The sequence below is a fragment of the Photinus pyralis genome, unplaced genomic scaffold (genome assembly GCF_008802855.1).
Source record: "Photinus pyralis isolate 1611_PpyrPB1 unplaced genomic scaffold, Ppyr1.3 Ppyr1.4_LG5, whole genome shotgun sequence".
NCBI lineage: Eukaryota > Metazoa > Arthropoda > Insecta > Coleoptera > Lampyridae > Photinus > Photinus pyralis.
Window position 1 is genome coordinate 46,407,421 of NW_022170596.1, and position 254,297 is coordinate 46,661,717.

The 254,297-nt window shown below is 37.3% G+C and overlaps 12 protein-coding genes, 2 long non-coding RNA genes and 1 pseudogene across 30 annotated transcripts; 2 read left to right on the plus strand and 13 right to left on the minus strand.

Annotated features, from left to right (window-relative positions):
- Positions 1-14,906: 14,906 nt before the first annotated feature.
- On the minus strand, positions 14,907-34,918 carry LOC116171972 (probable multidrug resistance-associated protein lethal(2)03659). Of its 5 annotated transcripts, none has more exons than XM_031489040.1 (11): positions 34,504-34,918; positions 22,546-22,668; positions 20,244-20,477; positions 19,762-20,192; positions 19,544-19,700; positions 18,174-19,493; positions 17,822-18,128; positions 17,620-17,770; positions 16,156-16,386; positions 15,150-16,102; positions 14,907-15,104 (listed from the first exon to the last, which is right to left on the minus strand). In XM_031489040.1, exons 2-11 carry the CDS (start codon positions 22,620-22,622, stop codon positions 15,072-15,074), a joined length of 3,894 nt encoding a protein of 1,297 aa, XP_031344900.1. In that variant the 5' UTR covers positions 22,623-22,668; positions 34,504-34,918; the 3' UTR covers positions 14,907-15,071. The 5 variants fall into 5 exon arrangements, with proteins under 5 accessions (XP_031344900.1, XP_031344902.1, XP_031344901.1 ...); XM_031489042.1 differs by lacking the exon at positions 34,504-34,918 and adding an exon at positions 30,743-30,970; XM_031489041.1 differs by lacking the exon at positions 34,504-34,918 and adding an exon at positions 29,506-29,576.
- Positions 34,919-37,503: 2,585 nt separating this feature from the next.
- On the minus strand, positions 37,504-41,118 carry LOC116171975 (adenylate kinase isoenzyme 1-like). 2 transcript variants are annotated; one of them, XM_031489048.1, is made up of 4 exons: positions 39,586-41,118; positions 39,297-39,539; positions 38,959-39,207; positions 37,504-38,914 (listed from the first exon to the last, which is right to left on the minus strand). In XM_031489048.1, the coding sequence occupies exons 1-4, from the start codon at positions 39,613-39,615 to the stop codon at positions 38,813-38,815; spliced, it is 624 nt and encodes a 207-aa protein (XP_031344908.1). In that variant the 5' UTR covers positions 39,616-41,118; the 3' UTR covers positions 37,504-38,812. The 2 variants fall into 2 exon arrangements, with proteins under 2 accessions (XP_031344908.1, XP_031344907.1); XM_031489047.1 differs by having other exon boundaries at positions 38,959-39,249.
- A 4,239-nt stretch (positions 41,119-45,357) lies between these two features.
- On the minus strand, positions 45,358-55,452 carry LOC116171974 (probable multidrug resistance-associated protein lethal(2)03659). 2 transcript variants are annotated; one of them, XM_031489046.1, is made up of 11 exons: positions 55,362-55,452; positions 55,234-55,311; positions 54,961-55,191; positions 54,484-54,914; positions 54,281-54,437; positions 53,002-54,231; positions 47,222-47,558; positions 47,028-47,178; positions 46,751-46,981; positions 45,791-46,699; positions 45,358-45,741 (listed from the first exon to the last, which is right to left on the minus strand). In XM_031489046.1, the coding sequence occupies exons 2-10, from the start codon at positions 55,308-55,310 to the stop codon at positions 45,795-45,797; spliced, it is 3,750 nt and encodes a 1,249-aa protein (XP_031344906.1). In that variant the 5' UTR covers position 55,311; positions 55,362-55,452; the 3' UTR covers positions 45,358-45,741; positions 45,791-45,794. The 2 variants fall into 2 exon arrangements, with proteins under 2 accessions (XP_031344906.1, XP_031344905.1); XM_031489045.1 differs by having other exon boundaries at positions 45,358-46,699.
- Positions 55,453-58,858: 3,406 nt separating this feature from the next.
- On the minus strand, positions 58,859-72,746 carry LOC116172469 (probable multidrug resistance-associated protein lethal(2)03659). Its single transcript, XM_031489691.1, has 10 exons — positions 72,674-72,746; positions 72,512-72,625; positions 72,235-72,465; positions 71,760-72,190; positions 71,552-71,708; positions 70,255-71,502; positions 69,872-70,208; positions 60,137-60,287; positions 59,855-60,085; positions 58,859-59,808 (listed from the first exon to the last, which is right to left on the minus strand). The coding sequence occupies exons 2-10, from the start codon at positions 72,586-72,588 to the stop codon at positions 58,904-58,906; spliced, it is 3,768 nt and encodes a 1,255-aa protein (XP_031345551.1). The 5' UTR covers positions 72,589-72,625; positions 72,674-72,746; the 3' UTR covers positions 58,859-58,903.
- Positions 72,747-84,066: 11,320 nt separating this feature from the next.
- On the minus strand, positions 84,067-92,572 carry LOC116170587 (probable multidrug resistance-associated protein lethal(2)03659). The gene is made up of 8 exons (XM_031487087.1): positions 92,479-92,572; positions 92,190-92,423; positions 91,714-92,141; positions 87,152-87,308; positions 85,553-87,101; positions 85,358-85,508; positions 85,076-85,306; positions 84,067-85,026 (listed from the first exon to the last, which is right to left on the minus strand). Exons 1-8 carry the CDS (start codon positions 92,553-92,555, stop codon positions 84,122-84,124), a joined length of 3,732 nt encoding a protein of 1,243 aa, XP_031342947.1. The 5' UTR covers positions 92,556-92,572; the 3' UTR covers positions 84,067-84,121.
- LOC116170588 (probable multidrug resistance-associated protein lethal(2)03659) lies at positions 92,382-104,949 on the plus strand. Its single transcript, XM_031487088.1, has 11 exons — positions 92,382-95,960; positions 96,006-96,079; positions 96,135-96,252; positions 96,299-96,535; positions 96,584-97,005; positions 101,430-101,586; positions 101,632-102,837; positions 102,882-103,218; positions 103,266-103,416; positions 103,461-103,691; positions 103,743-104,949. Exons 3-11 carry the CDS (start codon positions 96,176-96,178, stop codon positions 104,648-104,650), a joined length of 3,726 nt encoding a protein of 1,241 aa, XP_031342948.1. The 5' UTR covers positions 92,382-95,960; positions 96,006-96,079; positions 96,135-96,175; the 3' UTR covers positions 104,651-104,949.
- Positions 104,950-111,864: 6,915 nt separating this feature from the next.
- LOC116171668 (probable multidrug resistance-associated protein lethal(2)03659) lies at positions 111,865-116,546 on the minus strand. The gene is made up of 10 exons (XM_031488637.1): positions 116,483-116,546; positions 116,062-116,439; positions 115,774-116,010; positions 115,308-115,729; positions 115,081-115,237; positions 113,812-115,029; positions 113,426-113,762; positions 113,229-113,379; positions 112,952-113,182; positions 111,865-112,906 (listed from the first exon to the last, which is right to left on the minus strand). The coding sequence occupies exons 2-10, from the start codon at positions 116,136-116,138 to the stop codon at positions 112,002-112,004; spliced, it is 3,735 nt and encodes a 1,244-aa protein (XP_031344497.1). The 5' UTR covers positions 116,139-116,439; positions 116,483-116,546; the 3' UTR covers positions 111,865-112,001.
- A 5,308-nt stretch (positions 116,547-121,854) lies between these two features.
- Positions 121,855-122,485, minus strand: LOC116172138. Its single transcript, XR_004145592.1, has 3 exons — positions 122,254-122,485; positions 122,129-122,201; positions 121,855-122,075 (listed from the first exon to the last, which is right to left on the minus strand). It is a non-coding gene; the product is annotated as an uncharacterized LOC116172138 (long non-coding RNA).
- Positions 122,486-124,335: 1,850 nt separating this feature from the next.
- On the minus strand, positions 124,336-136,539 carry LOC116172167 (probable multidrug resistance-associated protein lethal(2)03659). Of its 6 annotated transcripts, none has more exons than XM_031489318.1 (10): positions 136,430-136,539; positions 136,239-136,383; positions 135,955-136,185; positions 135,477-135,904; positions 131,381-131,537; positions 130,095-131,333; positions 129,712-130,048; positions 125,703-125,853; positions 125,424-125,654; positions 124,336-125,377 (listed from the first exon to the last, which is right to left on the minus strand). In XM_031489318.1, exons 2-10 carry the CDS (start codon positions 136,313-136,315, stop codon positions 124,476-124,478), a joined length of 3,753 nt encoding a protein of 1,250 aa, XP_031345178.1. In that variant the 5' UTR covers positions 136,316-136,383; positions 136,430-136,539; the 3' UTR covers positions 124,336-124,475. The 6 variants fall into 6 exon arrangements, with proteins under 6 accessions (XP_031345178.1, XP_031345179.1, XP_031345183.1 ...); XM_031489319.1 differs by having other exon boundaries at positions 136,239-136,371; positions 136,430-136,526; XM_031489323.1 differs by lacking the exons at positions 135,477-135,904; positions 135,955-136,185; positions 136,239-136,383; positions 136,430-136,539 and adding exons at positions 132,260-132,305; positions 132,354-132,620.
- A 2,335-nt stretch (positions 136,540-138,874) lies between these two features.
- LOC116171045 (tripartite motif-containing protein 45-like) lies at positions 138,875-156,717 on the plus strand. Of its 2 annotated transcripts, none has more exons than XM_031487690.1 (7): positions 138,875-139,023; positions 143,490-143,836; positions 148,420-148,685; positions 148,731-148,931; positions 149,056-149,659; positions 156,118-156,365; positions 156,412-156,717. In XM_031487690.1, the coding sequence occupies exons 2-7, from the start codon at positions 143,500-143,502 to the stop codon at positions 156,664-156,666; spliced, it is 1,911 nt and encodes a 636-aa protein (XP_031343550.1). In that variant the 5' UTR covers positions 138,875-139,023; positions 143,490-143,499; the 3' UTR covers positions 156,667-156,717. The 2 variants fall into 2 exon arrangements, with proteins under 2 accessions (XP_031343550.1, XP_031343553.1); XM_031487693.1 differs by having other exon boundaries at positions 156,118-156,321; positions 156,412-156,631.
- On the minus strand, positions 152,364-153,439 carry LOC116171048. The gene is made up of 2 exons (XR_004145361.1): positions 153,059-153,439; positions 152,364-152,758 (listed from the first exon to the last, which is right to left on the minus strand). It is a non-coding gene; the product is annotated as an uncharacterized LOC116171048 (long non-coding RNA).
- Positions 156,675-159,432, minus strand: LOC116171047 (coelomocyte uptake defective protein 15-like). The gene is made up of 6 exons (XM_031487694.1): positions 159,233-159,432; positions 159,002-159,182; positions 157,951-158,065; positions 157,053-157,276; positions 156,839-157,001; positions 156,675-156,782 (listed from the first exon to the last, which is right to left on the minus strand). Exons 1-6 carry the CDS (start codon positions 159,289-159,291, stop codon positions 156,742-156,744), a joined length of 783 nt encoding a protein of 260 aa, XP_031343554.1. The 5' UTR covers positions 159,292-159,432; the 3' UTR covers positions 156,675-156,741.
- A 7,719-nt stretch (positions 159,433-167,151) lies between these two features.
- On the minus strand, positions 167,152-170,409 carry LOC116172471 (annotated as a pseudogene).
- LOC116172472 lies at positions 169,301-172,132 on the minus strand. The gene is made up of 3 exons (XM_031489693.1): positions 171,926-172,132; positions 171,258-171,493; positions 169,301-171,210 (listed from the first exon to the last, which is right to left on the minus strand). Exons 1-3 carry the CDS (start codon positions 171,957-171,959, stop codon positions 170,737-170,739), a joined length of 744 nt encoding a protein of 247 aa, XP_031345553.1. The 5' UTR covers positions 171,960-172,132; the 3' UTR covers positions 169,301-170,736.
- Positions 172,133-177,883: 5,751 nt separating this feature from the next.
- Positions 177,884-238,952, minus strand: LOC116171606 (afadin-like). 5 transcript variants are annotated; one of them, XM_031488545.1, is made up of 13 exons: positions 238,653-238,952; positions 238,433-238,595; positions 238,097-238,222; positions 229,739-229,987; positions 195,764-195,978; positions 195,213-195,490; positions 194,968-195,111; positions 191,351-192,231; positions 190,972-191,300; positions 188,084-188,405; positions 181,416-181,761; positions 179,558-181,304; positions 177,884-178,277 (listed from the first exon to the last, which is right to left on the minus strand). In XM_031488545.1, the coding sequence occupies exons 1-13, from the start codon at positions 238,929-238,931 to the stop codon at positions 177,960-177,962; spliced, it is 5,397 nt and encodes a 1,798-aa protein (XP_031344405.1). In that variant the 5' UTR covers positions 238,932-238,952; the 3' UTR covers positions 177,884-177,959. The 5 variants fall into 5 exon arrangements, with proteins under 5 accessions (XP_031344405.1, XP_031344406.1, XP_031344407.1 ...); XM_031488546.1 differs by lacking the exon at positions 238,097-238,222; XM_031488547.1 differs by lacking the exon at positions 194,968-195,111.
- Between the last annotated feature and the right edge of the window lie 15,345 nt (positions 238,953-254,297).

Here is a 254,297-nt window from a genome sequence, read left to right on the forward strand (position 1 = left end):
TAACTGTTATCGGTTTTTATTTTTGAGTGGAAATTTCCAGCCAAGAACGTTGCTGCTATGATAAGTGGCAAATCAACTCATGTATAGAAAATCGCATAAACCGCAGTGCAATTGTCACTTTGACAGCGGCAAAAGTTACCTGCAACTTTTCCAGCGACAAATGCACTCAATGTTGTATAAAATAACCTTTACCTGAAACCGTCAAGAAAATCTAAATTTCAGGGCTATTTTGACATTAGAAAGTTGATCTTTACCTGACTAGTACTGTAATATTTTTGCCAGACTCCCATTACAGTCCTAGTACTTGCAAAATAACAATTAGATCGTTCATTGAATAAGTTATTCAATCAACGTTTGGATAATTATAATGCAGACTATGTGGATATTTTTAAATATTAATATACCTACACAAAGGATAATGGTTTTTTATTACTAACAATTAATGGAATATGTGTGGAAGTAATTATTCCTTTAGTTTTGCGCCAGTCATTAAAAGGTTTGTACTCATTTTCGTACTTTCTTGATTTTGTGGGGAGCGAATATTGCACTATGGGCGGCGGCCGCATCTTCGGCTACATTATAACGTCTCGCGTAGGTACTCTTCTTCACTGATACCTGCTTTTGTACCTAGTTATTAAGACTGTATAGTTGAAAAGTACAAAGCATATACTGAAAACTGCATTAAAAATGACACTGATTGACGATTGTTTTAATTATTTTGAAATCTCTATGGAAACGATTACCTAATGTCATTTTAGCATGCGTGATTAGGTATCAAAATTTCACACATATGAATAATTTAATTTGGAAAAGTTATCTACATGTTGCGGTTTCAGGTAAAATTTTATACATAATACGTCATGAAAGTGAGTCCACCTGACTGGGAGGCATTAAAGAGATACTCGGACGCTGCGCGTCCTCGTACTTTTCAATAAGCCTCCGCGTCATGTAAACGACCACTTTCATGACTTATTATGTAAATAACTATTATTTCATACTGTCCGGTAGATGTTCGATTACACTATCATTTTGAGTCCGGTAGGTGAGTTATTACAGCATCAGAGCCGGTAAGTGTCGCTAAGCAACACTTACCGAACTGTTACTTGTATACATCAAATTTGACATCTTCACACAATTAATTAAAAACCCCAACATAAATTTGGCTGTAATTCTTTATTTCAAACATTAACATTGGTTGTAATGAAACAATTTGTATTGTCCTCAACACTAACGCCTGGGTTTTTACTTGATGTCGAGTTAGTAATGTTTGATTCCTTCTGCTGTAGAACTTCAATGAAATTTTCGCCGCCTTGTATCAGTTGTATCATACGGGCAATCTTAACTTTTCCTTCTACCGAGCCTTCGATGTATTTTTCTGCCGTCGATGAGCTTTTCCATGCCCCATGACGCTTTAACACCGAAACCCAGGCAAAAAATCTCAATTCAAAAACTTACTGCATCCAAACAGTATACCAACATGACGTTTTTCTCTACTTGTTTCGCCCCATGTTCGTTCCTCCATTGGCAAAACACTTAGTACTCTTTTTCATATCTTGCGGCCGACTTCTTAGGAACCAACTTTTCGGTTGCTTCATGAGATTTCGACACGATTGTATCGGGAACAGTGGAACATCCCACAACGTTTATAGCGTCCATTTTTCACTTATAATTGCACAAGAGGTTTGTATTTTACCGAGTAAATTTGGGTTGTTTAGGTAATGAAAATCTGTTGCCTAGCAATTAGACGAGAAAAACTGTCAACTAATAAAAATGCGACACCGCAGGTGGAGCATTTTTAGGTTGACAGTTTTTCGAGTTCAATTGCTAAAAGGCAACAGATTTGAATTGCAACAACACAAATTTACTCGGTTTAAATACAAACCTCGAGTGTAATTCGGCAGGACAATTTAACGAACAAGAAATTCACATAACTAATCAATTACTGACAGACGTCAAACTAGTCATATGGGAAAGGATAATGCGATAATTGGTTCGAAAATGAATAAGTGAAAAAACCACTAGTGCATTTGTCGCTGGAAAAGTTGCAGGTAACTTTTGCCGCTGTCAAAGTGACAATTTCACTGCGGCTTATGCGATTTTTTATACATGAGTTGAATTGTCAGTGAAAAAAATTCAATGTCAACAAACTACAAACTATAGCAACGGCCGTTGCCACAGAAACAAGGTAATGCGATTTTTACAATATAATAAAATTTTGTAATCTTTGAAATGAAATAACGATACAAAACAGACTTACAGTACCTATGCAATAAAATACGTTACGATATACGTCCGGTAGTACTTGTAACAGTACTCGTTTAAGACATTCTTGACTCGGCTCCTGACGTCGCCTCGTCCATAATGTCTAACTCGTACTGTTACAAGTAACCTACCGGACTTATAACGTAAATAACTATGAAATGCACTAGTGGTTTTTTCACTTATTCATTTTTGAACCAATTATAGCATTATCCTTTCCCATATGACTAGTTTGACGTCTGTCAATAATTGATTAGTTTGGTAAATTTCTTGTTCGTTAAATTGTCCTGCTGAATTACACTCGAGGTTTGTATTTAAACCGAGTAAATTTGGGTTGTTGCAATTTTTGTGAATAAATTGGTGACGAAGTGCGAGTTACCTACAGGCGAAATTTTACATTAAAATTTGGAGCCCAATTTGTGGCAGAGGTATTTACGAGTCATAAAATTTACGCGAGGGAACATTTTCGGATTCGAGACGCGCTCGTCACAGAGAAACGGAATTAAATGTACTGAATTTTAAAAAAACGGGTTGTGATAAACAGAGATTTTTTCTTCGTTCGTATTGCTAACGGTTACATGCCAGTTAAAATCTGTTATATCCGGGTTGTGTAAAACATTTGTGCAGCGTTTCGTGCGATAAAGAATATTCTGTGATTCGACAGGAAACCTTAAAACAATTAATTGATGCATTTACTCCCACCAAAAAAGCCTAATCAATTTGGCAAAATATAATACCAGCACAACGGAATATTGGCGTGTTATTGCAATGCATAACAACAATATCGTCTATTATTGGAGTTCTCAATACGTATGGAAATGCTTGCTTGACTTCACCACGAAGTTAACAATAGCAGGGTGGTAGCAAAAGTCAACGATACCACATTGCAGCATATTTTTAAAGGGAGAGAGAAAGAGAAAGAGAGAGGATCAATTGTAATATGAAAGAAATCTTATCTAAAGCAGTTAATGGTTTTGCGTATTGATTTTGTTGAAAGTAATTTTGATATTCCTGAAGAAATCGACCTATGAGAATCATTTGTATAAAAAGATTCTGTATTATATTTCCTTTAATGATAAGAATCAGACCCAAACAAAGGATTTTGATTATTTGTGTCACTAATTGGGAATTGTGTTTGCATTTAATTTTAATGGAGTAAATTTTTCTTTCGTATTCAGGTTATATATTTTGAACAAGAGAATGTGCCAGTAATATATTATAAAGATAAAATCTGTAGATAAGAATCAAATTTAGCAGGAACAACGTATGATATTCAGTAGGGGAATTTTTTTCCACTAAGCCCGCATTCGGAAACCAGACTTTTAATCCGGGTCATATGTAATAGCACTCGCAGAAGTCGATTGGTTTGACATCGCTGTTTCTTTTCGTTCTCGAGTTAGACGAGGAACAATTTTCAAATGGCGAGTACCGAGGAAAGTACGTTCGATACCACATCCGGGGTCTCGTAAATGAATGGCCGCCTTGATTTGGAATTTAGACTATTCCGACGGTAAGCGTCAATGTCCTTTAACAGCTTTGCAATCAATAAGTAAACGGGCGAGAAATACCTCATGTGGGTTTATTTGATTTATTCACGCGCATTAAAAAAGATACTCTTTTGATCGCATTTATCATAATTCGCCCATTTAACTTTATTTAATATTAACCCGTTGGTGTTGGAATCTTTATAGTTTAAAATTTTCACTATTTGCACAATGGTTTCTAACCAGGAAAATATCTCTTTTAAATGAAGGTCACTTAAACCTTGGTGAACGCGTTTCTAATGACCACCCGCAATTTCTCCCTTGCTTCCTACACAAGTTTTCCTAGCACAGCATGAAGAACAACGCCCCTAGCTATCTACGGGTGACCGAACTTCGTGCTTCGACATGAATTGACCCGAATTCTCATTACACTTTACACCCATTCTGGGGCGTACAACCTTCTTCACCAATAAAACCCATTTTTTCGTAGAATGACATCGATAACTCAACTCCGTCTGGAATGGACTTCCTCCACAGCATAAAAACGCTACCCAGCACCTGAAAACGCCGGATATGACCTTTGCAAGATCGTCACGTAATTCTAGTTAAGTTCGTCATAGCCCACGACTCACTGGCGCCGCCAACTGTTGCACGCATTTAACTGATTAGCACCATAATCCAGGCCCATTCGCCCGCATAAACATCGAAAACATTTTGGAAATCCTAGAAAATTCAACTCCAGAAACCAGAAAAAATCCTCATTAAACTAATAAAAAATAAAAAAATCAATATTAAACTAATAAAAATTGGTCGCCTGCATGGGTGTTCGTTTCACTACCTATAGCGAACCGTGCGTAATTACAATTGCAGCGTATTGGAAGAATCAACCTCGATCCATACCTACAGGAGAATATAAAGTTTGGAATGATAAAACGATTTTAAGGCGTGTTGCATTGACGTACGGACACTGAATCAATAAAAATGATGTCGTAGGCATAGAAATAACTTGGTGCATGAATAACGATTTGGACATGTTTTGAACAAAATACGTGTGAGCTCAGAAAAAGGAACCAACATCTTTGAATCACGTACACGCGCGGTTCTCCAATGAGCGCATTCTCCAAAGGAGATTGGTGAACCACTCTTCGCAAATCTTAGTGTTAAATGTTAGTTCTTTGCCGTCGAAACCATGCAGGTTTGATGTTTTCAACAGGAGCTATCTTATAGATTAAAACAAGTAAAAAGGTTTTCGCCTTAAGGCGAGTAACTTCAGCGCATTTTCCATAAATTGATCAATACTTCCCCAAAGGCCATACCTATGTGCGCTATGTTTTTCATTACTAGAGATATATTGTTGTGTTATTTTGTTTTAGTTGTAACTTGAAAGAAATTATAGAGCGTCTGGATGTGACAATTTTGTTTAGTTCAATTAATTAACCGGGGGGGTTATTAATAATTTGAGACACAGGATTGCGTAAATTTCATGTTATAGTTTTGGTTCAATTTCTTAGAAGTGTTCTGTTTTTATTTTATTCCTAGAATTTTTTTCGATGTAAATTTCTTTTTAAATTTTATTTGCCGTTAACGAGGTATAGCGCGAAGTAGAGATAAGGTTCTTCGCAGAATTGCCGGGCGTACGTGCCGTTTAGCAAGAAGTTGAAAAATCGACGCTTCGCGTGATTGGCGGGCGGGATGTTGAAGAAAGGAGAAGGGCTTTTGGCTTAAATAGAAAATTTTTGAAGAGAGCGGGGCTTTTTGGTCGTTACAAAGCCAACCGGCGCTTCTTCGGTTACGTTATTTTTGAATTTTGTGGAAGTTTCTTGCGTAGTGGATCCAGGTTTAATTAGAATTTTTTTTGTTTGCCGTTTAAGAAGAATTTTTTGAGAAGTTTAAGAAGTTTGTCGTCGTCCTGTTTTTTTGTATTTTGCGGAAACACGGAAGTTTTGAATTTGTGGGTACCCGAAGAGAGAAGACGTCGGTGTTTGAGTGGTTGGTTTACGTGATTGTGTACGGATACCTCTTTTTATCGGAATACGTTATTCGGACTAATTTTAAAAGTAAGTAGTAGTTAGTGTTTTGTTTTGTCTTGTTTTTTTTTTGTAATGTTTGAGTAATTTGTTTTTTTTTGTGTGTCATTTATCTGTTTAAAATTGTAACAATTTGTAAAACAGAAATTTACGCAATTTTTTGTTTGAAATTAAACCAGTCATTGCAATCCAGGTTTTGTTTATTAGAGTCAAGGAGAGGTAATTGTCGGCGTCTCTTACTTTGTTTCAAGTTGATTAAATCTGGGGGTAAAGTTTCATATTGGAATTTAAGGATTTGGTTAAGCCACCTATTTATGTCATTGTTGGAATGCTGTAGGGTGGCAGAATCCAGCTGGACCTTGAGATGCGGATAAAAATTTTGTTTTCATTTTAATTACAACTGAGCTAGCTAGAGGGAAATCGTGGGATTCCCAGAAGTGTAGGTTAGGTCTCACAACAATATATGGTTAAAATTTTAAAGAAATATTTTCATAAATAAGGAAGTTGACACTTACTGCGCAGTTGATATTGCGCATCCTGCGCATGCGCTTATTAATCTGATATTTACAATATGCAATACGTTTGCTTTTACTATAAGCATCTTTGGTTAAAATTTCAAAGGAATATCTCCATAAATAAGAAAGTTGACATTGCGCAGTCTGCACATGCGCACTTCTGTTTTTTACTATATGCGATATTTGCCTTTACTACAAGTATCTGTGATTAAAATTTCAACAAAATATATTAATAAATAAAAAAATTAACATTGCGCAGCCTGCGTATGCGCAGTTCAATCGTCAAGATTTTCCTTGACACAGGTGCCAGAGCGATACGGTACCGAATGCAAAAAGAACGAAGTAAATATCTTGAAAACTGTAGGAGTAGTTAAGGCCTCGGACAGACGGACGGACAGAGAAAGTGGCTGCAATAGCGCACCCAACTTCGTTGGAAAATGCGCTAAAAATTGGACATGTTGAACAAGCTCTCAAACCAAAAATATTTATTGACTATTGTGTGTACGAAGAAGCATAAGGGATATTGAATTTTACTAGGACGCAACAACGAGATGCCAGTTGGAACCTGACCTATAAATACCTATAAAGTGTATTCAATACCTGAAAGGAATAAAAATATGCTAAACTGAGAGCAAGTGCGAACAACATGGGAAAGCGATGCCCTCGGCGATTCCATGAAAAGATCTGTTAGAGAGGATCAACTAAAGATCTCTAAAATCAGTTAATTTTATCTTCAAAATTGCACCCCAAAGGATGAAAACCGGAAAAACTTATAATTTGCCTGAAATCTGTTCAGGTAAATTCGTCATTAACACTAGCCCTTTATCTGACATGGGCTTTTAAAGGATACCAAGGGAGGCCATGTAAGATTGTACTTTGTTCATAATTGAAAGAAGAAATGTGATCGTTTCAATTTAATTCCGGACACGTGTACTAATATTACCATTACAGTAAACAAACAAAAACTCGCTAATTAGTATGTAGAAAGCACAACACTTACGCGTGCGAGCGCAATTTTTCCCCGACTCACTAGAACTAGATTTATGGTTTTTGTTTTTCCCCAACGAAAATAGTTTATAAATAAACATTTTCTAATAAGTAATCAAAACCAAAACCATTCTTATTTCTTACCCATTTTTAGCGCATTTTTGAAAAAAATACGCTATTATATTCGTCATTGCTGGCAGGCCGGCTGTCCGCGTTAGATCTCCACAACTACAATAGCTAGAGAATTCAAATTTTCACTAAAAGCTTTCTGCTATAGTGTAGATGTGCAGGCACTAGTCTATTTTGAGTTAGATTACTTGTGAGATCGATAATTGAAGAAAATAATTTCGATATGGGTTTCGGAGGTGCTATAATTTTACCGTTAGATATCGCTACCAGTATAAAAACTTATTATTTACTTTGTGATTTGTTTTACAAAATGAAGACGTACCGTCAATTGAAATTAAATAAAATTAATTATTTAGCGCAGCCAAAATTACTCGGGAGATCGATAATTTTAAACTTCGCTAATAAAATACTCACCTGCATTACCAAAAATGCGCTTTAATCATGCATATGCTGATTTACAACTTGTTTGTATTCATTGCACTTATAAAATTCCGTTTTGCATGTGGCTGTGTACCTACTTTGTATTGCGATTCATATACAATATACAATACATAACAGTCCTAACACATCTCTTTATGACCAACAGTGATAGGAATTAGGAAACTGATACATCCAGAAGGGAAAGGAGGACGGCCAGCGCGGTACCTGATACTCAACATACGCAGGTCAGTTATGGATTGACGTCATTCAGTCGATAGTTAATTCCTTTATCGTCATCATCTCCTGTTTTAAAAAATACATAGGTACATAAGTGTTATGTAATGGACACTTCGCATAATTTAAACGAGAATGGCGTAACTGGTGTATTAACTTCCACTCACAATAAATAAAAAAAAAACGAACGAACGTAAACTCGAAGAAGTGGATCAAGACCACTGCGATGTAATCTTCCAAACGTAAAAAACCCGTAAATAGTGTCCCTTCAAATGGCAGTCCGACGATAGCTCAAGCAAGCAAAAGTGTTCCATAATTTTTTGCCTATTTTTACCATCCAGATTTTTTGTTCCTTTACAGTTCTTATATGTAATTTGTTCTTGTTCTATTATTTTCATTAAATAAACATTTACTTATTAAAAAAAATATTTGTACTTTAAATAAAAGAAAAAAAGTATTTAATATATACCTATCTACATTTTTCACTGAAATAGGTCCGTTATTAAAAGAAACAACGGCTTAACTAGATTCTGTGATCACTGTCCCCAAATGCTCACCAAGATCCTAAAGCATTAGTTCTTGACCATCGTTCAGACTGATCAGAGATATGGAAGAATATTTAGGCGATCCTGTAACACGTAGTTACAAATACAGGACTGAAATATCTGATCGTACTAATATAATAATTCTGATTTTACTTTTCAATCATATACCTAAAGATATAATGTTAATTTCACGTAAAATTATGCCGTCGGATAGCTCACTCTTAACAGATTTTTTTTAATTTCGAGTGGAATGGACATTATTCATATTACTAAAAAATATTCACATATATATATAAAGAAAAGCCATTTATGCCTTCATCTACAGCCCTTTGTCCTATTAGACAAAAATAAATATTAATCCTCCTCAAGTTTAACTTTAAATAGGCAGTAAGCTTGAACAAAATTATTTAAAGTTATTAAGTATCGGTTGCCACACGTCACACTAATATACAAAAAAAGCACTTTGCGATCAATTACAGGCGTTAACTGCGCTGGCGCTTCAACTCGAGTTCAATTAAAATACACCTTTCGGTAAATTACAAGTGATCGACTTGACATAGCTCACGGTTCAGCGTGAAATTTTCTAACACAAATCAAACACACTCTTCGCTAAATTACAGGTGACCGAATTAACTGCACTTTTCTTTGTTTGATTGTCACTCATTTCGGGCCGCAAAATTTGTATAGCTACTAAAACTAATTTTTCCGTCCAACCGTCGCTTGACAACCATAAATCGACTCAGCGTGGAGTAATTTCCTGGTAAGTTAGCAGGACGCAGCAGTCTCAATAACGACGACAGTAAAATAAACAAAATCCCCTCTAATCCAAACTAACCAGGCAATATCTCACGATTCAATGGCGCTGCAAGTTGTCAACCGTGTTTACAAAGTGAGGACTGTATGTAAGGGCCCCCGTACAAAATTGAAAAAAATTAAGTAAAAAATCGAATCGAATAAAATCCGTCAACGAGCTCCCGTTACAATCCTGAATTCGAATTGGTATATATACCTTGAATCCCGGATCTTTACGCTCTCGTGCCTAAGGGCCTGTTCTACAATTGCACCTTTACGAAGAATAAGGTATCCTTGGAATAACCGTCATAGCAACATGTATATTTCATTGGTTGATGCAATGGTAACCAACGTAACCGTCGACGTTTATTCTATGTATAGTTTATTCTCGGTAGACCTGCATTGTACAATTGGTCTTTAGTCTATTACTATCTACTTACCTATGTCCTCATTTCCATGCCTTAGTTTTATTAAGTAAAAGACCTGAGCAGTAGAGCAGTCCGATGATTCATGATTGAAACAAATGATTCACACAAATGGATCATTACCAAAAGCTTTGAATATAACAAAGCCCAAAGTATCCGTGATTCGAGTTTTTGTTATTGGTGATCGAGAAAATTGGTGAACTGGTACGAATTAGAATCACCACGTTTCGCAACGCTTACCTAGCTCAGCTCTTCACTTTTGGCCATCGAAACCATATATGTTTGGAGTTCTTCCTACAGGAATTGCGCGGAGTGGATTCACAAACGACCGCTTGAAACCACACGGTTGGAAATAATACAAAATCCGAATTTTTTGGAATATTTCCGTATTCCAGGGTGTTAATAAGAGCCAAAATGTTTTCAATCCCTGAGAATAATGAAAATATGCTAAATACTGCATAATCTAGAAGTGACGCGATGTGCAGATCGTTTAGATTTAGAGTCCGCTAAAAGTCCCTAAAATGTGTTAATTTTTTTTTGCAAAATCGACAAACATTTTCCACCCTGAGGGATGAAAACCGCAAGACTAATGGGTGGAAGGATTGTGTTTAAGTAATTCGTCATTAGCACTATCTCTGCAAGTCTGCATCTGGAATATTCTAAGAAATATTATTAGACCATGTGAGAAAGAACTTTGTTCAGTATTGTTACAAGAAATTTGCTCGTTTCAGTTTTAATTCCTTTTTAATCCAGACACGTGCATCCATGGCCAACTAATACTCCCATTACAGTAAATTCGAACAAAAATACAGGTATGCATAAAACATAATATAAAGGTAGATATCTGGGTAATTAGTATGTAGAAAGCGCAACCTATACGCGTGCTATAGCAATTTTTCCCCGACTTAAGCGAACGAGATTTAGGTTTTTCCCCAACAAAGGTAGTTTATAAATAAACATTTTCTAGTCATCATAACCGATTTCTTACAATAAAACAATAAATTTGTTTTTACCCATTTTTTGCAGTACCTACCTACATTTGCATTCTACCAATGCTGGATGTCATTGCACTTGGCAGAAAATTCGGTTCTGCATTGGCGCTTTTTTTTCTTTTTTTCATGGTCTTTCGAGTAAAAAACGAATTAGGAAACCGACATCTCCAGAAAAGTGAGTGGCTAGAGCCCGTTTTGTCTGTTATGGATTGACGTCATTAACTCGATAGTTAATTCCTTTACCGTCATCATCTCGTTTTCTAATCCATACATTCATAGGTAACTGTTATGTAATCGACAGTTCGCATAATTTAAACGAGATTTAATGAAAACTGTGAATGCGTAACTGGTATACTAACTTCCATTCACAATAAATAAAAAAGTACAAAAATAAACTGGAAGTATTAAGTGCATCAAGACCACGATGAGCCTTTAATTTTCGGTCTACGAACGCACGGACCGATTGTCCACGGAAACGTGAACTGATATTAAGGGTTGAAATGACCTACAGTTTATAAAACCAATGTTTAAGGCTCAATTCTGGTCTCATTGACAGCTGCAGTGATGAATTCGATTCAATTAATGAGCGTTGAATAAAGAGAAATTACCATACAGAACTGTGAGACTCGAACTCCCTTAACATTGCCAACTGCTAAACAATATTGCCCATCTTTACTAACTTTACTCTATCGAGTTATATTGACAGACTGCCTGCACGCCCGCTTCCTTTGCAAGTTAAAAAAAGTTAAAAATTAATTTAATTAAGCTACTAATCGCTATCGAAACGTAAGTTTTTCTCTGTAATTGTTTCTGTTGTCGAATATCCGAATTCTGTATAAGCATGATCTATAAATGTTATGAGGATCAATGGGGATAGTTCCCAAGATACTCTAAGAACTTTATAGGGGTATTTTAAAAACATGGGCGTTTATTAACATTATTACAGTGTCACTAGTCTGTAATAAACCTTAAGAATCTTTAAAAGGCTTTCAGAAGTTTTCAAAACCATCCAAGTACCTATTTCTATGAGGCTTCTAGGAGCTTTTAGTTTTTAAAATCCCATCCGCTATTTCAAAAGTGTTTAACAAACCTCAAGAGCTTTCAAGCGTCAAAAGAAGAATCTATTAGGGTCCCCTTGAGACTTTAGAACCTTATTAAGAGAACTTAAAACCTTGTATTTGTCCTTGGGGTATTTCAAGAAACATTCAGAGCTATTAGAACCTTCAAGGGGCTTTATTGATCTTTAAGATTATTTAAAAGTCTTTGTCAGTTATCAAATGTTTTCTCATATTCTCCACGGCCTTTATAGCTGATGCTAACACGCCTCTAAAAGTTTAACGTTTAAGAGTTTTTAAGCGCTTTTAATAACCTTTAAGGGTATTTAATATCTGTATTTTGAAAACTTTGTAAAATTGGCTACGAACTTTAGGTGGATTTAAGAAAGTCCAGCCTTCAAAAGCCTTCCGCAAGATGCAACACAAGTTTTCTAAAGACCCTTTCAAAACTTCTGTAGATCTCCTAAAGGATCACCCAAAGACTTTGGGAGCCTTCAAATGGGGGAGGGAGGCACTTTCTGTAGTGGAGTATTAAGGTGGTTTCTTGCGAAAATCACGATGGCGCGAGCAAGTCGCGGGGCAAACTGACGGGAAATAGAAAATTCGACATCCTCTTTGATAGAGAAGGCGCAGGTGATGTCCGAGCTAGTGCTTTAGTTACTTTAGTACATCGTTACTTTGTTTGTCTAGCAAAGACGCCATCGATCTGTTTTTTTTTTTTGTAATTCCGGTGACACTTGCTTTTGTTTTGGGAACCTTTTTAATTTTAACCCGCGAAAACTATGCCTAGCTCGCCATGCAATGGGCAATTATCAATTTCATAATGATGATAATAATATGATATATGATAATAAAGATTATAACGGTCATCATAAACAAAGGTAATCTGTAATTAATTATAAGAAATATTCCAAAAATGCAACATGTATTATCATTCACGCTTCGTGGAAATTACGATTTTGTGCTGATCACACCATTTTAATGATCTCCTATTCTACAAATTCATTCGTGCATTACATAATAATATCATTATTATTCCCCATATTCACTATACAAGCGTTGAGTGAAAGATCGCTTCGCTCAACGCTACAAGGTTTATTGCAAATGTTCGCTACAGCTTCTGCCTTTTTGTACAAACTCAAATTTACATAGGAACGCTATGCCCCCCCCCCCCACACACAATCTACAAAAAGTAGAGAGTCTGTTGATTGTTTGCTATTTTCAAGGTCTTCTAATTTTTATTTTTATTTTTCTATTTTCTTAGGCATAGTGCCTGTGTACTACGAAGGTAATTTTCATAACTTGTTCGATGATGGTCATGGTACCTATTGTTTATTGCAAGTTTGCATCAAAGGGAGTTTTTCGATATTGTCATTGATTTTGTGTTGCTCGTGGAAATCTTCATGTTGTATTTTTCTGCCTTGATCTTGAAGGCATGCAGCATTCATTGCAGGTCGTCTTCGCTCTTCGACATAAGTGTGGCGTCATCTGCATATTTTTATCTTGTTTTGTCGTCCTATAGTCTATATTCTATAATATCCTGAGCCAGCTTTTTTACTGCGTTTATAAGTTCATCCCTTATACCTACTGTGTTGAATAAGATTGGGATCTCTCCATCGTATTCCGGACGTGGTTGCGATTTTGTGTTATCATTCCATTTACTTTTAATTGTGTTAAGTTTCCTGTGTTCAGATCATTTATTACCCCACTGGGGGGTATTTCTTCTTTTGTAGGGCGTTAATGACGGCATTTAATTGTATCGGATCAAAAGTCGCATCGACAGGTAAGTTTATGTAGCCGAAATATGCCGGTGTATTGTAAATGGCTTCTTGTCAGATCTGTCGTATGATGAAAAGGGCGCCTATATTGTTGAACGATTTTTCCTGAAACCTCGTTGTTCTTCCATATGGGCCGGTATGCTGGACCTTATTTCGTTTGCAATTATACTGATTAATAGTTTCAAGGATGGACTTAAAAGAGTGAGTCCTCGGTAGTTTCCGGGACCTGTCTTGTCCCCTTTATTGAAAACGGGTAGGTATAGTTGTATTTCCTCCATTCCTCAGGAATTTTCCGGTCCTTCAATATTTTATAGAATACCTACATTTGTGTATTCTTGAGCAATCTCTTCTCTAGATATTTGATTTGTTTGTTGTAAATTTTGTTTGCATACGGTGTTTTTCTGTTTTTTAGTTTCCGTATGGCGTCTTTTACTTGTTCCTCTGTGAAGTTCTCTAAAGGTTATTGTAGAAGAATTTCTGCTCCTTTTGTTGTACTATTCTCTCTCTTGTACAGTACCTGTATAATTTGTCAAAGTAGTTTTGTGATGCTTTTTCGCTGTACTTTCGTTCGTTGGTTTCTTTAGGCCTCTTAATACTATCCATCATATTCCTTTTTGTGACCCATACATATGTCGAAAATTCTATTCAATACAGTATCTACTTTTTTTCGGGTCATATAAAAATAAAGTTGATGATGATTTCTTCAAAACGAAACGTTTGAATATGAATGTATTGAAAATTTCTTAACGGTGTCTTGTAGAGCTCAAAAAGTGGATATGTGTCTATTTTGTGTTTGTTCAATCAAGGATGTATTTCGTGTTTTTTATTGCTCAGGGATTTTACGTTCCAGCATGCGATTCTAAGTTGGTGTCGTTTCCGGAAGAGATTTTCCTTTTTCCTTGCATTGGTCGTTTTCCATCCTGTTTCCGAGGCTAGGTCTCCAGTCCAGTAACCGGTTTGCAGCTAACCCCAAGCGGAGATGCGGGTAAATTATAGTCGATTAGTAGAATATACCCTTTGCATTTCAAAAACCTGACGCCACTACATTCACGAATGTCGCAACCATTCTTCATAGCCAGTTAGCCTCTCCTATAGTCCACTGTTTTGATTATTGCTATTACCGAATCATGGAGCTTGAGAATGAGTACTGGAGTAACAGTGGAAATGTCAACCCGTCGGTGTGGTAATATGATCACATTCTTTTTTGGACACTAACAATTTCAAGCCTAGTGAGTTAATGGGAAGAATAATTAATTTGCCGTCGCTCAGTTCATTAAATATTTTTATTAAAAATACGTGATTTAAAAATGTTTAAATAACAGTTTTGTAAAAAAAAGTATTAATTGCCTAACATAATAGTACCCTTAAATAATGCACTAATAGATGAAAGCCACTGTCGTGTATAGGTAAAAATGGTGAGGTAATGAAATTAGTATCCCATATTTTTCAGTTTGGTAATGCTCTAAAAATGAGTGTTAACAATAATTCCACAACATTTCAAACATACCTCTTCAGCTATACTGTGGAGATTTTTGGAGGTAATGTTTCCTGTGGTCTTCACCATTGTGTAGAAAATGCTATCGGTTTGTTGCAGTAAGTTATGAGGATGATCAAATTCAATTACTCTTCCCGCATCCATGACTAATACTCTATCGGAATCCATTATGGTGTGTAAACGATGAGCAATTGTTAATACAGTACATTGCGCGAAGTTTTTACGTATCGTTTTTTGGATTAACCCATCTGTGTGTGGATCTACATTCGCTGTAGCTTCATCCATAACAAGAATCTTGTTATTACGTATAATGGCCCTCGCTAAGCATACTAGTTGTCTTTGTCCAATACTAAAATTGGATCCACCTTCTGACACTATTCCATTTAATCCTGCAGGAGACTCAGCGATCAGTTCTTTGAGTTTCACCTGCTCTAAGGCACTCCAAATTACATCGTCAGTGTACTCCTCAAACGGATCCAAATTTTTCCTAATTGAGCCTGAGAACAACACAGGTTCTTGTGGAATTATTGAAATGGAGGACCTAAGTAAATCTAATGGAAGCTTTGCCGTGTCAACACCATCAATGACAATCGCGCCCTCAAGCTCGTATAAGTGGAATAGTGCGGCGATAATGGATGTCTTTCCAGCACCGGTTCGTCCGACGATGCCAATCTTTTCCGAGGGACGGATTGTGAAGTTCAAATGTTTAAGTACAAATTCTTCTTCGGGGTCGTATTTCATTGACAAATCTGAGAATACTATTTTACCGAACGCTGGCCATTTCGCGGGTAAGTTTTCAAATTTTTTCCGCTCAGGTTCTGTGTCCAATTTTGTATACTCCAAAACTCGTTCAACTGATGTCATATGATTTTCTAATTCACTCCACTGCCTCATTCCCCATTGGAGTGTACCAACCAAACCGATGTACTGACTGAGAAGCAAGCCTACATCTCCGCCGTAATAGTCTGAAATGCATTTGGTGAGCGCTTTTTGGTATTAAGTGTATGAAGATACCTACCTGTTTGTATAAATAATAGGCAAAGTATTACAAAAGTAATGAAGAGTAAACATATTTCGTCTACCCAAAAGCCAAAAGTTCGATTGGATAAAATAAACAAGAACCACGCGGAGCTGTGCAAGTCTTGATGGTTGTCAAATTCTTTTACAAGTAATTCTTCCGCTGAAAATGCTCTTATGGTTGATACTCCACACAATGAAGCTGCCATGTGATTGAAAATAGGACTTCTTGCTAAAAGACGAATTCATAAATTAAATTTCACATAACATTATCATAGCATATAAACACAACGGTCTTTAAGTTCGCTTGCTATACATTTGGTTACAATCTTAATGTTTCACATAGAACTCGATCTAAATGAAGAGAAAACGGAATTCGCCACTCTTCAGGCGGTACATCAAGCTCTAAAAAGATGATTCTCCATAGTAGCTACTAAGCTATGGAGAGAATTTAGACATACTCAGTTACACTATACACCCAACTAGGGAATGCAATACCGGGATCCCGAAATACCGGGATATCGCCCGTTATTTAAATTAAATGTTTGAGTTTCTTGAAAAACAATGAGGACATATTGTAGATTGTCGACCTTCGTATTCCTATTCCTTTTGTGAGCTCGCCTATATTTTATTAATCTCTGGCAATTGGATTCACTAAATTGGGAATTCTGGAATAATTAATTCGCCTAAAAACTCTAGTAGGGAGGATATAATTGCGTTTTTTTTTCTTTATTGTAAGTACCGCGATTTGCAGAAAGTCGCGACTTAAGATAAAATTGACTATAATTACGTCACCATTCTGCTGAGCCAAATCTGCTCGTTATCACTGTGGCGTGGTTTCTGACAATGCGGCAGAGTCAACGTGGAGCAGATTTATATCCGTAAATTTAGGTTTCCAAGGGTTTGATTGACTAGAAAAAACGAGTTCTATTGGTGGGGAAAGTTGTACGTCCCAGAATGGGCGTGAATAAAATATCTAAATAGTACGAAATTAGGCAGTTGATGGGAAGTGGGTGGGAAGTAGTAAGATTTCAGATTAATCCGCGAAAGAGATCGCATCAGAGCGCGACAGAGAAAAAAGATTCTGTTCTAAGCCGCCGGCAATGCCACGAAAGCGTTCACTTAAACCAAAAGTTAAGTCAATCACCCTATACCCGCAGGATGGTTTTTTCGAACTTGGTGTTGAAAGAATTCGCTAGCTGTGTTGCGCTGAAATACGACACAACTGGAAAATCCTGCACATGTACAGCATACCTACCGAGATACCTACCTACCTCTACAAAAAAGTATACAGCTATGCATCACAAAAGAATGTTGCCAAATTGTTGTTGACTAGTTATGATTGTAACCTAACATGTATAGCACAAATTTAATGTAATTGCGGCCGCGTACCCCAAACTTTGGAGTTGAGGTTCAAAAAATTCCACGTGAGCTTTGAGCAATAACGCGAATATTTGAAACTTACTTATCCCTTCTATCCGTTTTACACTCCTGCTGGTTTCCATATAAATCGAACGTAGCCCATAGAAAATAACAAGCAAGACTATCGACGGAATAATAAACCACGGATTTACCACCGCGCTTAATATCAAACTTCCAAATAAGTACAACGCAATCTGTAAAAAGGAATTATTTCAAAATCTTAGCATTCAAGAATTAAGTCTTACTCTGAAAAAATCGTTGAATATAAGTGGTATATATTCGTCAATAATGCCCATATCTTTGGAAAATCGGTTCAAAATTCTACCAGTTGGATTAACGTCAAAAAATCGCATGATCGCGTACGATATTTTACTAAAAATGAAATCGTGTAGATTTATAGACGCTCGCATCATAAATGCAAAGTAAAGCAGTCCTTGAGAAACTGATATAACTATTGTCGCCAAAATAATTCCTGAATACGTGTAAATTATTGCGTCTCTGTCGATGGTCACGTTCTTTTCCGGATTTGAAGCGTCTTGTTCTTTATTCACCCTGCAAAAGATCATAAGTAAAACAATCGTACGATCTCCGACTTACCAATAAGCAACGTAGTAGTCGCTCAGATTAGCTGTGCCTTGTACAGCAACAAAGGCAAGTGCCATCAGGAGAATTACAAAGTATCCACCTCCTGACCTGAAATAAGAGACGTAGGTCTCCAACTTAATATTCCCACTGGCAGCCTTCTCCTCTTGCAATTCAGGGTCAATATCTTCCACGTCAAAGCGATCCAGAGATATTTCAGAGTTTTGGCGGGACCTAATCCTCTTTCGTTCTTCTTCCTCTTCGCCCACTTGAAATTCGGCTAAAAGTTTCGCGAAATCCAAGCCGCTAGTTGATAGCTCCTGATATGTACCCTCCTGTGTGATCTTGCCGTCATCGAAGATTAAAATTCTGTCCGCCTCCTTCAAGTATTGTAACTGATGTGTGATTAAAATACGAATCTTATTGTTCAGAAATCTCATGATGCAGTCGTCGAAGAGTTGCTTCCCAACTTTGGCATCGACCGCAGACAGGGGATCGTCCAAAAGGTAAATGTCGGCTCTTTTGTAGACAGCTCGAGCTAAATTAATTCGCGCTCTTTGACCGCCGCTTAACGAATTCCCCTTTTCGCCAACGATCGTTCGATCACCAAATGGGAACATGGCTAAATCAGAGCGTAAAGCGCACGCCTTTACTACGGCTTTGTAACGAGTTTCGTCGTACGCATCGCCGAACAGAATGTTCTGCCGTACACTAGCCGAGAACAACCAGGGTTCCTGGCAGGCGTAAGAGACTCGGCCTTGGATGTTCACGTACCCTGAAGACGTTGGCAACTCTCTTAAGATCACATTGAACAAACTACTCTTCCCGCTTCCAACCGGACCGATGACTGCAATTAATTGGTTCCTCTCAATATTCAGATTGACATCACTCAAAGTGTTATCGGGCGAATCCACTATCCAATTGGCTTTGACTCCATGCAATAAAATACTGGGATTTTCACATTTAGCATCCAATTCGAATTCTTCGTCCTCATTTAAAATTGAAATTTTACCATTACGCTGACACCTCGCCTTATCCTCCGCTTCGAGACGTTTTTGCGGTAGTTCCTCGAAACACAGAAACTTTTGCAATCTAGATATGGAAATGTGCACCTCGGCGAATGACATTATGCTCTCAGAATACAACGTTGTAATTATCGGTCGAAGAATATTATATATGGCAGTGATCGCAAACGCCGTTTCGGCAGTTATGTTTTGCCCATAGGATATGTAAACTAAAATACTAATAAAAACGGATGTTCTTGTTGTAAACATTTCCAATGAGTATACAACGGCTTGCATAAGAAGTTGAGCGCGAATTGAGTTAATTTCAATTCTAAAAAGAGACAACAGAATTCATTGATAAATGGATGATGAGGGTTGCACCTTCTGGCATAGGAAACTAGTTTTGCAAAAGGTCTTTCCCAGGTATACATTTTAATTACTTTAATTCCGCAGACAATCTCGTTCATAAGGCGTACTCGTTCGTCTGTTCGCAGTGCCGTTCGTAATCTCAGGACGGATGTGCGCTTACCCAGGTACACTAAAACAAGTCATCACTATTATAACTTAAAGAAATGTAAAACGGAGCGAAGACAACTTACATTGTAGAGGAATGAATAATATTAAAAAACCAATCCCGGCAAAAGCGGCGGGACCACCAATAATCTTTGCGAGCAGATATGTGCCTAGGATGGCATGTACTGGAGTTACAACAACGTAATGGCATACGATAAAATGCTGGTCGAATTTGCTCACATCGTTGGATAGCAAGTTCACAATTTGTCCAATGGTGGTTTGACCCAACGACGACTGACTTAATCTAAGCGCTTTTCGATAAATTAGGGAGCAGCAAGCGACTCTTAATTTCATGCATAAATGCATCATCCCCATCATTGTTGAATGACAGAACAATGCGTCAACGGCAAGCGATAAGATCAGCAGCGCACTATACAGATAGGCCTGATTATCATCAATGTCTGAATTTTTGTTGAAATAAGAGACTAATATGCCTATCGCTTTAGGCATGACAATCCTGTAAAGAACTACTTAAACGAACTCAAATAATCTGATCGAATTTACTTACACTGGTATCAAGACTTGTACAAGTTTGCAAATTCCTAAAACTACAAAACTGACACCAAACACTCTGAACAGTGCCAAATGCAGCGCATATTTTTTGTGTTTAACTTGCTCTTCGCTCCATGCCTTTTCCAGATTGTCGCCGAGATTGCTCGACTTGTGTTCATCCAATGGCTCGAACAAATCGTCTTCTGTCAATCCGGTCTTGTAATTTCGACATAAAATTGGATACATTTGTCTAATAAAAACATACGTGTGTTAGTAAAGGAATAAAATTTGCAGTCACAAACAAGTATCAATTATGATTTTTTAGTGCCCCATGTAACCATCACCAATAAGCAATTAGAAAAACATAAATTTTTTTGTTTGTGCGCGTCGAGACCCATACGTTCGGGCATTTTTACCAAGGACATTGGTTTTGAATAATGACTAATTTTACCAAATATCTGACAACAAAGTAAAGCATTAATTTTGGAGTCCTTCTTCCCAAAGAATGGCCTTCAACTATGGTTTCAATGTTAAACTAGTCTCTATATTAATTGCTCATTAAATTGCAAGTTTGAAATGAATCGCAACAAAGATTGTTATGGGCAATATGTGTTAGCGGCTTGGAGCAATTCGACATCATTATTAGTACAGTTACATTCTACGCATTAGTGGGAGAGAGGAGGGGGAGGTCGAGCATAATGTTAAGGTACTTCCCTTCATTTCATTAAAAAATATCTGTCAAATGGACGAAAATAATTAAGCGACTGACGATCATTAGCGTCGTTTGTTCGCTGAGTGGGCTTTTTCAGAAGACGACTACTCTAATCGTGTTGGTTACGAAACACAACGTTGTGCGGTGTGGTTTATGGCATGGCGGCATGTTTTTCTAGCAAGATAGTCCAACATCCCATATTGGCAGTGATACTATAGGAAGTTATTAGAGCCAGTTAATGGTCTGCAAGCCCTCGGACTTCCTGTGTGGTTATTACAAACCGTCAGTCTAACCAATAAGGCTCCAACTATACAGGTTGTTTCACGCAAACCGTTACCTCTCTCATGGATAATTTAAATTTAAATTAACTTTTCATTATCTATCCTGGGATCTGTCGTTGCCGGTTTTGAGGGATGTGGATGTAGTCACTGGCCCCCTGAAAATGTCTGAATCGTCCGTTGGACCTGTCAATTTAAAACGTTGAGCAGCCCTTGTATAGAGAATGTAACAATTGAACGACGTAGAATTTTTTCGACATTTGCAAATGCAAAAAAATAAAGCATGTTTATTTGAAAAAATCAAAGTTTTCAAAGTTTGCAGGTATTAAAATTGACCATTAGTTCTAAAACACCCTGTAAAAGAGCCATTAAAATTTAAATCATTCTCATGTAGCATCAAGTCAATATTGTTGGTTTTGGAAGACTTTGAAATTCAACGCAACGGAGTCATGGATCTCAAAGGAATAGCAGTCAAACGTCAAACATTATGAAAATTGTTGAATAACTTGAAAACCTTTGATGCTGGGTATAGGGAAATGTGGTAGGTATCAAACGACGTAAATTTCGAAAATCCAATAAAATAAAGGGTGCCCTATTTAAAATAAGAAAGTTGCTATCCATATCCGGTAAAACCGCGAGTAAAACGATAATGATAATATTTTCTGTCCATAGACTATGAAAAGCAATGTTGGTATGCACTTTTTCAGATTTAAATAATCAATGAGAGCCTGAACACTTTTAGGTAACTGTTTGCGTGAAACAGCCTGTATAGAGACGCTTTGAAATTGAGCATCGAAGGCTACATTAATGGAATTAGACCTTGTTTATTGCAAAAAATGACCGAAAATAGCGGTAATCGGTGCTGCAAAATAAACAAATACAGTTGAATAATGTGTTATTAAAAACATAATCCGTATTTTTCAAGTGAGCTCTCATGGGTTTGACCTCGGGTTTGACAAAACCACACTGACTCTAAGGGTGGGTTGTGCTCGAGGTTGTGCTGGACTGTTTTAACCTCGGTTCAGTGGATTGGCATAATTAAGAACTTTAAATAGACCTTATTTAATCCTAAAATTCATTCATTTAGAGAACTGAACGGAAAAAAACCAGAAAAAACATAGTGTTTTCAGACAAGACAGACATTGGAAAGAAGTGTTGGCAGCTTCAATAAAAATCAAGCAAGCAAATTATACCTTAAGGAATTTGCGTGTGCAAAATAACACGACGACCTAGAAAATACAATCAACAGGGATTTTTTCAAAGCATACGTTATAATTAGACAAACCGCAAGAGTAATTGTAATACTAATTGACTAACATGATACTTACGTAAACAGTAATGCAGATATTGGATTTATTTTTGCCCTCGGATTGGGCTTTCTCTGCTTTTTCGTTTGGAACTCCATTATAGCGAAAGTGTTTCGATTCTATTTCCAGACAGTGTTGCTCTTTCTGAAACAAAAATTGCATTAGTTTACCGACGAGACTTCCCTACAAACGTACGATAAATTCTGTTTACATGACCAAAATTACTATAAGTAAGAGACGAGAGAAAGGGCGTCGCGTCGTGACGGTGCCGCCAGTTTCATTTATTGCTCTTTAATCTCGTAGTCCCCATTGTGAAATGTGAATGGAACAATTTTTGATAAATTTAATTAGTTCTAAATATATTTTATGACTAATTTAATTAGTAGGAATTTAGGAAGTTGCGAAATACACGCAAAAACTGTTATACGGGGTACTGTGCAGATCATACTGAAAAATTCCTGGTCCTTTGAACGTTCGTAAATTAATCAGATCTTATTAAAGATTCATTGAATTGCAGTTCAACGCACAACGTTTTAGTGCCGGACAGACGTAAAAACCTTATTAAACTAATAATCAAGCTAACTTTATTAGACCTATCGAGATCAATTTATTGTGTCATACACTGTGCACGTTGTAGATTATTGACATGTTAGTGTTCGACTTATCAAACCACTACAACAGAAGTAAATACCCAGTGCTACTCGAATTTGTTTTGCTTAAAACAAATATCTCGATATGCGTCGCGTTCCTTCTAAAATCTGTGATATTAATTAAATAAGTGGTAAAACCGCAGCACGCGCGCGATTGGCTAAAGCGCATTTTTCACGCGTGGCCTTCGTAAGTTTAACCATAGTGTAAGAATAATACACTATGGTTTAACTACACTTGTTCAGTGTTCTACACATACACGATCCCAATTTTTAAGAAAGTTATCAATTTCAATTTTAAACAGAATGCTGGATATAGGTACACATTAATCTAAAAGGTAAGGGTAACACAAACCACAGATCTCGCCACAGATTTAACTGTGAACAAACTCAGAGTGCTAAAGCGCATTACTTTATTACTTTGCGAGGAAACTACAGTGCGTAGATTGTTGGCGAAAAGGTAGATGTGATTCTCATGGGAATGATCAGGCGTGCAGTTATAATAGTGAACCAAAAACATAAATGGAAACTGTGGCTAAGCATTTTGGTGTGCACTTTTAGATCGATCAGTAAGGTTTATAAGAAAATCCTCCCCTAGGATTTTTCCACAACGCCATCAAGGAAGCACGGAAATTAATGTGCGTTTATCAGAGATATCATAAATAAAACTATTCCTAACGTGCATTTTTTCCACTTTTTATGGATTATTGGATTTATGGAGTGGGAAACGTGTAGAGAAAAACGTCTCAAATTAATTAACAAAACTAGATGGTCATACATATTAGCGCTCCAAACGCCGCATTCTATATTGGAGCAAGCACGTCCTCGATCTGATCAAAGCTGAGCTTGAGAGAAAGAACAAAGTTCGGCAAATGAAGACTCACTCTGAAGTACCTATGAAAAAACCTGTCCAAATGTAAGCCCCTGTTGAATGAGCATTGTAACCGGGTGCATTTTCTTTTTGTTGTGACCCCAGAATAGAATTCACTTCTTTAGTCATTCCTTTGAATATCCTTCAAAGAAATTATGCTTAGCACGTCCTGTATACAGTGATATTTATTTAGAAGTAGACATGGGGATTTTCCCTATATCTACTACTAGACTATTATATTGTCTATTGATACCGGTAACAGTTTAAGGAGCGTAAGAGACTTATTTTCTGTTGGATCACTTTAAAATTAGTTGTTTAAATGAGATGCTCTCAAGACACCGTAGACAACCCTGAGTTAGGGAATCCCTATGTCCACTTCTAAATGAATGACACTGTATAACTATTGCACCTGTCCCTCTATATATTTCCACTTGTTATGTGTGGCGCATGAGCCATCAAAGTTAGAATTAGCCCGCATCTTCGCATTCGTCGAGCAAAAATTGAATCAAATACAAGATGTCTTCAAACAATCGCCGACAATGAACACGACTGTTAAAAAGCATCGAGTTTAAATTGTAAATCGCATGAAAGCTTTCGTCGTAATCATCGATTTCTTCGAAGCAAATCTTCGGTTTTGTGATTTAATCAAGTAATAATCTACGCTATCGCTACCGCAAAAAACAACCAACGCTTCCCATAGCTTATCGTTTTGTATGTTTATATCCCCTTTGTACAAGACCTACTTTGAAACATCAACAAGTAAATCCTTTCGCATATATTTCTTTTATTAATTGTTCCTATTTTACAGTAGATGTGCCACATCGAATCACCACATCAAGATTAGAATCAATTTACTTTATTTGTATTTTTAATCAATAAACACGTTAATCATTAGTGTTGATATTCTTTCAACATCCTTCTTATAGAAAGGCAAGCAATTAGATTTATACAGTTCACAAAAAATATCGAGGTTACACCGAGGGGTACCTACACCAGGGAGCAAAAATGTGTACACCAGAATTCCAAAAGGGTCAAAGAATTCCAGAATTTAAAAAAATTCCATACGATTTCCAAAACCAAAAATAATTCGCAAAAAAATCTTCCAAAGAATTTCGATGAATTCCAGTGACCAAAAATAAATTAAGTTGCTTGCAATACGCAAAGATACCTACGTCTACGTCAATACGTTGGTATCCATAGCAATAGTATCTGGGATTCGAATAAATTAAGTCCTTAGTATATCTTTTCCATTGTGTCGCATCAATTTAATGAACGCCTCATCGACCCTTATAATATGGAAATTGCAGCCTTGCTATCTGAGCTATCGGACCCCGTTATTAACTTTCCTTATAAATGCCACAAATTATTACGCATATTTAACAATTCACTCCGAAGCGAGCTCCGAAGCTATCAAATATGATTTAAATGTGTAAATTTATAAAAAATTATTAACAATTTTAATGCGATATTTCCGTTCGGGCGCAAATCGATCCCTAACGCCGATTTTTCTCCAAATGCAATCGGAAATGGACGGTTTCCATTGGCACCTTCTTATAAACGGTACCGTCCATTTTTTACCGCTTAAGCTAGGGAAAATTTAATATTTTCAGTTTTCGGTGATATCTCAGCTATTTTCAAAGATTTTTCAACCAATCAAATACAACAAGTTAAAAAGTAATCGTAAACGATTTACATAAAGCGCATTTCCACTTGCATTCATTTCCCATTTGTAAGATGCAACTTCTATTAAAATCGTAAAAATCCGCCCACAAATATGAAAGATAGCGTTGCACATGGGCAATCCATTGTTGACGTGCTACTTCAATTTCAGTTTATGAGAAGAATTTCATTTCAATGCTTTTCTAAACAAGAAAGTTGGAGCTGCGCATGCGCAAACCTAAATTTTAAAACTAATTTACTATAACTAACTAATAAACTAAGATTTTCCTTTGTTCCAAGCGCCTAAGTATCAAATTTCACTTAAATAGTTCCATAGATAAAAAAGTTCGCACGGCGCATGCGCAAAATAAAAGTTTGAAACTGGCGCTAGATTTTCCTTTATTCCAAGTGCCTATGTATCACATTTCATTTAAATTCTTCCATAAATAAAAAAGGTGGCACTGCGCATGCGCAACGCCAAATTGTGAAACTGAAACTGGCGTTTGATTTTTCTTTATCCCAAGTGCCTATGTATCAAATTTCGTTTAAATTCTTCCATAAATAAAAAAGGTGGCACTGCGCATGCGCAAAACCAAATTTTGAAATTGGCGTTTGATTTTCCTTTATTCCAAGTGCCTATGTATCAAATTTCATTCAAATACTTAATAAAAAAGTTTGCAATTCGGTTTATAAATGGTCGAGATGCGAAAAGGGCACTGTGAATTTTGAATCGATTCGATTCCACTTTTGGCATTGCGTATTATATGGCTAAAGCTATGCCCATATTGAATTTCATGCAATTCAGTTCATAACTAACGGAGATGTAAAAGCGATCGAACATTTCTAAACAAAGTTATGGTTCACACGGACAGATAGATGGACAGACAGACAAAGGAACAGACGGAGAGACCAACCGGCAGGCGACAGATAGCAATGCAAAATTATAAGCGATCTCTAGGATCGTTAATAAACGGCAAAAGTGTAAAATTATGGAACATGTAAAAAACGGTTTTTTGTTTTTTTTACAATAACTTTTTTTGTAAGCGGTACAGAAAAAATTTCTTCCTTGGTACAAGACTCGACACCATAACGAACCAAATAGCGAAAAAAGTAGAACAATAGCTCTTAAGATAAAAAACTAGTAGCGTCGCAAAGTTAGCGGACGGACGGACAGACGGACGGACGGACAAAGCGGCCACAATAGCGCATTTTTTTTTATTTTTGTGGAAATGCGCTAAAAATGGCGATTTTATACAGAAAGAAAATACCTTATAGCTAACAAAAATGGGACAAAATAATTTCAAAAGGAGGAAAAACCCAAAAATCCTTCTAAATGAATTCAAACAATTATTTTCTACGACACAAATTTGCTCTATTTACAAAAATCGATCCATTTACGAATTTTTCTGATTACATTCAATAAGATGTAATGCAATTTTTTTAAGAAAAACCGATCGTTATTTTTATACAAATCCAAAATTTTACATTACCTTAAGTATAGAGGTTTCTGTAATCGATGGTTTCCCTATGGTACCAAACAATAACAATACGGCCTTTCACGAAAGGGGGGGGGGGATGATAGTGCCTTAAAGTTGGCCAATATGGAATGAACCCTGTATTTTTTCAAGGAATACCTTTGAAGTTTTCTGGATATGTTCTAAGACTACTTTTTCGTATACAAATGATCGGGAAAATACTCGGGCAAATACTTCTATTTATAGCATCTGATTTATTATTGTTATAAACAAGTTCAATGTTACACCATAAAACTGGGTTAATTTGTGTCTTTTGAAATTTTCGCTTTCGAATTGGAATTTTTCTTGATCAAATCGTCACTCTAACTTTGATTTGTGCATGGAGAAAACTGGATTTTTACGACAATCCTTTCCTGATTGTTTATTCCACGAAAAGTCTGCCTTCGTGATACCACAAATAGTGCTGCTGTTATCATTGAGGCGGTTTTATCCCAAATTCATTTTTAAAATGCGTCACAAACTTTAATTCAATCCGCAACACTTCCGTAATAACGATTTTCACGACTTTTTGAATGTGATTAACTACACCCCTTCGACTGATGGACGGTATTGAGCTCATTTCTAATTGATCTTGAGCTCTACGACGGTCCACAACGCATTAATTTTATGTTGACCGCACGACCCAAAAACAAATTTATTTTACATTTTTTTAGCGCATTTTCCAACGAAGTTGGGTGCGCTGCAGCCACTTTCTCTGCCCGTCCGCCTGTCCGAGTCCTTAACTACCCCTACAGTTTTCAAGATATTTAGTTCGTTCTTTTTGCATTCGGTAGCGTATCGCTCTGGCACCTGAGTCAAGGAAAATCTTGACGATTGAACTGCGCATGCGCAGGCTGCGCAATGTTAACTTTTTATTTATCAATATATTTTGTTGAAATTTTAATCACAGATCCTTGTAGTAAAAGTAAATATATCGCATATAGTAAAAATCAGATGTGCGCATGCGCAGATTGCGCAATGCCAACTTTCTTATTTATGGAGATATTTCTTTGAAATTTTAACCATATATGCATCTAGTAATGAAAAACATAGCGCACATGGGTATGGCCTTTGGGGAAGTATTGATCAATTTATGGAAAATGCGCTGAAGATACTCGCCTTAGGGCGAAAACCTTTTTTACTTGTTTTACTTGAGCTCTGTGGCCATATTGAATAATTTTTTCTCTCTTAGAAATACTAGAGGCAAGAAAAACATATATAAATAAAATCATACAACATCATAAGACGACAACACTCAAGGATATGCTTAGATAACATTAACGTAGCGAAATCTGTATATTTGCACACACAGTAGAGAGCATAAAATACAAAGGTATTCACAGCAAATATACATAATTCATAATCATAGGGTACGAAATGAAACAGTACGGGCCTGTTCTTCTTGTCTCAGTTAAACGTGTCTGATAGATAATCACCTATGTCAATACATTTGTTTCCAACTGTCAAATCAGTTTAACTGACACAAGAAAAACTGGCCCTCTGGTGAGTGAAAAAGTTGATCCCTACCCAGCATTTTTTTTGTAAATGTGGTGCTTCCAACATACTCGTCAGTTTAGCGTCTTGTGAGGATTAAGACAACGTGACAAAAGTGCATTTTATTCTGATGACAAAGCTGTGTGAAGGTAACGCGAAAAAATCCTAGTTGAATCAATGAGGTTTGTAATCTAAAACGGTGATATTACCTAATGCATTTCTATCACCAGGTGCTATACATTGCTTTGATTTCACTTTAAAGAACTTGCCACATTATTTTACAAACATAGCGGGATATCCAATGCAATTTGAAAGCGAATCGATCCTGTTGAAGGTTAGATATTTACAATCAACTTGACACAATTGTATTGTACCTAATAGATACTTGACATTAATTGAACAGAATCTGTGTCGAATTCACTGCATGATGAATTGCTAATGTTGATCACTCTCTACTTCTGTTGTATTTACATTTAAAAAATACTTTTTTTCAATGAGGAGAGTAAACCATGCACCGACCAAGTATCAATACAAATCTCAAAATTGGTATAAAGGTTGACATAGGTGCCTACTTCAACTGAATAATACTATTTTATTTATCAACATAGTAAAGCATATCAATGATCTATTGATCCACGTGTGCCATCCATACGGAAAACATTGATTGGTCACGGACATGGCAATGTAGCGAATAAAATTACCCGATCGTGTATTTTTATTACTGCTGTAATTACATGAAATCTAAATCATCTGTGATGACTTCAAACAAACAAAGTAAACGAACTTTGGTACTTACATGAAAACTACATTAGTGTTTTTACTCCTCCAAATCAGCAGATACTAATCGAAATGAAAACTGAGAATAGAAAAAATTGGCTGTATTACCTTTTTACTACCTATTTGATAACGATAAGTAATTAAAATTATCTTTAACCTTGATAACTCAAGTGAGATTTTGTCTCAAGTACCTATCTAAAACGTAAACCAAAAACGTGCAGATAGATATATTTCAGTAGTGATTCATCAGAAATGATTTCTTTGCAATTTTTTTGAATCATTGCATGTTGTGTGCACACAGTAAATACATACAGCGCCACCTTTCAAAAAATGACTGGCGAAACTCTGAAGCACAATTACGACCGGAATACAGAATTGGTACAGTTATTAAAAAATTATACTCTAATTTAGATAAGGCCTACGATGGTAATCTGTCCGAAATACAAATACCTCCTGAAACAAATAAGATAGGTATTCAAATTTGGTCACCCAATTATTTCAGATTGTTGCATCACAACGTAAGCATCGTAATAGTAGGCGAAATTTTTGTAGATGAACTTCATTTTGGAAAAGTACCTCACTATGGGAAGTATACAGGGTAGTTCAATTAGAGAACAAGTATTCCAAAATTTAGTTGTTTTAAAAATTCGTTAAATTGATACTTCTCAAAAGAATTAAGAGCTTTCTATTTCTGTGAAGTGAAGGACAGAATGCACATGGCGTGATAAAACAGATTTAGTCACCGGTTTGGGGCGAGATTAGCTCAAGTTCTCAGGAAATACCTTAAAATAATTTCTGATAATGTCGGTCGGCTCGTTGTCATAACGCGTGGTTAGCTGGAAAACAACAAGATTCCGTATGGAAATGCTGCATCTCAAATCAAATTTTGCGACATATTATAAAAATAAATCTAAGGAGAAACCGAATCTGAGAATCTCGGGAAATTAGAATAGCACATCTCGAAAGTTCAGTGGAAATAAATGCTTTGAGCAGAAAAATCAAGTTTAGAGTACCAGCTATAGGATATAGTGAAACAAACTCGGTATCAGTAAGGTGTTTGGTAACGACAACGTACAACGTACGTAGGGATCGAAACTATCGGAGCTATTCAAAAGGGCGATTTCATTATACTTGCAGATACAGGAACTATCTTGAAATCTCCAGGTGTAAAAAACTTCAAGGTAAGTGGGTCACCAAGTAAGGGCAGTATCACGGGATCAATTTCTCAGGATTCTGTCGGTAAGGTAGAAACTCACCTATGGCGTTCTTCAATTGATAAGATGGCGGTGGACGTTCCCCACATGAATTTTGCTTGCGCATTCCTGTTGTGTGAGAGGGTCCCGTCTTCCACAAGGGGACATCATCTCAAAAGATTTGGATCAGTTCCATTACGTGGACCAATCGCGTCTGCTGCTAAGATGAGACAGCCACGCCCTACTCACATATAAAAGAAAGGGCTTAAAAGTCTTTGGACAGAACGCGCATGGAATTTTTTTTATCTATATCGTAGTGGCCGGTTATTTTCAGGAATTTTTATTTTAAGTAATTCTGCTATTCCTGAAGAAATCGACCTATAAGATTTGCATGAACAGATTTTGTTTTGTAGTTACTGATCAGTGATAAGAATCGGATCCACACAAATGATTTATGTATGTATTAATAACATTTAATGTTCCTGGAAGATCACTTAGGTTTAGTCAATCGTTTAGCATAAAACTGTATAAAACGTTATATTTACAACACTCCCCTATTATAAGAATGATGCGTTTCGCAAACTCCTATCCGCAAATTGAAGTAATAGGTGTTAGTTTATCTGAACTTAAACATAATCTTAAGTTGCTACTAAATGATGTCGACAAATCATACTACCAATGTTAGTTTAGTTAGTTTATTACTGCTCACTATATTTATTTTTAATTTCTTTTTTCCAGTAATTTAAGCATAATTATCTTTTGTATATGTGAATTGTACACAAAACTTTAATTTTTTGGGGCCTCTCCCGTAAGACTTATAAATAAATAAGCTATGTAATTTGTTCCATTGATTGAGATTTGCATTTTCAATGATACCATTCCTTTGGTTGGATTAAAATTTTGCGTAGCATTGAGAAGGAGTTGTATATTTTTAAACAGAAGAATGTACTAATACATCATTAAGTGGTAAAGATAAAATATTTAGATAAGGATCAAAATTAGCATGCAATGTTTTCTTTTTATGGATCCAGCTAATATTATACATCCAGAAGAGAGTGAAAAAAATGGAGTTTGATAGCTTTTGCTTTATTTAATATATTCGATCAACTAAAGGCATATGCGTATCTATTGTAGTTCAATCCAGAGCATTAGATTTTGCATTTCAGATTTTAAGAGGAGATAAGAGGTTTCCAAAATTAAGGAGTATAACAACATTTTTTATTAGTGAGCTAGCCGTGGGTAAATTAATAATGAATTGTCACATTGAAATTGCCAGTGACGTAGAGGCTCCATTTTATTTGCAAATGTAACTAAGCCAGTTACCACCTACAACAACGGAGTTTTCCTGTCATGAATGCAATACTTTATCTAGCCGTATATGAGCGCGGAAAAGTACAAACGCTTGGTATAAAAATGCCAAGGATAGTGTATTATGTGGCCTCACGTTATGCTATTTTTGATCAGTTCGTCGATTTCGAAGTAAAGTGTGTAAAAGAAAGTTTTTTAAAACGATCTATTCCGTATTCAGAAAAAGTTTTGAGTATGAGTAAAAGCAGTTGTCTGCTTAGTGAAAGTTAACAGTTACTACCATCTGAGCAGCCACTGAATGTTTTTTTCATCTTACTTATTAAGCCAGTTCGTCGTTGAAGTCAGTTGGATAAAAAAATTAAGTTTCTTGAAGCTGCCAGCAATTGTTTGTGTGTTTTTGATAAGTGCGCCTGAATATCGCCAACCTTTCACGACTAGATTATTTGGATTCTTTAAAAAAACTGTAAATAATTCTAAGATTGCTCATTTTATTTATCAACCGGCTGCGTGTGGGGTAATATGTATATCGAAACAAGCTTTGTAAGTTTTTTCCTCTTTCAGGAATTGTTTGATGTGTTTCGGAATAAATTTTTGTCAATGTCAATCAATTAAATGATTGCTTATTCGAATCTTTTGTGTGACCTGGAAAAAATTGGCATGCCAAATTTTGGTATTTGTGCCCACTATTGAAATGTGCAATCCTTTTTTTCTTTGTTCTTTTTTTTCAATATTTTGTAGTCTTTTTCAAGCATGTATATTTATGTTTAATTTTATCATGTTATGCGTCTCATGTCAACGAATTTTGTTTTTGATTTAAGTATATTATGTCACAGTTTTATTGGAAGAGAGGAAGATCGTCCATGGCGAACTCTGTTCCATATGTGAAAATTTTCTTTGTTTTTCACAATAAATTATTTTTTTTTATTACTATTATTATTTATTTCAGGTATTAATCAAACGTTATGTAATAAATTTTTTGGAATTTCCGGAAGTCCTGATCGTGGCCAGTGAGTCACTCGATTTGAGAAATTTTAAGTCAATATTAGGATTTTTCTTCTAACAGATGGCGGATGTATAGCGACGAGAAATTCTAAAATTCTTTTGTGGGTGACCCCACGCCATTGCACACAGCACTATAAATTACGTAAACAAATACAAGAAGAATGAAGCTCGGGAAGTTTGTTTATAAGGCACCTCAATTCAATTGAAAGTGTTCAATATATTCTCCATTGAGGTAGTAAATGTTGGGGCACTCCCCTCCACATCACAACGAAGTTTTCAAAAGTGAGCACAATAAGAGCGCAAAAAGCCGTGTCGTCTTACAGGTAGCAATGCATCACAATGAACTCGAAGCAAAAGGTTGTAGCATTTTGTAATAATTCGACATGATCCGGTTGTGACAGTATGTGTAATAGCTGAAAAAATTGCGTGGCAACGATAAAAGTGTTATCATCATGACACGTGATAAGCTTTTGCATGAATGGGTATCTTTCTAGGTAAATATATTCCCTTGAATAAATCTAATGATTTGACTTCATTGTTTATTTATTTGAGTAATATCAAAAATAACACCTAACACATACAGAGAACATTCGGAACCTTTTGTCTTATTCGACACCGGTTATATGACGTTTGTCCCTCGCTATTTTCCATTCCACAAAATGCTCGGTTACTTATTTTTACAAATCCACTACCATTTAATTAACTGGATAATCAGCCCTCTAGATTTTGACACGCCATACAATTTCTATGATATCCAATCCCTAAACTGCTTCACAACGCTTTAAATGCAAATTTTGAGCTACCGTTACTACCCATTGAGGAAGATTATGGACTCAGACATCTTGGAATATCCGCACATGGCCACTGGATCTCCTCGGATATCATTTGAATATCTACGAACATCCTTGGATATCAACAGTACTTGATTGGATATCTACGGATTTTACTGCGATTTCCCCCTCGTCTGGTCGTAAAGATTATTGTGGTTAACGTAACTTAAACTTGCAAAGTTATTTTGATAATTTCAATTTGAAGGATTCTGCTCTAGAGGCTCTATCTTTATTTACGAGTAAAGTATGTATGTGATGCTGAGAGGGACGTTAGCAACAAAATAAAATTTACTATATCGCGCCTTCTATCAAGCCAATTCCCCAACATGTTCTGTTAACACCCAGTATAGACTATCAAAAAAAGTGGGTTACTGTGTGAAAAGCCTACACGTGCTAAGCAATTGGCACGAAAATCTGCATTCGGATAAATTTGAAGTCCGAAGTGTATTTTTGGAATGGCGATAGCGAGTAGGTACCTACGTTTGTTGGATCAAAGACCATTGCGGAAACAAAATAATACAAATTGTCCGTTTCATTTATGAAATTCCTCGGAAGACCTTGTTTGGGTTTTCCAGATGGAAAGCGGATTAATTAAAAAAAAACGCAGTTATGCGGCAGTAGGTTACTAAGCGGGCTTACCAACTATAGTCTATAGGTATATTATAGGCGTAAACACTTACATACCTTTGATATAATACTTTTAAAGGCACTAATAGTTCACGTCACTCGTTTTATGAATCTGACCATCTTTCCACGTTTTGCGTAAACTGCGACTCCGTCTTGTCTAGTTTAAATTCTCTCAACGCGAAAATTAATTTCAGCTTTTACAAGAAAAATTGATTAAACTTTTACTTAATGTGTAGCGCATCATTAATTATTCTAATAAACACACTTTACGATCACGTTTCACTTAAAAATAAGCAAGTTCAAGGAATAAAATGAGTAATTATCGTAGGTCACATGTCATTTTGAATGGAGCGCGTGTATCACAAACTGAATTGCATTCTAATAAAGCGGGAATTCTTGAATTGCTGCCAATTTTTGCCCATCAGCGCACCTTTACCTATTCATTACACCGGTCGACCTTTTGTAAATATGAAATTGACGCCAGTAAAAGTAAAAGGATCGCGTACGAAACATTCTAAAATATAAGGCTTCGGATGCGGTTTCAACATAAAATGTTTGTTTACTTTTCAATTGGCTGGTAATTTGCTCTGGTTATGAATTAATTATTACGCATTCCATGTAAAAACCAACGATTAAAGTGTCAATTAACTTGTGTGACATCTTGTAACCAAATGGATTTTACAGTGCGTAAGTGCGACGTAATTTTCGAGTAATAGAAAAACTTCAAAATGGAACAAACGTTTGAATCATCTTTCTTTACAACTACGGCCCAAACCCAGAGTAATCAAAAACAAATTGTTCCACTTTATCCGCTCCCAACTTCTACTTTTTGAGGTGAAAATTGGCCATTGATTGAAATGTTTTTCCACATAATATTAAATTTTGTAACGTACCACCAGCGCCACCTCCCTCTCGGTAAACATATTACGCCTACACGCGCCACTAAAGCATATAATACTTAAAGCAACTCCAAGATGCCACTGTTAGTAAAGCTAATAGTTTGAGCCACAACAGGGCCAGAATACTAAGGTCCCGGAACGGCCAGGAAGACAAGTTCAGACTCATGTGAAGTTGGAACACGCCCATATGAAATAATTTGACAAAAATGTATCCTCAGTTAGTGCTACTTTGGTGCTTTAATTTTAGTGCTCGAAACTTATCGATAGTGCCGCGCTACATGACTTGAGGAAAATAAAAAAAAAGGGGCGGTCCGCAGGCGGGGGTCCAACTTCACACTCAATTTTTACTAATCGAAATAATGAACGCGGACGGTGTTAGTGCTGTTAAATGCCCAGATAAACAGTATCCCAATTTCTTTCGCTGCTCCTCAAAAAGTGAAGTGTAAAGTTAGCCCCGCCCATACATTTTTAACTAGGTGAACCACATTATGAAAAGCCACGTGTGCTGTTTTGTGTTCGACAATTGCGATTCCAGCATTTAATCTTTTTTCAAGAAAAACGAAAAAAATTAAAATATTGTGTGAAGTTGGTCCCACCCATGATTAGTATTTTAAAAAATCCACATACAATAGTGCTACGTTAGCGCCGTTTTGTGCTCGAAGATTAAGAGTCCAACGTTTTACCTTTCCAAGAAAAAAGAAAAAAACTAAAATATTTTGTGAAGTTGCTCCCACCCATTATTCGTTTTAAAACACGCGCATACGATCTTTAGTGCTCAAAGATTACGATTCCAACATTTTTGGTTTTCGAGAAAAACAAAAAAAAACACTAAAAGATTGTGTGATTTATGACTCATTTTTAAAAAAACACACAGACATACACTCGTTAGTGCCACGTTAGTTCTGTTTGGTGGTCGAATATAATATGCCATTGATCCATTATATATAATAATAACATCAATACCTAAGTGACATTTATTAGATTAGTGGAATTACAGAAGGAAATAAAAATAGGAACATTCAAATAGATAATAAACCGAGTAATAAACTAAATAATTAAAATTAAATGAAATTAATGTTCCGTAATCAGTTCAGTTCTGTGGTGAGTCACCCTAGAACTGCTCTACCACTTAACCCCACCCTAAACTAAGAAGATAAAACAATTAGTGGAATGAACTTAATAATATGTATATTGAGAGGGAGAGAGAGACATAAATAAATCAGGCGTGGTACTAAATAAAGAAGAAGAAAAGGAAAAGAGGAAGAAAAATAATCAATTGTTTTGATCGCGTAGAAGTAAGTGAAAATAATTTCGATTAAATACGCGGGAATATTGTTATATACACTTGCTATGCTGTATGAAAAAATCGCTTAAACATTTGCGTTTTATGTAGTGGAGGGGTAAGCAATTTGTAATGTCGACTACTAGAACTAAATTTGATTTTTTCATACAAGTAGATAGGCTTCTTAGTAGAGATGATTTTATGAAATAAGGATGCAGAATGCAATAATCTTCTTTAATTATTTAATTATTGGTAAGTAATATAAAAATTTCGAGTTAAGCTCAGATTCCTCTTCTAACACTTCTAAAACGTAAAGCAATGCAAGGTTTTGTTTGCCTTGACATCTATTCCTTGATGCGTACCGAGATAACATTAAATATTTCTGTAATATACCAGGAAGCTTCAAAAAGGTATATTTGATCATGTATTAATTATACCTAGACCTCGACCTAGACTATGCACGTATATTGTAACCTTGTAAGATATGTTGGGAACATGCAAATGGGAATACCTCAGACATTCTGAGAATAAAGAAAATATTTTCTATTTATCTGAATATGTTTTGAACATAATGTATATATACCACCTGGGATATTCTGAGAATAAACTCAGAATATTCTCAGTTTATTCTGAATATTCTTTTGTATAGGTATATATACTATTTCGGATATTCTGAAGTTAAACTTTATTATACTTAGGTCGTGAATTATGCACTTGTAATGGAAAAAAGTGACATGAGTATATCAAAGAGTATATACGTTATATGCTCTGCTTATATGAAGTTTACAGATCTCATCTGCTAAACTTCGGAGAACTTTATTTAGATGTTGCCACTGCAACATTTTCCATTTAGTACATTATATGTAGTGACAAATCGAATACCCCCCGTACATCCAGGGAATATTGTAACAGAATATTCAATACCGAAAGATTGAGGAATATGTTAATAGTGTGTTCTCAGTATATTCATTGCTGAATATTCTTGGAATAATAATAATAATGACCTTTATTCACATATTATATACAAAAGTAACAACACAAAAATGAAAAATAAGGCATAACGATATATCAAATATACAATACTGAAAGGGTGAAGTTCAGACTAATTGGTCTGCTCTTCCCGAGGCTCTTCCACTTTACCCCAATATACACTTTTTTTTTATGGCGAAATGAGTGACGTTTCTCTTAAATAAAACGGTATACCTGCGTTTGTTAAACAAAGGTGAAAATGTGCCAGACGAACGTATATATTCATGGAACTTTCTATGGATGTTTGGAATATTCACATACCCTTCTAGCATGTTAAAAGAATGTTCTAAGTATATCCAATTTTATCTGGGTATGGTTTCGCGATTCTATGGTTTACATTTTCTAGGAATGCATGGAACGATCTTGTAAAAATGTTGAATATCAATGTCAACTCTCGTTTCTTACATCAATGTATTGACTTTGGTTAAAATTGGATTAATAGTCTTGAAGAGACGAAACTGATAAACGACCATATTCCGAATATCCTTTCAATAAAGATCGATAGATAAATGTTATAAAATGCACAGCGTGGTCTCATTAGAGGATTGGTTTTTTTTTCAAAATTTTGTTGGGTAAATTTTTTGGCAAATATGGGCCGCGGAGGCGACAGTTTTGGTCAGTCAGATCCGATTCAGGTCAGCTTAAAAACCGCCGAATCCGTGAGAAATTCCCCTTACGTCACCAGAAACTTCTGACAAGTTATTTTTCTAGATATTAGATTTGTAATAATAAATAAGTCCGACCTTGTGGAAATACGCTAGTAAAGCAGTTCGTAATCGAACCGAATGCACCGGGAAAGACTTCAATACTGTGCAATCGCATTTTTCTTGTTTTTGTATGTTCAATTCATTACCGTGCCTTTAAGGGTAAAAAGAATGAAATATTTATCATTTAAACAGTAAAAGGATACCCTTACGTTACCTTCGTATTGTACAAAATCTGTTTATACCTACTAGGTGTTACATTTTGCTTTTTACCCTTCCATAAGTAGGCACTCGTGTAGGAATTCAACGAACCCCCGGACTGCAGAGAGTGTTTTGAAGTAGATGAGGGAGGTTACCAGTAGTATATCTGAATTTTTAAATTTGAATGAGAATGCAGAAAGCAAATATTGTAATCTTTATTCTGTTAGAAGAAAACAAATTCGTGTCTAACTTTAATTTCGGCTGTATATAGACGTAGCTCTTACGTGCAACCGTACGTTTATTGCTGCTTCTATATGACCGTAGACAACGCCCGGAGGACCATCGGCACACACCTACGAATGAGTACCAAACACTGTTGTTATTCAAAACCGCTAACCTTTTCTATTTTAGCCCCATATTTAGATACGGCCTTTTTTACTTCCTTCGTATAAGTACGAATTTGGCGTTTGAGTAGGTTCTCGTGAAGATTTTTGCTTTTCTTTTCCCGAATTCGCGATATCATTACTTGCATATCGGTATACAAATATATAATGGCATCAACATTTCCAATTTCTTTTACGAACATGGACGCCTGCTGAGCGGTACGAGGAAAACCATTAAATAGGAAACCGTTACTTCCACGAACCTTTGATAGAATTTCTTCTTTAAGTAAATCTATCACTATCTCCTAAATTATCTGTTACACCTCTGATGGTTTGACCATAATAAACGTACGTCGGGTACTTTGCGTGTTGAATCCCGAAGAGCATCATGGACTATTCTCCCCCGTTCAGTCGGCTGGTTTCCTTCGCTTTGCAGTAAATTTGAGACCGATATCAGTTCGTAAATAAATTTTTCTGATATCGTGCGGGCGTGAAGGTGACGTCCCGTACCAGAAGCACCTACCATCCATATAAACGGAACGGGATTTGTTGTTAGCTTAGACATATCGTAGGGGAGACGTTGAAAGCTTGGGTCCTAAAATTTCACTGATGATTACACTCATGGAAGGTCTTATTGCGACTTTTTCTAAGGTAGAACAACACACTCCCATTTTAATCCAAAATGTTTATCACAAAGATACGTTTTGAGAGAATAAAACGTCACTTCGCAAACTAAATGGTTGTTAGGTACGGTGTCTGCGATCTAGAAGTAGGCCTAAAATGGAGTGACGTTCACACTACTTATCCTGGCACATTTCACACAGTCAAAAAACTTCTTTGGTTTTCCACATGAAAAGTTAAAATCTGATCGCTTCACCTTCAACCACCTTGATGGTTAATAATTTTAATATATATTCAAATTTTGATCAACTTTCGATTTCAACCTTCTATTATTTCTTCCAGACAAATAAACCAGATTTATTTAAAATGGCCAATTTAAAAATTTTACGGAAACGATAGGTAGCCAAGTTCTCTATTTCTAAAGTGCAAAAATCCCCTTGACAAAACTTGTACAAGAAAATGGAATATCAAGTACCTCATACATAACACCTCTTAATATTAAATATTTGACTCAGTGAGGAGACTTTCATTAATTAATATGAAACCTGGAAATATAAATAACATTTTGTTTTCGAACAACTGAACATCGCTATATGACTCCAACAAGAATGTCTTTATTTTTCTTCTCAATGACGCATCCCTACCTAATTTTCTAATTAATTCATACCCCAAAATGGCGCAAATGAAATCGGTCATTTCTTACCACTAGCTATTTGATTTGTTTAAATCCGCAAATTACGTTAGCGCTAGGGTCAAGAGCTTCCGAAATTCATTAACAGGTTATAAAGTATATGGAACTCAATGTCGCCAAAAGCTATACATAGCGAAGAACCTTTAAAAACCTCGATTTACTATAATTTTGGAATTATCAACCCTATAATGGACACCCTTCGTAACTAAATTCAACTTTCAACCCTACAAAAATTCGAAAAATTAAACTACTAAAAGGCTCCCGTTACACAGACTATTTTACATTAATTAAAGAGTTTATGTGAATGTAGAATTTCATAGTTCTTTGATTTTTCCAAGAAGAAGAATATGTTTAAGGAAACTGTCTTCTTAATTAAAACTACTCGAAAAGAGAGGAATGAATTAATCGGTCTTGAGCCGTCGTAAAGATCACGTCATTTTTTACTCGCGTATAGATTTATCTGAAAATTGATTTCAAATTTTGATTTTCTGAATATTGCTTGCTTGCAAAATTAACTCGCCAAATGGCCATAACTTTTCGTATACCTACACAGTGTAGGTCCCAGAGAAGGGATTAGGGGATCTCGGAACCCATGGAAAATACGAAGATGGTCAAATTAGGGAAAACTACGCAATTGAAGAGTTATTATCATTCTGTCAAGAAAACCACAAAATTCCGATTACTTCCGAAGATATGATAGAAAAACCGATTTTTGCCGTTTTTTTAATGTTATTTCAACAAATACAAAAAATAAAAAACTTTCTCATTGGTACTATTTGAACCAATTTGAGCTATACAAAACAGCGTTGAGGGATTTTTAAATACAACGTTTCGTTTCGGAGAGATCATTAACTTTATTTTTTTTTTTCACTACTAGCGTCTGATGACATGATTATTAACCTTTTTTCCACTTGTAAAGTAGGCTTTCTCGGCATTTGTTCAAAGTGGTTAATAATGTGGACATTATTAACTAGTAGTCAATAATGAGAACTGTCACGCTGTCACTTTTAGAAAACACAACCCGAAATTTCGCTCAAGAAACGTTTAGGCAAGTTCTCTAAAATGAATAATTGCCACCATTCGCCATTTCCAGACAAATTACATACCTAAAATTATCACATTTTGAAAAAATATGAACGAAATTACTCTTTGAAAATATCTCAATGACAGAACAAAATACGGCCTGTTTGACTTGTACTTCAACGTACTTGATTGACATGTTAAATTAAGAAACAAACAATTCTGTCCAACCGTTCACTTTCTTATCAATATAATATGTTAATTTAGAGGACTTCAAGTGCTAGTAGTGAAAAAAATAGTATATATACCACGGTAGAGAAGTCTATTATTGCCTTCGCACCTTACACCCCTCGGCGCAAGCGCCTCGAGATGTAATCTTGGTGCTCAGGCAATAATACTGTACTTCTCTACCTTGATATATAATGTACTATTATATGGCCCGTAAAAAAAAGTACATACTTGTATTAAGTAGCATTTATTATTAGGAATAAAACGATGTACGGCACAAAAAAACAAAAGTTGGAAACGCCCTAATCGTGCGAGAATACTTATCGGACAAATTTTCCATTTTCCAGGAAATTTGTGCGATGTATAAACAAATGGTTATCACGGTATCTCGTAAACAGAAGGATCTGGTAGCTAACGAAGGTGGCACAATATTAAAGTTGGAACGGCCTCCTTACAATGATATGGAGGAAATAAATCCTGAAACTGCAGATTGGAACATTCCGACAGTAAAAAATCCTTCAGTTAATCCTTTCATGGATTGCAAGCATGTAAGAACCGAGAACGTATGTCATTAACGGGCTTTAGAAATGAGTGTGAACACTACTTTTATTCACAGAAAAGGAGAAATGTGTTTACTAACCCAAAAGTTTTTCCACTTATTGGTTAATGTTTTGAACTACGGGCACTTCGACGGGCACTTATACTAATTTCAGAGTTACGTAAATAAGTATCGGACAATTTCTCTTGTTGACTAAGGCGATACAGCTGAATTTTTTTTGTAGCGAAAAACAACTCAGCGCGTTTAATTGCACTGTCCTTGCTCGAATACAACTTTTAAGATTCTCTGGTTGTACAAGAATTCCCTTTATGATGTAGTAAGTGACACACTCCCTTAATCCCCTTCCAGATATTGATTCTACTGTAAAACTCGCGGAACTTGCGTTAAATTTAATAGGTCGCACTGGAATTTTCTAAGATGGAGTTTTCTATTATGCCCTCGATTATGCCCGAAAAACATCGACTTCCGCCCTTGATGAATACCGCACAAATTTACTTGACGAAAACTCGAAAGAAAACTAAGTACTTATGTGGTTATTCCTTGTTTCGGAATTAATGTATTATAATCACAATTTTAAATTTGAAAATTAACTGGTCGTTCTGATGGCCAAACGTGAAGTAATTTCTGGAATTTCAATTTTCTCTAAGGACCACGCCGCGTGCTTAATCACGAATCCTTAATATTTTCTCCCAGAACAAATTCACTCTATACATTATTAATTAAAGGACGCCTACAGAATGTCTTCTTACAAACGCAGACGGCCATGTTTAATCGATAATTCGTTTGATTTAATAATTCCCGCCCTACGAATCAAATAAAAGATAATATACTACTTAAATCATTCCCAAATACGACAAGCATGTGGTACGTTGCAGTTTCCACGAAGATGAAATAACCTCACGCCAAATTCGCAGTTGTAATCAAATTAAGATAACTAAATATAATCCCGATATCGCGTCTCCCGACATGCGGAATCCATTAAGAAAACAATGCTCTATAGACATTAAAAGATGCAAAAAGGACAATGCTCCATTCCACCGAATGCTCGGTTATTTATTCTTACAATTCCACTACAAAATCTCCGAACTCCTACACAAGAATTAAAAAAAAAACGATCCATTTCTAGTTACCATTACAAGACGCCCTGTATAAACTTTGTCTTATGCATAACACCTTCAAACTTTTTGTAAACAAATGATACATGATGTATGGAATTTAGCATATATCTCGGTCGATATCCGAAATCTCCGGAAATAACGACTGTATACAACATTTCTCTAAAAGTTGTGTAATATTTTACGAGATATTTTATTTCCCATATAACATTCAATTGTTTTTATTTCAGGAAACAAAGGATGAAAAACAATTGAATTTTTTTGAATAGCAATGTACCTTTTTATTTAGCTCGTTTAATAGATTTTTTTCTCTTTTCAATGACGTATTATCAAAGGCGTTATGAAGTATGAGCCCTTGAAAGGGTCGCAGGAAATAGAAATATATACGAATTGGCCTTTTTCATTTATGATCCACCTAGGCTGAAGAAGGACGAAACGTCAAAAAAAAAGGACACTTCTTCTCGTTCGCGCTCATAGTTGGTTTTCAAATCTTTTTAAATACATGTTTGTTACACCTAATCAACAAGCTTTCATTTGATACCAACTACGAAGCCCATTATGTTTTTATTACGCCTCAAACTCGTCGGCTTTACGCTAACAATGAAAGTAAATGCGACGCATAGGCAGCACACTATACATGTAATAGTTCTAAAGCCGGTTCTGTAACTTGGGGTGCTCTACCTAAACTGGCAGACTGGTGTGGCCTGTGGCGCCACATTTCTGTTTCTCACTTATGTTTAGTGATTCCTGTGTACACGTAGCACATTTACCCTTACCAATGTTTAAATACCTACTTGCTGTAAAATGCCTTTACCTTTTTTTAAAAAATTACAATTTAACTTAAATATAATGAAAGCAAGCATACTTACACACAATGAAAAACATCCTGGCGTGTGAAAAATTCCACGGTGAAACTTATATTATTGTAAGCATAATCACGACAATCGTTCACTATTTAAACCACTAACTTCGTAACGTCGCAAAACGTGAAAGGAAAATTCCTTTGGGCCAATGGGAATGACATTGTAGTTTACCAAATAAAAATTAAACAAGCACAGAATTAGTTTAAATTCTCGAAATTAAGAACTTGTTTACGTTGCGTTAATGCAAGTAATTTTAGTTCGATTTAAAATTCCGTTAGCCAAGTATCTTTATCTAAAATTGTGCGTAACCGTAAATAAACGACGAACGGTCGTGTTCGAATAGAACATGTGGACGTGATCTGATAAGGGCACAAGTTTCACATTTAGAAAAATAAGTAACTTACTAAATCGAGCTAGCGGTTTATACTAAAAATACAGTAGAACTAGAAGGTTGTAGAAAAGCGAAACCGTTTCGATCCTCCTATTTGGCTTACAAAGAGGGTGAACTCTGACTCATACGAGATTATTATTGTTTACGTATAGCGTAAGCAGAACAGGGGAAAAATCCCGATCCAGTATTCCCCTCTCAATTCCCCGTGACGCCGGAGACAGGACCGTAATTTCGCATCCTCCTTTATCAAATTACTTATTAATGCTAGTGCCTACCTTAGTACGGTTGGCGTTCTATTTTAAGAAGTGGGTGGCAAGAAAAATTCATCATCGCTTTCAGAAAAGTGATTGTGCAAAAAATGACGATAACAACCCTTCACCCAGCCTAATAACAGCCACCCACATTACACCAGCATATAAATACAACAGTAATGATGTTTGCATAACAGCAGTGGGACAATGGCACAGATAAAATACCCATATCTGTGACAATGGTGACGTTTTATTATTGCTACCTAGGTGGGACAATTGATCTCCAAGATAAAAGTGCTGTCCTCATATAAAAGCAACGAGCAAATTTTTACTCATAGTATAAAAGTGGCATGAAATTCTTCAATATCGATTGTTGGTTAGCCCAATTTTCAACCCTTAAATCAACAACAGTTTTAATTAAAAGTAAACAGTATTTTTGTTCTTTAGAATTAATTATGGCTAATTTGCAAATACGGTAGGTATAGGGTTGGTCTCAGAATGTGGGGGCGAATTTTTAATTTATCTTTTACAGAAACTACAAATAATAGATTTTGGAGTGCCCTCAAAAAGTTTTTATGTGTAGCGTAATGAGTAAATATTCCCTAATATTAAAGAAATATAAAGCCCACACTTACCAAGGTAATTTAGGATTTTTAACATTTAACGTTGTCTCAGATAAGTATGATGCCTGGATTCATAATCGAAAGTTTCGTTTGTTGTTTAAAAATAAATGTTGGTTGGGACCAATTTTAGATGTGCCATTGTATGTAAATTAATCATAAATAGAGATAAGTAGGTAGCTAATTACACTATGTAGTGAATACGGAGACCCTGTGATGTCACTACTTTTGTATTTAAGCGCGTGTACCTTTATTTTCTTTTGTTTTTTCAGGCAAAAATGAGTAAGTTGTTATGAGTAATTCAAAAAATGTTTAAATCAAAAATTGTGGCAAAAGGATATTGTAGCGACACGTCAATCAAGTAAGCCTTTCACTCAACGTTGTAAGGCAAGTTGCTAGGGGAAAAATACACAACTGATGGTGAGAGAATAAATATCACTAAAATTGTTTATAAAAAAAACTCAATCTTTACATCTACAGTACCTACAGCATTACTGCACTGTTCCGTTATTTTGAACCATCCTATAGAATACGCTCTCTCTGTTAATTAACAAGGCTTCTGGTGCATCATATTCTACCACTTTGCCAGAGTCCATGACTAGAATCTTGTCTGAGTCCATAATGGTGTTCAACCGATGAGCGATTGTAATAACTGTGCAATTACAAAATGTCTCCTTAATTATTTGTTGAATTAGTTTATCGGTATGCGGATCCATATTAGCAGTCGCTTCATCTAACACCAACACGTTGTTATCACATAAAAGTGCTCGCGCTAACGAAATTAATTGTCTTTGCCCGACGCTAAAGTTGGTACCACCCTCGTAGATACGCATCTCTAAATCCAGAACGATTCTCTTCAGATGTACCTCATCAAGCGCCCTCCATAATTCTCGATCCGTAAATTCCTCATTGGGGTCCAAATTGCTACGAATGGTGCCTGCGAATAGAACCGGATCTTGTGGTATAATCGATATCCGCCTCCTTAAAAAAAGTACATCTACATTTTTTATATTCACACCATCGATAGTAATATCGCCTTCATAGTCATACAGACGATAAAGGGCTGAAATAATGGAGGTCTTTCCGGCTCCTGTTCGTCCGATGACGCCGATCCTTTGCTTAGATTTGATCATCAGGTTCACGTTCCGCAATACGTATTTGTGATCTTGATTGTAACGGAGACTTACGTTAGTAAAAACGATTTCGCCGCCACTTGGCCACCCTTTGATTTTCGCACCGTTCGTATCCTCGCCCGAAATAGTTTGGTATTCCAAGACTCTTTCGCCTGACGTCATGAGGTTCTCAATCTCGGCCCACTGGCGCACTGTCCATTCGATTTGCTTAGTCCATCCGAAGGCTTGAGTAATGGCCAATCCCACTCGACCAACCAGTGTGTCTATAATCCGAAATTTGATTTGTGCAAATCATTGGGTCACACCTTACTCACCTGTCTTCCAAATTAAAAATGTCAGCACAATACAAATGACGTAGATGGTCGATATGGCATCTAAATAAAATCCAAAAGCTTCAGTAGTTGCAAAATTCATGTAACGAACGGAGTTGTGGACGTCTTGGTGTTTATCGAATTCACTTTTCATGGTCTCTTCGGCTGCATTCGCTCTAATTGTGGCCAGTCCTTCCAAAGTTGAATTAATATGTCCTACAAGTGGGCTACGAGCTGAAAGGTAGTGTTAGTGACTAGCTTAGGAAATGCGAATTTATACTAGATCCTTCCAATCTTCGAATGCTTCTACCTGTTGGAATATACAAACAGCGACCGTAGTACAATAAAACCAAAAACAGAATGGATGGAATAAGAAATATTGGATTTACCGAACAAATTACGACTATAGAACCGATTAATAGGAGAGCTACCTGAAATGGTAATGATATTAAGCGACAAAGGCGAAATCCTTACCTTAAGAAGGTAGAATAACGTTGCAGGTAGCCGTTCATCCAATATTGCCAAATCCCTGGACATTCTGTTGAGAATGTTTCCAGATAAATTGTTGTTGAAGAACGTCATGTTGGCATTTATAATCTTTTTAATAATTAATTTGTGTATGTTCGTCGATGCCTTGCAAGTGAAGTGATAGAACAAGAAAGATTTTGCAAGGGTGAATACAGCTCCGAGTAAAACCACGAAGGAATATAGGATCATTATTTGCTTATTAGATTTTTCCAACGCCTTGAATTCTGCAGAATGCGTGGTTTGGTTGTATCTAAAACCGGACATCTCTTGTTCCATATCGACCCTATAAAATGAACACATAAGATGTTAATAAATGTGTTAATAAAGAAATTTAATTCGAATGATGAAGGTGTTGACAAAATTAAACAAGTTCAAAAAGTTACCGTAAATGACTTACAAAAAGCGCATTTCTTGTGTCCAAAAATATTAGTTGCTCCAGCCAAATTCGTTTTCAGCAATAATCCGTCCACAAATAAGAAAGTTACCACTGCGCATGAACAACTTAGCGTATATCATTTATAAGCACAAAAATCTGAATACCGAACGATCTTCGAGATCTTCACGCATCTATCAATTTGACAGGTAGGTAGTCTGTCCCACCAGATCCGTATAGCTTGTAAGACAAATTTTTTAATTTGGTATTATAAATAGTTTAAATTTTATTCGCGGTGCCTATATACAAAGTTTCATTTAAATATCTTAACAAATAAAAAAAATTGGATTGCACAGGTACCATTGCTGGGTTTGCGCATGCGCAAATTTTTTAATTCGTCTGCATAGTTGCTTGAGGTTTAAGGAATATTTACTAACACAGAAAACCGGACATTCATATGTTTTTTGTGACAAGAATAAAAGAACTCTATTTTTTAGAGGCTTGGTCAGTTTTTGGGCTGTACCTTTTTGGCTCGTTAGTTGACTTTTTTTTAGTAATAAACGTAGAAATAATTCCTTCCTTGGTGCAAGCCTCAACGTCATAACGAACCAAATAGCGAAAAAAGTAGAACAATAACCCTTAATATAAAGATCTAGCAGCGACCGCATGGACGGACAAAGTAGCCACACTAGCGCGCATTTTTTAGCGCATTTTTGAAAAAAATACGCTATTATATTCGTCATTGCTGGCAGGCCGGCTGTCCGCGTTAGATCTCCGCAACTACAATAGCTAGAGACTTCAAATTTTCACTAAAAGCTTTCTGCTATAGTGTAGATGTGCAGGCACTAGTCTATTTTGAGTTAGATTACTTGTGAGATCGATAATTGAAGAAAATAATTTCGATATGGGTTTCGGAGGTGCTATAATTTTACCGTTAGATAGCGCTACCAGTATAAAAACTTATTATTTACTTTGTGATTTGTTTTACAAAATGAAGACGTACCGTCAATTGAAATTAAATAATAGTACATTATATACCAAGGTAGAGAAGTCCACTATTATTGCCTGAGCACCAAGATTACATCTCGAGGCGCTTGCGCCGAGGGGTGTAAGGTGCGAAGGCAATAATAGACTTCTCTACCGTGGTATATATACTATTTTTTTTCACTACTAGCACTTGAAGTCCTCTAAATTAACANTTTCAAAGAGTAATTTCGTTCGAATTTTTTCAAAATGTGATAATTTTAGGTATGTAATTTCCCTGGAAATTGCGAATGGTGGCAATTATTCGTTTTAGAGGACTTGTTTAAACGTTCATTGAGCGAAATTTCCGGTTGTCTTTTCTAAAAGTGACAGCGTGACAGTTCTCATTATTGACTACTAGTTAATAATAAAAAATTATTAACCACTTTGAACAAATGCCGAGAAAGCCTACTTTACAAGTGAAAAAAAGGTTAATAATCATGTCATCAGACGCTAGTAGTGAAAAAAATTAATTATTTAACGCAGATAAAATTACTCGTGAGATCGATAATTTTAAACTTCGCTAATAAAATACTGACCTGCATTACCAAAAATGCGCTTTAATCATGCATATGCTGATTTACAACTTGTTTATTTTTATGGAAATGCGCTGTAGGTATAGTACTCTTTGGTTATAGCACAGATACCACCCGCACATTTGCGAATGCGCGGTCTACTCAAAAGTTGTTCATTTCTTCCTTTTATGTACTCTGATGTCTCTATTTACGTTCCTGCAGTTTTCCTAATTCGTAAGATAAATACCGGAGTCTAGTATAGAACAACGCACCTCTAAAAAGCATTATGCGGGTCACTCTGTAATTGGCCTGTTGAGGCCCCAGAACAAGAAAGATAAATAAATAAATAATGGTCAGAATTATTAACTAATCATGTATGAGATCCTTCGTATCTTTGTAGTTGCTGTTTATCGCTATAGCGCGTTAGCACATCCAGATGCATTATGGTGCTTATGGACATACAGTACATGCTTGCCAAACGTGACGACAGCACAAGGAGATTATGTTTTGTTTTAATACTTCCATTTAATCATATGTCAATTTGACATCAATGCGGTTAGAAACAAGGATAGTATTCTCGAACGACGTAATTGACGCAAACTAGTAAGAGAGGCAATTAGTCAATAATACCCCATACTGCATCTGGAGGTGCGAACGCGCTATAGTAACCTGACTCGCGCCTACTATCCTTACGAATCAGTATATATGCAATTTTGGCCACATAAAATTCGAAAAAGATCAAATCTGCACAGCGGGCTCCCGTTACGGTGCCCCCTTCTGTTTTAAAAAACCTGAACCCAACTCAAAGAGCATTGTGCCTAAATTAATGCTGTGAAAAAACCTAACTTATCTATTAAAATAGAAAAAAAATTAACTATATAGACTCTTATGGGAACCTGAAGATGTTGTCCTCTCTCCCTTTTCTATCTTTTCTTCCAATTTGGAATTGTTTTTCTTCTCATTGTCTTAACTGACTCTCCTTCAATTGGTTCTTTCTAACTTCTGTTCTGCTAATTCTTTGTTTTTTCTCGAATTCTCTATCTTCTCTTCGTGTTTCTTAAATGTTTATTCTTCGGGTAAATATTTTCTAAAATCGCGATTCTCTTCTTGTGCCCCAATTCAGTGTTCTTCCAAATTTCTTTTGTCAGGTACTGATTTTTTCAGCTTGCTCTCCCACCCCCTCCAACTTCTCCTTAATGATGGGTTAACTTTCCATGGCTTCTTTTTCTTCATCTTAAATTTTTTCTGTAACTTGTTGTTGAATTAATATACTTAAATTTCTTCATCTCTATTGCAAGATTGTTTGGTTTCTTTTGTTTTTGGACGTATTAATTTTTTGAAAATAATTTTTAACGAACTTTGCTCCTGGGTTCGATTCAACTTTCGAGGAACTACTGGAGCTCTTAGTCCCCTGCCTTGGGAGTTGTCCGGTGGTGGAGACCCAGATCCCCTTCTTTCTTTATAGTTGTTATTTGGTCCGTAGCTTTTTCTTCCTCTGTATAATTACTACAACCCTCTTCTAATGAAATTTACTTGTCTCGTGTTTTCAGTTCTCTCTTGATTACGCAGTGGCTCGTCTTGGTGTGCATTTGTACAAGGTCGCTCTTCTTAGGTTCGATTTTTGGATCCATTCTAGAGTGCTAATAAGTTGGGACACTGTATAAGTTCCTGATTCTATTAGGATGTTCTCCACTTCTCTAGAAAAAATGTCGAAATATCGCCTCTACCAGTTGTGCCTGTTGAATCGGGTGTTATAGGTGAGTGCTGACCAAAACCATACGTGATCAGTATATTCGGCAAAATGTGGTTGTAAATCCCCCGACCAATATTGTTTAGTGAAATCTTCTTTGAATTTTACCCACGTATTCCATTTCTCCCTATTCAATACGCTCCAGGCTTTGGCGTTTCCTTCCAGCATTTCCTGCGCACATTTAAATTTTCCATGTTCCTTTGGGTCAAAATTGTTCAAATAATTTTCTAAACCGTAGAAAAAGCTCACTGGATTTGTTTGTAGATCGCCGTCGAATTTCTTGGGCCTGTGATGCAACATATTGTCAGCTCGAAAGAGTATGATAAGTCCATTTTCCCAATAGCCGTTCTGGTCTCTTCCATTGTTTCTACTGGTTTTACTATTTCTTCTTTATATTGATTAATTCGAACTTAATGCGTTTTCGTAGGTTATCTTTTAAAACCGTGAAATCTGTTGTCGCTTAAAATGATCCTGTTCTTCTATTCCTCGTCTCATCTACTGGACTTGCTTAATATCTCTTGCTGTTGGATACCCATGGCGATCTTCACTTTCTGAATTTCAACCTCTGTTGCTTCTTTTGCAGCTCCTTTTCTTTGATACCAATTTTTCCCTCATCGTTTCCAACAGCTCTATTGTTTCTCTTCTATCTTCCTCCTAAGTTGTTCTATACTACTCCGGTATTTACCTTACGAATTAGGAAAATGCAGGCAGGTTCGAACACCCGACCTCCGGCAATGTAGTAGTAGTAGTAAACATTATAAAATACAAACAATCAACCTCAAAATGTGAAACTTTGGTGCAATTGTGATTATTTCCACCCTTGGTATAATCACAACCGTCTATAATTACAAGCCGTGCTGAGAATTATGGCAACACTGCATGGTAGGCCGATTTCCTAATTCAACTTGACACATTTTGGGTGTATTTTATATGTGTTTTGGGTGTAATATTCCAATTTACCTGTTTTAACAGAGCGAGATTGCGACAATTTGTGTTACTCCGTACGGAATAAACAGAAATTGCTATTCAGGTAAGTTGCTAAACGAAATATGTCGATTTGTTGTCATAACCTCTAAAGCAGGCTACTCCTTACTGGACCCTTTACAAGCACTTGTATTTGTTCAAAGTACCTGTACAAGCTCAAATATGACCTACGCACTACGTGGTACGTAAGTACGGTAAGTGTTTATCGTGAAAAAATACAATTAGTTTGTATTTCAGATATTCTAGCACGGACATGTCAAATCGATTTTCTGAGGAAACCTTTCAACTTATTCCCAAGAGTTCATGGTACGGGAATTTGAAGTCTACGGGGCTCCCCTCTTCAAAAGCTTCGTACCTAGACCCACTGGAGTAGCGACTGGCTTAAAGTCTGCCATTCCGAATCACACCTGGTCGTTGATAAAACCTCGCTGATGCGCAGCGATTTACTGTCTTTTTACCGAAATTAAGTGCTCAACCGTGTGCTTCACCTCGACCTCTTTCGACAGAAGTTCATCAATTTCGGAGATCTCAATGGAAAACACATTATGATGCAGTTACCAATTTACAGCGTTCCGAATTTTAAAGTCAAATAAAAATGTTATCATCCATTTTTGTAAATAAATAATATATATGCACAATTGTAAGCTGCCTAAGTATCTTTCTTCTATATTAAAGCCGCCAAGCCGAAACACAGGAGAGAGGAAAATGCCATTTTTCAAGAACAACAATACGCCATTAAAACTTAAATCGGCCCACCGATTGACTTTCGAACAACGTTGCCAAACTTCTCAGCATGGCTTGTAATTATAGACGGCTGTGGTATAATATAGGAAAAGCTCAAACATTAATTAACTTGTAACAACTTCATATCTTACACTAGGATGTTGACATAAACTTTTAAGAAATTTAAGTTGTTACTTCAGAAATCCTGGAATGCAACACACCATCCAAAATTTACAATCCATTAACAACCACCCACCACAACAACATCAATGTAGCTTGCTATCAGTTCAATTCTACCCAAGTTAGCAATAGGGAAAGGTAAGATTTTATCATACAGATCAAAAATGTGATTACTTACCAAAAACTAACAAAGTAATCGTTCCAACTTAAGATGCCTTGTGTAGCTACTGCTAACAACAGAACAAACACAAACAGCGCCACACCGCCACCGGCTTTCACGTAGGTCTTGTAGACATCACAGCTAACGGCTCCCTCATTAATATTTTCTTTATAAACGTTTAACTCATCAATTGGAGATGAACGTGGGTACCTTTCATCTTCGTCTATTTCCTCGGTGGTCACATGGTAATCAATTAGGTTCTCGCATTTATTTAACGTGAACTTTAAATCCTCTTCCGCGCCATCCTTGAGACCCTCATAACTTCCGTAAAACTCCAAACATCCATTTTTCAAAATGATGATGTTATCAGATTTTCTCAAAAATAATTCCTGGTACGATACAAGAATACAAATTTCACGTTTCAAAAATTCTTTGCATTCGAAAAATATATGCTTTCCCACTTGCCCATCGACCGAAGACAAGCAGTCGTCCAACAAGTAAATGTTCGCCACTTTGTAAAGAGCTCGCGCCAGGTTTATTCGCGTCTTTTGCCCTCTACTGAGATTGAGTCCTTTGTCAGTAATGCAAGTCATGTCGCCAACGGGAAGAGCCTCAAAATCCTTTCTTAAGGCGGACACCCTTACGACTTCCTTGTACCGTTCTTCGTTCCAGGGTTCATTAAAGACGATGTTTTGCTTGACAGATCCAGGAAACAACCAAGGTTCTTGAGATGCGTATGAGACATTTCCGCAAACCTCGACCGATCCAGATGTTTCGGCGAGCTCACCCAACACCAGTCGTAGTAGCGTTGATTTTCCCGAGCCGATTGGCCCAGTTATCAAATTTAGTCCGTTGTTAAAGCGAATGGTAACATTGTTAATGAAAACATGTCCATCCTCTGTCTTCACAGTCGCATTTCGAATATTCACGTACGGTTTTTCACTGTAAAAGTTTTTGGCAACGGACCTTGTGCCGATCTCTTCTAATGCCAAGAAAGATGTTATTCTTTCCAAGGCAGCTTTTAACTCGGCTACGTAGGCGATTGCCAACGGAATACTTATAGTCATGTTGTTCTGAAGGGTGGCGAAACAACCGGTAACAACGAAAGCCTTTTCGGCTGTAATGTAATTATCTAAGGCGACATAGGTAATGATGCAGAAGTAAAGACCAAGCTTGGCATTTAAAATTCCGATAGACAAAATCAGAGCTTTGAGGTAAAGCAAGATTCGCAAATTAAAAACTTCCTTCCTGAAACAAATTAGATTAACTCGTTGCGTGGGGTTCATTTCTCGAATACTTTCTAAGCGCGATAATTGCTTTTTCAAAAAACAGCTCCCAAGTATACATTTTTATTGTTCGAATAGCCGTCAGCATCTCCTGGGTGCTTTTCACTCTTCGATCAGTGTTTCGACCCGCTCTGATCTTCCAATTCATAATCTTTTGCCCAATGAATCCTGCATTTACATTCAAATTTGGTTATGGTAAAATATGCGCTCTTACCTTGAACTGGAAGCGGAAGTAAAATTGCCGAAACGCCAACTAACGCGGAAACCCCGATTTGGTCGTATAGGATGTAAATGACAATGAAAATTTGTATGATTCCAACCCACAGCTTGTGAAACAGAAACATGGCATGCTCGAATGCCTCAACATCTTTGGTAATCAAAGTGATTGCCTGCCCGCTTGAGTCTTTAGATGTGAAACTTGCACTCAGCGATAGTGCCTTCCTGTATATTAAACCGGTCACTGCTACCTTGATTTTTAACACAACTTGTCGAATACCAAAGGAGTAGGAATGGTTCACCGTGGTATGTAGGAGGAGGCATAGGCACAATAACCCGGTATAGTAACAGACTTCGTTCACAGTCACTCCAGTTTGATCCGGGGCAAAGTAGGATATAATTTTTCCTTGCAGTAGCGGTTGAGAGATCCTATAATTACATTTAGAACCCAATTGTACATAAAGACGCAATATACTTGAATGCAGAGCCTGCGGTTAAGTATAGAAGACCCCATGCCATGTATATGCCACCAAATGATTTAAACAACGCAATGAACAACCTATTCTTCATATTCCCTTTGACGTTTTTCCATTGATTTTCTAATAGTGTACTCAGAGTTGGAGAATCGTAACCCTTCGCAATTTCGTACACGTCTTCCTCTTGAAGGCATTTTCTATATCCCTTTCGAAATGTGGTGCATGCAAAACTGAAAATTTTATTACAAATTTGAGCACGTTCAAATACTTACAGAAAAAATATTTTGGATAGAAAATTTGATTTGTCACGTGGATTAATTTTCTTCGCGTTTGGTGATGTTTGTACCATTCTGAAACGGGATTGTGAAGCTATTTGTATTTAAAAAAACTATTTTATTACATTGAAAAAATGAGATTCTGACCAAAAATGGTACTTATTTTGTACTTATCAATCACTGGCACCAAAACAATTTTAAACAAAGGTCCGCGCGCTGCAAAAATAAATTAATGCAATATTATGTGCATGAAAGAGTAAGTACTTGTTAACAAGACAACTTTATTTAATAAGGTAATTTATTCTTGGTGTTCAATAGGCAAATTAATGTCGTTTAGCAGTAGGTAGTAACGTTAAAGCTTAAGTAGTCGCCAAACAAATGTCTGCCTACACTCCTAACTGCTTCCTATAGACCAGTGCAGTGCTTTTTTTAAAAATAGTGAAATACGAATATTATTCAAAATACCATCTTTAGAATGAATGTACTTACAATGCCAGTAATCAGGGACCAGGGGATGCTATGTAAATTGTTTTTTTTTCCAATACAGTCGTTGAAAACCGTTAATCATATATAATTTTGATTTTTTAGAGCAATGGAGGTTTTTTCAATATTTACTGACGGCTAGCTCAATGTAATTTATTCTACTCGTAATTACCATGTTAGGAAAATGGGCGTCACTCGGCCGAGGAAAGCGCCTTTTTCCCACATAGAATCAGTAATAACTTGGGAAAGAAGTGATTTATCCAAAATATCTTTTGGTGCTTTCGTTTCGGGGCTGGGCTACACCGCATAAGAAAAATACTACAACAAAAAAGCTTAAACTGGAGGACTTTTAGTGGTACAGACGGGCAAAATGCGGACAATAGCGTTCATTTTCCTTTTGGGAAATACGTTAAAGACTTTCTCGCTCCAAATTGACCCTTTGCGTACAGTTCTCAGTAAAAAAAATCGACAAATCACAAATTGAATTAAATGAATTTAATTGAATAATTTGCAGAAGACCAACTCCTCCGTTCACTCACATATGAATTTGATTATCTCATTTAAAATACATATCTACCTATCCTATTATTGATCCACCAATAACTTAGCTGAGTGGTCACCCCTTTTTATCTTACGTCCTCTTTGATTAAATAATGATCTACTCTAACCCTTAGTTAAACTGTAATTTGGAAACTCATAAATCTTTTTACCCTTAAAGTCACAGAAATGGATTAGATACAATACTATAAAATTGAAAACACCCTAATATAGAGCTCTTGAACCTTTCTGGTAAACAAACAGCTGCATCATGGAAGTTTCCGTTGTACACAATGACAAATCTGATATCAAAAGTTCGTGATCTTGCTAGCAAGAGAGTTGACGTCAGCGCCCAACTCGCATCGTATTTTATCAATACAGCCTAGGTTGCATCCTGTTGGTGCGGCGAAACCGCATATATGTGACTGGTACCATTTAATAACGTGTGATATTATCATCCCGTCAAACAGGAGCGTTTTAGCGGGAGCCGTAAAAACGCATAGTGTGACACCACACTTACATTGATATATCAATTCGCAATTTTTTTCCACGCCCATTCTCAAGTTCGAAATTCGCACATAGGCGTGTTGGTTAATTTGCACAGGTATCGTCCCTTGTCTTAACTTAACTCAAAATATGCATCACGCTATTATTTTTTCCTCCGTGCCCTTTAATCATATTTCCGGTGTTGCACACGAATCTCGCACTAATTAACGCGATTATCGTTCTTCCTGGTTATTACCGTGAACTTTTCTGAATCCCGGTGACGTCTAACGTTTAGTTTATTTCGGAACGCTTTCACTACGATCTTAGTGCCTTCAAAACTTTGCGCTGGATACCTACTGGATACGTTCTAAATTTTTCCAATGTGCTAGCACGCCCCAAAATGGCGGCGAAACAGTTGCAGCGGCCATTATTATTTGTTCAACCAATCAAATTTATCCCTTTCCTCCCATCTAATCCGTCAGTCAGTGCCGCTCATCTTGTGTACCGTGTCCATAATATTCCGTACGTACTCTTCGGTCGAGTCACAATCCATCAAGCGAATCGATTTATATTCTCGATTCGAGTGATTCTCTGCATCGAATTTTTCCATAAATCGGCCGATGTTTTCGCATCTCGATATAACGATAGGCAGGGTTGGCGCTGCTTAGACTCAAACCCGCCGCAAACGGGTAACTAGCTTAGGGTTAAACAATAAATAAAGGCTTGAAATCTTCCACAGCAGTAGTTCAATCTGGGTATATGATCTTCATAGACGTTGACGCCAAGAAATTAGCTCAGTTCGTCCATCACCTTAAAACAATCAAAAAGAAAACCTCCCAAGCCGCAGGGCTCGGTATATGATCAGTTGATTAATGTCTGAAGGGCTTCGTTCTACTCGTAACTCAAGGTTACAAAACTTGTACGTCGAACAAGAATTAGTAGGTAACGTAAAACGTATCCGGAACGTGAACTTGAACCTCAAAAGAAATCAAAGCTACCCCCCTTCTTTGACGACAAAATTTACCCACCTCTTAGGGAAGAAGGCTAATCGTAGATGAAGCAGCAATTGTCGATGGAAAGTACAACAAATTACAGCCGAAACCTAAAGAAGGTACACTCTATATAAACGATATGCACATGGCGGATTTACGATAAAAAAGGAAGAATGAAATGCATATTCTAACTAGGAACATCCCGTCCAAACTAATTACTTCAGCATTCCCAAACTATGAATCTAATCGCCAGAGATTAATATATTCGGAAGATAGCAATTAGAATTCCATGCGTTCTACCTTACGCTTTCAGCTATTTTTTTAAATCGGTGTGTACTTCGATACGGTTTACCAAGGAAAAAACTGACAATCGGCAACCAAAAATCAAGGTCCTGGCAATCTGCGCGGGAAATTGGGTGGTTAAATTCCATAAATAGATCAAAATTAACTTCCCCCAGAAGAATAAATCCCAAGTCAATAATATTTCCTACAAATATCTATATTCAGGTCAAAATTCGCACGTATAGGGCCAAGTGCAAGTAAAACACATAAGGCAACTCTTACCTTGAATAAAGATAGCCGTTGACGCCAAGAAGTGAACTCAGTTATCGCACCGAATTCTGAAAAGAATCAAAGAAAATTCCCAAGTCGCATCTCTGCCACCAATGAAAAATTCTTACCTCAGTCCGTTCGTAAGTTTGTTTGGATATTGAGGATTATTCTGGAGAAACTCCCAACTGTGTCAGCTGTTTGTTTAGTAGACATTCCGCTTCTTTTATATGTACTGCTCAGAACTATCTATGGAAGAGCAACCTTTTGAAGCTACACGTTTGGGAGTGAAAACTAACAGTCAGAGAGTGCATAGTTTTACCTTCTTTTATCTAACGAGCGAGGAAGGCATTTGTTTTTAAAACGTTCCTATCTGTAATATGGGAAAGCTTTTAATTTCGAAAAAAGTGTGGAATTGGTCCTAAGGAAATGTAAACTCAGAGAATTCTCACCGCAAAATTTGCTGACCAAAATAAAGGCATTGATCGTAATTAGGATACCAAAGAGGGAAGACTGGCTCTGCTAGTACTGGCATACAAGCATTACGTTCCACTTATTTTATTTAATAAAAGAGAGCAATAACAAGATTTTATTTTTTAACAAAAAATACAGCATAAAAATTAAACTTTTATTCCGGCAGCAAACGCCATTTTGTAAAAGTGACCGTCCTTATTATTTAAAAGTACTTGTGGGTTGTCAAACTCTAAAATTTGACCTAAATCCATAACTAAAATTCGATCAGCCTCCATAACGGTGTTTATCCTATGCGCTATGGTAATAACTGTACAGTCTTGGAACCTTCGCTTTATGGTAGATTGAATTAGGTTGTCTGTTTTCTGGTCCATATTTGCAGTGGCCTCGTCAAGCACTAAGATCTTATTATTTCTCACAATGGCTCTCGCTAAACAAATAAGTTGTCTCTGTCCGATGCTGAAGTTGGCTCCTCCGTCTCTGATATCATACTCTAGGTCTGGTATGCTCGATTTCATATCAACTTCTTCCAAAGCGGACCATAGGTCATTATCGGAGTAAAAATTATAAGGATCTAGATTGCTTCGAATTGTTCCAGTGAATAGCACAGGGTCCTGTGGTATAATAGAGATTTGAGATCGTAGCAGTGGCATTGAGAGAGAGTTTATATCGACACCGTCAATAGTTATCGTCCCTCTGAAGTCGTACAGTCTAAACAATGTCGATATTATTGAAGTTTTACCGGCACCAGTTCTGCCCACGACTCCAATTTTAAATTTGGAACTAATTTCGAATGAAATATCCTTTAAAACTCTTTCACTTGTAGGGAAATAGCGTAGAGAAACATTTGTGAAAGTTATTTTTCCATTAGTGGGCCATTTCTTCGGATTATCTCCAGATTGATCCTCCTGCTCGACTTTCTCATACTCCAACACCCTCTCCGTGGATGTCATGTTATTTTCGAGATTTGCCCATTGGCGGACGCCCCATTGCAAAATTCCCGTTAAGTACACCGCCTGCGTGATCACCAGCCCGACTGTACCAGCGATGCTATCTGAGGAGGTCCGTTCAGAGTGATCATGGGTCTAGTCTATACTTACCGATGCGAAATATCAAAAATGAGAGGACCACAATCGCTATGTAAATGCAACAGATGAAGTCCAAGTAAAACCCGAGCGCTCTCGAGATCGTAACATTTACAAAGACTACTGAATTGTACAGGTTTTGATGCCGATCGAATTCGTCCTTCAAAACCTTCTCAGCCTTGCTCGCCCGTATCGTTGTTAATCCCTCTAGGGTTGCGTTCAGTTGTCCGATTAGAGGACTCCTTGCTGCAATAGTCCACCTGTATGATTTCACAACTGAATATTTTCAGTACTCACTTGCTCCTTCCAATCTTCGCATGCTTCTACTGGTTGAAATGTAAAGCCAGCGCGCCACAGCCATTATGATTAACAGTATCGTGGAAGGTATTAGGAACCAGGGGTTGACTGTTGATATTACAAATAATATTGATACCAACGTGATCAGTATCTGCAATGTAACATGTGTTAATTTTGAATTCCTTTGAGATTCAAACTAGAGCTCTAAAATAGAACATAGATGATGTCGGGTGTTTTCAATTAAATGAGAACTATGTAGGTATGTGTTAAGTTATCGTATGAAAAAGTGTGTGTTAGAGAGTTGTTGCGACCTTCGATAAAAAACACAAACACCTCAGCAAAGTTATACACTTTGGAAGCAGCCTAGACTCCCTGTAACGGACTTCGTATCACTTACGGCTTCCGAGATCCCAATAGTCAACCGTGAATTTGAGAAACAGTGTACAGTTTGTTAGTATTTAAGATAGTGCGTGTGTGAATCATCCACTCTCTCACGACTTGGGGGAGGTAAGTTGTCACTACGAATGAATTGTTCAGCTAGCTCAACAGATCTTTTCCTTATCTCAACGAATGTTCATTGTGTCAGCACGTACAACAGAATTTACAGGATTTGGATGATGTACGTTACAATCGTTACACAAATATGGCGAAATAGTGAAGACCTTTAAACAAAATTGCTAATCTCAGTTTCAGTGGTAGTTTTTAGCTCATGCCGATCCCAACTTTGTGAAACAACGAAATATATTTTTCTAGAGAAATAAAACTAAACAACGGCAAGGCAGCCGCAGTCCTAGCGCTGAAATTTGGGTGGATGAATGGAGTGAAAAGATTTTTTGGGTGCGCGCTGATCAAAGCTGCCATTCATTATACGAGACCTTGAAACTTGTATCGACTTTACTTTTCAACAGTGGGATCAATCATTTGGATCAACGAGTAATTCGAGTCTAAACGTCAAGGGACCTTGTCATTAGTACTGCTGTATCTTCAGATTGTACCTGAATTATATTTTTAAATAACCATATAAACAAAATTTGCACTACCAATCGTAACAGTAAATAGATAATTTCTCATTTGTTAATTGAAATTTAAACGAAGTTAGACGGGATTTTCAGTTTCGCGTCGTGAACGTGAACGAATGCGCATACCTATTCATGATTCATTCGGAGAAGACGCGCCGAGGTACGCAACACGAACTTGAAGTATATATATATATTTACATGTGGCGTTAATTTTAAGAAAATTTAGTGTCTATAGTGCTAAATATTGTTCCATAAGTGCTTTTCCATACACATCAACAATAGATCAACGTTTACAACAAATTTCAACACCAAACAAGTAGATTAGAATAAGTATTTCCTTTGACTTATTTACTTTCCATTTCGCCGTCATAATCTGCTTTCGTCGTTCTACTTTCCCATAATTCTTTGGAAACCGGAGTTGTTTACGTGCATGTACAACTACATGTACACTAGCTGGTTCAAGATACGGTATGTTTTACATTACTGAATGAATTGTTTCCCCATTTCGCTGAGCAATCGTTTATATCGTTTGCGCGTAAGATTTCGGGTTAATTCTAGTTCAATTTATCATTAGAGTATGTGTTTTAAATTTAAGATAGGCTTTTCAGTAAGGATTCCAAACTTGAGTTGTTTATTTTATCTAAATTGTAACCTATAACGTTTGCATCATAAATACAGCAGACGATGTATTACCGAATTTGACAGTACCTATGTATTGATCTAAAAGTATAATTCAGGTAACGCATGGATTTTGAACTTGATGCGATATTTAAATTTCGCGCTTTATACGAGCACAACATAACATAACAGGTATTTGGATAGGTAAAGCAAAAAAGCTACATTTTATACTACGAAATTAATAACCTACGGACCAACTACAAGTCAACGAGTCAGTAAATATAATTAAACAGTACCGGACCGACATGGGGGTAACATTTTGAACCCTATTACACATCGTGATCAAACATCACAGTATATAAGGTTTTCATTTTTTTAATTCAAGGCAGTACCGTTTGTTTAAGGGTTTGCATATTGGGATTGTTATCAGTAAGGGAGAACTCTTAAAGACTCGGTCACTGACTTTAGAAAAAATCAAAAATCAAATTGTGGAGAAGTGTTCCATATGTAGAAGGAAGCAAGTTTTTTTTTCATGAAATTTATTACTAGATATCGAGAATCCTCCAGTCTAGTTCATTTTATTTTTAACATTGTCAACTGTTAGTAAAGGGTATAGTAACCATTTTCATTATAACTCACGGATGCGTTAAGTCTGTAGTTTTAAAAAAGTGGCAACTTTGTACAACTTCAGGCAAATTAACATTATTCTTTGTGAAAATGAATGCACAATTTTTTTTTAATTGTGAAAATTTTGAAATTTAGATTTTGTCTTTATGCGACCAAGTGATCTGATATCAAAAATGCGACGATTTTAATTTAAGCCTCGGGAGGAAAAAAGGTTCATACTCTTCAAAAAATTCGTTTAACAGATTTGTTTTTATTGAGATAGCAGTTGGTACAAACGTGCAAGAAAGAAAAAAATCAAACAAACTTTTAGCACGAGAAGGCGTTTCATTTCTACTTTTATAACTAGGAGAGGAATGTTGTGATAATCAAGAATGGCTGGTAATGATTCATATAAGTAGTTTGGCAATTTCCGACAGCACTTTATTTAAAAGTGTTTAAAAACCTTAATAGGTACTTGACTTGATATCAAGTAATTTCAAGATACTTAATTACTTAATACGTGTAAGTAATGTACAAAGCCGTTGGCTCATATTAACGAAAAATTGAGTGAGATTGCGGAAAAGGTGCAGTTTGGATTCTGGATGGTAGAGAAGACGGCGAGCGAATACCCTCGCGAGTATAGTCGTCTTGGCCACCCGGTACATGAACGCACGATATCGAGACGTGATATAAATTTGGGGCACTTCGTGACGAGAAACTGTGGTTTCTGGACACATCGGCCAGCTACTGTGTTTCTCACTGCAATATGCCCTAAACGTCCTTCCCAACTCTCTCATCACCCGTTCCGCTGGATTTGACTGAGGGTGATATACTGCCGAAAATCTTACCGCAATCCCTTGTTCTTCCAAGGAGGTCTTCCACAGCTCACTTGTGAACTGCGTCGCATGGTCCGATAGCAATTGTTCTGGCTTTCCCCGTGTCGGAATAAATCTTTGCTGGATTCTGTTCAGTAACGTTTTCGAATTCGCCTTCCGGATCGGATAGAGCTTGACAAACTTCGTGAATATGTCTCTTAATACGAAGATATAATTAACTCCTCCACGACCCATCGGCAGAGGCTCGTATAAATCTACGGCTACCAATTCTAAAGGTTGGGTGGCCACTACGTTCGGTTTTTGATTACTGGCTTTGGTTTTCTGGCACAGATCACACGAGGTTATTATCGCACGTACCTTCTTGTTCAACCCAGGTATATAGCAGGTTTCATTGAGCAAGTTTATGTACTTCTTCATTCCGAAATGGCCGTGTATAGTGTGATATTTCCATATCACTTGACTCGCTAGCTTCTCTGGTATGGAGACACGCCACCATTCTTCCCCCTTCTTTGCACTTGCGAAGAGAGAGACCGCTTTCTATGGGATAATTTCGACTCAACTCTTCTCCCTTGCCTGCTTCGTTCGTTTTTATTTCACGCCGTATCCAGCTAAGATCGGTGTCTTCTTTTTGTTCTGTGGGTAGCTCCTTCATCAGTCGCTTGAGTTCTCTACTCTGAACTTTTCCTATGGTTAATAATCGATCATTCTTGCCTGCGTTATGAGTACCGAGTTAAAAAGTCGGCTACCACATTATTTTTACCTCTGCAGTATTGGATTTTCAACTGGTATTCCTGTAAGTACAGGCACCATCGCATTAATCTCACTCAATGCCTTGCATGTAAATAAAAATTCAAGGGCCTTGTGGTCAGTCAGTATGGTTGTTGCATACCCAAGGATGTAGGTCCTAAACTTTCTACATGCGAATGTTCGGTAACCATATACGACTTCTCTGCGGCTACCAGAGCTCGACTGGCAAATGCTATTGTTTGGACTTCGCCTTCTTGTGTCACCTGAAACAAATGCACCCCCAAGGCCGATGTTGATGCATCAGTTGCCTCAAAAAATTGTCGCGAAAAGTCGGGATGTGCTAAACGCGTTGCGTGCATGAGATCTTCTTTGATTTGTTGAAATGCCATCTGGCGCTCTGTTTTCCACTCCCACTTGTTCTTTTTCAGTAATGACGAGAACGAAGTTACCGTTTCGGAATGGTTCTGCACAAATCGTCTGTCGTAGTTGCACACTCCTAAGAAGGATTGAAATTCTTTCTTGTTCCTAAGCCTAAGCCAAACTTGTTCTATAGCTTGCACCTTCTCTGGGTCCACTCCTATCCCTAACGGTGTGAGGATATGGCCCAAAAACTTTATACCTCCTCTCAGAAATTCCGACTTGTCGTATTTCACCGTCATGTTAGCGTTAGAGAGCTTTGTGAGGACCTTATCTAAATGTTCGGCATGTTGGTTGATATCCTTCGACGGCATTAGAATATCGTCTATATATACAGTGGCGAACGACATTACTTCTGGACCTAAAACTTGGAGCACTTGTTGAAAACAGCTACCGATATATTGAGACCAAAAGGCAACACTCGAAACTGGTAACTCTTCCCACTCACTAAAAAAGTGGTGTACTTTCTGGACTCTTCATCCAGTGGTATCTGCCAATAGCCACATGTTAAATCCAAAGACGTCAAGCATTTTATCCCATGGAATTTATGTAGCAGTTCCTCCATCACCGGTGGCGATTCCCTATCAGGTACAATAATTTTATTGATTGCCCTTGCTCCATTCTTCTTGGTAACTACCACAATGGGGTTGGAAAATGGTGACGACGACCTTTCAATCACTCCCCATTCCCTCATTCGCCGAATTTCTTCCTTCACAGCTTCCCGCTTAGAAAACGGGATTGGATACGACCTTTTAATAAATGGCGTCGCGTCCGAGGCGTTGATTTTACATGAGAAGCTGTTGCAGTAACGCGGTCTGTGCACTGTCTTCTAATTTAACAGAAATTTGGGGTACATAAAATTGGCTTTCACTTTCTTCTTGCTCTTTATCAATCGCATCAGGTGCGGGTATTACCTGGTTTACGTCCTTATTATGATTTTGAAAATATGTCTTAACTGATGTATATCAGTTGCTGCGGAGTTACCCTTAGCCGATTGAGTGGGGCGTCCAGTCGTATAAGGTGTCTAGGTCTAGTTTTCCGACTGCCTGGTGTTTCTGCGAGGACTGGCTCCTCTGCTTTGAGGACGGTCATTACCTCTTTCCCTTCTTAAGTTTGGGTTTCCCCGTTGCCAACCAACCCCATTCTCTACTCTCGGACCTCCTCTGGACCGGTCAAATATTCCATTATAGCTCCCATACTGGTTGTCGCGACTTTCTTGTCTTTCGTTGGTTCCTCGAGTATCTCTTTCCTCTAGCCTCTTCAGCACTTCCAGCAGTTCTTTCTCCACGAAGATTTTCTCCGGAATTTTTGGTTTCAGATGCTGCGTTTTATCGATTCAAAACCACACGTGGTGAGCGTATGGTATGACCCTTGATTTTTATTGTACACTCTGGGCTCATAAATTGACGCTCTTCTTCTGACCAATAGTTGTCCAGAAAATCAGCTTGAAATTGTTCAGCCACTTCCCCCTTTGTGTTTCCGCCCAGATGCGTACATCACTTTCAAGACATCCTATGGCTTCTTGCAGTCTTGTTGCTCCAGACCCTTGTATGTTTCCAAGGTATGCCTCCAGTTCGCGCATGATTCGAACGGGATGTATCGACCTCCGACTTCCTTCGAACCTTGGTTTTTCATCTATCGTTCGAATTACCGAATGGGTTACTGCCCCTCCGTTGTTTGTTTTTGTTACCATCTTGTCATCTTTAAGCTGACTTTCTAATTCGACAACGTTTCGCCGATATTCCTTTCACATCCATTTCAAGTCGATTAATAACTCTTCCTAAGTGGACGACCACCTGGTTGACTTGATCCGCGCCTTGATCCATGTCACGTCGATCATCCTGCAAAACGCGAGAAAACCCCTCTAGTTTGTCCTGCATTTGGTTGCCCAACTCTTGTTCTCTTGTTTCTAAGGGATTGATTCTGTTGTCAATTTCCTTGCCGCTTCTAGTTCTTGTTTTGGCATCATAATGCCATCGTCAACTATTTCTTTAGTATCCTCCCGAATTTGCTGCATCTTTCCATTTATTGTCGCAATTTCTCGGGTATGTTCTTCCATTTTCCCGTTAAATTGTGCACTAATCCGATCCATTTTTTCGTTGAGATCTTGTGAAATCCCTTTTATAATTTCCGCAAGTGCACTCAACTCAGATGACCTAGATCCTTGCTCTATTGTTTTGTTTTCCTAGTTGTTCTCCGGCATTTTAATTTCACCTTCCCTATACGGTTTACTCTTACCTGTGCATTAATAGTGGCAACAAGACAAATTCCTTTCGGCTCGTTTAATAATTTCTAACGATTTTCTATTCGTTCTGGCTTTTATATAATTAATTAGGTGATACCAAAATATACAATTACGAATTTGGTTGTCGCAACGTATACCGCAACTTACAAAAGAAATGACCGTCGCCGCCCCCAATTTGTTCCGTATATGGAGCTGCACCGGTGCAGGTAACCCTAACAAGTTATCCCTTGAAACTGATCTTTTCTGGGCAAAATGCGTATTTCAAAAGCCTGTCCTTTTCCGAATTCCATGCCTTTGTTATACTCGGAAAAGAACGAAATTTGCTCTTTGATAAATTAATAAATATTTAATTACGATTAGTTCGCGATAGTTAATAATCTTTGGTAAATACTCGAAAAAAAAAACGAGTTGGTTTAATGGAAGCCCCTCGGAACATTTACATTTGTCAATTTTAAATTTTATTTTATTATTTTTACGACCGATTAAAATTCCATATGTACCGCTTCATTTGAAGAGTGAAAGCGCGTAGGGTGAACAGTGATAACCATGCGCGTCCAAAAAAAGCTTGAGCTCTGCGGTAATAAAGGCCGCTTTACATACTGCAATTCTTCATGCAAGACCATGCAATACGCAATAAAACTTGCCCAGAAGCATGCGCGTTTGAGAAACAGCTGATTCATTTTGGCAATTCACTTGCAATTGCAGGTTAGCGGTCGCGCGCGATTTTTATTGCACTTGCACGTGATATTTTGGGGGAAAGTATTGACAACGCCAGGTTCTAGAATTCCCAAACGTTGAAACTAGACTTTGTTTACTATTACTACACAAATTGAAGCTGCGACTGCCTTTTTTCGATTAAAGTGTCTATTCATTTTTACTCAAAACGCATTCAGAATTATAACAACACCTGATGAATTTTGAATAGAATAAAGCTTTTAGTTCAATTTTAAATGCGAATGTTGGTAACAAACTATTGCAAAAAGAAAATTGCCGCGTGTAAAACCAAAGTGCAATAATTATTGCATGTACAGTATTTTTGCAATTAAACTTGCTGCAACTGTATTGCACAAAGAATTGCAGTATGTAAAGCGGCCTTAATACAAGCAAGTCGTCAACTTTGCGTCGGTTGCATTTGCACAGGCCAGCGGCAATGTAAATAGAATGAGGGCTTGCGATTGGTGGAAAAGAGAAGTGAGTCGTTAATGTTATACGGTGGTTCCGTTTTTTAAGCTCGCACAGTAATATAGGAAAAGCAGGGAAAGGAAAGGTGCAACGACCACCTGAGAGTACGGGTCTTTTGTGGGAAGTTTAATTGCAGAAGAAGCGGAAAAATAAGGAAGTAAACGTTAGGGGAAGCACAGTGGAAGATTAAGTGTGTACTTCTAGAAAGTGCGGGGTGTTGTGGTATTAATAAAAACTAGAATTTCAAGCGTGCCGGTGTATTTGTGTGTGAACAAGACGAAGCACAAGGGACGAGCGACGGAGAAACTAAGTTTATTGCAGTAAGCGCATTTCTTTTAATTCGCAATGAGTAATTAGTAACTTCATACTCGTGACGCTGAATTTTTCGGCATGCGAGTTGTCTTCTATTGCAGACTTGAGTGACGACAAATTAATTTCGTTTTACAATTCCGCAAACTACAAAATGGGGAGCTATATTTTAAGTAAAATACTCTAAGCGTACACTACGTCTTCCAAACCGGGCTGAAGATGAACTCTTACCTAACCTGTGAAGTAATTTATCCGTTATTAACAAAGACGAACCTTGACCTAAGGAAAGCCGTATAATACCAGTAAGGAAATCTTTTCAATCTGGGCGGGCCGTAAGGAAAATTTATCTACACATTACGGAACATTGTAATATTCTGTAAAGTTAATACGAATACGAGCCTTAAACCTAGGGGAGAATTTTGAATCAAGACGACTATGGAGATCGATGCTGCCTCAGGTTAAGACGCATTAGAAGGTATTGTACAATTTCGAGAGAGCTAGTCGGTGCAATCCATATTTCGATTAATTAAATTAAAATAATTTTACTCCCTCCCTACATTTTAATACTCAACTGTAGGGTTTAAAAATAAGTACCGTTACATTGGATTGAAAATGCGATTTCGAGGATTATTTTTTCTTGCAGAAGAGAACACTTGAATCTTCCTTCACTTCCCTAAACCGCACGGTAGCTTTGCAAAAAGTTTTGGGCAAAATTCGCCCGTAGTGTTGCTTTACAAGTCATGAGCACGCAGCGTCGCCGTCCATTTGGAAATAAAGCCGCCATATGGATCTTTCCTGATAGCGATAAGCAGTTACAGAAATGCTAAAATGTGACAACCCATTTATTCAAGATATCAGTGTAATGTACAAAAAACAACGTTGCACCTTGGCGACGCCGTCTTGCCTTGGCGCTTTAATCACCGTCCATGCGTGACTGATACCCAGCCTAGTTTTTATACAACGATATAAGTCGTAGGCGAAGTACACGACGAGCAGTCTCGAGTTGTTCAATACAATCGAATGTGGCATACTGATATTATTTACTCTAGTATGTAAATAAATACACATAAGAAACATTGTTTAGAGTTGTTTAATTTAAAACGTTAACCCAGAAATTTGTCCAAAAATAATTTCCGTTTCGCAACACATTTGCTTAAGAATTGTGAAAATCTTACTGATTAAAGTACCTAATCTTTAATGAGTACTTAGCAGATTTTTGCGTGTACTTGTCAACAGATAGATAAAATCGTAACAGATTGCATGTGTACACCTTTACTAGGTAACTAGCATTGTATTTCATTTACTCTTAAAAATTAAGCTTCTTCCAAAGAGCTTGGTCAAACATTCCAAACTGTTATCAGTGTATCATGTCATAATTTCGTGTCAATCACCTATGGTCTAAATCAGCGATTCTCAACCTTTTTGTAATCGCGACCCCATATTTTCAGGGTCTGATGACCGCGACCCCCTAGTACTTAATCCTATTGTTAATGCCATTGAGGAACCCAGTTAAATGAACTATACTTACACATGAACAACTTTTGTATGCACTTTGCATTTTGTTGAATTCGGAATTGAAATCGAAATTATCTTGCCTGTCCTGTACCTACCTACCGCGACCCTCAAAAATCTACGTGCGACCCCCAGGTTCAGAATCGCTGGTCTAAATGAAGTTCAAGCCATACAATGGATTAGACGTTTGATTTTGATTTTCGACGGGGAGGTATAAAATGTAGCCAAATTTCAAAATACTTACCGATACAAATTCAAAGATGTTCATCGGAAGTCCTTCATCTATTATTCCCAAATCACGTGAAAATCGATTTATAATGTTTCCCGATAGATTGACATCAAAGAATTTCATACAGGCGTTCACGACGCTATTCAAAATGATTCTGTGTATATTTTTGGCCGCTTGACTGAAGAAGTAAATAAAGGCTGCGGATTTTGTTATGAACATAAGGAATATTCCAATTATAGCAAAAGAATAGTTGGTTAAAATTGTGTTCCTCGTAGATTCCAAATTTTGATAGTCCTCCGACGCTGTGGTCTGATTTATTCGGGACATAGACATTTTATGTTCCACATCCACCCTAAAACAATTACTGATATTTTCTAGTTTTCGTCATTTACGCTTACCAGTCGCTTACAAAATAGTCGGCCGAAGTGTAAATAGCTTGTGCCGCTATGGAGAATCCGATGACAAATATAAACACCTTTGCACCTCCAGCTACGCGAATATAGCTGAAGTAGACATCTTTAGTTACTGTCCCCTTATTTGTAAATTCAGCATAGATGTTTTTGGTCAACGTGGGTAGTAACGTACTTTCCTCCCCCTCTTCGAGTTCCTCATACGCCATCAGTTCCTTTACATCATCGTGTTGATGATTGACGGTTATCTCATTCCGATTTCCCATGAAACTGGGCACGTAATCGATGGAATTTATTAGATTTTTGTAGCCCCCTTGGAAGGCAATGCGTCCACCATCTAACAAGATAATGTTTGTAGCCCTGCTTAGAAAATATTCTTTAAACGTAATTAAAATCCAGATCTTTCCACTTAAAAATTTGTTCAAATTTTGAAATATCGCGTTCGCCACGTGATCGTCAACGGACGACAGGCAGTCATCCAGCAAATAAATATCTGCAGATTTGTAAATTGCGCGTGCTAAATTAATTCGCATCTTTTGCCCCCTGCTCAAATTGAGACCTTTATCAATGACACGCGTTTGGTCACCGTCGGGAAACACGCGTATGTCTTTCTCTAGTTCACACACCCTTATCACGTCATAATAGCGCTGCTTGTCAAATGCTTCGTTAAAAATTATATTCTGCTTGACCGTACTTGGAAATAACCAAGGTTCTTGTGAGGAATACGAACATGTTCCGGTGATTTCAACCGAGCCACCAGCTTCAAACACATCCCCAAGCATCAACTTCATCAAAGTGGATTTACCTGATCCAACCATACCACTTAGAACTGTCAAGCCGGGGTTCACTTCTAACGTTATATCTTTGATTATGTCGTTCCCGTCGCTTCCAAGGACATGTGCCCGTTTCAACATAATTTTTGGAGTAGTTCCAATCACCTGCTTCGCAATAACGGCGGTTTGCACTTCTTCCATGAGCAAAAACTTATTAATCCTCTGAACTGACCCAAACGCCTCCAAAACGGTTGATATTGCTCCCGGTATAAAATGGACTAATATTGGAGATAACACACCGAAACATCCCGTTACTACGAATGCCTTTTCGGCGGTTACATTATTTCCCATGGCCGTGTACGACATGATGGCGATATACAAACTAAATTTGGAAACAACACTCGCTAAGCCGTAAGAGAAGGTTTTCAAAATTGACAAAACCCTCCAATCGAATATCTCCTTTCTGGAAATCGAAGCTTTAAGATGAAAAATCAAGAGAGACTTCGACTTACGTTCTTTGGTCTTGGATTTTTCTGAGAAAAAATGATTCCCAGGTGTACATTTTAATAGTTCGTAATGCAGTTATTACCTCTTGGGTGGTTCTAACTCTCTGATCCGTTTTTTCCCCGGTTCTCTTCCGGAACTTACCGATGGTCCTTCCGATGATCACTAGGTTATAAATTGTATAACCGCATTTCTACGTTAAGACATTATACTCACTTTGTATGGGCAGAGACAGAAGAAAGACCCCGGTACCGATCAGTGCCGAAACTTCCAGTTCTTGGTACATAATCCACGTTAGTATAATCACTTGAATTCCTCCCACCCAGAAGTGATTTGCAATGTGGCACGCTTCGTCTAAAGTTAACAGGTCCTTCGTGATTAAGGTGATGACGTCTCCAGTTTTTTTCCCCGATGTCGCTGTTAGTTTAAGCTTGAGCGACTTTCTGTAGATCAATCCCGCTATTGCCACCTTAATCTTCAAACCGATCTTCTCATTGGCGAAGAAATAGTAATGCAGCAACAATGTGTAAAGCGCAGTGAATCCCACTAAACCTCCGCCGTAATAATAAGCATCCGTCTCTGTTAGCTCAGTTTGGTTTGGGCTGAAGTAGGAAACAAATTTTCCTTTCAAACGTGGTCTAAGTAAGCTACAAACGCAAGTTATAAAACGAAAGCGTTCGTAAAGACTTACGATCCGGAACAACTCATGGCCAGGTAACATAAACCGTAGAATAAATAAATGGGACCGTATATTTTCAGAACTGGCATATAAATGGTTGGCTTCTTTTTCTTTTTCTCTATATTCCATTCTTGTTCCAAGCGATCAGTCAAAGGAGCAGCGTCGAACTGTTTCCCGATTCCGTAGAGATTTTCTTCTTCAAAATCCTTCCTTAGTCCTTCTCTCAACGTACTCCAAACATACCTGCTTTGTATGTTACGAATTAGGTTTACCAACTGCTGACACTTACCCAAAAGAAATCTTGGAGAGAATGCCCGCCTTTTCCAATGGATTGGGCCTTCTGTTAATATTACCGGACACATCCATGTCAGTTGTGCTACGGTGAGGTATAACGATGCATTGTCTATAATTAATAAGTGTTACTATCTTATGCGATATGAAATCACATTACGATAAGTAATTAGGAATAAATGAGAGTAGAACACCCGCCCTGAGGATATTACTAGTTAAGTGGGCAGCGCAAACTATTTTCCCTGGTATAACTTTTGTCGATTCAAATAGTTCACCCTCAAAGCGATGTTATTTAACTTATCGTGGAGAAATACTGGATAGTGTTGTTTAAGTATCTAACAATCATTAAATCAATATATGATACCTGAAATGTAATTGAACCTTATGCTTGTTCTATACGTTTAGAAAAAATTATTGACACTTCCACAGTCCTGCGTTGTTTACTTAAAATTTAATATCGGTTAAAAACGCTCTCCATTGACCTAAATGCACTTACTGTTTCATCGGAAGTGATAATTGAATGTAGAGCTGTGTGTGAGATGCATATTAAGGAGAAGCCAAATTGATTTCAATTAATCTTCCTTGAGTTATGTTAGTTACACCGAGTTCTGCGCAGAAAAATTCTTGCACTTGAATGCCTGATTACCTATTACGGTATTCCCTTGACGATTACAATAATAAAGTATTCTACGTACCTACTTCATGTAGATACCATGAAGTAAATAACAAGATGTTTTTTTTAATCCTTGATGACTATTACGCCTTATAGACCTCGAGAGTTTTAATTTTTAAGATCATTCTTTCTAAAAACAGAAAGTTGAAAAATGTTTTACTTGTATAATAACGAATACCCCTTATTACAGGTTAGCAACACTGTACGTTCTTTAGAACTAATATTTATTTCCAAAAATGTCACTTGTTCGTGTTCCTTTGCAGCAATTGTATCCTGTTGTTTATTCTAACCCAAAAAACTATTTACTACCGTGGACATACGAATTCTACACATTTCTACCGTCCAATTCTTCCAAACCGATACCTATTTTATCAAATTTTTAATTTTTGCTCCACCTCAACAAGATCCGGCCCATCAGCTGTTTATTGAAACCATGATCATCATTGACATCTGGTTATTTGATGATGATTTTTAGGGGATTGGAAAGAAAAAAATTACTCTTACGTCCGTCCGGCCGTGTGTTCCTCGTCTAACTCTAGAACGAAAAAAGATAGCGATGTTAAATCACGAGTTGAAGGATCAATTATACGATTGAGCCGAATGCGAGGCGATTTAATTAGGTATGAATGATGCACAAACGATCCATTGCGCGGTGAAGATTTTTCCAGCTTCGTGAATATGTAACGTGTTCAATTGAAAGTTTACTAACCAAAAATACGCTCATATCTAAGAGATCTTTCCGTATTCCACTCCAATAAAAAATTATAAACGGAAAATCGCGCGACACCTAATGCTGGGACTGATCTCGAATCTCAACTACAGGTTGGCAAATCCAAAACAAGACCCATTGTTGCCCGTCTCAGGGGCCAGACTGCTAACACAAAACTCTTTGGTTCAGAATCTATGTGCGATATATGTGTTGCGATTCACTAATTTTCATATATTTGTTTGATTAGTGAGGCCATGTACTTTCCTTTCAGTTTCCCCAAACGATTTACTGTTTCTTTTAATTATTCCAATTAACTTTTTTTGAGGTCATTAATCAAAGGTCGAGATTATCGAATAATTGCACTTGGTATTGAATTAACTAATTTAGACTAATATTTGACCATGATATGTTTCATTGTTTTGTTGCAAAGTTAATTAACTTAAAACTCCTTGCACTATTTGAACCGGGTAATAATGAATATTAATATTTAGTAGAGTGGATATAGTAATATGTGATATACCTACTCGATTTTGATAATGTCGAATTGAGCGTTTCATGTAAATGTGCCTATAATCCACCTGGCTCACGTGAGAGGTATATTTATGTGTAGGTACTTGTGTTTATGTGTCTTAGAAAAGGACCACCTCGTGGATATTGCTAATCGATTCTTTGCGTTGACCCGTGACATGTAATGATAATGACTGAATATTGGTTTTGTGTCAACGTCAGTGCAAATATGTCACCTCTATGTCTATGGCTGCTCTGTTAACATAATTTTATCCAAAATCGTCCTGAAACCTTCATTTTCAGGCCTACTTTCTGTCAGGAAATTTTAGTTTCCATGACGGTGGCAGAGCAGACTACGTTTCCTGCCGCTTGTCGCTTTACTGGCCGCACCTGTCACTTTACCGGTCGCATTTTTGACATTTCCAAATGTATATAATGACTCCTGTCATCACTGACAGATTAACATTAAACAAAAAGTTTTATATAAAAATTGAAATTTTATATTAAAAGACGATTTCGGATAAAATTTAATACAAAACTCGTTAGTAAAATGTCATTACCTAACTCGGCAATATTTCCTCGCCAGTAATGTATCATTTTTCTGACTTTTATGTAAATAACTATTATGTTACGCATTCATGTCATTACAAACGATTAACTTGCTATAAAGCTTAATATCAATTTGTCGGCTTGTTTTTTTCTTAGTAAGTTCTTTTTTTTCCAGACTATTTTCATTCAGTGAACTACCATTTTCAAAGTTTATTCTTGCAATGCAGTTTATTTTGTCACAATGTAATTTTAACGGAGATAAGTGAGAATAGTTGTTTGAATATATTGACCACACAATGCAGTGCTCGCCTAGATAAACACTTAATTTCTTAGGAACTTTTTCATGAGCGCGCTGGTCGTTTTTTGGGCGTAACTTATTTCGGACAGGGGCCCCTGACGCTTTTTTAGTCTATTGCTTGTAATGAAGTTCTCCTACTTAAAGCTACCTGCGCTGAAGAACACCCGGTATATGGACTCGACGTGGAAATGCTTTGTTACGCAGGCCATTGTCCCCGTAGAGATAGGTACCAATAACCAGCGTTATATTCTTGACCTCGCCGCTTGCACTTAAATTCCAATTAAAAAAGTGTTCATTGGATTAACGAATATTGCAGTTGGGATGCGCTCAATTGAGTAAGAATAATTACGATTGACATTTAAATGAGTTACAGAAAAACTTGAATTTTGACGCCGGTCCGGCATTTTTTCGATGTCGGGAAAAATAGAAAACGTACTATGAAATAGAATATTTTGCTTTTAGCATCGTCGCCAGTTACGTTGTGTAAATACCGAAATTTATAGCTTTTCCGTAAATTTATATTTGGAACCGTAAAGTGTTTAAATCTTATCATTCAACAGTAGCCGCCCACCGCCTGCCCTTTAGAATTCCTGGGACCGCAGATCTCTGTTCGAGTTACCAGGAGCACTTAACTATCGCCGCCGTTCCATTATGACATGCAGCAGGTTTCCGAAAACCTTCTGGTGGCATCCGAAGCCCTCCGTCCGTCCACCCGTTCGTTAGTTGCGACAAACTTGGGCAGCTCGCGCACAGTTGGTGAGCATTCGAAATAAAAAATAATAAAAGTCGAATAGTTTATTAGTGTCTAATTAAAACGACGATAAGTATACAAATTATATGGCAAGTAACATCCACGGCGGTAGTCGGCGGCAACCAGTTGTCGGCGGGAGACCGCGAAACGGTGGCGGTCGAGGTCGGCGGTAGCCACGGACGGATAGGTCGGTCTCGGTAGCCTCTGGGGCACTTTCAATCGGAGAAACGGTAGCTCCAGGAATCCGGCGGTCACTTCGGTAACTAAAACAAACTTAAAGCCCAACCGGCAAATTTCCTGGAGGACGGAAAGCAATTAAGCACGGTCAAAGTAGCGGCTTCTACGAAAACAATTAGGTACGGGAAAACGTACCTTGCGAAAATTAAAAGAGCAGAAAATGAAAAACAAACCTGATGTACCTACCGTACGGCAAGAAAAATGGCAATAGTATATTTCATTAGGAGTCCGGAAAGCAGGCTTTTTCCGTGCGCACGTGGCAAATTCCATGTCATGCAAGCACGGAAAAAGCATTTCTGGATGTGTAATGAACGATATTTTTTATTATACTTCTTTTAAATCGATAACATAAAAAACAACAAACTCGCTAACATTTGTATTTTGTAACAGTTATAGAAAATGCGTTTTCATGGTTACTCTCAAATCATTTCAAAGGCGATTTGTTTAATTAGTTTATTTCAGATCAGGTTGACGTCAAAAAATGACAAATTCTCAAAGAAGTTTATCTATCTTCCCTGTAAATTTGTATTTTATAGCAATATTTTGGGTATTTATATTCAGCGCACGGAAAGAATCAAAGGGATCGGGAAAAGTTTTTCCGTGCGCTAGCCTGAAAAAGGCCAGATACCATTATTTCTAATACAGGTGTAAATAAGGTGATTTCAATGAAGTACAATAAAAAAGATTTTTTCTACAACAGTCAAAAAAACCTGTCATTTTTTGACGAATTTCGAAACGCGTAGCACTAGATTTTTAAACGGTTAATTAACAAGTAAAGTATATCAGTCAAATGCGCGAAATAACTTCGCGCTAGCGTTATATAGGTACAATAATTTTTCTACAACTGTCAAAAAAACCTGTCATTTTCTGACGGATTTCGAAACGCGAAGTACTAGATTTTTAAACTGTTAATTAATAAGTAAGGTTGCTATTGACAACGTGCGCGAAATCGTCAACAGTGAAAAAAAGTATTTCGCGCACGTGAAAAAGTTGAACTTAAACAGCAAATTTAATTAACAATCGGTTCAGTTGTAGAAAATAGTTATTTATATAACAAGAGCGCGAAGTTCAATTTCGCGCATTGAGACTGAAGGTATTTTGACGAGGCGAAGCCGAGTCAAAATATCAGTCAAATGCGCGAAATAACGTCACGCTAGCGTTATATACAATATTTTTTCTACAACTGAACCGATTGTTAATTAAAATTGCTGTTTAAGTTCAACTTTGTCACGTGCGCGAAATACTTTTTTTCACTGTTGACGATTTCGCGCACGTTGTCAAGAGCAACCTTACTTATTAATTAACAGTTTAAAAATCTAGTACTTCGCGTTTCGAAATCCGTCAGAAAATGACAGGTTTTTTTGACAGTTGTAGAAAAAATATTGTACCTATATAACGCTAGCGCGAAGTTATTTCGCGCATTTGACTGATATACCTTCAGTCTCAATGCGCGAAATTGAACTTCGCGCTCTTGTCATATAAATAACTATTACGGAAAAAATGGCGGTACCAAACTTACTCGTGACGGTAAAAAGACAAAAGATATTAAACATACTTACTGCAAGTACAAAAGGCAAAAAGATGTAACTTACAGCAATCAAAATGGCAAAAGATCCTTCAAAAATTAAGGGTTTACCTTATAAAGAAAACCCAATTTGGTGGGAGTGGATTTAAGAAATTCCAACTCATCGTATTTGCTCCGAAAACGATCCAAATTAATTCGTTTTTTAATTACTTACTCGCTGCAATTATCGGAAAAATATAAGATGGGTAGGTACCGTACTTTAAGCGCAATCATTTTGATATAACTCTGGACGTCGTCTGCAGGTTTTTCCTACGACTCATTAAAACGTCATTTATTAACCATGCTTATCCAATTAGGCGCGATCAAATTTTCATACTCATCAATCTAATTAATACCTATTGTTAATTGGAATTTTCCGGCGCAACAACTGTTGCCGCTATCTACACCCTGGCATGTCTGCAAGACTGATAACGTGTAAACATTCGATGTGTAACTCGTTTCTATACTGGTTTTCGCTTATTATGGGAATCTAAAATGCTTAATAATTAATGAACGTCGCTGCCAGCCGCATTCGGTGTCTGTAAGAGTAAATAATTGAGTTATTCTGACCGGAAGGGTTGGAAAAAGCTAATAAATTCATTACAAAACTTACGTACTTAGCGGCGGTACAATAAACAATTATACATAATGTAAATACATACAACTCATCCTTCGAGGAAATAATTAAATTCAGGAACTCTTTCGTAACGGGTGTTCAGAAAAGCTGGTCGACTTCAGAAATATACGGTGTATTACTTCAGGGAGTAAAACGGGTGCTTCGGTACATCGTTCTGGGTACAGAACACCCAGGTTGCCACCAGCTGCCGCTATTATATTAATTATTATACTTTGTATATTTATAAAATTTAAATTAAATGTTAAGTAGTTATTATTCCGCGAATACTTATTTAATTTAAAAGCTCACCGAAAGTGCGCGAAGTAATCCAAGTTTGTTGGATACTGAATTCGATCTATACATAGTTAAACAACATTTTCAAGAGCAAATTCAAGAGCTACAAGAAAAGGTGATGGCACTCGAGCATAAGCTACTTACTAAAATGGACGCCGCCGAACAATATTCCAGAATAAATAATCTAAAGATTTTCGGCATTCTTGAAGAAGTGCAAGAGACCACTGACGATGTTGTTATTAAGTTCTGCAAAGATAAACTAAAACTTGATATCCAGTACAACGATATTGATTGCTCCCATAGAATCCCTGGTCCAGAGAATCAACCTCGTCCCATAATAGTCAAGTTTGTAAGGAGAACTATCAAGTCGCATGTGTTTGGAAATAAGAAGCTTCTTAAAGGTAGTAAGATAGTCATTAGGGAAGATCTAACCAAGCATCGGCGTCTATTGTTAAATGATGTCAAGTTGAAGTTTAATTTAAATAATAATCAGGTATGGACCAACAATTGTAAAATTTTTGCGAATGTTAAAGGCAAAATCGTAAAGTTCGAACATTATAAGGACTTGGAACTATTTAAAGTGAGCCTTCCCTCTAAATAACACGTGTATCCGATATTGCATACTAACATGATAGGTAATTTGTTTATTTACTCTCTTATCTCCGTAATGCATTTGATATTTTTGTCTACATATTTTTGAATTATTAGGTACGTCTAAAGTAATCTCTTTTGCACGTTTCCTTTGTTATGTCATCTTAGGTTCTTATTAATTTCTTTTCATTTATCATTCTTATAATAAATTAATAGGTAATTAAGAAATGTTTTTTGCTGTTCTGGTTTACTTATATACCCGGCATTTTGATAAATAGTTTAATTATTTATATTTTTGTTTTTTTTGGTTTTTTTTTTGTTATGCGACACTTTAACATGGATTGGTTTCTTTTTCCATGGGTGTTCTTAAATTAGCACATATCAATGCGCGATCACTCACAAACAATTTTGATGAATTTCAAGATCACGTTATGCATAACAATTATGATGTAGTTGCAGTTTCAGAAACTTGGTTGCAAAATACTCTTGATACAGATGCTATCAACATATCTAATTATAATTTTTTTAGGAAGGATCGAGGAAGTAGAGGAGGTGGAGTCGGAATTTACATTAAGTCTCACTTCAACTGTTCCGTTATTGCTATGGAAAATTCTGATAGTTATGAACAACTTTGGATAAAAGTTTTAGACAAACATAAGGTAGTGTATGTTGTTGGGGTGGTTTATAGACCTCCTCATGGTAATCTAAGCGATTTTTTGGATAATTTCGAAGAAGCACTTAGTACTATTATTTCAAGTCACGAAAAAGTTTTCTGTTTGGGTGATTTTAACATAGATCTCTTAAAACATGATGATAATATGGTTATAAAGTATCGTTCTATGTTGGACGTATTTGGTTTATCTCAAATTATCGAATGTCCTACTCGTATAGCTAAGGATTTTTTCTCATTAATCGATCACATCCTTGTCTCAGATCATAAGTCAATCTTGAGCAGCGATACTGTAAGCTCCAATAATTTCTCTGATCATGATTATGTTGTTTGCAATGCAGAATTGGACTACTGTCAAATTCATACGTCTATTTTTAGCTTTAGGAATTTAAAAGATTATGTGGGGGTAGCTGCTTCATTTGAAGATGCCTTAATGGAAGTAGCGTGGAATGATATTTATACATTACCTGATGTCAACCACAAGGTTGCTTTTTTATCACGTAACTTGCTTTCCCTTTTTGATGATTTCTTTCCCATTATAACGGTTACATCCCGTAAACCCAAAGCACCTTGGCTCACCGACAATATCAAATTGATGATGAAACTTCGTGATAATGCTTATCGCCGGTTTAAAAAAACGAAAAAGAATGGCCATTGGGAGTATTATAAATCTTTAAGAAACCTTGTAACATTCTCCATCAAACAGGAAAAGAAAGCTTATTTAAATTTCAAGCTATCCAATGGCGATAAATCATCTCTCTGGCGAGCCGTTAAAGACTTGGACATCTATAAAAAACATAATGCTAAACTACCTAACGAGTTAAACAAACCCGATGAAATTAATAGATTTTTTAATCAATCCATTTCTAATAGCTCTATTGCCACACAGAGCCAACATTTAAATTGCTATAATACTATACATCATAGCGTTAACGATAAATTTAAATTCCATTCTGTGAGGAAACATATAGTTATGAAAATTATTAACAATATTAAATCTAAATCGTTTGACTCCGATAATATCAATATTGAGATGATCCAGCTTTGTTGTCCTTTTATAATACCATTTATAACGCATATTATAAATGAATGCCTCTACACTAATACGTTTCCTTCACAATGGAAAGTGGCTTATGTCAAACCTATTCCTAAAATTACTAATCCTTCATGCTATAAAGACTTGAGACCGATTAGTATACTGTGCACTTTGTCGAAAATATTGGAGAAGGTTATGAAAGATCAAATAAATGAACACATTCTTAAATATAATCTTTTAACACCTTACCAATCTGGGTTTCGAAAAAATTATAGTTGCACCACAGCATTACTTAGTATTACCGACGATATCATTAAAGCTACAGATGCAGGATATCTCACAGTTTTGGTATTAGTAGATTTTTCTAAGGCATTTGATACTATAAATCATAAGCTTCTTTTATCAATACTGAATCATTACGGTTTCGATGTGTCTGCGGTACAACTTATTACCTCTTACCTTGAAAGTAGGCAGCATTGTGTGCTTATGGATAACATTAAATCTTCTTTACTTGATGTACATAGTGGAGTCCCACAAGGCTCCATTTTGGGGCCACTTTTATATGTCATATATTCAAATAATATCTGCAGGGACTTTAAAAGCTGTAAATTTCATCAGTATGCTGATGATACACAGGTATATTGTTCATTCCCACCGTCTGATACATCTGATGTAATAAAATTAATAAATAAAGAACTTGAAGTGCTTGTCCGAACTGCTACAAACCATAATTTATTTATTAATGCAAAAAAGTCCACTGTGCTGCTTTTTGGACGAGATAAAGCTAGAATCCAGAACTTGGATCTCATTAGGATTAAAGTGCAAGGATCGGTATTGAAAGTGTCGCACGATGCAAGAAATCTTGGAGTTTTAATGGACTCTAACTTTAAGTATGTTAGCCATATTAATAATTGTCTGCGCAAGGCATATTCTACTCTAAAGCGTTTGTATCCGAATAGACATCTTTTATCTACTAAAACCAAAATAACCCTAACAGATACCCTTGTTTTGTCACATTTTAATTATTGTGATGTTTTGTTTCATGCATGCATTGACACAGCTACTGCCACCCGTATACAAAGAGTGCAGAATTCTTGTTTGAGATTTATTTATGGCATTGGGCGCAGAGATCACATTTCACATAAGATGATCGAGGTGGGATGGCTTAATATGTCTCAGCGTAGAATGTTGCATTCTCTAGTTCTTTACCATAAGGTTATTATCACCCAAACACCAAGTTACCTAGCTGATCGTTTAGAATATAGAACGAGCTTACATAATCTAAATTTGCGCCATAGAGGTCTACTAAATATCCCTTTCCATCACACTGCTTACTTTGAAAAATCGTTCACATATAATATATGTAAGCTGTATAACATGATTCCGTCTCCTCTTAAAAATCTTCAACCTCTCGGCTTCAAAAATAAAATCAGACAATATCTGAAACTTGAGCTACCCAAATGAACTGGTGTGTCTTAAGATTTTAGTACTTATACTTGTATTTTTATTTTTGTTTTCTTTCCTCTCTTTGTATTCAAGTATTAATTTGTTTCTGAGTGCTAGCGTAATTTACAATTTATATTTTATTTTCCTATAACGAGTTGGGGTTACATGGAAGAACAGGGTTGTCAAAACACTGAATGTAGTCCCATTTCCCGTATACATTATGTGTTACTCATTTATATATATTTTATACTTATTTGGTTTTGGTATTATGTGGAAATAAATGTCATTATTATTATTATTATTATTACTTCGCGGCGCTTCGCATAATAATACGGAAGCTCGCGTGCTCCCGTTACACATCAGGAAACTTACAACGGTGAACAGGTAGGAAAACTAGAGAAAGTTAAAGAAACTCCCTCTCCCTCCCCCACCCCACCCGGTAGAGTTATATAACACAGTAGTTTTACTGACAACGGAATGTGGTTTCCCAATAAGGTCGGCAAGGTCTAACCTGGCTATCGACCCTTAAAAAGAATCTTCCAAGCAATTCAAATAACCCTTATTCGGAGCCAGTTGAATCTTTTCGCAAGCATGAGTAGCTATGGGTTTGAGTATGCCTAATGCACAAATCCAAAAGATCACTGTAAAACTAGGTAATGAAGATTGGCAGGATTGCATTCCCTACAACGAATTGTCGCTAGGGCTAGCAAGGCTAGTAGATTGCAACGCAATCGAAACTAAATAAACTTTAATAGGTCTGGTAAATAAAATAAACGTAAAAGGAATTCTGATTTCTGAAGAATAATGACACAATGATCGAGTCTGGAATAATACTTGGTGGGTAAGTGATCGGGTAAGAAAGCTCGTCAAAAGTCTCAGGTCAAAATCAAACTTTTATAGAGACAAGGAGCAACATAAACAAGTGGACATTTGAGAAGGGAAATTTTAAAGGATGGGGATAATATCGGGCGACATCTAACGGAGGAATTTTACAACAGGGTGTTTAAAAATAAAATTACTACGTTATCATTGATTTTTCTTACAAACTAAAACTAAAACCCCGTGCAAACTTTCGTATGATTCATTTAAAACTTTTGAACTGTTCAACGCGAACGTTATCATGGCTTATAACTCGGCTATCTATGACCGAACCTAATTCTCACTACTTTAATTTTTGACAACTACGCCCAACTATCATGCGGACCTGTTCCACCAATAGAACTCATTTTTTCTAGCCAATGAAACCCTTAGAAATCCAAATTGATAGACATTCGCGTGGACTGGTTTCCGTACAAACCAATCAAACGAAACGCTGAGCAACGCCCTGATGGTTGGATGGTACTACCAACTTTCACACGTATTTAACTGGCCAGGGCCGCACTCAAAAATTCGCGCAAATGTCAATCAATTAAAATTTCGGCAACGAGCTGCCGTTACACGGAATCTATGAGTGATAATTTTTCACATATGATGAAATTTAATTAGGGGTTTAATAAGCGGCGATGCTCAGATTTAGTACGAAATCCTATAATCAGAAAAGGACATTTATTCCATCTATCAATTTAATGTGAAACACGCATAGCACAATTTGACAATTTTAGTTATGCCTGTTTAAAGGTCCCATATTACTGTAGAAAATCAATTGAGTGAATACAAAGTAAGAAAAGTTAGAATTCTATTCTGGAGTCTTTAACCATGCAATAGAATAAACTATCCTTGTCTTCTAATAATACTTTTGGCGGACCAAATTGGACGATTTTTCCACCGTCCATGACAATGATCACATCCGAGTCAATCACAGTGTTCAGTCTATGAGCTATTGTTATGACAGTGCATCCACCAAATCGTCTCCTGATCGTCCTTTGAATAAGGTTATCAGTTCTAGGATCGAGATTTGCTGTGGCTTCATCTAATACTAAAATACTATTGTTGTGAACAACTGCTCTAGCCAAGCAGAGCAGCTGCCTTTCACCAACGCTCAATCCTGTACCAGATTCGGTAATTTCAGCGTCCAAAGTTTTAAAACAGTTCTTCATTTCGACTTCATCCAAAGCATCCCAAATGACTTTATCTTGATATTTGTAGTAGGGATCTAAATTTGTTCTTACTGTGCCCGAGAACAGCACTGGGTCTTGTGGGATTATAGATATTTTGGATCGCAGATACTTGATCGCCACAGTTTTAATATCGACATCGTCAATTAAAATCGATCCTTCGTAGTCATACATTCGGAACAGCGTCGAAACCAATGACGTCTTGCCGGCTCCAGTTCGACCCACTACTCCCACTTTTTGCCTGCTTTCTAAGTAAAAATTCACGTTCTTCAAAACTGGCTCTGCTTTGGCTGAATATTGCAAATGAACATTTTTGTACTCGATAGTACCTTTGCTGGGCCAAGTTCCCGGTTTACTACCAGTTGCTTCTTCAACATTAAGACTGTTGTATTCCAGCACTCTTTCAGTGGACGTCATTTGACTTTCAAGTTCAGCCCATTGCCGTATTCCATTTTGTAATAAGCTGGTGAGCCTAAATGACTGCGATATGGCTAATCCAACTTTTCCCGCTAGACTTTCTACAAGTTCCTATAGTCACCACTGCCATTAATAGTGGTTGTTACCTACCGGTTTTGAACAATAAAAATGATAGAGTTATAACGGCTATGTAAAAGGCGCATGTCATATCGACGTAAAAACCAAACGCTCTGGAAGCTACGATGTTCATGTAGACAACGGAACTGTACACGTCTTGGTGGTTATCAAACTCCTTTTCCAAAATTCTTTGGGCTCGACTGGCTCGAATTGTTGTCAGGCCTTCTAAGGTGGCGTTAATATAGCCGATCATTGGACTTCTGGCTAAAGATGAAAGGATTATTTCTTTGATATACAGAGTATTATTTTACTTACATGCTCCCTCAAGGCGCCGTAGGCTTCGACCAGTTGGCAAATACAAACGGCGAGCAAAATACAACAGAACCATAAATATTAGCGATGGAATAATGAAGTAGAGGTTTACGGATGAAACCACAAAGAATACGCCCAGCACTGACAAAATAACCTGAAAAATAATAAGTAACCATCTTTTGAAAGAGATACACATACGTTTAACACTCCATCTAGTGTGCCTGGCATTTGTTCGTCAATCACCGCCAAATCACGAGAGAAACGATTCAGTACATTTCCCGAGAGATTGTTGTCAAAAAAAGAGGTTCGTGTCCTTAAAATATTTGCCATTACCGAACTGTGAATTGCGCTTGATGCTTTGCAGCTGAAGATGTAAAATACGACGGCACGAAGCACGGTAAAAATGGATGCACCCAGCATCACAAATGAGTACGACTTGATCACTTTGTCATGTGCATCTTCTAACTCTGAATATTCGGCGGAATCGATGGTATTATTTAAATGAAAGCCGGTAAGGTCTTGTTCCATGTCGACCCAAAAGCTAACAAAGTAATCTGACCAGCTGTTTGCAACTTGAGCAGCAATGAAGAATAGTAAAACCGCCAACAACATTTTCCATCCTCCACCAGAAGCAAAATAAGCGAAGTATACGCTTCTATTTACTTGTCCAACTCGATTTAATTCTCTGTAATTGTCAGGGGCACTTACATCATTTTTCTCAGGTGAAATCGTGTTGGAAACAGTTTGTATCTCCATCTTTGGGTCACTTGTATTGTAACTCAAGTTTGTGTCAACTTCCTTATCGTCCCATTTAACAAAATTACTGAAGCGGTCACAGAATTTGACGCGACAATTACTCAAGACCATGACCACATCGTCCCCATCCAAGCGGAGTGGGCTATTACTAACCAGTACGCATATGGAATTTTTAAGGAATCCTTTGATGCATTCATCAAAGATATGTTTTCCAACACGATTGTCAACAGAAGACAAACAGTCGTCTAGTAAGTAAATGTCTGCCTCTTTGTAGATGGCACGTGCCAAATTAATTCTCGCCTTCTGCCCTTTGCTCAAATTCAATCCACGATCGGTAACTATAGTTTGATCACCATTCGCAAATGCACCCAGATCGCGCTCGAGCGCGCAAACCTTGATTACGTCCCGAAACCTGTCTTCGTCAAACTTCTCCCCGAAAATAATATTTTGGCGTACCGTCGCTGGAAACAACCAGGGCTCTTGAGATCCATACGAAACGTTTCCGCTCCTAGTTACTTTTCCTTCCGATAAACTAACGTCTCCAAGTATGGCCTTCAGAAAGCTTGACTTACCGGAACCGGTCGGCCCGATTATCAAAGTCAGTCCTTTCGAAATCTCCACATTAACTGCAGCCAAAACGGTCTCTCCTGCCAGTTTAACCGTAAGATCCTTCACGATGATTTCTCCTGCACGGACGTCGCGACAAATTGCTTCAGGAACTTCTTCCAGCAATAAAAAACTGGTTATACGTCCTAAAGACGCCTTCAATTCCGCCAGTTGAGTTATTCCCATTGGCATATAAGTTGTAAGTACAGATCGCAGCGCACCAAAGCAACCTGTGACGATGAAGGCCTTTTCGGCGGTAATGTGGTTTCCCAGAGTGATGTAGGTGATTACGCAGATGTAGAACGCGATACGTGATGACAGCTCACCGAAGGCCGACGCGAGTGCCTTAATGTAGAGCAAAATTCGTAGGTCTTTGATTTCTCGCCTGAAAAAGTGTGAGATTAAGTTTCCGCCAATGATTTCCAAGATGCTTACTTTCTCAGTGTGTCGAGCGACTTTGAAAAGAACTTCTCCCAAGTGTACAGTTTAATGATGCGCATCGCTGTTAATATTTCTTGGGTACTTTTGATTCTATTGTCAGTTTTTCCGGCAGTTTTTAGTCGGTAACTTGTGGCCAATTTTCCCAAATACACTAAAAGGTTACTATGGAGAATGAGCTTTTCCTGCTGCAATAAATTTGCGTTACATAATGAAGCGTAACTCGCAATTGATGCGATTAATTAGTTGTGCAGGATGGAACTTGAGTAAAAATAAGTAAGTCGCAATAGATACGAGTATTATCTAGTATTAGCAAAAATCGATTCCTTGATGACAATAAATTATAAACAACGGTTGTGATTTTTAAAAAATAATCGATTACTTTTCCAGCAGATTGCTTCACCAGGAAACTCCCCTGATAGATTCACAACCAGAAGTCAATGGAAAGGAATTGCTTCAAAAGGCTATAATGAAAATTCCCATGAAAAATGTGTGCCGACTGGAATATTTGCCCTTCCAGAAAATTTAAAAAGATCACGCCACACACGGTTGGCCTAACGAAACTGGCTTTCTCGAAAAAGATCATATTCCAAAAAATTCACATTCAATTAGTAGGGAAATGAAAGATTCGTTTACCAAAACTTGACCTCACTACATTTGCCGAAAAAATATACGTTGAAGGGCTAAGGGAAATTGTGCAGAAGGAACTCCCGGGAAATTCACTCTCGAAACTTCACCCTCAGAAAAATCGGCACCAGAAAACTTACCCCACATACATCTTTTGCCAAGGAATATATTCGCGTTTCCAGAAATAACTCAACAAAAATTCGTGTTTTTAGTATTATTGGAAAAATTGCCCCAAAAAAACTCGTACCTGAAAAACCAAAAAAATTGTTTTTATGCGTCCTCTCCCTACGAAATGCGTGTCCAGCAGGTGTCCGGCAGCAAGTAAAAATTACCTGCGACAAAACTCGTGTGAAATGTTCGCCTCTTGAGAGAACTATCTCACCAGAAAATCAATGTTCGGACACTGAGAAAAATTACCTCCAAGGAACTGTAATCATCGAAATATTTGTTGAGATTCACCATCAATAGATAAAAGCAATTACCCTCAGACACTCGCTTTCTTGAAGAACGTTATAGAATATTTTCACTTCCAGAAAACGCACTCTGTTAAGAATTTCACATCCAGTAACTCTCACAAAAAAATTACATTCATAAGAGTTGAGGTCATGAAACCCTCGCCCAGAAGAGCTACCCAAGTAATCAGAGGAATTCGCGCAGAAAAAATTGTAATACGAAACTGTTCAGCATGCGAGAAAAATTACCTTCAAGAAAACTCTCCCAACCAAGTTCGTCCTGCGTTCAACCCTAAACAATTCACGTTCTGAAACCGTAGAAAGTTCCCAAATGTCGAAATGTTTGTCTCCACGTCTTCTAAAACATTTGTCTCTCGAATAAACTTTTGAGTTCAATAACTAAGAGTAATTGCACCAAAAAAAGCGATTTGTCAAAAAAGATTGCCTTCTACGGACCATTTTCCCTTCCAGAAAATCCTCTTTCAAAAAATCCTCATCTAGTAAACAGGAACAATCCTCAAAGAATGTTATCTCCTATATATTTAGTTAACTGCCTAAAAAAAAGTTAGTTTACGCCAACAAAAATGGGACGATTGACATTTGATGATCTTGAAATTGAATTAAGAGATAACAAAAAGGGGGTCATTGATCTTTGGAGACGAGATGTTTTTAAGATTTACCTTAACCTACTTTTGAGCTTCATCTTCACCCACTTTTCAAGGTCACCACGGGGTAGAGAGCGACCTTGAACGATCCAGGTATGCCCGTGTTATCTACTCGTTCACGAAAGCGTGGTCTCAGAACATTTTCCCCAAAGAAAATGATCTTTCTCGAAAAGATTACGTTTTGAAACTAACGGAAGTTGCCACGTGGAATTCTCCTCATAATATTTGCTCACGAAAGCTCGCACTCCATTTGCATCTAACTAATCTCTCTCAGATTAAATTATCTCCACGCTGCACTTGGAATATCTGCCATCCCATGATACCCTACCAGAAAATAATTATGTTCAAGAACTACGGGAAATTGTACAGAAGGAACTCGGACTTGGAACCTCTTTCTCTAAACTTCTTTTTGAAAAATATCAAACCCAGAAAACTCATTTCACAAACATTTTTAGTTCAGTAATATATTAGCTTCATAAAAAACTTAAAAAATATTCGCGTTAAACAAATTGCCGCAAAACAACTCGCTCCAAAAAAAATGCATTTTCCAAAATATTCGCCCACCATGAAACTGCCCCCAAAGAAACTGGTATTCTAAAAGAAATTATCTTCTCCGTAATATTTTCCTTCCCGGAAAACCCTGTTCAAATATTCGCACTCAATAAATAGGGAAAAGGTTCGTTCACGAAAGCTTGGTGTCTGATCGTTCGCTCTAAGGAAAGCTATCTCCCTCCTCCGAAATGTTCGGGAAACACTCTCAGAAGAAATCAGCAAAGAAAACCTCGATCAGAAAGTTCACTACAAACATTTCATATTCAGAATATTCACTCAACAAAACATATCTTCCTTATGCCCTCTCAGAAAACTACAAAATCCCCGTCAAATGCTCCAAAGAAACTGGTATCTTGTAAAAAAATCTGTCGCCTACGAAATATGTGGTCCCAACAAACAAACTTGCGGGAAAATTTATTTGCGAAAAGTTCACCCCAGGAGAGATTCATTTTCCTAAATGATTTCCTTCGCAGTATTCGGAAATTCACATTCCCCAAAGAAACTTCCACCGAAAATCCATATGCGCTCTTCCATGTGCACCCTTTCTTGTGCATTCTCCTATTGCCCTCAAGAAACACTCTCCCTGAAGAAACATTTGTTTCCGGAAGAATATTGACCTTTTCAGAATACCTTTCCTCAAGAATTCCTTAAACAAGAGAAATTTCCACCTTTTCAGAATACCTTTCCTCAAGAATTCCTTAAACAAGAGAAATTTCCACCAAGATGATCACTCTCATAATATTCGCTTACAAGAATACTCTAGTCCCAAGAACTCCCGCCAAAAGATTCACATTCAGAAAAGAGAATGTGGCAACAAAAAGACTCGCACCCACTCTTAGAATAATTACCTGCAAAGAATCTCTTCCCCTCTCGGAATATCTACTATCTACTCACTCAGGAAATGCACCAAGAAATCTCTTTTCAAAAATTCATTTCACAGTTTACCCATAAGGAGACCCGAGGAAAAAAATTTAAAATTTGCCGCTCTCTTAAAAACCCGTTTCGGAAAATTAACTTATGTAGCTCGTCATCAAAACGGTCAACCTAACTTTAAAGAAAGATTTTACAGAAAACTTGTTTACTCGCAATGTTCGACCCAAGTAAATTCTCACAACTGTCCTAGCTGTGGAAAATTTGCTTTAAAAAGTTTGTCTTGGGAAAATTCGCTCCAAAGCAAATTTTTGTCCACTACAGAATAGCTGTACCTGAAAGAATCCGGATATTCTTCGCCAAGAGAAATTTGTCCCCTGCGGAAAATTCGACCCTTCAAACAATAATTGACCCCCAATATAACAACAAATGGCCTCGCAGAATCTTTTCCAAGACAAAATTTTGAGATCACCCTTCTCAAATAGTCAGGTCCAGAAATCAAGGGAAATTGCTCCTATGAAATTCTCTCCGAACAATTCGCCAAATAAAACTTGCTATAGAACTATTTTCTATGAAGAATACTCTCCCCTAATAAATTGTGCTAAATCCTCCTATCAAAAATTAGTCACCTTGAAAACTTTTGCCCTTAAAAGAAGACTGGCCTCCCAGAAATTTCTCTCCCAAAAAGGTTTAGGTAAATTGTATCTAACATACTTGTTTCGGAAAAGTCGCTTTACCCAAAAGGACCAAAATTCGGCCCAATTCATCCTAGCTGCTACGTGATCAACTCAATCCTGAGTTACAATTCGGAAGTACATAGGATATAATAGGTATTTTTTGCATGTTATTCGCATCAGAGGGCGAGATCTATTTTTCTGCCGTGGGTTTTCTCTGAATTTTCGTAAAATTGAATCGTCATGAACCGAATTTTCTTTCGGGAAAACTCAACTCTACCAGGTACGAGGCTTCTGGTAACCATTGGTTAAAATTTTGGTTTTAATTTCGCGTGTAAGTAAATTACGGCACGACATGGTCATTGTACTTCAATTTGTCCTTTGGGGCGGATAAAATCAAATGCGTTAGCTGTAGATCGACTTGTGGGACATTACTGCCGTTCTCTTCTAACTTCTTCACTACTTGGCTTGAGAAAGGAATTCGTGGTGGAACTCTTCTTATTCAGAGATGTAACGGCGTTCTGGTGATTAAGAACCCCAAGATCTTTAAAATCCCCATCTTTCTTTGCAGTATAAGAAAATTGGGTCAATCGGATATTTTTGTAAGGGTGAGTGAGTAGGTAAGCAGTGAACTGAGTGTTAGACCCAGAATGAGATACTTTGGAATATTATTAGTAGGTAATTAGTAATAAATAATAATAAAATAAAATGTCGCTTACAATTGATCGGTAACACAAAGAAAATCAAAGACGCTCCAGCGATGGCGGACACTCCAATTTGAAGATATGAAACGACCATCATGACACAAAACTGAGGAATTCCAACCACGATCATCAAGGCGTAATCTGCCGAGTCAAAAAACTGTAGAATATCCTTCGATACCAATGTCACCGCTTTTCCAGCATTGTACTGAGCGGAGAAATTCGTGTTCAATTTCAAACATTTCCTGTATATTAACGACGTAACTGCTACGCGTATTTTTAAACTCATAGTTAAAAGTCCCAGCAAAAATTGGTTGTTACAAAGACAGAGCAGTACAGAGCATCCACATAATCCGATTGTATACAATGTGGTTTCCGATTTAGTTCTGTTTGTGCCTGGTTCAAAGTAAGATGTTACTTTTCCCATTAAAATTGGCTCTAAAATGCTAGACAAACTTATATTAGAGTTGTAGGAAGTGACGAATGGCACTTACGTAACCAACGTCGTTTCGTATACAAAAATACTAACACCGAGACAGATATACATCAAGCCGTGTATCCTCAGTATTGCTTTTAGAAGAGAGGGTTTTTTTTTGGACACTTCCTTCCTCCATTCCTTTTCCAGACGATCGCCTAACGTCTTTGACTCGCAACCTCTAATTACCTCGTAAACATCACTATCCTCCAGGTCTTTACGTACACCTTTCCCGATAGTTTTATAAATATATCTATGGGATTGATTACATCAGTCGTCACAGTTTTACTACCTACGTCTAGCATTACCCAATGAAAAGGTGCGACAATAAGTTTGCAGCATCTCTAGGATTCCGTTTCCTTATTGGTCTAACTCCGCCGTTCATTTCTGTTTATTAACAACGTGATTACTGACTGTTATCAGCTGTTTACAGTTCGAATCAATTCAGACGTTACTATCATTTACGCCACAGTACAAGTTCTTTCTGTTTTGACTGGTCAAAAAATTATACAGGCTACTCCAAGGACGCACTACTTGTACGTTCTAGATTCCTTATTATCGCATTAACCTGGTTAAGCCTACCCTATTATTTTGAAACGCGGTAACTGAGCCGTTTATAATTAATTATGCGAATTTTTTGTTATAGTTTAGTGAAATTGGACCAAAGTTTGTTGATGAAGTTTTGGTACTTCTGAGGGGAGAAACTTTTTGCTTTTCATAGGTGGTGAGCGATAGTCATTTAGTACCTATTGACATGTTGCTCAATCTTTTCCATACCTCTAAACGCAATGAAGTTAATTTTGAGTGCACTTTGTAAGGGGAGACCGATTTCTTTGATTCGATTTTTTAATTTTGATAATATTGTATCGGTACTTCGTGGTGCGATTTGCAATTTACCCTTGTAGGGGCGGGAAAGAATAACTCTATCGCAGAGAGCACTGCGTGTCGCAATCCTAGCTTGGAGTTTGGAGGTCGAAGGGTGAAATGACACGATTTTGGGTCCTATTTTACCGATTATGACTTAATTCTCGATTGCGAGGATTTTACATAGGCCAGGGAAAGAGGAGGAGGAAGGGAGAGAGGAGATCCTGGCACAGTAAACGATGTAGGGGCAGTTTAAAGATGATTTTAATGGGATGATGTTCTTGTAATGGTTTTGCAAACACTCGATTCGTTATAAAACCGGAATTTATTAAAAAACGAACAGATTAAAAATTCAAGTTATAGGTTTCTTCTGTAGGTCCTTCAAACCGTGTACCGTTCGGGTCGTGTTTGTCCAGTCCAGCACATCTTGTCTGGGTATCTAGGGAAGCAGCGTTCCTATATAGACACAGCTCTGTGTTTGCAGTCAGAGCTGCGTCCATTCCAAGAGGCTGTGTGCCATTTTTTCCTCCTTCAATTAAGCACGGTCCGATATAGTAACAAGGCTGTGGACGCGAATGAATTCTTTATTAGTTTGGTAGTTGAAGTTTGGCCAAGCAGGTGGTCTCCTTCAATTTAGGGTTTTAAGTTGATTTGCTCATTATTTGGGAGAATTTCTTTAATATTTTGGTAATGTTACGTGGGCGAGTGCACCTTAAATACGGTCCTGACTTTTTAAATGCGTTTGAAAACTTAAGGCGCCGGTAAATCGTGGGATACGGCCTGCTTGTTTCAGGTTACCGGAAAGATTTTGTTTGTGTTGTAGTTGTAACTATCTGAGTTGCTGCGTAATGTGAGATTTGCAGAATAAACAGTAAGTTAAATCACATTGCATTAATTTATATAGCCGTCAATGAATCTAATTGGGGGCGTACTTGGTGGAAAATGTCAAGGGGTGTAAATCATAGAAGTAAAATAGTGGGAAGTTTGCAGTTCTGGGATAACCGTGAGAGTATTCGGGTCACTACAAATCCAAAGTTAAGTCAAACTCCTGTAAATTACCGTAGGATGTGTTTAATTTTCTAAAAAGTTCATTCGTGTTGAGCGGTAAGCGAAGTCAATTCAACCACCTGTAAATTACCATGAGGTGCGACCACGTCAATGAAAGTGGCCCGCTGACTATCGGGAACTGGCTGTCTACGCCACCGTACGACATTTTAATCCCATTATTTTTGTGGTTCAGAATGGAGATTTTCACCGATCTTAAACCACTGACCTTCACCATGGATCAACCTATACAGACAAGCTACATCCAGTACAACAGACTCAACTGACCTATATCGCCCAATTTACCACGGGTATTACGGCGTATGGGTCCTCTAACATTGTCGCTGATGCAGTTGATCTTCATACACCCGTGATCAAGAGGGAGACTGAACTTCTAGAACTTCTCATCGGCAGCACATCTCTTAAACTCCAGCTGCACAACGTGCCCGGCTCCGATATTCAGTTTGACTGTGAACAACAACGCCTATTCATAGACCTGTTCCTTACCTCTCGTCATGCCAACCCAAAAACTTTCATTTTTCAAGACCAGGAGACGTTTTCACAACACCGTTTGGCGACCTCCACAAACTCTATGCAGCGGTCCTTACTCTGTTATTTGCAAAAACGCACGTACGTTATTGCGCTTGCCTGGTGCTACAAAGAGATCACTGTAGTGCATTGAACTGTAATTTCAAAGGCCTCCTGGATCTTTCGCGAAAAAATATATTACCGTTTACTTATGGTGCGTTCTACCTGGGACACACCATTACGTGTCAAACTCCCACTACCGAAGAGTGGCGAAAAAACGGACTTTTTTAACGGGCAGTTACACAAGCAGCACTAAAATTCCTCCTTATACTAATAATAATGATTTCAGATCATGCAAAAAATAATGTTACGTTCTCACCTCAAAGTTTTTAAACAGTTTTCAAGGAGAATGGACCCTTTCCTCCATAACTGAAAAATTAAAAATCGATGCACCTCCAATTCAGATCACTTCATAGTAAATGAAGACAACACTAGAAATTTAAAAAAATTACGTATATCTAAAAGCATCAAATTCTACCTTTATCCCTTTGTAACAGGTTGCCCGAAATAACTAAAGTGACCACTTTTTAACTAAACTTAACTCTCCCTAGATTAAATAATACAGAGGGTTACAATATATCAAAACACTGTGCTAGTTCGCAGGGAGTTTACCAAACCCTTTCTCAGTTCTAGGCGCAAATTCTCTTGGTACAAATAAATCACCCCACGGTAATCTATAGGTTTTGACTAAACTTCGCTCGCGGTTCAATGCGAATGGGGCACAAAAATCAAACCAGCCTAAGGTAATAATAGGTGACCAACTGAACTGAAGTGACCGTTTCAAGCTAATTGCTTAACGGTTCTCTCCCAACAACCAACTCCTCACTTACTTTACTTTTTTTATTGACACCCATCACCTGACGTAAAACCGTTTCCACCAATAAACTAATTTACAAAACCAATCAGATCGCTTGACGGTAATAAACCCACAACAAAGGCCACTACCATCATTTAAAATTCCCCCTATCAAGACATAAATACAATCGGTAAAGAATAGAAGATAAAATCTTTCCAAACACCCTTCGTCCACCAAACACAAGCGCCGGGGTTGCGGCTAACTTGCTGTTGTTTAGTCACCTTCTACGACACGCAGTAGGGTTATTCTTTCCGACCCCTACACCGTCAAATCTGTGCATAAGGGTATGAAGAAACAATTAGTACGAAGTCGTCTGGAAAATGTCAATATAGCTCAGCATAAATTAGTCACAGTTGGAATGTGGAGTTCTAAAATCACCCGAAAAATGTTGTCCTTCATCTAGGCCTGAAAACACACATTACACCCACTTGAATAAAGGTAATTCTTAAACGCCCTCAATAAGAAAATTACAGTTGTCAGTAGTGTCAAATTTCAAAGGAGGATATTGGTCAACTTATTAACCGCACTATTTTGTTTCGGTCACGTTTTTTTTACAAGTAGGTTTACATAATATTTCTTGTTTGTTTCAACTTTTATAAAATTTTACTACAGATAATATTTACACTAGAGTTGTGTGTATATTGAGTGACATAATGGACTGTAGCGAACAGAAAAGGCGTAAACCAAATCCGCGTACAAAGGCAGGAATAATAAATATTTTTTTATTCAAGTAAGTAACTTGAGGCGAGTTAACCTCTTCACTAAAGATTTGTTAGGTATGTGTTCAATATTATTTACACTGGATCACGAAGAGACCTGAAAATGGAAGATATATACGATGTTTTGCCAAATTTCCAAGCTACTCGATTGTATCATCGCATGAATCGAGAATGGCAAAAGGAATTCATGAATTCCAAAAATCCGTCAGTTTTCAAAATCTTCCTCCGCATCTTTGGCCTGGAGTTTGCCTTATGGGGAATTGGCATTTTTATCTTCGAAATTTGTATTGCGGAGTGAGTATAGCGGTATTCGCTCCAGATTGAGTGATTAGGCTACTTTAGCTTGGCGCAAACGATTGTGATGGGAAAGCTGATGGCGTATTTTGAACCTGGAAGTAATGTTACTGTCAAGGAAGCTTCATTATATGCAGCTGGATTAATTGGGGCTGTTGCAACACATCAGCTATACAATAATACGTGCATCCTTGTAGTATGGTTGATAGGCCTGAAAATGCAAATAGCGTGTAGTACGATGGTGTACAGAAAATGTTTGAGGATTAATTTGGAAAATGAGAATATTCACGGAATGGCTGTGACAATAATAACTAAGGATATCGCGCAACTCTTGACAGTGCCAGATTGCGGACATATGTTGGTCTTATGGTTCCCCAAATTTGTCATTATACTTTGCATTATGTATACATATATTGGCGTTTCTGCATTTGCCGGCGCGGTGATTGTATTGGCCGCGGTACCAATGAATGGTAAGTCAAATGAATCGTTCATGGATCCTTGATATCGCTACAATACTGATACTTTGGTGTATGCCTGGCGTAGCCGCTGCTCCCAGAATTTAGATTTCCGACCCGAAAAGGTAAGCTTCTCCACCGGAATATCTGCATTAGATGGAATTCCGCTTCCTGGTGATGGCCTCGCCCGCGGGCGTTTCACTAGCCTCCATCCTGTTGTCTCTTCTCCTTCGTTATTGTTTCGCCCTTTCTTATTGTTGTCCTCTCCATGCCTCTCTTCTGTCTCTGTCTCCCCCTCCTCCTGCTGCTCTTGGCTGCTTGTGCTTATATCTGATTCTTCCTCCGCCTCCAGTACTCGTCTGCCTTCTTTTTTCATCTGGTGTTTGTCTCTGCTCCAGTCCTCCCATCTTTCTATGGGAATCCCCGCGCCCACCACCGTTTGCTCTATAGTGGTGTTTCATGTGAAGCAGAGCCGGCCCACCTTCCATTCCGAGACACGAAGATTCTTGGCCGCCTGCAGTATATGATCTTTGTTCCTCCTGTTTATATGCCCCCAGTACCTCAGGTGCCTCTCATCTTCAGTCTCCTGGTGATCATCTTTCCTCCTAGTAATTCCCTTATCTGCTTTCTTGTGAGGTTGCTGTTTTCAATCAGTATCCGTAGTGTCTTCCGTTCCATCCTCCTCATTGTTCGTCTGTTGCTCTTTGTTAGCGCTGAGGTGCTCACTCCGTACAAGATTGTCGCAGCTATGGTCGTGTAGCATTTTCAAGCTCTCGTATGAAGTTTCGGATTCCGTGTGTGGCTCTGAATGCTTTGTTCATTCTGTCTTACACTATGTCGTGCCTGCTGAGTGTGCTGCTTATGTACGCTCCCAGATATTTTTTTAAATTATTATTATTATTATTTATTGTATCTAAAAGAATTACAATGATTCCTTATTACAAGGGAACGAATGGTTAGTTACATTACAGCAACATAACACAAATTATCATATATATATATATAATCATTATAAAATATAGAAAGAAAATCAGTACTATTATATTGTAATATTTAGTAGATGGCCAGCAAAAGATTTCTAGACAGAACGATGACATAAGGTAGTAGTATTAAAGCAAACTAAAAAAAAATTATTTTATTTTATTTATTCATTTCTATATATCTTTTTATTCGTTAAGCAAAAAAGAACGCAACCTTACCATCGCGGTAACAAAGTCGCCGATGGAAGAGAGTGTTTTGAAAGAATTTGAACCCAGAACATTAGCTAGATCTATAAAGGAATTTATATGAGGTATATAATTCTTGCGGAGGCTATTATAAAATGGACATTCGAAGAACAAGTGATTTATTGTTTCTGGCTTAATGGTATTACACAATGTGCATATTTGATCCGTGTGTATTTTATGGGTGCTGTATTTATCCGAAATTTTAGCATAGTTTTTTGTGCAGAGACGCAACTGTGCAATTATTTTTATAAGGTATGTAGGACATTTTAGGGTAAGGTAGTATGGTAACCCCACGTAAGAAAAGCTAGTTGCAAATAGCAAAGAAGTCGAGCGAGACAGACTGTCTAGATCTTGCCTTAATAAGAAATTTCTATATGATTCAAGTAACTGATTAGTTAACTCTTTCTTATTTCCAGTATTAGTTAGACATTTGTCCCACAGATCCAGACTATCAGCTTCAACAAAGTACTGTTTCACTTGTGCTACCCAATTAAATTTAGTGGGACTCGGACTCGAACTACTGAGCTGAACGAGTCTATTAAAACATATTTTTGGCAGCCTATCGTTAGACATACCCTTCAATTTGAATAGCCATGAAAGAGCCGCTTTAAAGATAAGGAAACTTATTTTAACGGTGTTAGTCTCCAGTCTTATTTATAGTTAGGTGTATTTCTTGGCAACCAAAAAATGTTTTTGAAAAAACCCACCTGCGCTCGTTCGATATTCTCTCCATACCTTATCCCCATACACCAATCTTATAAGTAAGGGACGAAAGAATTATGCTAACATATAATTTTTTACGAGAAAACCAAGAATTCATTTTCGATCGATTAATAAGGGATGCTACGCTACCAAAGGCTTGTCTGGCTTTCAGTACAGTAGAATATGACATACCTAGGAACATGCCTGATGATGTAAACTCCACGCTCAAGTAAACAAACGACGGTACTATTTCCAGCTTGCTCTCACCCTCACCATAATATAGCTTATATCGGCAAGGTAACATAGAGTAACCACCCCTACTGAAGATCATAACTTTTGTTTTGTTGATATTTACTGTTAGACTATTTTCTGTAGCATAGTTTTTAAGGGTTCTTAATTTACGATTAAGGTCAATTTCTGAGTCACTTAATATGACTAAATCGTCCGCAAATAACAGCATTAGGGAACTGACATGATTGTCAATATTAATTCCGGATAAACCCGCTGAAGAGAAGTAACTTTCGATGTCAGCGATGAAAATTGAAAAAAGGAGTGGAGACAAAGATTCGCCCTGTAAGGCCCCCTCACAAATTTCGTATGTCTGACTAAAGCAATTGTTCGATTTTATTTTAAATGATGCATTTTCATATATGTTTTTTATAATTCGTATCAATTTTGCACTAGCGCCTGAATCATACAGCTTCCGCTAAAGTAAATTATGATTAACTGTATCGAAAGCTTTTTTAAAATCGACAAATGCAGCAAACACTTTTCGACCACTTAGTCTCAGATGACATTGAATGATGGAGTTAAGAACAAAAATGTTGTCAATACAACCCCTTGACCTTCTAAACCCTGACTGACATTCAGGTAAAATATTATTTTCATTGCAGCGCCATGTCAACCTTTCGAGGAGAATTAACGTAAATAATTTTGTACAGCAATTAATAAGAGCTATTCCTCTATAATTTTCAGGATTTTCCTTTGGTCCTTTTTTGTGCAACATAGTTAAAACTACTTCACTCCAACCTATAGGACACTTTTCAGATTCCAAAATTTTATTGTACAGGCGACAGATGTACAGAAGCCAATTGTTCGGAAGATTTTGAATGAACTCGTATGATATCCCGTCATTGCCCTGTGCTTTACCTTTTTTACATTTTTTGAGGCACTGGAGCAGTTCCTCTAAAGTTATTGCGCTATCAAATAAAAAATGTCCGGCATCAAAATAGTATGTACAGGATGGAAGTCGAACTTTCATGTTGGTATCGTAATACATTTCTCACTCATGAATGGAAATCGGACAGAAACTATCAAAGCGTATGAACTGGTTAAGAGTTTTCCAAAAAGAAACTTGATCTTTAGTGGCCGATAGCGCATCGATACATTTTTGATCAAACTTTTTCTTCTTCTTAGTAATAATTTGTTTATAGTATTTCTTTGACTTTAAATAGTTTAGTTTGGTTTATACCACCGTGGTTTGACCTGAAAAGTTATTTTTTTTACAAATTTTTAGTAATGACTGCAAATGCTTCTTCGCTTCTATACATTCATAATCGAACCACAGTTTATGATTACCTCCGAAAGACATTCTACTCTCGCTCACTAATCCCGTCGTTGAAGCTAACTGTGCCGCAAAAATTTGTATATATTGTGTCTCCTTTCCGTTCACATATGGAAGGCGAATGTGTATTAGCGCGCGGCTGAATGTCTTACGCACATATCACTTAAAGGTCAATTTCATAGGTATAATAATTTACGGAATGGTTATGGAAAGGATATGGTATGGAAACGTTATGTATAGTGAGAATCAACCTTAATTCTACCCGCACAAAAGCTTTCCAGCCCTCGAAATGCGCTATTAAGGGTTGCCCTCGCAAGTATACAAAGTCGTCAACTTGGGAGTTTAAATATCCGGGTTAAGGATGCTTGTATTTCGCCGATCGACAGGTTTAGGTTTCCTTTCATAAGGGTAATTTTTCTCACCCTCGCAGTATGCGTATTTACTAGCCCGCGCTACCTTCCGTACTTCCCGTTTATCTAGACATTCTACACTACCTGATTAATTGCCCCCTGTGGCCTGCGTCTCTCTATTCTATCTCTAGTTTAATTTAAATTATAACCTTAATCCTAATATTTAGCTTTTCGCCCTGTTGATTTGATTTCTACACTGTCTTGCCACAATTAAAACCTCGCGTATTATTCGTGTCTTGATAAAGACAAATTCTGCTAGGGCTTCAAGTGTAAGCCCGAATTAATCCTCCTCGCGTTCAAAATTTACCGAATTCTTTACTAAAGTAAATAAAATATACAAAGTAAACACAGAACTCGCCAGGCACATCCGCCCTCTTTGTCGGTCCCAACTCAACTCTTGATATCGCTACAATACTGATTGAACCTTTATTATTAATAGCCAATTTAAATAACAAACAAATACTAAGCCACATTTCCCCACTAGTAAGAAATTTTTGACAAATACCTACCAAATAGATTGCAGAAATTTTCTTTTAGCACTTTTGGGCAAGCTGATATTAAACTATCGACTGAAAACTGCTGCACAAACCGATCAAAGGGTTAAATTGATGCAGGAAATGCTAACAGCGATGCGAACAATCAAAATGCATAGGTGGGAAAAGTTTTTCTCAAAACTAATTGATGAACGTAGAACGTAAGGGGGTATACTAAAACACTCAACTTATCTTGAAAATTTCAGCAAAGAAATGCAACTGCTAAAAATCTTATTTTACATAAAAGCGATGATTTTTTCTATTTGTCAACTCTCCTACCGTTTCGCTTTTTACATTTGCGTGATTACGTACGTTGCTTTGGGTAACCACATAAGTGCAGAAAATGCGTTTGTGATTAACGGCTGTTTTGGAGCTTTTCAATCCCTTCTCACTGACTACCTGCCAAATGTCGTTCTACAAATGGCCGAATATAAAGCGTCGCTACATCGAATCACAAAGTTCCTTATGCTCCCAGAAGTTCCTTCTCATTCTAGTGAAGACTCGTTGGCAGATGGGGTAATATCTGTGAAGAATGCTACTGTCTCAACTGCAGGTGGAGTAATACTCTTGGACGGTCTAAGTTTAAATATTTGCAGAGGATTGACAGTGGTCACAGGGCCTACCGGTTCAGGCAAGTCGACGTTGTTAAAACTACTGCTACGCGACGTTCCGATAACTAGCGGCGAGATTATGCTTCCCGGAGAGGTGTCCTACGCGTCTCAAGAACCGTGGATATTCCCTTCGACGATACGTCAAAACATAATCTTCGGAGAGCCGTTTAATGAAAAAAGATATCAGCAAGTGCTTGATGTGTGCGCCTTAAAGCGGGATTTGAAGGTATTCCCAAATGGTGATCAGTCCTTTGTCTCAGATCGTGGCTCAAATTTAAGTAGAGGACAGAAGGTCAGAATAAACCTGGCGCGTGCGATTTACAAACGAGCTGCTATTTATTTGCTAGACGACTGCTTGTCCTCCATGGATGGGCGCGTTGGGAAACATATTTTCAATGAGTGCATCAAGGGGTTCCTGAAAAACTGCGTCTGTGTATTACTAACTAACAACTCTCTTCCCTTGGAAGACAACGATAAGGTTTTGGTTTTACACGGGGGGCGCGTAGAATTCCACGATTCTTTCAATTACTTTAAGCGGTGGAAAAATGAGGAAACAATTGAACTAGGTGATAATCAAAACGAACCATATAGAGAAATCGACGAAGCACAGCCTTTAATTCTAAATGAAGCCGTACCACCTAACATTTACCAAGAGTATAACAAAATAGGAAAAGTAAAAAGCTCCGTGTATTATGCGTATTATCTCTGTGGGGGAGGTTGGAAAATCTTTTTGATAGTCGCCATTTGTTCCATTACGGCTAACGCCGCGGCCAGTTGGACGGATTACTTCATCAGTTTTTGGTAAAACCACAAATTCCGGTCTTTTTTTCATTTGCGATTTTCAGGGTAGATATGGAGCAAGAGCTTTCCGGTTTTCGGACGAATCAAACCACATACTCAGCCGAATACAAAGATTTGGAAAACAGATATGACGTAATAATGGCCACATACTCGTTTGTAATGCTCGGTGCTGCAACCTGTACCATTTTAGAGGCGTTGTCATTTTTTTTATTTACAAGCAAGGCATCTATTAAAATACACAAGACTGTTATAGATAAAGTTGTAAACGCACCGATGATATTCTTTGACAACAACCTATCGGGAAATATTCTCAATCGCCTCTCTCGCGATTTGTCAATAATGGATGATCAAATGCCTAGCGTGTTGTTGGATTCTATGAAAGTAAGTGTCCTGCTACACTCAAACTCAATCTCAAAGGAAAGTTGAAGGTTCTTCTGTCTATGTATGGCGTGTTAATTATTGTCACAACCGTAAATTGGTATTTTATAGTACCATCCATTATACTAACTGTGATATTGTATACAGTACGCCGAATCTATATGAGACTTGGTCGAAGTTTGAAACGGCTGGAAGGAGCTGGTAAGTTGCAACAGAAGTCACGTTTCACGTATCTACACTTTTAGCACGAAGCCCACTAATAGGTCACCTAAACGCCACTTTAGAGGGACTCACCACAATTCGAGCAAGTAACTCTCAGGAAAGACTAATTGAAGAATTTGACAAATACCAAGATCTGTACAGTTCTACGCTTTATATGAACTTGTCCACGTCCAGAGCCTTTGGGTTCTCTTTGGACGCAATTTGTAATGTGTACATTACAATAATAGTTTTTTCATTCTTGGTATCAAAAACAGGTAAGTAACACAACCCCTTCGCAATTATCCTGTTAAACGAAACGTGTTTAGATAGACTAGCCGGTTTAGTTGGCTTGGCCATTTCACAGTCATTTTCTTTAATCCGGTTACTGACATCGGCTGCTCGACAATGGGCTCATCTAGAAACGCAGATGACATCGACAGAGAGGGTTTTAGAGTACAGAGATATAGTCGTCGAGGTTCCCACGGGCGCCAAACCAGACAATTGGCCAAACATCGGGACTATTAAATACGAAGGTGTGACTTTGCAGTATTCGAGTGGTGGGGAGGCGGCATTAGAAAATATTAATTTTTACATTGGACCCAAGGAAAAAGTCGGTATTGTTGGAAGGACTGGTGCAGGAAAAACTTCAATTATTTCGACTTTATTCCGAATGTACGACTACGAAGGAAACATTTTTATTGACGGTATAGATATTAAATCAGTGCCGATCAAATATCTCCGTTCTAAAGTGTCGATCATACCTCAAGACCCGGTGCTCTTTTCGGGTACAATCAGGACCAACTTAGATCCGTACTGCGAATTCTTAGACAAGGTACTGTGGGATGCATTAGAAGAAGTGGGGATGAAAAGTGCGTTTACAAGTTTGGATGCCGAAGTTCTATCGGGAGGAATGGGTTTAAGCGTAGGAGAAAAGCAACTCTTCTGTTTGGCAAGAGCCATCGTGCACAACAACACTATTTTAGTATTAGACGAAGCGACTGCCAATATCGATCCAGAAACCGATACTCTCATTCAGAGGACAATCAAACGGAAGTTCTCAAATTGCACAGTACTTACCCTTGCGCACAAACTGCGAACGGTAATAGATTCGGACAGTATTATTGTTATGGACGCGGGTGCGATTTGTCAATTTGGATCGCCCAAAAATTTACTAGATGACGAGCAAGGTTTATTTTACCATATGGTTCAGCAGGATGGATTGGTCAGGTCATAAGTAAGAAGTTGGTCATAGATAAATATCTGTGCGTGTGCTTGCTCGGGACGTTTGTATTTTGACGTTCAACTCCAAATTCAGAGTTCAAAGTTTGAATTTCTCCTTTCCTTAATAATAACTGCATAATGCGTTGGCAAACATTTTTAGATTTTAACCCCCTCGTATAATGTTATTTAAATCGGTTCACAGGAGGCGCTGTAATAAACACGTCAAAATACGTTCCATGGAAAACTCAAAAATCATTAGCATTACTTTTATACAAATTCCCTTGAAAATAAAAAAAATAAAGACCAAACGACTTGGGATTACATTTGTGACGTTAAATCGTATTAAATAAACTGAATTACGTTTGCGTTTATCTGAACACATTTATCATTAGGATTTTCATTCAAATTCTATATTAATTTATATAAATTTTTCAGTTAGGATTTGAAACTGGTTAATGGTTAATTTTATTTAAATTTTAGCCTATAACGTTTGCATCATAAATAAAGCAGGCGATGTATTACCTGCATTTGACAATATCTATTCATATGAAGGTCTAATTCAGGTAACGTATCGATTTTGATATGGATGGGATACTTAAAATCGGCGCTTTATCTGAGCACAACGTTCCCAAATTTTCTCGCCAAAAAACTACCCAAATTAAGTTCTGGATATTCAAATAGCACATTATTTTTATATAGGCAAAGCAAAAAGGTAAGTTATACAACTAGTAATAGCCTAAGGAGCAACTACAAGTAAACGAGTCAATGAGTAAAATCAACAAACAGTGACTTGAAGAATTTTCAACCCTATACATCATGAAACATCATAGTACTAATAACTTTCTTGCAAAAAAATATCGATAATCTTTAAGTGGGGAGGGGGGGGGCGTCTAAATTACAACTTACATATACGATCCCTATCCAAATAATGAAAATGATGACTATCCCTTTTCTAGCAATTTACAATCTTAGAAAAATATACTTTTTGAACCTAACTGGTGTATTTTCATTGTTTTAAATATACCTTATTATACAGGGTATTGCATATCAGTATGTAAAAAAATTTGGTGGTAGGGGGGATCAAAACAAGCATTTTTTCCCAATAAACCGAGAGTCCAATGTGTTTCATTTGGGGGCCACCCCCAAAAATGTGGCGAAATTTGCATTTGTTCTTTAATTTTGTTCTCGGCAACCATAAAAGTTAGAAAGACTGGTGGCACGTCTTTGAAAGTGTTTTCGGGTATGACCTTCCCTACCTCGAAACTGCGCATTATGGGGGAGCGAAAAAAAATCACTAATTAGTTTTTGAAAATTGGAAAAAAAATCCCATTGTAATTCTTGGCCGGAGAGAATTCCACGAAATTCGTTGTGTACATACTTGACGAGTTAAGGAAGAAAATAATTGTCGAACAACAAAAGTTATACCCATTTAACGATAGGTTCTTCGGGTCACAAATAAGTGTCTCCCGCCTACTCGTGAGTAATGTAATTTCGCATGTAGTTAATAGAAAATATCGCAAACAAAAGAATTACGATTTAAGCCGATATTATTTATTATAATGGAATTCTACTTAACATTTTCGCACAACCCGCAGCCACCCACAATTCTTCTACTTACTCTTTATGAGAACCGACACTTCGCTTTCGAGATATTCGTTTCGACTTAACCAATAGATGTGTCTCGTCCAGATGATTCATTTTGCCTTTGTGAGTACCCTCCTCCGTCAGACCGTTTTCGAGATATTTGCTCTTAAAGTTTTGACAAGATCAATGGATATATTTTTTTCAAACGTCAAAATTCCCCTTTTTTTAAATTTTTACTTGCCCACTTTATCACTAGAGGCAAATTGGTCGTTGCGTGTAAAAGTTGTGCACGTTTTACTTTCAGAAACAGCATCTCGGAGAATAATTATCCATGGTAATGTAGATACTGACCGAGTTAAAAATTATGGAAGGAGGGAGTGGCGGCGACAGACTTTATGTCCTCACTGTATAACTCGGCATATCCATATCGTGACGACACGGATAATTTCTGACAGATTTTGGCCTGTAGAATACAAAAAAGTCAGAAGGTCGGCATTGTACTGCTACACTAATAACATAAAATCAGGTTCAAGCTCTATGCTACACAGACAGGAGTGCCTCAAGGTTCGGTTAAGGCCCTGTCCTCTTTTTCATTTTTATCACTGTTTCATGAGCTCGTTCTGCACCATTATGCTGAGCGCTGATGACACTTCTCTATTAGGTAGCTGTAGATCTATTCAAGAAGCAACAGTGCTACCTGGAAGGTACAATTGAAGGCTACCAAATGCAAATAAATTATGTTTAAATGTTACCTTTTTATTATGTAAATTCGGTGCCTCACTCACATCATCGAAATTCAAGTTCCTGGATTTAAACTTAGACCACAAACTAATATGGCTCAACCATGGGGAGGAAATATTAAAAAAATAGTTCCCGTATTGACTGAGTGTTGTCCCGGGTTTTGGTAAAAACTTCGAGGAAAGGAGATAAATTCAACGGTTCCCGATTCTAAAATAAATATACCTTAATTTAGAATAAAAGCCACTGTTGGTTTCTGAGATTGTCCGTTTTGTTGGTATTTACGTCCAGCCAAACATCGTCAAATTTCAATTTCGAATTCTAATAACACGACCATCGAATTAAAGCTGGAGTTTCATACTTCATAATGCGCTGGTGAAGGCTCTTTCTACTCCGAAAAAAAACTTTTCTTACATTACAACAAGCAACAAGTAATAATCCGACTGTTCTGTGGAAAGCCCTGAAAAGCAATGTTCTATATATGGACAAGTCCCCCTCAAAATTGCCAGAATATCTAACCGATGTAAATAAAATTAATGATCATTTTACTCAGTCCGGTCCATACGCGAACATCAACGACACGGAAATTGCACAACTATGTCAAAGGCGCACGCAGCCAATGCAACAATTAGAATTTGAGACTGTTGAGGAATCAGACATACTGCTGAAAACCATCAAGTCTAATGCAGCCGGATCAGATGGGATCACCCTATACATGCTTAATTTATGTCTCCCTCATCTTCTGAGGATAATAACCCACTTAATAAATTATTGTATATTAAACTCGGTATTCCCAAGGTGCTGGAAGATTGCGCACGTGATTCCCCTGAATAAAATACCCACGCCGCTTGAACTTAGAGATCTCCGTCCTATATCAATTCTTCCGGTCCTCTCAAAAGTCCTAGAGAAAGCTATCAATACTCAGCTCACCAACTTTTTGAATTTGAACCGCTTAATACCCTGTAATCAATCAGGTTTCCGTGCCGGGTACAGTTACGCAACTGGTCTCCTTAAAATAACAGATGATATCATCTCAGCAATTGATAATAGACAGGCTGTTTTATTGATACTACTAGACTACTCGAAAGCCTTCGATACAATACACCATAAAACCTTATTAAAAATTATACACAGTTATGGGATTCAAGTAAGGCCACCACTTTTTTTAAAAACTTTCTGCAGAATAGGCAGCAACGAGTTGTTTACAACAATAAAAAATCACGCTATCAGAAAATTAAATCGGGAGTTCCGCAAGGATCCATTCTAAGCCCGACTCTTTTCTCAATTTATGTCTCCAATTTCCAAAACAGATTAAAATATGTAAATTCACATTTTTACGCGGATGATACGCAATTATACTTACCCTTTAGTCCTACAGACGTAGTGGGAGCGTGCAATAAAATCAACCGGGATTTGGACTTACTACTAAAACTCTCTACAGCCCACTCACTGAAGCTAAATCCGGAAAAATCAAAAGCAATTCTTTTCAGCAGTGGTCACGTTTACGACAGCTTAATTAGTAATGTCAATATCTCTTTAGGAAACACAAAAATTAGCTGCAGTACCGAGGAAAAAAACTTGGGGCTGACACTAGACTATGTTACGATTTAAATCTCATATAAGTAAATGGATCAGATTAGGTTTCGGTAAATTAAAACTACTCTACCAAAATAGAGATGTATTAGACACGAAAGTCAAAAGGATGCTATGTGATAGCTTAGTGCTCTCACATCTGAATTATTGCGATGTAGTCTACGGTCCATGTCTTGACAGTGTGGAGGTAAAAAGGGTGCAAAGGCTGCAGAACGCCTGTTTGAGATTTATATACTGTGTACCACGTTCAATACATCACATCTCGGAGAAGCTAGGCGAAGCAAAATGGCTTAATATGAGAAATAGGAGAGAAGTTCACGCTCTGATTTGTTACTATAAGGTTTTAACCACCAAGACCCCTTCATATCTATGGGAAAAAATAAGCTTCAGGTCGGATGTGCATCACTTAAACCTACGGCACAGGGGCACAATTTCCGTGCCAGCACACCGCACTACGATGTACAAGCGATCCCTCTCCTATAACATAGCGACCCTGTGGAATCATCTACCAACGAATCTAAAATCATTCACTACTCAGAAATTCCGTAAAGCTATAATCTCCAGGTATTTAGAAAGACAATAACCTCATGATTCATGAATAACAATTGACAGCAGTAGCAGTTCACTACCTATCGGTATGCCTAATTTTAAGAACATTATGATCATGTAATTACGCCGGATTTGTCTCTCAACAGAGGTTCAGTGGAAGAGCAGCGCATTCTGTGAGCTGAACTTCGCCTCTGAAACTTTTCCATTTATTATATTTACTCAATTGACTCAATAAAGGCATTTATTATTATTATGGTCGGTGTTTCTTGTGAGAACTCAGGTCTAGCCTGGTTAACTAATCGCACGGATTAAAATCAAGTAACGATTAGTGTCTGTGTCTGTGTCTGGTGAAGTTATGTAGGGTTCATAAAGAAAAAAAAAAATATTCACACACTCGCATTGGAAATCTACGGATAGTATGTAATTCATACTTACCAACATAGCTATTAATGGCCACAATAGTCAACGCTATTTATTATTTTTTTTTTTTTTTTTTTTTTTTTTTTTTAGGTTTTCTATTAACCGAGCGGAGGCGGCGTCTACAACGCAGGTAATTGGCTCACCACCACTAAGTTTGTAAGTATTATTTTATAATGTTTACTAATATTTAGTACATTTCACACTATATTTCTTTGTATAGGTTTGTATCTCTCAGGAATTTTATAATATTTTGGTAATTGTTAGCGTTTTTTAATATAAGCATATCTGTGATATTGTGCTGTTTCCTGTAGATTTCTAACCTTTGGCATTCTTGCATAATATGCATGACAGTTATTTCCGCTCCACATTGCGCACAACGTCTATGTGTTTGTCCGCGTAGGAGGTGACTGTGTGTTAGTTTCGTGTGGCCAATACGTAACCGTGTTATTATAACTTGATCTTTGCGTTTTAGGTTTTCGCTCTTACTATGCCCCCAAAAAAGGTCAGGTTGTATTATTTTCAACTGTGTTTCCACTGTAGACCACTGATTTTGCCATTTTTCTTTCATAAGGTTTTTTATTCTGTTTAGCACATCTGGTACAGTTAGTTTTGTTATCATAACAGACGATGTTGATAAACCTGCTTCCTTTGCTGCCTTTTTTGCTTTTATTAGTTCTAGGTGTACGTTGTCATTTTGTGCTAACATCAAAACCACTTTCTTTCCAGATTCGTTTAACTTGTCCCATTGTTTAATAACTGTTCTTTGTAGGGGGTTGTCAGTAAAGCAATTTTGCAGGGATTTTGTTGTTTTTAGGCAACCTATGATTTTTGTGATTTGTGGATTCTGATCACAGATTTCCAAAGCTTTTAGAACTGCCATGTGTTCCATGCTCTCCAACGTATGATATTCTGAAAATTTCCACGAATTTATGTAATTATTGGCAATCACTGCACATCCCTTCGCTTTCCGGTCACTCCATGTCGCTACAAACAAATTATTTGTTTTCCCTTCTGCTTTTAGTTGTTCTTCTGACGGCTTTAGCACGTCTGGTAATGTAAGTTCCCATGGCATTTTGTCCGGCACTAATTCCCAAAGTTCTAGTTCCATAAGATTCTCATTTCTCATTTCAGTGTGCATTTGTACTATCGATGGAATAGTCCTCGTCTGGCGCCAATCGTATTTGGTATGCCAGGTAGGGTTCATAATGTGTTCTGTCAGGAAGTGATTTGGTTTAGCACATCTTTTCACGCCATGTTTTAGTTTTTGTTGCTCAAATCTCAGTCGTAAAGGCAGAGAATTGCTTTCAACATTAAGACTGGGTATCGGAGATGTTCGGAAAGCCCCAGTGACTATATTATTATTATTATTATTATTATTATTATTATTATAATAAAGCGATATAGCGCGAGCCATCCACTGCAATAATCTTTTTAATTATGCTTAATCTCTCGTAGACGGATATTGACTCATAAAAAGGACTGTCCCAATATATTTACGATCGACCAGTTGTGGAGCGTAGGTAGTTATAGTTATATAAAGAGCATTATGCGGGTCACTGTAATTGGGCACATTCCCGGCACAAGGCTGTTGAGGACCCAGAACAAGAGAGAGATAATAAATAAATATTGTTAAAATCAAACACTTGTGTAAATAGAAGGCGTGGACCTCCAGAGAGGTCAGCCAGTGAAATTCGATAGTAAAGTTCATTAAAAATGTGCAAGATTGTTATCGTTATTTATATTAAGTTAGGTAATTTGTTTTCATTTAGCATTCATTAATTGGTATAAACACATAATAATTTGCACTTAGCCTTATAATTCACAAAACTTGTGTGTGGTTTAATTGCTTCGATGTAAATGAATTTCCCGTCAGGGGTATACACTTATACAGTCATTGGGAGTGTAATTTAAGAACATGATTATAGATTATATTAAATTTAGCTAAAAGGATAAATTGTTCCTTTTTGCTTGTTTCTTCTGTATTTTACCATATATTTTAATTTTATTATTTCGTGAACATAATTAGAATTGAGCCTTAAATTTTAGTTCTGTAAATCGCAGGGCATGTCAACCCTTAATGCGTGGTGCTTACTTATGCTTAGACTAAGTCATGAAAAGCAGTTGTTAACTACGTAAACCATTCGTTGAATAATTGTTCAGAAATACCCGCGTGCCGATTCTCTCTAATTCTATTTTAACTCAAAATCCTATAACACATAACGTAAGATCTAACACTATCATCTGGGAAGTCCGAGTCTAAGAGAAGGTGAGTAGTATATAAATCAGTGCATTAACCCAAGGCTCACCACAGTACTTACATGAGTTTAGATAACTAATACCCAGTTACGTCTTAGATTTTAATGTGCGTTGTTAAGTTTTAACATCCAATAATGTTTCCAAAAACGGAATTTGTATTTCTAGCAGAGGAACTTAATTTTAGACTCACAAATAATTAACTATAATAACCATTTCCCCAACCATCAACTAACCAATCTAGCTTGTTGAGCTATACGATAAAATAAACCTTCTTCATCTTCTAGTAAACTCTTGGGTGGTCCAAATTGGCATATCACACCCCCGTCCATAACAATAATACTGTCCGAATCTATCACCGTTCGAAGTTTGTGGGCGATGGTGACTACAGTGCAATTTGTAAACTTTTGTTTGATTGTCTTCTGAATAAGAGTGTCGGTTTCCGGATCGATATTAGCAGTCGCCTCGTCCAGCACCAAAATGGAGTTATTATGCAAGATGGCTCTTGCCAAGCAAAAGAGTTGTTTTTCTCCAACACTTAACCCTGTTCCTCCTGTCATAATTTCGGCATCCAAATTTGCAAATGCATTTTTCATCCCCACTTCTTCTAAAGCATCCCACAGTACCTCATCTAAGAATTCGCAATACGGATCTAAGTTGGTTCTGACTGTACCCGAAAAAAGCACAGGATCTTGCGGTATGATCGACAATTTAGATCGAAGATAATTGATCGGTATTGATTTAATGTCTATACCGTCAATAAAAATATTCCCTTCGTAATCATACAGTCGAAATAACGTCGAAATGATTGACGTTTTTCCAGCACCGGTTCTTCCAACAATACCGACTTTTTCTTTGGATCCAATGTGAAAGTTTAGATCCTTTAACGCTGTCTTCCCACAACTCGAATACCGTAAAGTGACACCTTCGTATTTAATAGCTCCGGTGCTTGGCCAACTGTCTGGTATTTTCCCGTAGGGAACTTCGACGATTCTATCCCTATATTCAAGAAGTCGTTCCGTCGACGTCATCTGTGTTTCTAGCTCAGCCCATTGTCGAGCAGCCCATTTCAGCAAACCAAGTAAGGAAAAAGACTGCGATATGGCCAGTCCCACTAATCCAGCGCGTGTGTCTAAACAAGTTTCGTTTAGGGTACATTTCGAGTATCATGCGTTACCTGTTTTTAAAATCAAGAATGAGAAAATTATTATACTGCTGTATATAGTGCCAGTTGCGTCTAAATAAAATCCAAAGGCTCTGGATGTCGCCAGGTTCATATAAAGCGCCGAACTGTACAAATCTTGATGTCTTTCAAATTCGTTCGACAGTCTTGCTTGAGCGTTACTTGCCCGCATTGTCGTTAGCCCTTCTAGAGTAGCAGTCAGGTGGCCTATTAATGGACTTCTTGCTGAAAGTGTCGATATGAAAACAGGTGACTTCCAACCTCAACTTACCAGCTCCTTCCAATCTTTTCAAGCACCGACCAGTGTTCATATACATTCGCCGTGTTTGGTATACAACTGCAGTTAGTATAATAGATGGTATTATGAAGTACCAATTAACAGACGTGATTATTATCAGTACACCATACATTGACAGGATAACCTTTAATTTCCCATCAGGACTTTGATGGAGTTGTGAGCATTCTTACCTTTAGGGAATCCAACATGACGCAAGGCATTTGCTCGTCGATTATCGTTACATCGCGTGAGAGCCGATTGAGAACATTTCCCGACAAGTGATTATCGAAAAATGTCATAAATGCGTTTATTATTTTTCCTATAACCGTCTTATGTATTTTAATCGATGCTTTAATGGTGAAAAAATAAAATGTGAGCGCTTGTAAAACAGTAAAGACAGCAGCAGCGAGCATTACAAGTGAGTATGTTGTCATTATTATCTCATACCTGCTTTCTAAATTTCTGTATTCGGGTAAATTCGTCGTTTGGTTCATGCGAAAAGCAGAAAGCTCTTGTTCCATGTCAACCCTAAAGTTCACATGGTTAGCATGGCAGTGTAGGTCACTTGTGGTTTTACCAAAAACTGACGAAATAATCCGTCCAGCTGGCCGCGGCATGAGCTGCGATGGAGCAAATGGCAACTATAAGGAATATTTTCCAACCTCCTCCACAGAGGTAATACGCATAATAGACGGACTTTTTAACCTTTCCTTCTTTGTTGAACTCCTCATAAACGTTGGCAGAGCATGCCTCATTTGGAACTAACGCTTGTGCTTCATTTTTTTCTGAATTTTGCGATTCGTATAAGGCATCCCAGTTAAGCTCTAACTTAACCTCCTGATTGTTCCACTCTTTAAAGTTGTTGAAGGTACCGTGGAATTCTAAGCGTCCTTTGTTCAAAACAATCACGTTGTCACTATCTTCCAAAGGAAGCGGGTTATTTATGACGAGTACGCACACAAAGTTTTTCAGAAATCCCTTGATGCACTCATGGAAAATATGTTTACCAACGCGTCCATCTACAGAAGATAAGCAGTCGTCCAGTAAATAAATATCTGCTTCCTTATAAATGGCTCGAGCTAGGTTGATTCTGACTTTTTGCCCTCGGCTTAAGTTTAGCCCACGATCTGACACAAATGTTTGATCTCCATTCGGCAGTGCATTAAAATCGTGTATCAAAGCGCATACTTCAATTACCCTTTGATACCTTTTCTCATTGAATGACTCGCCGAAGGTTATGTTTTGGCGTATTGTGGAAGGAAATATCCACGGTTCTTGGGACGCATAAGATACTTTGCCGCAAACGTTAACTTCGCCACTATTTGCAGGTACATCGTGTAGCAACAGTTTCAGCAACGTAGACTTACCTGAACCCGTTGGGCCAGCCACGACCGTTAACCCGCCGGAAACATTTAAACTTATACCAGCCAAGACTGTGGCACCTTCAGTGGTGACAGTAGCACCTTTGAGATCAATCGTTCGATCTATTGAGTTGTGTATATCCCCACTGAGTGGAGTTGGAACCTCTTCGAGCATAAGGAAGTTTGTTATTCGTAGTAAGGACGCCTTATACTCGGCCATTTGCGGTATGCCATTCGGCATGTAGTCGGTGAGAAGAGATTCAAATGCCCCAAAACATCCGATAATCACAAAGGCCTTCTCCGCCGTGACGTGGTTGCCTAAAGCAACGTAGGTAAGAACGCAAACGTAAAATGCGAACCGGTAGGAGAGTTGGCCGATCGCAAAGACGACCGCTTTTAGGTAATACACTATTCTCAAGATCTTCATTTCTTTGCTGAAATGCAATCTGATATAAGTATCCACATTTCGGGGAGTATCTACTAACCCGCGACGCTTATCGATTGTGTTCGAGAAGAACTTTTCCCAGGTATGCATTTTAATTATTCGCATTGCTGTTAGCATTTCTTGAGTGATCTTCACCCTTTGATCAGTTTGAGCCGCAGTTTTCAGTCGATATTTTGAGATGAGTATTCCCAAGAGCGCTAATGGAAAATTCAAAATTAGTTTCGTTTCCAATTTGCCTCTGATCGACCCCATTAAAAAGGTACTTACCATTTACCGGCACAGTTGCCATCACAATCGCAGCGCCGGCTAGGGCAGAAACACCAATATAGGTATACATAATGTATAGCATCACAAAAAATTTGGGGAAGCCGATGAGAAGCATATGTGCACAATCTGCAACCGTCAAAAGTTGGGCGATATCCTTGGTAATAATCGTCACTGCTCTTCCATGATTATTTTGATTTTTTGAATTGAGCCTGAGGCACTTTCTGTATACCATGGTATTACACGCTATTTGCATTCGAAGACCAATTGACCATACCGCTAGGAGGTACGTGTTATCATAGAGCTGTACTACTACCTTTGCCCCTATTAAACCCGATGCGTATAACAAAGCTTCCTTTAGAGTAACATTAGTTCCAGGTTCAAAGTACGTCATGAATTTTCCCATTACGATCGTATGTGCCATGCTAACGAATTCATTATGGAGAAGGTATTTTAGTAATATACTTACTCTCCAATAAATAGTACAGCGATGAAAATGCCAATTCCCCATAGAGCAAATTCCCAACCAAACATACGAAGAAAAATTTTGAAAATTGATGGATTTTTTGACGTTTTCAATTCCTTTTGCCACTCTTGATTCATGCGACTGTACAACTGGCTCGCTTCGAAGTTGGGCAAAACTTCGTATATATCGTCCATGTTCAAATTCCTTCGTGTTCCAGTATAAATAATATTAAACGCATACCTATATTGGGCATTTTAATGAAAAAATTAATGTTGAAATTTACCTACTTACTTGAATAAAAGTATGTTAAAGAGGCCCGCTTTTCCACGCGGATTTTGAGTGCGAATTTTCTGGTCGCTACAGTCCATTATTATTTCACCAATTAAACAAGCGAAGCCAATACTGTAGTAAGTATTTACATCTTATCTGTACCTAAAGATGATAAAATTGGAATAAACACAGAATTATGTAAATTGTTTGTACGATCCGAAATGTTGCGTTCATTCTGTTAAAAAATGGTGCTTGTATTGTTTTAGTTTGAAATTTAACACCACATAACTTCCTTATTACACTTTCAGTAAGCTAATTAATTACTCCTGTGGGTGGTCATCATGAAAAAAGATCAAGGTTATAGATCTGACCAGCAAGAGCAGCCGGTAACAGTTTCACCTGCAATTAAGTTATTAAATACAAATGACAAGTACCATATTACGTTTTAAAAGTTCAACGCAATAAAATATTGAGGTCATAGGTCAATATGTTCATACCATAGTGCACGTTAATAAACACCCACAGTTCATAGAAGATTGCTGCTCATCAAATTGGTGCTTCTGATAATTGATGCATATATACGAGGGTTGGCCAGAAAGTAGCAGGGTTTTGAAATAAAAAATTTTAAATTTGTAAAGAAAATCTATTATTGTATACATTTGGGGGCTACACACTTGGACTATTTATCAACACAAGCGCCATTCAAATTGAGGCACTTATCATAGCGTGGCACTAGTGTTTTGATTCCAACTTTTATAAATCCGCCGCCTGAGACTTCAACCACTGGTTATCGCCGGCTTGAAGTTCGGCATCACTGTTCATGTGCTGTGTTGCGAGCGAGGTCTTCATCGCTGGAAAGAGGTGGAAGTCGCTTGGCATTGTCGTCGAACAACAAAAGTTCCACCTCTTCCCAGCGATGAAGACCTGGCTCGCAACGCAGCGGTTCGATAGGGACGCCGAACTTCATGTCAGCGTTGCGCAGTGCAGGTTAAAATCTCAGGCGGCTGATTTACCTATAAAAGTTGGAATCAAAACACTTGTCCCACGCTATGATAAGTCCCTTAATTTGAATGGCGCTTGTGTTGATAAATAGCCCAAGAGTGCCCCAAATGTATACAATAATAGATTTTCTTTACAAGTTTAAAAAGTTTTATTTCAAAACGTCTGCTTCTTTCTGGACAAGCCTCGTACCTACTTAAGTATATCACATGTTACATATTCTAACATCTTCCACGATCTGCCGTGGTGGAAAACGGCAGTCAGTAGTCATATAATAATAATAATAATAATAATATTTATTGTGCAGAAAGCTATACACAAAAGGTAGGAGTTCAGCTTATAGCTGTTCTTCCACTCCACCAAAAGCAACTGTTACAACAAATAGTAATTAGACAAGAGGTTACTTATTATGCCTACCTATATCTATACAGCATATAGTTGTAGCAAACGACTTTTTAATTTGTTTCTAATTGTAGGTACACTATTTCCACTTTCTAATATGGACATAAACTCATTTATTAAGCGAGGCGCTAAAATGGCAAATGCACATTGGTACTTAGAAGTACGGTATGGGGGTAAGTATATTATAGAAATACTTATGCCTAGTATTCACACAGTGCAAATCGGACCTTAATTGTAGTAAGTCGTACAGGTAATTTGGATTTTTATGACGTACTACATTATATAGAAGCATGATATATTGAGACGTGAGTGATTCTTTCATTTTAAGGATAGAGTATCTATAATAAAACGGAGTTACATGGTATCTAAAGTTAACATTAAAAGAAAAACGTAAGCAAGAGTTTTGCAGGAGCTGAATTTTGTACTTTAATTCACCAGTTAGGAAAGGGTAGTATACAGCACAACAATAGTAAAAGCGAGTTAATATTAAATTTCGAACAAGAGACCATTTTATAGTAGCTGGCAAAATCTTCTTAAAACTATAAAAGTGCTTAAATTTAACAAATGATGATTGTAACATCATTTTAGTATGTTTTTCAAAGTTCAAGTTACTGTCAAACCATACACCTAGATTCTTTGCCTCTTCAGAGAATTCTATTTCGATATTGTTTATAGATATCCGCACAGTGAGATGTTCAAAAGCACGTACGCGCATAGCACTAGAACCAACACACATAGCTATTGTTTTTGAAGGATTGATTATCAGTCCGTTAGCAGTCGACCAATCAGATATCCGTTGGAGATTGAGGTTGATAGATTGTATAGCTTCATTAATTTTATGTGGAGAGGAAGAGGCGTACAGCTGAGTGTCGTCAGCATATTGAAGTAATTTACAATCGGGAGTAGTTACTGATGGTAAGTCAGAGATGAAAACGATAAACAGAAGAGGCCCAAGGATGCTGCCCTGCGGTACTCCTTTGATGACACTCATTTCATCAGACATCACGTTGTACATCTTGACACACTGAGCCCTGTTACACAGGTAGCTTCTAAACCATATTAAAGCGCTATCAGAAAGCCCGTAATATGCAAGTTTCGCAAGTAGCAATTCGTGATTAATTACATCAAAAGCTTTGCTGTAGTCAAGGAGTATAAGTACATTGACTTCCATTTTATCTATACTGGCTGCAAAGTCGTTGGTTAGTTTTAGAAGAGCCGAGTTTGTGCTGCGGAATGGTCTGAAGCCAGATTGTACATCGGGTATTACATAGCGTTCAACATGGCTATATAACTGTTGATGTACCACTTTTTCCAATATTTTAGATAAAGTTGGTAAAATACTGATAGGTCTAAGATCGTTCATGTTTGCTGGGTTAGAGGTTTTAGGAACAGGGATTATGATAGATTTCTTCCATATGCTGGGCACGACAGATAAAGACAACGAAGTATTAAGAATATGTGTTATATGATTTATGCAATAAGGGGCAATAATTTTTAGAAGTTTTAGGCTAATGTTATCTATTCCGTTCGCGTTTGATGACAGTGAACAGATTATTTTCGTTATGACATCACCACTGACTTCATTAAAAACAAACTTGTTCACGCCACTTTTACTGTTGTTGTCATATGGCCCTATCGTAGGATGATACGGTTTGTATGCAATAAATAATTAAATAAATTAATAAAAAATTAAGAACTAAGATGTCAAGTGTTTAAAGAAGGTGTCAAAATCAGTAATACAGAAAATGGTACAGTTTAATAAAAATGCATAGTCTGAATGGAGATATGCAGCTATAAATTAATTATTTCATTTATTCATAACCCAAGTTGGTTTTTATTTAACCGCAAGGAAGCTAAAAGGGAATTTGAAATATAAAGGGCGGTTAGAAATTAAATTCTATTTCATATACTATGCAATCAAAAATCGCCCGTTATAAATCATACATACTGCACTACGTGTGTATATTCGGGATAAGGTAAATGAAGCGAGCCATTGTAATTAAAATAAGAGCAAAGAGAGCGAGTTAAATATCTCGTAACCGAATGACGAAGGACAAAAAGCTTATAATAGCGCCCGGAGTAAATTATCATTCATCGCCGCTCCTATTGAAGTCACAAAATACAATGAGGAATCAACATCTATGAGTAAAGATAGTGGGAAAGGGCATTTATTACGCAACAGTACGCGGTGCCGCATCTGAGCTGGTTGTTTTTGCAGAGCGCGTTGTGCAATTTTCAAGTTTCAAAAAATCGAGCAATCATATCCATTAAGCCACCTTCACGTCCCGATCGAAGGTTGTTGCAGCTTTTCCAAGAAAGCAAGAATGTTGCCATCGCGGAAGATCAGCTGTTACCAGGCGGCGTGTCGGCGGGGTGGAGTTCGGCAACACTACTTCAACGAGGTTTATTAATTCAACTTACACGATTATATACAAATTATAACAGTAACGCGGTGGCGTCGTGGGATTGCGTCGCCGTTGTCCGTGCGGTGGCTGAGTGATGCGGTGCGCCAAGCTTCAATCTGCCAACTCCTACAGGCAATGGGGGTGTCTCTTTTGGTCTCCTTGGTACTCCCCCGCTGCAAATGACTAGTGGCGTTCTGGTCCTGTCGCTGTAATAAGCTGTGGTGACGTGGTCGGGGCGGTGTAGGCGATATGGCTCACGTCCTCTCCGGTGTCCACACAGTACCTGGGTTTCCCGTCTTTCGTTTTGACCATCACGATGGGACCCTGACGTACTATTTATGCTCGATTATCCCGGTCGCCAACCTTACTTCGAGTTCGTCGGCGATCATTGCTTCTTCTTCGGGGAATACTTGTACGGGGGTACTCGAATAGTTGCATCTGGGCGTAGTCGAAATCGGCGTGGTGGATGGCAAGGCGCGTTCGCAGCAGTTGGGGTATGAACGGCAGTGGGAACCGAGTTGGACGTCCTTTGTAGTGATAGTGGGCTAGGCTGTGGGAGTGTTAATCTTCCTGGACCAATGTTCCGTGCGGCATTGGGTCGTCCCCCGCTGGATGGTGGCCCGTCCGTAATTCAGTACGGCCTTTTGTTTCTTTAGCCAAGTTTGGCCGAGGATGATGGGTGATTCGAGGAGATTCGATGAATTGGTCTCGCTCGCTCTACCTATCCGTCGATACTGTATTGGATGGTGGTGATGCCTGAGATGTGGATGAAGTGGCTCGAGTCTGCTAGGTTGGCTGTTGTGTCCATGCAGTGTCGAATCTCCGAAGCGACCTCTTGTCCTACGAAGTTGTAGGTCGACCCGGAATCCAAGAGGGCAGTCTCATCAGTGCCGTCCACATTGATTAGCAGCGTCAAGAGTAGGGAATGCAATCCCGCAGCAAAATTTAGATCCCGGTATTTGCGGGATCATTAGTAAGAAATCCCGCGGGATCCCGGTATTTGCGGGATCCCGAAAATTTTTAAAAACATTCGGAAATTAGCAATTTTGTGCAGTTAACGGAATATTCTCAAGATAACACATTCTATTTGGCGGAAAAAATTCATCACATCTGCCGACTTTTCTTGTCGCCGGTGAGTAATCTTTTATGGCTCCTCCACGTCTATCTGGATTTCTAGAATATTCGCTGCAATATTTCCATACAGCCACTTTTCTACTGAACTGTTTTATAAACAATCGACGAGTCCGACATATTATCTAGAAGAATAACAGTTTCTGCGTTTTAAAATAGTAAAAATTAGCGATTTGCGCACTCACTCGCTGTTTAACAAAATTAATAACAGATGCAGGTTTGCACGTAATTATTGCATAAACTGCAACAACAAAAATATGCGGAATAATCAAATTCGCAGAGTTGCTAATGTATGGTTCGGTAAGCTTGGTCGATAAATCCTGCAATCCCGCAAATCCCGCGGGATCTCGCTCCATTTACGTACGGGATTAATCCCGCAAAAAGGCTGCGGGATACCCGGTTTTTCGGGATTTCGCGATCCCGGTATTGCATTCCCTAGTCGGGAGGTTGGGTTCGGTTCTGAAGTGGATTAGTTGGGTGTTTCCCTGGCTAGAGCTGGGCAGTTGCGGTGAAAACTCCGGGCAGTGGTGACACTGGGAGTGTTTTCTGGTTTCGGTGGTAATGGAATGTCGTGTGCGAATGCCGTGCAGTCATCTTCAATATATAACGGTGAATTTGCTCAAACCCGCCGCTAATCGGCCAACTAGCTCAGGGGTGACTATTAATCGGGGTAAGCTTGAGCACTCAAGGGTCATTAGGTATCGTTCGGGCTCTGCGGGCACTGGATTCCGTTCCTCTCATCTAATAATTAGGTATGCTAGAGCAAAGCAGTAAGGGCGCCACCTTATTACCTGGAATATTATACACTGACTGTTACCGGAATAAGGAAGTGTAACAGTAGCGGCCCAACAATAATATAATCAGTGATTTAAAATAGTGAAAATTTCCCCAAAACTGGTCAGATAATTGATATAGGCTAAGTAATTATGTCGACGGTGATAAGCTCAGATATAGGTCATGTATTCTATCTCGTGGTTCCAAACGGCTGATTACTGCTGAATGTGTATTCAGATGAAGGCATCTGTTGGTAATAATTCAAAATGGACGTCCCTCCGGTGACATATGTTAATGTGCAAATTTACACGGGATACAAGGACCCTAAAAAGCGATTGTTTAAAACGGTGCATTTTAGTACGCATAACCCTCTTTACCTCTTATTAAAGAAGGTCTATTGGAAAGATTGACGTTGTATGATAATTAATAACGATCAGGAAGATACGGTCACTAAAAATGAACATTATAATGGCCGAGATATTAATCCCGTATATCTACTTACATAGTTTCGCTGGTAATTCGTTTAAAAGCCTCTCAAAAGAGTTCACTACGATATTGATTAACCAAAAAAAAACTATCAATCCATAGTTTAATAAGATGATTCCGTGAAAGGTAATACTTCAATAGATGACGGAAACCAATCTTTTACGACATTACACCAGCGAACTAATATTCAACCGACACTTTTGCGTCTTCCCAAAACGAGCAACGAAAAGAAAGTAAGTCACGCACGAATTTTCCTCCCCCGCCAATCGCGCAGGTACCAATGCCGAAACCCACAATCGTCAAAACTAACAATTGAAGGTTACATCGCATTCCCCCCGCCAGTGCCGTAACAAGGGAAATTCGTACTGACTAACTTAGAATAATTACAACGTTACAAATACTACTGGCGAGACCAGATTAATGAAGGTTGTTGTTTCCGCGTTCCTCAGGAAGGGCCGGATGGGGGATGTATTAACTCCTGCAGGAGGTCGATGTGGCTCCTGATCGTGATGCTCAGACGCTTCTTTATTTGCGCCTTCCGCTGGAAGTTTTTTTGTAAACTATTAATGTAGGAGAGCTGTCGTAAGTTTGGCAACACTCGAACTAATACAACTTTATCTCAATAACTCCAATGGAGTGATAAAATTTTAAGAAAAGGCAAATACAAAAAATGCAAGCAAAAGGAAATAATTACGGTTTTCAGCTAAATTTAACAAAATATACGTTAACTACTCGCGTATTTGCGGTATATTTATTTCCAATTACAAGTAATTGACGTTAGCCTTCTCATTTCACAAAGACAAAAGTTTCGGAAATAATAATAATATAATTCCGCAAAACGTGCTACACATTAGGTAAAAGAAAGTAAGAACATAAGAGCAACGCATAATTGCGGCTTAATTTTAATTAAGTCAGTTCTTAAATACGCCCTCAGTGGCTGGTGAAAGATTAATTCATCTCGAAGCAATTAAACCACATGCAAGACTTATAATAGCTACAGTCAAATTATTATGTATTTAATGCAATTAATCAATAATAAATGAAAAGATATTACATTGCAGTACTATTAATTTCGAATTTCATTAATAGTGCCAACAAGTAAATAAATAATCTAAAGAAAAGCGTAGTAGTGGCAATTCCTTTTTTTGATAGTAGGTACTCTTCATATGCATACTGTGCCGTGCGAGATTTGCCTCTCTAAAAATCAAAGTTGACGTGTTTCACGATTTTTGTATCAATATCAATATTCAAGATGGCTCGTTTTAACTAGAATGCACTGTACCATATATAGTCGTACACTACTGACATATTCATTAAGTATTCGTTAATTGCTCCACCACTCTAGTAATTGTGAGAGCGTTTTTCGTCACGACTGAAATCGCTCTGATTTAACTCTCCGCAGAAATTCTGATGTAAGGAAAACATCAGACGATCGTGGCAGAGAAAAAGTAGCAAGGAGCTGCATCAAGCTCTTCAATTGTGCTCAGGAAAACGGTCCGGAACTCTTCAGTGGTGGCAAGCTCCTTCGGTTGGTCCACTGGGTACTTGGCGTAATTGTTTACGAACGGTTAGCGAAGGGAACGAGGGTGCAGACATCAAAATACCTAATTGATTGTAACAACAAAGAAGTTTACTGTCACTTCCTACACGCAGCTATAGGTTTGGTAGACTCGATAGCGGGTTTAAAATCATATACTCGTACATAGGGGGGCTAAGGCGAGAAAAGGGGGGGTTACCATGACCCTTTGAACCTAAGGAAAACCTTTTTAAGGACGACAATTGCGATTACCATGTAAATTATGATGAGAGAGAGAGCACAAGCAAGAAAGGTTTTTCAAGGATTTTAACAACTTAAACTATTATTTTTATATAACGTTTATCCTTTAAATCTAAAATCCAATGAGAACTGGGTGAATTTTCGGTCACGCTGTTGTACATATCCTAACCGCATGTAGAGAGCTTAGTCAAGTGTCAAAAGTTTCACGACAGAAAGCTTTAACGTGTCCTGATCCCAATTACAAAAACAATATAATCGTCTGTTACTGAGTTTACTGAGGTTATGATTGAATTTGAAGTGCAAAGCAAAACTTCACTAAGATCTTATCAAGCAATTTATTCGGCACTTCGGGCAGTTTTCCACTTTGGTTCTCACTTCGCTGCAATTGGGAGTAAATTGCATTCATCATCAGAGCAATCAAATTAAGATGGAAGGTACAAACTGGCATTTAATCGTATGATCTACAACAATCCGGCTTCCTTCACCATACCATAAAATAAATTATTTTCGTCGGCTAGTAGTACGCTGGGTGGTCCAAACTGCACACACTCTGACGCATCCATTACAATTATGTTATCTGAATCCATTATTGTGTGAAGTCGATGAGCTATGGTAATAACGGTGCAGTCGGAAAACCTTCTTTTAATTGTTCTTTGTATTAACGCATCAGTTTGGAGATCAATGTTAGCGGTAGCCTCATCTAAGACTAAAATACTGTTGTCTCGCACAACCGCTCTAGCCAAACAGAACAACTGCTTTTGCCCAACACTCATTCCCATTCCACCTTCCACAATGGTAGCATCTAAACTTTTAAAACACCGCTTCATTTCCACTTCGTCCAAAGCATCCCAGAGAGTTTTATCCGAATGTTCCGAATACGGATCCAAATTGCTTCTAACTGTTCCAGAAAATAACACCGGATCCTGAGGGATAATAGAAATTTTTAATCGAAGATAATCCGCCGCCACGGATTGGATATCGATACCGTCGATTAAAATGGTTCCGTCGTACTCGTACATTCGGAACAGTGCCGAAATTACCGACGTTTTCCCAGCCCCAGTCCTGCCAACAACTCCAACCTTTTCTTTCGATTTAATGTGAAGGTTTAAGTTTTTCAACACTCTTTCGCCTCCGGCAAAATATCTCAAACTGACATTACGGTATTCAATGGCGCCGTGATTGGGCCAATTGTCCAATCTGCAACCAGATTTATCTTCAAGGTCCAAATTCCTGTACTCCAACACTCTCTCCGTGGAGGTCATTTGGTTTTCGAGTTCGGCCCATTGCCTGATCCCCCATTGCAGTAATCCAGTGAGTGTGTACGATTGAGTGATGGCCAAACCAACTTTCCCGGCAAGTGTCTCTAAATGCACCGTGTTAGGATTGGAAGTTAGAAAGTCTTGCCTTACCTGACTTAAAGAACAGAAACAAAAGTGTTATAACTGTAATGTATATACAGCAAGTGACGTCCAAGTAAAATCCAAATGCCCTGGCAGTGGCGATGTTCATATAAACAACAGAACTGTACAGATCCTGGTGCTTGTCAAATTCCTTTCGTAAAATATCTTGAGCTTTGCTTGCCCTGATCGTAGTCAAACCATCTAAGGTTGCATTTAAGTGGCCTATTACTGGACTCCTTGCTAAAATGAACAATGATAATTTGGTAATCGTTTATTCGAGTACCTTACTGGCGCCTTCCAGTCGTCTCAAGCTTCTGCCGGTGGGCATATAGAACCGCCGTGCCAAATATAGGATTGCTGTGAAAATTGTCGATGGAATGATGAAGTAGAGATTGACGGATGATACCACGAACAGAACTGCTAGCACGGACAAAATAACCTGAAAAGAGAATGGTTAATGCAAACGATTTTTCGACTTTTGATGTGTGATGAAAAAATAGAAAAATCGGCTGAAAAGCTTGTTCAGGAATTTTGGATACTTTGTATCTGTCTTGCTGAAGACTCTACACAATAACAGTGTTTTCTAATGCCAAAAGTCTGAAACACAGTGTCACAGAAGCTCGTTTAGGGATTACAGATTTGTTTTAGTTAATTATTATTATTCGAAATCTGCACTAAGTGTACCAACCCCACCACTTTCACCATCCGAGCCGATGGAAAAAAGTCACTTTCACTACCAACAAGAAGAGGCGGTATTCAGCTCTGCAGGTGGCTAAAGATTAAGAGCACTTCCAACGTATCAGGACAATAAGGATAAATGAGTGGCGTTTGCTCGACAGATCCACGAGTAAAAACTGACGTTTACGACGACCAAAAACGTTTCAAACCTCCACCCTGGCCGACATCACTAAAACCCTTGAGGAGTTGCAATTGCCTTAGCTCACATCTCAACTTGAAGAAAAGAAAATTCTAAAGGTGATTATCCGGAGCCTCGTAGAAATCGCTGCCATAGATATTTATTTATTTATTATCCCTCTCTTGTTCTGGTGGATCGAAGATGCACAATGACCTCAATAGCTTCAATCGGGCGCGAAAGCGACAGGCTTGAGATATCATTGGTATTGGTTCAGTTACCAAGAACAACCTGTAAGAGGACATTTGTCAAGGTCCACGTGCCAATGGTACGGATTCGCGTCCCTTAAAAGGAAACCCATCGTAGGACAAAGTCCCTGCTGTCACGGCTTCCATCATTCAAAGCGATTCGGCCACACTGACGCTCGCTGCGTGAATTGCGTCAGCTCCCACTTGACCGCAGAGTGCATCAAGCCAACATACGAAAGAGTGTCTTGCGTAACCCGAAAATTCCGAAGAATGCGAAACATTTCCGCTTCTTCTTTCAGCCGCAACTGCGCCCGTCGAGACGCATCCAAACCGCTGAGACTCATCCCGAAACCAGAGGAGGAGGGGCACCGAAACCGGATTCCAAGCCGACGGCCAGTATCCAGTCGATTCTGCACTATATGGGTTGTGGCGGGAACCCTGAAGGAGATGTTTGTGTGTGCCTCTTTTGGAGCTGTGCATTTAATAAAGCACATACGCAAGATGTCGATGTCTGGCTGGTGTACGATACCCACCTACGCGCTGAGAAAACCCCTATGATGCCAACCAAATGCGAAAGCAGGCGTTACCGCTATCTACGTGAAAGCGTGTTACGTCGCCAATTCAAAGTATAGAGATGAACGAAGATCTGGATGTGCCATGGCCATCGCCGGGGATCTAAACACATGGGATCTTTCGTGTGACCGTAGGGTTTCGAACTACAATATCCTGAAATATGTTGAGATGCAGGATAAACAATATCAGGCGATCGACCGATAGGTAATCGACGATGTTGAGGATTTTGAAGCGATAGACGGCGAGTTTGCAAAGCCACTCTACGAGATACCACGAAGTCGCTGCGAGAGCGCAGAGACGATCTTCATCTTGGGAGAGATAAACCGATCGAGAACGCGCTTCCAGCGTTTATGGAATCTGTTAGAGCGAGCTGATTTCCAATGACTTCAGTAGGGGACCAATATCGCCATCGCCAACTTCAGAAACGAGTCCCGAGGGAACCGCCTGCGATTCTTGAGCTCCCTTTAGATGGGGACGACGCTGCGTCGTAACCTACTGAGATCCCTCCCGCTGTACGGAGCCGGAGACCTGATGTATATATACGCCGAGAAGACCGACACCTTTGCGGAGTGTCTAAAACGTAATTTTTCTCCCAACTACGGAAACGCGGATCTAAACTTTTTCGACGTCATCAACCATAAGGTAAGAAGATTCCTACGCCGAGAAAACGAAGAACCAATGGGGACCACGACCGAGGAACGCATCGGGCTCGGACGGAATCGGGAACATGGTACTTTCCATCACAGTCGAAACATGCCGTATGCCGACTTAATTATGTTACAGAAACCTGACTACTCCACGAAGTTCCCGTAGAACAATCCCCCGATCAGTCGGATGAGCCTGCTTATCCCTAACAAAGCAGAAACTGTGATCCTGAGGGGCAGCAATACCCAATACCAATCGGATTCCGGAAGGGTGTCCTAAGAACTCACCTCGCCATTCACCGGAAATGTCACTCCCTAGAGGAATCGAAGTACCTTGGCGTCGTGACGTCTGACGTAGAGCGCTCACGTCAAATAAAGCAACCACACGGGTCCAACGGGTCGCACGGAAATGACGGTGTCGTACCCTTTCCTTAACAAGGAGAGCGTACTAAGCATTAACAACAAGTACGACTGTACACGTCGGTCGCACGACCGACGATGGCTTGCTGCCCTTCGGTACCCTGATTATGACATCACAAAACGGCAGATAGTTCTAATCAAGGCATTGAAAATGGCTGTGGTTCGTGCGGCAACGACATTTGGACGTGCCCGCCATCAAAGAAATCGCCAACGCAGCGGCAAAAACCTTCGGCGGCCTGTGAAACTACCAAAACGAGCTAACAATGGATCTGCACACATACGAAGAGGACAAACGCATGAAGCATAAATGTCCGAAAATTGTGTTTCTGGAAGTAGAATGAGAATAAGTAAAGGCTCTGAGTTCAGAAGGTTGGGCACCCTGTATGTGTCAAATTTTAATTATTTTTGACGTTAAATGTTTGTCTCTAATTCAGAATTTCAATCATGTATCCAAGTATTTTTGATTTTTAGAATTATTTATTTTATTTTTCATTTGCCTATTATGTGCCAATTATATCTGTCATATGAAACATATAAAGCAGTCTATGACCCTCGAGGGCATAATGAGATGACAATCCATTATGCCCTCTCATTATGCCCTCAAACTGCCTGTCAAATATATTGATGGGAGTTATGTAATAAAAAAAGATGCTACTTGATTCGTATGAGGCACTAACAATAATCATTACATTTGTATATTGGAAATACATTATTTGGAACGATGAAAAATAAAATTTTGTATGCACCTCAGGCATTACTCGATATTTAACCCTCGGGCGACTTACAATCCCTCGAGCCAGAGGCCCTCCGGCTCTGTCGCCCTCGGCATAAATATCGCCTTAATGCCCTTGATACATAAATAACTATAATGATGAATTTGTTTGTATTATTATTCAGATAGATTTGCATGTAGTGTTTTGTAAAAATTTATCTCATCTCTGGTCATTGCGATAAGAGCGATATCGCTGCGTAAGCTGATGTTTTAAGTAGGAGAAACGGACGTTAATCGTTGCTTTTTTTGGTGGTGGAGACAATTAGTATATCGCAGTCAGCAGCAGTGATTTGTTGCAAGACGTTCAGTCTTGGTGATAAGAAAGGTTTTGTAAAAGAAAGTCAGTTGTATGCTCTAAGAGATTTAACCTACTACGTCGATTAAAGTGAATGTTTAAGTCGAGTTAAGCGTAAACGTGTAGTGTGCTTACGAAAAAGTTATTCGGAGTAATGTCGTTCAAGCGTTTATCGCCTACGTGAAGCCTCAGTCCCCGTTAAAGGGAGTTTTTTTTCACCATCAAAGAGAAAATTTTACATCTGTATTTCAAATAAAGCCACTGTCGTTTAAATGGAGATTCATGTGCAATAAAAGAAGTAAAGTTACGAAGTATCAGCGTTTGATGTTTGTGCATCAGTTACAAAAAGCGTAATTGGCCGCATATTTTGGATTTTTAACGCGTTAATGTAGTTATGTTTTCTTTAATTGCTTCTTTCAATCGATCGCTTGAGCGTGGTACTTTGTTTCATATGTTGCTAATAATAATAATAAAAATTGCGTCAATACTTACACTACTACATTCAAACAGGACGTTAGGCATTTGCTCGTCTATGATTCCCAAATCCCGGGAAAATCGATTAAGTACACTTCCGGATAAATTATTATCGAAGAACATCATTCCAGTGTTCAAAATGCGATCTACGACCGAATTGTGTATATTCGTAGACGCTTTGCTACTGAAGGTGTAAAACGTGTAAGCCCGAAGTATTGTAAATATTGCTGTACCCAGCATCACAAATGAGTACAATCGCATAACGTTGTCGTGAGATTCTTCTAATTTTTGGTACTCTGTCGAATTTGTGGTTTGGTTTAAACGAAATCCAGAGAGCTCTTGTTCCATGTCTACCCTAAAATACTTGGGTTACGGTTTTTAACGTGCAGAAACGTACTTACCAAAAGCTGACGAAATAATCCGACCAACTAGATGTGGCTTGGGCGACTACTGAACAAAGAGCAACTATCAAGAACATCTTCAAGCCGCCACCGGAAACAAAGTATGCATAGTAAACTGCTTTGTCGACCTGCCCTTCGCGATTGCTTTCTTCGTAGAGATTTGGAACTTCTCCTCTACTCTGAAGCAGTAAAGACGATTCGTCGGCGTCACAAGCATCATTAAAATCTCCTGCTTTATTAAGCGTTTGGGGTTCGTCTAGCTTGTTGCAACGGAGCACTGAATTAACGTCATTCAATTTTTTAAAACTACTAAAGTCACCGTGGAATTTCAATTGTCCATTGCTTAAAATAAGTACATGATCCGTGTCATCTAATGCCAGCGCACTGTGCGTCACAAGCAAGCACAGATGATCTTTCAAAAACCTTCTTATGCACTCATTGTAAATATGTTGGGCTACACAGCTATCGACTGACGACAAGCAGTCGTCCAATAAGTAAATGTCGGCTTTCTTATAAATGGCTCTCGCCAAGTTTATTCGCGCTTTTTGACCTTTGCTGAGATTTAATCCGTGATCAGCAACACACGTTTGATCACCACTCAGAAACGCGTCAAAATCGTGTTCTAATGCGCAAACTTCGATCACTTTCCGATAACGCTTTTCATCGAACTCTTCTGCGAAAATAATATTTTGCCTAACCGTCGCGGGAAACAGCCAAGGATCTTGAGAGGCGTAAGACACCTCCCCGCACATCTCTATTTCACCTTCCGCTTTTGTGACGTCACCAAGTAGCAGTTTCAGCAAAGTTGACTTTCCAGTACCGGTTGGTCCAATCACCAATGTCAAACCTTTCGAAACGCTAATACTGATTTTATCCAAGATCGCGGCCCCACTTGAATTTTGCACGGTTACATCCTTCACACAGATTTTCGGTTCCTTAACTTCGCACAGATTCTCGTTCCCAGGTACTTCTTCCATCATGAGAAAGTTTGTAATTCGATATAGCGATGCTTTCAGTTCCGCCATTTGAGCGATACCCAGCGGCATAAAGGTGGACAGAACAGCTCTCAGGGCACCGAAGCACGCAGTTACAATGAAGGCCTTTTCGGCCGTTATATGATTACCCAAAGCAATGTATGTCATAACGCATATGTAAAAGGCGAAACGCGAGGAAAGTAATCCGAAACACAACGCAATGGCCTTGATATAAAACAAAATTCGCAAATCCTTGATTTCGCGCCTAAAAAAATCGATTTTAGTATTCAACAAGACGTGCTCGTAACCTACTTCCGTAACTGGTTAACTGTTTTGCCAAAGAACTTTTCCCAAGTATACATTTTTATGATCCGAATTGCGGTTAACATTTCCTGGGTGATCTTCACTCTCTCATCGGTTTTCGCAGCAGTTTTCAGTCGAAATCGCGCCGTCCATTTTCCCAAATACACTAAAACGAGTTTTTACCAATCTGTATCGCTCAAAATTGGAAGAGAGAAGATGGTGGTATTAACCTTGAACCGGGACGAAGAGCAAAAAGAACAACATTGCGATTAGTGCCGGAATTCCAATTTGGGCGTACATCATCCACGATAATACAACAATTTGTATTACTCCGTTCCACAGGTGATGGAAGAAGTGAATGCTAAAGTAGAGGCCGTTAACATCTTTGGTCAATAGAGTAATAACTTTTCCAGAGGCGACCTCCGACGAAGAACTCGTCCCTAAAGCCAGACATTTTCTGTATATCAGCCCATTGAATGCGATTTGTGTTCTGATAAAAAGTCGCTCAATCCCAAACATATACGAGTGAAAACCCACCGTTTTTAACAAAATAAAGGAACCTAAGGCTAAGGAGTAACACAACACATGCATGTTGCCCTCAGAAGAATTCATTTGAAATGACTTTACAATTTTTCCTATTAGAAGTGGGAAAGTTGCCCTGGAACGAAGCAATTACAAGCGATAGCCAATTTCCTAAACTTACATAGTAACTGTGTTAATCAATAACAGTCCGATTCCCAAACAAGCATAGGTCACACCGAACATTTTGAAAAAACAGAACACTAATTTTGGATTACGTTTACGTTTCTCTTCGTCCCACTTTGCATCTAAGGCGCTAGCCAACAAGCCACTTTGGCAATCTGTCGTAACTCCGTAAACATCACTTACTTGGAGCGCCCTTTTCAGTCCCTGGCGAAAAATTGGAAATGTAAACCTACGGAAATTTGTCACAGCGCCCCACAACGAAACAACGATTACTCACGAGTACACAATTTTCGCAAACAAATTTGCATTTTCCCTAGGGTTTTGTGGCCGATGACCCTTTGTGGAACGAAACATTCTGGAAATAGCACTAAATGTAATTATTAATTTTTTGCAGACTGGGGCTTGAAGTGCACATAATCTAATCTAGTACATTTAAATTGTATGAGGTTTATCGAAGTTACTTGGTGATAGGGCTTATAAAATATCATTCTGATTTAATAAAGATTAGAGGAGATACATACGCCGATTATGTGTTACGTAATATACGTTAAATGAAGGACAAAGGGAATAATATAAGAGGCAGACGTGCCTTCCATGTAATAATATTCACTACTTTAACCAAATCAACCAATTCATTTACCTACGTCGGCCGCATATTTTTATTACATTCATTTTGATTGAGAATACACGGAACTATAGAAAAAAATTTCCCACGAGGCCCTGAAAGAAACACGATCCGAGAAGGATAACTTCCAGGAAAAAAGAAAAAGACGCGTGGAAATTTCTTAAAAATTCGCACGTCACAGAAATTTGAACAAGAAAGTTTTCAGTTGTAGGTCATTTGTGACATTTCCTTTCGCATTCTTCCCCATTTGTTTATTTACTAAAATGTATTACTCCTTTCAGCGGACACAATTCATAAGAACCTATAAATGGCGCTTGCATGCTCCTATTTTTGCCTCTCTTTTTCAGCCCGAAAAAAATAGATAGCCGTGCATTGAAGGAAACTAACGGTTACATTTGCCCCATGAGGCGTAAGGACTGCTGATTACGCGGACGATGACACGTATGGTTGCTTGGCTGTTTTAAAAAATTCGTCTATACCGCTTCGTAGCGAACGTGAACGAAAGTATGTTTGGAAACAGAAGCAATAACCGCGTGTATTTTCGAAAAGGTGTGCATTTTCGAGATAAAAAGCTAGTGAGCCCGTGGTGGAGAGCTTTTGAAGGTAGTTTGAGTTAGACCGTCAGCGAGCATGTACCTTGTTTTCCAGAGTTCTCGTCGATCCACTAGGCGACGCGCTGCAATTACGTTGGGTCTTAGCCGTCGATCGTTAACGTTCAATAGCAACGTATTTATAACGGAACACGCCAAATATTCGTAGTGCGTGCCTTGCATAGTCCATTAACGATACAGTATTCTGATGGGAATTTAATCACGTGATTACTATACCAACGATATAACGTTGCGTTGCATCGACGCTACGATTTTAAGTAAAGTGGACATCTGGTACGCTTTCTGAATCATCGCGAAGTTATTTACACCGGCCCGGTATGAAGAGTTGTACCGGCACCGATAGCAGCATCCATCCGGCAAGTGTGCGTTGGCGTAAAAATTCAGTCTCCAAGTTTCTTTTCCTGGGACACGTAAAAAAAGTGAGGAAGAAGATCGCCAAAATATCGACCAAATTAAATTAATTTTACGTTTTAAACCCCCACAACAGCTAAAATAGTGTCATGCAAACGAGAGATTAATACCGCTTCCTAAAGAATTGTGAAATAACTATATGGCGTGATATATTCCTACAACCAAACACGCAAATAATAACATGTTATGGCACCCACGCTAATTAAGGTCTGCGAATGATTGGTATACAAGGTCCACTAACTGCGGCTTCGCTAACTATGAGAGGCAAGATAGGTCTCAAACCCTTAAAGCTGAGCTGAGTTCACCCCTACACAATTATATAAAATTACATAAATCATAAAACAAAAAGTACTAATGAGAAGCGAAAACTGCCGTGTCTTTGCGATGCGCCCGAGTCGAACAGACAGTTCTCGTGTTCACGGACAGACGGACAAACGGACACCATCGGCTCCCTAATAAAGCTTGCATCGTTTTGCTCTACCGCTTAATAAATGTCAATATACGTATATTTGTAGTAGGTGACTAAGAGGTAAGATTTAATTACGCGAAATCAACTACAGCGGTCACAATTTTCACAGTAATACAGTTTTGTGTTTTTGACAACGAATGGTCTTTAATACTGAGGCCTAGTTATATTAAAAGGGCGAGTGTACGTAGTGTCGTGAAAAAGTTTCCCTTCGACGATAATTAATAAAAGTTGCGCAAGACGAATTCCATAAGCTACTTCGACTAAATTGTATAGCATCCCAATTTTGAAATCTATTAAACAGCCTGCGATTTGGTTCATCCACCAGCGCTTTTTCTGTAAACAGCTTGCGATTATATTAGCCAGCTAGCGTCTTGAACCACTACGCAGAATCTTCACGAAAGCCGACCTGAGAAGATTATTGCTTCAATTGCAGCAATTAAAAGCTACATTTCGTTCTTTTGAGAGCGATATCAGAATTTTACTTTCATTGTTTCAAAGGTATTTTAAATGAGCTTAAAATTTTAAGAACTTTTTGGAATTATTGCTGCTTGGAATAAAAAAAGATATTTGGTCAAAAGAGGGGCTGAATGAAAATTACAGAATCTCACCAAAACATATTGGAGTATAACTTTCAGAAGCCGCATTTTTTCAAATTTTGATGACAATTAATGAATACCAGTGAAAGCAGCGGGAACTAAATTTTTTCCTCATGTTATACTAGATACTTTTTATCTGAACTAGGTGGAAGCAAACGTACCAAAAAGGTAAGTTACAAGGGTACGGTAACATAACCAGACGAAGAGATCACCAGAAGAATTTACACCATCAACCGAGAAGGAATATAACCCTTTACAAGATACCAATAAGCATTAGCGACCCTTCTGCGAGGAAAAATTACCGAACCACCCTTCTATTTATAACCATCCGTTACAGTTGATTAATAAATCAAAATCTTGCCCTTAATTGCCCTTTATAAGCCACATAGAAATTATTTGGCCGTACGTGTACTGTTGTAGACAAATCCATTTTTAAAGCATTGCAAAAAACACAGTATTATGGAAAAAAAAAGTTCTTGTAAACGTACAGTTGCGTTAGTGGATTTAAACGACCAAAATGTTCTTAATATTCCAATTAGTTATTGGCTAAAAAAACTGCCAAACCAACGTTCATCTAAAAAAAATTCCCATCCTGCAGATTTTCGTCTGAATCTACCCCATTGGAGTCTTCACCCGCCTTTCACCACCATATTGTCTCAATGAAAATGTTGCAAAATGTGTCACTTACCCTGAAGAGGCAGTAAAACGAACAATACTGAAGCACCACATAAAGCTGCAACCCCAATTTCAGCATACATCATATATATCATAATGCCAGCTTGAAAAATGCCTGACGCCATCAAAATAACAATATCAATTGCATATTCTAGATGGTTAATGTCCTTCGATATCACTGTTAGCACCAATCCAGTAACGTTGTGTTTCGATAAGGCAACATTCAACTTCAGGCACTTTCTATAGATCAGTGATGAACATGCAACTTTCACTTTCAGACCAAGTTCCGATATGTATAGGATGTATGCTTGTATGTAGAAAGTGTACAACAGTATTAGACCAAGTAATTCTGTTGTATAAATAATTGCATCATGTAACGTTACTTTGGAGTTCGGTGTAAAGTATGATACCAACTTCCCTAACAACAACGGGTAAATAATCCTACAAAAACAGTACGTTTTTAATTAGGTATGTCATTGGACGTTTCTTACATTATTGCTGTATCTATTACAGTCACCCCGAATATCCAAAAGAGAAATTTCTTCCAAAACAACTTAATCACCGCATACATGAAGATATTCCTTCCACTTTTTTTCTCGGTCCTCCACGCCGCCTCCAACTCATTCCCCAAATCTTCCGAACCAAACGACTTGAGTATTTGGTAAACATCGGCATCTTTAACATTTTCTCTAGGAAACTGTCTAAAAATCTTGAGCGCGAAACTAAAATGGTTCCGATAATAGGTACTACGATTGACCACTCAATTCGTACTCACAAAAAGGTTAAAACTGATAACCAGCTAGCATTCTCCCTAGGATTGATTTTGCGCAGCCTATCCGCTCTACAATCCATTTTCTACCTCAAAATACTTACTAAAAACTGTTTTGCCAGTAGTGAAACCATAATTTCTGTTAAAATAGCTAAATTGAATAAGTAGTTAATACGTAGGTAGGTTTGCTCTTGTACCTCAATTTATTCCAATTTTCTTTGGCTCTCGTGCACTTAATTAACCTCAATACAACAACGGACGAGATCGATCAAACCATTTTCTTCAAAAACTACACTGAGGGTGTCCGACATGGACTGGCGGTTTCGCTATTTTTCCACGGCAGCAATTGAAGGGCATAAATTCGAAGTTGAACCGATTAGCACAACAATGCCTTAATTAAGGTATAATGCAACGCTTTTTAGAGTTCGTTGTGTAGCAAGATATTTCCGCCAAGAATAATTCTGACATTCGAAAGAGGTGCCTCTCGGATCAGTAGGGAAAAGTTTCCTGATTGTGCTCTATTTTATTTCTAGAGTGTTGCGTTTCTGCAAATGCTAAACCACTATTTCCCACTTTTACCTTACATAACGTCCGTGTTCGTCAATAATCAGTAAGGAAATTTTTGTGCTACATCAACGGCAATAATTACTTTGGGAATTGTTAAAAAAAATCTTTTAGCGAATATTTCACTTCTGTTTTTATCGCTACTTCAATTTTGATTTTCTCATCAATTTTGTTTAAAAAAACGTATAAATAATGCATTACCCCGAAAATCATTGCGTCATTGCGTCCCTGACTGTGACAAGCGGCAGGAAACGTAGTCTATTCTGCCTCTGTCATGGAAACTAAAATTTCCTGACAGAAAGTAGCATGAAAATGAAGGTTACAGGACGATTTTGGGTAAAATTTTATACAAAACTCGTCAGTAAAATGACATTACTTAACTCGGAAATTAAAGTACTCGGCTCAAAAGGGCCTCGCACTTCAATCTTTCCTCGGCAGTAATGTGTGATATTCCTGACTTTGATGTAAATAACTATTACGGAAAATAGTAGGTACTAATATAGCTTGCCAGTTACAAAAAATATACCTAGAAGTAGAACGAAGACTACCCGCTTCCTATAAGAATGTGTTACATGTTTATTACTCCAAATTTTACTTAACAACCATTTCATTCTGAAGCTTCCCAAACATTGTGTGCGTCTTTAACGCATTTTTTTAGGTTAAATATTCTATCCGTCATGGTATTGTAATGAATGGTTTCAACTTTCCGAGATCAATAAGTGGCTGGGGACGAGGGGGGGGGGGGGGGTGTTACAAATTGGTCTTTATGATATTTTAATTAAAGGTTTCAACGAAAAGAATCGTTTTCTACCAACTACCGCCCCTTGTTCCTTGCCACTTACAGTGGTTTCATCCTTTATGGTACCTATTCTAATGGAAGATCTGAATAATTACACCTCTCCTCTTATACTCCTTATCGAGATCGGTTATAATTCCTCATATCTCGGAAACGGAACGGAAGTTTAAGGAGCATACTCACAAACGGTTATTGGAAAGTCTGGAAGGAACATATCCCTTGATGATGTCAAAACTTTAAGTGCAAGTATCTCCAGAACGGAGTAGTGGCGAATGAGGTTATTCTCAAAAGGCGGAACGATTGCCATGTAACATTTCGTCAATGCTTCCAAAGCGATGTGTGATTAGTACGAAAAACGGATACCCATTACCCTGTACCCCAAAAAAAGTTTATTAAATAGGGGTTGTGTTCGCGTTTTACTTTACTCTACAATTAAAGTCGTAGTGATATAAAGCAGTCAGTGGGGAAAAGGATTAATGCGAAATTGAATGTACCAAATGGTTAAATCATTGAAATTAGTTAAAAACATGATACGCGGTGATATTTAATAAATTGCTAACACTTTTCAACGCCTACACGACTTGGTCATAGAAATTAAAAATTAGGGGCTATGTTGAGGGCCTAACGGAAGTGACTACGAAATTACGAGTTTTTAACGGAAGTTTTTATTACCGTAGATATGTTAATATATCGCAATCCAAAATATATTCAGATTGTGAGTCTTTACGGTAAATATCTAGCTAGTAGTGTATTCGATATTAACGGCCGACAAAAAGCGAATTCATGATTTTTGCCTTTCTGTCCGTCCGTCCGTTTGTGTACATGATAACTCGCGAACGCTTTCGAATTTTCCAGTTCTGTTTTCAGTAATAGGTAGACAATGGTCAAGGAATGATTCAATTTTGGTCAATACTCGTCAACGGGAAGTGGCCTTGTCGCTCGTTGTCTATATTGGTATGCAGTTTATTTATACAGCGTATAGAACGCGCTGATGATGAGCCTCAACCCTTTCACATAAAACAAATTAAAACATGCCTGATGTAATCAAAGTGTAATTGCCTTTATTTTATACCATCGCTCATTTAGTAAATGCATGTAAAATCTGCAAACGGCACGTACTTTGACTTTGTGCCATTCCTTGCGATTGTTGTACTTGTCATTTACTATTCATTGCCAATTTTCAAGATTCCAATAGGCGGGCCCGTCTCGTAACAAAACTGACTACAATAAGGTAAATGCCATACAAATCACTTAATTATAACTTCAATGGGGACGACTGTAAACATACGCTAACTAAAATCAGTCTGCTTTGAACCGGCGCGGCGTCGGTATTGAACGTGGCGTCGTCGATTAAACCTAACGTGACGTCTACTACACGTACATACCATCTAATTAGTGCGCTGGTTTGGGGGTTCTTTTTTAATTTGTTTGGTAAGAATTTTTTTTATAAATAAAACCTGGTGCTGTTGTGTAATTTTTAGTTTAATTTTTAACTCAATTCTTGCCAATTTGCTAATAATACATACCGCCTTGAAATGAATACGGAAGTTATTTGCAAACGGTCAGTACTGTAAATAGACGTTTCGCTAACACCTGATGATTTTACGTACCTGCAGCCCAAGTAGTCTAATGGATAAATTTAGTTTTTTTTTTGTTATTAATTGCATACTGGCGTAGCAATACCTACTGGCATTGTTATTAGGGCAAAGACCTATGCCATAGGTTAAAATTGCCAATTTGTTTTATATTTATAAAAGTAACTTTACCTTCTTTTATTTAAATAAAGAAAGAAATGCGATACTAACGCACTTTTTATACGTTTTATATACCTATAATAAAAATTAGTTCGGGAAACGGCAACATTCCAGACTTTTATTCGTGGAACTCTATTATATACAATATAAAGTATATATACACATTATATAGTATGTATATAAGCATTACTAGCGTTTTCGATGAGTATAATATTCAAATGTCTATTCGAGCAAAACCGGAAAATCTAAATCCTCCCCATCAAAAGAAGTCGCTTGACTGTTTGCATCCTCCCAAAAGAAAAACTGACAACTTTCAAAAAATCAAACAAAAACACCAACAATGCAATGATATTGTAATGTAAATTTAATGACGTGTAAATTTATAACAGTCTTGAAAAGAATTGATTTATAACAGTTAAAATATCATTTGTCACTCACGAAGACACAATTTATAACAGCGCGAACTATTTATTACTTCGGCGTTGAAAGTGGAACTGTCTTGAATCATAAATCGATTTGCTTATATGTTCTCAAATAAGCACGTCATATTTCTCGGAAAGATTTCGCCACACCCTTCGTTTTCTGCAATATTCGCTACACAGGCTTCTCCCCACTCTTAAAACTGTTGCTTCTCGCAATACGGACGACGGTGGTAGCGCAGACACAGTCCCAGGCAACTATTGTTCCATTGGACGAACTTGATGGCGGTACTTGCACGAAGAGCCCCTCGTGCATCATCCATTTTTGAAGAAAAGGGTATCCACCGTCTTACGAGTAGGTTGAGGGGTTCCTCTGGGGCGACAGACCAATATTTTCACCCAGGTGCCCCGGAATACTGCGCACGATACGCCAGTCCTGCCTATCAAAACCACATCCGATCTTCGGAATTACCATCATTGTAACGCCATGAATATGTAGTTGTCGTTTCAAGTTTTGTAGAGCATTCCAAAAACGGTCACAAGACCGGTTTTTTGTTGCCAGATAATAAAGAAACCGTCCCTGCTCCTGCAGAAAACACATCTTATCCACCTCGGGACGTTGAAGGTAATTCCGCTGGTGCTTCAAACAAATCTTTAGATTCCTCACGGAATCGCGTTCGACCATCCCGTCTGACTGTGAGTGTAAAACAGTGGTTCTCGTCTTGCAAATGTCCAATAACTGAGGCAGGCTTTTGAATTACGCCCATTCGAAATTTCGTCCATGGTCAGAGTGTATAGTTCCAGGGGTACTCAAAATCTGCTACAAAGTTCTTTTACCAGGAACGTCTACCACGGTTGCCACTTTTTGATATTGTGGCGCATATGCTTCTGTCAATTTGCTGTCATATAGTCCATGGCCACCAAGATGTATTTGTTTCTAAAATCTCCGGAAAGAGGCCTGCGATATCAATGACTTTTCTTTCAAATGGACTACCCATAAAATGCGCATTTCTGCACCATTCCTTCACATTTTGTTTGCAATTCACCCAGTAGAAGCGTTTACGTACCTTAACCAGCGTTTTCGTCACTCCTAGACGCCCTCCCGATATGCATCGTGCATTTGTCGTAATATTTCAGATTTCTTGCTCTGCAGTATCACTAACTGCACCATGGTGGACGTGCCATCATCATTTTCTCGAATCCTCTTCAGAATATCATCTTCTAGCCGTAACAAATCCCACTGAGGTCAATACGCCTTTAGAACTGGACCGTATTGAGATACCTCTTCCCAGGTTTCCTTTTCGTTGTCCGGAATGGTACTTGGGTGCTTGTCAAAAAAGGATTACCATTTGAAAATACTAGTTAGACACGAAAATGTAATTTTGACAAATTGTTTTATTTCGATCTCTCATATTAGCCACTAAAACTTTGCGATTGTAATTTTTTTGCGATCACTTAAGGTCCTTAGATTAGTTTGGGTCGGATCATGGCCACCTATGTAGATGCAATATTAAAAATGGCTCTAAAAAAATCCAGTAGGCATAAAACCTTTTGAAAAGGTTCAGAATGATTCAGAATAATTGTCACAGAAATCCAAAAATGCAAAAATATACAGGGTGTGTTCTATTTAAAGATTCAAAACCTGGGCCATTTCCCATGAAACCGGAAGTGGGCGGAAAGGTATATCGGCACTATAAGCAAAAGGAAGAATTTATGAAGGTAACCTTTTATAATGAAATTGTAAGAGCTCTACCGTGTCAATTTAAACGTAGGACTTCACTTTAGAGGCTGTACAAATATAGATAATCGATTAATCATTACGTTGTGCAAACTACCCAAGGTGGGTGGATATAAGTTGATCAATGCCTAATAAGTAGATAAACAAATTCAATCGGAACATTTATCTAACAAAAAAATAGAATGACGATGGAAGAATGATTTGATTTGCTTCCATAATTAGCTGTTATAAATTAGAACACATGAGAACGTTAGGATTTGGTAAGTCCCAGAACCCTTGAAATCGCTTTCCCACGCATTTAAGACGCATTTTAGAGCTGAATTCGATCATAATCCTCTATATCAGAATGTGGGCAAAAATTTTAGGAATCGTATAATTTCACAATCAATTGTTGGGTGAAAATTTTCATAAATTCATTAATAAAAGATCCTACAATTTTTAGGATACTGATGAATACCAAACATTCCGAAATTTCGGCGAAAAGCTTGAGATTTTGAAGATAACTTTACAGAATCTCGTACCCCAACGATTTTTTTCTCAAAATTTGGAGATTTTTCGAATATTATCAGGAGATTAGGATGGAGCTGCTGTCGGAAATTCCTGGCTGTCCATTCGCCATTAAGTGTCCCTGACTTCAAAATCATGTATATGATAAGGCTCTTTCTAAGTTCTTAGCGATTGTTAAGTTAGGATTCTCAAAAGCTCTTACAGGCTATACAGGCTACTGAGAGGCTGTGGCGACCATTAGAACCTCAGGGAGAGAAGAGATTTGGTGACTTGTGAAAGCATTGTTAACCACTAATGACCAATAAAGTTTCTTAAAAGTTCTTAAACGTTCTAAAGACTTTTAAACAGTCTTAAAAGCCTTTCATGCTCTTGAAGATCCTAAAACTTCACGAATACACCTCTTAGTGAGGATCATTGAGGTTTGTTGGAAACTCCTTTAAAATCCTTTGAGAGCCCTGAAGAGGAATCTTTTGGATGGATAAGGTTCTCTCTTAAAATGCTTTAGTAGGTGTTACCTTCAGGTCCAAGTGTTGACTTTTTTATGTTACGCATTTTTTAAGGTGGAATAATTTTTCACAATCTTATTCTAGTATCATGTTGCTTCTTAAACTTATGGTCCTAGTAGTTGATTGTTTGTGAACCTGAGGTAAAACCACAGTAGAACAAAATTCATATTGCGTGTAGCCCTATAATAAAGACATGTGCAGTTAGTTATTGACATGTGTACAGTCGTGCAGAAATTAGCAAGTTTAGTAAATCGTTCAAGTGAGAAAGCATAAAATTGATCTATTTTTAAACACTAACCATTTTGCTTTTGCACTATATTCATATTAGTCAGAGTTATTTTTGCGAAATTGGTACTTGAAACCTTTAACAATTAATAGCCGCATACGCCGTGACTTATCCAACAACAAACCCTTAAATTTTTTCGGCTTGGTTTTGACTATTGATGCAGAAATCGACTTCTCGAACAAACGAAGTTAGAAAATAGGGGGGTTCTCAAACGTATTTAGATCGTTTCTGGCAAGTCATAACTTTTGTGATTATTTCTATATATAGAGATGTTTAACTGGGGTAGCTAATAGGGCCAAGTTCAGAATACAGATGTTAAATCCTTCACGCTTTAACATGCGGATGTGCAAATCAACGTAAACTCTCGCGTCTTGGACTTTTTTAGCACTTTAGGCATTAATCTCATTGTAGTAAACGTGAAAAAAGGCGCGAGCGTTAACCTCACCCCAAAGAAATGCAAGTTATTCATATATCTTGTACTACAGTTATTTTAAGAACTTAAGTGGAGAAATTATCCATGCGTATTTATTACCCACTATTCGGCATTCTATAGTTTTATTTTCAAAGCTCGAATTGCGCTACAGAAGCACGCATAAATAAAACTAAAGCAACAATCACAACGCGTGAGCTTTAATCATCGTTTCAAATTATGTTTGTTATTAAAATAGTAATATTTTACTGTTTCAGATTGGGAGTCATGATGGAAGTCGATCATATTTCATATATTTTTGGAAGTTTCTCGAGACGTCGGAGCCAAGAAGTCGGTGCAATGAAGCGTCGTTCATTGGAGGCGCCCAAAATTTCCCACGATCGTTCGAATTCGGCACCGCAGCATACGTCCAAAAAAATGGAAACGTCGTCATCTAGAACTAAGAGCATGTGCGGATACAAGCAGGATGATAACAAGTTTAGGTGTCCGTTTTGTAAACATTTCTTTGAGGAACCTCGCGTTTTACCCTGTCTGCATACGTTTTGTACGAAATGCTTGGAAACTATGGAGAAAATTAAAGGTGGAGTCGAGGTCGAATCCGAAAGTGAGTATTTAGATGCCAATCCGAATCTTTGCCTTGACGGAAAAGTATATATTTCTAAATAATTTGGGTCTATCTAAATTTGAACTTTATTTTAAGTAGGAACCATTATTATAACTGGAATAATAGAGGAAGTGGAAGACTAAGAGGCAACCTCCTGAGAGACATTACAAATTTTCTACCTGCAATAATACTTCCGGGCCAGTTGAACCAATCTCAAGTTTGGTTGCATTCCTTCATCAGTCTTATGGGTAATAGTTACTCAAATATCTTTCATGGTGTGGGAGATATGTTTCACCACCATATTTTGTAAAAAGACCCTCGCAATGAAATGCTTTCGAAAGCTACCACTGGCGCTGTCTTTGCACCAATGACCACTTTAGGACGTACTGACTTGCAAATAGAGAATAGACTCAATATCTATTTAAAACTACTGCATTTCACCCTAATACGAATAGCTTTAGCGTATTTTTTATGTATAAATTGTGCATAATTCTTGTGCAGACAAAGCGCATTTTTTAAACCGACATACCTTACTAAATAATTAGGTTATATGCGGTAGTAGCATGCTAAATTTATCGATGTTTAGCTTGTTGATAGATGACTAATGGAGAGGAGGCTCTTTACACATAAACATGTAAAGGTCGTCTGGCACACATTCAAAATCTACGCTATATAATGCAAAGAGAATTAAGCCCTTAGAAATTCTCCGCAATATTGCATTTTTCCTTTTTCTCCTTTAAGTGTTTACATGGCCATCTCATCTCAACCGCCCTTTGGGAGTACCTTCTCCGACAATCCGTTCTGCGTATATTTGCACTGAAGCTTTTGACATCACCGAATAGATATGTCTTGTCCAGACGATTCATTTTGCCTTTATGAGTACTTTCCTCCGACATACCGTTTTCGAGATATTCGCGCTTAAAGTTTTCACCAATGGATGTATTTCTTTCAGACATCCTAGTTACCCTTTGTGAGTACCCTCCTCCGACACTCCGCTCGTAAGATGCGAATTATAACCGGCTATGATAAGGCGTCCAGGAGCCTGGTCTGCGAAATCTATCAAATAGCGCTTTAACTCTGCTTAAAACGAATTGTCTTAGATTAACCCACAATGGTTAGCAGAACAAAAATAATCATTATAATAGCCCAACTACATCAAAAACCTAAAATCAATTTTTTAATCAAGCAAGTGCGTCCAAAATCAACCGAAAAACGATTTATCCTTGATTTCAAAATCTATAAAAAGAACTGGTTTTCTCAGGTCAACCGAGAAACGATATAGAATCCAGACTTGATTTGTTACAATCGACATGAAAAGCTAGTCCAGTCAGTCTATCACGTTTCGCCATGAAAACCTTTAGGTACATTAGGTACATCTCTGTCGATGAAAAAATCACTGAGTTGAAATTCTGCTGATTAACAATATCAAACAATGATAAAAGGAACTTCCCGAAAAGTCATGTAGTGGACTATTTATGTGTACAAAGCAAAATAAGTTATGGTATAGATATTCTTATAAATAAAAAACTTAGCACTGCGCAGTCTGCGCCTGCGCACATCTAATATTTAAAATATATGAGATACGTTAGCCTTAACTAGAAGAATCTTTGGTTAAAATCTTAAAAAAATATCTCCATAAGTAAGTAAGATAGGATTCCGCAGTTTGCCATGCGCACATCTGATTTTTACAATATGCGATATGCTTGTTTTTACTTGAAGCACCTTTAGTTAAAATTTCAAAAAAAATCTCTACAAATAAGAAAGTTAACATTGCGTATTCTGCGCATGCGCACACTAATCGTCAAGATTTTTACGCTACCGAATGCAAAACGAAGCTTTATTTTCTTTGTATTTTTCGATGTGATTGTTAGTGCTATAAAAAAGTAATATAGGCGTCATGTGCTTTTTGGGCCAAACTTAAAATGGTAGAATTAAAATTCGGAAATATTCGCTCGCTCTAAATTTTTTGAATGGAACACCCTGTAATCTAAAAAGATAGCATATTACATTCTCTTTGCTAAATAATAACAATGAACAATTCAAGATTAAACATTTTACAAAATAAAAATTCAAACATATTTTTTAATTGAATCATTTCTACCTTTTTATTTCACGTTTTTAATTAGTTTGAATGTTTTGAATATCATTCCTGGTGTTATATTTTTAAAAAGATAATTTAATATCCCATATTTTAAATTAAAATATATAGGGTGTTCCGTTTAAGAAAATGACCTAAGGTCCAATAACTTTTTTTACCTGATCCCGTAAACTTATTTTGAAAACAATGATTATTCAACAATCATTATACAGAAACTTTTGTAAGAAACATATTTAGGGATCTCTGTTAACTAGAAACAGCGTCATTCTGAAATTGACAATTTTTTGATTTTACCATTTTAAGTTTGGCCCAAAAGAAAGACAGATGTCTATAATACTTTTTTAATAGCACTAACAATTACGGAGATATCCTAGAAAAATGTCGAAAATGCGACACCCTGTATATATAATATTTTTCTACATAATAGCCAGCCCTTTCGATGCAGGTGGGGAGGCGAATAATGCCTGCTTCGAAAAGGTCTTCCGCATGCTCCCTCGCGCGCTTGCTCTTTCTAACGCCAATGTTGAGACTTAGGTACCTATTGAGGGACGGCCCACCCAAGTTGAAGCTCCAGCGGTTTTGACACCAATCTCCCAGGCCATTTCCGATGTTCGAATTATTCTGTAAATGTTTCGTGCAACAGAGATCTAGAGTACTGCTGGAACGTCCCAAAAAGTCTTACTCATCGGGACCAATCCACGACTGTCACGAGCCGCATTCTCAATTTTTTTCGCCAGAATCGCAGCCCCCCCTCATGCGCAGACTGCGCAAGGCCAATTTTCTTATTTATCGAGATGTTTCTTTGACATTTTAACCAAAGATGCTTTTAGCAAACTTATAGCATATTGTAAACATCAGATTAATGTGCGCATGCGGATGCGCAATATCAACTGCACAGTCAGTGCCAACTTTCTTACTTATGAAGATATTTCTTTAAAATTTTAACCATAATATGCCTCTAGTAATGAAAGCATAGCGCACATAGCTACGACCTTTAGGGAAGTACACTGATTAATTAATGGAAAATGCGTTTTTCGCGTTAGGACCAAAACCTTTTTACTTGTTTATAAATTGTTCCACATCATTACATCAAAAGGAGGTGATGGGGATATATCTAATTTATTTTATTTACGTTATTACGTAATATTTACACTGAAATTCAGAAGTGGTTTTCCAAAAATAATAAAAGTCATCAATTTTAACTAACGTACATCAAGTTTTTTTTATAGTTTAATCAATGAAATCTAACATACAAACATGTAAATGTAACCGACTCGTGTTTCAGCGAATCTAAAGGTTGCGTGACCTTATTAAGGTCCGGTTGTATAATGTCAGTTTAAACTTCAGTTTATAGTTGAATTGCGGGTTAAAGGATTTGATTTGCTAATATTTCACAAGTTGGTATTTCTCAGATCTGTCAGTTAAACCCAGGGTTAAACCAAACTGAAGTTTAACCTGACATTGTACAATCGGGCCTAAGCCTCCCAGGTACGATCATGAAATTGATAAAAATGGCTAGAAAGTAGAGCGGGTACCTTAATTAAGCGTTTTCAACAACAAAATTTGCGAGAGAAGCCCTAATTTTCCACACTCTTAATACAAAGTCCACATAATTTGGTCGAAATGTGAGCTTATGACACATTTCAGGATAACTTTTAAGTTGGTAAGGGTGTGCGCGTAACATTCCAACTTAAATTTCTTAAGAGGTTATGCTATTTTTCCAAGATTTTACTGTAGAATTAGGTATTTCCCAAATGTTGTCTTTTGGTCTTTTGTATTTCAAATTCGTGGCCCAGGATTGGGACCTCCGTAACGGTGAGAGATACAGTGTAGGTTAAATGGGGGCAAATCTGTGAAATTTCTGAAATATTTTCTTTGAAAAATAATTGACATATGACCAAAACACTGAATCTGAAATCGGGAATGGACGATTCCCGTTAGCGCCTACTATGGACACTTTTTTTCGGAGAATCTAAGCTAATATCAGAATGTTCATAGCACGCTAGATGTAGAAGCTATAGGCTAGATCTTGCTGAATCAGCATGGCTATGATGCATTCAAATGAATTTCTTTTTTTTGTTCTCTATCTCTATCCGTAAAAATGCCAATATGGGGCCCGTAAGAAATAAGAAAGTAGTAGCCAGTAGCTTCTACATCTAGCGTGCTAGATTCAGATTCATTATAACATTAAAGTCTCCCCAATAATAAACTGCTATGGTTTAGTCTGGTGCTTATCTTCAAAGTAAAATGCGGAGTGGAAGTAATGCAGTTCAATAATGTGGGCTGCTGAAGAGGGTATCATTACATTGACCCCCTCTCGAAACAAACTGGCGTAATCAATCGTCTAGGCTGGTCCTCTCGTTATACATGAAGCGATAGGGTGGATACATACCGAAACCTATGGGCGATCAAAGAAATAATTTGATCCATTGGTGCATATCTGAAACTCTCTCATAAATTGAACTAATTAAATTGTTCGTTTCAGCCACTATCAACGTTCAAACAGAGGAGTTAAATACAAGACAAGATCCTGATTCCGAGGGTTCCGGCTATGGTAGCGACAAATGCGAGGTCACACGCGACAATAGGACAAGGTTAATATGTCGTATGTGCGGAATTCCGTCACCCTTGCCTCCCGAAGGTGTAAGAGGATTGCCGTTACATTACCTCATACAACACCGAATGATACTCGCAACGCTCAACTCCTCATCGACACAGCTTCTCTGCGATTTTTGCCTGAACGACGTTCTTGTAAGGTGTTGAAACGTTTTCCTCAGCTTGATCGTTATATTTTAGGCAATTTACAGATGTACGAACTGCGCGTACAACTTGTGCGATACATGTGCAGAAGCTAGTGCTCGGCAGAAATGCTCAAAACATGAAATTTTGCACTTGGATGACGCTCGTAAAAGAGGTATTAGTCGAGTCCGGCGACAAATCATGTGCTCTGAACATCCAGATCGAGAGTTGGAAGTGTTTTGTTCGACGTGCTGTCAGGTACATTTTTACATTTGGGCACGTGTTCGATGGAATTATCCTCAAATTCAAACATATGCAACACGCCTTAACTACCGTCTCAATGTTAAATTGCTGCCATCCATTTAAAAATATCCTTTTACAGGTGATTTGTAGAGATTGTACATCCGCCTCTCACAAGGGACACATGTGCGAGTTGGCATCACGTGCTGCAAAATCCTTTACGGTCACAATGAGAAAGGCATTGGAGCGAGTGCGAAACATCGCCAAGGAAACGATTGAGTTATCCACACGTCTGCAGGGGGATTCGAAACGCATTCAAAGCAGATGCGATCGGGTTAAACAGGAAGTGGAAAGATATATGGATGTGTATCTCAGCGAGATAGAAAGACATCGCCAAAGATTATGTGATCAAATACAAGACGCCCAACGAGAAAACTTGGATTGTATCGCTGTGCAACAGGCCGAAATACAAAGAAGGCTAAGAGATGCGAAGGAAGTTGTCATTTTCACTGACGATTTATTAACCGAAGGCACTGATGTCGAATTATTGAGCTTCGTAAGAACGCTATTGAAAAGACTGGAAAGGTACAGTGAATTAGAGCTGTCTCACAATTGGAAAGTACCTGATAACTTACAGTTCCTACCCGATGAAATAGCAAAAGATGTGAGTGAGGACTTGTGTCCAATATATGGTGTTATTACAACGCAAACCGTCTCACCCCAAAATTGCGTACTGCAACTTGAAGGTAGGTAGACTTTTTTTACTTAATTACTCGCGACGCTTTTTTCTGAAATTTATGTTTCCGACGTTTTCTTGAAATTTACTAGTACATAAATAGCTCTGTCACCAATAATCTCACATCTCAAGGCTGAAATTCCGTATTTTGACAGCAACGTACACAAATGTGAGCAGTAGACCTTTCGGTTATAATTTAGAGCCAAATACTTTGTCAATGACATTGAAACGCTCGATTTTTATCGGCCTAGGATTTTTTCCACTAATTGTGTAATATTTCTAGGGTCAGATATTTATAACTTCAAACACGCATTTTCGTTCTCGGCGTTTTGAATTTGATACAAGGTTTACTACTTAGACTGCGGTGTTCTATTTTCCAGTTTCTGTTCATCACCACATCTACCGGGCGATTCATTAGAAGTGATGATCGTTTGAATTTCGCGCGTAAGGTTTTAGTGTTTTTTGCATTATTAAATTGACGGTTTGAATTTCGTTAGTAATTTTGTTCTGTCCATTGGTTCTGTCATGACTGTCATTTAAGAAACCAGTGTCGCCGTTAAATGTTGTGTGCCATTTGCGGTTTATTACTTTTTCCATTTTGAACAATTTTTAGAGTTGATGCACTAAAATATGTAAGAAACGTGACTAGTGTTAGTTTATAATTTGTGGTAAAACAGAAGCGGTATTTGTAGATTATAAATAAGTAAACGATTTACTGAAAGCATGATGATACACCACTGCAATTAAATAAATGATCATCAGTTAGTGCCAACTTCATAATTTTTTTGATTTGCGGGAAATTCAAATTGTCCTCACTTCTAATGAATCACCCGGTATAATAATTATTCAGACGGTATCTCGACACCTGGTGGTGACCGTGGAAAGTAGGTCAAAGTGGAGTTCACCTGCCTCGTGGCTGTGACCTTGAAAAATAAGTCGAGGTGAAACATTTCAAGAAGTCTGTGTCCAGTGAATTTAAACAAGACATCGTCATTCGCCCAGATACTTATAGATTTATGAACGCGAACGCGAACCAAAACGTGAACGAGAACTCAAACGTGAACGATTTGCGTTCCGTTTATGGGTTCGATTGGTGTTCACGTGTCGGTTCAATTCGCGTTCATCATGGGGTTTGGATTCGGGTTTAGACTAGAAAGTATTACATGCCCATTATGGGATGCAAGCTACTAAATCTAAGTACCTTGAACCAGTCATTGACCTCGAAAATGAAATATGACACCACACAATGGATACATTGACCTTTGATGATCTTCAAGATGGAATATATGACACCGCAAGGACCTGGTTATTGAAATTTGATAACGTGAAAATGAAATATGACACCACATATGGGAGTCTCGAACGGTGACCAACCTTTGGACTTTGAGCGGCGTGCAAACTTTGGACTTTGAACGGCGACCAACCTTTGGACTTTGAACGAGCAACCTTTGATGACCTTTGACAATTTTGGAGATCATCATATTGCTAACCTGTAGAGATGTCTATTTAGTTTTGAAATTCCTCGTAAAGAGGAGAACCAGATATCGACACCCGAATTAACCCTTATTGGAATTGAGTCAGAATATCCCTACATGGCAATCTCCATGACATATGACAACACAAACATGTGCCTATTGACCTTGGAAGTGAAATAAGATACGACAATAATTCCCTAGCTTAGAATAAACGGGGCACCGCAACGAAAGGGATCGTTGATCTTTGGCAAATCTGAAAGTGAAATGTGACAACACAAAACAATGAAGACGCGGACCTCTGATGGCCTTTAGATTCATCTCGACTTACTTTCCATGGTCACCACCAAATGGCTAAGGAATTATACCTAAACGATAGTGGATCTAGGAAGATAGCGGTGGTTAATATAAATTAATTCCTTTCGTTGAGGCTTCGCACTTGAATAACATGATAAGTAAAATTTGTGTTTACTAGTTTACTAACCACCCTCCTCCTCTCTCTCAATTTCAAAAATTACACTGGGCACCAATAAATGGTCATCGAATGTAAAAGTTACGTACGTTTTACTTTCCGAAACAACGTTTCAGGAAATAATTCATGGGGGTATCTCTTCATAAAGCAACAAAACTTGAAGGCTGCCTGTGACGCCTGCCTCTGGTGTGCATTCGATTTGCAGTTTTCATTGTATGTTACTTTAAACCATCGTGGTATTAATCAGCTATTGGTGTACGATATTGCATAAATATCACAACGGAAACCAAACATATCCACCTGATCACTTTGGTTAATCATCATTTTTAAAATTTTTAGTTACTAATTTTCCCGATAAGTATAGCAATGTCCATCATCAACTTTATTTCTTATGTGACTCGTAAAAAAGCATTTTTTATTACGATACAACGATGTACCTACACAAAAAATGTACACAAAAAATGGAAACTGCTGGTTTCAACAGGATGGTGCACCCGCGCACAACAACATAATCATGCGATAATACCTATCGGAGAAATTTTCAAATTTCCAGGAAATTTGTCCGATATGGCGGGTGGCGCTGTGAAATCTAACAGTTTCCACTTTTGTTTTTTTGTGATTGAAGTTGTGGGGTTAAATTAATTACAATCCCAAGTAGATTTTGACCCTGCGTACAAAATTAAGTACCCACAAATTAACGGGAGTGGGTAGGGGTAGCTTCGGGAAATTTGGTAATGGAGTGGGTAGGGGGAAGCTTCATGAAATCATCGTTGACAAATGACATGATCATGTTTGGTATTCACACTTTATAATTAATGCTAACCGTTTAAAAGCCTATAAAAATTTGTAAAAATACAAGGTGGTTATAAAATGTTAGAAAGCCATCTATGACACCAACATGGCCTATTGCACTTGATTTATAAAAAATTAAATAACTACATTTCCATGTCGAATTGTTCGGCATCGTCTGCAAATTGACCGAAAAAGTCCGCATTTCTCTTCTCGGCGCAAATTCTTTTAGACGGACTATGTTTCTTTTCAATACACTGCAAAGATCCATGATTTATTGCTATTGATTGCGGAATTTTCCAATTCGGCGGCGTGTTTGAGATTGGAGAGTTGCGCAAATTCATTATGACGGCTCTTTCATATACCATTTTTGTACCTGAAATACGAGAAATATAGTCAAAAGTGTGCGTTGTTTGCCTCTTGTTCTTATAGGGAAACTGTGACGGACATAAAGTTTTCTCTGATTGGCAGACTTTGAAACAAGTGGCCACTTGATTGAGGATGCACATTTTAATTCCTTAAGAATTTATTGCGGGGGTGATTTAGGCTCCTCTTCTGGTGCGTTTCTGCAATATTTGTTTTCTTCTCAAAATTACGTACCCAAAATGAAACAAATTGTTTCAAAATAAAATGAACCAATAATAAACTACACATCTAAGCAAAGTATTGTTCTTACCTACAGGCGTAGTAGAATACGCAGCACCCATCAAGGTTGGTGAATCACTAAGATGGGACGAATTTTTTGGAACTACAGAAATCCTTGTCAAAATTGGCTTGGCATCAGATACTTGTCCCGACATTTTACTGTGATACGAATAGACGATCACCCCGTTACCTATACCTTTCCTAATACTTAATATAGAATACAGTAACATGAATGAGACCGAAGCCAAAATTTATAGAAAAGCACTAATGACCGCTTCTCGTGTTTACCCTGATACCAGACACGTAGGACACCTTTCGGAACTTGGCATCAATCTTGTTTATCACTTCCATAAAATTTTGTTTACAGGACGGGAATTAACCGTCATTTAATTATTCTTTAATGTTTTTACTAGGTATTAATCGTACCTACTTATATACTTGAAATTTTATTGGCTTGTTTTTTCAATGTAGGTACCTATTTAAAAAACATAATTGCACGATTAAAGTAATCAAGTAATATTTTCTTATAAATCGATCAGTTATTTTCCGGTATTAATTATGTACAACATATTACATTCCTTTTACCACGCTACTCACTGTTAAATTCAAGCATAGGTAGGTACTCTAACAGTGTAAGCAATTTTAAAATTAACGTGATGTAACAAACATCGCCAACGAAGGGGTTGATTTTAATATAATGACTGCATCAGTTTCATTATCTCTATGTGTATTATTTATATAATTTGACTTTTTTTAAGTTTTCAAGTATAACAACATCCGCTATTTCGCATTTCAACTGTATTGACCCTAGGTATTTAACGTAATATTTTCTAAACCGTCAATTATCTCGTATAAATGAGGATCACCAAAAACCTCAATTCCCAATTTCACCCTCTTAATTTACACGTACCTACTTAGGCCCGGTGCACACGTCCGGTTTTTAAACATACGGCGCCGCTGCGGTACTGTAATTACACACGCGCGTGCGGCAACGTGTGAACCGGGCCTAAAACTTCGCTACCGTAGACGCACAAACTTTCTCCGTAAAAAAAATACACTCTCGATCATTCGAGTGCCTCGCCAATATATCCAATCACCCTGTGCTAATTTTACAGGTAGTTTACTTATAACCTCACGGTAATCTGCAGGTCGCGACTCTACGCGAATTAAGCACAGAAATACGTTAAAGGGCTCCCGTTACATATGCCACTAAGAGAGTTAGTTGTATGTGACATAGTTTTAAGTACCTCTGAAGCTGGGAAAGCTTCTGTTAAGAATATGATCGCGTTTCAAATACAAGAAAGAACGCAATGCTATGACTACTGATAGTTATTCCGTGTTGAGTGATCTGATTTCGTTATTCAATGGTTATATATTACGCAGATCGGTGTATTTACACTATCTTAAAGGTAAGAATTTAAATTAAATTGACGCATTCGTAGTCATAGTGTGGCGAATCTTCTAGAGCGATACCAAGGCGTCATCAAGTCCATAAATGAATGAAAGCGGATGTGACTCATTCTTTCTGTGAAATATAATATACTCTCTAGACTTTTCGAGAAGACTCCGAAAGCAACCTGCTTCTGCTTTTATCTACCTCAGAAGCGCTTAACACCACGCTGTATATCTTACCGTTACGGAGATTCCATTGACACGAACGAATTTGAACCACCCTCTGTACGCGTGAGCCACCAGTACTCTGTTAAGTCAACCACCGTGCGTTGACCCGTAGCGTGAATTTTATAAAGTGTTAAGAATTAACATGAAACAGTCAGCGCAGTTATTTCAACGACTACATGTAATTTATCACATACTTACTGTTTTTATTAGTGTAGCACTCTATAATAATCAAACAGAGCAAAAACAGTTGGAAGGAAAAGTTTTTGGTGACCATCAGCTAAACAGGATAATTTCCGGTTTAGAAACCATCACCGTAAATACGAACGATAGTGAAAATTTTAACCCATAACAACGGCGTGACCTGAAATAAAGTTTGCTTCCGAGAATATTATTTAGAAATTTAGGTTAGTAGATTGTACCATGGTTAGTAGGTACGAGAAAGAATAAAATGATTTCTATCTGCAATTACTCTTCAAAACAAAACAAATAAACATTGAGAAATCCTGTACGCGTGCACTTTGCTGAAGCCATCGAAAACCAGTTACCTACTACCTACGCCTTGCCGCGACCGACTTTTTTTGGCAATTTTGAACAGTCAAAGTTTATGACTTTTCACAATTGCTTATACAAGGCGTTTCTTTTTTCCCATAGTGCTATTGTTTCAGTTGCAAAATGTGTTGCCTAACCGAAATTCTTAAAATGTAACTAATGTAAGTATTAATTGCGAAGAAACTTTAATTCCACTTGTACATGCGGATAAAATGGCCCTTTGCACCGACAAATTTAAGCGGAGCTTAGCTTAAGCGTAGCTTAAAATCCATGGCAACGATTATTGAGACAATGGTTGCCATGGATTTTAAGCTAAGCTCGGCTTAAATTTGTCGGTGCAAACGGGCAAAACACTTATGCTTGAATGCGCACTGGCGGTTTCCTGTCATAGAAACGTAGCGCGTCGAGAGAGATGGAGCACAAGGAGGATCCACTAACTTTTAGCTAAAAACGATTAAAATGAAAATGCCTTCACAATCGCGCGATTAAAATTCGCCGTTCAATAACATTAACCGCAGAAATATGGTAGATACGTTCTTGCGAGCAAAGTCAAGCAGTAATCTCTTCAATTTTTTCGTGTCGGTTGTATTTAGGTAAGCTCGACTGTACTGCAAACAAGACGGAACGCAACGACCACGACCAGCGTTCCATTTTCACCAATAGTAAACCGGCATTCCGGCAGCGTCAGAACGAAACCGACGCAATTTTAGGACCAAAGACGTCATGGCTACACCGCGTGCTTCCCCAACACGTTCTTGATGCTTATCGCCAGACTTACTTTAGTTCACTTTCCGTACATAAAGTGGTACAAATGTAAATTTCCCTATGTTGAAATACAACGCGAAATCGAAATAATTTTTGTATGACTCAATATCAACATTTTCAATTCTTCCTTACGTACTAACAAAAACTACTTTGTAGGTTTAGAAAATATAAGGATAGGAAAAAAAATGGAAGTTACATTAGAAACATACGACAGCAGTAATGAACCACTGCAACGAGGCGGCGAGACTGTAATTGCAGACCTAAGGCATCGCGATGCAGGTATTTCCAGATCAGTGCAAGTAAAAGTAGAAGACAACCGCAATGGTACTTACAACCTCAAGTTCACACCGGATGTGGCAGGGAAACTACTTCTATCAGTATTGATAAAAGGCCAACCAATTAAGGTAGGTTTTAATATGATATAACTTTTACATAATAAATCTTTCGTAGGACAATCCATTTCCGATAGTGGTCAGAACATTAAGGCCACATCATGGTACATTTCACTGTTGCACATTCTGCTCAAGTGGTGGGAGTAAGGAGGCAACGTGTGGTTGTGGGGGAAAAATGCCGGGTGGATACAGAGGTTGTGGTCATGGGCACGATGGACACCCCGGTCGAAGGCACTGGTCTTGCTGTGGAAATGCTTTAGAACATTCTGAGTGTGTTCGCGCAAGTTCTACACATTACCAATTTACATTGTAAATATTATATTGTTTTCAAAAACATATTTATTTCAATTATAAACATTTCGAATATTTAACTATATCACAACTTAAATCAACTGGCACTGTTGCAAAAAGATCCTGAGAACCTAGTTTCTACAACAAAGTTTAAATTATTGTTATTGTATAGGTACCAATATTGTTCTACTTACGTTTGAGTATAACTGGAGCCCTCTTCTGTGAGCAAACTTTGGTTAAAATATAAAATAAAATTGTAAGTAACGAAATAAAAACAGTAGATATAATAAAACCAAGTTCATTTCTATGTCTAAATTTGCAGCAATTACTACTCCAATATCCTCTAGTTCCGTTCATCTAAATTAAACACATGTAAAAGTGACAAATTTTAATAATCTAAAAGCATACCACATCGACGACATCCATACAAACACCTCCTCTGTTTTCATAACTGATCGCAATGTAGAACTTGTTCAATTCATTGTATTGCTTCGCACAATTCTGGCACACTGTAGTTGCGTTGACATCAGGCTGTTTGATACAGTCGGTCAAGTTAGTAAATAATACATTAAAGGTTGTTGTTTCGACAGATGAAACGTTTGTTAATGTGCCGTTGTCCATTTGAAAGCACTCTGTAAGTTGAGATCTGTTAATGTCCATGTTCTCTTTTCTTTTGAATCTATATTATTTGAATTTGAACCTATGGCGTGGAAACATTTAATAAGCGACGGAATTCGACGAAGTATAAATGGGAGAAGTCAGTCAATAATTAAATGGATGGGAAATATATGAAAAATCCAACCTCCCTCGCCTAGTCTATTTAAAACGTTTACGCAACTGTCCAGAACAACCCCAAAACACAGTAGTTCCCTTTTACCTCTATTTCGATTCTTGTAATTAAAACTGAAATTATTTCGCGTTCTTCAATGTTCAAACATTGGGTTACGATTGAACGTCAAATACCAACTTTTAAATAATAAAAAAATAAAATGAAAAAAATAAATAAACAAAAATAAAATAAAATCACAAATAAATCAAATAAAAAAGACACCCTCAAAATTAATCTTTTGTTATTTTTTAAGGTGTAAAGTGACTATGGTAAAGAAAAGTAGGCGCTTGAAGCCCCCAGGCAACAAGTCCAAAATAATGACTTACTCCATTTGGGAAAATTCTTTATTTGGGTTGTTTAAATAAGTGTAGTTTGAGTAATTAATATTTCTTTAGATTTTTTATAATGTAGACCAGTGACCAGCGTTAGGTGTCTTTTTGAACGCGTGATTATATGTTAAAAAAAATGAATACTTACTATCACAGTTTGCTCTGTTCCATAATTCATTAGCATTACCATACAGAGTTTCTAATATTTCCAAGTTATCGAGATGAATGTAACCATCCAGACACACTCCATCTTCATCCTTAGACTAAAAGTATTAAAAAGTAAATAAGTAAAAAGGAAATATACCAAATTGAAATTTACGTTTTGCAAACAATTTTATTATCTAGGTATAGTACTCTAAATTTAATCGTGAAATTTAGTATATTTAAATCTGGGATTATACACAAAGCAAAAATTATGATTTTAAAAAATGTTATCAAATTACTCAGAATAAGTTACTGACTTATTCTCTTGGCTGCGCAAAGTCTTAATTGCATATTGGTTTTGGCACATGCACCTCAATACTAAACATTCACAATAATTAATGTGACTCAAAATTACATACAGCGAGCATACATTGAGTGTGTCAATTAACTAGCAGATTTGTCTCTCAATTAGAGCTAATTGTTGATGTGTTAGACAGTTAGCACTAAATGTCACATGTAGGTACCTATGCCTCAATTAGAGCTGAGTGACAGATAGATGTGTCAATTAAAAACAATTTACTAGGGTTGTCCTAATTTGTAAAAAACAGACAAGACCAAGTTCCTTCTCTACACCAAAGAGTAAATAACATATTCAGTGATCTTACACTATCTGGTAGGTACTAGATCTGAGGAATTCTTTGGCTCGAACTCGAAAGAGATATGACAGGATTGTCAAGCATTATCTCATTTTGATGGCAATGTATATTGCAACCATATTGCAACACAGAGGAAGATCTCAATACAATTTAATAATTTAAAAAATGCCCTGTTGGCACTTTCTTTTGGGAAACTACCGTTTGCACAGCCAGAGAGTACCAGTACTTTCCTAGATCAAACCCCCAAAGCATTTCCTTATAAATAGTTCATGAGACCGAGACCAACTTGAGTAGACATCTAAGAAAACGTGAAGATACAATGTGTCAGGAGTATAACTTGCACGTAATGTCTATAATTGCATACTCGGAATAGAGCTATTGAAATAAATTTCAATTTACCGCCGACATGTTTTGATAACCATTCGAAACGTCTATGTACTCATTAACGCATTGCTCACAAAGCTTAATCGGTCTGGAATAAGTAATCGCACACTTAGAGAACGATGCAATTGCATTTGCCAAATTGTTGTTAAGCTCGGTACAATTGACCTTCGCTTCATTTACTTCAGTCGACGTGAAACTACAAAATAGAACAATTTAAAAGAATTTAATGAAGAAAGCGGAACATACCAAACTGAAACTACAATAATAAAGCATATAAGTAATAGTTTCATCATGACAATTACCATTACATTTTTGGCCGCTTAATAATAGCTAAAAAGAGGCAGTTGCCTCAATTACATCACTTGTTGCAAAAGACAGAAAATATAGCAAAAAGTAAATAATGATAAACAATGCAAGTCAAAAACCAGCCGGAGGTTATGTTTGAAACTTTGAACAGCTGATTCATAACTAAACACGAAATAAGCATGGGCGGCGACAGAAAAAGGGTTCCATGGGGTGCAAGGTATTCTGTAGACACAAACTATATTATGCATTGTCGTACAACATATTGACGGATAATACAGTACGCAGTACACATTCATAAAAATCAAACCTTTAGTAAAAGAGACTATTTCGTTTTAACACCCAATTACAAGAATGTGGTGGATGCTTAGATCATTTAGGTACCTATACCATTGAATTTATTATAAATTCAATGCCTATACCTATTGACAATGTATGATTTAAGGGTGGATGCTGATTTCTCGAGTAATAAGTGGTAAATAGTTATTACATAAAATCAGTCAGTCAAATTTGATATCAAAAGATAGGTCATAACAGGCCCGTTCGGGGTGGCAAGATCGGGCCGACCTTTTAAAATAAAAATATGCAAAGATAAATTAAAAGAAAATAAAGGCAAAATAAAATCTCCCCATTCGTTCCACATTGTGCATTGTGTCCACATGTGTGCCGCATATCATAGGTACTATTCTAGTAGGAGTAGTATAGTAGGTAGGTGAATTTTATAACTTTTCTCTTATACCTCGTTGACCTTGAAATGTCATATAATTTTCGTTTGCGGCGCGAAAAGCTGCCCACTCTTAACATTCATTTGCCCCACCTTCACTTCATTACAAGTCGATTTCACCATATCTGCATACAATGTCGAATTTACAATTTGCCACATTTTCTGCATGGCAGTTTTTCAAATCTTTAACCAATAGGTATAGGAGTCTTGAGTATAAGGAAAATGAACGACATAATTGCACAAATACACGCTTCCAGTTTATTCAAAATCACTCCGATAATAACTGCGGTACATTTCTCGCCATTTCGGGCCAACCATTCCTCCAATTCTGTTGCTAAGGAACTCTTAGACACTATATAATCACAGATTTAAACACTCTAATCTGTGCTATAATAATTCGAAGTCCATAATATATGACATATACACTGAAATTTATTAAGAAGTAGACATAGGGTTGGGATTTACGTGTATTGTTTTTTCCTATTTCTACTTTTAAATGACAATATTTCTTCTGAAGGATGCCTAATTTTATGCATACAAAATACCTTCCTCAAACAAATAAAGATCTAGTGGTCATATTAATTAATTTGAATATTGTTACTGTTCATTAAAAGGTAGACATAGGGGAAAATAACACACTTAAATCCCTATGTCTACTTCTTAATAAATATCACTGTATATTCGCCGCGGATATTCTGTGCTGGCCGATGTATACAGGGTGATTCCTATAGTACCTGCCACCGTTTGGGAGCGTGTAGGTGGTGCGTAGGGGAGTATTTTGATATAGGACACTTGGGGTCGGAAATCTAAAATAAGGGTGCCAGAGCCAAATTTACCTTCTGGAATTTCGCGCCTGTAGGTAGGCAACCCAAACGGCCGGCGGTGCACACGGAGCGATCTCAGGCGGCGATGTGTGGCTGACACTTGATCAGAATTTTGTTTAAACCCACGAAATCCCGTCTGCAACGACGCGTATCAAGTGAATAAACACTATGGCAATAGTATAATAATAGTTGGCTAGATGTAGGAAGTGCATTGAGAACAACGGTGGCCACGTTGAACACTTGTAAACGTTATTGCTTTTGACTGTCGTTTTCCCTCCTTCCCTTCCATGTCGCTTCCTCGCGCTAACTCGCTCTGCATCGCTCCGCGCGAAACGTCGGTCGGTTGGGTTGCCTACATACAGGCGTGAAATTCCAGAAGATAAATTTGGTTCTGGCGCCCTTATTTTAGATTTCCGACCCCAAGTGTCCTATATCAAAATACTCCCCTAGGCACCCCCTATACGCTCCCAAACGGTGGCAGGTACTATAGGAATCACCCTGTATATTACAAGCAGCATTCAAATTCTTCCAGGCAAAAACTATCTTTGCTCCAGGCTTAGAGTAAAGTTGAGAAATTTATAGATAACGGACCTAGTAACGGACACATGTCAAAAGTCCACAATCGAATCATATATATATTATATATATGAATCGAATAGGTAGGTACAGAGACTTGTTATAACTAGACCGCGCGTAACGTAGATTTTACTATAAACGCCTGTTGTCAAGATAGGATAGGCAACCAACTGTTCATCGCGGGGCAGACGTACGTTCTGCAGCTTGCTTTAGCCATGTTTATTCTAAATTTTAGTAGCAAAAAAAGATAACATATAGCTGTTAACTGTTTTAATCGAATTTACTGGTATTTTATTTGAACTAAATTGGTATATAACTGCCTTACTCTAGTCCTAATTTGATTTATATGTGTATTTTGGTGGTGAACACGTATGGGAAAATATACTCTTAAAACTAAAGATGTAAGTAGTAAGATATGATTATTTAGCGGATTTTGATTCAATATATGCCTATCCAAAAACCCAAATGGGCTGTAGCTGTTATTTATTTTTCTTAGACTGCTGATAACCATTTTGTTTACAACGCGTTGTGGTGTGGATTAAATGAAAAACCTAAACACACTTTCAGCAATTTGGCAAATTTTTAATGCATCGCTTGATACGAGCAACAATCCTCCACGATTTTTTCTAGTTAAAAGCTTTGAATGGCTCTCTGATGCGAATATCGCATCTGCACATATGGAACATTTAACAGACTTGGCTATTTTTCTTGTAACAAAACCTGAAATATACTTAGTACCAGTAAGTACTTAGTTACGTCTATACCTAATAGGCAAATAGGTATTGCCGTTGTCTTGCTGGTAAAGGATGTGGAATAATAGTTCTACGGTATTTTAAGTGGATGGGAAAGTCGAAAACGCTCGGTATTGCAATATTGTTTAACACCTTCGTAGGTACCTTTCTAAAATCGGCTTCATTCCCCGCAAATGCACTATGGTGAGAGTAAATTTTTCTCTTCGAATGGCTCTGATCCATTGGCCCTTTAAACTTTTATCCGTTGAAAATCAGCATATTATTTCAAAATTTATCGACAGAGTACATGTTGATAGGCACAAGCTAACTTAAGTTTATTGGTTTATTCTCAACAGAAATTTATCTGTTCACTAATTCGAGCTAATCACGAGAATGATTAATGAACGGAACATCTAAAATAACAGCTTATTTCATTATATTGCATATCATCTCAGCGATTTTTGCCCCGCGGTGCATTGTGTGTTGCATACTGTGTCGACAACACCTTAGATACGTTAGGCGCAGTCTAGTTATAGCATTGAATTTATAACTATCAGAAGCGCAGGTTAAATGGCAGGATATGTGACTGTTTTCAATAGTTTAAATTACAAGACGTAGATGTCTCTACCATCGAGAAAGATGAATAATAATGTCAGTTTTTTACCTTTGTTAATTATTATACAGGAATCTGTAATGAACCCACTATCTCGATTTGTAATTGTTGTATACAGAATTCTAGATACCCAAGAAACGTACTTATAAGGCATTTATGTGGCACACAGGATGTTGAATGACGTAAGATAAACATTCTTCCTTTCATGAATCGTGACCTTACTTAACATTCCTTAAGGAAGATTGAATTACATTTGAACAGGAAAGCAAAAAATACGCAGGCATCCTTGATCACTGTAACAGAAATTAAATGTACCTACCTATCTATTCTTAATTTTTGTGTGTGTCGGTTAAACCGTTGCCACCTCAGAGGAATAAATAAATAAATTTATTTATTCCTCTGAGGTTGCCACCGGTTAAACTACCTAGGACAGGGGCCGGCAACCTATTGAAACGGAAGAGCTAAAAATTACAATTTACAAAATTTCCCAATTCTTAAAGAGCCACAAATAATTTTTGATTCAATATTATAGTTTTTGGCTATATACAGGGTCCTGCAACAGTCCGTCGGTTTTTCCTACATAGCTGATAGATACCTGGTAAAAATATTGGTGGTTGCGGATCTACAGAAATTATTTTTGAATGTACAGGGTGTTCCATTTTTACGATGTCAATTAATAACTGATCTTTTTAAATAGAACATCCTGAATATTTGGTTGTTTCAATGCCGTTTGTTCAAAGTGCTATAACTATTCTTTTTCAAATGGAACTACCACTATTTTATTTCGCTATTCGCTTTTGTCTTCTCTTAAATGTTTATAAGGGGTGCCCTGTGCTTAAACTCCGCAGTGTTTAGGTTATTCAATATTTTTCACAAAAGTACCTCTTCATTAATTAATTACGTGTTTATACATCGGAGTAGGCTGGCTATAATAAAAAAAACAAAAGAATACCAGAAAGTAAACAAGTGTCAAAAATTAGATAATTATTTGCTGCAAGTATACTTTTGATACAAAATAAGATTAATTAAAAAGGCGAATTTCGAACAAATGAACTAATTTCTTTAGATAAATACGGAGAGCCGCAACTTTATAGGTATCAAAAGAGCCGCAGGTTGCCGACCCCTGATCTAGGATCACACGTCACACCTGGCAATTTTGATACAAAATAAAAAGGTCGTTAACCTCTTTTCTTTTAAATTCTGACGTTTGAAATTTGTTCTCAATGGTTAATCGATAACTTATCGATAATTATCGATTAATAGATAGTCAATCGATAAATTTAAAAAAAATGGTCGACCGGTCAACAAAAAAAGAATTTTTTGCGCATGGGATTTACACAATATATATTCTGACTATAATAAGCAAAAATAAATAAAAAGTGCGATTAAGACATCGAAAATATTTGCTTTTACAAAAGTTACAGCGATTTGATTGAAAGCTTTCAGGGGCGAAAATTAAAGCTGGAATCTTTGTTTTCCCTAAAAAAAAAAGAAAAATGGAGGGTGATATTTTTCCGCGGTTACTTAGCAAAGAGGAAAAAAATCCTGGAACAGTTTTAAGGCAATAGTCCATGGTTTCCCGTTCAGTGTTTCCTGGGAAACCATAGAGCTGAAAATTATGACGAGCTGACAGGATTTGGTTTTGTATCATGGAGACATTCTATAGAATGTCTCTAAAGAATAAAGATGCACAGGTTACATTCTCATTTAGATCAATTTAAGGATAATATGGGAGCTTATTCGGAATAAGGACAACACTTTCTCGAGACAATGGAACTTAGGCACCTTCCCAAGGCCAGGAAGTTGGAAGCATGATGGAAGATCAGATTCAGTTGAACATGACAAAAACAGCAAAACTGTTCCATTTTTAAACATTTAGACTCTAAGATAAACAAATTATAAATGTAGAAACGTTACCATTTAATAAATCATGCCTATGTAAGTAGGATTCTATAGGTATTTTTATTTTTTGGTTTTTTGCATTTTTTTCACACAAAAACAAATACATAACCATTTTTTGTTCTAATTCTTATTTGTGGCTATAGAAGCAATAAAAATAAGGTTATATGTCCCATGCGCAAAAATACTGTAGACCGGTGTAATTTATCGAAAATGTTGGATTGGATAGGATTGGTCGATAAACCTATAATTACCGATAATCTATCGATTAATCTCACAACTAAACTATTAAGATAGATAATTATCGAGAGAATTTTTAACGACATAAACTTTTCAATGTTTAGGTATACCAGTTTACTTCCAACAAAAGCGATGTAAGAGCATTGTTGAGTTGCCATATGATCACAATTCACAACCTACTGCTGTACTCATTTTTGAGGATTATCGTCCACTTGATCACCTTTGATTTCAGACAACTTGAGCATCAAAAGATCCTGTTTTATTTAAATTATCTTTCGCAATATCAATACCAAAAAAACAAAAATGTTAGCGAGTGTACGCATGGATGATGTAATATATCGATTGAGAATATATATCGATGAGATTTATGAAAAAGTAGGTATCGATAGTTTTCTCTTGATAATTTCCGCTACTTATTTATTAATCGATAAATATCAGAGATAGACAATTTTCGTGGCAATAATAATCGATTATTATCAGCAGCTAACAATCATTATTAATTATTTTCAAAAGTTATCGATAATTATAAAAAGTTATCGATAATTATCAAACGTTATCGATCATTATCGAAAATTAGCCTTACGATTTATCGATAATTGTCGATTATTATCGAAAGTTAACGATAAGTGATTAAAGTTATCGATAATTATCGATAGTTATCAATTAATGATTAATCGATAATTATCAGACTGAACAGACTTATCGAAATCGATAACAATTTCATTTATCGCTCAGCTCTAGTAGGTATACGAATTCACGTAAACTGGGACCGATTTATTTGTGCACAATGCTGCATGGTTATAAAAAAAGCTGATTCGCGAAATTTAGTTATCAAATGTGAATGTGGAAATGATGTAGCTGCCTGCTTGCAACGGACAATATTTTGCCTTAAAATTTTTTTTGATCGTTTTTTGTTTAATATCACCATTAAACAGGAAAGGGCGCTGGCCAAATATTAGAGAAATAGTTAATTGGGAAAGAAAGTAGGATTAAGAAATAAAATTACATTGCATTATTTGTAAATGAGGACAATTTGCACACAACATTGACTAGGTTAGTTTTCAATTTGCAATTAACAGATTGCAATTAATTTGCCAATTGTTGTATAAAATTTTATACAACAATTGGCAAATTAATTGCAATCTGTTATTCATCATTTACAAATAATGCAATGTAATTTTATTTCTTAATCCTACTTTCTTTCCCAATTAACTATTTCTCTAATATTTGGCCAGCGCCCTTTCCTGTTTAATGGTGATATTAAACATTTTTTAATAACAAAATCTCCCGCTTTCAGTAAAAATGTGGAACCTGCCTATTTTACTGCCTGTGAATAGAATGTATGAAATTGCATTCCTTCAAGGACAAGGACTGCAAGCTTCGTTCGTCTAAATGTATTATTATTTACATTACAAATTTACGCAATGCTTCTTAAGGGATCTATTTTTAGAACATTCCAATCCTATTTATAAAACCATTCCAATGATAACACAAAAAACATCCGGAGTTCCTGACATCTGACGATTAAAAAGGAAAATATTCGAATGGTCAAAATAAATGGTTTGTAATGCTGCCATCTAATGTCAATGTAACGCTCCACTTTCGATCGCCCACGGACTTTCAAACGATCGAACTGCTCCTAGCGGCGGCCAGTTGGCACATGGTCACAAACTGTTATATGGGATCCGCGCTTCTGATAGTTATAAATTCAATGGTTATAGCAAGTCTCTGGGTAGGTACAAGGTACGTAATTTTATTCGAACACACATTGGGCATGTGTGATTTCATTATTTGATATTGTACACTTCTTGTAAATCAATTTTATTTGTTACTCAGTTGTAAACGTTGATTAACAAGACAAAACGCAAACGGGTAAACGTCATTTTTAAACACTACTGACTTGTAAAACTGACAGCAGACTTGTAAAACTGACAGCAGACCTGTAAAAATTTTACAAGTTAGTAATCTAGTAATTTCATTGGCCAGAATTAATGCGAAGTCTCTGTTACATGGATAACATGATATTTTAGACATTTCTTCAAGATCAATTTAAGAACTAATTATTTACGTTTACTATTGTTTACAAATGAGTAACAAATAAAATATTGTACATTATACGCCAGGTAATAGTTTTTACTGGCTCTAGGAGATGACAGGCTCGCCTAACGGCTCGCCAGTCAACTTCTCCTATCGCCAGTAAAAACTCACTTACCTGGCTAATAATGTAAAATACTATAATGTTCATTTAAACCATTGATTTATTATGCTTAAACGAAAAAAACATTATTATATTATATTACTGTTTACAACATGTTTACTATTGCCTGATGTGCATTCCTAAAATGTAAGGTACGCCACAGTTGGCCTGGTATAACCCGGTCCAAGCTGTTCAGCCAAGGTTTTTCCTTCAAAAGTGTATTTCTCATAACTTATTTCTTTTGCAATAGATAAGTTGAACTTCCTTCCGAGTGTTTGACTGTTCTTAGATGTAAGAATACAACAGACACCCTTTGGAATGGGTCCGATAGGCAAGTCCTCTTCATTGATAGGTGTTTTCACATTGTTGTTTCCATTAAATAACGCTTTTGCAATGCCAAGAGTTATTTCGGAAAATTTTAATCCAATGCCACGGCCTCTGTACGCTGGTAATACGGCCATGTATACCATTTCGAGCAGACAATCCGCTTTGGTTATCTTAAACAGGTCGGCTTCGGCATCAATAGCATTCATAAATTGTACCAAAGTCCTCGAACTTGAATATTTACAATTTGACGCAAACTCTAAAAAACAATTGTCTTCCACGGCGCTTTTCACCTAAAAAGTTTCTACCCATAGATATATCTAAGTACTTAAATCAGTCAACATACGTGCAGTTTATTGAAGACCACCCCGACAGTCAACCCGGTGGTTCTTTCAAGTTTCAACTGCTATTAAGGACACTCCATCTTTCGCGTTGATGTGACATAATTCTTCCAATTCTTTCGCCGCTTCCGGATTAGTCGACAATTTGACGGCTTTGCATGCCGCTTCGTCAATAAAGAACGATTTTCGCATTACATCGATGGCGCCTTCAAGGGTTGTCGCAGTAACAGGAAAATATTCCAATAAACCTATATAAAGAGATATCTGCTTATTATAAATTAGCAAAGGTATGATTAGTGCGCATTTTTGGTAGTAGACATCAGTATTTTATTACCAAAGTTCAAACTTATCGATCTCACAAGTAATCTAGCTCGAAATAACTAGAACCTGATGCACATCGACATATAACAGAAAGCTTGTAGTAAAAATTTGAAGTCTCTAGCTATTTGTATTTGCTGATGAGATTTCAACCGGACAACCGGCTAACTAGCCAGACAGCCAGCCATAACGAATGTAATAGTCTATTTTTTTCAAAAATGCGGTAAAAATAATGAATATAGGTAAATGCATTTTAAATTGAATGACTTACAACCTGTCTGAAGTGTTCCACCCTGTGCAATGTAGTACCTACATACAGTGATATTTATTAAGAAGTACACATAGGGATTTACATGTATTGTTGTCTTTATGTTTTTTAAATGACAAAATCTCTTCTAATTTTATGCATCCAAAATAACTTCTTAAAACAAATAAAGATCTGGCTGTCGTATTACTTAATTTGAATATTGTTGCTTTGGTTTCACAGAAAATAAAGCTCTTACGCTACTTTTTCTTCAGTTGAATCAAAGAGTATTATACTCTTTGGTTGAATACATCGCACACGAACGAAAATAAAAATACGGAAGCCTAGCGTAGTAGATATTGGTTCCCGTTGAGTTGTAAAATGGTAATTTAGGAATGTTTAGATTTAGGATTTAGGAATTTTATGATGCGTGTCATTAATGGTGAAGTATATGGAATATCATATACCTGGGTGGCGTCCCAAAGATTTTGTTATTTGTGTCTATTTTTTCATACCTAAGTAACATATTTTTATTTAAAAAAAGATCAAAGCCATAGGTTATTGAGCAAAGGTCAAAGTCAAGATCGCTTTTATTTGATTATCAATTTTTATTTAACGGCAATATTTAAACATAGGTTTTCTTACCATCGTCACTAATTACTGGAAAAATAGCACTCATAGTGGCCTCAAAATACAAAAATGGACGGTTACGCGGTGGAACCGGAATGTAATAAGTTGTTCGCCTGTATAATAGGACTCCAAACCTAGATTAGAAGAATCTTTGCCGCGATGACTTTTGACTGCGTACAAAATCAATGTCTATAATGTTTAAAAAAACGAGGCTATGGCAAGATAACCCCCTAAGATGTGTCCATGCAAAACTTGGCTTTTATCAATAGTAATAAATTGCATTTAGGATAGCTGCAACAAAAAATAACAATAATTTAATCTCACTTTTTTAGTAAAACAAAATGCATATACATAAAGTAGTTCATTTTATTTAAACAAACAAAAACGATGACGCCACCACATTATGCGACGAAGGTTGTCCCATTTTTTGACTGTAGGTAATAAATAATACAAAATTAAATGTGAAACAACTTTTCTTCTATAACATTTTGCCATATATCTAACAGTAACCGAGATATCCGCTGTGACAACTAAAATCAAACAGACTGCAGTACCGAAAGATTTCCAACACTCATTTGCAGTGCTACGCTATTCAGACAAACGTTTTTTACACCCCCAGAGCTCGCGGCCCCCTCCCACTATTTATCATCAAGAGCAGCTTGAGTACATTTTAAAAAAAAACCACATACCTGTTTAAATATTCCAAGCCTCCCTATTTCAAATATAGGTTAAGGCACTTTTTTCACGGTCTAATTCAATCTTTCAATTGATTCATGACTAAGTAGATAAAGCTTGTTTTATATATATTTTTTAAAAAATTCAGTTATGCCGACACGCATTTTATAAAAAAACAAAATTAAAAAAACGTTCACATTTCTTGTACAGCAGAGTATTAAATTAAGCAAACTATCAGATTACTTTACAAAAAAGTGTTCACCAAACCATTTTGGTTATCAATCTTGTAGGATACGTACCTATACTAACAAATAAAAAAAATATAGACACCTTTAAGTTTAAGTTCCAGGAAATGCTGTAACTTTAAATTGTAACAATATTTAAAAATAGTGATGTTCATAGTTTTGAAATCATCAAAAATGCTCTATCAAATATGACACAAAAAGTAAAAATGACTTCCATAAGAAAAAGTTGATGGTGGTTAACCGGTGACGAAACGTCAGACATAAAATTTAAAACTAGCATCTTGTAGAGAGATAAAAGTGGCCATAATAATGTGTCATTTATTTCTGTTTAAATAAAAAATAAAAAAGATTTTGCAAAATTTCGTTTTTTTCCGGGTACCTATCTCCGAAAGTAGTCGGAATTTTTTCAGTTCCCGGCATATTTTAAGCATCAAAATACGCAACTGAAATTTAAACTACCTATCTATATCTTACAGTTTCCGCCAGATCCCCATGGTGACCCTCGAATTTGAATCAGTCTTTATATGCCGTTTCACCCTTCCAAAATAGTTTGACTCACCTATAACATGTGGGAAATTTAGATAACATTACGGACATCATATCGAAAGTTCACAATCGACCACATTTGGTACCTACCTATGTGTTAACCTATTTGATACACTTTTTGTGTCGACACAAGAGTTTCTGAATCCCACATGAATATTTTTTGGAAGATTCTAGAGCATTTTATATGTAGGTATAGTTTGAATGTGAGATTTAAATGAAATCGATTATTAATAATATGCGCCGTTAACAAATCATAGGTAGGTAAAATTGTTTATTTAAACTAATAACATTACTGTTTGCTATATGCTTCATGTGCATTACTAAAACGTTAGGTACTCCGCAGTTGTACTCGGATATTCTGGTCCAAGCCTTTCAGCGAAGGTTTTCCCTTCAAAAGTGAATTTCTCGTAACTTATTTTTTTTGCAATAGATAGATTTAACTGCCTTCCAAGTGTTTGACTGTATTTAGATGTAAGAATACAACAGACGCCCTTTGGAATAGGTCCAATAGGTAAGTCCTGTTCATTGAGAGGTGTTTTTACATTCTTTCCATTAAATAAAGCTCTTGCAATACCAATGGTTATTTCGAACAATTTTAATCCAATTCCACGGCCTCTGTAGCCTGGTAAAACCGCTATAAATACCATTTCGAGCAAACAATCCGCTTGGGATATCTCAAATAGGTCGGCCTCTTCATCAACAGTAATCATAAATTCTACCAAAGCCTTCGAGCTTGCATGTTTACAATTTGCCGCAAACGTTGAAAAAAAAGTGTCCTCCACGTCGTTTTTCACCTAAAAAGTTTATAAAAACCCATAAGTACTTCAGTCAGTCAGCATACTTGCAGTTTATTGAACAGCGCCCCGACGGCTCGTCCGGTGCTTCTTTCAACCGCAAGTAAGGACACTCCATCTTTCGCGTTCGCGTAACATAATTCTTCCAATTCTTTCGCAGCTTCCGGGTTAGTCGACACTTCGACGGCTTTGCATACTGCTTCGTCGATGAAGAACGATTTGCGTATTACATCAATGGCACCTTCAAGGTTTGTTGCAGTAACGGGTAAATATTCCAATAAACCTGGAATAAGATTATAAAAAATGGAGGTTTTAAGACTTGGATTTGGTGGGCATTCTGCGCCAAGGTTTGAGGCCTCTGGGTTCTACGCAACGCCACCGATAAATTTAGTTGTACCATTGAATAATTCAATGGTTTGTACCTAACGTTCTTTATTAAATGAATAAACAAAGTTTGTAGGTTGATGGTCTGCATTTTATTTAAGGTATGTGTTTTGCGTAAGTCAAATAATGTTTTTCAAATTTTAATCCGATTCGATTGATCAAACTAATATAAGTATACAGATAATTGTGATTATAGGCTTAAAATGTACATAAGTTGCTATATAAATTGTGTAACTAGATTATTAAGTATGTAGGTCAAAGTCAAAATTGTTTTTATTTTACTTAATTTTGTTTAATGAACTGTACAATATTTAAATACAAGTTTGCTTACCATCGTCGCTAATTACTGGAAAAATAGCACTCATAGTAAGTAACCTAAGTAACCCTCAAAATAAGAAAATGAACGGATGGACCGCACCGTTAAGCACAACGACCGCAATGAAATATAAGTCTCCATAAACGAGGCATCAGAATCGGCGCACCGTGATTAATTTTTTATTCATACTTCTACAAGGCAAAGTCGTCCCACGTAAGTTCGAGTCGAAATCAAAGTCGGCCTGGCGGAAGCATTATATGTATACACAGTTAATCAATGCCGGAAGGAAGTTGTTTTGAAGCTCTTTGAACTGGTGTAGATCCTTAAAAAATATTCATTTGAAAATTTTAGTAAGTAAGAGTGAAATCCATACTTATTTGAAGCAATTTCATTTAGAAATACTTAGGTACTAAACTAATGAACTCAAAAATCCATCAGATCTTTGTGATAGCGCCTCTTTTTTTTTCTTGAAGAACAAACTCATATGTCTATTACTCTATTAGTACACCTTCATTCGTTTTCGGACATTTAATGACAAAATACTCCATACTCCATAAGTTTGGAACCTCTTCCGTGAGTCGGAGATTTTTTTTACCGAATTTCGATTTTCTTATACGACTATTAGATTGGCAAACGTCTTTTTTTATTTTTTTATATTCCTAACATTAGGTAGATACTACACTGGTCTAGAGCATGTATGTACTTGTATACCTGTAGCAATCTGAATTTTTACTTCAAAAACAAATAGAACAAACTCAAAACTGATTAAAAAAAAAGATGCCAACCAATCAGAGGAAAGTTTCTTCAACGCGCTCTGTATGTCGTAATCCCATACCAATAGACTTAAATCGTCCCCATAAAGAACTCTAGGGAAACCAAAGAGTAACCATAATACTCTTTGGGGAAACTTCGTAAAACAAAGACTATAATTTGAATTTTTATTATTAGGGCAAATTCCTTATAGGTACAACAGAGTATGAAATTAAGATGCAAATCCTTTGACTACTACGCCCAAACCCAATCTCGTAGACTGCGAGAATACCAAAGAAGGTGAAAAATAAAGAGATATCGTCCACCACCAGCGTAGAAATTTGATGAGTCTATACCTACCTTCATTGCAACCACCGCGCAAAATGGTTGAAAGTAACAATGCCAACCTACCTAACCTAAGTTTTGTCCTACCTTCCTACTTTCAATATTCACAGTCTACTAAGTACTCACTCATCGCGCTTACTATTGTTTTAAATTTCGTAGAACATTCTACTTTTCCAATCAGGTTGTGCCAGACATGCAATTGATTAGTCGCCTCTTAAGACGCGCAGTGTCATCTGCGGTCAGGGTTCCCGTCTGTACACGGAACAAGTAAAGTAAAAATAGAAGGAAAATGAAACACTAAGTAGTTAAAATTACAAAATAACCTAGATTAGTAAATTGTGTTTCTATAACAGGTTACCTATTAACCTATACCTCATTTCAACGAGTTATCTCTTGCTCATAGTGGCCTGATAATGAAAATTTCTTCAAATGTTGCCTCAACTTATTTAATACATTTGCTGACAAAAAGATCCAGAGTGTGAGAAGGTTTTAAGACAACTCTAAAGTCTAAAAAAATTGTATGAAGAATATTTGACGATTCAAAGGATTCTAATGGTTCTACAGAAAATAATCAGACTACAGAGTGAAGAACATTCTGGGTATCTGCGGATTCTAAAGATTCAGATTATTCTAAATGAAGCGTTTTTAGGAAGACCAAATTTATTAATATACCTACCTATTTGTAATAAAAATATATACTTATCCATGACTTGTGTGAATTTTACATAGGAAATAATTGTGATATTTTATTCAAGTCCTAATTTAAAAGGCCATTTGAACGTAGAATGGTACAAAGTTTGTTGCTTAATTGAATACAAACGAATAGAATTCGCACGCTAAATTTGTAAGTGTTTTTACATAAAGCGGATAGCAGCAATGTGTAAAATTATGTCGCTTCTAATCGCCAGGGTCACACAACACAGTAATTCTTGAATATAGAAAGCACCATTCACCAATAGAGGTAAAGTAATATAAACAGCCACAATGAAATGAAAATTGAGATAAAGGCTCAATTACACTTGCCGAGCACTCCGCCGAGACGTGCCACCGGTCTTTGTAACTCTTACGGTTGCTGAAAAAAAAATTAAACAAGGAAGGCAAAGTTCACCACTTTTTTGGGGGTGGCTCCCAAATAAAACACGTTAGACCCTCGATGTATTTAGAAAAAGTGATTATTTTGATTCCCTCTACCACTCAATTTTTTTACTTTCTTATATGTAACACCAAGTATACCCTAAGTATACAATATCAATGTTCATCATGATTTAAAAACATCGAGGCAACATGTTTAGCAAACAATAAAAACAAGTTAAAAAGTAATCGTAAACGATTTACATAAAGTGCATTTCCACTTGCATTCATTTCCCATTTGTAAGATGCAACTTCTGTTAAAATCGTAAAAATCCGGCCACAAATATGAAATATAGCGTTGCACATGTGCAATTCATTTTTGACGTTCTACTTCAATTTCAGTTTATTAGAAGAATTTCATTTTAATGCTTTTCTAAATAAGAAAGTTGGAACTGCGCATGCGCAAACCTAAATTTTAAAACTGCCGTTCCAACCGCATATGTATCGAATTTTTAAATGTTTCCATAAATAAAAAAGTTGGCACTGCGCGTGCGCAAAATCAAATTTTAGAACTGGCGTGAGATTTTCCTTGGTAGGTGGGTGACCCATGCAGACATTAGGACGCAGACATTAGAACGCGGACATTATTGGGACGCCTAAGTTAAGAAAATTCAGTAGGTGCATTTAATAAATATTAATTTTTCAAAATAACTGTCAATACAACGAAACGTGAATAAGAATAAAAATACAATGGCCACAGGCACGGCGGAGATTGCACCAATCATTATTGCATCATGCATACATGAATGAATAGTGGGATTTTTTATATTTTGCTTACGCTGCGCCGCCGCAGAGTACCCACGCAGGACTGAGGACGCAGAAAAATAACCAAAAATTATTTCTGCATTCTTGCGAATTTAAAAGTAATGGGTAATGCTGAAAGTAATAGATTAATGCGATTATTTGAATACAATGTATACTTTTTTGTTTCATGGCAGAGGCACCTCTAAAAAGATCACTGTGCTAGTGACTGCTAGACATTCTGTAATTGGGCGCAAGCCTGTTGTAAATAATAAATTTACAAAAGTGCAAAAATTATGGCCCACCCTGTACATGCAATTTACCATTTTACGAGTTGATTTGCTCGAATTGATCGTAGATGTGTTGTACTTGACCTGTTCGTGCTATCTCGTTTGAGCCTACTGCTAAGGAGATTCAAGAGTCTGTCGAGAGTACCGCGTTTATATTATTTTTCTCCAGTTGCCATAGGGCGCGCGCCGCACCTTTTTCGCTTACATTGATTTAAATAGGCAAACACACACCGAAGCGCGTTCTTTAGTGTGCTTAACAACCACAAACTTGAGACGTCCGCGCGACGTATTAGAAGGGATTACAGAGTGACTTTATACGACAGTGGTGACAATGTGTCTAATTTTTGATTGCTTATAATTTAGTTGGACTATGAAAGAAAGGTAATTTCATAGCCTAAGATTGAGACCGGCGGCCATATATACAGTGATATATATTAAGAAGTAGACATAGGAGTTTAGGTGTATTGTTTTTCCTTATTAGACTTTTTTGCGCGATCGGTCATTTCTGACTATTTACCATGTGTGTTTCCATGACAGTAAGTGGAATTTACCAGTTGCTATGATTACGACGACGCCAAAATTACTTACCGATCTGAAAACAGAACAGCAAAAATACTTACCGACGCCTTTTTAAAAACAATCAGTTCAATGTTAACAGTCTTACATTACATTTAATCTTTAATTTAATCTTCGACATACCATTCGGCCACCGGCAAATACCTGGCTCATAAAGTCATAAAGGAAGTGCAAAGCTAGCAAACTACATCAGACACATGCACAATTTTATGAAATTATTAATTTCAATTTTGACATTTAAACTGGTTACCTAGTTATGTACACCATACCACTTCGATCATTTCGATTTATTCTGCTCGTTAATTTCTTAGTGCATATTTATATTGGTTGAATAATTTTAATTTCGATCGCGCAAAAAATGTTATAAGCACGTCGAACGTTAAGGGTTACCGTTCTCAGACAATAATTGGAGTCGTCGCTCCGCTCCTCCTCCAAACAATTGTCTTCGAACGGTAAAAATCCCTTACCGTTCTCCATACTTAATATACTATTAAATGACAACATCTCTACTGAAGGGCGCCTAATTTTATGCAACAAAAATAACTTTTAAAACAAATAAAGATCTGGCTGTCATATTAATTAATTTGAATATTGTTGGTTTGGTTTCTGTATTTTTATTCTCGTTCGTATGCGATGTATTGAACTGAAGAAAAAGTTTATATTATCAATAGATATAGTGCCGGTAACAGTTTAAGGTGCGCAAAAAATTTATTTTCTGTGAATCCCAACAACAATATTCAAATGAATTAATATGACAGCCAGATCTATATATTTTGTTTTAAGTTGTTTTGGTAGCATAAAATTAGACCCCCTTTAGAAAAAATTTTGTCATTTTAAAAGTAGACAGACACAAGGAAAACCAATACACGTAAATCCCTATGTCTACTGCTTAATAAATACATCACTTGGTATCACAGTATCATACGACGCTATAATAACTGTGTATATAATATTGTATAATTCAATGGTTATACGCAACGCATGTCATATTGTGTGTTGCCTGCTTCTAGTTTGAATTTTCGATGACGGAGGGGTTCTATTGTCGCCACTGTTTGTATGGTCACTGAAGACGAGGAAAGCTGTATGCGCCATCTCGAGAGCACTAACGCTTGTAACATTTGGCATCTTCGTTTTAACTCTCGTCAAGACAGCATTCTGTCAACGTTTGTTATTTCTGTGATATTTAATGCAGATTGTAACCTTTATATTTCCTGGATTTATTTACAGTTTGCATGCAACATTTCATATTTTTTTATAATTTTCCATCTTTATTTTTTAAATCCGTTAATCTGAAATTTTTTTTCAACAACACTATATTGGTTTTCCTTTGAAGTATGGCACCCTTCAAAATAATCTGTTAAACATTTGCTAATAAAGCTTTTTAATTTTTAATATGTGCATTCTGTATAATTTTGTTTAATGTTAAAATAGACCAGCCAAAGATTGCATGCTTGAAATCGGGGTAAGTGGTAACAGTATACTTCACCAAACTAAATAAAACACGTTATTAACATATGTTACAATATTTTATTGCTAATACATAAAATAACGAGATAAAACAATTTTGTCAATCAATTAATTTCATGATAAAATCATTTCCTTGCCAAATCCTACTATGAAAATATACATAGTATTTACACTTAGTCACACTTTGTAATCATTAGTAATCAGACCATGTTTATTTTATCTACAAAACAACTGACATTGTGTCTTTTCACATACAAGGAATGTTAATCGTTTCATTAAAAAAAATTTTATTCCTATTGAATTGGTCCGTTGTATAAAGCTCAAGTATGTGACAGATATTGCTCTAAAGTATGAGAAATAAGTAACTAGTCTACAAAAATAATTTATATATAATATGTATAAATGCACATGTTAGACAAAAATAGGGTAATATATAATACATCTTCTTCAGAGAAAACATTCATTAAACTTCTAAAGCTGCAACTATTTTATTCATCACTTCATAAGCCACTACTTTTAATAGGTTGACCTTTCTCATCAGTACCCTTCTTCACTACCTACTTATTTAGTTCGGTAGAAGGGTCAGCTCATGGTATAAACAAATCAGATCGTTGTCAGTAATAGGAGGATACAAAGGATGTAAAGGTGCCTTTATATAGCATTTCTTGGACGGTTAGAATTATAACCACAGTAAGGTGCTCTTTAATACGAAAAACTAGCAACGGCTTAATTATTGCTAACAGTATTACTTAATGTACAAGGTTTGAACTAGGAGATCCGATGTTATCGATATCTCTTTGTGCACGTGAAATTTTACTTTTATCTCTCGGAGTCCCACTTTCACCCGTCTCCATGGCAAACATCTTCATTTTCTCTTTAAACGACAGCTTTTCGGGTACGGGGGTTTGCAATTTCTGCTGCGCTTGTTCCGCCAACCGACGCGTTCTCGGATCTCTGTAAACTTCTTGGGCACCAATCACACCCGGCGTTGCCGTCGCAAGCCCTGATGTGCAGTCGGTTGGTGTTGTGGGAGATGCTAACATAGATTCAGCTTGCCGTATGAAACTCTGGAAGTTAAAAAAGATGATCAGTTTAGTGATATTGATTAATTCGTTACTGATTTAAAAAGCAAGCAGTCTGCTAGATCCATTTTGTAAATTTTCCTACAGTACCTGTTGTAAGTATCTATTTCTCACAGACCAGGAAATGGCGCCCGAGGAATTTGCAGAATCTGAAGTCAATTCTCTACAAAGTGTCAACGGACTCCTTGGTGAGCAGATGAGCGGATAGAGGGAGGGTCACTGCAGGGTGATAAATTGCCCACAAAGGCGGAGGAGTCAAAACTAACTGCATTGGCATGGGAAGCCAGCCCATTAAATACCCTATCCAGGACAAGTTTGTTAAAGTATTACAAAAACGAGGCGATATCTCAAAAGTAATTAAGTTTTTTTAAATTGCAATATCCTCAATTCATTTAAATATCAGTCACCGCCCCCCTTCCCCTAAAAATTCAGAAAAGAAAAAATATATTAAAATTGTTCCCCCGTTGTTGAAATATCGCCTTGCAACACTTGAACAAATTCACCCTGTATATAACAGTATCTCGTACTTTCTTCTTTGATTTCTTTGAAAAGTAGGTACTAACTACACTATTTTCTACATGCAATCTCTGCCACATTGCATCAGGTAAAATTCGCAGATGGCGTTGTTTAAATCAACCAGAGCTAAATCTATACTGCATTCATTATAAGAAGGTAGTAGATGGCGCTGTTTGAAGAAAACCACACACAGGACACAGAAAACGGCATCAAATTATACTCCGAACAGAAATAAATCAAAGGATTCCACGCTTGAGTCTTTAACATTAACAGTGAATGACAGTTCGACAGTTTAAACTGCATTCATTATAAGAAAGTAGTAGATGGCGCTGTGTCTGAAGATAAGCACACACAGGAAAAATATAAAAGGGCACCAAATTATTGTAAAGTAGAAATATCCAGTACTGCAACCAGACATAAATCTTTGACATTAACACCTAATGACACTTCAAGAGCTTAATTGACAATAGAAACTACCAGTTTGCAAAATTCGCCACTTGTTTTATGTTTCAGTGTGACTCGTGTTTTAACCAATCACACTGAAGGTCAAAGCTTCCTTATGCTTTTTACCGCTACCTTCTTAAAATGAATACAGTATAGTTGGTTTGTCACTCGCTTTATTTTTCATCATAATACCGACTCGTTTTTTAACTAATCACAGTGAAAGTCAAAGCTTCCCCATGCTTTCTACTGCTACCTTCTTAAAATGAATGAACTAACCACATGTATAAAACAAGCCAAGTACTTACATTAGGATCTTCCCTGATGGGTTCCTCCAATGCTAAATTTGCAGGTGGCGACACCGGCGGCGTATCATTAAACGTAACCCGTTTCGTCCCTTCCTTATTATGCATAGACATTATAACGTAACTAGAACCTCTTTCGGGAGGCGGCGGCGCTTCCGGTTCAGGCGGTGGCAAGGATATGTTATTAGGAACGCCGGGTTTTAAAATGGAAGCGGGAACGTCTTGTTTGGGAGACAGGGGAGTTGACGGCCCCGCAGCAGTAGAAGGCTGCTGCGAATATGGCGTAGACGACGGACTCTCTTTCTCTTCGGTGTCCTCATCGTCCTGTTCGGCCGCCTCCAATGCTCGCCTCTGAAACTCTCTTTCCAACTGTAAGACGCGTAACTGTTCGTCTTGTTGTGATGTTCGATGCGAAAGCGAGAGTAGCTCCCGAATTTGGTGTTCCTGCCATTGCCTGGCCTGTTCGCGCCGAACTTCCGCCTGCCTCTCCTGCTCTTCGCGCGCCCAAGGATCACGCGCCGGACCCTTATTCGAGACATTCGAGTTTGGATAAAATGACATCTTTGGAGGATCTTGCAGACTTGCCGTATACAAGGGGTGAGTGGTCGACGGAGGTAGATCAGGTGGATCGTCTTGTTTGCGAAAAGGTTTCGGTGCTAAAGGTGGGGATTTTGGATAATTTGGCGAGGTTGGGCTGTTTGGCTGACTGGTATTATATGGAGGGTAATTGGTGGAATGTTGGTTTAAATTTAAATTCTGCAAGTGATGCGCATTTTGCGCCATTTGTGGGTGGTAATTTTGTTGCTGGTTGTAGTAATAGCCGGCAGGTGGTTGTTGATGGGGAGGGGGTAAGACTCGATTTTGCCTTCTTCTGACTTCTTCGCCCATTTCCGCAAGTTTTGCTTGACCTCGCAAGTCTTTTCTGTCTTCGTTACTTAAACGATGTTGAAACTGCAGATCGACTGGTCTAGTCTGTGGCACATCACTTCGATTCACTACTTCCTGGTTTCTAATATTTCCGCTACTTGCGTACCTCGAAATTTCGTTTTGGTGTATTGCGTGCTGCCTTAACATATCTTCGCTTCTGGAGGTCCTCATTTCAGCTTCTTGCATACGATTCTGTTGTATCTGGGCTTCCTGAATGCGGGCGTTACTACTGGAAGGATAACGCATCATTTCCTCATTGCGACTGACATGGGACTGTCGTAGCACATCCTCTCGCAATAAACCAGTGTTATATCTGAGATCTTGCGGCTTAACCGGTTCGTCTTGTCGCGGACCATTTACGTGTTGCATACTCGTTTGGTAATTTGGAGAATTATGGCTTGGACTTGAAGGGTATGCGCTATTCATGTCCGTAACTCTCGTTTGATTTGAATATACCGAATGCTTATGATTCACATCGTCGTGCGTTCGTGGATAATTTGGACTAGGATAGTTAGAATTTTGTACTGGCCCGCCGCCGTAAATTTGGTTGGGCCCTCCATAATTGGGTCCTTGGCTACCATAATTCTGATGATGTACGTATTGCTGATGTTGATTAACCAGAGGAAATGAACCAGACCTTGAATCTTCACCATGCAAACGATGAACAGATGGGGGACTTTTCAAATTTGGAATTGATTGATTCAGATTTGTACCCTTTGCCGTAGGAGGAAACGCGTTTTGAGGATAGTAGGCAGATGCTGGGCGTTGGGAGTTTGCCATGGTTGACTGAAGAGAATTTTGTGAGCTTCTCAGAGCAGAAGTTCTGAAAATCACATGAAAGTTTAAATTTACAACGTAAACTAGACCTGCCTCTGGAGTCAAAAGATGATTTTTTAGGTTTTCAGATTGTACTAAATAAATAAGCGTAATTTACCTCTCCCCCAGTTGCTGTGGACTAGGCATTTTATTGCGATACACGCTAAGATTTTGATAAAATCCGCTGTCTTGCTGACTTAAATTATGCGTCGATCTACTACGCAAATTTGTTTGGTTGGGAACGATTCCATTCTGGGAGGTGGTCGGTGTGCTATTTGTATTAATGCTGTTGTTTGATGACGTCCTACTGTATCCGGGGTTGAACATATCATGGGTTCCTCCAGTTCGAGGTTGTTCCGAATTTGGAGAAATATGATGTAGGGCTGGTACAGATTTAGACGAAGGTATCGTCCTCTCCGCGTCTACTCTTGATGGCAGATCGCGTTCCGACATTCTTCTTGGACCTGCGCAAATAAAATTTATGTCCTATTTTGACGAAATAATAAATGAAACACAATATAAAACAATAGTCATTGATAAAGCAGAAAATGATTAATATTTTCAAACAAACACATGCAAATTACATTCCGCCAACAAAATGTATAAATGGTAAGCCACTATCAGTTAATAAAACGTTATGTTTGTTAAACGCCACTACTATCGGTAGTAGATTAATGTTGCAGCTAAAAACAATGGCCTGTGGTTTGTGATCCATGCCATATAATGCAATGATATTAAAAAAAAAATAAATGAAGTTAATAAAGTTCAAATCTATATCCAACAAATTCATCATCGCGACGAGCGTTGATATGTCACGTATAAATCTTATACATAATTCAGTGCATATAATCCAGGTATTCCTCATTCCTATATGAATATTTTGAAAGCAGTTTGGGTTCCTTCTGGTAAAGTAGATGTCAAAGCAACTGTGACAATGAGAGTAAAAATGGATGCCCATAACAAGATCAGACATTTGCAAAACTGATGAAACCCTACTGCAATTACTAGACCAGATTTTCTTGGAATCTCTGTTCAATTTTCCTTTCTGTTCCATTTCATTTTATAATTGCATCTTTTGTTAAAATTTCAAAAAATTGCGCAAACGGCGTAATTTGAACTAGGTTTTATAAGATGCATCTTCCGCTACAGCTTACTTACTATCCAGCTCTGCAACTCTCGAGCGGCGCCTTTGATCTGGCGGTCTTCAACCAAGCGAGATTGAATGGTGCGCACCTTCTCGCGCTTGGGGTAAAAGTCGGGGCCGGATTAAACGAATTTTCATCGCACGGTAGCTTCACAGTACCGTAGTAGGTGATTTTGGGACACGGTCAACTCGCCAAGGGCGACTCGCCACCGACCGACTAGCCAATGGGACAACTCGCCACTGCGACAACTGGCCAACGAAATATTTTTCCCTGTTTAATGTGTCATCCAAATGCATCCCTCAAATGCAATAGTCAATTTCCCTAATTTTGTAAAAAAAGTTTATCGAAAAATTGTAGTCAATATTTGAATGAAGACCCAACCGCCTATACCTGTTTCTATTACTGCATTTTGATATAACGACATCTTCTGCAAATTATTATTTGAACAGAAAATTTGACAATCACATCGTTATTTGAACGACACATTAAACAGGGAAAAATATTTCGCTGTTCGTTGGCGAGTTGTCGCGTTGGCGAGTCAGTCGGTGGCGAGTGGTCCTGTGGCGAGTCGCCCTTGGCGAGTTGACGCGTACCGGTGATTTTTGTGCTGTATTGTAACAAAGATTATCCCCATAGTCTTTGATTGTAATGTGAATGTTTAGAATTTGCTGTACAATATTACGTAATACCTTTTACCCCAAGAGGCAGGGCATAAGCGCTGCGCGCGTAGATCGGCGCAAACCGCTCCCGCCAAGAGAGTTGTGCAGCTGGATAGTAAGTAAGCTGTGCTTCCGCTGCAACATCAAATTGGTTCAGAACTGAAATTTCAGAAAAATCCATCCACAAAATATAAAAGTTGGGTTTGCGCATGCGTAGTACTCCAATTTGTTAACGTGCACACAATAAATTCAAATTTTGGATTTGTAAATACAAATCAAGAAATAAACGAGTGATAACCGATAGTTTGTGGTGCGATAACCACCGCTAGATGTAAAAACAACAACCTCATTATAGGGTGTGATCCAAATACCCACTATACATGGGGGAGCACAAACGTCAATCCCTGAAGGTAAATCATTACTTGACTGACAAGTACTAATCTCGAGATACTCAATCTGGGCAGGGAACCCACGTTCGTAACTACCCAAAGCCAAACTGTGATTGTTCTCAGTCTGGCATCGATCATTGATCAGATGATAGAATAATTTCATTTGAAATAAACCTATAAAGAGCGTTTAAAAAAGCAGCAGAGGACCTCGGTGTGACCCCACGGAGTCACTGGATTTGACCCATTTTCAATTGGCTCGTTAAATGTGGTATATATGTTAACTGTGCAAAGTTTGAACCGAATAGGTTCAAGCGTTTGCCAGGGGCAGAGAAGCGTGACCCTTCGGGGTCATTGGATTTGACCCATTTTCAATAGACTTGTTACATGAGGCATATAAGTCTACTGTGCAAAGTTTCAACCGTTTGGCAGAGACAGAGAAGCGTGACCCCACGAGGTCATTGGATTTGACCCATTTTCAATAGGCTTATTACTTGTGGCATATAGGTCAACTGTGCCAATTTGAACTGAATCGGTCCAAGCGTTTGGCAGTTATCGTGTTCACGGACGGACAGACGGACACCATCAACTCCCCTATAAAGCTTGCATCACTTTACTCTGCCGCTTAATTAACTGCAAGGGAGCTGTCCAAAAGGCTTATCGGTACCCCAAGGATTCCCCTTTACAAACATCTCCTTGGAGAAAATCTCTAGGAAGCACATTCTTGGGGGATGTCTCTAAGGCCCTTCCGACTTACAGGGCGAAGCAGATCTTCTCTCCAACTTCATTGTGGAGTCATTTGAACAGGAATGTCCTCTGAGAACTCCTAAGACCCCTATAACTATCCTTGGTGGTGCAGGACACTCGAAAAGCAGAAAACTCAGTTGGTCAAATACGAGGTCAAATAGTTCAATAAGGCAAGGATGAACAAGGCTACAGTCGACTGGGAGGCCTATAAAGTAAAGTAAACCCGAGAGTAAACCTAAGGTTATATAAGAAGCATGTCAGGAAATGTCAGAGAGAGGCATAGAAGAGCTTTTGCAGCTCTAGAGAATCCGCCTCCCCCGCATCCCACCTAAATAAAATCGTAGCTAAGGATTCATATTACAACTCAGCTAGCCTCAGAAGAGAATATGGACAATCTCTTGGAGACAGACAGCTGAGGTACTGAGAGGCGCGAACTTTCCCGGAGTCAACACTACGCCATACCCCACCTGGCCAGATGCAACCCCATTCACTCCCACGGAGGATGACTGGGCGGTTGCCAGTCAGATCGTGGATATGACAAGGGGAACCTAAGTGATGAAATCGTTCTCTGCATACAAATCATCAGGATTGGACGGCATAATACCAGTTCTCCTGTAATGGGGTTTGGACGATATTCTTATCTACCTAGTGAGAATATATAAGGGCTATATTGCTTTCACATACATACCTAAACAATGAAGGGAGATACAAATTGTCCCTGACCTGAATTACTCCACACCTAAGCCTGATGTCGTTTTTCTTTAAGACACTGGAAAGATTGTGTGGAATACAGCGCTAACACGATTGGTTGGCTGCATAGTGCAGCAGCTGAAACTCAGAGCAGTGCACATCACTGTTGGCGACAAAACACTCACAGTAGTGAGAGGATTCCCCCAAAGTGGTGTGCTATCACCACTTGTGTGGAATTTAACTGTAAATAGCCTCCTCTGTCACCTCAAAGGTAATCAACTCCAATTTTCAGAGTCAGTGAAATATAGGTATCATGTCGCCGTGCAATTGTGACTGTACACTGCCGTGATTCTCATCCCTCAATTCATATTAGGGAAAACTATGACATCTTTTTTGATGCGGAAGTGGCATCCCAAGCTGATATATTCATTTTCACGGATGGATCTAAAACATTGTAGGGAACAGGCACTGGTATTTACTCCAAAGAACTGAACTTCCACATTTCCCAACCACTAGGCAAACACTACTATATTCACGGCAGAATTTGTAGGACTAACGCTTAGCGCAATAAACATTCTTACGCAGAATATAAAGAACAAAACTATCAGAATCTCCAGTGACAACAAGGCCGGCCTGCAAGCACATCGTCACTGTAAAATTGCCTCTAGGTTGGATTCCGAATGTCACCACGCACTAGGCAAATAGCAAACAGCAAGGCAAACAGTAATACCCTTGAGCTCATATGGGTTAAAGGGTATGCTGGAGCAAAAGACAATGAGAAAGCGTATGAGTTGGTCGGACTGACTCCAAAACAGATGTTTTATGGCCCAGATTACGGCCCGAATGTCTGCATCATATGGACAACGACCTGACCTGCCGCCGTTTGCACTAATGTGTATGGTACCAATTGCCGGAATCAGTGTCAATTATGTTTAGTGCAATAAAATCCTATTATTATTATTATTCATCCACTCTCCTATCGTAATCCAGCCGCCCCGCATTTTAATAAACTTATAATTTAAAAAAATAAGAGAATGGAAACTAGAACCCTTCAGAACTCATTGGTTTGCTGTTGTTTTTTTCTGTCATAGAAGCATCAACAATTTGAACTTTATCACTACTCGAAACCAAAGGCATGCAAATTAATTCATCATTTTCTGCTTTTTTCCTTTGTGTTCATTTGCTAATTCCTAATTCAAAATCGACGAATGCATGGATGAACGAATAAAGTATAATCAAAGTTGAAGCATTGTAACAATTAACCTAAAGCATTGTGAACGAACTGTGCTTGCTTGAAACATCAAACTCGGCAAGAATAAAAAGATGTCAAAAAAACACAAACATAGGCGGTTGCATTGAATTAATGCAAAAAAAATATTGTGCACATCTAAATCTTTCTTACAATTATAGTCGCTCAACCGCATATCTTTTAAGGCGGCGACCCTTGCAGCGAATTCCAAACTCTGCAAGTCGATCTCCGCACAACTTTTAGTATTTCTCTTGATATCGGAGCTATCTTTTAAAAGAGGACAGGTATGATTGGCATTCTTGCAGCACTTTTTAATAACTTTTTGCTTTCCTTTGATATCCGAGCAACTTTTCCAAGTTTTCGGCAAACATTTCTTATGAACGACAACCTTAACTGGTTTAATTCTACTGCTATTGTTCGTTACGATATACGATTCGGGAAACTTTTTCCTATCACTACCTTTACGTTCAAAATAGGTTAAACGTTCTAAACTTCCACGTCTTAATAATTGACTGTTGAAAGGCCTCGACAAACTTATGTCGCTGTGTCTTCGTCCCTTGATGTTCAAAAAGTTAGGTTTACAAACCGTTTGTACTTTAATTGGATTAGAAACACTGTTTAAACATTCGTTGCTATTCTTTAGAATTCCTTTTAACGGTTTTGGTTTCGCTACTTGATTTACTAACCTAAAATTTTCTTTGGTCCCTCGGGAGGGGATAAAATTTTTATTAAAAATGCAATTCGTAAATTTACAATCGTGTAAAAAATCAGAATCGGCGATCTTCTTGGACCCTAAATTATCTACAGAGGTACTTTTAGGCAAAGCTTTACTTTGTATTTTTGGTGATAAATTGGGCTCAGACTTATATTTTAAGCAACACTTGGTCAAATTACTATTTACAATTCGCTTTTGGCTTTTGCTTTCTAAATTGCGAAATTCTTTGATAATTTTTAAACTAAAATTGGCATCGTTTTTCGCCTCGCAACCTTGCAGGCTCCAGTCGCAGAGCACTTTAAGGACTTCCATTCTTTCGTATTCGGTTAACTTGCTATTGACATCTAAGTGTTCGTCGCTTAAACTTCTTAGTTTTAAGGTGTCGCATGTACATTTATTAAGATTAGGTTCGCTAAAGCTGGTCAATTTGTGGTGTTTAAAATTTAGTAATTGCTCAAAATGTTGGGCAAGCGTTTTCACTTTACCCTCGCGTAAATCGTCTGGAGATTTCCAGTGTTTAATCGGAGTGTTGGGGTCAATTTGTGTCAAATCTAACGTTGACTCATGAATCCCGCTGTTGATGCTTGACGTAGAACTGGAAAGCTCTTGCAATGAGCTTGAAAATTTGCACTGATTTAGCTTTCTGCCGCCGACATTTAAATGGTCATTATCGTTTAGAATGTACAGATTGTCTACTTCCGAAGTATCTAATGACACACTCTTAGATTGTTTAAATTCGGCGCTTTTAAAATGCGAATTACTCGCGATATGATCCTCATCTATGTTGTGCTGCTTAACTAATTGACTATTGGGGTTCTTAATTGTTAAACTCTTTGGTGTCGGATCAGAAAAATCCGTTATTTCTAATTTAAATACCGGCGCACGTTCGACGCTTATTTCGGGTATGGTTAATTTTTTCATTTCCGATTTGTATAAACTATCGTCGGAATTAAAAAACACATTATTTTTAGACTTTACAATTGGCGGCGTGAACATTCGGTGTTTCGTTGAACCATATAAATATTCCTGTGACCCATTAATTTGATAATTAAGAGGCGAATCCCAAGCTGCATGAAATAGAAAAACTTTACCATAGCTAAATATTACAAACTTTATTAAAACACGTGAAATCTACGATAACAGCTCTACTATTACTACCCACACAATCACAAGGTAATGCATCGCGTAAGCTTACCTCGATGCGGTGTCGGACTAGGTTGTTGTAGCAATGTTGCCAGGCCATGATAGACAGCACCTCCTTTAGCCACCTCCAAAGTTACGACGCTGCCAGTGCGCACCAAAAATTCGGCAGCCTTCTCCTGAGTGATGCCCAGTAATGATTGACCGTCGACTGACAATAGTTGATCTCCGGCAGTTAGTCTACCATCACGGTCGGCCGCACCGCCGGGCACCACCGACTTGATGTAAATGCCCAATCTCTCTTGACCTGCACCTTTAGCTGCCACTATTGACAAGCCCATACCACCACCCGCTTTATGCAGTCTAATAATTTGTACCTGAAATTCAAACATATCTCTAAAAGTCATATCATACAAACAAGCAAATTATATTTTGCAATTAAGACAGTGAAACTGTTCCGTTTCCCTATGCAGGCTAATTAGTTTCAGGATAAGCACGTGTTATCGAAGATATTTTTTTCCGTAGTTGGAAGTGGAAAAGACAATGGTTTTAAATAGAACAGACGGACCTGAAACAGTTGCTTTTTTAGTGGTGTACGTAATCGTTGCTCTTTTCGTGGCGGAGACTTTTGGTGTATCGCAGTCATCGATAGTTGAGCATAATTTGTTACATTAAAGGTGTTATAGAAGAAAGTTAGATGTATGCTCCAAAAGATTTGATTTATTACGTCGATCAATGTGAATGTTTAAGTCGAGTTAAGCGGAAGTGTGTAGTACGCTTACGAAAGAGTTATTCAGAGTGTTGTCATTCGAGCGTTTATCGCTTATGTGAACCTTTTCTTAGTAACCCTTAAAGAGAATTTTTCCACCATCAAAGAGCCACCAGGAATTACAACAAACCCAGTCTCATCTAAGTTGAGAAGTGACGTTCCAGAAGCAACATCAGTTGGTTTTTGTGTTTGCGTTGTTTGTTGAAAATCGCCATTTGACAGGATATTTTGGATTATTAACACTTTAAGGTAATTAAGATTTCTTTAATTAATTGCTTCAATCGATCACTTGTTGCGTGGTATATGGATTCTGGCCCTGAGTTGAGATGGTACCTGAATATACAGGGTTGCTATTAAAGATGGAACGGAAGCTCTCACGCTCACACCGTTCGAGATATAGGCATGAAAAGTAAAACGCTTCCATTTAAAATTATTTCACAAATTTTGAGGTTAAAAAGAATTTTTTAAGTACAGGGTGTTTTAGTGCGACGGCAATATTGAATTTTTTTAAATGTCAATATAGGTCATGTGATACATCATTAGAAAGCATACTTTTTTCTCTTTATTGCTACCTGAATCACGAATGGTGTTAAATTAGAAAATAACGGAAAAAAAAACTTTGTCAAATGGTCCATATTTCACAACATTATCAATTATTTCTTACATATGTAAGGAGGAAACAAACGATATGTACTGTGCTTTTGTCACTTATTAACCTGCTCATTGTTCTTTTGTTAATTTTTGACCTTCTGGTATCTAAGTGCAATGCATTGGCCAGCCAAACGTACGGCAATTTTTAAAATTTTTCTGCATGATGTTCTAATTTAACCACATGCATACATGTTTAAGGTGGTAAGAAAGAGGAGAAAATAAGCTTTCAACTGCCGTATCACATGACCTATGTTGTCATTTCAAAAAATTCAAGATGGCTGTTGCACTCAAAACACTCGGTATAACGAAAAAAAATTAGCTAAAAGTACGTGAAATAATTTCAAATGGAAGCTTTTTAATTTTCACGTCTATATCTCAAATGGTTTAAGCGTGAGACCCTTCGCATCTTTAATAACGACCCTGTATTTTTTTGAATTTCCGTGTATATAAAAATATGCAATATCAATGGAAATTAGAAGCGCGATTCGATGTTTTGATTTCGCTGGATAGATGAGAACGTGTGAAATAAGGCGAGCTTGATCAGTATTTTTATGTGGCGTCTATAAATTATATTCAGTGGAAAAAGTGCAAAATATTGTTCCAAGAGTACTTTGCCATACACATCAACAATTGATCAATGTGTTTAAATTACGTTTAGGATACATCAATACTACATTATTCTTTTACCACATTATACATAACAGGTATTTATATAGGCCAAGAAAGAAAGTAAGTTTCATACAATGAGCTATAAACTAAGGAGCCACTACAAGTCAACGAGTCAGTTAAAACTCAACATCATTGGTGTACCGATGTGGAGGCAACATTTTCAAACCTATACATCGTGAAACAGCACATGGTGCCTATTTTTATGTAATTATTTTTGTCTAATAAATTTGTTTCATCTGTAAATGTTCCATGTTGTGTCCAATTGAGCTCAAACTACGACCTAAATAACGAGCGCTTATGCTAAATTTTTCTGTTGGTACCAGGATTAGGACAGGTGTTTAATTTTTAATTTGTAATATAATTGAGTTGCAGTTGATCAAGGTTACTGAGACTTCTCAAATTTGAAAAATTGTCTATCAATATATTAAATAATTTGAATAGATAATATGAATCACTAAATATGTGGAGTTGAGATGATACTTTGCTAGTTTTCAACTGACTCAACAAGCACATTTTTTTATATTTGGAGACGACCGAGTTAGTATTACTACCAATATGCCAATAAAACAGGGAATATGCCAAACAACTACTAAAAAAGATCCTATAAAAGAATAGTAAAGTATACAAAGAATTAGTGGATAAAAATCGATATCACTGAAGCCCCACCTGATCCACATAACTTTTTATTATAGCCGACCCTGTATTACACCTTCTACAAGAAGCTGGTCTGGCCCACCCAATAGTAGAGAAACCTAACACAGGTATGGATTAGGCAGAATTTTCAGTACATATCCCTTAAGAGTAACATTTTGTTTTAAACGTTCTTTAAAATATACTTTCGGTGGGTAACTTACCTCAGGCTGAGTTGTACTTAAAGCCGATGGTGGTCGTGGAGCATTCATATACACAGTCCAATGTCCTGAGCTGGTAGGCTGAGCTGCTAGTCGACATAAACCCGAAGCCTGAAGTGGCTGCAAGAAATCTGCTAAACCAACCGGCACGCCCTGCACAACGTCGCAACTAAAACCATCATCCGGCAGTAGCAACTGCAAGGGCGGAGCAGGATCTTCGTGTAAACGAACTTCTCTACCCTCAGCTCGTGCTAATTCATCTGCGACACCTTCCGCTGCTCTAGCTGCCTGCTCCAATAACGCAACCGCCGCCACTTGTTCCCCCGGCTCACCTAAAATGCAAATTTAATTTCCCCGTTCGATTACCTAGTCACCTGAATACCTTTATATTGCGTTAATAACGCGCGAAGTTGTAAAGAATTCAGCTTGAAACACGCCGCAGATAGATTGGCCAACTCTTCAGGCGTCTGCTTCGAAGCTTGAAGTAATTGAGCGCATTGTACGATCTTCGATAGATGGCACTCGGCTGCTAACTCTAATCCCTGAGATTCTGCCCACGGCTGTAAGTTCCGTAGGCGATTCAATAGCTTCAAGCCGAAACTTCGATTGCATAAATTCGGACTGTTAACTATAACCGAAAGAGATCTGGCCGATATCCAATGGAATAGTTGGGAAAATAGCTGGATAGTTAAAGCTGCATTGACCCTGCACTTTCTCAATAAATTCATAGCGTTACTTAAAGTGTTTATAATATCTCTCGGGTGATCTTCGCCTACTTCTGATGTGAGATTGCCCATTACCGAATTGAGCTCATCCGTTAAGCAGGCGACCAAATTACGAAATGCCAATTGGACAGCATCGGCGAGCGTATCTTGGGATTGTAGAGAAAACGCGCTCACGTGCCGATCAGATTTGAGGAAATGCAATAGTTCACTCGCATTTGCCAACCAAAAAGCTTGTGATGTACTTTCGGTGCTTCGGTCCTGTACGGTGTGCCTCACTAGCATCGCAGCATGTTGTAAAAGTAGTGTTAATTTATGCGCCCGCTCCGTAGGCGTTAATTCCGGTCGGTAATGAGTCGAAGCGCGATACCTAGCACATAAATACAAAGTGTACGCAGGTGCTAATCTAAACGTAGGCGTGGTCACGTCTAGGTGCGTTATAACTCTTGCCAAAAATTGCTCTTGAGGATCTTCGGGAAATTCCAAAACAGCAGGCAATATTGGATCCTGTCCTCGAGGATACCTATCAATTCCTGCAACCCTAAAACGTAATATTCAATTAGTTAGTGAATATCAAAATCATAAGACCTTAGCCCATGTGATATCAACTGGAGATTCCTAGGAGGAATAATCTATTACTACCAATAATCGATTCTAGAGATTAAATGATTATTTTACATAAAATGTATAAACATATATTACAGTTAAGACACCTCCCATGTTCTCTTTGTGTGTACATTTGCACTCTACTGTCAAAATATTTGCATTTGCAGTTTTGTACATAGTAGTAAGTAGACGTATAATGTTGTTACAAAGAAATTCAAAGATAGGTCAAAATTATGAGCACACTAGGCTCAAGAGCGGTATTAAAACTTGATACTTGACCAAAATAATAACCTACATGATAAGCCACAAGCAGGTAAAATTTAGTTTGTTTCCTCCATAAATATAACTTCATTTGATCACTTACCCTAACGAAATTAGAGTAGAGGGGGAGTCACTCGGCCGTTTCAAAATTTTCGTTTTAAATTTCTATTTTGTTCAACATGGGAAAATTTACAAATGTCGCTTCATAGCGAACATGAACGAAAGTATGGCTAGCGGCAACAAGCGATAACAAGAAACGATCTCCTAAGACCTAAAAGTTTCATTCTGTTCTCTTTAAAACCGAGCAGGTGACGGAAATGTGGGTTTTCTATTGCTTATTAGGGAACACCAATCGAGGTCTATTGCATTCAGAAATAAGTCCATTTTTGGCTTTTCTCGAGGACGAGATTGAAATATCGAAAAAAGCGGGAGAGCAAGAGATTCCTACTTGATACCATTTGGGTACGTTAAAAATTTCATTTCTAGACGAATTCGCGAGCAATAACGTATTTATATTGTTTTGTGTGTGAATTTTTCTATCCTTGAAAATGTATTCAAAGTTGATTTTCGCGCATCACCCCGTACCATTTTGTGTACGAGAGATTTTATTTCGGTCGAAACTCAACGTGCTTTTAGTGAACATAATTTATCAGAGTATTCTGAGTAGTAAACAATTAATATTCCTAAAGGAATCGAGCTGTGAAAATTATTCGCATGAAACAAATTTTGTAATGTATTTATAAATAAGAATCGAATCCAAACAAAAAATTTGCGGTATTGATTGATTAACCAACTAAAGCCGTATGCGTATTTATTAGAGTTCAATCAAATCAAATTTCCTCAAGATAAAGGTATAAGAACACTTTTTTACTGATCTAGCCGTAGGTAAATAAAAAAATTAACTGTCACACTAAAATTTTTGTCAGTGCCAGAGAGGTCCAATTTTATTTTATTCAAGTGGGGTCTTCCACCTTTGTAAATATAACTACGCCGTTACAAATGTTAGGTATGTTCGATCCAAGTGCGGCATGAGATGGTACATGAATACGTATTTTTGAATTACAGTGTATATAGAATTTGCGGTACCAAACATTACAGTGGCTAAGTATATTTTTCATTTTGTAAATTAAATTTTAAACGAACTTAAGCGGGATGTTTCCGTTTCTCGGGTAAATGAAATGTGTACGCGCATTGATTGCTTGATTAAGTGCTTGGTATATTTGTACTCGTATGTGGAGTCTAATTGGTTAAAATAAACAAATTCTAATTCAATTTATTACTAGAATATTCTTTCAAATTGTATAAGTACCTATGGATTTAGACTTAATATTCAATTAGGAATATTTGCATCATAAAACATATACATGATGCATTTGACAGTATTTATTGATTAAAGATATAATTCAAGTATCGTATCGATTTTGATCTTGCTGGGATATTAAAATTGACCCTTTATCTGAGCACAAAGTTCTCAAATTTTCTTTTCATAAATCTACCCGAATTAAGTTTTGGATATACGAATACCACATTATTTCTTTACTACAAAATACATAACAGGTAAATTATTTAGGCAAGTAAAAATGGTAAGTTCATGCAACGAGTTGATAACACAAGGAGCAACAAGTCATGAATGAACATCATTGGCGTAACCAATATGCAGATAACAATAATCAAGATAACATGAACCCGCTCTGTCGCTCGTTAATAAAGTAGGTACATTTTAATGTTAGATCCATAGCAAACAAAAAGAGAGAGGCATAGTTCTCGGTCACCATCCACTCAGTGAGAGATTAACCACATGCAGTCATAAAAAAGTTGCACCTAGGGGCGGGGGCCGCTCGCATTAATTTGGGTCACAAGTATCCTCATTCTGGCACTGAGTCTCTCTCTGGTAGGATCTGGTAGATCAATTCAGGAACCAGTTGCTTCTGCCAGCCAACTATTCAGATATGGTAAGAAGCCAGTTAACCTCAGTTCCATGTTTCTTACAAAAGTGAAAAATAAATAACTGCTTGCATAATAAGTGATGACTTATTTATTAAAACAAGGTCTGGCCAGAACAACTTTTTATTATTCCTGCCCCAGCATACAGTTGGTTCGGCATGTTCAGTATCCAATAGACAATCCGCCTGTGTGACTTAATGACAGTCGTGGTATGACTGCTGGGACCACCAGCTATATTCCATGTTTCTAAAAAAAACTTAACCCTTGCCTGTAAGAATTTAGGAGGCTCTAATTTGCATGATACTTTGCGAACTTATAGATTGACACACACAAAGGCAGTGAGGATTTGATTCATTTTCTTAATCCAATAAACACATGGAGCTAAAGTCTCATGACTATTGTTCATTACAGAATTACTAACAATCAACAAAAAATTGCAAAATCAAGCAAAAAAAATGTTACAAACCTGTTTTCAGATGAGGACCCTAGAGATCTGTTATCTTCTCTCGCACCGCTCGCTGTGGAAACAGTCTCTACATTGCCTTCTAAATCAAAAGTGGTTTCAAAATTTTCCCGTGGATGATCAGTCGGACTCAGTGCGCGCGGCGACCTGATTTGCACAACATCGAGCAAATGAAAAATAAGAAGCGCAAATTTCGCGAATCAACAAAATAAAAGCCAAAAAAGTGCAGAGACTACTCTGAATCGTACCTGTCGTACATGCTTGTGCTGTCAACGATCGAGGGATGCCTGGGTCTGCCTTCTTGTGAGAGATCAAGAAACCTGTAGGTGTTGCTCGGCCCAAATTTTACCAGACTGCCGTGACTGAGAATAGTTGTTTGGTGTATTCGTTGACCGTTGACGTATGTGTGTGCATCGGCATGGCAAGGCGTAATCGATGTGAGTCCATCTGTGTTCGCAATAACAGCGTGGCGAGGTTGAATGTGAGGCCCATATAATTGCAGAGCGATACCATTGGCGGATCCGACCTGATAAGTAAAACACATAAATTTACTTAGTGGCTACCGCACTTCAAAAATAATGTAATGAAATTCAATACTGACACTGTTATCATCTAAAAGCACATTCATTGGTCCTAATCGCCTAATTAGAGTATAATTTTAGATTGCGTATTATTTCATAATGAAACTATTCTTTCGATTTAAATGCCTATTGTATTATTTACGATGTCAAGGATTGTCTTGTGATGTTAACATTGGGAAACAGAAGAATGACAATTATAGCAAGCTGCCTTCACTTACTTCCATAACATCGTTGGCCAACCTAAGCGTTCTTGAGGTATCACCTACATGTGGTGTTGAACCGTCTGGACCCAATTCGACAAGAACAGGGCCAGATTCGACAGAACGTGGATCGCGGTTATTGCCTGTTGCATTTCCTAAGGACCCGGGTTTCTTTTTTCTTTTTCGCAGTCCACCATCCGCGGGTCTTCTTCGGACGTGAAACATGATGGAGCCTACAAAAGAATGAACGTGAGTATCAGAATTGTAAAGAAATTTTGAGATTTGTTAAAAAATATCAGTCAGCTTGCTGTGTGAAATGGCATTTTCTCAAGCACACAAAACGAATCTTTAAATTTAAAGCATTGCTCTTGTTATTTGCAGGTTTATGAAAGGACCGCTTTTCGACAAGTCAAAATTTTGTGTCATTCCCTTAGAGTAGGTTACAGTCAAAGTTGCAAACAAAAAACAATTTTGTGCCAATGACCGTTGTGCCATATGCAAAAAATATTATTACACTCGGTACATACTACAAATAGATTACGCTGCGTGAAGCTAAAGACAGCTCAATTGAAAAACCATACAAGTTGCAATTGTAGTTCTCCACGTCAAAACCTTTTAGACACCTACAGTGATGGTGGTGATTTCCTTTGGAGATTTACATCCCTGTCAACTAAACTTAAGTTTACACAAATTCTTTAATGGCCAAAATTATAAAAATATTCTGGCCAGCTTGGTGAAACGCGGTAGATGCCGAGGAACCTCTGATTGAGTTTGTTAAGTGTTGAGTATAAGTAACACCGCCTCAATTAAAAATAAAAAATGAACAAAAAGATATACAAAAAAACAACAATTAGTCAGTTTTCATACGTAACTACATTAGTACTTCTTTCAGAGGAGTAAAATTGCGTGAAAATAGTATTTATTTCACCAAAGTTGTCGACGAGACAAATGTTATGCTATAAAACCCTTCAATGGCAGAATTCTATTCCAGTCTAATTTAGTACGTGACAATCGCGGATAAAAGGCTAGTTAAACTTAAACCACATCTACATAAGACAATACCACTCTCCAATGTGAATTGAAATAGACATTACCTAACTAAACTCAACGTCAGTTGAATTTACAAGTCCTGCACTTCCTTACTCGTTCATTTCTAGTTTAGTTAGCTGCATCTCCATTGCAACTAGGTCGACGCCTGTCAGTCAACTCATATAAAATTGAAACGTTCAGTCGCGTCAGATATGCAGAACAGTTGATTTAAATTTAATTTGGACAATTCAACTCATGTATAAAAAATCGCATAAGCCGCAGTGAAATTGTCACTTTGACAGCGGCAAAAGTTACCTGCAACTTTTCCAGCGACAAATGCACTAGTGGTTTTTTCACTTATTCATTTTCGAACCAATTATCGCATTATCCTTTCCCATATGACTAGTTTGACGTCTGTCAATAATTGATTAGTTTGGTGAATTTCTTGTTCGTTAAATTGTCCTGCCGAATTACACTCGAGGTTTGTATTTAAACCGAGTAAATTTGGGTTGTGCCAATTCAAATCTGTTTCCTTTTAGCAATTGAACTCGAAAAACTGTCAACCTAAAAATGCTCCACCTGCGGTGTCGCATTTTTATTAGTTGACAGTTTTTCTCGTCTAATTGCTAGGCAACAGATTTTCATTACCTAAACAACCCAAATTTACTCGGTAAAATACAAACCTCTTGTGCAATTATAAGTGAAAAATTAATTTGATTTATTTAAACCCAAAGACACCAACCGCAAGCAGATGAGTTATTAATAATATCACAGATTATAAATCAGCTTCCATTTTGGAACTCAAATGTACCAATACAAATTTTACCTATAGTTTTATAAATAATAAAGATGTAGGTAATAAGCATATTAATCCATTATTCGTAAATATGGAATCTTTAGAAATCAACCCCGAAACATCGAACTGCTTGGAACACTAAAAAAAAGAACGAATTGCTATGATAAATTGAATAAATATAAGCTATTGGCACCCTTATCACGGATTCGTCGGAACATATACTAGAATATTTTTTCTGTGCATCAGTGTAAACAGTTCCATCTTTCTAGACAGGTTATAAAAACCTCCACGCTCCAGCGGTTTAAGACTGGGACTCTAACCTCACTTGTGAGTTCGAATCCCACAACTTGCTAGTTTTTAGTGGTACAGAACATCTCCTGACTACCATGCTTCGAAGGGCATGTAAAGCTGGCGGTCCCGGCAGTCATACCACGACTCTAGTTAAGTCACACAGACGGCTGTTGATGCGACCTGAAAACGTCTGTACCTAGGGAGGGCCACCCATACGATACGATACCCTACAACGACGCCTTTGATATTACGCAGAATTTGAATGACATCGTGTCCTTAGGTACCCGCCATTTTAAGATTGGCGGCATGGCGTGATTTGCTCCAGTGACCTACATACCAATTATTTACACCTAAATTACTGTTTCTGATTGGTGACTGCAATACCTTTTGGAGATTATTTCTACTGTGAATTGCCTTTATACTTCTGAATTTATCTACATTACTTTGTGGCATTATGAAGAACGCATCTTTCGACACTTACTTTCTGTAAGATTCATTCATATTAATCTTTCTGATTAGTTTTGTTATACCAAGATATTCAGTCATTTTTTTCTGCTTTGTAAAATAGTTTTTGAACGAGACCTACTACGATAATAGATATTACTTTGGATCAAGGATACTATATAATATAAGGATTGCTCGATCACTGAATTTTTTCGCCGCGTGTAGTGACGTCACTCGCGGACCCAGTACCAGCGCATGCTTTGATTAAGGCCGATTCCCATTATAGCAGCATCGAGCAGCACGGCACGGTGAAAAGCTGCTCTCAATTATTCGCATGTAAATTAGTAGATCCGTTTTCACCTAGGCAGAGCGGTGCAGAGCGGCGCGGTGCCGCGCAGCAAATTTTAAACGCGTCGGGAAGCATTGGAATACGCGGCGCTGCTTTGAAACGCGCCGCTTGCGTGTAGACGGACAAGTGGGAATCGAGGAGCGAAACAGATCAGCGTGGTGCTGCGGCTTGTGAAAAGCATTTATTTGTCTTCTGTGTTGAGCTTGCGTGTGTTAGTGGATTCGCTATGGACGGACAAAGAATAGAAAAATTAATTGTACTCGTCCGCTTTCTTTTTCTTCTTTTTTCGTCGTGTACATGGCATAGTGCCGCTATAAATATTATGAAATCATCTGGTGATGATAACGATGATGGCTCTTCTTCGAGCGTGTAAGAATACATTCTCCCTTAAACTGAACACAAACAGAAACGCTGCTTCGTCACGCTTCCAAATGGTGCTTAAGTGGGAATACCCCTCTACAATTTGCTGCTAGCGACGCGCCGCGCTGCTCTGCGCCGCGCCGCTCGGTGCTGCTCTAATGAGAATCGACCTTTAGGATTACCATAAAATACGTTCAAATGGGTGTTGTAGGCAGGCATTTAAATTAGAAACACTTGTCCATTAATTTCGCTTGCAGCACCATATCCATTCCTTGCGTATTAATCCATCGGTTTTAGGGAAGTTATGGTAAATGACTTCCGGGTTAGTGATTTTTGTGCAAACACGGCTGTTGTTACAGTCTAATATTGCACATCGGCGTCCTGGCGTCCATGCAAATACGTCCACAACCAGCCAGGTCCGTTGGTGACGTCACATATGACTTAAACTTGGGCAACATTACAAGTATAGGGATCGAGCAATCCTTATATTATATAGTATCCTTGACTTTGGATTACGTTTCACATCCTTAAGATTATTCTTGTATAGAAATTTACTTATTTGTACATTGTAAAGTAGTTTTCTTGAATTAACGTTAACGATTAGTTTTGAGAATTTCTGTTTGTACGGACAATTCGTTGTCGATCAAAACTTTGCTTTTGATTGAATTATGATGAGTGTAATATCCAATTGCAAAAGTTGGTTTTTACACACTGATTTCGTTCGAAAAACTGGTGAACATTCAGATTAACGTACCAAGAAGTGGATTTCATGCTTTTCAATGGACCACATGCGTTTTGACCAAAATGTGCCAGCCTCGTCATTTATGCGCACTGATTACGTTCGAGAAACGTGGAAGCACTTTGAGACCATCTTGTTGATCATGACGGGTGTCAAAAATTGTTATCTATGAGCTAATTTCGTTCGAAGAACATGGAAACGATTTAACTTGATGTCCAAGAATTGAAATTCCATATATTTCCAGGTATATTTTGACGAAGATGCGTCAATATCGTCGTTCGAAAAACTTTTGGAAACTGTTTAACTTTATGCCCAAGAAGTAAATTGCATGCATTATCAATGACCGCTTGGGTTTGAGTCAAAAGGTGTCAAATCGTTATGTTTATACCGATATTAGGAGTCAAAACGCTTCAAGGCCAACGCACACTCACGCGCGGCGCGGTGAAGCGTCTTTTTCACTCACATTGATTAATACATATAAGCAAACGCCCATTTGAGTGGAGCGCGGCGAGGCGTATTAAATCAATATCAGCGAAAAAGCGCTACACCGCGTCGCGCGTATGTGCGCGTCGGCCTTTATTTTGATGGGAATACGTGAATTTTTGGAAATACAAATGTATCAGTTTCTGCGCAAGCGTATTACAACCTTCTCATTTCAAGATATTACGATATTTTAACTGCAGTTAAACACAAGTACATCGAGGTTATTTCAAAAACATGCTCATGTGTTTAAAAATTAGGTTGACGCATGTGCGCACCAACTTTTTAGTAAAAGTAAGTACAAAAGAGTCGAATTTATGAGCATCTTCAAAACTTGGGCGCCTTTAAAATGGATGCATCAAAAACCATCCTCTCTGATTGTTTTAAATGTAAAATGCATGAGCTTATCGGATTTATGGCTCAGTGGTAGAGCATTGGGTTATAAATCCGAAGGTCGGGTGTTCGAACCTGGGTTGAGGTGAATTTTTCATCTGTGGCGGAGATGGAAATTACCTTAGACCAGTTCCGAGCATTCTACCGGCTACTCCGAATTAGGTTTTCCTGCAGTTTTCCTAATTCGTAAGGTAAATACCGGAGTAGTATAGACCAACTTAAGACCTTCTGCAGAGGCACCTCTAAATAGCATTGTGCGGGTCACTCTGTAATTGGGCGCATGCCTGTTGAGGGCCCAAAACAAGAGAGGGATAAAATAAAATAAATAAAATAAAATAAATTATTTCCACTAGATAGCTCCCAAGTATATCGGTTTTGAACGATCAAAAATTATCTACATAGTACTAGATCTTCTTTAAAATAAAAAATACATTTGCACCAAGTTGGGGGTTTATGAACATCTAAAATGTTTTCAAAGATATTTTAGTAAAAAATAGCACAAAATAGGTCATAATAGTCAACTTCAATTTGTCGATAATGGATGGTCCTTCCAACTAGATCGAATTTTGTACGCAATACACAATACTTCGACGAGATACGTACACTAACCCTGCACAACAAAAAATTTATGTTTACCTACTTACTCACTACAACGTGGGAAAGTTATACACACCATCGCCATTCAATGCTCCGATAGGCCGCAATGCGTCACTAGCATACGCTATATTACAAGTTTCCTATCGGGAAAAACGTAATAGAACAAAATAAATATTTCCATACATTTTGATTAAGTTATCTGAAGGATTAGACAGACGTAATTTGGAAAAACAGAAAATCGATACGACAAACGTGATATTAACACGACATTCAATGCGTATAATTACAAAGCTTGCACAATTAACTAAAAGCATGATCCATACAAGTTTACAGGATACTAAACAATTATTCTCCAGTACTTATGCGTTGCAGCATAGTAAGACTGTTACCTATTCGTCGTAACCTGAATGCGTAGTTCGTATTTCGAAAATATATCTAAATGGGGGTTTTTAGAAATAGTCTAGTGCAAAATGACAAATCAGGAACTTTTCAACGAAGTAGGGGTTGTTTAATACTTTACTAAAGCAAAACTGTGGATTTCTGGTGGAGTTAGATTTCTAGTGGCTTCGAGTATCAAGTAAGTAGCTCATTGAGAGTTCAACCTTATTGACTTGATATGAGGGTATATTTAAAATAAAGATGCAAAACTAAACAACATTCAAAATTACAGATGCATTAGAACTGTGCAAATCCATATTCCAAGATGTACCAAAAAATGTTTCTGATAATTGTGCGGATCATGCCTAAACGAAAATGTCGCCATAGCACCTTTTGTAATAAATCTGGATGAAGATGATGGTTAATACGAAAATAACGATGAATAACGATATAATCCATAAATTTGTACTTAACACATGTGCCGCTCTATAACAATCATCGTTCCGACTGTTTCTACTATCTCGTTCCCTCACAATATATTAATTTCTGGAACCCTTAATGTGTATCAGCGAATATAGTTCATGACACTACCGTTTTCCATTTGGTTTATTGGTACACGCAAAAGTTTTTGCTTATAATAAGCGAATACACCCGTCTGCCATTTCTGTGTAAATGCCCAAAAAGATATAGTCATGACAACATTTGAGTAAATAAATTAGTTTTTTTTTAAATATAAACTTTATCGTCTGCCTAGGCATTTTATTGCGATAATAGTATAGAAAGGTGTGCAGAAGAAATTAATTAAAACGAAACTTTATGGTCTTACGTGTGCATAAGCTTAAGATAAAAATAATTCATTGTGACTTAAATTAACAAAACATGTAAAGAATGCAAACAATCTCTAGCCGTTAGCGAGATATAAAGACGTTGAACTACCGACAATTATAACTGATACTGTCGAAAGTTTACCTTTAAAAATTGTCCAGTTACAGATAAGATGCTGCAATATGTAACGGCACAAACACCACCCGCACCGCAACTACTTCACTTGGATGGCACAATATTAACTGTGTGTGCCAGTATTAAACTCGCATTCCTCGTCATGATTTAAAATACTTCTTAAGATTTGTGTAGACGCCACCCTACAATGAACGGAAACAAAAGCGATATCGATGTGAAACGTCAGTACAAACAATTTTTCCCGTACAAATATCTGTAAACAATGAATTTAACTTAACAAATAAAGCTGTGGAGATAAGTTCCTTTTGAATTGAAATTGTTAAACTGTAAACGAAGTTCGTCAGTCGTCACCTACGGCACATAAAAGTTGATAACTTTCTTTATGGCAGTCCTAAAAAGTCTTAATAAAAAGAAAGGTCGCGAGTACCCAATAAAAAAGTGTATGGTAGGCGGAAGCCCCAAATGGCCGTTCAACGTTCGGTACTTCTATAAAATCTATTTTTTTTTATTCGCATAATACCCCAAACATTTCACAGTATCCGTTAGGCGAAATTCCTGGCTAATTCCATTAAATTCGTAACGAAAAAGTTCCCTACAGTTTTCTATGATGTACCAAGAAAATGATTCTGGGGAATAAGGATTCATTTTAGATAGGCGCAAATGGGAAATTAAAATTTCCATTTTAATACACAGCGGAAGCTGAAATGGATGGAACTAGATGGTTGGTGAAATTGAAACCGAGCTTAAATGTATTCCACTAATGTGTTTTATGTTTACTCACAAAGCGAATCTGTTTTTTTTTTCAGGAGAACTAGTCGAACATTCTAGAGTTAGATTTCATTGTTTTTCCATTTAAGTGAAACGCGGTCGTTACGGAAAGTTGATATGTAGGTACATCAAAAGTTTTTCAATCAATACAAATTCCGCACGGATTACATAAGGGGGCATTTTCATAGATGGCGCACAAATATTTACTTCGAGTATATTTCTTTCGAACAGTTTCTAAATAATCCACCCACTATGCGTTTAAAGTAAAAAAAAAAACAGTACAGGCATAAAACTTTAATTCAAAATACTACCTTGGCTTGAATTTTATCCTCTATCTTTTATAGAAAATCGCATTAATTTTTAAATGTTACGTTTATAATAGAAGATAGAATAGAGAATATCATAACGTTGGTCGTTTAAATTTAATTTAGTTCTCATTTATTCCATTCGCTTTTATAACCTGTATCGATATCTGTCTGATTGAAGTCGCACAACTTATGTTTGTACACAGGGCCGTACGAAGGGGGGAGGGGGGGCAAGAGGACCCAGGCCCCGGCGCCTAGTTAGGGGTCGCCGCCTCCATCGGGAGCGTCAAAGACGTCAGTGAAAGATGTACCTCGAATTATATAAACATGCCCATACAATAATACCGCGAGGCGAGGCGGCGCAGCCGCCGAAGCCGAGCGATGTGTCCTTGTACGTACGAATCTCGAAAATTCAAAAACGTCGCCGATTCGAACCGTCGACGTGTCGGACGTTGCAATTGATCTCGAAGGACACTATTTATTATGGAAAAACAAAAATTATTATTCTTTCCTCTTTCCTCATAATTTTATATTCGGAGGGGCGCTAAAATTAGTTTCGCACGACCCTGTTGGTACATCAAGTTAAGAGAAGCATGTTCCCAAAATGTATTTCGTGTGACAGTATACCTATATCAAAATTAAAGAAATAAGTAAACGTTTGATTAATTATTCCAATGAAAGTGTTTACACCAGTGGTTCCCAACCGGAGGGTCGAATATAGGGGAAAAATTAAACAAAATTATTGTTACAGTTATTCACAAAGAAACCAGTCTTTTGAAGGGACGCAAACAAATCGGGGTATTTTTATAAAACCACTGACTGTAAAATGTACTGGATTTATTACGTGTCTTATCTAATATGATTTGTAATAATTAAAATTACTATTGTAGACGTATTTATTATATATTAATATGTTTTTTTGTTACTTGAAGTTTTTGTCATTGAAATTTTATTTCTTATCCTTTCTCCTTTATTCACGAGCTCTTAGCGAGTTTATAATTTTGTTGTGTCTGTTCGTCCGTTCGTTAGCAAGATATCTCGATGACGAATGAACTGATTACGATGGAATTTTGCAGGTGGATTCTTGATCCAATTTAATAATAATAATAATAATAATAATAATAAACTTTTTAGTGCCGTTAAATTACAAAATGTAACATTGGCGCGTCAAAACAGTTAATGTATATGGACAGTATACGCAGTAACACAAACAAACAACAACACAATAACACAAATTTGTAAATAGGAGTTCGTGAATTAGCAATGTAGGTCAAAAAATAGGGAATGTCCTTTGGCGGCATCTATGTTAGTTATGAACCGAATTGCATGAAACTCAATATGAGCATAGCTGTAGCCATACAATACGAAATTCCAAGAGTTGAGTGTAATCGATTTAACATTCACAGTACCCTTTTCACATCGCGACCATTTATGAACGGAATTGCAAACTTTATATCTATGAAAGTATTTAAATGAAATTCGATACATACACAAGTTTCAAAATTTGGTTTTGCGCATGATCAGTGCCAACTTTCTTATACAGCGTGTAGAAACGGTTTACGCACCGGGGTTTCAATGATAATTTTTTTATATTAAAATATTTTCTCCCCTAATTATTTTACAGCAAAGTTGTACATACATTTTTTGTAGATTGTAAAATTTTGCGTCCATTCATGTACCCACTTGTAATTTTTTGTTGTGGGAAATCGGACAAATTAAGAAAATTATTAATTATAATTATAAATGTAATTTTTATTTCATAATTTCGCGGCACGAGTGATTTTAGTAAAAATCACTTATAGCGTTAATAATTTTTAATCTGAAACCGCCTGTACAGATGCGATAAACGACGAAGACACACTGTTCACACAATTATTTTAACATAGAAGCACAACCGTGTACACAAACTTTCTTTTTTTTTTCTTAAATCACCAGCACTGGTTTGACAATTGACATTGTTAAAATGGCAGCTCGGATACACACTTTAAAATTGAAACAACAACTCCTCTCCTATGACTTGTAACTGACTCAGTACAACAATTGCAAACTAATTCTTGTATCACTTCTTCTTCAATTTTAACTGGCAAAACAAAAACCTCAAAACATCAGCCGACTGGCGGAAAATCGTATTTGAAAAATTTACACAAAATTAACAAAGGGCAGAAAGAACGTCTAGACGAGACACATCTACCGGAGATGTGAAAACTTAGTTGTGAATATCTCGAAAATGTTGGGGGAAGGTACCTACAAAGGAAAAATGCAATATTTCAAAGAATTTCTCTAAGGGCTTGATTCTTCTTGCATTATATAACGTAGATTTTTAATGCATGCCGGGAGACCTTTAAATGTTTATGTGTCAAGGGCGTAAAGGGGATAAATACCGTTTACTTTCAAAGCTCGATAACCTGGAAACGATTGAATTTAGGTACAGTATGCTTCTTACAAACCTTCCTTAAAACTGAGAGAGGAATTTAAATATCGAATAATGTACAGGGTGTTCCATAAACAAATGCAACTTTGGTGTGCCACATCCTCGGTCACATCTTTATGACCAACCCAGTATAATTAAAATTATTACTGCCCAGTAGACATTGAAGAAACCCCCAAAACTATTTCTTATAAATCTTGTTTCGATACCTTGCATATTTTCCCCGTATATTAAAAACATTTAAAAACAAAACTTTGCTTTGAAATAACAAAATCTTGTGATCTATTGAACTATCTTTAGTTTTGACTTCCACCCCTTTGATTTAATAAAAAATGATTAATCTTCGTTCTTCAACTTATCAGGATTTCAGTTACCCCCTTATTATTTTGTAGCCTTATAAACTGGAACCATTCCTCTGAGTGGGTTCCTTATGGGATAACTTCATGAAAATATCAGTAAAGGATATGCTATTTGAAATAAGACCCCGCCGCCCTCCAAGCTTGCACTTGGCATCAAAATCACTGCTTGCACGTTTTCATGCATTTCTGATGGGGTCAAAATTCGTGTCAAAACTGATTAAAGAATGACATGGGATGAAATAAGAGTTGAAAGTGAGGTGATCATATTTTTGTAAATTTTTTAGAAGTTGGTTTAGTAGGGGGCGATGTAAGGGGTGTAAATTCTAGTTCATTTTATGTCACACTTTTGTGCTGGTCTACTATTTAAACGTCAAATGGAGTGAATTCGCTGCAGTAAGTGTTGTTCAACTTCTCATAAATGTCGGTTTAACTGCATATCTACTCAAACGAAGAGCTGCTCATACAAAACAATTATTTAATCGGACATTTATGGTATAATCCCAACTTCATAGTGTTTACTATAATAAACTAAAGTCTAATCGTGTTACAGTTACTGCATTAGTTTGACCTAACTTCTGTAATCTAATATTGCAACTCGTAGTATGATAGTTTGACATACAAAATTGTTTCGCTCAAATCCCCAATGAGCTTTTCGTAGCAAAGCGTATAATGGAAAAACTATTATTATTCAATTATTTTATTATTATACCACACAAAACTGTTAACTGCAAACGTGAACGAAATGCCACGACAATAAAGCCATAAGAAAATGTCGACTTTATGATCGTTTATGTTAAAAGTGTTAGAAAAGCGAAAAACGTGAGAATTGCCAAAAAGTCAAACTCAATTGCACAACTTTTAACTCACGCGCCATTCGATTGTAGTACATTTTGGAACGCTAAACGAGGGGCAAACGTAATCACTATATCCCGATTTTGAAGTTTTCAACGATCTGAAATGATTTTGGATGTTATCGTCGTCTTAGTAAAAGTAAATCAAGACACAGTATAAATTTCTTACAGCAACGCCCTATTCAACTACGCAAAGTTGGCACACTATACTATTAATTTACATGTGATCGGGCTGTAGGTCAAATATAAATAGATATTTGCAAAATCCATAATATTAATGATTCCGTCGTTGAACGCTTACGCATCTGCTGTAAAAAAGCGGCGCTCTCCCCCAAAAAAATTTCATAGATCAACAATAGACAGTTAAGATACAAACCCTATTACACTTGACCCACATGCATATTTTTTTTTATTTAACAGACTTCACATACGATTATATGAAATAACTTACAAAAAATTGCACGGTGTATAATTTGCATACATAACGTGTGAAAGAACAATTTACAGACACAATGATTTTTCGCAGATCGCAGTGTACGTTTAATAACAGTGGCTGTATATTTACTACCGTCCGTCACTGATGCGATAAAACCTGCACTATACTATACTTTCTTGTATCTTTAAGCTTGCAAACACTAAAACCGTTACTAGTGCTTATAGATGGACGTTCTCACAGTACGTCAAGAAATTATCCTGTTTCACTAAAGCGTTTAAGAATAACTTTGTGACAAAAGAGAGACTCTACAGAGCGTAGATTATTAGTCAAATGCAGACTTTCTATAGAGCATTCGCACCTTAGTATGCAGTATGGGGTCTTATGGACTATATCCCTCCTTTACTAATTTGCGTCATTCTTCAATAACGCTATCCTTATTCCTTACCGCAATGATGCCAAACTTACATATGATTGAATTTAAGCTTTAAAACAAAATATAACGTCAAATCTTCTTGTATTGTCATTACGTGTGTGGTTCGTTTTTGTCTTTCGTATTTAACACATTTTTTATTATACCCGAATCACAATCTCCGTTTTAAACACTCAAATGCGTGCGAAAAAAGGCCTTTAAAACACACGTGCTTTAAAGTTGCTAAGTAACGATACTTCATGACTTTTGAAACTGTCATCTGGATGAAATAAAAAATCATCTTAGGTCGCTTTCTGTAAATGCAGAACATTTCTTTGGCTTTTGTACCCATCCTTTGGTTGAAGCTTTCACAAACGCACGTAATTTAGAGTATGCTTCCAAATCTGTTCCACTTTTTAATCGCAACATTGCTTGGAAGTTTTGAATGAATGCACCAAAATATAGAAGATTTAAATACCTTTGACATTTCCTTCATGTATGCCAGCATTATCGATTCATTTAAGACTGTATTCGTAAGTAACTTCCTATTCATCCATGGAAACAACTTTTCATATTCTTTATAATAGGCTTTACTGGAGTTGGATTTTACACCTACCAACGTTTGTTTAGATTTTACAACAATCGATTTAATGGACGGTGTATTATCTTTTTCAACGGAAATCGTTTAATTCACAAAGACGATGATTTTTATAAGCAAACGTCAAGTGACATTTCCATGGCAATCGTGAAATACGAACACCCAGCCCACTTAATTAGACATGTATTCGAGTATAACGTCAATATGACTTCATTGTATTACCTATTTTTAAATTATACTGCAGGTATAATAAAAAATACTATAAGATACGCGTGTATAATTGGTCTTTAAAGCACTTGCAACGTTAAAGGCACTCCGCTTTGCGTCGTGCCCTTAAACTCGTTGCGCGTGCTTTAAAGACTTGATTATTCAATCTCTTGGAAGATATGGGTTTTGAATTTAAGAAGGTTGGCCGCAAGAGTATCCTTATTGAACGGGATGATATTATACGATGGAGACATAAATACCTACGTCGCATCAGGAAGTTGAGAGAAGAAGGGGCTTAATCTTTTTATTATATTTAATTGCAAATTACATAATATTTATATTTTAGGTAAAAATATTGTGTATACGGATGAGTCATGGGTTAACATTGGTCATTCGGTGAGTAGGGCGTGGCATGACACCACCGTTGAAAGCAATCGTCAGGCATTGATCAAAGGACTCAGTACAGGTTTAAAATCACCCACTGGTCTAGGGCCTCGCTTTGCGTTAGTACATGCTGGTGGTGATAATGGTTTTATTCCGGGCGCGGAACTGACTTTTCTCTGCAAAAAGAACACTGCTGATGCACACAACGAAATGGATGCAGACACTTATGAAAAGTTTTTGAACAGCTTCTACCAAATGTGCCACCGAATTCAGTCATTGTTATTGACAATGCCTCGTACCACAGTAGAAAGTTGGAGAAGATACCAACAATGTCATGGAGAAAATAACACATTATAGATTGGCTTCGTGAGAAAAATGTACCGATTGAAGAAAATCCATTAAAACGAGACCTACTGGCTTCTGTTGCGCATGTTCGGCATCACTACGACAAAAATAAGCTGATGTTATTGCACAAGAAAAAGGTTACGAGATTCTCCGTTTACCTCCATACCATTGTGAATTAAATCCCATTGAAATGGTGTGGGCTCAAGTTAAACATCATATCAAAATGAATAACAAAACATTTAAAATAAAGGACATGGAAGAATTAATAAAAATGGATTATTCACAAGTTACGGTTCAAAATTGGCAACATTATGTCAATCACGTGAAAACTATCGAAGATGGCATGTGGGCAGCAGATTATCTTCAAGATGATGTTGAAGAATTTATAATTCTAAGTGTCGCAGTCATCTTCCGATGAATTTCAATTCGATTCCAGTGACTAATATGTATACTGTACATTTGTAAATTTTTGGGGACTTAATAAATACAAGCTGTTCTCGGCCACATTTGACAAATAATTACAACTTGTTATTAATTTACCTTTTTGACTTCTGAGGTTAGGTTAAAAAGTAATAAATAGTGTCTAAACTACCGTTTTACGGTGCAGTAATCGATCCTATAAATAAGTTTGGCAAGCATGTACTGTTTCTCCATAAGCCCCATACTGCATACTAAGGTGCGAATGGTCTATAGGTAAAGTGTATGGCATTCAGCCACGATGTTTCAAATAATTTTCAAGACGCTCTACTTACTTAACCGTGAGCGTAAATCATTTAAAATTTTAAACGAAAAAAATTGAGATATTGGTAAGGTCTTGATTTTTCTTGCATTATGCAGGGTGTCATGAGGAATGCCGAATGGTACATACGTTAATGTTATAGATTTGTTCATTTTAAGCAGAAAAGTTTCTAAAAACATGTGCTCAATTCTCAATGGTAACTGAGATGCAGCCAGTTAATCCATAAACTGGTCTAATTAAATGTGTACATAAGATATCGAAGGTACGATAATAAATTACTGCAGTAAGTGTGTGTATTCATTCTGAATGAGGTAAATGAAGCCGGTCATAGTATGTAAAATAACAGCGAGAAGAGTCATTTAAATGTGTCTACCGCAACCGAAATGAAAAAAGCACGGAGTAGATATTTGTATAATTCAGTATAGTAAGATAAAACGCTGATTGGGTCAAAATAAAAAAAATTAATTAATTAAGCTAAGAGTAAGCCATCGACTATATCAAGTCACTTTCACGCTGCGGACGAAGACTTTCGCAGCATTTCCAAGAAAAAAAAACAAGAAACTTGAAAACTTCTACGCCGGAACATCAGCGCGGATTCTGTCACCGGTCCGTGCAGAGGATCAATTTCAATTTTACATCCACGAGATAATCGGCGAAAAGTCTATAGGCAGTCCGTGTAGAACGACTAATAATTTCCATTCGGATGAACAATAAAATTGTGTCATGGCGTTGTAGTTTTACCGCTTTCCGTCGTTTTACCATTTGTTGTCGTTTGCCTCGTCGTATATTTGAATTAGCGTCTTAATACGTTTGATTAATTATAAACTTATTGTGTCGTAGAATTTAGATCTGCACCTGCAAATCTTCTTCATTTTTACTATATAGGGTGTTTAAAAAAGTACAATTAATTTTCTTTTAGCACCTGACGGTGATTCATTATAAAGTGCATTTGTTCAATTATAAATAAAGTTGAATATTTGTGTTGCGAATGAATGTCGTTTAACCATTTACTTTACAGGATTGTTTCGGCTCAAACCCCCATTTACTAATATCTATTCTATTGCAGCTTAAAAGAAAATAAGAGCCGTTTTGAAATCTAATAAAGAGCTCCCAATTTAATTAAGATATAGGTTACCAGGAGTAACCAGAGGAAGGACGAGAAGAATTAATTTGTAACATTCGTTCATAATGCATCGAATTTGTAACACCATGTATATCAACCGTCAACATCATTATTACTCCTTACGCTACCCATCCATATTTTAAATAATAAATCACATATATGACCATAGTTTGATTTAAAATTTTAATGAGAGGGAAATTGCGAAGTTCCTTCCAGTCCCAAGTCGCAACATAGTATTTATATGTGCTTTTGTATTATTCACCGGTTATTGCGCAAGAATTACGCATTCGCCAGTAGATATTCATTGCTCTTGAATGCGTCTTATTTGTTTGTAAAAATTTTATAAAAACGGAATAATTTTCCCTCTAAGTTTTTGGGATTGTAGTCACCGCATTGTCTGATAAATATTTTTTAGGAGTTTTTGACATAAGTTGTCACTTTAAGTGATTTGCTTTGAAGGCCGCGACCGAATTCATTTTAGCTATCAAGGATTAACTGACGAATTTTGCCATTTGTTATTGCTGTGCAAAGCCCTTTTGCAATGGGCTTCATTCCAAAGCCCTCAAGCCCGTGTAAGAGGAATGGTGAATGGAAAGCTCAAATTCCTCTTAGCACGAAAAGGGCTTAAAATTCCAAAGCCCTTTAAAAAAGGCTTAAAGTTACGAAGCCTTAAACTCAAAGCCCTTTGAAATTGAATTGAATTCCTTTTTAAAAATGAATTGAAATCCGTTAGGAAAAGGAATTGGGATTTGGAATTAAAAGAAATTGAAATCCTTGACAAAGGAATAGAATTCCTTTGCAAAAGGAATTGAAATGCTTTATGAAAAGAAACCGAACTCCTTTAAAGAACGAACTAAAGTTCTTAACTCCTTCGCATTTCTAGATTTCGTCCCACCAAACAAACAAACAAATAATTACTTAACAAGTTACGTGCGTTATAAAAAATAAAATTTTATGCTTACAAAAAATAAATAAAAGACGATTTTTTCCATCATAACAAAAAAAATAAATTCAGTATAGACACTGTAGACAGTAATTATGGTAAAAGGTAAAAATCATTAAAATCATTACAGGTCATATTACGACAAATGGGCATCAAAGTTGGTATTTGCCTTTAATAACACCAGATTCTCAAAGTTTTTGTCGCTCAATGCATGGCGCCGAGGTGAATTAATGTAGGACGCAAATGAAAATAACCTCTCAACTGCGGCACTTGATGGCAAACTTGCATTAAATTTTTTAAATAAATTAGTTATAGTTTTATAGTCTTTTATGCTGGTAATGTCCGTTCTGGTAGACCGGGAGATGCTGACACTTTTTGTGGTGTGATTTGCTACAAGTATGGCGACCATTCAAAGGTTTAATTAAGTACTCCTCGAAACGAAAATGGTCGTTATTGCGTGACGATTGTTTAAACATGTCGGAAAATTTAATGATTTTGGACAATTTGCTACACAAAATTCTTTGGATTTTCTGGTAGTCGGTGACAAAGCAAATGACGGAAACGAAATGCCATACTTTTCCGGTGGGCCTTCTCGTGGCGATTGTTTGATTTTTTTTGGGTGATTTGCTACAAGCTCATTTTTTATGAGCATCAAGTCCTCAATCAGTCATTCACGAAAATCAACCTGCCATACCGCAGCGACGGGCCCGCATAGCCGCCATACCGGCACAAAGATGTCATTTTTGTTAATCATTTGAGGGATTTGCTACACCCTATACATTTTTCCACCAGTTATTTTTATAGTCAGAAATAGAAATTTCGATACGCCATACCTGTGGCATGGGCCAATTATGTATAATATTTTTTCAAAAATGTAAGAATTTTCCGAAAATTTGGGCGATTTGCTACAGTATGGCACCAATGTTTCGTGACAGTTTGAGGTGTAATAAAAGTAAATATCAAGTTTCAAACATGAATCCCAGGCCAATCTTGTTTTATCACGAGATGTTATGTCGCTTAATATTCTCCGTCCCACTCGCACTTCTTAGTCAAGTTGAAGAGGTCCCGGTCGGGGTCGTTGTGTTCTGCATTGCATTCAATGGATCGCAGGTAGTAGCACAGATTTAAATATACTTTTAAATCTGTGGTAGTAGGTAGTAGCTGCCGTCAAGTTTATACTACCCGCCATAAGTATCTGAATACCCAGTGACTTTGATCAATTTTGATAAAATTTTCAGGGCAGTTGTATTTATTTCGAATTAAGAAACGATGAAATGAACATTATACAAATTAAAATAACACTAATAATAATAATAATAATAATAATAATAATAATAAACGTTTAAATAAATATAGCAAACGAGCTCCTGGGTATGGCTATAGCATGTTCAAGACCAAATTTTGCACCTCTAAATGCATATAGGTATCAAAATTCATTTAGATGCTTTCATAATTAAGAAAGTTGGCACTGTGCATCTGAAATACCCATCAACATAATTTTATATATTATTATAGTCCTGAATATTACGGATGGAAGTTAACGCACACAGATAATTATGAATTTAATTGGTTCGACGGCAACGACATGCCCTCTACTGTCGGATATATCATTCTGGATCGCATTGACCAAGAGAATGAAAATCAAATCGATTTGAGTAGTGTCGAGGGCAATGGGAACGAAACAGAAGAGACCCATGACGATGTTGAGGAATCCGATACCGATGACAAGTAATTGTTAAGCGCGAGTACGATATTATACTCTTGTCGGGATAAGTTAATCAATTTAGAACAATTATTCTTTTGAATGGATTGTGTTACCAATTTTTAATAATAAAATCATTTTTCTGAAGCTCGCGAGAAGGTAGTTTTCAAGGTTTCTTGCTTGTCCCAGTTATAGCACAAAGATGTTTTAAGAAAACAGATTTTCGAGTATGGCGCCATCTTTAGCCTTCATGACGAGTATGGCACATATATCATGGATCAATGTGGAGCATGAACTTTCGGAAAATCCAAATGCCATACTGTAGCAAATCGCCCAAAATTATTAACAAAAATGACATCTTTGTGCCGGTATGGTGGCTATGCGGGCCCGTCGCTGCGGTATGGCAGGTTGATTTTCGTGAATGACTGATTGAGGACTTGATGCTCATAAAAAAATAAGCTTGTAGCAAATCCCCCCAAAAAAATACAAACAATCGACACTTTCAAATGAGTATGGCGGGCTATAAGGCCCACCGGAAAAGTATGGCATTTCGTTTCCGTCATTTGTTTTGTCACCGACTACCAGAAAATCCAAAGAATTTTGTGTAGCAAATTGTCCAAAATCATTAAATTTTCCGACATGTTTAAACAATCGTCACTCAATAACGGCCCCACTCCCAGAGAGTTAGCACCATTTTCGATTTGAGGAGTACTTAATTAAACCTTTGAATGGTCGCCATAGTTCTAATTCAATATTTGTTACACGTTGCGCACTTGCCAGCGTTGCAACTTCCTTATTATTAACCAAAATTGAAAAATAGATCCTCAGGGTCGGGATCAGTAGCTACCGCTTGGTAAGAATTTGTGTAGATTCTTCATCCGAATCTTGAAGATCTTGCGCAGCCTTTATAATCAATTGTAATGGCCTCCAAATCTTTCGTAGCTGTTGCTTTTATAGCATTATACCAACGCAACATAAATTTTGATATGGTAAAAGTTGCAACAATAGCATCTTCAGATTTACTCTCTAAGGTTAATAGAGATGAAAATCGGCGAGATAGTGCATTAATGCATTCATTTAGAATGGGTTCCGTTAATTTTAGATTTTGTGTTTTTAGTTGCAAAAGTTTGATGTGTAAAGAACAGACAGACGGCAATAAGTACACAGAAAAGGTATTTTTTGACCTTGAAGAATATCCAACGTGACTGCTATTGGTTGCAAAATTTTACAATATTCTAAGAGTTCTACGTAGTGCAAAGTGCAAGCTCACAATAATTGGAAATAAACAAGTTGTAAATCAGCATATGCATGATTAAAGCGCATTTTTGGTAATGCAGGTCAGTATTTTAGTAGCGAAGTTTAAAATTATCGATCTCACGAGTAATTTTGGCTGCGTTAAATAATTGATTTGATTTAATTTCAATTGAGGGTACGTCTTTATTTTGAAACAAATCACAAAGTAAATAATAAGTTTTTATACTGGTAGCGCTATTTAACGGTAAAATTATAGCACCTCCGAAACCCATATCGAAATTATTTTCTTCAATTATCGATCTCACAAGTAATCTAACTCAAAATAGACTAGTGCCTGCACATCCCGGAGCCAAGAAAAACCTTGACGATTAATGCGCAGGCTGCGCCATATCAACTTTCTTATTTATTAATATATTTTGTTGAGATATTACCCACAGAATCTTCTAGTAAAGGTAAACTAATCGCATATAGCAAAAATCAGATGTGCGCATGCGCAGACTGCGCAATGCCAACTTTCCTATTTATGAAGATATCTGTTTAAAATTTCCATTGCAGATATATGCTTCTGTTAAAGGCAACATGTGCGCATGCGCAGCCTATGCGGATTCTGCGCAGTGTCAACTCCCTTATCTTGTTCCTTCGTTATGAAGATATTTCTTTGAAATTTTAACCATAGATGCTTCTAGTAAAGAGGCACGTATCACATGCCGTAAAAATCGAAAACTACAAATGTCGTTAGCAAAGGCAAACACATCGCAAATAGTAAAAATCAGACTGCACAATGTCAACTTTTTTTTTACTTTCTGAAGATCTCGATGGAACAAACAGACAGACGACGGAAAATCAAGCGTCACCTCAAGTTCGTTGTGTTACGATAAAAACACAGCAAAATGTGAACGTAACGCGGTGTAAATTTTACACCGTGGTTCCTAACCTGTCTTTTGCTGTCACGTAAATTGGTACCTAAACAAATACAGAAAAGGTATATAATAGTCTTTATATAATTTTTTCATATAATAAAACCCGAGATAAAGACGCCGTATTTGTAGACAGCCGCATATTAAGCATATCAAAAACTATTGATTTTCAGAGTAAATAAACATAGCAGCGTGGAATTGTTTGACCTTCCATTTTTTCTCCAAAAGTTCATTTGTACATGTGAATTAATTGCAAGGAAAAATTGGCCTGTTTTGTGCTTTTGTTTGTAAAAAGTTGAAAAAGGCAAAGCGGCGTCTGCGATAATATATGAGGTCAAATTTCTATATCGCACCACTCCCGCATATGCTTTCACAGTAATTTACATTAATGATTAATGCCAAATATAGCGCGGTATGAAAACGTAAACTGTCCACAAATGTTAATATGTAGTCGCAATGAATGGAAAAAATCGAAGAGTTATTCATTTTTAATTTACGTCGTTCGCAGTAGGTATTGCGTACGAGTTTGTTTAAGAAATTAAAATTACGTCTCTGAATAGTGAACAAAAATACATAACAAAGGAACTGCATTGTAACATTTGTAAACATTGAAGATGAGTGTTGTGGGCGAAACACGCTTGGACGTTCTTCTTCTATTATATTCCTGTATAATTTACAGTTGAAATAGCCTACTTTGATATGTAATCTAAAAAGTGAAGGTGGTCCCATATCATGATATGGTGCCATATATTTAACAGACATTATTTTCTAAAAGCGAGCGCCAAAACTGGCAACAAAACATAAAATTAAATTAAAAATATGCTTGAAACACCAATGCATAAATTGGCAAGTGGGCAATATTAAGTGAAACTATAGTGTAGGTAGAAGTCTCGTGAACGGGCATCACAATTCGTTAATGCAGAGCAATGAACATCGAAGGTAAAAAGTCTTAATTTTGTAATTCGAAAATTCAATACCTAACTAATTATCCTAAATAGTTCAGCGAGTTTTTCCCCAGTGCGAGGCTCAACAATGTTGCTTTCGAAGTTCTCATTTTCTCATAAAGTGTCTCTGAGTAATCCCTTAACAATAAATTAGAAAGCGCTTTGCTAACTAATTACTTTTAGAGCCACTTAGTATCGACGTTCCATTTAATTCCCGTAGTAAATTTCGAAACAGCGTAATAATTTTATTTACTCCCCAAAAATTTCCGTCCCACCCAGAAAACTGCATTTTTTACGTACACTACATACCTACCTAGAAGCACTTCGTACTTGGCGTTTCGCATGCGAGGACTTTTAAACGACCTAAAGCCCATCATCTTTATCTGCAAATTGGGTAAATTGCGCGCGGAAACACACTTCAAATTTATGCGCAAAAAAAGTAGCACAAGTATATACGTTAAAATGGGAAACAGCAGAGCATAAGATGAGAAAACTTAAGATAAAGTAAACAAAGCGGTAAAACGGAATTCGAGTGCCACTACTAAACGCCTCTACTTCTGAGTGAGCGACCGAAATGAAGTACGTACTCAAACTAATAACGGTTTCGTGAAGTACCACGCTGGAAAAGTTTCATTCGGAAAACTTGGCTGGAACACCATCTATAGGTGCGCTCTATTACGAACGATCGATTGGCTAGGTATTTTCTATCGTTAGAAATAAGCGCACTGTTTTATTAAAATGGTTAATTAACGTTGTTCCGAAGTGATTTAACGAAATGCCAAAGGAAAACGAGTTTTTTCGTCTACAAATAGACACAACGCAGAAACTTGGGAAGGGTCTTGGAAAATGAGCGCGCAACAGGTGCATTAGATGGCATTTTTCTTTTCATCTCGATTTAAATGTAAGACCCCCTAATGGTTGCGCACAGAACATAAAATCCTCTACTTGAAATATAAGAATAGTAAGTCTTGATTGACCGTTGTCAATTTTCTACATCATTCTGCAAGTTGCACGTTCTAAGTATATAACAATTACCAAAGAATACCGATTCCACAGCCATTTACACTTCCGACTGTACGTGGCTACGTGCCATGATGTCGCCTTGATGTTACGTTACCTTAACTTGAATGAAAATGTGCAACATGCTTCACAATTCAAATATTGAACTTTATGAAATATCAAATATTAATATTTAAATTTGGTGATTTTTTTTTGATACGACATGGAATTAAGAAAGACCGAAAAGCTGTCCAGCACACTTTCATTTTAAATTCGAAAAATAGAAATATGCGCTTACTTGTGAATACCTACGTATAATAAAAAAAAATAATTGTATCGCCTAAGAAATTCATACTAAGTAGTAAAAGTTCATTACAGTATACGTTTATGAATGAAGTTCCTGAATATAAAAGGTAAAGTCACACCACTTGCGTGCCCGAAACCGAATATCGTTCAACGCAATACGTATGAGGTAAACATGCAAAAAACTTGTAATTTTATGGGGGAATGACTTTATTTAAATAAGCGACTAATTCTCTGCAATTTCTATGGCGCAACCTCGTAACGATGAAGATTCATAATTTGATTGTAACAAAAAGTATAGAATGTTAATTCTCAAAGGATCAATTTATTTTCATTCGAAGGATTGCATTCTCCGCTTCGTTTTTTAGAGCATCCCTGATTTTTTGCAGTAGGTAGCCTATACCTGGAACATGGGGCAAACAGCATCATATTTCACGTGAGATGCTGTTTTTGTAAGTGACACGCTCATAACATGCGACAACCAATTCATCTCAGATTTTGCATACACGTGCCAACTAAAAGCGGTGAAAATGATGAGGGGCGGGGGGGGGGGGCACAAGGACGTACTTACAAAGGGCGATTGGGACGTATGGAAGAACATTGAAACATCTAGACTAGGCATATCTAATGGCAGTGCGAATATATAGAGAAGGGAGTGTCGGAAGATCTACCCACAAAGAGCGAGTGTTAGGGGTGTTAAAATATGCGCTTTATCTGCATAAGAGTTGTGCACATTTTGTACTTGTGTGCCAACATTCGCCCTTTTGTTTATAAAGTTAACTACCCTTCCTAATGTTAAATACTTACATAATAATATACATCACACCTTACAGAGATATTTCTTTAAAGTAGTTAGAGCGCCTAGGTAAAAGTAACAAGAAGTTGGTGAAAATTTGGTCACTTATTCTCTGAGAGACGCACTTTCCAATGGTCAAAAGAAAAAAGTGTTCCTATGTGCCGTTTCTGAGATATTTGACAGTAAAGACAGGGTATTTTAACATGGGCTCTTATGGACAGACTCAGTTTTTCTGAGCTAGAGAAGGTTTTTGTATCAAGACTTAAATGAGATGGGTCTCATTAGAAGCGAAATTTTGTGACGAATCTAAATTTGCACGGAAAAGTACATGTTCATGATGAAATAAGGAAGATATTTACCGCCGAAGCGGCGTCTGCTCTGACGCGGCGGCACGCTATGCAGCACGCGTTTCAATCTGATGACTTTTCCACTAGGTCTAGTATATAGCTGAGCTAGGACAATCTTTTCCTTCTTCTGCTGAGCACTTTTCTTCACAAAAGGCATGGTGTCTTTCAGAAAGAACACCAAAACCAGCGATATTTATCAAGGCCTGCACACGTCTTGTTGACACACTGATCGGATCGAAATCAAGATAGCGGCTGGGGATCTCTGGCGCCAACATCGAAAAACCAAATCCACTACACCGACTTCACGTAAAACGCCAAATTATTTAGTTTCCCGGCTTTTACATACGTCTCGCATACGTTTTGATTAAAAAGAAATACATTCGTTTAGGATTTACCGCTTAACTGTGAATATTTAGTCGCGGTGTGTCGTCAACATTTAGTGTGCAAAGGTTTGAAACAGGGTCGAAAAGTAGGGAGACTAGTCAAGTTGACTACTGTATATACCTTTTTAAAAATCATGTAAGACGTTTGCATTGTGCTGAGGTATAAAATACCACTCATACCGTATTTCTAATTATGTTTCCTTCATAACAACATTTTTTTGGGGACGTTTACCGTAAGTAATAGGTAGGCCGAGTACATCACTTGACTTCAGCCGAACGCGCTCTAACTACTTTAAAATATAGTATAAGTCAAATATGCGCATGCGCAGACTACGCAATGTCAACTGTCTTCTAGACATGTAAATTTTGAAATTTTTACGCGAGACGTTTCTAGTAGACAAACATATCGCAAACACACAAACATATCGCAAACACTAACAATCAGATGTGCACATGTGCGGAGTGCAGTTCGTATCCAAATGCGGTTTTTGGCATAGTGTTCAGAAAAATACGAAGAAAAACGTTGTACAATACTGGTTGAGGCATTTTTATAAAAATTATTTGCAAGATTATAAACATATAACATGAAAATCCCGGGGATGCTCAGGGATGGCAATAAGGGGGTACAGTGGGGTAAAAAATTAATGGTGCTGAGGCATTGATCGAAAATCGTTAGTCAACGGTTTTCGTGGCCGCACAGTCCAGATCTACCCCCACAAATTCGCGGAGGGGAGGGGGGCGACTTTTGAGTAGAACATGTCAATTGAGAACACAAAAACCGCCGAGTAACGATTTCCAAGAAATTTCTCGGCATGATTAATTATTCACTCCACACCGCCCCCTGAGCCTCCCCGCGCAATTTAAAGGGCAGATATGGATTCGGCGACTACGCAAATCCTCAAGCGATTTCTCCAGCTTTTCATATGTTTATAATTTTAAAATAATAAACACATTGTTTGCACCCCTTACGCAATTTTCAAGAAAACCAATATCAACATTTTTCTTCGTATTTTTCTGAACACTCCCGAAAAACCGCATTTCGATGCGAACTACTGTTTGCAAATATGTACAACACTTTTCCTTATTTCCCTCGTCTATAACGGCCGGAAGTTCTGTACTTCCGGTTAAATGTTTAATTTTTAAAATGCAGTTTCCGCTCAAAATATCTAGCTAACCACTGAGGATGTATGTGCAAATGTTTTCAAAGTAATTTAAATCTGGTGGATTTTATTACGAATAAGCACAGAATTGGTTTATTTCATCAGAATTTGTTGTTTTAGTGTCTGTTTTTCCATTTTAGCATTGTTTTTAATTGTTTAATTTCTTCATTCGTCTCAGTTTGTATCAGTGCTAAATTGTAAGTAACTCTAAGATTTTTTTGTGTGTGGGGTCAATGTAACGAGAATGTGCCCCCTTTATTTCAGGTATTTCTTGATTAGTTATTGCGTTTAAGTTTTGAAATAAATTCTTTTGTTATTGTCAATTAATTAATTGTTTTAGATGTTTTGGTATACCCGCAAATTTAAAAATAAATTTTAACATTTCTAGTTATTAGTAGCAATTCATAAAACAACAAAAGGTTGGCGGAAATACACGTTCTGAAGCACCAGGAATCCGAAACAAACAAAAACTCGATGATGTCGATCGGTCTGTTGGTCAGTCTGACGGCCTGTCTGTCTGTCACTCATTTCCGGCTAAACGGCTAAACAAATTTAAACCAAATTTAGTACACATTCTTAGACCTAAAAGGAAGAGCTGAAAAGGCTTTGGGGAGAATCGCGCATGCGCAAGTGTGTCAAACTATGATTTCCGATTGGAACCATATTTGGTGCACATATTCTTACATGGCAGAATCGCGCATGCTCAGGTGTGCGGGTGGTATCTGTCCTAGCAACAGCAAGTTTTTTTAAACTGACGTGGCCGCTACCGCTGCTAATGGTTGCATATGGTTCATGGCAAATGAACTGTAGCGACATCGAGGCGCCATCAAGTCGATAAAGAAGACGTTGCTTATATGGTGGTGTTTGCAGACATCCACTATTACTCAAAAATCCCATTTGAATACGTCCTAATTAGAGCATTCACATGTGTAGTATACATTGGTACATATTATTAAGAGGTTTCTTAGATTTTTTCATTTCAGTTAGAGTTTAAGAAGAACGGTGTGATTAATGGAGCTGAAGGGGTTGTTAATTATTGGAATATAATCCCCAAATCCTAGTAGTAATTCTTTTAATTTAGAAGAAATGTGATTGGGCCTATAAGAAGCCCTTTATTGGTGAATTTACCATTACGAAATCCTCTATAAGCTCTATCCATGCACAGTACGAGACGATTTTCGAAAGAAAAACATTTGTGCATTATCTCAATTTTCATTTCGTCTACAGTTTGGAACGTTTCTTCAATTGTATTGCGGAAACATCGCGTCCTCGTTTGTATTCACAACAAATCGATCCTTACAGATCGAGGTTAAAATTCGTGCGTTTGATATAGATTTGTGTATAAATATCTACTGTGAGAAGCACGCTAACGTAAAGTGACACGCAATTGATGACGTCCAAAATTTTGCCCTTTAAGCCTTACAAATGTTTGTAACAAACCCAGACCGTCTTACTGCGACATAAAACGGATGAGTAGTTTTAGTTCACGTATTTCAGTGTCAGAATATGGATTAGCACTAAACAGACATTTGAGATTTAAAGGATGAAATTTTCCCTCCACCTTTATATACAACAGTTCAACATCAGTTTTCTATTCGATCTGTTACGAAAAAATGGAAATTTCTATGGAAGTTTTAAAATCCAGTTCTGATGTTAAAATCCCATATGATCCGACTTTGGATCTGACACTTGTGTTAAGCAAAGATGATGGTATACACATCAGACACAGCCGATCACGCGTCAATCCATCCTTCAAATTCAATCGACATTCTTCAAAGTTTGTGTCGTAACTACGTCCATAGAACTGCTTTTACAACTGAATTAAAACCGGTTTTTTATAAACGCTAATAATAGCACCATAAGAATAGAAAAAATGTTACAAAACATAATACACAACGAATTTGTGCGTAGTTTCAAGAAGAGTTATGGAGAACCGCAAACCAGATTGAAGGCGAAGGAGGAGGCGCGAATGGGAGAGTAAAAACGTGCTCAATTTCCCCGACAAGAGAAAACATAAAATATGCACATGATAGTTTCGCCCTGTGTAAAAGAACATTGGTGAAATATGATTTGCATTACTACATGAAGAGGAAGAGGAATGGCGGAGAACGACGTGACGCCTGTATTCTTTGTATCAAATTTTTCGAAGCATACCGAAATTAGTTCAATAAAGAAGTGGTATGGTAGTTTTCAGTTCACCAACCGTGAATTTATGACAGAATTTGTAGCGTTTTGCACCCTAACAAAAAATGGAAAATTTCAGGAGTACTTACGAAACAGGGCATTCCAAAGTTAAGATATTTCGCCTTCTTTCATTGAAATCGTTGGACTCGTTTTACATTTTTGCGTATTTTTCTACAAATACTAATTCCGTCCGTCTGCTCGATAGGGTGGATGAAAATAAAGACTGCGATGTGTGGAAGCACATATAAACATTAGTCTTCTTAGCAATACCAATGAATACTACTGGTGTCCACGCGCGATAACTTGAGAACAAAAGCGAATTTTCGAATTCTGTTTTCGACAACAAATAACTAAGAATTAGAGCTTGATGGGAACACGTTAATCAGCCCAATTTGTGTGTTGATAGATAAAGTTAGAGGACTCAAAATGCGCTAAAATACGTTTTCACTGGTGTTATGTGCTTCATATGAATCTAGAAATTAGTGAACTGTAGGAGCTATAAAATCAATCGCGTTTTTAGTTAACCTCTTGAATATCCGCACCTATTTTCCACAGTCAAGTTTACATACGTTGATGACCATCCGGTATCGGGAGGTGCTTCGTAACGAAATGTGTTGTGCTGAAAGTATTTATATTGGTTCTAGGAGTTAGAAGATAGAAGGTAACTGATTTTAATTTCTAGAGTTGTGTTTCGGTCGTCGTTACCGCAAACAAAGTCTGTAATTAATTCGCTATTTGCAACCAAGGAAAAATTAATATTTTACAACTTCAATTCCGTCATATAATTATTAGGAGGTTTTAGTTTCCAATGGTATGTGAAAACGGACATTAAAACTGCAAGCCGATGCAGATTTACGCCGGTATCAGTTTGATAAGTGACCTTTTTCCAACCGGAGAAATTCAACAATGGGGGTTAATTAGAAGTATGCATTTAGAATTTTTATCTCGCACATTTAAGCGAGTGTAATAAACAGTAGCTAATTTAATTAGAAGACATGAGTGGTCGCAAAAGAAGCGCTGTTAATTAATTTGAAATTTAAGACCGATTACAGATTTTTAGGACGTCAACCGGCCGCACAATTAATTAAAGAAGTTTTAATTATTGGACGTTCTTATCTGAATACACTGGGCTGGTTGAGAAACCGGCGTTCCCTCCATGGCATGGCCGAATTTTATAAAAAGTACAGCCGTTGTTTAGAGGGGATCTTTTCTGCCTTTGGTGTTTTAACCAAATCGTTAAGATCTTTTGCCTTTGGTGTTCTGCTAGTTACATTTGTAAGTATCGTATTACATATTTTATGACACTTTCGGCACATTTGCTACTTTGACTTTCTATTCGATTAATTATAATATTGGCCCGTATGAATAAAAGTAAGCAAATGCTTATACTTGCAAAATTCAAAGTAAATACTCGTAACATGCCCCTTCATACTGGTCTGTTTAGCATGGTTTAGCAGCGCTGCACTGCGTCCTGTCCTTCTGCTTAGAAGCGATGCTAAGTCGCCCACTGCGAAGGAGCACTTACGAGTATTTACTTTGAATTTTGCAAGTAACGGGCGATCAAAAATGAGTTGCTGTCGAGTCGCCTTTGGAAGTTCAAGTGAAATACGATTTTCCATGTAAACAAAAATTTCAAAGGCAACTCGACAGCAACTCATTTTTGATCGCATAGTATAAGCATTTGCTTACTTTTATTGATACGGGCCATTGTTTCGCTATCCTGCATTTGTTTTCCTGTAGACACCGATAATAAATTTGTGCTTTATTGCTTTCATTCCCACTAGAGGGCTTGCCGTATGGGGCGTGCGCAGTAATTTTGTTTTAGTGCTTACGAAGTGACCGCCGCCATTTGCTGAGCTCAACTGATTCCTGGAACATCCGTTTACTCTGACTGAGTTTATCTAAGGCTTCCGAAACCGTTCCGCAAACCGCTACTACCGTCGACCTTGACTAGGTGCAAGGCCGTATCCCTTGGCGGCTCGAGTCCGCCTGTCTGTCCGTTCGTTCTGCTGGCATCACATCCACGTTGCCGTCGACTACTGCTACTTAATAATTTGTAAATTTGATTTTTCTTCTAATTAAATTGTAATCCTTATTCCGCTCATTAAATTATTTAAGTTTGATGCCCCTTGTGCGGACCGTAGTACCGTGAGTACCGTAGCATATCGGAAGTGTCAACAGAGGAAAAGGAATATCGACGAGACCACTGAACGGTACCACCCTCGACCTGTTGAATCCGGGGTTGAACCACTTCTAATGGGGGGGATGCCGGCCTCTGGAAGGTACAATGCTGTAATGTATCTAGAAACTTTTTATGTAACTGGGCACTAGTTATTTATTCCAAGCCAACAAATAATTATTTGTAATTGCTAAGTATCTCGATAATCTGTGAAGGTAACTGTATCTGAAACTAGTTACTATATTAAAATCTGTAACTGTATCTTTACTTTTAATTTTTTGAGGCTTTTATTGTTGAGTGTTTGAGTATTTTTTTCTTGGTAATTTGAGAATGATAATTCACAATACTTTTAATTTTTTGAGGCTTTTATTGTTGAGTGTTTGAGTATTTTTTTCTTGGTAGGTAATTTGAGAATGATAATTCACAAAGCTCATTTAATATTAAGGATCTCACAGAAATTTACAAGAAGTTCAAGTAGACTACTGACTAAGTGACTACCGACTTTATACTTCGCCTTTTATAGCGGAAAGAATTCAAAATAATTCTAACATTTCAAATAAAAATTTAAGGGTTCTGAAACTATAGAAAGGTTCTAGAGGGTTTTTAAGGAAAACGGAAGAAAATTCCAAGATCAACAAGATTCCACGAAGAATGGAAAACCTAGGGAGAAAGAAACTACTAAGAAAATTCTGAGTGAGCGATATTGTAGAAATTCAGAGGTTCTAAGACGCCAAGAAGATCTTAAGATGGCCCTCAAACGATTATAACCATTCTGACTGTTTTAGCCTTTCGAACTCGGTTTCAAAAGATCCCGAGAAGATTCCAAGACTCGAGGAAGTTTGAAGAAAATGCGATGGCGATTTTGCACATAATTTTTGAGTGCGACCGCCATCTTTAATTTTTTAAACGCTTTAAAAGCTCTTGATCCGTATTTCACAAAATTATGATTTATTTCTCACGTAATACAATAGTAGCCAGTCAAGCGTATGGCAAGATTTTTCTAATTTTTCTGCATTATTTTCTAATTTAACACACATACACCATACACGTTTAAGGTAGTAAAGAAATGTTGCTAGGTATTTAAAAAATTCACTCGCACAAACTCATGTGGTAAAAAAAATATGTGAAATAATTTCAAATGAAAGCGTTCCAATTTTCATGTTTAGATCTCAAACGGTTTGAGCGTGAGGACTTTGGTTCCATCTTTAATAGAAACCCTGTATATGTCCTTCCGTTCGATATAAAAGTATAGAGTGTGACACGTCATTATTTATCTTTTTTTGTCCTATGTCTCCTAACCGTAAAAATCCAATATGGCGCCCTTAAGCAACAAGAAAGTAGTAGGTAGCCTGTAACTTCTACATTTAGCGTGCTATGGAAATTCCGATAAAAGATTCAGGTTCTCCGAAAAAAGTGCCCATACAAGGTGCTAAAGGGAACCGTCCATTTCCGACCATTGAAACTAGGGAAAATGATAACAAAATTTGACTCTCAGTTATTTGTTAGAATAACAACTCAAAATTTAATGAGTCAAATTTCGTCAATTTTTGCAGACGGATCTATCGCCTCTTGGAGACGACACCTATTAATTTAACAAACCGGTAGGCCGTATCATTTTGTGCATGTGCACAAGTGACTTCCTTAATTACAGATCGATCTTGTTGCAATTTAACCACAGAAGTACCTCTGTATTAAAACCAAATTGGTCGAGTATATTAAATATGTCAAAAACTGCGTGCGCGCAGGCGCAGAAGTGAGTTTCAAGGAGTTTAGATGTGAATATCTCGAAAATTTGAGTCGGAAAATAATAGATGTCAACAAAGCGCATTCATCGGCGGGGTTAAACTCAACTTACAAATGATACATATTGATACTATATACAGGGTGTATCTTTTCGAGCGATAAAACTCTTCACTGCATGATTCCACATTATTTTCATCTAGAGGAAAATGTTTATTAGACTTTTTTACTAAAAAATAATGCGGAATCACGTGGTGAACAGTTTTATCGCTCGAAAAGATACACCCTGTATAATAATAATGTAATAATGTATATTTTGCCCAACAGATGTTGTATAGTGTTAAGTTTGTCTCGTAGATGAACCCTATTAATTTGGGGCACAGAATCCAGAGATCCATGAGTGCGGAAAAGTATATTTTAGGCGATACAACGGTTGAGTGATTTCCCTTAAAATGCGAGTAGGGAACAGTGGTAACACTGACTGATGCTCTCTGTTCACTTTGCGGCTGTATTTCCACTTATCGCCAACATTTTCACCTCTATTCGTGACCTTTCCATTGCATTTCAAACAAATTTGTACACTACTTGCTTTGAAGACTGCATGGTGGACCTCGCTTAAATCGCAAAATGAACATTGCAATCAATGCAATCAGCGATCGCTCTAAGTAAAAAAGATAAAAATGGGCGATTAAGATCGCCACCTAACAAACCACTAATTGATTCGAATAATGGTAAGGGGTGACGATCACGAAGCCAAATGAAAGTAAAAAATTAGGTGTCGCATGCGTCAGTTGATAACATAAATTATTCATTGGGCAATTTAGGGTGGTTGGAAGTAATGGAAAATGTCCCCAATTATAAAAGCATTGTAAAAAATAGCTTAATTGTTTCTAGCATTCTCTCATTTTTTATCATCGATTATATTGCCAATAATTTTTAAATAGTAACCGGTAACTATGGAGGAAGAGCGCAAGTGCCAATAAACTCCGTCAGAAAATTGTTTTAATTGATAAATAATGATACCTGCACCGCCAAAATTAAGGGTGACTTTTTTTATTGTCCCTAATGTTCACGAATGTGCTTTACTTTTTCTGGTCGTTATCCCCACGTGGCGTTTAGTGGCTAAACGTCGATTTCAATTTATTAAAAATTAAGCAGGTAGTTATTGTGTAGGTGTATGGACTTTTTGCTTAGCTGCCTCTCGGTAATTTGTTGCCAAGTCACGGCCGTAGCTACAATGAAAGTTCAAATAAAGCTTTCTAAATTACTAACTGAAACAATAAAAATATCGGCGTTTAGCGTTTAAGTTCGAGGGGTGAATACAGGAAATTTGAAGCGGAATGATTCGGTTCGCTAATTTTCTCACGGCCCTTAAAAAGTCATTGAGTTCGCATGTCATTAGGGAACGCAATTACCTAGGTACAACTTTGTTTTATGTATTTATTTCAAATTCAAAGGCGGTTAGAATATATCAGATTTAAAAACTGTTTACTCCATTACTATAAGCAATAAAAACAGAAAACTGGTCAAGGAGTAGAACAGGCAAAACGTGACTGGTTTAAAAAAATGTAAGATAATAAATTAACTGGCTGGATAAGAAACAAGTTATTTTATTTGAAGTCGGCCACCATCTTTTGAGCGTTGATTTTATAAACTTATATTAATATAATTAATAAAAATATACGTACGTCTAATACCCCAGTCCAACATTATGATTTACTACCATTCCCTTTACGTGATTATATTCACATTTTGCTGAAAAATCGAGCAAAAATCACTTTAGAACGTGCAAAATCGAATGAAGCGCGTAAGAAAAATTGGTCCCGTGACGATAAAAATGTAATTCCAAAATGCTTCTTCATTTTGTTACGACGGAATTGCGATGTGATAAGTGAAGAAATGTATAAACCGACGAACAAAGACACCCACCCTCGCAAAAGGCCGTATAACCACGGAATGACGTTCTCGCATCGCGTTGTTTGGTAGGTGAAGCATGCGCCAGAATCGTTAAAACCTTAATCGGCCTCTTAATCTTAAGAAGATACGCGATTTAAATTGGTCATTCCAAAATTAGGATCTATCGCTAGGTAAAATTTAAATAGGTAAACGATTGTAAAACCGGATTAGGAGTAGGTAAATTGCGTGCGGCCGGGCGGTAAATTGGTGCCCGTAGCTCTTTCACAAATACGCTTTATAATTTATCGTTACACGAAAAAATTGTACTCCTCAAAGGTGTACTGCATAATTTATAATTGAGAAAGTTAACATGCAATGCTTTTCGTACCCCAATAGTACGATGGCGACATCTAGGCGTCCGAGCACCAAGTTCGCTATGAAAGGAAACATCTGCGTTTGATTTGAAACAGTTACTTACTTGTATTAGACGATGTCATTAGTATAGACAAGGGGCATTCATCGTCTTCTAATACATATTCCGTATCCGGAGTTCCTGACAAAGAGGTAACTTGAACTAGACACCATTGCGATGGATCTGCTTTATGTAACCCGTACTTATCGAGCATTTCTCGAACTACAATACCAGCAGTATCCCTGATTGACAAGAGTAGAGTTTTGTAGGGAACGTCCCGACATAACGCTTCACCATAGATTTTTAATGTTCCCCCTGAAACAAAAATGAAAGTCATTAAAGAACTTATACTCGCTATTTGTTATTTGCATAAGAAAGTTTACAAAAACGTTTCTGCAGTTTCATGCAACCAACCTCAGGGATCAGTAAAGACCTCTTTTGGTTTAATCCACATTAATGATAGATTTATATGTGCAATTTGCAAATGATAGCTGTAAATTACAGAACCACATACGTTAATCAATTTGTCTTAAATAGAAAAGACCTTAAAATTGCTGAGAATACTTATGGATAGAGAACTAATAATTAGGAATGATGATATCCTTCCCATTATGGATGCACAGAGTGACTAAACTTTATCGTTAGTATGGGGTAACTCTTAAAATATAGAATATAAATAAATGTTACAAAGAAATTGACCCTTGCAGTCTCGATGTATTTTTTTTACATAAACTTGATGTTGAAAACCAAACTGGCCTTGGGCAAAAGTTGCATTTTTCCAATTTTAGATAGAAGCCTATAACTTCTTTGTTTATACAGTATTAAAAATGAGCTGACATGCTACTCAGACGCTATTTTCAGCGCAAAGTTGTTTTTTTTTAATATAAAGTCTAGTTAAGTTGTTAGTTAGAACAAGCATTTTCTTGCTTTTTATTCAGCATTAATAAAAACAAATTCGAATACTATAGCTGAGGCATATTTCAATCAATACCCAGTAAGATGATAACCAATCTGACCAATTATGGAGCATTTGGGAAGCCGAGACAACAAAAATTATACGATCCAAGATTCGGAGGAAATAACTATTGGTGTAATTGGAACCCTAGCAGCAAATCCCACTATATCAAGTCGCCAAATCAAAGCTGCATCCGGAATTCACACCTTACACAGTAGAAAACAACAACTGTTGCTGAATGATTTTGAGCAAACACTGCAATTTTATCATTGGCCATCTTCAACATTATTTTACAGGAACATTGTCTGGACAGATGAAGCCCATACCAGTAGTGCTGGAATCTTTGACGATAGCTGGTGGTCAGATGCCAATCCTCATCGAACCATGGATATTCAAGCATTGGGATTTTGGTTTAGTGTGTGATGTGCACTCTTTTGGATTTATGAGATCTGGCGAGGGAAACTCAACTCACAAAGATACTATGATAACATAAACCGGCTCGTCGTTGAGGACTTTCTAGATGATCTTCCCTCAGTAGAGAGAAATAGTATAGTAATGTTTCAACAAGACGATGCACCAACTCGAAAAAAGTTACGTAACTGTTGAGAACCCATTTACAAGATAGTTGGATCAGTAAGGCGGCTACCAGGTTCACTTGACTTACGCCGCTTTATTTCTTCTTTTGGAGACATTTGGGGACAAAGTGCGGAGAAATAAGTGTTCTTCAAGTAATTTCCAATTCTCCAATAAAATATGGGGTGTTCCATTTATAAATCGGAAGTTTGATACGCCACTGGAATATTGCGTGCCACTAGTGATCAGAAATATTTTAGAAGCATGGCGACGGTAATAACGGGCGATCAAAAAAGGATTGACGTCGAGTCGCCTTTGGAAGTTCAAGTTAAATATGATTTCCCAAGTAAACAAAAATTCCAAAGGCGACTCGACAGCAACTCTTTTTTGATCGCATAGTATTGTGCACAATTCTGCTCCGATACCTTTTATGATAAAGGAATTATGATCCGAGGGGTTTTAGATTCTACACTCTGTAGATGGGTGGAACTAGAACTGGTCCCCGAAATCACATGAAGGGCAAGAGGAAAATTCCGAAGATAGTGATCGATGTATTTGGAAAAAGGCTAATATGAGAGCCTAAGGTTAAAATGTTTGGGGCGTGACTTGATAAGATCTTGCCGTTCCTCCCACACGTCAAGGCGGATTGCAACAAAGTCATTACTGTGCAAAAAAAAGGTGTAACAAATATAGCAAATGAGTTCCTGGGTCACTGAAAATTCACCTCTCCATGATGTCGGCGCACCCATAGTCTAAGGCTAGGTCTCAATTTGTTAGAGACGGACGAACAGGAGCTCCTAGGAGCGACATAAAAAAAGTCAGAATTCCATGAAATTCGGTATGTTATTTATGTATTTATGCACCAGTATTTTCACGCGACTTTAAAAAAAAAATTATGTGCATTGACAAGTAAAATGAGGTCTTTTTCTAAGTAGCTAGGAGCGCCCGCCAGACCATCTTTGACGTTTTGTCATTCATGGGGTCCACTCGCCCTCTAAAATTGCGTACATGGGGTAATGATTGACGGGCGAAGAGCGGGGGGTGGGGGGGTAGGGTGGAGGGGGGGGGGTGTACTAGCCAAGTTCTGCCTTCCGGGTACCGACTGTGTAGCTCAGTGGTAGAGATAGCCAAAGGTCGGGTGTTCAAACCTGGGCTGAGGTAATTTTCATCTGTGGCACAGATGGGAATTTCCTTAAATCAGTTTCAAGTATTCTGCCTGCTACTCGTGATTAGGTTTTCCCAATTCGTAATGTACAGTAGTACAATATAGAATGCCTTAAGACCTTCTGCCAGGGCACCTCTAAAAAGCATTATGCGGGTCACTCTGTAATGGGTAAAAGCCTGTTGAGGGCTCAGAACAAAAGGGACAATAAATAAATAAATAACAATTTGTTCCAGATACAGTCAGTGCTAAATTAACTGGCCCTAGCACACTTTCAGACCCGTATAGCCCGTATAGCATCACATATGATAAAAAGAATAGAAATTCTGATAACAAATTCAGATTCTCCGAAAAAAGTGCCCGTAGATGGTGCTAACGGGAATGGTCCATTTCTGACGGTTTAAGCTTGAAAGATATAATGAAAACGAAATTTTACATTTTCAGTTTTTCGGTTTCGGTCACATTTTTCAAAAATTTCAAATGCGTTTTTTTAGTCACAAAAAGGGACAATTTTGTCCCAATTTAACCTACATTGTATCTCTCTTGTATTTTTAATTAATTATAATTAATGAGAGAATTAACAAAATCCTTTTTAATTTTTTTTTATTGTCTTACCTAAAACAAATCTAAAATCTAATGAAATCCGTGATTATTTACTACTGACAATGATTTCCAACGATTTCTGTCGATTTCTTGTGACTGCCGATAAACTACCAAAAATGTACAGGTACATGATGGTCAAAGATTAACCTCATAGTCTCGATGTATTTTGTTTGAGATAAACTCAATGTTGAAGACGAAACTGACTTAGGTACAGTCTTTTGTTTTTGAGTTACAGGCAAAAATTGCATGATAAGAGCCTATAATTTTTTTGTTTATTAAGTTATTAAAATGTATTTATCACAAAAGTTTCTTTGTAACGATTGTTGCATAATCTGCGGTGTTCAAAATAAGTATACCTGACCAGGAAAAAAAGTGTTCGGATGTAATCTCATTTTTGTAAATGGAACACCCTGTATATTATAATCTGTAAACTTACCACATTAAATTCTCTTTTCAAAAGTAGCACACCAGGGATGATATAAAAAAAGATTCAAGAGAAAGAAAAAATTCAAAAAGGTTAAAAAAGATTTTAAATAAGATTAAATAATAATATAAAAACCTTCATCTTTGAAATTTTTGAATTTTTTTAATGCTGGGTGGGTATATTTTATTATGCAACGAGAACCTTGACAAACTACACAACTGGTTCAGCAACAATTCTCTGGTATTGAATGGAGGGAAGACTAATTTTGTTAGATTTCATAACTTCCAAAAACCAACAAATATATTGACTTTAAAAATACAGGGTGAAGAGGTGCAGCATGTACACGAAACCAAATTTTTGGGACTACATATTGACTACAATATAAATTGGAAAAAGCACTGTGAAAAGCTGGCTGCTAGGCTGAGCTCCTTAAATTATCTGTTTAGAAATTTAAAAAATGTTATAACGCTCGCGCAATTAATAAACATTTACCATGCTCTGGTGGGCACTATCCTTCGATACGGGATATGTTTGTGGGGCACATCTACTTACTCTCACGAAGTTCTTGTTGCACAAAAACGCATTATTAGGACGATTGCGAATGTTCAAAAATTCATACATGCAGGAATCTTTTCAAACAATTCAACATTTTATCTCTAACCAACTTATACATTTTAGAAACATGCAAACTAATTTTCAGATACTCACATACATTAAATAAAAACAAAGACATTCATAATCATAATCTCCGCGACAACGACTTTTACAGAATTCCGCACACCAAATATAACATTGGCTTGAGCTCACCCTTTGTACTGGGAGTAAAAATGTTTAACAAATTACCTGAACAAATTAAATGCTGCAATACACAAAATAACTTTAATAAGAGATTACTTCTATACTTAAATAATCACTATTTTTACAATATCAAAGAGTTCCTTGAACATGCTTAACTGTGATATTATTTGTCTGTTAGTAATTATATGTGTATTTGACATGTCCTATACCTACCACGGTCCATGGAATAAAAATATTATTATTATTATATTATTATATTATTTTGGAAAAGAAACTGATCTCTTTTTATATTAAAATATACAGGGTGTTCCGTTTAAAAAATTAGGTTGGGTCCGATTACTTTTTTACCTGAACCACCTATAGTTTAAGAGTTACTCCATACTAACGCCCGAATATGTACTTCATATACTGAGACGCCACTCGACTTTATTGACTGTTGGAATTGGAAGTTGGATTGTTTTGGAATTTTCAAAAACTAATATCGGATTCGCTAATTTCACGTTAAAAACAAAAATAAGAACTCTTTCGCATATTCGTATACGAGCGTGCGTGAAGTCAAAATTAAAAAAAAATATTTACAAAATCAAAACGGGATTCCTAGAAACCTAGGTCCATCCTTCTATTATCTGTTATGATTACTGAGCAAAAATTAAACAAGACATTTTAAACCCTCGGTTTATTTGGAAAAAATGCTTGTCTTATTTTTTTAATTAAAAAAGTGCTCATGTTTGCCTTTTGCCCGTGTCCCGTCCTTTTGCATGCTACTACTAATTTGTGTCAAACCTTGTCTACATTTGTCCCCAATAAAGCTCAATAATTTACTACGATATTTTAGTTTTAAAAATGCAGTTTATGTGCTCAGGAATTGTACGCAATTTATACTTGTTGACATAGCTACTTAATTGGCACATACATATACTACATAAAAAACAGTTTTAGGTTGCAGTCTCCAAAAACGGAATAGAGGTTTTTTTTTTTGAAAAATGAAATTTCTACATAAAAATGGCTGGCAAAATTTCTCAAACCTTTTGATGTGCCAGACAGACTATGTAGGACATATATTTACATCAACGTTAGCATCGCTACCGGTAGACGAATGAAGCAACTATTTTCTTTCGTTACCAAAAAGTGCCAAGTAAAAACACTGAAACAATGATGGGGCATCGTATGTTTCTATCGCGCTATACTTACGGGTAATAATAGCCGGAATGGGAATGGCCCTATACCTATCAAATGAGAAATAAACCAAATTAATAAAAACAAATTCGAAGTTTCTCACACGGACGGGCGAACCAGCAACACGAGTAATAAAGGGTTCTGATGTTTGAAAATTGCACACAATTTAATCATGCTACCATTGAATAATAATTCAGATTTATTATTCAATGATGCTACATTGCTACCAGCTGCAGTTTCAAAGGCTATACCCTCCAGAGCAACATGACGTAGCAACCAGGTACTCATATTTAATAAAGCAATGTCAATAAATTTAGAACACTATAGATAACATAAAGATAGTGAGTAATAGACGATAGTTGCAACAAAGTGGTTCATATGCCATATTTAGATTTATAGTCAATTAAAAGTTAGGTTGCCTAACAGTTCATTAAGCGCCGTGATTTCTATATCAGCTCTTTATAATTATTCAATAACGTGCAATTATAAATTATATAAATGACGTGTATTAAATAGAATACACAACGGGTAGGTATACAAAGAAACAAAAAATTCAAGAAATATAGGAACAACAGTTTCATGGTACGAAGTAACATGCTTGTAATGAATCGCACGGAATAAGTATTTCCTTGAAGAATTTAATTGCTATTTGTAATTAACAAAATTATTCATTTTTCACACGATTTGCTGATGTAATTTTTAAATATTTGTACTACCGTCTTACACAAAGGAAGATCGGTATAATGTTTAACTATTAAAAAACAATTTATTTCGAGTTACAAGTACCTACGCTACTTTTTGAAATGAATCTTTTATTAATGAGGGTTAACCTTAACAGTTCATTTTGTTTAACAGGTCAATGTTACTTAAGTATGAATTGTGCACGGAAAAAACGCATTAGTACTTGGCTTTTCTGTAAGAAATGAACAAAAGCTTGCGTTTTGCTAGTTATCGAACATGTTAAAAAAAGTAGTCTCGTTTTTGGCGGAAATGGTTTCCATTCTTCATCCGGACTCCAATCCAAATCCGCGATCGTTCTCCCCTTCACCTACGTAAGTATACAATACCCACGCATATAATCAGATTGTAACCATTTTTAGACTGTTAAATTAAAAGTAAAATTATTTAACGTCTTTGTCTTTTATTGTAATTTACGCTCTTGTAACATTTTAACGTCTATTTCACTATTTCAATGTCAATCTCGACTTACTCGGCTACTCCCGTATTAATAAGCTAATCGCACTTCACATCGGTCTTTAGTTCATCGAAAAAAAGGCCTAATAAAACAAAATTCACAGTTATGCTAGCTAAAATGTGCACATGCGCAGAACAATTGTTTTTGTTTTACTGAAAGATTGCCCTTGGCAGTAGACCCTAACAATACAGTTACAAAAATACACATAGTATGAACAGAATCAACTTTTTTTATTGGTTGAACGATTGATTTGCCTGAAAAATTCCTGTCCCCGACAAAAGTGTAAAAAAACCGTTTATTTATGGACTTCCAGATATGTTAAGAATAGATACCTGGACCGTAACAGAATCGGAACCGGAAACCGTTATTTTTAGAAGCGGAATAGTTATATTGCTGGAAAACAATTTTTTCTCGCTTTCAGTAGTTGATGGTTGTTTAATAGTAAATTTATATAAGTGCTCGAAGACCACAATGTTACTTTGGATAACACAAATTCTTAAAACCACTAACGCCTTTTAATTTTTATCGATTTTTGTATTTTGGGCGAATAGTTTCTGAGTACGGTCCTGTCGAGTTGTTTGCGTATAAAGACTTGGGGCGTGTTTTGAGGTATCTAGACATTCTGGTGATTTCATTGGGTTCCAGAAGTTTGGTAGAATAGATTCGAATGGTCGATGGGAGTTGGTCCGAGGTATCCGTGGGGCAGTACGCGTGAAACCGCGATAAGGACACGCTGGAAGGAAGCCACGAGAGCGTCTGAATGAAGCGTAAAGAGATGTGAAGAGAACGTGCAGGAGCAAGGGTGAGATAGGTTGGAAGCAGGGATGGCGAGGAGGGATAATGAAGAACGCTTCACAGAGGCGTGAATGAATTATGCGCGAAGAAAAGGTGAAGCATGTGTTTGAAAGAGAAGTGGAAAAAGATGCAAAAATGACCTGAAGAATGATGAATTTGGGGCACACCTTGCTCCACAATTTTTGACCCAGAATTACATCATTACAAAAGAAAACTGTGGTGAGAATAAAACTATAGTTTGCGAGCGTTTTCGTCTTCAAAAAATCTCTACTTTAATTTTCCAAAATAATAACCATTCCTCCTGGGACTACAGCCCCCACATTCTTGCAAAGAGGGCTAGCCAATGAACTGGCATAAGGTATGTTCCATACAGTGTCGGCGCCAACAGTCGACACCATTCGTACTTCAAAAATTAAGACAGAACAAATTGCAGTCAGTTTTCTACGGATAGCGGGATCTGAAGGTAGGGTAATAAGGAATTCGATGCACATCGAAAATAAGGCACCCTATATCAATTATAACTAGCTAACTAAGATGCAAATTGGAAACAATTAAATATTTTATGTAAATGGTAGGAGTTTAAAAGATTCGTTAGAATACAGGAACCATTTACTTTCCTAGAAATTTACCGACGCCCTTTCTCCTCCATCAGTCTTGGTATTTATGACAAAACACAATTCTCTACTTCAACCGAACTTCTCGTCTATTTGCTTTTTCTTTTTTTTTTTGCAAAACGATCCTACCTGTATCTGGACCGCCGTCTTTCGATCGAAACTGCTGCAATTTCCGCTCCAATATCTGCTGCCTTCGCCGCCTCATGACCGCCTCGGGATTCGAAATAGATCTCGTGAACGACGTTTCCGGTAATTCTGAAGCAAGCACCAATCAATTAATAGATCGGAGGTGTATTGACGCGTTAAACGAAGCAGGCAGCAACGCTCGTTAACGTGTTCCAAATTACAACTTTCATTTATTTAAGTTAGAAACCATGAAAAGTATTACGAGATATCATTACATTGTTAAATTATAATCTAAGCGAACTCTTTCTTTCATTCATTTCGTGCCTGCTTAATTGTTACCTGTGTATAATTTTTCCGCGACCCCGTCGTTTTTGTTCTTCCGCTGGCCATTTTCACTTTTCATCCTTTGTAACTTTTCCTGCTTTTTTAGCTGCTTCTTTTCGCGTTTTGATAATTTTCTTCTAAAACTAGCGTTCGAGTCGTGGGATTCAATGGAGTTATTCTGCAAGGTGAACGATTGGCTAAGTAATGGAAACGTGACAGTTTCTCGAAACGTTACCGTTTTTTCGTCGATGTTTTTCAGCAGGAATCGCCCTTCCCGGTCGTCAACGTGCCAATTTAATTGAACGAGTAGTGGTTTTTCGTCGGGGGCCATTCGCCGTTCGGAACAGTTTTCGTGCAATTCGTATAAGGCGTAAGAAGGCACTGATAGCATACGCATATCGGGTCTAAATTTTTCTATTAAGGTTCCTATCACATCTTCAACGGTAGCGTCGGATGCTACCCGTATACATTTTGTTGCAACTTTTTGGCCCGAGTCTTGAAAATAAAAGCGCATCACACCGTGGAATTCCAAATCCTGGAACAAAAACATACATTTAAAAAAATCCAGAAATTTGTTTGAAGGAGAATAAGTAAATCATAAATACCAACGTTGAAATAATGCACACGTGTAGATAAAATCTATTCCTTTCGCTAGCCCTGTAAAAACTAATAGGTACGGTGCAAATAAAAACCGTTAATAAATAATCGATTATAATCGTTTATCCGTGATCAAGTTATCAATTAAATTATTATAAGATGAAAAGTTATCGATAATTTGTTGCCCAAGAAGAAACATATACGAAGTCTTTAAGCGGCCCCTACACGATCAATATTTACGTCAATATATTGTACAATATTTTGTGCAATACTATTATTTGCCCAACCCACACGGTGCAATATTATTGTTCAATAAATTAGTTCGCAGGGTGATATTTGTGCAGTCAACATTTGGAATAATAAGAAGACAGTAAGTCGTGTGGCTATAGCTTTAGTTATAGCTTGAAAAAAAAAGGAAAAAAAAGAAGTGCAGGTGGATGGAGGAATGGTTTAAAAAAAGAAATAAGTACACTCATGACAATCTGTTAAATGAACTAAGAATTAATGAACCAAGTGATACACCTCGATACATTCTAAAATGAACTTTCTTTCTTCATCTTTCCCCTTATTTGTAGCCATGGTCGATGTTTATTCCTACTCTGTTAACACAGAACTGAACATTGCACAATATTACCAACAGACGCACCAATATTTACTAGATTGCACAATAAAAATCAAACAGTTTTTGATTGACTCAATATATTACGCAATCTTTCAATGTGCCCTACAGACGCTCAATACTATTGTACAATGTAAATTCTTGTGCAATATATTGACGTAAATATTGATCGTGTATGGACCGCTTTAGTGCTGATATCTAAATCAGTCAGGTAAACAGCTGGGAGAACACAATTCTTGCACGTATGTAGTATTTTTAACAAAAACACGACAAAAATTATTGCTTGAGCTAGAGGCGTAGCTAAGGTAGGGCTGGTAGGGCGCGTGCCCTTTGCCGCTCAAAGGGGGACGCTAAAATCGCCAATTATTAAGTTTAAAAAATTGAGAAGATATCACAACAATCGACATCATATCAAACAATCTAACAGAATCAGTGGTGTGCTCAAGTGGTGCCGATGAAGGACGCATTTGTTCGTTCGAATTCGACACTTCGTGTGAAGTTTATTTTGTGAGGTGAGTCTACTTTAACTAATCCCGACCGACCGATCTTCATACTTTTGTATTTGAGAGCTACAATAATGGGACAAAGGTTAGGTATGAGAACCTAGCTCAGTAAGTTAGTATAGAGCGCGAAGAAACGGAAAAACTGATTTCGTAAATATCATCGATATGTTTGCGTCGCAGAAGCTGAGGAAGGTAAAATTAGTGTAACGCCTTCACGGAGATATTACGCCCCTGGCTTGGCCTACTTTTTGCAATTACAACAGATGATACGAATGAGAGTAGAAACACAAAAAAATGTGCATCAACCGTGACCGGTGCAATTTTATAACTTGCAATAAATGTTAACGAAGCAAGATATTTTTATTGCATTCCGTACACATTATGTTTAGGAGTGACACATATAAACCATAACAAAAAGTTTTACTTTGGTCTTGGGAATATTAACAGCTTTACGATTGATCTATGGTGTGTCCTAAAAGCTTCTTTACAAGTGAGACAGTGTTGGAAAAACCCACCATAACAGGTAACAGGTCAGATGACAAAGTGTTCCTGTGCGGTGGAGGTACCCGTCTCTGGGTGGCGGATAGGGGGACGCCCATACAACTGAATCGGCTAGCAGCTAGCAGGGAATGCGAGAACCAGTGGACCTTGGACTGGTTGGAGAGGACTTATTAGACTCTGGGATACCGCGTCTCTGAAAGTTCGGAGGCCTGTCCCTAGCGTAACCAAGGTGATGGCTGTGTTATACGAGCTCCCGAATGACACGGCCGCCATCTTGAAGCGCCTCCAGAGGCAAAAATCCTGGTTTCAGGGGAGTATATGGATGGTGTCGATAAGGCATCCTATCAGGCACTCCAGCGGCAGAACGTTTGTGACGAAAGCGAGTGGCCCATAGTGCCATTGCGACCGAGAGGGCTCAATGATTATCTTTATTATAAGTCTTACCTATCTAATGGCTGATTTATTTCAGGGATCTCCTAGCTTTAAGACTTCAGCTGAAAGATGACAGAGGACGGAGCAGGCACTTGGTGGTCTGCTCAGCCTATCTCCCGTACGACTCGGAAGAGCCTCCACCAACCAAAGAGCTGGCTGAGTACTGTCGAAATAGTGGGCTCCTTCTTGTGGTTACTTGTGATGCAAACGCACACCATCTTGCGTGGGGTAGCACGGACACGAAGTCGAGAGGAGACCACCTTCTGGAGTACTTGCAAAAAACTGATTTGAATGTTTTAAATCAGGGAGACGCTCCTACCTTCGCCACAGCGCGAAGTCAGGAGGTTGTTGATTTGACATTGGGACTCCTTTTGGCAGACTGTTCTAAGTGTAGTGCAGTATTTATTAAAATTTTGCGGGGAGTGGGGGTGGGCCAATAGTATATCTTTTGCAAATGGGCTTTGAGCATTATACAATACGTTTTGCATTAAACAAAAAAGTCCAATGAGACACCCTGTATACTCAGATATTCAATCAATAATGGATGTGCGAGCGTAAATAATAGACATAATGAGCAAATACTAAATAACTGCAAAGAATGTTGTTTTAATTATTAGATTGGTCGTGATGCTGTTTGCACGCATTGCCGGCAAGAAAACGCGAGGGAAATCTAGCCTTCCTTTAGAAAACCTACCTATACAATTAAGAATGACCTCGCTATCATTAGAAATACGTAAAACAATATAATACGAATTCAACAACGGATTTGATTACTGTAATTTACCAAATTGTAGATTTTTTATCACGTTTTTATTGCCAAATAAAGTTCTTAAATAAACCGTAATACCATTGTATTTATAAATACAATGGTAATACGTACCAGATCGGAAGCTCCGATCCTTCGGTTTTGAGAGACCCAACCCAATAAGACCCCTCGTTTCTAAAATATTTCTGGTCACCACTGACGTGCTGTATTCCAGTGGCGTGTCAAACTTAGGTTTTATTTTAATCGAGATTTTAATGTTTAACAGTACAGTAAAAATGTTGTAGTTTCACCTATCCAGAGGTACATAGAGGTAAATGTTTAAGGGGGTGCTATTTGAAATTTTTTAAAAATATGACATTTGCGAAGGGCAATCAAAAATTTTCGATAAAGTGCTTAAACAATTTATGTGAATGTGACAAGAGATTTTGACCTGTGTCTCAATTTAAAACTTAACAATCAGTGCGATTTTGTTTCTCTGAAAAAGCGGTCAAATGGAAAAAATCCTTAAAGGTAAGGGTATAATAAATTGCTGACAGAACAGCTTCCTAGCTCAAACCAAAAATCATGTCTTTGAATATGGTGTGTAGAGAAAATACGTTTCCCACGAAGTTGATTATTTTTCGATGTAGAATAAAAAAATTCAATAAAAGGTATAGGTCTCTATTTGAAAAAATTAAGTTTCCTTTCACTAAACTTAACCCTAAAGGACAATTATGTGAACATGTGCATAGCATGCATCATTAAATGAGTTCATACATATGAAGAATATTTTATAAAAAGCATTTTTTGATTTCCCCGATAGTTTACGCAATAATCTCAAGATAAATGGGACACCCTATATATAAATTCATTAGGACTGTTAGTCGCCAAGTTTACTGCAACTCACAAAAGAAATGACCGCTACACCCCAATTCGTCTGGCATATGCAGGTATAGTTAAACACCAATAAATCATCCTCTGAAACTGAGTTCTTTTCTAGGCAAAAATACTTGCTTCAAAAGTATCGTATACAACACGCTATTTGCATTACTGTTCTCTCCGAATTCCATGTCTTAGTGATACTCGGAAAAAAGCGAATTTACCCTTTATTCAGTTAATAATTCTAATTAGTTCGCGATAATCGATAATTTTTATTTTATGAACCGTTCTCTCGTAAACGCCTCGGTCCGGGCCTCACGTTGGTGCGACAATTCACGCGCATTTTTTATTTTTGTCTGTGTTTATTCCTAATAATTCATTTAATGTCTATAGTCAACGTTACTCGTATTTGAATGAATAACCACTCGAAAACTACGTTCGTTAATAAAAAATGTGGATTACCTACTATTTGAAAAAAAAGTTCTATGATGTCACGGCGCTAAAGACTCAGATATAAAAAAAAAACGTTTTTGACAGTTTTACATCCTTTATTTATTATTATCTATTTATTTAAAATATTTTAGTTTTTTAACTTGGATATTTTTTGTCTTAAAACCTGGCACAATTTTTGTAGGTTATATACAGAAAAATAAGGTCTTTCGAATAACGTAATAAACATTTTGGTATTTAAAAAAAAGTTCGATGTCATTGCGACGCTCTAAAACTTTTTCCAAAGATCCGGCCGGTTATTTTTCGTTTCCGTAATCCGTATACCTAATATACATATCCAAAATGTGAACAAAATCCACCCAGCCGTGACCACGGAAAATTCGTATTTTTTAAAAGTCGCGTAAAGTGATCTAAAACAGTGGTCCCATCATAAAATCTATTGTTGTGTACAATATACAGAATTTGTATGGTTTATCGTTTACGTCAATATTTCAGCGGATTTAAATGGATCGATTCGAGTGTTACGGCAACCCATATTTCGAGAAATTATAACCATCCATGTTAAAACAGAATCACTACATTTATAGTCTTATTAGTCAATAAGCTTATGAATAATTACTTACACAGAAAGTCATTAAAAATTAATTAAAAATGTGCAAAATGTTGGACGCGAGGGGTTAACTTCCCATGCCCCAAGTAAATGGTCTTAATTGACTTTTACTTTTACCTTACTACTTTTTCCATCGTGGTAACGGTAGGTGACTAGGTCACTGATTTTAGTTAGAAGATGCTGTGATTGTGATGTAGGTGATTTATCAAATGACCACCGCTATTGAAAAACAATTGTATCGGTAAATATAAACTTGCAAAATCCCACGACGATTTACAAAATAAAAACGGTCGGAAATGGATTCAAAATTTAAATAAAGATCGTCTCGCATCAACGAAACGAAATAGCATTTATGCATTCATTCCTCGCAACTAAGCTTCCTTTCATACACATACTGTGTGTGCTTTGAGGATGCTTAGCACGGCGATCAAAGAACGTCAGATACGGGTGTTTATTGTACTATAGCGAGAGGCACACAATGGGCTTTTATTACCGATATAAAGGGCGGTATATTTACATTCTTGGCATTAATCGTTTCCCACATTACCCAAGTGCCAGCAGCTCAAGGAAACACATCGCCTACTCACAGTCAGTCAAAATTGCGTGCAAATTTAGTGTTACAAATTGGCGGCGAAGGTTACGTAACTGTATCTTCTTGTTACCAGTATAAATCTTAATAAATTTTATTGTGCACAACCTACGTTAATAGTTACGGTCGGTTTGATTTTAATAAAAGATGGGCGCTTCCTAGATCTAGATGTCAACGGAGCGTATTTCCTTCTGCAAGTGCCCTACCTATAAAACTATAAACGGAAGTACAAATCGGCTACTTTGTTCGTTATGATTGCATGGTCAAGGATATGGGAAAATAAATTCAACTGCGAACTAAACGGAGTTTCGTCGTCTTAACATTTAGTGCTCTTCCATAAACATGAGCTGTGCTGCATGAGCACGCAATTTTTGGATTACAAATATTATCGTGAACAGTACTTAGAATCAATTTGTACTAAACAAGGGGGAGTTCCTCAAGACTTAATTATAGGTCCATTGTTCATTCGTTCACTAATTTGCACGTTATATATTAAATTAGCACATGATGGAGTATCTCTTTTACGTAATTTAAAATGTGATCCGGTTAGTGTCGATCTTCATATTGACACCTATGGCGTAATTCAATGAAACAATTAGTAACAACAAAATAAAGTAGTAATTAACCTTGAGGGATGTGGCAAATTTACATTTTCTTCTTTAAACCTAGATTTATTACAATAAAGCAATTATCTCTTGAGGCAAATGATATAATACATACCGAAATTAGAATAGAGTCTAGCGTGACGACACTCAAAATCTTGTTTTTGTATAAACAAAGACGTCAAGAGGTTGATAGGTAAACAAGCAGAATGATACATCTTGGCATCGATCGACGAAAAAAATTAAGTCACCAAAAACACAAATGTTGATGGATGCAGGGACGGACTAGGCCGACTAGGATACAGACCATAGAGTAAACAATTTTTTACCGATGTTCGACGATCGCGTATTATCTTCGGCCGTGGTGAAGCATTAGTCGAAGCCGAATCAAAGACCGAAGCGGAATGGAAGAAAAACTGAGCTCATTAATCTATAATCAAAGCAGAGCACTAGTTTTGCATATCAACTTAGAAATTGGTTGTAGAGAAAATACTGTAAACACATGAACTAACAAAATATGTTATAAGAATAGTTATTTATTATACAAGACTATAAATGGATATGTCTCGGGATATGTTAACCATTGATTAAATTAACTTTCACGAGATGGTTAGTTTCCGTTTATCGTCATGTATAATACAAAACTTTATTTTATAGCGGAAGCAACATAAATCATTGTATAGCTTCTGACAATTCTGATTTAGACGTTCAAAATAGCAAGCTTAGGTTCTGCCGTCGCGGTCGTTTCCAAAGAATGTCATAAGTTCTGAACTTCATTTTATATCGTGTTTCGCGTCCCATTTGAAGGAAGAATAGCAGACGTCATTAGAATGCACAATCATCTGTTTCACTTTATCTACCGTTACAGTTAAAGGGCAACTACTCATCCAAACCTATAAAATGTCAATTTAACATCTGCTATAAAATAAAGAATTATTTTTTTCAGGTCACGTCCAGTATCCGCTACTACGAAAAAGAAAAGATTTAATTCTACAATATTTGAGAAAACTCGGCAACCTTGCTCAACTCCACAATTCCAAAAAATTATGTTACACATTTTTAATTAAACACCTGCCACAATCCTAGGTACCAACAGAAAAATTTAACATGAGAACTCTTACCTAGGTCGTAAATTGGGGTCGATTAAACATAACAGAGAACATTTACAGATGAAACAAATATATTCGACATAAAGACAAATGTTTTTTCGAATTTTATAGAGATAGGTAAAGCTGACATTTTTGAGATTAGGTAAATGGAGCTGTCCACCGCCAAATATATGTACAAGAATTTTCCTAGGGGAGCATCATTCAGGCGGTGCATTACTACAACCGTAACTGCCGAACCTATTTATTTATCTTCTAGGAGTTGGGAATAGAAGGTAAAGTTAAGTACTTTAATTTGTAGTGGCTTTTTAGCCGCTGATAAGGAAACCAAGTCAGTTTTATAATTCTTCCCGTAGAGATATTTTAATATTTTTGCAGCGTTCAAAAGATCTCTTCATTTTAAAGAAGAGAGAAAATTCACATTTTGTGATTTTCGTTTCGTTAACCAATTAATAGCAGATTTTAGTTTCCTAATACTAATTCAAACCCGGGATTACAATGAGCAAGGTCGCCGTAGTACGATCCTGATCCGAACATATCAATCAACCATGCACGTTAACTGACTACCGAAGTTTGGAATTTCAACCCGGCCAATTAAGTAAGCATAATTACCGGTAGCTAATTGGATGTGTTGCAGTAAACGGCATCTAATTGACATGTGTTTGGTGTCAAAGGAAGCGCGCTTAATTAACATGAATTTTAAGCCATTTTCCAGATGCTATCACCTGAGTTCGCCTTGCTGTTTGGGAAATCCAGCGTTCCCTTCCCGAAATTGCCGAATTTTATGAAAGGGAAGAACGTAATTTATAGGTGATTTTTTTGCTTTCCCTTCGGTGTAACGTGTGCATTTGGGCTTTATTGAGTTTTTTTAAATTTATTTAACCGTACCGTATAAATTTCAAATTTTTTATTTTTATTTTGGTCTTTAATTTTTTAAGTGGGCGGGGTTTCGCCCAAAGCTGCTCTACCAACCCAGCTTACCCAGCCTACTATACATTTACAAAACTCCACGCCGAAACCCAGATTCGGATGTAACGAGTGGTTTTATTTCGCGCCAAATTTCATTAAAAAATTCGAAATTCCTTGTCATGATAGTGCAGGTCACCCTGTATATTTCATTATTTGTTCCGGTTAGAAATTTTGTGTTTGGGCATTTCGGTTCGCTCAAGACTATGGTCCGATAGATTTAATTTCGCTCAGATTTAATTTCGTCGTGGGAAGAGTACAAAGCTGATTGACGTCATCATGAGTAATGCGAGTTTTTTGTCGTTCGTTTATCAACTTTGGCGCCGTCTAGACCGAGAATAGGAGCGGATGTAGCACCGAGCTATCAGAGATAAGGGGCCTTTTAAATTCGTCAGCAGAAAACCGTGAGATCAGTTTGGTCAGCAGTTCCTTAAGGTTGACGACGAAGTTAGAGTGGGTTAAGTTTTCTTTATCTGAACCAATGGGAGAATTTCTAGCGGGAGCCATTTTTGTTTTATGGTAATTTGGGTGTGGTTTTTTCATTTCAATTCTGAAGAAGGGGATCGTTTTTGGAAAGACTCGCGGCTAGTACGTCGAGGGGTCAACACGTACCTAGTGATCGCGTTTTAGAAGAGACTCGCGGCTAGTACGTCGAGGGGTCAACACGTACCTAGTGATCGCGTTTTACAAGACTCGCGGCTAGTACGTCAAGCGGTCAACACGTACTTTGACTGATCGCGTTTTAGAAGAGACTCGCGGTTAGTACGTCGAGGGGTCGACACGTACTTTGAGTGATCGTTTTTTTGAAGAGACTCGCGGTTAGTACGTCGAGGGGTCAACACGTACTTTGAGTGATCGCGTTTTAGAAGAGACTCGCGGTTAGTACGTCAAGCGGTCAACACGTACCTTGAGCGATTTTTGGTACACTTGGCGGTTTGAGCCACCGGCTTATTTCGGTTGCTCCCAGTTGCGTGCTTTTTGCACCCGTTCCGAAGTGTTATTTTCTTTTCGTGTTGATTTTTTGGCGAAGAAGACCCAGGTTCCAATCAGGTGATATTTTGGCGAACCCTTGAGCGTCACCCCAGTTTACTTTGGATGCAGTGAATCGCGTTAGGATACGTTGTGATTTCTCGAGGATATATAATTCAAAGTGCTGCCCTAGTCCTCAAGGCGCAGAATTTCGGGATCCGCCCCAGTTGGAATTTCCTACTAGTGCCGTAAGGTCATTTGTCGAAGGAGCGCTGCGTTTCGGAGAGATATTTGCCCCAAGAAGAGCTGGTGAAATAATACTTTGAACCATCGCGGTTTACCGTCGGATAGTGATCATAAAAGTTTGTGTTCTGCCGTACCGCTAACTCAAAAATCCGTCTCCCTCAGGCGGTCAAAGCTAATAAACTAATAAAATAAAATTAAATACACGTGCTGGGTAGAAACTTTGGCAACTAGCCGTCTCCCACTCGCCACGCGAAGGATTTCCTGGACTAAGTTTCAGTTCAAACGCTAAACTTTGCTTTCGTTCCGAGGAAGGAAAGGCACCGTGGATTTTTGTTTCCGTGTGTTAAATTCAAGCCACCCCCTAGGAAGTCACAGAGACCTAAGTGTCAGGTTTCATCACATCCACCCTGTACCAGAGGAAAGAGCAGTTCACAAGATCGGCTGTACAAATGTTGTAAAGGTTAGTCTAATTAAATTTGTAACATTCTGTAAAATTCCACTTTTTGGTAATTAAGCTATAGTAAAAAAAATTTTGATTTGATTGTTTATTAAAGTCCAATGAACGATTACCAAAGAGTAGGATAAATTTTTGTGTTTATTTAAATAAGTCCCAGCCCACGCTGGAGTAAAAACCGATTACCTGTTGTTGCAATTTTCAAACTGTAGAGGATGGCCACCCCTTGAGTAAATTAGTCTCACCTGTTAGGATTTTTTTATTTAGTTTAGTTGTCATTGTTAAGCTAGTGTTTTTACAAGGAGGAGAGAAGAACTGCTAGATCCCTGTAAATTGTTTGTATCGCTAATCTCATTTCAATATATTATCTATTTGATTTCAATGTGCCTGTCTTTAACGAAGAACGAGGGGAAGGAAAGGGAGGAGTAGGAGTTGAGGCAGGAGACTGGTAGGCGGCCGGTTAAGGTTTGTTAAGCAGTTTCAAAAGAGTTAAAAGCCCACCGATTTGAGTTAGCCGGAGCATTTATTTTTATCGATTGAGCAGCCTAAGAAGAAGACGGTTTGCCTTGCCGGGCGGAACCGATGGTAATCTTCAAATCCAGAAGGAACCCCCGTAGCACGGACCAGGGAACCTTAGTACCGCAGTCGAGCTTACACACCACTGCGCCGCAAGGGCCGGCATATTGTCAGAATTATTTTAAAATCAGTCCTTTTTCCCAGATTTCATAGAGCCCATAATACTCCCACGCCCTATAAGATAGCGTAAATTAAAACACCATCCTTGTCCAGTGAGTGACAAATTGAATTTATAAGTATTATGAAGATAATTCTATTCGAAATAAATTAAAGGTGTAAGAATGACGAATGTTTCCCAAATCTCCTGCGTGATTTATTACGGGTGCGACTATAGCAATATTGGGCGTCACAACTCGCAAGAAATGATTAAGTAAGTCACGAATTTTAATAAAAATTTTTAATGGTAGCTCTCAACCTTCTTCTGTCTAATTATATCTCGGTTTGTAAACTTGCCGACGACCTTCTCATTTTTTTTGTCTTGATTAATTTCGCATCAATGCTAACTAATGTTTAGTTTTTAATGTATTTGGTCAAAGGTCACGGTTCATCAGATCGCAAAATTTAGGTTACGAGAGCACAAATAACAACATTCTTTCTTGCAGTTTCTTGAATTGAAACAGACCTAACCTGGCAGAGAAAAATCCTTTCGGCAAAAGTGTTACAATTAAGGGGACAGGATACATAATCCGAACTTTTCAAGTGGCATTTGTAAATTACATTTTAAACCATTCTGGATCAATCGGGATATGCAGATTTAAATTAAATTGGAGAGGAATTTTCACCCACAACCATCAAGGCACAAGTCAATGTCCCACGAGAACTACAATAAATTCTATTACATTCATTGAGAAGTGCACTTTAAATGTCAAGAATCAATTATTAAATCAACAACATCTAATCTGTAGATCCATTTAATTGTTATTCTAATGCCGTGTCGAAAGTTCATTCTTAGCTGATGGTGATGCGCTTTTAAATGCCCGGCTTTGTATAAAAACGACCCTTCCAATTCAAAAATGTGGTACCAAATCCATTAACGCTACTAAATTGATTTTAAAAAGGGTCTAGGTTCTTCACTGCGATTTAAAACCCTTAACGCTAAAAGAAAGGGGCGGATATCTATTAGTTTGCATGTGGCATTGACGCCTAAACTTCCTTAATGCTTTTTGTCAATATTCAACACGTGTTAGAGGTGTGACCAAGATTATATTTTCTAAGAAGTTTCGTATACGCGTGTCTATTAAGTTCTCTTCGCCGAGGGTGACATGGGTTGGGTTAGCTAACTGCACTTTACAGCTGCTTCGTAACGTGTCCTGTGAAATATTAGATTTTCATTACCTTTTATGTTTAGTTGCTTACAACTCATTATTTGTAAATCATCTACTGTTTTTGAAAACACTTGCACTTAAAAGTATATCAAAAGCGAACGTGTTAACCATATAGTAAACCATTTCGTGTAAAAGTACAAGATTTAGATTGACACAAGTGATAGGGCAACCCATGGGAAGCGATAAAAAACCAGCAATAGATTTTGCATATTGCGTGTGAAGATAGAGCTATTATAACGATACAGCAATAAAAATGCAAAAGAAAACCTTTGTACCGTTAAAAAAAAGTTGTTTATTTACTTAAAACAATGGTCAACAAAAATACGAGTAATACATACAAAATTGTACAGTAAATGAATCTTTATCCAACACAAACTGTAATGTCAATTGTCCGCGCACTTATTTTCAGAAGTTAGCGGGTATCGTTCTTTAAAAAAACAGATGATATTTAACTTGTTTAAATTGTCGAATACTTTGGTGTGGTCCAATATAAAAAATATAGAGTATAAACAACAGGAGAATTGTAATATGTATTTCTTAAGAGAATATCTCTGTATGTCATATACAGGGTATAATAATAAGAAAACATTAGTTGATTACCAACATTTATTCCAAAACAGAATGAAAAAAAAACTCTCTGCAAGAAAGAAAACCTTAAAGCTTGTTTGGATGTATTACTCCGCACTCGAAGCGTTCGACAAAATAAGAAAAATTAAAATTACGTAGTTTTTTTCTTAATAATCCAAATAGTCTGGCGATACTAGGCGCACTTAACATACACGCTGTCTTTGGTTAACTTGATTTAATGTAAAAAATTACGAACTGCGTCTTCAACAAAACAAATAGGCCTGACTACCCGTAATTTGGCGTAAACAGATGTACCCGGTCTTAGACCGTCGCGAAAACTAGCAGTAGCAGCAGCCCCGTTTTCTTGTTGTCGCCAGTATTTAAAGAAAATAAACACCTTAAGAATTTTCAGAAAAATCACCAATCAAAACGGAACGCGCCATACGTCCCCACTGCTCCAAATGAAACGAACCATTTTTCGAAGCACCTTATCAATAGCGATAAAACACGTGCGTTCATTAATTTTCGCCTGATAAAATTCCTTATCGCAAATGACCAGGTGCGTCTTACTTATTTCGTAAGCAACCCCCAGATCCACTTAATAAATTGTTGTTTACCTTTACACCACAGTACACAGTAGTACTTCTTGAGATCTTGACTTCTAATTTTTATACGCAGAACACACTTTGACAGTTTCACTTTCATTTTTAGTATGAAAATTACGTCGAAAATTACCAAACGTCCTGTACCTTCCTAATTGTTTTTCACATTTCTAAATTTTAGAGACGATAAATTTTATAGCGGAGACGTAAAACTCGGGAGGGTGAACTGCAGACCTTCAAAATGAGGCATCGCAAGACCTTCTCTTCATTAAAAAAATCCTCCTACAAATCTATACAGGGTTTCAAATTAGAGGGTCACCATGGAGATCTCGGGAACTGTAAGAGATAGGTAGGTAGTTTAAATTTGGCAAACTTACGTATTTTAATGCTTAATAAAATGCAGTTTTGAAACAAAAAATTTCGACTACTTTCGGAACGAAATTTTGCAAAGGGTTTTTATCTTTTATTGGAGTTATTTAAACAGTTTTTTCAAAGTAAATAACATAATTATTATGGCCACTTTTTTCCCTCTACAAGATGCTAGTTTTAAATTTTAAATTCGACGTTTCGTCTCCGGTTAACCATCATCAACTTTGTTTTTTCTAATGGAAGTAATTTTTACTTTTTGTGTCATTTGATAAGACAATTTTTTTCTGATTTCAAAAATGTGGACATCACAATTTGTTTAATATTATTAAAATCAAGGAGAAAATATCTTCGTTTTTGCCTAGAAAATTTTGTCTTGAGTAGTATACGTACGTAGTTTCTTGCGTTTTTACGAATTAATAGCGCTATTTCTTATTAAAAGATAGTGATGTTTACATTTTTGAAATCAGAAAAAAATTCTGTATCAAGACACAAAAAGTATAAATTACTTCCATAAGAAAAATCAAAGTTGATTGATGTTGGTTGACTGGAGACGAAACGTCAAACTTTAAATTTAAGCTTAGCATCTTGTAGAGGGAAAAAAGTGGCCGTAATAATGTGTCATTTATTTTCAAATATCTTTTTAAATAACTTCAGTAAAAAATAAAAACGATTTTGCAAAAATTTTTTCCCGGATATCTCCGAAAGTAGTCGAAATATTTTCAGTTTCAAAACTGCATTTCGTTAATAAGCATCAAAATACGCAAGTTTGCCAAATTTAAACTACCTACCTATCTCTTACAGTTTTCGAGATCCCATGGTGGCCTTCGAATTTGAATCAGCCTGTATACAGTTGGAAAACTCGGATAAACACAAAACCACGGTGGTATAATAGACCACCGTGCACAAAACACAAAAGGATTATCAACTTATTCATTTTGGAGAAATTGAAACCTTGCCATTTATACGTAAGGTTCGCGTGTAGGCGTCAATTCATGGATCACTAATTATTTCAAAGTGGGTCCTTGAAAGATTAGAGAAATGTTTGTTTCATGGTCACTTGTGCATGACACATTTTGCGTTACTTACTGTACCTAGTTTAGTTCATGCCGTAATTAGTTTTTTTGGGAATTGATTTTCAAAACAAAAAACAATAAACTATCAACAACTCGCTCTAGTTATATTAGTTGGCTGGCATTGCAATGTAACAAACCATCAAACTCGAGAGGTGATTGTAAAATTACTTAGCGAAAGAGCATCTTTGCCTTTCAACGTTTATAAACTAAAACTCCGATTTTGATGAAGAAAGTACGTTATTCTACGATCGACGTATTGGTTGTCGGAATATCTATGTCATCATTGCATGCAGGGATATCGCGAAAATCTCATTTTATGAAAAATTCTGTATGAAATATAATACCCACAGGTTTGTTCAGCTTTAAAGTTGGGCTACAACTGTAAATGTTAAGAGGATTATTTTGGAAATTTGATATTTAAGGAAGAATTAAGGCTAAAACATTCCTATACGGTTTCAAGTTGCACATACGTCGCAAAAAAGTTATACAATCTGAGCGCCATGTAAATAACAGCTGTAATTTCAAGGCGGTTGTCATTCATTCATGAAATAGGCATTCTTTCTATGCACAATAAGCACTTTTTCAAATAAAATCGTTTTTTTTTTCGCTTTTGTTGACTAAAGTCGATCCATGATTGAGTAATCGCATTAATGACGTTAATTATCAATATCGCATCTGTTTACAATGTGATAATTGCATGTTTTTAGTTAATTAATTTAAATGCGTTCCTTGAATTTTATATTCTAAAGGGGCACACAGCTAGATTAGATAATAATATGCCCGGTTAGATAGCAAGAAGTGGCCTAGTACAAAGGTAGCAACAAAAGTCTACAATTACAACAGTGGCGCACCCAGAAAAAAAATTCGGTGGGGGTTATTGAAATTAGTAAATCCAAAACGTTAACAAAAATTACATTTTTAATAAACAAAAGATTACACAGTTACATGGCTGCTATGGATTAAACATGCAAATTATAGTGCGCGAATTGATCACTTTGCGCACGCCATTTGCGTGCGGGAATGATTAATTCATAAACGATTGTAGGAAAAGATTATTTTAAAAAAATCTATCAGTGCTTAATTTCGGGGGGGGGGGGGGG

What these genes read in the sequence shown, in the direction of transcription:
- LOC116172472 (XM_031489693.1), bottom strand. Translation starts at nt 171,959, where the DNA reads ATGAGTGCTATTTTTCCAGTAATTAGCGACGATG. An exon ending in TCCAGTAATTAGCGACGATG is followed by an intron (nt 171,494 to 171,925) that starts GTAAGCAAACTT and finishes ATCTTATTCCAG; the next exon opens with GTTTATTGGAATATTTACCC. An exon ending in CGCTGTTCAATAAACTGCAA is followed by an intron (nt 171,211 to 171,257) that starts GTATGCTGACTG and finishes TAAACTTTTTAG; the next exon opens with GTGAAAAACGACGTGGAGGA.
- LOC116172167 (XM_031489318.1), bottom strand. Translation starts at nt 136,315, where the DNA reads ATGGATTGTAGAGCGGATAGGCTGCGCAAAATCAATCCTAGGGAGAAT. An exon ending in GTAATAGATACAGCAATAAT is followed by an intron (nt 135,905 to 135,954) that starts GTAAGAAACGTC and finishes CTGTTTTTGTAG; the next exon opens with GATTATTTACCCGTTGTTGT. An exon ending in TCCTGTTTGAATGTAGTAGT is followed by an intron (nt 125,854 to 129,711) that starts GTAAGTATTGAC and finishes TTCTCTTTTCAG; the next exon opens with GTTATTTTGTCCGTGCTAGC.
- LOC116172469 (XM_031489691.1), bottom strand. Translation starts at nt 72,588, where the DNA reads ATGGATGTGTCCGGTAATATTAACAGAAGGCCCAATCCATTGGAAAAG. An exon ending in CTCTCCAAGATTTCTTTTGG is followed by an intron (nt 72,466 to 72,511) that starts GTAAGTGTCAGC and finishes CATACAAAGCAG; the next exon opens with GTATGTTTGGAGTACGTTGA. An exon ending in TCTGTCTCTGCCCATACAAA is followed by an intron (nt 71,709 to 71,759) that starts GTGAGTATAATG and finishes TTTATAACCTAG; the next exon opens with TGATCATCGGAAGGACCATC.
- LOC116170588 (XM_031487088.1), top strand. Translation starts at nt 96,176, where the DNA reads ATGGACTGTAGCGAACAGAAAAGGCGTAAACCAAATCCGCGTACAAAG. An exon ending in TTCGAAATTTGTATTGCGGA is followed by an intron (nt 96,536 to 96,583) that starts GTGAGTATAGCG and finishes AGGCTACTTTAG; the next exon opens with CTTGGCGCAAACGATTGTGA. An exon ending in GGCCGCGGTACCAATGAATG is followed by an intron (nt 97,006 to 101,429) that starts GTAAGTCAAATG and finishes ATTTTCTTTTAG; the next exon opens with CACTTTTGGGCAAGCTGATA.
- LOC116171975 (XM_031489047.1), bottom strand. Translation starts at nt 39,615, where the DNA reads ATGGGAGTGTGTTGTTCTACCTTAGAAAAA. An exon ending in GTTGTTCTACCTTAGAAAAA is followed by an intron (nt 39,540 to 39,585) that starts GTCGCAATAAGA and finishes GTGAAATTTTAG; the next exon opens with GACCCAAGCTTTCAACGTCT. An exon ending in CAACACGCAAAGTACCCGAC is followed by an intron (nt 39,250 to 39,296) that starts GTACGTTTATTA and finishes CAGATAATTTAG; the next exon opens with GAGATAGTGATAGATTTACT.
- LOC116171974 (XM_031489046.1), bottom strand. Translation starts at nt 55,310, where the DNA reads ATGGTACAAACATCACCAAACGCGAAGAAAATTAATCCACGTGACAAA. An exon ending in CGTTATTCTACCTTCTTAAG is followed by an intron (nt 47,179 to 47,221) that starts GTAAGGATTTCG and finishes TTACCATTTCAG; the next exon opens with GTAGCTCTCCTATTAATCGG. An exon ending in ATTTTTAATTTGGAAGACAG is followed by an intron (nt 46,700 to 46,750) that starts GTGAGTAAGGTG and finishes TTCGGATTATAG; the next exon opens with ACACACTGGTTGGTCGAGTG.
- LOC116171047 (XM_031487694.1), bottom strand. Translation starts at nt 159,291, where the DNA reads ATGGTAATTGTCATGATGAAACTATTACTTATATGCTTTATTATTGTA. An exon ending in GAACAGAGCAAACTGTGATA is followed by an intron (nt 157,277 to 157,950) that starts GTAAGTATTCAT and finishes CTCAACTTACAG; the next exon opens with AGTGCTTTCAAATGGACAAC. An exon ending in GGCTCCAGTTATACTCAAAC is followed by an intron (nt 156,783 to 156,838) that starts GTAAGTAGAACA and finishes ACTTTGTTGTAG; the next exon opens with AAACTAGGTTCTCAGGATCT.
- LOC116171045 (XM_031487690.1), top strand. Translation starts at nt 143,500, where the DNA reads ATGATGGAAGTCGATCATATTTCATATATTTTTGGAAGTTTCTCGAGA. An exon ending in TTTGCCTGAACGACGTTCTT is followed by an intron (nt 148,686 to 148,730) that starts GTAAGGTGTTGA and finishes GTTATATTTTAG; the next exon opens with GCAATTTACAGATGTACGAA. An exon ending in TTTGTTCGACGTGCTGTCAG is followed by an intron (nt 148,932 to 149,055) that starts GTACATTTTTAC and finishes ATCCTTTTACAG; the next exon opens with GTGATTTGTAGAGATTGTAC.
- LOC116170587 (XM_031487087.1), bottom strand. Translation starts at nt 92,555, where the DNA reads ATGAACGGCGGAGTTAGACCAATAAGGAAACGGAATCCTAGAGATGCT. An exon ending in TACGAAACGACGTTGGTTAC is followed by an intron (nt 92,142 to 92,189) that starts GTAAGTGCCATT and finishes AAGTTTGTCTAG; the next exon opens with CATTTTAGAGCCAATTTTAA. An exon ending in CACTAGATGGAGTGTTAAAC is followed by an intron (nt 85,509 to 85,552) that starts GTATGTGTATCT and finishes ATTATTTTTCAG; the next exon opens with GTTATTTTGTCAGTGCTGGG.
- LOC116171972 (XM_031489040.1), bottom strand. Translation starts at nt 22,622, where the DNA reads ATGGAGTTCCAAACGAAAAAGCAGAGAAAGCCCAATCCGAGGGCAAAA. An exon ending in ATTATTCATTCCTCTACAAT is followed by an intron (nt 19,701 to 19,761) that starts GTAAGTTGTCTT and finishes GACTTGTTTTAG; the next exon opens with TGTACCTGGGTAAGCGCACA. An exon ending in TATTCAACGATTTTTTCAGA is followed by an intron (nt 17,771 to 17,821) that starts GTAAGACTTAAT and finishes TCCTTTTTACAG; the next exon opens with ATTGCGTTGTACTTATTTGG.
- LOC116171606 (XM_031488545.1), bottom strand. Translation starts at nt 238,931, where the DNA reads ATGCGCTTTTATTTTCAAGACTCGGGCCAAAAAGTTGCAACAAAATGT. An exon ending in GTTATTAACGCAATATAAAG is followed by an intron (nt 191,301 to 191,350) that starts GTATTCAGGTGA and finishes TTTGCATTTTAG; the next exon opens with GTGAGCCGGGGGAACAAGTG. An exon ending in TAAGTACAACTCAGCCTGAG is followed by an intron (nt 188,406 to 190,971) that starts GTAAGTTACCCA and finishes TTTGAATTTCAG; the next exon opens with GTACAAATTATTAGACTGCA.
- LOC116171668 (XM_031488637.1), bottom strand. Translation starts at nt 116,138, where the DNA reads ATGGACTGTAGCGACCAGAAAATTCGCACTCAAAATCCGCGTGGAAAA. An exon ending in GGCAACTGTGCCGGTAAATG is followed by an intron (nt 115,238 to 115,307) that starts GTAAGTACCTTT and finishes ATTTTCCATTAG; the next exon opens with CGCTCTTGGGAATACTCATC. An exon ending in TCATGTTGGATTCCCTAAAG is followed by an intron (nt 113,380 to 113,425) that starts GTAAGAATGCTC and finishes GGGAAATTAAAG; the next exon opens with GTTATCCTGTCAATGTATGG.